General features: G+C 42.2%; 6 protein-coding genes and 1 pseudogene across 12 annotated transcripts; 6 read left to right on the top strand and 1 right to left on the bottom strand.

The window, feature by feature from the left end:
- Positions 1 to 27,840: 27,840 nt before the first annotated feature.
- LOC135514421 (AP-3 complex subunit sigma-1) lies at positions 27,841 to 64,399 on the bottom strand. 3 transcript variants are annotated; one of them, XM_064937903.1, is made up of 7 exons: positions 64,039 to 64,399; positions 36,468 to 36,559; positions 35,185 to 35,296; positions 34,967 to 35,038; positions 34,218 to 34,325; positions 32,790 to 32,831; positions 28,334 to 28,421 (listed from the first exon to the last, which is right to left on the bottom strand). In XM_064937903.1, exons 1-6 carry the CDS (start codon positions 64,105 to 64,107, stop codon positions 32,796 to 32,798), a joined length of 489 nt encoding a protein of 162 aa, XP_064793975.1. In that variant the 5' UTR covers positions 64,108 to 64,399; the 3' UTR covers positions 28,334 to 28,421; positions 32,790 to 32,795. The 3 variants fall into 3 exon arrangements, with proteins under 3 accessions (XP_064793974.1, XP_064793975.1, XP_064793976.1); XM_064937904.1 differs by lacking the exon at positions 28,334 to 28,421 and adding an exon at positions 28,797 to 28,816; XM_064937902.1 differs by lacking the exon at positions 32,790 to 32,831 and having other exon boundaries at positions 27,841 to 28,421; positions 64,039 to 64,394.
- A 6,317-nt stretch (positions 64,400 to 70,716) lies between these two features.
- Positions 70,717 to 77,025, top strand: LOC135514420 (cysteine dioxygenase type 1-like). The gene is made up of 5 exons (XM_064937901.1): positions 70,717 to 70,931; positions 72,601 to 72,678; positions 73,279 to 73,433; positions 74,740 to 74,909; positions 76,229 to 77,025. Exons 1-5 carry the CDS (start codon positions 70,762 to 70,764, stop codon positions 76,256 to 76,258), a joined length of 603 nt encoding a protein of 200 aa, XP_064793973.1. The 5' UTR covers positions 70,717 to 70,761; the 3' UTR covers positions 76,259 to 77,025.
- A 27,237-nt stretch (positions 77,026 to 104,262) lies between these two features.
- LOC135514419 (transmembrane emp24 domain-containing protein 7-like) lies at positions 104,263 to 106,504 on the top strand. Of its 3 annotated transcripts, none has more exons than XM_064937897.1 (4): positions 104,263 to 104,360; positions 104,680 to 104,907; positions 105,006 to 105,251; positions 105,505 to 106,504. In XM_064937897.1, the coding sequence occupies exons 2-4, from the start codon at positions 104,740 to 104,742 to the stop codon at positions 105,739 to 105,741; spliced, it is 651 nt and encodes a 216-aa protein (XP_064793969.1). In that variant the 5' UTR covers positions 104,263 to 104,360; positions 104,680 to 104,739; the 3' UTR covers positions 105,742 to 106,504. The 3 variants fall into 3 exon arrangements, with proteins under 3 accessions (XP_064793969.1, XP_064793970.1, XP_064793972.1); XM_064937898.1 differs by having other exon boundaries at positions 104,282 to 104,360; positions 104,699 to 104,907; XM_064937900.1 differs by having other exon boundaries at positions 104,289 to 104,360; positions 104,735 to 104,907.
- Positions 106,505 to 108,191: 1,687 nt separating this feature from the next.
- Positions 108,192 to 112,520, top strand: LOC135514418 (protein fem-1 homolog C-like). The gene is made up of 2 exons (XM_064937896.1): positions 108,192 to 109,776; positions 110,426 to 112,520. Exons 1-2 carry the CDS (start codon positions 109,233 to 109,235, stop codon positions 111,727 to 111,729), a joined length of 1,848 nt encoding a protein of 615 aa, XP_064793968.1. The 5' UTR covers positions 108,192 to 109,232; the 3' UTR covers positions 111,730 to 112,520.
- Positions 112,521 to 126,345: 13,825 nt separating this feature from the next.
- Positions 126,346 to 134,091, top strand: LOC135513663 (geranylgeranyl transferase type-1 subunit beta-like; annotated as a pseudogene).
- Positions 134,092 to 136,471: 2,380 nt separating this feature from the next.
- On the top strand, positions 136,472 to 159,690 carry LOC135514416 (E3 ubiquitin-protein ligase TRIM36-like). Of its 3 annotated transcripts, none has more exons than XM_064937893.1 (11): positions 136,472 to 136,749; positions 144,019 to 144,259; positions 147,758 to 147,790; positions 149,975 to 150,318; positions 150,714 to 150,860; positions 151,437 to 151,532; positions 151,909 to 152,162; positions 152,837 to 152,958; positions 154,651 to 154,959; positions 156,597 to 156,894; positions 157,150 to 159,690. In XM_064937893.1, the coding sequence occupies exons 1-11, from the start codon at positions 136,603 to 136,605 to the stop codon at positions 157,505 to 157,507; spliced, it is 2,349 nt and encodes a 782-aa protein (XP_064793965.1). In that variant the 5' UTR covers positions 136,472 to 136,602; the 3' UTR covers positions 157,508 to 159,690. The 3 variants fall into 3 exon arrangements, with proteins under 3 accessions (XP_064793965.1, XP_064793966.1, XP_064793967.1); XM_064937895.1 differs by lacking the exon at positions 136,472 to 136,749 and adding an exon at positions 138,727 to 138,912 and having other exon boundaries at positions 147,758 to 147,826; XM_064937894.1 differs by lacking the exon at positions 147,758 to 147,790.
- Positions 159,691 to 162,711: 3,021 nt separating this feature from the next.
- Positions 162,712 to 255,339, top strand: LOC135514415 (serine-rich coiled-coil domain-containing protein 1-like). The gene is given in 11 exon segments (XM_064937892.1): positions 162,712 to 162,888; positions 166,905 to 167,535; positions 167,538 to 168,170; positions 170,082 to 170,275; positions 175,278 to 175,368; positions 178,519 to 178,639; positions 194,126 to 194,282; positions 196,539 to 196,616; positions 199,288 to 199,365; positions 201,164 to 201,241; positions 254,798 to 255,339. Coding segments are annotated over 10 exon segments (2,499 nt in total). The 5' UTR covers positions 162,712 to 162,888; positions 166,905 to 166,925; the 3' UTR covers positions 255,257 to 255,339.
- Positions 255,340 to 288,358: the final 33,019 nt, after the last annotated feature.

Here is a 288,358-nt window from a genome sequence, read left to right as displayed (position 1 = left end):
CACTGTAATAAAAAGTGGAAAAAGTCAAGGGGTATGAATACTTTCCGAATGCACTGTATAAACCTGTTAATGAGATCACTAAAAGACTTAAAATGAAATAATAATAATAATACTGTCAGGAAGTAAAAAAATAAATTAAAAAAAACTCTCAGCAATATTACAAAAGTAGTCTTCAGCCTTTCATAACCAAATCAAAATAGTTCAGTAGTTGACTTCTGAATGTAAAGCAGCACCCCTCTGGTCACCTTTGAGCTGCTCCGTCTTTCATAACTAAGTCAGGACAAAGACAGAGACGTGAACGAGGAGACCTGTGCCCTTGCCAAGATATCAGAATTGCTTGAGTTGTTTTTCTACCCTATTTCTCCATCTCAGGCCAGGCACAGTCACATCAGACTTGTCATGCAAACTCTACAAAGGTCTAAAATGTAGAGGTCTGATGGTTTCCCTCAGAAATTGATGACTTCAGGTGACTGCTTTTAAATAGAAATTCACAGTGCTACAGTGTATGTTACACTGCAGACTGGCATCTGACCATAAACAGAGCGAGCTTTAGGGATATGGCATACCCAAAAAGTGAGGGCGAAATTGTCTCCTTTTGAGTACTTCTTCCAGCACAGCTGTGACTAAAAGGATTCCGGGGGTTTTGACGTAATGGTGAGGAAACTGCCTTGTTGGAGTAATGGCCAAAGGCAGAGAGGGCTTTTTTACTCTCTTACCCATCTTATCTCCTCATTCTGCGAGACATCAATGTGCCTTTTTAGGGGGCTGCAGAGCTTGGCGTCTTATCAACGATTCCCAGGTCCCTGCAATGCAGAGTCAAATCCACTGTCAAAACCATCCCATATCATTCCTTCGCCAGTACAATTAAGCTGAAATACACATTTCTCGTTACATATTTATCGTGCTCAGCTGGATTCAGTCACTAGGAGTGGGAACATCTCAATCTAGACAGGAGCCTTAATGAAATTAGATTTGATACACATACTGGTCATTACCATGCAGATAAATGATTCACACAGAGGCAATTATTGGGAGAGATGGAGTGTTAATTTATTAAGGTAAATGACACAACATGGCAGACCAGGGATGAATATGCATCAACAATATGTGAAACACCTGGTGGCATGCAGATTAAGCACCTGGTTCCATTGCGTCAGAAAACCTAAATCATATCAAATAATGCATATCGAATACTATTTGAATAACACACTAGATATCACGGTCCAAAATATTACGCATCTACATGTATAAAAACGCTCCTGTTTACTACAGTCGGTCTCACATCGTCATCTATTCACCATTGCTCATTTTCTTATTTCATACATTTCACATACTGTGACGGGACCAAAAGATGCAAGGTATTTTGAGCAGTGTAATCTAGTACGTGCAGTAGACAGAATTCGTCAGATACTGTCAATGCAAAACAAAAGCAGGGAACTTCCAGTCAAAGTGCTGCTATTTGATGCATGACTGCAAAGGCAGATCCATGGCAAGAAAAGACAGGCAGGAGTGTTCGCCGGCCATTGTTCACAGTCTAACCAGATATGCATGCAATCAAAATACCCATATTGTGTTATCACCTCAACCTGCTCAAGTTTCGACAAAGTTGTAATCACAATGTTGCCTAGAGAGACTTTTCCACTTCCTTGTAGCTGCCCATTGCCATGTTTTCCATCCTGTTGGGAAAGTCACAACCAAATGAGAAGGTGATAGTGTGCGGGGCCAGATGGGGGTGGGTTTAGAGCCAGAGAGAGGGTGTAGGCAGAACCCAACTCTTGGCCAAAGACCCAGGATAGATGACCTGCAGGATGCATTACACCTAGAGAGGCATCCTGTCTAGGGCCACAGCCTTGGAAATATCACACGCCTACAGAAAGAGCATGGTTTGACAGTTGTAATAAGCTACTGAGAAGAACAATGGAAATGAGACCTCCTACATCATGTTTTGTCTTATAAAAAGCACAGTCTGTGTAGAATACAAAAGCACACAAAAATGTACCTAAATCCGAGGAGCTTATGTAGAAGCCAAAGTCCTCGTATAGAAACGAACAATTCCGATACAAAATATTTGGCTTGCCTGCTTACCAGTTGGTAGAATCAATGTTGAAATGAATTATCAAACACATAGCCTATTTATAATACCAAATATACTTTAAAAAAAACATGTTTGCAGTGAACAAACAAGTAGCTAGGAACTGCTTGGCGTGGCATGAAAGTTTCATGAATCTACCATTCATAGCTGTAGGGATTTGAGACAGTATTGTGTGAAGAGTTGCAACGTCATTTTCACCTGGATAATGTATATTTTTTGAGTGGTTAAAGTCTAGGCAGAGGAGCGTAATGCGTGCACGTCTGTTAGTCGTTCAGGTCCACTGACAGTTCACTCCGCTATCACCCATCTTCAGCAGCGCATGATATTTGGCCGCTGCTCCGATGACATTTCGGAAGGACCAAGAGGGACCATCCCTCAGACCATTAAACAGATGCAGTATTACACATTAACTACAGTAGGTAGGAGCAGTTTTAAACAGCCTCCCTAAAATGTGGGGTGCATAATTAGAGGGCACAGCAGAGCACCTTGCGGAGCACCTTGTTGAGGCAAGCACTTTTGCCTGAATGGTCAAAAACAAAAGTCAAAGTCCGGAAAGTCATGCTATATCAGCACCTTGGGGCTTAACTCATCCTTTGTGAGCCTACTCCTTAACATGCAACTCTAAAGGTTAGGGTCTCAGGGGCTGCACACCTCACCTGATACAAAAAACATATGTGTGTGTACACAGTACCAATCAAGTTTACACCGTTACTCATTCCAGGGTTTTTCATTATTTGTATTATTATGAAGGTAAATGACACAATCTTTGGCAAAACCATTCGCAAGGAGATTCCTGCAAAAATATTATTTGAAGAATAATGGACCATAAACAGAGCGAGCTTTAGGGCTATGCAGCAGAAAATGAACGCTTAATGCTTTTTAGCAATGGCAAGCCTGTCCTGTATGTCCTATGGGAGGTATATATATATAAAAAAATAATGGTCACTTACTCTGGCTTATGAAGACAATGGGTAGTATTCTAGTACTGTATAAACCCTTGAATGGTTCAGTCTACATATGTAATATAATCTTGGCAAGCCATTTGCGGTTCAGTCTGTAAAACCAGCTGCACTGACCACTGTGGAGGGTAGTTTTTCAAGAAGCGCAGAATGAATGTACGGTATTTGACGTTGAGCGACAACTTTATTGGGACTTTTAAAACGGGGAGGCGTGAATGTATAAGATGTGGTTCTTCGTCTACTGCTATTCTAACCCGATCTGTTTGAAAGGCAATGATACTGGCAGACTATGGGAATGCAGTCGAGTTCCCCAGGCCCATGACCTACAAATTGTTTTGGCGTGATTAAAGTAGAATTCATCAAAGAACGGACTTTCATTGCTTTAACAGCGTAATGTCCAAATAATCTTCCTCTTCAATACAGTAAATCATAAATAGCTGATCAGTCATGTTTATTTTACACTATTTTTAGAGTTCAAATGAGAGGTGTTTGATACAAACCTTAGTTGTTGAGTTCGAATCACTGGAGAGCGCTTCACACGCTCTACAATATGGGCCTCTTATGTTATGCATCTCTCCACGTCATTAGCTAAGTAACTAGTGACGCCACAACAATCAACAAGGTTTCCCTCACATCTCAAACATCTTTCATATAGCTTTGTTTGCGAGAGCCATATCTCAGCGCCACCTATCTGCACTACCTGCGCTGTCTAGCTCGCCCGAGAATGCATTGGTATTTAGAATTGCTTTGATGAAGCATTGATGTAATAAAGCTATCTGGTCTCATCATGCGGAGCTTGCTCGTTTTTCTAAGCCCCGTCTCCACCGAGCAGATCCCAGCGGATAAACTCCAACAAGGAGCGGGTCCCAAGTATTGTGTCCACACAGCCTTTGTGATCCAACAACCGATAAGAACCCCTGCTATTAATAGAACAATAATGGAGACCTTTGGCAGAGCGGGGGGAATGACAGGGAATGTAAAGTAAATTGCTTACAAGTTCATTCCAACCAATCCCATATTTCATTGAAAAGGTGCAGTGCAGCAGAAAATGAACGCTTAATGCTGTTAGAGGTTCAGTGCCACTGTAAGCAACATTGCCATTACTCAGATTTGATGATGTTAAGAGTAGATACACAGGGGCCAAGGACAAGAGAGTTGAGCAGGAAAGAGATCAGTTCATAGCTATGGATGGATGGAGTATTCCTAATCGGTAATACAGTACTGTACTGACGTAGGCATGCTTTCATTAAACCAATGTTGTACAAAAATATAACATTTTATCAAACTGATGAGAGCTGAAGAGAAACCTGAAAGGAGCTGCCACAGTATTCTTCAAAAACTCACCTAAATTGTTTATGACAAGGGGGAAAAAATATATTTAGCTTAACCAACCAACACACATTTCAGAGCTCATTTTAACAAAGCTTTTCAAGCACATCTTATGCCCCCTGTCTCAAATTTAAACGATGAAGCTTTGATGTCGAAAATGCCTCGTTTGTGTTGTGGTGGGGATTCAACACTGACGGCACACAGACATGAAACAAAAATGGCTTCCAGAGAGTGGGATGCTGTGGGCATCTCTTTAGGCACTCCAGTGAAGCCTGCCGAGCCATTTCCCATGGAGCAATCTGACGGGAAGAGCTGAGCATGAAAGTGACATATTGATGCTGCTTCCTGTGTCTATAATTCATCTGGATGCTCTAAACAAAGGTCTGAGTGTAGGGTTTGATCAGACATGCAATGGGGATTTGCCACTGAATAAAACAAAAACACCCCTTTTGCTCCTTTGGACATATATCTAACACAGTATATTAGAGAGAGAAGGTTATGCATACATCGCCCACCTAGTGCCAGGTAAATAGTGAATCGTGATCAAAGAAAGGTAGGTACACAGGTGGGAATAAAGCAATCTATTGGTTGCATGTAACAAAACAACATATTTCTCAGCTAAAACTGTCTTAACATCACCTCATCTTTCTGTATATAAGATTAGGCTATTTTTAGATATATATTGATCTTCTCACGTGTTACATGCGGCTGATAATGTTATGCTCAAACATTTTTAGCACTAGTGTGCATCATAGGGCGATTAACAAGAAGTATATCGTTAATAATTCTCAGGTGAGCAAAGCAGATGCCTGTGACTGTGGAGAGAGGGAGAGAGGGAGAGAGGGAGAGAGGGAGAGAGGGAGAGAGAGAGAGAGAGAGAGAGAGAGAGAGAGAGAGAGAGAGAGAGAGAGAGAGAGAGGAGAGAGAGAGATGCCTTTCTATCCAATGCATGGATTCCCTGCATCTATTCATATGTCATGACTCATCTTCTGAATGCCCAAAATAGCTTGGCACAAACATTATTCAACCCTTTCCACTCATTCCATTTCAGATCTCTCATTGAGCCCATTCGGGAGCCACGCTGTGGATGAAGGTCTGTCTGAGGATGTTTTCACATATAGTCCTTTTTAAAGTAACCGATCTCAGTTCTCTTTAAAATTAACTCTGGGGTAAAAAAAAAGAAAGAAGCTAAATAACTCAGTTCTCTTTGTATTCACACTTCCCTTGCATTTGAATGAGGACTCAACTCTTTTGCCAGTTCACTTCAACTATTTTGTGTTCCAAGTCCCCTTTGCATTCACGTCTATGTTTGGAAAGAAAACCAAGATATTTTCCCGACATTCACTCAATGCACTGTACACCCATGTAGGCTACTGCTCCTTTAAGAGAAAGAATAGATTTTGTACCCTATGTTGTGATTCTCACAAAATATGTTGTAATCTCACATTATTCAAACCCCACAATCAAATAAACAGTGTATGAAGATGATATCTTAGCCTATAGAGCACATACTGCAAACAAATAATCTGAGCTAAAAACTCCACACATACATTGTGCAATTTCTGTGCATCCATGACAATCGCTAATTAAAATCCAAAAACAGCACACATTTTTTACCCCCAAACCTGCACATAATCATCTTCTCTCTTTTGTGGCACCATTGTGAGAGGTTATGGCAGAAAAAAACAGTGTTGCAGTAGTCTAGTGTTTGGTGCGGGAATAATGACAAGCTTTGGGAGCTTTGTGTTCACATTGCCCTAAAAAAGGAAACCGGACCATGGAATTCAAGCGAACCGAACTCGGACCACCTCTCGAGATGGTCTCAGGTCAGTTCGCTTCAGGGGCTCTTTTGAGGGGTCTCAGCTTCTTTGGTGTGTTCACACTGCACACATTTTTTTTTTAAACACCCCGACACAGAATCCATTGTGGCTGTAGATTGTGAGTGATACATTAACTTTGGGATTTTTGGTAATGAAGCCCTTGATCTACTTCCTCCGAGTCAGATACCCATAGACTTCCATTCATTAGCACTGGCTCTAACCACCTTTAACTTCCTTCATACTGGACATTGAGACATAAAAATGTTCATCTGACTCTGGGGAAGTAGATAAAGGGCCTCAGTGCCAAAAAGTATGCCTTTAATAACAATAGCACACACTTGGTGTGCTCTTGAGTAATATTCAAATACACTTTCATCATATATTAATGTTCTACAATACATGTTTAGGATGTGCAAATTGGAGAATATTGCCACAATCTAATAGGTTAAACAAACACTGACTGTTCTTTCTACGGGGACCGTTACAAAGCAGTATTGCCTTACAGCCTCGCCACAAGTGGTTCAGGATGGAAAGCACGGTGGAGACAATTTACACTGAACAAAAATATAAACATTGGTCCCATGTTTCATGAACTGAAATAAAAAGATCCCAGAAAAGATCCATACGCACAAAAATCTGTGCACAATAAAAAAAGGTGACTCTAAAATGTGCAGTTTTGTCACACAACACAATGCCACAGATGTCTCAAGTTTTGAGGAAGTGTACAATTGGCATGTTGACTGCAGGTATATCCACCAGAGCTTTGGACATAGAATTTAATGTTAATTTCTCTACCCTAAGCCACCTCAAATGTCATTTTAGAGAATTTGGAAGATTGTCCAACCTGCCTCCCAACCGCAGAACATGTGTAACAATGCCAGCCAAGGACCTCCACACCGGCTTCTTCACCTGCAGGATCGTCTGAGACCAGCCACCCGGTCAGCTGATGAAACTGTGGGTTTGCACAACTGAAGACTTTCTGCACAAACTGTCCGAAACCGTCTCAGGGAAGCTCCTCTGCTTGCTCAACAAGGCAGGTCCTACAGAGTCTAGTTTAATCGCAACTGGACTACTGTTGAATTGGCTCAGAACAGGGCAGCACAGCTGGCCCTTAAATGTACATGGAAAGCTAACATTAATAATATGCATGTAAATCTCTCATGGCTCAAAGTGGAGGAGAGATTGACTTCATTATTACTTATTTTTGTAATAAGTGTTGACAAGCTGAAGGCACCGAGGTGTCTGTTTAAAATACTAGCACACAGCTCGGACACCCATGCAGACCCCACAAGACATGCCACCAAAGGTCTCTTCACAATCCCCAAGAGCAGACTATGGGAGGCTCACAGTACAATATAGATCCATGGCCTATATGGAACTCGATTCCACATCAGGTAACTGATGCAAGCAGTAGAATCGGATTTAAAAAACAAATAAAATACACCTTATGGAACAGCGGGGACTGTGAAAAGACACACACAGGCACACATACACATGACAAGACACGCAATCTACACACACGTGCACATGGATGTTGTATTGTAAATATGTGGTGGTGTAGTGGGGGCAAGAGGGAACACTCAATGTGTTGGGTAAGGTGTTATGAAATGTAATGTCAGGTAGTATTTTAAACTGTATGTATGTAACTGTCTTATGTTGCTGGACCCAATGAAAAGTAGCTGCTACCTTCGCAGCAGCTAATGGGGATCCATATTAAATACAAATACCAGGGTCTTGACCTGACTTCAGTGCTCACCTTCGATGGCCACTGGCATGCTAGAGAAGTGTGCTCTTCACGGATGAATAACGGTTTCAACTGCATCGGGCAGAAGGACGAGCAGTTTGCTGATGTTAAAGTTATGAACAGAGTGCCCCATGGTGGCAGTGGCGTTATGGAATGGGCAGAAATAAGCTACGAACAACGAACACAGTTACATTTTATCACTGGCAAGTTCAATGCAGAGAAATACAGTACAGTGACGAGATCCTGCGGCCCATTGTTGTGCCATTCAGCCGCCGCCATCACCTAATGTTTCATCATGATAATGCCCGGCCCCACGTCGCAAGGATCTGTACACAATTCCTGGAAGCTGAAAATGTTCTTTCATGGCCTGCATACTCACCAGACATTGAGCATGTTTGGGATGCTCTGGATCAACATGTAAACACAGCTTGTTTCCAAGTCCAGGCAATATCCAGCAACTTCGCACAGCCATTGAAGAGGAGTGGGACAACATTCCACAGGCCACAATCAACAGCCTGATCAACTCTATGTGAAGAAGCTGTGCCGCGCTGCATGAGGCAAATGGTGGACACACCAGATACTGACTGGTTTTCTGATCCACTCCCCTACCTTTTTTTAAAGGTATCTGTGACCAACAGATGCATATCTGCATTCCCAGTCATGTGAAATCCATAGATTTGGGCCTAATGAATTTATATAAAGACTGATTTCCTTTTATGAACTGTAACTCAGTAAAATCTTAAAAATTGTTGCATGTTACATTTATATTTTTTGTGTAATTCTGCCAAGATAAAACAGTCAAAAACAGGACTAGTGTAAGTCATAACAAAATGATTAGAGGGAGCTTTGCCTGATACGGACTAGGCACTATACACTTACACCGGTGCCAACAGCCAACCCCACAGCCCTTTCAAGAGCAGCTCACGCTGGAAACAATGTGCTCAAACAAAATGACAGAAACAGCAACATGCCAAATGTCTGTATACACATGGACCCAGCGCGGCCTCCATTTTGAAACAATGCACATGTAGTAGCATGTATGCTTTGACCCAGGGAGGAGGGATAGGGGAGGCTGATGGCTGCTATTCATAACTGTAGAGTCTCTTCTGTGTGGCAAGCCTAGTGATTGCCTAGGCAGCCAGCTTGGGCCCTTTGGTATGCAGACACTGTGACTGTGAGAGTTGGAGAGCCTTGTCAGTTTTTACAGTATGGTTGTTGGAAACAAGCATCTTCCAGGTCAAACATCTACAGCTGCCTCCCTCTCCAAATCCAAAAGGTATAATCAACTAAACACAACCCATTGCTGAACATAAATGGTGTATTGTATCGAACTGCAGCATTGTTATCGTCGTATTTATTTAGCAAAAAATACAGAACAAAGACAATAGGCTACATTTAACAGTTCATGACATAATACTCTTGGCTGACAGACCTGAAAATGCATTTAATTTACATGCAGTTATAATATTACTATTATATACCTGTGGCATGTCTATTTTAAGTAGAGGTAAATCGTGTGCATGGCAAAATGCCAAGATTTGATTCCCTAGATAACATGCAGAATCATTCAACAGTATCCTCTAAGACAAAAAATGTAGTAGGTCTATGCTATAAAAATAGCACACAAAAAAATATATACAGTGGCAAGAAAAAGTATATCAACCCCATTGGAAATACCTGGATTTCTGCATAAATTGGTCATAAAATTGGATCTAATCTTCATCATAACAATAGACAAATAAAGTCTGCTTAAACTAATAACACACAAACAACTAATGTTTAAATGTCTTTATTGAACACACCATGCACACAATCACAGTGCATTGACTGCTTGACCCTCCTTTGTCAGCAATAACCTCAACCAAACATTTCTGTAGTTGTGGATCAGACCTGCACAATGGTCAGGAGGAATTTTGGACCATTCCTCTTTACAAAACTGGTTCAGTTCAGCAATATTCTTGGGACATCTGGTGTAAACTGCTCTCTTGAGGTCATGCCTCAGCATCTCAATTGGGTTGAGGTCAGGACTCTGACTGGGCCACTCCAGAAGGTGTATTTTCTTCTGTTGAAGCCATTCTGTTGTTGATTTACTTCTGTTTTGGGTCGTTGTCCTGTTGCATCACCCAACTTCTGTTGAGCTTTAATTGGCGGACAGATAGCCTAACATTCTCCTGTAAAATGTCTTGATAAACTTGGGAATTCATTTTTCTGTCGATAATAGCAAGCTGTCCAGGCCCTGAGACAGTAAATCAGCTCCAAACCATACTTTACAGTTGGGATGAGATTTTACAAACTTCAGACATGCAGCAATGTTTTTTTTGGACAATGGCTTCTTCCGTGTTGTCCTCCCATGAACACCATTCTTGTTTAGTGTTTTACGTATCGTAGACTCGTCAACAGAGATGCTACCATGTTCCAGAGATTTCTGGTAAGTCTTCAGCTGACACTCTAGGATTCTTCTTAACCTCATTGAGCATTCTGTGCTGTGCTCATGCAGTCATCTTTGCAGGATGGCATATCCTAGGGAGAGTAGCAACAGTGCTGAACTTTCCCCATTTAGAGACAATTTCTCTTACCGTGGACTGATGAACTTCAAGGCTTTCAGAGATACTTTTGTAACCCTTTCCAGCTTTATGTAAATCAACAATTCTTAATCTTAGGTCTTCTGAGATCTCTTTTGTTCGGGGCATGGTTCCCATCAGGCATCACTTCTTGTGAATAGCCAACTCAAATTCTGTGAGTGTTTTTATAGGGCAAGGCAGCGCTAACCAACACCTCCAATCTCGTCTCATTGATTGATCTCCAGGTTAGCCGACTCCTGATTCCAATGAGCTTTTGGAGAAGTCATTAGCCTAGGGGTTCACATACCTTTTACAACCTACACTGTGAATGTTTAAATGACAAGAAAAATATAATAATTTGTGTTATTAGTTTAAGCACACTATGTTTGTCTATTGGTGTGACTTAGATGAAGATCCGATCAAATTTGATGACCAATTTATGCAGAAATCCAGGTAATTCCAAAGGGTTCACATGCTTTTTCTTGCCACTGTATAAGGGAAAACTGTCATTGCATGGCTGTTGACAGTACCAGGTCTGGCAAAGAAAACCATACCGTAATTATTATTAGAAGGAAAGAATGGTTAACTACCCTTTCAACCATTGTGTTACCCAAAATAATTGTACAAAAAAATAAATAAACGGTTATGGTAAATCAATACAGAAATATGCCTTTGTATAGATGAAAAGTTCAGATTTTTCTTCCCATTCTGCAATTATCAGGGCTTGTTTGAGATGTCAGAAAGCACATAACTGTGTACTAACAGAGAGAGTCCTCCAGACTACCTAAAACAACACCTCTAACAAAAACATTGGCTAACACCTGAAAATCACACTTGGCTACTGCAGCAAGAAAAACTGTCATTTGGTAATTTACAATCGACTGAAAAAAATGTGTTGTACAGTGCAATAAAATGAGCTCAGATGTGAGAACCAACAAGTCAAACAAATGGGAATTAAATGCCACCTTCCCCGCTCATGTCTGCATGTCAAACATGTATCGTGGGTGTGCTAAACACCCACAAATCCCCAAGCTCTTTAAGAAGCACAGAATTGGGGGATAAAAAAAGAGGAAAAGGAAGAAAGAGGGGAAACAATGGTCCCCAGAGCAAGCAAAGCTGTGACATCATTGTATGGGTAAGAGGACTATTATGCCACTCGGCTGTACACATCACCAGAGGAATGGATAATCACGGAACAATGGACGCCCTGAATGGGATCCCAAAGGAGAAAAACAAGTCACCAAGGAGAAGGGAGCCCAAAAGATGGCTGCACAAAGCATCCTGGACCATGGAGAGGAAGACACGCCTCAGACAGGGCTTTATTGTGCTGTGTGACGGGAGGGAGTTTGAAGGGATTTCAGTCTGTCTGCCTTCCTGCCACCATTTTGGTATAAGCTATCCAATGTATTTCTCGCCTAACATAAACCGTCAAATAATAGGAAGAGGTTTAATTTCTAAGGCTGCTTGTTAGTTCTGCATGTTTTGGTCGGGAGGGAAGGGGGAAGATGGAAACAGAGCTTTGTGCAACTTTCGGGACTGTGTGTTTGAAACTTGTAGTGATCCACTGTGGCAGAGACATGTGAGGAGAGGAGTGTGGATGTTTTGAATAGGGATGATCACAGTGCCTCTTCACAAGTCAAAATGTGATGTTTAATTGCATTATTTATCTCTAGGTGATAATAAATGAGGTCACAGCCTTCACTGGGAAAATTCCAACAAAGAGCTTCCGCTCCTCAGTGGCTGAACCCAGAAAAAATACATTTGAATCAGAAGTCTTTCAAGTCAGACGCTTTGATACAAAACAAGTAGGTTCGATGAAATAGAATTAGTTAGCGCTCACTGGCTGAGAAAAGTATTGCAAGGCAATGGAAACCAACAACACCTCTCATTAATAAGTAAAAATAAAGTAAAATACAAGTAGGCATCATCTATTTATGGAATCTATACCAAGTAAGATGCCAGAAAAGGTAGGGGTAGGATAAAGGATTAGTAAGGTGGGCAGAGTTTTGAGGAGGCGACAAACAGTTCCGGAGGAGGAGATGGCCACGCTTGGCTAAAAGTCACCCATCGTAATCGACTTAATACACAATCAACCTAACATACCGTACCTTAGACCATCAGATCAAAGACCCAATAAAGGAATAGCCAATCGATGACTACTGAAGGTTACATTACATTATCACACTCACAGGTTTACAATAAATATTCAAATGAGCTATGTCTACAAACACATACAGTGGGGCAAAAAAGTTTTTAGTCAGCCACCAATTGTGCAAGTTCTCCCACTTAAAAATATGAGAGAGGCCTATAATTTTCATCATAGGTACAGTTCAACTATGACAGACAAAATGAGAAGAAGAAAAATTCAGAAAATCACATTGTAGAATTTTTAATTAATTTATTTGCAAATTATGGTGGAAAATAAGTATTTGGTCAATAACAAAAGTTTATATCAATACTTTGTTATATACCCTTTGTTGGCAATGACAGAGGTCAAACGTTTTCTGAAAGTCTTCACAAGGTTTTCACACACTGTTGCTGGTATTTTGGCCCATTCCTCCATGCAGATCTCCTTTAGAGCAGTGATGTTTTGGGGCTGTTGCTGGGCAACACGGACTTTCAACTCCCTCCAAAGATTTTCTATGGGGTTGAGATCTGGAGACTGGCTAGGCCACTCCAGGACCTTGAAATGCTTCTTACAAAGCCACTCCTTCGTTGCCCGGGCGGTGTGTTTGGGATCATTGTCATGCTGAAAGACCCAGCCACGTTTCATCTTCAATGCCATTGCTGATGGAAGGAGGTTTTCACTCAAAATCTCACGATACATGGCCCCATTCATTATTTCCTTTACACGGATCAGTCGTCCTGGTCCCTTTGCAGAAAAACAACCCCAAAGCATGTTTCCACCCCCATGCTTCACAGTAGGTATGGTGTTCTTTGGATGCAACTCAGCATTCTTTGTCCTCCAAACACGACGAGTTGAGTTTTTACCAAAAAGTTATATTTTGGTTTCATCTGACCATATGACATTCTCCCAATCTTCTTCTAGATCATCCAAATGCTCTCTAGCAAACTTCAGACGGGCCTGGACATGTACTGGCTTATAAGCAGGGGGGCACGTCTGGCACTGCAGGATTTGAGTCCCTGGCGGCGTAGTCTGTTACTGATGGTAGGCTTTGCTACTTTGTTCCCAGCTCTCTGCAGGTCATTCACTAGGTCCCCCCCCATGTGGTTCTGGGATTTTTGCTCACCGTTCTTGTGATCATTTTGACCCCACGGGGTGAGATCTTGCGTGGAGCCACAGATCGAGGGAGATTATCAGTGGTCTTGTATGACTTCCATTTCCTAATAATTGCACCCACAGTTGATTCCTTCAAACCAAGCTGCTTACCTATTGCAGATTCAGTCTTCCCAGCCTGGTGCAGGTCTACAATTTTGTTTCTGGTGTCCTTTGACCGCTCTTTGGTCTTGGCTATAGTGGAGTTTGGAGTGTGACTGTTTGAGGTTGTGGACAGGTGTCTTTTATACTGATAACAAGTTCAAACAGGTGCCATTAATACAGGTAACGAGTGGAGGACAGAGGAGCCTCTTAAAGAAGAAGTTACAGGTCTGTGAGAGCAAGAAATCTTGCTTGTTTGAAGGTGACCAAATACTTATTTTCACCATTAATTTGCAAATAAATAAATTAAAAATCATACAATGTGATTTTATGGATTTGTTTTCTACTAATTTTGTCTGTCATGGTTGAAGTGTACCTATGATGAAAATTACAGGCCTCTCATCTTTTTAAGTGGGAGATCTTGCACAATTGGTGGCTGACTAAATACTTTTTTGCCCAACTGTATGTATAATGAATGAACTAGTCCCCCAAGATGGTACATTTAGAGCGGTGAGCCATTGAAAGCTCTAATGCTGAGGGACAGAGAGATGACAGTGAGACCGCCAGAGTTTTGAAGGATTTCACTTTCTCAGACTCCTCCAAGTTACATCTGAGAGACTGTTTGTGTGTGTGTGTGTGTGTGTGTGTGTGTGTGTGTGTGTGTGTGTGTGTGTGTGTGTGTGTGTGTGTGTGTGTGTGTGTGTGTGTGTGTGTGTGTGTGTTAGAGATAATGTATATCCAGCTGCTCACTGACTGGCTTGGATGGAGAGGAGACGTTTCGTTCTGTACACTGGAGGTCTGCCTGCTTCCCCTCGGGATTGGGCTGACAAAGCACGACACTGATCAGGTGGGAGTTCTCTAACTCTGCTGCTTGGCTTCCAAATAAGTAATGTACAGCTGTCTTCATCCACCACCACCTCTCCTCCTCCTGTTTCTTCCCTCTCTACTGGAGACACTAGTGGAAGATTATGAGGGTATTATCAAGCCTTCTCCTTTCAATCAACAATATCGCTACATTTATTTCTGAGATAGTTCTAATCTTGTTATAATGTGCATGCAGAATAACTTCAGAATTGAATTGCATTAAATATTTTTATTTGTTAATGATATTGTGAGTACTGTGTAGCCAAACCAGACATACAGATCTACAACAGAGACAAATTAAGCAACTCAACTTAGAAGAAAAACAATGTGTGTAGCCGTACACTTTGATCTCCAGTGTAAATTTGAACCAGTAAACCATTCCACTCTGTCGACAGGAGAGAGCCTGCGAAAGATAGTATCTGTTGTGGGGCAACAGTGCCCCCTCTTGTGTGTTAGAGGAACCGCCTCTAAACAGATTTGTGAACTGTGGGCTGGCTGCTCCCATTAGCTTGGCTTGCCTCAGGCCAGTAGCTATATATTCCCAACAGGGCCCATGTAAGTGGACTTAAATAAATTAATTCATGTTTTACTTGCTTGGGAGAAAAAAATCTTTGTACTGTATGCATGTCAGAGAGACAGAATACCAAACAATACATAATAAACAACAATTGATAAACCTGGTGTTACCATAACAACCAAGGGAACCATTAGGTAAACATTTTCTGATGAAAATCTGCAGATGCTGTCCATTTTGATGGACATGTACGGCCTGCTGATACTGTACAGATACAGACTCCCATAAGACTAAAAGGAAAACTGGCCCTCGAGGCCATCGTTAACAAGCTCCCTGCTCTCTGGTTTCAGGTCTACTTCAGTGTCAACAGGGACAAATGCAGAATTAGCATCCATTTGGAAGCCTGGATGGATCCCCTGAGTAATGCTAAGTAAACAGCCCCTCTGTTTTGAGCAGGTAACAAAGGACTGTGTGTGTGTGTGGTGTGTGTTCGACAGTGTCAAGTATTTACCTCAGAATCCAAATTTCTGACCCCGAGCATCTGGATCCTTCAACGTGGCTTGAGTGGAAGAGTTTTATGATGCATAGTGGGATTATAAACCAGGAGTTATCTCTGTGTGGTCCCAGGTCGTCACAGCACCAGGTGTGATGACACCAGCCCCAGCCTCCCATGGGGGACAACGCTATGTCCCATATGCCACCCTATTCCCTACTTTTGACCAGGGCCGATAGGTATTGTACTATATAAGTAATAGGGTGCCATTTGGGACACCCCCAAAGACTGCTGTCGCTGAGGTTATCATGACAACATCACAGGCTATGGCTGCTTTGAGTCTCTATTCTATGGCAACAATAACAAAGTGTTCCCCTCACCACTGTTTCACTAAAGAGCTGAGGGATGGAGAAATGTAATCAATCTCAAATTCATAGATAGAGCTATGGACTGACAATCCATGATACCCAAATGATAGTTTTAACAATGTTTTCAGGCTATACAGTGTTTGTTGACATTACCTTTGTTTACAAATATTGGAGAAAACAAGCTTATATTTTAGGTTCTGATGGGGGTACCACGGTTGAACTAAGCTCATGAGGCATTTTTAAGTTATATTCTTCAGGAATCAATGGGTACATATGCATAATTTATAAGTCACAAAATAGATGTAGCAACTGCACATTTTTATTTTTATTTTGATCATCCTTTGTGATCAAATTATCAGTTGGATCTGGCAGTTTCCAATGCATGCCAATGTTGATCGGGGATCCAGCTCAACGGGACTGGTTTAATGTCACAAAAAAGTGCAAAACGTTGGCTGCTTTCATTGCATAGCCACCAGAAATGTATACCTCACCTATGTAAGTACGCAACCCAAGAATGCAATTAGGTACGCAAAATGCCTGTTCTGCCTTCTTGGGTAGCAAAAATACGCAAATGTGTACAGAGACGCAATTTGCAACTCGATGCAATTATGCAGGATTGCCATTTTGCGTATCTTATTGCATTCATGAGTTTTGTACATTTAGAAGTTGTAATTTAGGCTTCATCTGCATTGCAGGAACATACTTATTGCACCGCCCTTGCAATTTTTTTTGTAGGAGACTCAGGACGTTTTCCACGCCTTTTTGGGGGTGAAAATTCTCTGCCAGACCTTCTCCATGACATCTGGGTCGGCAGTGGTCCAGACCCGGCAGAAGGCCTCCGCCTTCTCTGGGGAGAGATGGATGTTCTCAAACTGCTGCCTCAGAGAGGCTGGCTTAACATTATGATAAACAGCCTGCAGAGGGACAGAGAGAGGATCTGCAATACTCAAGGTACCTTTTTTCTTGGCCTTAGCTAAATAATAGCCTGGGAACAAGACCTTGTGGCTAGGAGTGGAATAATAGCTGAACAGACTGGTACCTTGTCTAGCTCAAAACATGCTAAGATGCAGATTCTGCATCTTATCTCATCCATGATAGTAGTCATATTGTCGTATTGTTCTGCAAACCACGTATTGTATTGTACTGAGCATTAACCTAAGCTTTACTTCGTTTTATGTGGCCATACCAATACATTGTTGTTTTGCCAATTCTACACGTATTATGCCAATTCTACACATGATTCCTCACTTCATATTGCACAATGGAGATACCTACCTTCAGGTAAAGTTTCTGCAGAATTTGTGGTCAATTGAATTGATGAAAGTCAGTTTGGCTGGCAGCTTACTGCTTATAAAACACACTTATCCCAATGATGCTTCTCAAAACATATTGTTACCTCTCTTTATGCATGACTTCTTTACATTGTAAAAACCATTATCACCAAAAGCACCATAATATAATTGCAGTGTGCATACTTGATAATTGTGCACAGTTTATACATAATTCTTTGAATTGCTCTGCACGTGACAATTCTCCCTCAGCTTCAGACTGGGAAACAGTGCAGTCGTGGCCAAAAGTTTTGAGAATGACACAAATATTAATTTCACAAAGTCTGCTGCCTCAGTTTGTATGATGGCAATTTGCATATACTCCAGAATGTTATGAAAAGTGATCAGATTAATTGCAAAGCACATCTTTGCCATGCAAATGAACTGAATCCCCAAAAATGTAACTGCATTTCAGCCCTGCCACAAAAGGACGAGCTGACACCATGTCAGTGAAACTCTTGTTAACACAGGTGTGAGTGTTGACGAGGACAAGGCTGGAGATCACTCTGTCATGCTGATTGAGTTCGAATAACAGACTGAAAGCTTCAAAAGGAGGCTGGTGCTTAAAATCATTGTTCTTCCTCTGTCAAACATAGTTACCTGTAAGGAAACACGTGTTGTCATCATTGCTTTGCACAAAAATGGCTTCCCAGGCAAGGATATTGCCGCTAGTAAGATTGCACCTAAATCAACCATTTATCGGACCATCAAGAACTTCAAGGAGAGCGGTTCAATTGTTGATAAGAAGGCTTCAGAGCACCCAAGAAAGTCCAGCAAGCGCCAGGACTTTCTCCTAAAGTTGATACAGCTGCGGGATTGGGGCACCACCAGTACAGAGCTTGCTCAGGAATGGCAGCAGGCAGGTGTGAGTGCATCTGCATGCACAGTGAGGCAAAGACTTTTGGAGGATGGCCTTTTGTTATCTTAAACCCACATATCTAAGATATTTTCACATTTCTCTCCCTCGTGAAGGAGGATAATACAAGTAAGAAGTAATAAGTAATGGTAGACTGACCAAGTGATTTTACTGATATCACATTTGTTTATGAATTATTAAGTGATTAAAACTCGTAATTCCATTACCAAATTGGTAATGGAATTACCAACAAATCAGTAACGGAATTCCTGGAACTGAATTGGCTAAAATGGGAAATAATAGTCACAAACCACAGTTGGGTCACCTGCTACTGTCCTCCCTTCCCCTGGCATACTGTTATGTTCAGCTGATAACGATTTACTCTCTCTTTCTGTTGTCTGGTGGTCAAACCCCTGGACAACCCCTCTCTCTCTACCTCCCTTTTCACTCTCCAGTTCATGTCACATCTCCGAGGTCTTACTTGCATTAAAATTACCCATAAGCCCTCTCTCTCTCTCTCCCCCTCTCTTTCCGTGCATGAACTGGACATCGGCGCAGAGGAAGGCTCTGGCCCTGGAGCGGGACCGCAGGCCGTGCCTGGACGTTCCGGAACGTGGACCGTCGCCGGACGTTCCGGAACGTGGACCGTCGCCGGACGATCCGGAACGTGGACCGTCGCCGGAGGTTCCGGAACGTGGACCGTGGCCGGAGGCTCCGGTACGTGGGGACCGTGGCCGGAGGCTCCGGACCGGGGACCGTGGCCGGAAGCTCCGGACCGGGGACCGTGGCCGGAAGCTCCGGACCGGGGACCGTGGCCGGAAGCTCCGGACCGGGGACCGTCGCCTGAGGCTCTGGACTGGTGACACGCACTTCAGGGCGCGTGCGAGGAGCAGGCACAGGACATACCGGACTGGGGAGGCGCACTGGAGGCCTAGTGCGTGGAGCCGGCACAGGTGGTACCAGTCTGTTGACACACACTTCAGGGAGAGTTTGAGGAGGACACACAGGATGTACCGGACTGGGGAGGAGCACTGGAGGCCAGATACGTGGAGCCGTCCCAGGTTTCACCGGACTAATGACACGTTCCTCCAAATGCCTGCGTTGCTGCATACTCCTAGTCAACTCCATTCTCCGGTATCCCTCCTCACACTGTTCCAGCGAATCCCAAGCGGGCTCTGGTACTCTCCTTGGGTCGACCGACCACCTCTCTATCTCCTACCAGGTGGTCTCTGCGTTCACTCTCCTCCAATTTCTCCATCTTCTCCCAGATGGGCTCTGGTTCCCTCCTCAGCTCTGCCGACCACCCCGTGTACCCACCTCCAAGATTTTTGGTTTTGGGGGGGCTGTCCTTTGGGCTTCCATTGTGGCTGCGAACTCCGGCTTCGGTGCTGTCCTCCCTTCTCCCCTTGCGTCTGTCACCAAGGAAGGCGATCCTGTCCTGCCAGGATTTCCCCCCACGTCTAGGATCTCTTCCCATCCAAGATATCCTCCCAAGTCCAGGATACCTTCTCCTCCTGGGTACGCTGCTTGGTCCTGGTGTGGTGGGATCTTCTGTCACGATCGTCGTAATAACATTCAGACCAAGGCGCGGCTTGATATGGGTTCCACCTCTTTTTATTTGTGAAACGCACAAAAAAACAATAAAGAGCAAACGACACGTGAAGCTATGGAGTGCTCACAGGCAACTACACATAAACAAGATCCCACAAAAACCCAGTAGGGAAATGGCTACCTAAATATGATCCCCAATTAGAGACAATGCTAAACAGCTGCCTCTGATTGGGAACAATACCAGGCCAACATAAAAATAAAACAACCTAGATAACCCACCCGTGTCACACCTCGACCTAACCAAAATAGAGAATAAAGAGGCTCTCTATGGTCAGGGCGTGACAGTTCTGGTAGTGTTTAATTGCGGATTCTAAGATTTGTAATTGATCATGTATATGGTTTGATGTTTGTGCTTTATTATAGATCTAAAAAGATTGGAGAAGTCCACACATCTCCGATTTGGATAGATAACTCTTCGCGTTGATTGTTTAGTGTGTTCCAATTTCATTGAGCTGATTTTTGACGTGCTGTTACTTCTTTTTCTATAGTGTATTTCTGTATTGTTTTAGGGATTCACCATAGGGAAGGCATAGGGTCAGGTTCTCTGGGTCTCTATGTTTTTGGTTGGAAGGTTTCTTAATTTCCTTCTTAGGTTTTTGTATTCTTTATCAAACCATTTGTCATTGATTTTAATTTTCTTAGGTTATCTACTTGACATTTTTAGATATGGTAGGGAAGCTGAAAGGTCAAATATACTGTTTAGGCTTTCTACTGCCAAGTTTACACCTTCACTATTACAATGAAATGTTTTGTCCAGGAATATGTCTAAAAGGGATTGAATGTTGTTGCCTAATTGTTTTGTGGTAGGTTTCTACACTACTTTCCTTCCATCTATAGCGTTTCATAATATTGTGCAGTTCCTTTGGCTTTGATGCTTGATGATTGCTCTGTTCGGGTAGACTGTGATTTTGCTGTAACCGGATACAGGTGTTAGTGGGCTGACTGTGAACACAGAGACTCTGGGTTGAGGTCAGTAATAAAATAATCTACAGTACTACTGCCAAGGGATTGGGAAGGAATACTGTCACCTCCAGGTAGATGTTTGTCCCCGTGTGCTGACAGTGTCAGGTTCTTATCCAGTTCTGGCATTAAGGTCGCCACATACTAGTACTGTACATGTCCCTGGAACTGGAAATGGTTGATCTCCTCTCTAGGATGGAGAAGCAGTCATCATTAAATTATGGGGATTCAGGGCCTCCCGGGTGGCGCAGTGGTCTAAGGCACTGCATTGCAGTGCTAGCTGTGCCACCAGAGACTCTGGGTTTGAGCCCAGGCTCTGTCGCAGCCGGCCACAACCGGGAGGTCCATGGTGTGATGCACAATTGACCTAGCGTCGCCCGGTTTAGGGAGGGTTTGGCTGGTAGGGATATCATTGTCTCATCGCGCACTAGCGACTCCTGTGGCGTGCCGGGCGCAGTGCACGCTAACCAGGTCGCCAGATGCACAGTGTTTCTTCCGACACATTGGTGCCGCTGGCTTCCGTGTTGGATGTGCGCTGTGTTAAGAAGCACTGCGGCTTGGTTGGGATGTGTTTCGGAGGATGCATGGCTTTTGACCTTTGTCTCTCCCTAGCCCGTACGGGAGTTGTAGCGATGAGACAAGGTAGTAACTACTAACAATTGGATACCAAGAAATTGGGGAGAAAATGAGGTAAAAAAAAAGAAGGTTTGGGGATTCTATTGGGGGGTATAGGTCGAACACAAGGACATTTTTCGCTATTGAGTTTAATTTCCTTATTAATTTTTAGCCAGATGTAAAATGCTCCTGTTTTGACTAATTTAATAGAGTGGGTTAGGTCTGCTCTATACCAAATTAGCATAGCCCCCGAGTCCCTTCCCTGTTTCACACCTGGTAGTTTGGTGGATGGGACTACCAGATCTCTGTAACCTATAGGGCAACCAGTGGGTCAGTCTCCTCTATACCATGTTTCTTGTAGGATGACAATGTCTGTATTTCCAAATTCTTTGATGAAGTCTGGGTTCCTGTTCTTTAGGCCAAAGGCAGATGATCTCAGACCTTGTATATTCCAGGATGAGATAGTATAAGCTTTGTGTTCCAGTGTCTAGTGTTGTTTTCCTGTGGTTAAGGCCTGGACCATTACAGTAGGTGTGAGCAGAGCATGTTGATACATAGCTCTTAGGGCACAGTATGGGGCCTGGGCATACGTGCGGCATGTTGAGGTCTTTTCTGCAGGGGCGGGGGGCCGATGGGCATAGGTCTGATCTGGGGGGGGGGCTATAATGTGTGGCCAGGGTTTGTTTGGGGTGGTCTCAGCTGGTTGGGGTGTGGCTGGTGAAGCTGTGGTCTGGCTGTAGGTCCTCTTGGCGTTGGTTCTCTCGGTGCAGGTCCTTCGGGAGGGGGTCTTGAAAGTCTGGGAGGGTGTCTCGCTGGTCTGGGCAGGGTGTCCGCTGCTCCTGTGTGAGGTGCTTGGGCTGCAGTTTGAGGGTTGACATCCTGGACGTAAAAGCTGTGGTGAGTCAACTAGACATCAGGTTTTGAGGCACAGTGTTTTCGTGGTAGCAGGGTGGAGATAAACTTGCGCTTTGGGGAAAGTGGAAGAAGCTTTTTCAATCACTCCCTTGAGTGCTGTGGCCTCCCTTTTCCTGCTGGGTCCTCAGGCCGCTTTGTGCCTGTGTGAATTATAATGTGGCTGGAGGACCCTATTCTGTCCTCTGACAATAGCTCCAGGGCATGCCTAGTGTTTGAGCACCAGAGTTTAGCCACTTTGCACTTCGGAAAAAGTTCTCGTTAGAATGTATTTGCCATTTGAGTCAATGAGGAGCATAATTTCTGGCTTTTGTGTGTCCTCAGTGGATGTGTTAGGGTTGTCAGGAAAGCTATCAGGGGAGCTGATAGGGGGACTGTTAGGAGGGTGGTGGGGTCTGTTGAGTTGGTGGGTCCTGTGTTGTCTGTCCCATTGTGGTTTTAAAGTAGTGGTCCGGGTCTGAGTTGGGCTGTTCTGCTGACTTCTCTGTGGGAGTGTTCTGCTCTCTGTCACACCTCAGCTTTCTCACCTCCTCCTTATTAGGGATAGGCAATGGGACAGTTGTAAATCATGCAGCGCCTTGTGTCACGATCGCAGATTTTAGAGAAACAACAAATGTTGGTACATACAAGTGTCTTATATTGGCTGAAAGCTTACATTCTTGTTAATATAACTGCACTGTCCAATTTACAGTAGCTATCACTGCGGAAAAAAATGCCATACTATTGTTTGAGGAGAGCTCCTAACAACAAAACACATTTTCACCGCGATAGGTTTGATAAATTCACCTCTGAAGGTGAAATGTGTCCTTACATTCTGAAATCTTGCTCTGATTCATCATCCAAAAGGGTCCCAGAGATTACATAAAGTGTCATTTTGTTACATAAAATCCTTTTTCATATCCCAAAAAGGTCCATAAAGCATGCACGATCGATTTTGTATTTCCAATCTTTCAAAATGCAAACAAAGGAATCTGTGAAAATCTAACCACAAACATTGTTTCAACCAGTCAAATCATGTTCTTATTTATTCCTCAGAGGTCCTAGAACGTAACCAGACTTCGCTATATCATTAGGGGTGCAGTATATCGAACAGGACACAAAATTTGGTCAGAGAGCGACGCTGAAGACGAGGGCGGTCTTCATTTGATAGACTGTATCTTTGTCAAATAAGCACCAATCAGGGTCAAACAAAGCTACAGTTGAAGTCGGAAGTTTACAAACACTTATGTTGGAGACATTAAAACTAGTTTTTCAACCACTCTACAAATGTCTTGTTAACAAACTATAGTTTTGGCAAGTCGGTTAGGACATCTACTTTGTGCATGACATAAGGAACTTTTCCAACAATTGTTTACAGACAGAATATTTCACTTATAATTCACTGTATCACAATTCCAGTGGGTCAGAAGTTAACATACACTAAGTTGACTGTGCTTTAAACAGCTTGAAAATTCCAGAAAATGATGTCATGACTTTAGAAGCTTCTGATAGGCTAATTGACATAATTTGAGACAATTGGAGGTGTACCTGTAGATGTATTTCAAGGCCTACCTTCAAACTCACTGCCTCTTTGCTTGACATCATGGGAAAATCAAAAGAAATCAGCCAATACCTCAGAAAAAAACAGTGTAGACCTCCAAAAATTTGGTTCATCCTTGGAAGCAATTTCCAAACAATTCCAAACTATTGTACAAACAATAGTACACAAGTATAAACACCATGGGACCACGCAGCCATCATACCGCTCAGGAAAGAGACGCGTTCTGTCTGCTAGAGATGAACGTACTTCGGTGCGAAAAGTGAAAATTAATCCCAGAACAACAGCAAAGGACCATGTGAAGATGGAGGAAACAGGTACAAAAGTATCTATATCCACAGTAAAATGAGTCCTATATCAATATAACCTGAAAGGCCACTCAGCAAGGAAGAAGCCACTGCTCCAAAACTGCCATAAAAAAGCCAGACTACAGTTTGCAACTGCACATGGGGACAAAGATCGAACGTTTTGGAGAAATTTCCTCTGGTCTGATGAATCAAACAGTTTGGCCATAATGACCATCGTTATGTTTGGAGGAAAAGGGGGAGGATTGCAAGCTGAAGAACACCATCCCAACCGTGAAGCACAGGGGTGGAAGCATCAAGTTGTGGGGTGCTTTTCTACAGGAGGGACTGGTGCACTTCAAAAAATATGGCCTCATGTGTAAGGAAAATTACGTGGATATATTGAAGCAACATCTCAAGACATCAGGAACTTAAAGCTTGGTCACAAATGGGTCTTCCAAATGGACAATGACCCCAGGCATACTTCCAAAGTTGTGGCAAAATGGCTTAAGGACAACAAAGTCAAGGTATAGGAGTGGCCATCCCAAAGCCCTGACCTCAATCCTATAGAAATTGTGTGGGCAGAACTGAAAAAGCATGTGCGAGCAAGGTGGCCTACAAACCTGACTCAGTTACACCAGCTCTGTCAGGAGAAATGGGCCAAAATTCACCCAATTTATTGTGGGAAGCTTGTGGAAGGCTACCCGAAGGCAATGCTACCAAATACTAACTGAGTGTATGTAAACTTTTGACCCACTATTTCACATTCTTAAAATAAAGTTGTGATCCTAACTGACCTAAAACAGGGAATTTTTACGATTAAATGTCAGGAATTGTGAAAAACTGAGTTTAAGTGTATTTTGCTAAGGTGTATGTAAACTTCCGACTTCAACTGTCGCTAGATAGCCAATGAGCTGGGCTTTACGAGAGTATCCGGAAACCCCATATCTTGTGCGACAGCAAGCCTTGTCCTTTTGGACAAAAATTATAAGAATATGGAGAATTATATTATGAAAACTGGGTGTTTTGCAAATGTTAACGTATATGGCTACAAATACTGGAAAAGCTCAATTAAAGTCCAAGTATACAGATTTAACGATATTCTTGCAGAAAAATGTAGTGTGAATGTAAATGTCTCTATCACGATTTGCCCAAATGTACCTGGGTGACTTCAAACTAAATGTCATGTGGTTTGCTCATACATCAAGTTATCCATCTGAAACTTTGCACATACACTGCTACCATCTTGTGGACACCATCGGAATTACCAGACTGATGGCAAAATGTAGGACCTTTCTGTTGCATTTCAAAGATCGTGGTAGAAAAAAATCTGTTTTTCTTCCATCAGATCTACTGTGTTTTATTCTCCTACATACAATTTCCAAAAACTTCAAAGTGTTTCCTTTCAAATGGTCCCAATATATGCATATCCTTGCTTCAGGGCCTGAGCTACAGGCAGATTTGGGTGTGCCTCTCCCTCCTCCTTCACTGCTATTAGCTGTGCCATGTGTTTCTCTCCCTCCTCCTTCACTGCATTTACCTGTGCCATGTGTTTCTCTCCCTTCTCCTTCACTGCATTTACCTGTGCCATGTGTTTCTCTCCCTCCTCCTTCACTGCATTTACCTGTGCCATGTGTTTCTCTCCCTTCTCCTTCACTGCATTTACCTGTGCCATGTGTTTCTCTCCCTTCTCCTTCACTGCATTTACCTGTGCCATGTGTTTCTCTCCCTCCTCCTTCACTGCATTTACCTGTGCCATGTGTTCCTCTCTCACCTCATTCCGGAATGCAGCCAGCTGCCTCAGACAGGCGTCCATTTCTGTTGTTGTGCTGGTGTGTTTTGTGGGGTCTGTTCTAGCTCTCTGAGCTCCACCATGTCGCTCCAGCTCTGTGAATTGATCCCTCTCAATGATGGAGAGGTGCAATGTGCACAAGTCTAGGACAGTAATGGTGCAGGGCATCCTCAAGCAGTTCCAGTTGGACTTATACGGGATCAGAGAGCGAGCACAGCAGGAAAAGCTCTCTCTGTGATGACTCCCCCATCCTGAGTGAGTCTGATCACACTTGTACACAGTTTGAAGAGGTGATCAGACTCACTCAGGATGCGGGAGTCATCAGAGAGAGCCTTCCCTGCTGTGCTCGCTCTCTGATCCCGTATAAGTCCAGCTGGAACTGCTTGAGGATGCCCTGCACCATTACTGTCCCAGACTTGTACACATTGACAGGAGATTGTTTCAGTTTCCTCAATGTCTAGTATTCTGAGTTTCCACCCTAGGCCAACACCCCTCTCTTGACATAGGGGTAGTGTGCTCCTCTAGCACTGTGCCATGCCAGGGGATGGTTTGTGAGGAAAAATTCAATTGTTTACGTTCTCCTCTTTGTAGCAGTCAGCAAATAGTGTCTCTGGATTGTCTTTAAAATTATATTTGTACTTATTCCGTGCAGTATTTTAATATCCAAGGGGCACTGTACTGTGATGACATCTGCACAGGGTTATGCCATAGCGCAGGGGGGCTTCAAATGCCTCTGCATTTGGGTGGGGGAGGCTGTGACACACTCCTGCCTTTGTTAGGCTCAAGAGTTTCTCACTTCAGTGCTAATTTAACTTGCAGCCAGGTCTGTTCTGTCCTAGCAACTTGGTAGGCTTATTTACTAGGCTTTACATAAACAAAATTACCTAGACATTGTCTTTTGCTTTTTCAGAAGTAAGTAGGTTCAGACTGATCATTACTCACTCAGTTGTGTGATATTTCCAGGTTTCCACTGTGGTTCTTCTGCAGGATTTGGTTTGTTAGAGAAAAAAAAATGATTAGCCCTTGGTAGTCAGAATCCATTCAGGTAATTTTGTCAAAAATCAAGTTTGTTTGATGTAGTCCTGTATAAGTCCTTGTGACAAAAAAATCCAAGTTTATCTACATTATTCCAACTATAACTATATTTTTTTGCAAAAGAACTCAGGAACCCACGACCTCTCTCTCAGCAACAGCCTGCCTCGCTTCCTGAAAGTCATCGTGGCACAGTGAAATATAGTGTTATAAAGAGAAATACCATGGCAGCCACAGTGCAAATTAGAAATTGCCCAATATCCTACAACCAATACAGTTTCACACATGACATTGTTTTCAAAGTAGCCCCATTTATTAGGAAAACCAAACATGGCAACCCTGCTGACCATTGTGAATTGCTGCATTCGCGACCACCATATTGCACGCTTCATTGAATCAATTTATTACGCAACAAATACGAAATCAACTGAATAAGACAGTCATCTATAGTTTTATTACTTGTTTTCATAGAACCGGCTATGAAAGAAAGTACATTTTTACTAATTGTGTTGCGCAAGAGCAGAGAAAAGCAGTCACGTGCCATTATCAGCTGTGCTGTCACTGGGACACGTGATGGCCAAACTGCACCTAATAAGTGTAAACCACAGTACATCGTGAATCAATTATTAATTGCATTGCAAAAAGTTTGAATCATAGGATATTTACTGTCCATAAAATGCAAGCTATTTGGATCAACAGCAGTCCAACTTGCTCTTCTTTCAGAAAACCTATCAGGCACTATTACACAATTGTATAGTATGAAACCAGGTGCACTGCAAACACATAGGAATTAAATGATTCAATACTTTATTGAGTTGCAAAAAGGAGAAAAAAAAACTTACATGCACTGATTAAAATCAAGAGAAAATAATTTGTTAAGACAAGATCATTTAAAATGTTGTATACTGATGAGACAAAGAAATACAATTCCATCATATTGTATATAAGAATATTCTGTTCAGTTTGTTTTACAAACTACTAAGGTATGATTTTCCAATACTGTAGCAGCCAATACATAATGTAACACCTCCAGTGAGGGTAGAGGAATGTAATAAATAAATACTAAATTTTCTCAAACATAGCCACATCAATGACAGTTATTTAAAACAAGGAAACAAATAATGATTTAACACCAAAGGAATTCACACAGTACCTTCATGATCTTTGTTGATATTTGTTTAGATTTTGGTAAACAAATTGCATGGTAAACATTGGTCAACTTCGGCACAGTGGGTCATGCCGCTATTTGAAGGAGGGTAAGTTTGGCACTTTTATGCTGATGTCTCCGATGTTGATGTTTCTGGGCATTTCGGGAAGGTTCATGTTCTTTACGGCAGATACAGCACGAGCAGGTGCACCTGCAATACCAGCCTACACACAAAACACAGAGTTAAGAATCACCAGAAATGCTTAGAAACATATTGCACATTACAACTTTCACACCACCAGACCTACTCACAATGGACAGGGACACACAACTCCACAGTACTAAATATAAAAGCACTATACGGAGACAGTCACCAACAGACAAAATGCGAAGCATCAACTATTAACAGACGTGTGCAAATGTACATTCAAATGCCTAGCTTCTTATGCACATGCATTATTTAGTTCATTTATGATTTACATCACAACCAGAGCCAATTATGAATCAACTGTGAGAACATAGTGCTACATTCATAGATCTTGAAATATTCAATAATATTGACTTTTAAAAAGACGGAGGCAGCATTGCTTGAAAAGTGAACCCACCAAATTCTTGAGGACTGATAAGGATAAAAATGCAAGGAGAGAATTGGGTAAAGAAGAAAAAAAATTGAATTTGATATGAGAAGGAAATGAAGCTATAGATCTGTATAGAATCTTTATTGAATTCCGAAAAACAAATTTGAACATGACTATAGTGAAATATCTTATTTATGTGTGTTAGGAAAGAGGAACAAACTAGAGCAATATCAGATGGCCCAAAGGAAATTATCACATTGCACTAAGATTTATTTTGCTACGTATTTATATATACTGTATTTATGTGAAAAGTAATCAGATTAAAATTGTTCTCTGTGAAATATAACAATTCAGTATAATTTCATAGTCCTTTTTCTGGCCATTCCTAAAGTACAATAAACAGACTGTTTCAATGAAAGTGGATTTAAAAACGTGGGAACTTTTTCAAGGATATACAGTGCATTCGGAAAGTATTCAGTCGCCTTCCCCTTTTCCACATTTTGTTACATTACAGCCTTATTCTAAAATGGATTAAATATTTTTTTCCTAAATCTATACACAACACCCATAATGACAAAACAAAAACAGGTTAAGACATTATTGCAAACTTATTTTTTTTATTTTTTTTACAGAAATACCTTTATTTACATAAGTGTTCAGAGCCTTTGCTATGAGACTAGAAATTGAGCTCAGGTGCATCCTGTTTCCATTGATCATCCTTGAGATGTTTCTACAACTTGGGAGTCCACCTGTGGTAATGAATTCAATTGATTGGACATGATTTGGAAAGGCACACACACCAGTCTATATTAGGGCTGTGGCGGTCACAACATTTTATCAGCTGGTGATTGTCAAGCAAATAACTTCTGTTCTCACAGTAATTGACCTTTAACACAAACACAGTTAGCATCTCCTGGCTTCCACACAGCCTACAAGCCACTGATGCAGAACATATACCTTAAAAAGTTTAATCAATCCATGTAATATAGCCTACACCTTAACAATAAATCCATTATTTTAGAAGGTCTAAAGAAACATGATATAAAGAAAATGTAGTCTATTTCAGAAGAACAGAATTCCAAACTCTGATTTGTCCTTATGTTAGGTCCTGATCTGGCTATGCCATATGGCTGTGGGATACACTAGTTCATTTAGCAGACAAGGTTTGCTTAGAATTCGTGGCATTATTTTATATTATGAAGAATACAATTGAACAAAGCTAAATAAAATAGAAAGGATATTTTCTCCAAACGATGAGGGAGTGCGCACATGCGGCTATTCTGTGTTGTGCGGTTATCAAAGAAATAGGTACCCCTATATGCTAAATTTCAAATTAGGCAACTTTAGTTCTACAAGCATTGGGGTATATGTTGTGATTTTTAATACATTGCAAGGCTGCTTGAAAGGCATGACCTCTGCTTTGTTTTTGGCGCAGGCTGTACACACTTCAGTCTCTCATTCACAATTTGACAAGCATTTTATAATGCCTCAAATTTCCCGGTGGCATCCCGTGTGTGGCCGAAACACCCCCTAAAAAAATCCATGCCTTTTGCAGGCTAGCGGCCATTGTGCCCTTGGGTTATATATAATAGTTATAATTCCCTTCTCCCAGAGTGCTCCAAATCTGGGGAAGGGTACCAAAACATTTCTGCAGCATTGAAGGTCCCCAAGAACAAAGTGGCCTCCATCATTCTTAAATGGAAGTTTGGAACCACCAAGACTCTTACTAGACCTGGCCACCCAGCCAAACTGAGCAATCGGGGTAGAAGGGCCCTGATCAGGGAGGTGACCAAGAACCAGATGGTCACTCCAGAGTTCCTCTGTGGAGATGGGAGAACTTTCCAGAAGGATAACCATCTCTGCAGCCCTCCACAAATCAGGGCTTTATGTTAGAGTGGCCAGACGGAACACACTCCTCAGTAAAGGCACATGACAGCCCGCTTGGCGTTTTCAAAAAGGCAACTAAAGGACTCTCAGACCATGAGAAACAAGATCCTCTGGTCTAATGAAACCAAGATTGAACGTCTTGGCCTGAATGCCAAACTGGAGGAAACCTGGCAACATCCCTATGGTGAAGCATTGGGGTGGCAGCATCAAGCTGTGGGGATGTCTTTCAGCGGCGGGGACTGGGAGACTAGTCAGGATCGAGGGAAAGATGAACAGAGCAAAGTACAGAGAGATTGATGAAAACCCGCTCCAGAGCGCTCTGGACCTCAGACTGGGGCGAAGGGACAAGTTTCTGAATGTCCTTGTGTGGCCCAGCCAGAGCCGGACTTGAACCCGATCTAACGTCTATGGAGAGACCTGAAAATAGCTGTGCATCGACGCCCCCCATCCAACTTGACAAAGCTTGAGTAGATCTTCAGAGAAGAATGGGAGAAACCCCCAAATACAGGTGTGCCAAGACGACAAGGATGTAATCACTGCCAAAAGTGCTTTAAGAAAGAGTCTGAACACTTAACTGAAATAGTACATTTTCTTCTTTAAAAAAAAATTGTAATAAATTTGTTGAATTTTCTAAACACCTGTTTTTGCTTTGGAATTATGCGGTATTGTGTGTAGATTGAGTTTAAATATGTTTTAGAAAAATGTAATGTAGCAAAAAGTGAAAAGTGGTTTGAATACTTTCCGAATGCACTTCACTGTAATATATTCGAATTGTAACAACTCAGTGGAAACACGCTGAGATAAGGACTTACTAGTTGTGTTGGTAATGGGGGGGTCACAAGGTTCAGTGTTTGTAAAATATGACAATATTCAATCTAATGTTTGATTATTAAAATGTACAGAAAAAAATGTGTATAGTGACAGCGATTCAATGTGATAATTATTTCCATAGTATTACCTAATGAGATCATTCATATGGGGAATTGATGTAATACCGCATCATAGGACCATCTCAATTTAACCAGCATGGCTACCACAGCATTCTGCAGTGATACACCATCCCATCTGGTTTGCGCTTAGTGGGATTATCATTTGTTTTTCAACAGGACAATGACCCAACACACCTCCAGGCTGTGTAAAGGCTATTTTTCCATGGAGGAGAGTGAATGAGTGCTGCATCAGATGACTTGGCCTCCACAATCCCCCGACCTCAATCAAACTGATGGGTTTGGGTTGAGTCGGACCACAGAGTGAAGGAAAAGCAGCCAACAAGTGCTCCGCATATGTCCAACTCCTTCAAGACTGTTGGAAAAGCATTCCAGGTGAAGCTGGTTGAGAGAATGCCAAGAGAGTGCAAAGCTGTCATCAAGGCAAAGGGTGGCTACTTTGAAGAACCTCAAATATATTAGGATTTATTTAACACTTTTTTGGTTACTACATGATTCCATGTGTCATTTCATAGTTTTGATTTTATTCACTATTATTCTGCTATGTAGAAAATAGTACAAATAAAGAAAAACCCTTGAATGTGTAGGTGTTCAAAAACTTTTGACCGGTAGTGTATATTTCCACACTTTGAGTTTAGAATAATACTGTGAAATTGTGAAAATTATGATACTGCCCTTTTAGTGTAATTGCGGTTTGGTAAATTAGTTGATAGACCAATAAGAAAAAGGCCAAACCTCCGCCAATAAGTTATTTTTCAGGTTTTCCCCTCCCCACAAAATTCTTGATAAATTGCTCTTTACTAAGAACCCATTTATTTTAGACCATTTTAATATATATGAAATATATATATATTTTTAAAATCACAGTAAGGTACTTATGTTACCCAGAAATGGTTTAATATTGGAGATAAAAACAGCTGCATTGGGCCTTTAATTAAAAACATCGCAATGAAATACATGGAAGTTTCAAATGATAATTGAAACATGTTAACCGAAATAGCCAGGTCATTTGTGGTTTCAATGCTCCTTTTAAGTACCATTGATATATTTTAGGGTATGCTGTAAAAAGATATAGATGTTAGTGATGTCATTTTGTTATTAAGTGGTCAGCCTATGGAGAACTACGGATAGTGTAAATAAATTTGGGAAGTTACAGTACTTGTTGGAAATTTAGCAGTACCTGTGTCTACCTGTCCTGCCTGGGAGACTGAAAGATAAATGTCTGTAAAGAGAGAAGAATGGAAAGAACTAGAAAGGGTCAGGGGAAAAGAGGAATGAGGAATGTTGTTAAAGCAGATCAAAGAAATTACAGTTTATATAAATAGAAAGTGATAAGACCTATCGTAGACCGCATTCATAGACTGCACTGAGAGAGGCCTCAACACCTCCAAAGGCATAGCAACACTTCTGATGTTTCATATTGATGAGCATTTGAAAGTGAACTAAATACAGCCGATCATTCTTCACCAATTTGTATAGACTTTTATCTTTTTTTTTTCTTTACACACTACTAGGAATTTATTTTGTCATTATTTATGGCTCTGAAACACTGCGGTCTAGGGTAGGTCCAAGAAGGAAAAGACGGAGCACATCTGATGTTTGTTGAGCAGTCAAAGACTTGGCGTACAATACAATAATGATTCCATTTAAAATCAACCACACAATATGGCCCAAAAGTTGTTACCAAAACATGGTTTCCGTTAGATACAGCCACATTGCTACAGTGAGGTAATATCTGTAAATGTTAGCCAATGGAGCAGCACCAATTTGATATAAAGTTAACAGCAAGTTACACAGCCGTAGGACTTTTGAGTCACACCATGTAACTTTACATTGTGCAGTAAGCAAACAAAACCTAAAAGAACTCCTCAAAAAATAACTTTGATAAACATTTGTGGCTTTTAAATATTTGGCTTCATATCCATTTATTTAACTGGAATATTTTGTGTGTCAATTTCAAAATACACAGGGTCTTGTATTTAGATGGATCAGAATACACCCAGTCAGTCATAATGGCATTGTTCTGGAATTGGTAAATGGCAACGACTCCATAAAATTATCTATGGCTGTAACAATCGGTTTTCATGAATGATGAAATTTAGAAATTGTATTCAAAGAGATCTGAGAAAAAAATAAAATGTCTAGGCCTTACTATCTAGACTTGAACATCGAATGTCATTAATTCAACATCGCTCTCTGACCACAACGAACCATTCAACAGCCATAGAAACACTACCACTATCTCCCCGTTTAAGCAAATACATCACCACGAGATATCCAGCCTGTAGAGTGGGATGAGCAATGCATCTCATGAGTGTGTGATTGTTGAGGATCAAGATTCCGCAGATGCGTTGGACAATGTGTAAATTTAGATTCCAGAGAAGAGACCATCGGTGTCTGTGATGATGATAACTTAGGGGAAGGAAGGAAGATAAAATGTAATTCTGTGTGGTTCAGCAGTGCAGTAGCGGAGGGCCAAGAGAGCACAAAACACTCAAGAGTCAAGAGCATCACAAGGGCACTGGAGGGGCATGCAGGTTCCAGCATACGCACATGCCTACACATACCTGGAGTATGAGAAGTCAGAACGAATTACTGCCACTCTTACCTCCGATTTCTCCATTTTGTTTTGGGCGTCCACCTGTGTGATGATCTCATTCATGTTGGTCTCTAGCACCATTCCTCCCATCACCATCTCTGCCAGTATATTGTGTACCTACAGGTTCAATTCAAAATGTTCTATTTATAGGCTCTTCTCAGACTGAGATAGCATCCTATTGCTTTCACCCCTTTAGAGATGTTTTAAGGGGGGGGTTATTTTCTGTGCCGTTCACATTTTTGTAACCTGCTGTAGAGAAAAGGTTTACACAAACTCGGTCCTCTGTACACATGAATATCAATGGCTTCTCTGTGTGTGAAATGCTGCAACCTGTACAGAAAGTACTGTAATATCCTGCTTTGCTGCCCCAGACTTGGCTAGACAATTCCAATAGATTTTCTTGTGACAAGTGCCATCAGGGCCGAAGCATTGTCACAGGGATATCATTAAGATGACAGTGATGGACACAGCCGCCCTGTTTTTACAAGGATTTTGCTGCGTACAAGCATTTCGCTGGACCCGCTATAACATCTGCTAAACTGTGTACGCGACCAACTTTGATTTGACAGGAGATGAATTCAGACAGCCTTATAGTAAACAAATGACACTATAACACTGAGTTTCTATGGGAAGTCAGACACTTCATTGTGAGCATTTAATGCTGCTGTTTGGGGCAAGGTTGACTTACATCCTTGGTATAGTGAATATAAAAAGGAAGGATGAAATAATAGGATAGAGTTGATAAAATAATTCTCTACCTTATCCACGTGGAAAATTAAGTCAAGTTCACAAACATTCTCAAAGCATTTGTCCAGAGTTTCCACAAACACCTGTGGAGAGACGATCACATTCACTGAACAGTGTAATTGTTTCCAGTGGACGGTAGATTATCTACAATTGTGGTACCAAATAGTCGTAGTTGAACAATATCTTTTCTTTTTCAAATACAATTCCCTTAAGACTTTGGAAACATTACCTGGATAAGGTCAAGGATGCCAAGCTCACTCTCCGAGGAATCGACGCAGAATACGAAGTAGAGCGTAGCATAGTGTCTGTAGATGAGCTTGTTCTCTGACCCACCGATCAACCTAACGAAACAAAAACAAAATGAAGGGACAATCAAAACTCTGAACAGGGGTGTACTCATTAGTGCAAACCGTAACAAAACCGTCACAATGAAAACTTGTTTCTTATTGGGCAAATTCAGGTAGGTCCTGTCCAACCCGTTTGCATGAGTTTGGAGCCTAGTAAATAAACCCCAGTTGGTGTGCGGTTACCTGGGATCTGTGAAGACTGGCATGCATGTGGAAGTGAGCCAAGGTTGGTTAACAGAGATCAATGCAACAACAAGCCATCTGCCCTGTGTGCTTGCACTACAAAGTAACACATCAAGCAGCACTGTCTCCTAGTACTTCACCTCTACATCGGAACAACAGTCCACACGACAAGGGGCATACACTCACACGGCACCAATCAATGCATGGGATAGTCCAGTGTCATGTTAATAACTCAACACACACATTCCATGATGTGAAACACAGCCAAACATGCTGGTATGATGAACAAGTAAAAGGGTCACGTGTCTAGCGCAAGTACAGAAGCCTTGAACAATCTTTGTAAGGCCTGGTAAAAACATTTTGACCTGGATCTGCTTGAGCGACATCACACTTGCTGATGAGCATAAACAGTAGCAACAATCATATACCAGGGATCCCAGGGGTTTATTTACTAGGAACCCAAAAAGAAAAAAGCACAGGCCAAAACAAAGACTAACCTGAACTTGTCCAATAAGAAAGGCTCATTCTCGATGCAAAACATTTTGCTACAGTGTGCACCAATGATCACACCCCAATTGTATTATTCTGTTATGTGAGAGGAAGTTCCATAATGCAATAGCCTGCTTCATGAATAATTAAATAATATTTAACTATTCATGATGATCCAATTTCACTCCCCCACAGCTGGCCACCATCTGATACCACTCTCCCTCAACCCCTTAGCTCTCCCATGCAGTGCAATGTGTCATGGGGATGTTGCATCATGAAAAGCTGATTCAACTCATGGAGCGTTTTGTTGAGCAGCCCACATCGTAAGATCAAATCGTTTGTTTGTATCAGTTGTACGCATGTACATCACATTGAAAGGTTATGCATTTCATTGTTACATGAGCAGGAAATGTTAAGACAAAGCCCAACATGTGGGGGTTATTGTTTTCAGTACTTATGGACAGTTTATGACGTCTTAAAAGAAATCTCTTACATTCCACCTTCTAGGAAATTGCAGACGTTCTCATCCCTTTTGGATACCAAATGAAATGTTTCTCTGATGATTTGTTGTTCTGTGTCTTCACTCTGTGCAACGTAGAGAACAAACAGTCAGTGTGGATGAGAAAACAAATATTACAACAAAAAATAAATATTCCATAGACTTATAATTCTTGTGCAATTCACATCTAAAGTGCATTCGGAAAGTGTTCAAACCTCTAGACTTTCTCTACATTTTGTTACAGCCTTATCTTCCACACATACACACACACACAATACCCCATAATGACAAAGCAAAACCTTTTTTGGAAAATATAAAAAACAGAAATAAACAATTTGTATGAACATAAGATTCAACAACTGAGACAAACTGAACAAGTTTCAGAGACATGTGACTAACAGAAATTGAATAATGTGTCCATGAACAAAGGGGGGGGGTCAAAAGTAACAGTCAGTGTCTGGTGTGGCCACCAACTGCATTAGGTACTGCAGTGCATCTCCTCCTCATGGACTGCACCAGATTTGCCAGTACTTGCTGTGAGATGTTACCCCACTCTTCCACCAAGGCACCTGCAAGTTCCCAGACATTTCTGGGGGAGAATGGCCCTAGCCCTCACCATCTGATCCAACAGGTGCCAGACGTGCTCAATGGGATTGAGATCCGGGCTCTTCACTGGCCATGGCAGAACACTGACATTCCTATCTTGCAGGAATCATGCACAGAATGAGCAGTATGGCTGGTGGCATTGTCGTGCTGGAGGGTCATGTAAGGATGAGCCTGCAAGAAGGGTACCACATGAGGGAGGAGGATGTCTTCACCGTAATGCACAGCGTTGGGATTAACTGCAATGACAACAAGCTCAGTCCGATGATGCTGTGACACACCGCCCCAGACCATGACGGACCCTCCACCTCGATCCCGTTCCAGAGTACAGGCCTCGGTGTAACGTTATTCCTTCGACGATAAACGTGAATCTGACCATCACCCCTGGTGAGACAAATCCGTGACTTGTCAGTGAAGAGCACTTTTTGCCAGTCCTGTGTGGTCCAGCGATGGTGGGTTTGTGTCCATAGGCGACGTTGTTGCCTGTGATGTCTAGTGAGGGACCTTCCTTGCAACAGGCCTACAAGCCCTCAGTCCAGCCTCTCTCAGCCTAGTGCGGACAGTCTGAGCACTGATGAAGGGATTGTGGTTTCCTGGTGTAACTCAGGCAGTTCTTGTTGCCATCCTGTACCTGCCCTGCAGGTATAATGTGCGGATGTACCGATCCTGTGCAGTTGTTACACATGGTCTGCCACTGCAAGGACGATCAGCTGTCCGTCCTGTCTCCCTGTAGCGCTGTCTTAGGCGTCTCACAGTGCGGACATTGCAATTTATTGCCCTGGTCACATCTGCAGTCCTCATGCCTCCTGAAATATGGATACTGACTGTAGGTCTATAATCTCTCACATACCCTAAGTTCAATGTTAACTTCTTCCACTGCAAATCTACCATTCCAGTGTTTTACTTGCTATAATTATATTTACTTTGACACCATAGCCTTTTTTTTGCCTTTACCTCCCTTCTCACCTCATTTGCTCGGATTGTATATAGACTGGTTTCTACTGTATGTTTGTTTTACCCCATGTGTAACTCTGTGTCGTTGTATGTGTCGAACTGCTTTGCTTTATCTTGGCCAGGTCGCAATTGTAAATGAGAACTTGTTCTCAACTTGCCTACCTGGTTAAATAAAGGTGAAATAAATCAAATAAATAAACTCCTGAAGAATTCAGCATTTTTTGCAGTAAAATTATACACAAAATTTACATTTTGACTCAGTAACAGGATTGGAGAATCGGGATTTATTTTGCTTCAGTATCTTGAGAGAATGAATGCGCAGTTAGGGACCGTCAGCAGAGTCTTTATTAGCATCATAAAAGCTAATAGTATTTCAACTACATACATATTCATCCAAGCTGAACTGAAATCTTAATTAAAAAATTGTTTTAACAGCTTTTATTTTCCTTAAAACCAGTCAAACTGATGTCATTTGGACATTTTGCACAGAAAATCGTTCCTGTTTTAATTTTTTTTTGTATTATTGCATTTTCTCCCCGATCCCTAAACATCTATGCTGAGCGAGAGAAGCAGAGATGAAAAAAAAAAAAAAAAAACTTTACTGATGTCATCTGACATTAGGTTGGAGCATTAATATCTACTCATGACATTCTGGTGAGCAAGGGTTTATTTAGCCTTCTAGGTAGTGCTGAGCTTTTTTTTAAACAACTAATTGAACTATGTCAGTTACTTGAATTCATTTTCATTCTGTTTTTTTTTCCTGAGCTCGATGTGCAGTTTCTGTAGAGATAAATCAGATCAAGGATGAACTGTGCGATGTAGTAGGGAGTTAAAGTTTCTAACATGCCAATATTGTGCATAGTTTTGTGCAGAAAACATGTGATTATGTGGATCGGATGGATGATGCGTTGCGTACTAACCTGACAATGGGGGATAGATATGATCAAAATGTAGGAATTGATACACCAGCTTTGATGGCAGGTTTGAAACCTGTTATCAAAGCAGCTATCGCAAGGGTAGTAGACCAGCATTCTCATTGGGATGAAATAGTACAAGCAGTGTTGAGGGTGGAGTCTAATTCAGTTTACTCTGCAGCTGTACGAGTGATTAATGCTGCCACAGTGAAAGTCACTAACAGTGGGTTCGATGACCAAGGAAAGATAAGGAAACCGGAAAGGGTAGCGAACCTATGGAACCTATGATAAGGCACAGGGGGTTAGCTCCCTGTTTTATGTGTGGGGCTATCGGACATAGGAAAAATGAGTGTTGGGTGGTACTGGAACCTGGAAATGCCGGTATACAAGTCTTTGCGTCTGTCAAAAGAGCAGCAGCAAACCGTCTTGAAGGCAGCCGGACAAGAACATTTTACATAGCAGTGCATCAATAGTGGCTCATAGGTTACTTTTTTTTATGTGAAAGGAGCCGTAGGAGGTCACGTCTCACACAACTTTCTAATAGATACAGGCGCTCAAATATCACTGATTCCTTAAGCTGAAAAGATTGGCTAAATTTACGACAGGGAAAAGTATCACATTCAGTGGGGTAACAGGCGCACCATCTAAGGCGATACAACTATTACCTATGTCATTAAACCTAGGACCAATACAATACCAGGATCATTTTACATGGCTACGGGAATAGAACCGATTTCGGGTTTGGATCATCTTTACAAGGTGCCGGGAGAATAGATTTTGAAAGTTAACAAATTAAAATTGGCAGTAAGAACGGCGAAAGCCAAACAATTGTTGTTTCAGGACCATCCACTCGCGGCAAAAGAGGCATGAGATTGTGGTCTACTCAAAAGTTGCAAGCCTGTTGTGGTTGAGGAAGAACCAATGAAGCAATACCCTACTAAACCAGAGGCGGAGGCAGAAGACGGAGGCAGAAGACTTTTCACTATTACTTGAATGTGGCATAGTGATCCGCGGACCAGCTCGATGTAACAGCCCTTTACACCCAGTGAAAAAGGACTAAAAATGAAGAATTACTGTGGATTTTCACAGCATAAACATGCAGTGAAAAGCACACCGGTGGTAGGAGATTTGGCAGACCTATTGGCATCCATTCCATCACTCAGAATGCTACAGTGTGTTATACATAAAAAATAGATTCTGTGCCGGTGGCTGAGGAGTCACAACACTGGTTCGGGTTCTGTTGCCAGGGGGAGCAATATACGTGGGCAAGGGCGCCGATGGGATTTACAAATAGTCCCACTTGGTATCATTCTGCATTGAAACCATCATTAAAAGGGTGTCAATATGAAGGTTGTGTGTTAGTACAATACATAGATGATTTGTTATTAGCGTCAAAAGATGAAGAACCTCATATGCGAGACCTCACCACATTGGTAGGCTATTTGGCAGAGCAGGTTCATAAAGCATCATATGAGAAAGCACAACTAGCAAAGCAAGAGGTAACATATTTGGGGGTTTCGATTTCTAAAGGCACGAAACACATTACCCGGAATTGGGTAGAAACAACGCATTCTTTGGTACGGCCAAACATACCTCGCACACTCAGGAAAACTTTTTGAATTTGAGTTTTGAATTTTGTTACACATTTTATTCCGCCATTCTCTGAAATTGCTGAGACACAGAGTGGACAAAAGGGGGGAAGGGCCCCCATGAAAGGATAGAGTGGAGTCAAGAGTGTGATGAGGCATTTGTCGAGCTAAAGTAGCAATTGTGTCAAGCGCCAGCATTGGGATTACCAAACAATTTTTTTTCATGAACAGGAAGGAGATTTTAGCACGGTGGTTATGCAAAATCATGGGGGTAGGGAAAGACCGGTAATGTACTGGAGTAAATCGCTGGACTCGGTGGGACGAGGAATTTCACCGTGCCTTAGGTCAGTACAGGCGACAGAAATGGTATTGCATAACACAGCTTCGATTACAAGATGGGTCAAAAAGTAGATTTTGTATGTTCCACATTCAGTAGCAACCATAGTGAACAGCACGAAAGCACAGCATGTTACTAGTACAAGATGGACAAAATGAGAGTTAACGTTAAATGGGAAAAATCTACAATTTCACAAGATTGGTGCTTTGAATCGTGCATCGTTAATGCCGTTGCCTGGGGAGGGTGAATCGCATACATGTGACCTAGATCAAATTACTCCAAAACCTAGGCCTGATTTGCAAGACAGTATTGGGATCGGTAGTATTGTATACAGATGGCTCTAGTTACATGACCACGGAAGGGAAGAGAGTAACGGGGTACGCTGTGTGTGATGAAAGGGGAATAGTGAAGGCTGGCCAACTGAGTTACAAGCATTGGCCGAGGCCTGTAGATTGTCGGAAGGGGAGAATTACAATATACACAGACTCGACATGCATTTGTGGTAGTTCATGATGACGGTACATTGTGGTCACAACGGCGCATGTTAACAGCGAAGGGAACACCAATAAAAAATGGACTGGAGGTAGAGGCATTATTAGAAGCATGTCAGTTACCCAGTAAATTAGCAGTAGTTGCAAGTGAAGCTCATAGTAGTCGTACAGATGAAATCGCCATAGGTAATCGTAGAGCAGACGAAATGGCTCAGGCGGCAGGCAGCCTTGGTGAGAGAAAGTGTTCAAGAACCACATGTAAATATTGTGAATACGAAGGCTGGGATTTTAAGTCTAAAAGATTTACAGCAGCAAACTAACAAGAAAAAAACATGGAGTGGTTAGTAGGGTTGTGGTATAACACTACCACTGGAAGGCCCGTGGCTCCAAGCGGGATACAGGTTACTCTTCCTGGAATATATCATGGACCAACCCAACAATTGGCTGTGAATATGTCCTCTCAGTTCAAGATGACGTGGTGGGGAAAGGGCGTGTTAGGAACATTTCGGGACTGGGTTAAAAGGTGTGATATGTGCACAACATAATATTGCCTACTCCTACCCGACAGCAGCCCCTGCCGGAAGGACCATTTACATCACTGCAGATAGACTTTATAGGGCCACTCCCTCGAATCAGGGGGAAGACCCATGCATGGTGGTGGTTGACAGATTTTCAAGATGGACAGAAGTATTTGCAACTTCCTCAGCTTCAGCGAACTTTGTGGCACAAACTTTGTTTAAGGGAAGTGATACCGAGACGGGGCTTATTTCGGACATTAGATTCTGATCAAGGAACGCATTTCACTTCTAAAGTGCTACGGCTTTGGGAATCTCCCATGCTTTTCATTGCCCGTATAGGCCGCAAGCGGCGGGGATTACCGGGGGCTATTAGTTGGAAATGTATGTTATTCTGCTGTCAAAAAATGACCCATGTGTTGCATCCCAGGTGAAATCAGCACACGAGGAGCAGGCGTCAGGAGATAACCGAGAGCCGAGAGTCAACTGTAGACAAGCAGTTGGGTTGGGTCTGGGAGCTATCGGTACCCACGCTACGCGTACTAGACAGGTCACTCATCACAAAGGTATGGTGATATGGGTGGAGTCACTTGATAACAGAACTAGTACATTGGACGTAGATTGTTCTGATCGAGGTGCGGTTTTATTACAGACAGGAGTGTGGAAGGAACAATAATAATACTGAGAGTTTAAAGAACGAAACTAGATTCTCTGTTGCCACAGTTGGAAGTCATGTACCAAGGTTCTAGATCAGCTGAAGCTCAGTCGATAACTTTCAGACTAATGTTACCAGAACTCAAAACATTTCAGGAGGTTGATAGCATTGCTGACGATGGAGTAGCAAAGGATAGTGAGAGGGAAATTGCTCTCTTGTAAAATTAGGTTTTATTCACCAGTAATGCCCTTTAGTACAGCAACTAGGGGAGTGAAGTGACAGGGAACGTTTTAGACACCAGTCGACCACGAACCTGGGGAAAGATAGTTTGTTGGTTTAATTATACTCTGGACAATATCCTAAGGGGGGAATATGGGAACCAAACTACTCTTACTGTTAAGTGTAAGGGGGAAGAAGATGCATATGAGCAGATGAAGGCATACTTATGGACTCATTTAGGGGCAGAACTAGTGACAAAGACCAACATCCATCAGTGTAGGTGGAGGGGTCAGGCCTACAGTGTTAGTTGCAAATTCTGGCAGGACCGATATCAGTGCATTCTATGGAGTCCCCAAAACCAAGGCATTAATGGAGAGCAGAATTGGGAGAGCAGAATTTAATATGACTGGGGCGGAAGTTTGTGTGTCAAGTAAATTAAGGAAGTGGGTACTAGAGTCTCTGGGGAACGATAACTCCTCTATGTATATTGTTACAGGAAATAGCTCGTAGGAAAGGGAGGACAGCTAGTTGTGTACAATATAGGGACTATTATGAAGATGAATTGAACATTACTACTTTCACCATGATCTGGGTATGTGTAGAGACAGTGTTGTCATTTCATACACTGTTGTCAACTTTTAGTAATGAGTTTGTCACAAAAGCCATAACACTTGAAAGAATAGCCACAGATCCCTGTATACAGGAGGCCACGGTTTGCTGTAATAATAGAGTCACATCTCCTGCAGAGTGTGATTAAGAAACATGTGACTCAGAGTTTTTCGGCTGGATACTCTTCCAACGCCACTAATTTCTCCCCCATTTCTGACAGATAGTAAATACAGTGGGGAGAACAAGTATTTGATAACCTTCAAAATCGGCAGTGTTTCCTACTTACAAAGCATGTAGAGGTCTAATTTTTATCATGGGTACACTTGAACTGTGAGAGACGGAATATAAAACAAAAATCCAGAAAAATCACATTGTATGATTTTTAAGTAATTCATTTGCATTTTATTGCATGACATAAGTATTTGATCACCTACCAACCAGTAAGAATTCCGGGTCTCACAGACCTGTTAGTTTTTCTTTAAGAAGCCCTCCTGTTCCCCACTCGTAACCTGTATTAACTGCACCCATTTAAACTTGTTACCTGTATAAAAGACACCTGTCCACACACTCAATCAAATAAACTCCAACCTCTCCACAATGGCCAAGATCGGGGGCTGTGTAAGGACATCTACATGCTTTGTAAGTAGGAAAACCTGCAAAATCGGCAGTGTATCAAATACTTGTTCTCCCCACTGTACTTGACATACCTCCCAGAAGATTGGGACCGAGTGACGGTAAACGCAAAGTGTCAGAAGGTGGCTGCTTATCAACCGTTGGGACCCAAAGTCTACACCATAACAAGGGTGTTCACAAATGGGTAGAGTGTAGATTGGCCTTGGGATGAGTACCTAACTTGAGCCCAGGAAAGTACTCTCCACAGGTACCAACTGTAGCAGAACACATGAGGTCATGGGAGATGTTGGTGGCTAAGGACCAGGGAATGAACTGGGAGACAGGTAGGGGGTATCTGAAAGGTTCAGTCGTAAGTGAAGCGAAGATAATCTTGAAACTTTCACCGTATGATTATGTTATACTGCTATTATTGCATCAAATGGTTGTTTCATGCAACAGAAAAGGGGGTTGTTAGATCGCTCATCTGTGTGTCTGTTCTACTGAGGATGGGCCTCTGGGAGATAACACTAACAGGAGATTTACAGTGTCTTTTGGGTGATAAAATCTAAAGAGACCCCCATTCCAGTGCTTGAGTTAATGTTTCTGTTCTATATGGTACCAGGGAGAGAGAACTGTTTTTACAGCAGATACTGTCTGCTGTGAATTATAAGTATCTTTCATACAAATCTTAACCTTGTGATCCATTCTATACATCTGTTCATCATGTAGGTTGAAAGGGGTGTAATTTTAGCTATAAAAGGACCATTGTACTTTTGTCTCAGGGCTCTCAACGAATCATCTGAGGGCGATTCGTCGACCAGCCATCATTATTGTAGGGCACTAAATCAATTCACTTTATATATGTGTGCGTTGTATTGACCTGCTCCCTTATTAAGTGATTAGACTTAGCTTAAGTAGAACTCTGAGTTGTGATAAGTTTGTCTCCCCTCATTTGATAGTAAAGAAATTAAACCACCACAAAGAGCAGGAGACAGATTCCAGGCAATCACTATTCTCCCGGCAGTCGCTGTAGGGACAGAAACTGAAGGAGCAGTAGTAGTAGCAGTGAAGGATGCTATAGTAACAGCATGGAACTGGACTACGGCACAAATTATGGGTGTTGTGAGATATGTGTCAGGAGCAGTGTTCGTAATAGCAGGAGTTACTTTGGTGATATTGTTGGGATATCGTGTGCCGAGGGCATTGATATTAAAACGACTACACAGTGTTGAGTTACCTCAAGATGAGGTCAAATTGATAAGGCTACCGCAAGTATATATCAGGTGGCTATGGAGGAAGATGGGGAGCAAAGTGAGAATGACAAGACTTGGGAACACCTCTTAGATCCTGTAGTCTGACTGGGAAGACTGGGAGAAAGCACGAGGAGGCTTTTTAGGGCTTTCATTTTTGCCAACCTCAGCAGAAAAGTATCCTGAAGGCATAGGCTAAGAGGGAGTGGGAATTGTCATGTTATCAAATTTTGGGTTGTCATGCATATATAATTCTGCCTATCTTAACACGTTATTAATGCTGTTGTTTTAAGTGCCTTTTTGTTGCTTTCCAAGTCTTGTGCTATCACTCTCTTGGGAACCAGAAGGAGAAAGTGGAGACACTAAAAGCAGCTCCAGCTGAAGTGTAGGAAGCCAACAGCTTCAGCTGGAATGGCATTCTGTTGTGATGGAATGGAAAGAGATTGTGCAGGTAGAACAGAGGCCATAAGCCTAACAGTGAATGTTAAATCATGTTTCTGTTCATGTTTATTATTATTATTATTGTTTGTTCATTTATAAGTAAATTTCAAGTGTATGTGATGTTGAACAGTATGGAGTTAAAATGTTCGAAGCGGGGGACTGTTGGATTCAGGGTTAAACTTGGAACATTGCTAGCCAAGAGACTGGTTTTTACATCAGAATTGAATGGTTATCTGTAGGAGCCAGGTGGCTTTGGAATGTGTTTGGTGGACGGGAGGAAGTCACAGGATTGCTATAGGGGATACGGATGGACATCTGTGGATTCTCTTCCTGTTGAACCATAATTGATGTAAGGATTGGAGAGAAGGAGGAGTGCCTTAATTGGAGTAATATATATATATATATAGACACATACATACACACTTGTGGTGGTGGAAACGTGTTTCTTCTACTGCAGCTGTATTGATCCTCTGGGAATAATTAAACTTGGTAAAGCTTTCATAGTTATTTACTCTGAGATTTAGAACCACACACACAAACACACCCTTCAAATTAGTGGACTCTATTTCAGCCACACCCATGGCTGACAGGTGTACAAAATTGAGCACACAGCCATGCATTCTCCATAGACAAACATTGGCAATAGAATGGCCCATACTGAAGAGCAGTGACTTTCAACATGACACCGTCATAGGATGCCACCTTTCCAACAAGTCAGTTCATCAAAATTCTGCCCTGCTAGAGCTGCCCCAGTCAACTGCAAGTGCTATTATTGTGAAGTGGAAACGTCTCGGCTCAACCACTAAGTGGTAGGCCACACAAGCTCACAGAACGGGACCGCCGAGAGCTTAGGCGTGTAAGAATCATCTGTCCTCGGTTGCAACACCCACAACAGAGTTCCAAACGGCCTCTGGAAGTAATATCAGTACAATAACTTTGTCGAGAGCTTCATGAAATGGGTTTCCATGGCCAAGCAGCCACACACAAACCTAAGATCACCGTAAACAATGCCAAGAGTTGGCTGGAGTGGTGTAAAGCTTGCCGCCATTGGACTCTGGAGCAGTGGAAACGCGTTCTCTGGCATGATGAATCACGCTTCACTATCTGGCTGTCCGACGGATGAATTTGGCGGATGCCAGGAAAACACTTCCTGCCCGAACTCACAGTGCCAACTGTAAAGATTGTTGGCGGTGGAATAATGGTCTGGGGTTGTTTTTCATGGTTCGAGCTAGGCCCCTTAGTTCCAGTGAAAGGAAATCTTAACAGTACAGCAAACAATGACATTCTAGACAATTCAGTGATTCCAACTTTGTGGCAACAGTTTGGGGAAGGCCCTGTTTCAGCATGACAATGCTCCTGTGCACAAAGCAAAGCAACATACAGACATTTTTGTCGAGATCAGTGTGGAAGAACTTGACTGGCCTGCACAAAGCCCTGACTGCGAGCCAGGCCTAATCTCCCAACATCAGTGCCCGACCTCACTAATACTTGTGGCTGAATGGAAGCAAGTCCCTGCAGCAATGTTCCAACAACTATTTATTTTATTTATCTAACTAGGCAAGTCAGTTAAGAACAGATTCTTATTTACAATGGAGATAAAACTGTCCAGTTTGAGTGTTTGTTGCAGCTCGTTCCAGACAATAGTTGCAGGTAACTGAAAAGACGAGCGACCCAGGGATGTGTGCTTTGGGGACCTTTAATAACAGAATGTGACTGGCAGAACGGGTGTTGTATGTGGAGGATGAAGGCTGCAGTAGATATCTCAGACAGGGGGTAGTGAGGCCTAAGAGGGTTTAATAAATAAGCATCAACCAGTGGGTCTTGCGATGGGTATACAGAGATGACCAGTTTACAGAGTATTACGTGCAGTGATGTGTCCATTAAGGAGCATTGGTGGCAAATCTGATGGCCAAACAGTAAAGAAAATCTAGCCTCTCGAGAGCACACTTACCTGCCGATCTATAAATGATGTCTCTGTAATTTAGCATGGTCATCGGAATCAGGGTTATTTTGGCAGCTGGTGTGAAAGAGGAGCGATTACGATATAGGAAACCAAGTCTAGATTTAAATTTAGCTTGCAGCTTTGATATGTGCTGAGAGAAGGACATTGTACCGTCTAGCCATACTCCCAAGTACTTGTATGAGTTGACAACCTCAAGCTCTAAACCCTCAGGTGGTAGTAATCACACCTGTGGGGAGAGGGGCATTTTTCTTACCACATGGCCATTGTTTTGGAGGTGTTCAGAACAAGGTTAAGGGCAGAGAAATCTTGTTGGACACTAAGAAAGCTTTGTTGGAGAGTATTTAACACAAAATCCAGGGAGGGGCCAGCTGAGTATAAGACTATCATCTGCATATAAATTATGAGAGAGCTTCCTACTGCCTGAGCTATGTTGTTGATGTAAATTGAGAAGAGCGTGAGGCCTAGGATCGGGCCTTGGGGTACACCCTTGATGACAGGCAGTGGCTGAGACAGCAGATGTTAGAACTTTATACACTCTTTGAGAGAGGTAATTAGCAAACCAGGTCAAAGACCCATCAGAGACACTAATACTCCTTAGCCGGCCCACAAGAAAGGAATGGTCTACCGTATCAAAAGCTTTGGCCAAGTCAAAAATAGCAGCACAACATTGCTTAGAATCAAGGGCAATGGTGGCATCATTGAGGACCTTTAAGGTTGCAGTGACACATCCATAACCTGAGCGGACACCATATTGGATACCAGAGAGAATACTATAGACCACAAGAAAGCCAGTCAGTTGATTATTGACAAGTTTTTCCAACACTTTTGAAAAACAGGGCAACATAGAAATAGGCCTATAACATTTAAGATCAGCTTGATCTCCCCTTTAAATAAAGGACAAACCGTGACTGCCTTCCAAGCAATGAGAACCTCACCAGAGAGAAGAGACAAGTTAAAGAAGATCCGTGGAAAGCATTCCTAGAAGCGTGGAGGCTATTATGGCAGCAATGGGGTGGATCAACTCTATATTAATGCCCATGATTTTGGAATGAGATGTTTGACAAGCAGGTGTCCACATACTTTTGGTTATGTAGCGTATTTTAAAAATTGAGACTTTTGAGGATTATAATAATTATGGTTTTGATTTCATACAAACAAGCCAAACGTGCACTTCACATTGCCATATCATAAAACTCCTGGAATATAGAGTAGATGTTTATTATAACCATGTTTGATATACAGTTACAAGATCACATGGCGTTTTACCCTGGATTGTTCTGAACAGAATGAGCCTGTTTGTTGTATTGTGAAAAAAAGTGTGCCGCAGACCATGCATCTCAGTGCACTCGACTCCATTCTATGCGCACCAATATCACGAGCTGCTTCTCTTCATTTCTTAGTGAAAGCCTAACACTAAGATAAAATACTATCATTTAGCTAGTCACGTTGGCGACAAAAAAACAAGCTTTCAAATTATTCCCACCTGACCCAGAATGTGATTTATAAATGAACCGGTTTGGGATTGCGTAAACAGTAATTATGTAAAGGCGAAGATGCGCGCTTTAGCCGAGGTCTTAAGGAATCTGCATACTAGTCTCGGTTTGCTCATAGCAGGACCCTACTAGGCGAAGTGAACATCTGCGTCTCGCATACTCCCTTATAAAGACATACGCTTGAAGTAGAAAAAAAAGCTACAATAATTCAGTTCGTCCCTCTTGCAACGCCGTAGCCAGTAAACAGTTCCTCAAAATAGTCTGAATTATTCTAACTGAAGAAATCTATTGAATTGACGTATTTGCCGAGGAAATTTATATACATACATACATACATACATACATACACACACATACAGTTGAAGTCGGAAGTTTACAAACACCTTAGCCAAAAACATTTCAACTCAGTTTTTCACAATTCCTGACATTTAATCCACTTTATTGTGAAATGTCAGAATAATAGTAGAGAAATGATTTATTTCAGCTTTTATTTATTTCATTACATTCCCAGTGGGTCAGAAGTTTACATACACTCAATTAGTATTTGGTAGCATTGCCTTCAAATTCTTTAACAGGGGTCAAACATTTTGGGTGGCCTTCCACAAGCTTCCCACAATAAGTTAGGTGAATTTTGGCCCATTCCTCCTGACAGAGCTGGTGTAACTGAGTCAGGTGTGTAGGCCTCCTTGCTCGTGCACGCTTTTTTCATTGAGGCAAGTAGCAAACCTACACAAGCTACTGGGGAATCCACGCCCGCCTACATTTTCCTCCACCCCAGTAGCCGGACGCCGCTCTGGTGGAAGTGTCGCCACCGTGCCGATTCTCCACAACCGACTGGCCGGTGCTCAGCTGGGTTCCATCCCCGAAGGGGTCGTTCCCTTCCCTGGAGAACATAGCTGCTCTCGACCCAACAGACCAGCCATGGAGATACTTCACTCGCCGTGGAAGTTGAAGACAGCGTCCTCTGGCATCGGGGGTATCCTTGGAGATGGTGAGCCCGGACCTGACAGACCAGAAACAGCTTTGCTGCCCTGGATCCAGTGGTTCCAGCGCCTTCCTCCTTTGGTGCTTCCTACTCAAGATCAGATACAGAAGTAACTCCGGGGAAGAAGTAAGCCTAGTGGTTAGAGCGTTGGGCCAGTAACTGTAAGGTTGCTGGATCGAATCCCCGAGTTGACAAGGTTCAAATCTGTCCTTCTGCCACTGAACAAGGCAGTTAACCCACTGTTCCGGTTAACCCACAGATGCCGGGAGCTGACACTGTCGTGTTCCACGTGGAGTTAAACGACATCAGGAGGGCTAGCTCAGAACATCTGAAAATTTATTTTAGCATTAAAAAAGAAAAATGGCCAATCATTTCAGGTCCAGCACTATCATTGGGCCACGGCTGTGAAAGATTTAGCAGGCTACAGGCCTTACACATCTGGCTAAAAGATTGTAGCTCTGCAGGAGTCACTTTTATAGATCATTTTGACACAATGTAACTAAATTTGTGTCCCCCTAATTGCCCTGAATACCTTTGTTAATCCAACAGCTATTGGATGCAGTAATCATGAGCCTAGAGTTACAGTGTTAGCATTGAGGCAGAGTGCCCTAGTAGGAAGACCACTTTGTGTAGCTCACCCTGCATTATCAAGTCTACTTCTGATAAGCTTCCCAGTAAAGCATTAAAAACAATCAAGCAACTGAGAAAAGTGCTAAAAATAGCCCATATTAACAAATGCAGCATGAGAAAATAAGGTCCATGAAGTCAATAACTTGCTTGTAACAGATGACATTCATATTCTGACTCTCTCTGAAACTCACTTAAACAATACCTTTGATGATAGTGGTAGCAATACATGGTTATAACATTTACCGAAAAGACAAATGCCAACAGGGGCAGTGTTGCGGTCTATATAAAGAACAACATTCCTGTAAAGTTTAGAGATGGATCTAATGTTAAATACTGTTGAAGTAATATGGCTACAGGTTCATCTGCCTCACCTAAAGCCCATTCTTGTGGGAAGATGCAAAATAAAACCAAGTGCTAACAATCAGTATCTGGATAATATGTTTGAAATGCTTGAAAATGTATGTGATATTGACAGAGAGGTATATTTTCTGGGAGTTTCAAATGTTGACTGGCTCTCATCAATCTTTAACTGTAACCAGTGACTACAACCTGGTTCAGGTTGTCAGTCAACCTAAACAGAGTATTTACAAACAGCACAATAATTAATTCAACAACATGTATTGATCACATATTTACTAATGCTGCATAAATTTGCTTTAAAGCAGTATCCAAATCCATAGGATGTCATGATCACAAAATAATAGCCATATCTAGGAAAACCAAAGTTCCAAAGGCTGGGCCTAATATAGTGTACAAGAGGTCACACAATAACTTTTGCAGTCATTCATATGTTGAAGTAAAGAAAGTTTGCTGGTCTGTGGTGTGTAGTGAGGAGCAACCAGATGCTGCACTTGACACTTTTATGAAATTGCTTATTCCAGTTACTAATAAGCACGCACCAATTAAGAAAATGCCTGTAAAAACTTGGGTTGATGAGGGATGAGGCAAAGGGATGGCAAATAAGTCTGGCAGCCCAACTGATGGCAAACATACTGAATATTAAGAAATAATGTGACTAAATAAAAATAAACTATACTCTGAAACAAAGAAATTATATAAAGAATAAGAGTAAAAAGCTTTGGAGTACCTTAAATACAATTTTGGGGAAAATAAATCTAACTCGGCGCCATCATTCATTGAATCAGATGGCTAATTTATCACAAAATCCACTGACATCTACTTTAATTACTATTTAAATTGGCAAGAAAGGTAAACTTAGGGATGACATGTCAGCAACAAATGCTGACACTACACATCTAAGTATATCTGACCAAATTATGAATGACAAGAATTGTACTTATGAATTCCGGAAAGTCAGTGTGGAAGAGGTGAACAAATTATTATCTTTCAACAATGAAAAGCCACCGGGATCTGACAATCTGGAAGGAAAATGACTGAGTGGACAATAGTAGTGGACAATATTACCACATCTTCAATTTAAGCCTACAAGAAAGTGTGTGCCCTCAAGCCTGGAGGGAAGCTAAAGTCATTCCGCTACCCAAGAATAGTAAAGACCCCTTACAGGCTCAAATAGGCGACCAATCAGCCTGATACCAAACCTAAGTAAACAAATGGAAAAAAATAGTGTTTGACCAGATACAACATTTCACAGTAAACAAATTAACAACAGAATTTCAACACGCATATAGAGAAGGACACTCAACAAGCACAGCACTTCCACAAATGACTGATGATTGCCAAGTAAAATGGCGCCTGAGCAGAAGGCAGACATTTTACGTGCCCCCAACCGATTGTTTTTTTGTTATTTTATCTGCGTTGTTCGTAACTCATTTTTTTACTATTTTTGTACATAATGTTGCCGCTACTGTCTCTTATGACTGAAAATAACTTCTAGACGACATCAGGACTGTGATTACAAGGGACAAGCAGAATCCTTTTTCTTCTTTCACGACTCCGAGGACACACGGATCCCTTAGGAATAGGCCCCCACCCCAGTGATCTGCGTGAAGAGGTGGAGGAGAAAGAGAGGCCGGAGGGCAGGCTGCCTTCTGAGGAGAAGGAGGCGAACGAATAAACCCCCCACTCCCCTCAATTCTGCTCGCAAACATGCAATCTTTGGACAATAAAATTAGTTATTGAATTATTGAGAAGATTAAACTACCAACGGGATACTAAAAATGAACATCTTATGCTTCACGGAGTCGTGGCTGAACGACGACAAAATCAACATACTGGTTATACGACGTAGGATAAAACAGAGGCGTCTGGTAAGACAAGGGGAGGCGGTCTATGTATTTTTGTAAACAACAGCTGGTGCACGATATCTAAGGAAGTCTCTAGCCATTGCTCGCCTGAGGTAGAGTTTCTCATGATAAGCTGCAGACCACATTACCTACAGAGAGAGTTAATTGATATTCTTTGTAGCTGTTTTACATACCACCACAGTCAGAGGATGGCACCAAGATAGCATTGAATGAGCTGTATTCCACCATAAGAAAACAAGAAAAAGCCAGCCAAGAGGCAGCACTCCTAGTAGCCGTGGACTTTAATGCAGGGAAACTTAAATCAGTGTTACCTAATTTCTATCAACATGTTAAAAGTGTAACCTGAGGGGAACTCTGGACCACCTATACTCCACACACAGAAATGCATACAAAGCTCTCCCTCACCCTCCATCTGGCAAATCTGATCATAATTCTATCCTCCTGATTCCTGCTTACAAGCAAACATTAAAGCAGGAAGCACCAGTGACTAGATCAATAAAAAAGTGGTCAGATGAAGCAGATGCTAAGCTACAGGACTGTTTTGCTAGCACAGACTGGAATACGTTGCGGAATTCCACCAATGGCATTAAGGAGTACACCACTTCTGTCATTGGCTTCATCAATAAGTGCATCGATGACGTTGTCCCCACAGTGACCATACATACCCCAACCAGAAACCGAAACATGCATGATAGCACCAGCTGTACCAGAAGACTGTGTGATCACGCTCTCCATAGCCAGCGTGAGTAAGTAAGACCTTTGAACAGGTCAACATTCACAAGGCCGCAGGGTCAGCTGAATTACCAGGACATGTACTGCAAGAATGCGCTGACCAACTTGCAAGTGTCTTCACTGACACTAATACCAACATGTTTTAAGCAGACCACCATAGTGTCTGTGCCCAAGAACACTAAGGTAACCTGCCTAAATGACTACCAATCCGTAGCACTCACATCTGTAGCCATGAAGTGCTTTGAAAGGCTGGTCATGGCTCACAACACCATCTGCCCGAAATCCTAGACCCACTCCAAATTGCATACCGCCCCAAAGATCCACAGATGATGCAGTCTCTATTGTACTCCACACTGCCCTTTCCCACCTGGACAGAAGGAACACCTATGTGAGAATGCTATTCATTGACTACAGCTCAGAGTTCAACACCATAGTGACCTCAAACCTCATCAATAAGATAAGGACCCTGGGACTAAACACCTCCCTCTGCAACTGGATCCTGGACTTCCTGACGGGCAGCCCTCAGGTGGTGTAACACATCCACCACGCTGATCCTCAACACAGGGGCCCCTCAGAGGTGTGTGCTCAGCCCCCTAATGTAATCCCCCTTCACTCATGACTGCATGGCCAGGCACGACTCCAACACCCTCATAAAATTTTCCTTGACAACAGTGGTAGGCCTGATCACCGACAGCAAAACAGCCTATAGGGAGGTGGTCAGAGACCTGGCCCTGTGGTGCCAGGACAACAACCTCTCCCTCAAAGTGATCAAGACAAAGGAGATGATTGTGGACTACAGGAAAAGAGGACCGAGCATGCCCCCATTCTTACCGACGGGGCTGCAGCGGAGAAGGTTCAGAGCTTCAAGTTCCTTGGTGTCCGCATCACCAACAAACTAACATGGTCCAAGCACACCATGACAGTCGTGAAGCGGGCACGACAAAACCTATTCCCCCTCAGGAGACCTTAAAGATTTGGCATGGGTCCTCAGATGCTCAAAAGGTTCTACAGCTGCATTATCGAGAGCATCCTGACTGGTTGCATCACTGCATGGTATGGCAACTGCTCGGCCTCCAACCGCAAGGCACCACAGAGGGTAGTGTGAACACCCCAGTACATCACTGGGGCCAAGCTTCCTGCCATCCAGGATCTCTATATCAGGCGGTGTCAGAGGTAGGCCCTGAAAATTGTCAAAGACTCCAGCCACCCTAGTCATAGACTGTTCTCTCTGCTACCATACAGCAAGCGGTACCTGAGCACCAAGTCTACGTCCAAGAGGCTTCTAAATAGGTTCTACCCCAAGCCATAAGACTCCTGAACATCATAGTCACTTTAATGAACTCTACCTACATGTACATACTACCTCAACTAACCGGTTCCCCCGCACATCGACTCTGTACCAGCACCCCTGTATAGATTTATTTTTTACTGCTCCTCTTTAATTACTTGTTACTTCTCTCTCTTATTCTTATTTTTTGAAATTGCACTGTCGGTTAGGGGCTCGTAAGTAAGCATTTCACTGTAAGGTGTGTACCTGTTGTGTACGGCGCATGTGACTAATAAAATTAGATTTGCCAAAGAGAAATTTATGATAAAATGATTGTAGGGGCGGTGGGGGCTTGTTAGACTTCAGTGCAGCTTTAGACATTATTAATCATAGTCTGCTGCTGGAAAAACGTATGTGTTATGACTTTACAACCCCTGCTAAAAAAAAAATGTCTGTTTTAAGCCCTTTGCTATTTTCAATTTTTACTAAACGACATGCCACTGGCTTTGAGTAAGGCCAGTGTGTCCATGTACATTTGAAGTCAGAAGTTTACATAAACTAGTTTTAATGACTCCAACTTAAGTGTTTCAACCACTCCACAAATTTCTTGTGACTAGGGGGCAGTATTTTCATTTTTGGAAAAAAACGTTCCCGTAGTAGACAGGATATTTTGTCAGGACAAGATGCTAGAATACGCATATAATTAGGATAGAAAACAGCTTAGGATAGAAAACACTCTAAAGTTTCCAAAACTGTGAAAATATTGTCTGTGAGTGTAACAGAACTGATGTTGCAGGCGAAAGCCTGAGAAAAACCAAATTCAGAAGTTCCTCATGTTTTGAAAGCGCTGCGTTCCAATGAGTCCCTATTGAGCAGTGAATAGGCTATCAACCAGATTACTATTTCTCCATATTCCCGAAGGTGTCTACAGCATTGTGACGTAGTTTTACGCATTTATGTTGAAGAATACCCGTAAGCGGCTACATTGCGCATGTGGTCACCTGATGCTCCCAGAGAGATTCTCGCGTAAAATACAGAGGTAGCCATTACTCCAATCGGTCCTACTGAAAAACTCATTGTCCCGATGGATATATTATCGAATAGATATTTGAAAAACACCTTGAGGATTGATTATAAACAACGGTTGCCATGTTTCTGTCGATATTATGGAGCTAATTTGGAATATTTTTCACCGTTTTCATGACTGCAATTTCCGGGCGATTTCTCAGCCAAACATGAAGAACAAACGGAGCTATTTCCTACAAAAATAATATTTTTGGGAAAAAAGGAACATTTGCTATCTAACTGGGAGTCTCGTGAGTGAAAACATCCGATGCTCATCAAAGGTACACGATTTAATTTGATTGCTTTTCTGATTTCCGTGACCAAGTTACCTGCTGCTAGCTGGACAAAATGCTATGCTAGGCTATCGATAAACTTACACAAATTCTTGTCTAGCTTTGGCTGTAAAGCATATTTTGAAAATCTGAGATGACAGGGTGATTAACAAAAGCTAAGCTGTGTCTCAATATATTTAATTTGTGATTTTCATGAATAGGAATATTTTCTAGGAAAATGTATGTCTGTTGCGTTATGCTAATTAGTGTCAGGCGATAATTATGCTCCCACACGAGGGATGGGGAGTCACTAGAGGTTAACTTCTTGGTGACAGGGGGACAGTATTGAGTAGCTTGGATGAATAAGGTCCCCAGAGTAAACTGCCTTCTACTATGTCCCAGATGCTAATATATGCATATTATTAGTATTATTGGATAGAAAACACTGAGGTTTCTAAAACTGCTTGAATGATGTCTGTGAGTATAACAGAACTCATATGGCAGGCGAAAACCTGAGAAAAATCCAACCAGGAAGTGGGAAATGTGAGGTTTGTACACTGCTCAAAAAAATAAAGGGAACGCTAAAATAACACATGCTAGATCTGAATGAATTAAATATTGTTACTAAATACTTTTTTCTTTACATAGTTGAATATGCTGACAACAAAATCACAAAAATGATCAATGGAAATCTAATTTATCAACCCATGGAGGTCTGGATTTGGAGTCACGCTCAAAATTAAAGTGGAAAACCACACTACAGGCTGATCCAACTTTGATGTAATGTCCTTAAAACAAGTCAAAATGAGGCTCAGTAGTGTGTGTGGCCTCCACGTGCCTGTATGACCTCGCTACAATGCCTGGGCATGCTCCTGATGAGGTGGTGGATGGTCTCCTGAGGGATCTCCTCCCAGACCTGGACTAAAGCATCCACCGACTCCTGGACAGTCTGTGGTGCAACGTGGCGTTGGTGGATGGAGTGAGACATGATGCCCCAGATGTGCTCAATTGGATTCAGGTCTGGGGAACGGGCGGGCCAGTCCATAGCATCAATGCCTTCCTCTTGCAGGAACTGCTGACACACTCCAGCAACATGAGGTCTAGCATTGTCTTGCATTAGGTGGAACCCAGGGCCAACAGCACCAGCATATGGTCTCACAAGGGGTCTGAGGATCTCATCTCATCTATGTGGGAAGCTTGTGGAAGGCTACCCGAAACGTTTGACCCAAGTTAAACAATTTAAAGGCAATGCTACCAAATACTAAATTGAGTGTATGTAAACTTCTGACCCACTGGGCATGTAATGAAATAAAAAGCTGAAATAAAAATCACTCTATACTATTATTGTAACATTTCACATTCTTAAAATAAAGTGGTGATCCTAACTGAGCTAAAACGGGAATTTTTACTAGGATTAAAATGTCATGAATTGTGAAAAACGGAGTTTACATGTAGTTGGCGAAGGTGTATGTAAACTTCCGACTTCAACTATACGGATGACTCAACATTAAACACGTCTCTGCAGTAGATGACTGAAATGACTGCAACACTTAGAGCTGCAGTTAGTTTTGGAATGGGTAGCAAGGAATAAGAAAGTCCTAAATATTTCCAAAACTAAAAGCATTTTTATTTGGGACAAATCATTTACTAAACCCTAAACCTCAACTACATCTCGTAATGATTAATATGGAAATTGAACAAGTTGAGGTGACTAAACTGCTTGGAGTAACCCTGAATTGGAAACTGTCATGGCCAAAACATATTGATACAACAGCACTGCTCTGCCTACTTAACAACAGGGCAAGTCCTACAGGCCCAGGGTTTTGTCGCACCTGGACTACTATTCAGTCGTGTGGTCAGGTGCCACAAAGAAGGACTTGGGGAAATTGCAGTTGGCTCATGACAGGGCAGCACGGCTGGCCCTTAGAAGTACCGGAGGGCTAACAATGACATGCACGTCCATCTCTTATGGCTCAAAGTGGAAGAGAGATTGACTTCCTCCTTACTTATTTTTATAAGAGGTGTTGATAAGCTTTAGGTACCGAGCTGTCTGTTTAAAAATACTAGCACAGAGCTCGAACACCCATGCATACCCCACAAGACATGCCAGAGGTCTCTTCACAGTCCCCAAGTCCAGAACAGACTATGGGAGGCGCACAGTACTACACAGAGCCATGACTACATGGAACTCTATTCCACATCAGGTAACTGATGCAAGCAATAGAATGAGATTATAAAAGCAGGTAAAAATCCACCTTATGGAACAGCAGAGACTGAAGTAACATGATAACATGCGTCCTATGTAAATATGGATTATGCGTTGTGGTAGTGGAGTATGGGCCTGAGAGCACACAGTGTGTGTTGAATTCTGTAATGTTTTTAAAATTGTATAACTGCCTTAATCTTGCCGGGCCTCAGGATGAGTTGCTGCTGTGATCCATAATAAATGCAAATACTTAATTAAAGAATCTCTCCTTTGGACCAATCACAGACGAAGGGGTGTAGACTTCAGCTACCGAACTTGGGTTTTCCTCAGTAAAAAAATTAACATGAACAAAAAGCCAAGAAATCATTTGCCAAAGACCAAAACGTCATCATAATATATGAACCAACTTTCAGATGGGAAGCATGCGGACGCCCTTACTCATGTAATTGTACATCTACCCAAGATGTTTTGCGCAGTATTTCTCAAGTGAAAAAAATTGCCATGAAAACCAGTAATGGGAAATTCAGCTCTTTTTACTTAATCTGATCTTTGACTTGTTCAGTCAAAAGAACAAATCTTTCAAATAATTTTGTTCATTTGAGGTAGTAATGCCCAGAGGACGCAGGACCCCCTACCGGTGAACGATGAACTGAAAATTCTACCAGCCTGTCTTTCACCATAAACGTTGGAGCTGTCATTTGTGGCAAAGACTTGTAACTGTATGCTTTAAACGTACATTTGTTGCTTGCTCGGCATAGAATATTATTTATACATTTGAAAGGAGGTCTAGTTGTGGGCGCAACTAGACGAGTTTGTGAAAGATTCTTGGTTGAATGCATTGCTCGAGGGTGATATGCTAAATATTGCTTGAACCAAAGCACAAACGATTCGCTCTCAAATCGAGTTTGAGCACAGACTGTGTGTATGTTTTGGTTCTACAAAAAGGTGTCTATCATAATATTCAATAATCAATGAATTGCATTCCTTCTTGCACCATGCAATCAATTACCAGTTCAAATCATGCCTGCAGCATGATCTATTTGGTCAGAGCACTTCTCCGGTGCCGCTTAGCCGAATGAGCGCATATTAATCCTGCTGTGGTCAGTGGCCGGCAGGTCAAAAGAACAACTAAAATGAACGAGTCACTCAAACTACTGAGTCAGTACAAAGACGTTAAAATTGCAAACTGCACATCACTAATGAAAACTAGTTCTCTCTCCTTGAATGAGAACACACATTGCATGTTCCCACTCCTAGGAGTAGTACTGTTGACCAATCACCAACGAAGGGGCGTAGACTTTGGCTTCAGGAACTTCGACTTGCCTCAAGAAAAGGAATATGCAAAAACAGCTTTTTGGTCTTTAAGGTTAGGCATAAGGTTAGGAGTGTGGTTAAGGTTCAAATCATATTGTACGAAAATACATTTTTAGAAATAAGCAAGGTTTATGACTGTGGCAACTAGTGACGATCCGAATCCCTGCAGAAGACCAAAATGAACAAAAGTTAAAGATTTATTTTTTAAAGTTAAATCCATAATATATGCGTGAATTGTTTAGACTGGGAAGCATACGGTACGCTTGAGGACATAATGAACACATTGACAAGAAGTAATGTTCGAGACTGTTGGGAGACAGGTAAACCTGCCCTAGTTCAGTAGCTATACTTGTAGCTATTCCTTCCACGTTACATGTTTAATTATTAGAAAGTACAATACTGCTCAGGTCTGATATTCTATATTCCAAGATCAATGACATAGCCACGTAAACAAAATAGTCAGGTCCCGGTTTTAGGCAAGTGTTTTAACGATGTGTCTTTCCTTCAACAACCAAAGATGTGCTTTGGAAAACGCATGACCACGCAGAGATAAGGTTCAATAAGTGCGTTGTTGGAGCATGTGTCGATACTGATAGGATGAAAAGAAAGGCAGTGTTGCTCTTGAGTCAGCTTTCTCCATTCAAATCTTACCTTAGTATTGTATGGAGGAGACATGTTAAAGTAGGATTTGTAAGTCTTGAGACAACTCAGACATGGATTGTGTATGTGTGCCATTCAGAGGGTAAATGGGCAAGACAAAAGATTTAAGTGCCTTTGAACGGGGTATGGTAGTACAGTAGGTGCATTTCACACACACGACAGTTTCTCGTGTGTATCAAGAATGGTCCACCACCCAAACAACATGCTGCCAACTTGAAACAATCATGTGAAAAATTGGAGTCAACATGGGCCAGCATACCTGTGGAACACTTGACAACTAGGGATACCTAGTCAGTTGCACAACTGAATGCATTCAACCAAATTGTGTCTTCCGCATTTAACCCAACTCTGAATCAGAGAGGTGCCGGGGGGGCAGGCTTAATCAACGTCATCGGCGCCCAGGGGGCAGTTGTTATTGGGGGTTAACTGCCTTGATAAAGAGCAGAATGGTAGATTTTTCAATCTTGCCAGTTCGGGATTCAAACCAAAGTGTCTTAATTGGGCGTTGGGCCACCACGTGCCACCAGAACAGCTTTAATGCGTCTTGGCATAGATTCTACAAGTGTCTGGAACTCTATTGGACTGATGATACACCATTCTTCCATGATAAATTCCATAATTTGGTATTTTGTTGATGGTGGTGGAAAAAGCGGTCTCAGGCGTCGCTCCAGAATGTATCTCCCACAGGGGTTCAATTGGGTTGATATCTGGTGACACATACAAACACCCTTTATACTAGAGGTCGACCGAGTCATCGGAATGGCCGATTAATTAGGGACAATTTCAAGTTTTCATAACAATCGGTAATCGGCATTTTCGGACACCGATTATGGCTGATTACATTGCACTCCAGGAGAAGACTGCGTGGCAGGCTGACTACCTGTTATGCAAGTGCAGCAAGGAGCCAAGGTAAGGTGCTAGCTAGCATTAAACTTATCTTACCAAAAACAATCAATCTTAACAATCACTAGTTAGCTACACATGGTTGATGATATTACTAGTTTATCTAGCTTGTCCTGCAATGCATATAATCAATGCGGTACCTGTTAATTTATCATTGAATTACATCCTACTTCGCCAAATGGGTGATTTAACTTCTTTGGGAAAGGGGGCAGTATTTTCACATCTGGATGAAAAGCATGCCCAGAGTAAACGGCCTGCTACAAAGCCATAAATGCTAGAATATGCATATTATTAAGTTTCTAAAACTGTTTGAATGATGTCTGTGAGTACAACAGAACTCATACGGCAGGCAAAAACCTGAGAAAAAAATCCAACCCGGAAGTGGGGAATCTGAGGTTGGTCGATTTTCAACTCAGCCCCTATTGAAGATACAGTGGTGTGTATTGGTAATGTTGCACTTCTAAGGCTTTCAATAGATGTCAACAGTTTTTAGAACCTTGTTTGATGCTTCTACTGTGAAGTGGGGCCGAAGGAGAAGGGAATGAGTAAGGTCTGCCATGAGCTGACCATGCGCGTTCACATGAGAGGGAGCTCTGTTCCATCACACTACTGAAGACAATGGAATTCTCTGGTTGGAACGTTATTGAAGATATGTTAAAAACATCCTAAAGATTGATTCAATACATTGTTTGACATGTTTCTACTGTTACAGAACTTTGACATTTCATCTGCTTTTAGTGAACGCGCTTCGTGACTTTGGATTTGTTTACCAAACGCGCTAACAAAAGTAACTATTTGGACATAAATGGACATTACCGAACAAAACTAACATTTCTTGTGGAAGTGGGAGTCCTGGGAGTGCATTCTGACAAAGATCAGCAAAGGTAAGTGAAGATTTATAATACTATTTATGACTTTTGTTGACTGCATCATATGGTGGCTATATTTGTGTCTTGATTGGGCTCTGAGCGCCGACTTAGATTATTGCATGGTTTGCTTTTTCCGTGAAGATTTTTTGAAATCTGTCACAGTGGTTGCATTAAGAAGAAGTGCATCTAAAATTCTATGCATAACAGTTGTATATTTTAGCAATATTTACTATGAGTATTCCTGTAAATTGATGTGGTTCTCTGCCAAATCAAAGGATGTTTTGGAACTTCTGAACGTAAGGCGCCAATGTAAACTCAGATTTATTATTTATTTCATACATTTGATGTCTTCATTATTATTCTACAATGTACAAAATAGTAAACATCAAGAAAAACCCTTGAATGAGTAGGTGTGTCCAAACTTTTGACTGATACTGTAAACAGAACAAAAATATAGTCAAAGTGTTGGTCCCATGTTTCATGAGGTGAAATAAAATACCCCAGAAATGTTTCATACGCACAAAATCTTATTTCTCTCAAATGTTTTGCACATATTTCTGTACATCCCTTTTAGTGAGCATTTCTCCTTTGCCAGGATAAGCCATCCACCTGACAGGTGTGGCATATCAAGAAGCTGATTAAACAGCATGATTATTACACAGGTGTAGCTTGTGCTGGGGACAATAAAAGGCCACTAAAATGTGCAGTTGTGTCACACAATGATGCCACAGATGGCTCAAGTTGAGGGAGCGTGCGATTGACATGCTGATTAAAGGAAAGTTCACCAGAGCTGTTGCCAGAGAATTGAATGTTAATTTATCAACGATAAACTGCATCCAACATTGTTTTAGAAATTTGGCCAACTGGCCTCAACCGCAGACCATGTGTTAACAACATCAGCCCAGGACCTCCACATCTGGCTTCTTTACCTGCAAGATTGTCTTAAACCAGACACCCGGACAGCTTATGAAACTGAGGGGTATTTGTCTGTAATAAAGCCCTTTGTGGAGAAAAACTAATTCTGATTGGCTGGGCCTGGCTCCCCAGTGGGTGGGCCTATGCCATCCCAGGCCCAGCCATGGTTTCGCCCCTTACACAGTCATGTGGAATTCATAGAGTAGGGCCTAATTTATTTAAATTGACATTCCCTTATATGAACTAACTCAATAAAATTGTTAACTGTTGCATGTAGTGTTTATATTGTTCAGTATAATATGAGTTGGTTTGGAGTGATATAACATTAGACACATTTTCATAATCCATTGTAGTCTATGTCAAGTGATGACGAAAGAAGTGTAAAAAAATATATTAAAAAAACAGTTTGGGGGGATCAACTACAATCACATATAATAAGGCAAAATGGGTGAACTTTCAATTAAATTGGTTTTGGGAAACCGGCCCTGATCTCAAATTACACCGTTTCAGAATATGACTAGTACCGTTAGTTAACAAGTAATGCTGTTTACAATAATGATGCAGTTAATTAGCACAACTAAGTTTTAGCTAACAACAGTGTCATAGCTAACTAATTAACGTTAGCTAGTTGTCAGCCCAAAATGAAATAGCTATTGTTAGCTAGCTATGATGACACATCAAACAAAGCTTTTGTATAAGTAACGTTACACGAGAGTCCCAGTGTAGTTAGTTAGCTAGTTACTCTTGAACTTTACTGGATTCGTAACGTACAGTATGTAACGTTATCTAGCTAGATCACTTTAACGTTAACTGTGTGACAGATTTGCTTGCTATTAACCGTTACTAGCTAGTAGATTTGAAACACTCGCATACTCACATAATGCTCGTAGAATTTAGAAAGCCGAGGTTTTCCATGGTTGTTGAATATTAGTATGGCTTTAATCATGATGTTCTGTTTTATGAGGGGCGAACAAAAATGGTATACCTGGGACCCTAAAATCCGTTTCAATCTAGCTAGCTAAAACGGCAACCCAGCTAAATTACATGTCGCTTCTCAATCCAGTTTTTGCGGAAATACTCCACGTCAAAACCCATTAATCTTCTTCTAACTACAGCAGCCGTGGTGGGTCAAACTGCGATGGTAAACGTTTCATTTGACCAGTCAGAACTCAACCTCTACCACCTCTTTCAAAACACTTGAGACAGCTGGAGATGTCCCATTTTACTAGATCTTAAACTACTGGATAGTGTTACCAAAATGGCGGAAAAGTCCTAGCGATCTTCTTCTTCGTGTAGTTTTCCGGCAGACTTGGATGTTGCTGCCTTTCACAGAGTGTGAATAGCACATTTTACAACCCCTGGAGTTCTTCTGCACTAAAAATTGCTGTCACCCAAAAACGTATCTGCTGCTTACCCACCAAATCAATCTCCTGAGATTTCCATTTAATCTGTGCGGTACAATTAATGACCATAGCAATAAATCCTACCTTATTAAAACTCATCCTCTCTGGTTCTGTCTTTTCATGCCTAGGCCTGGTCCCTGGGGGGGGGGGGGGAGCTTGGCTTGCAGTTAAATATCTCACCCTTGGGATATCCTTTATTCTTTTCACTGCTTCTGCATAGGAAACATTCTGCCCCACTCGAAACTCTGGCAATCTCAACCTGTCTCTCTTACAGTGCACTTTGGATCACCAGCTGCATGGGCACCCCCACAGTTGACACACAGTGCTTTCTCTATCACAACTTTACACTCCATCTGACTATACCCTCCTGCACATTTCTCACATCGTGGGATCTCCCTTCTACACACTGCTGCAACATGTCTGAATCCTTAGCACCTAATGTTCGGAACAGGCCCTCACAGAATAGCCAATGTAAACAAACCTGACCTTATATCAGGTAGAAAATATGTGTCAAAGCTTAATGAGACTTAGACCCAATGGCGTAACTGAGAGAAACCTAAGTCTCACCAAACGGTGGGTGTCACAAACACCAGGAATATTATTTTTTCATTTGATCCACCTCTACCCCACTAATCACTCAGGTTGAAACTTGAGATGCATGACTCGAAGCGGCAGCTTCCTCTGGGTGGAGGATGCACAAAACATTTGAACAATTCCAATTATTGAAACGTTCACAGATGTAACCATTCCCAGTTTGTCCTTAACCAAGCTTGACACAACGTATGGGTTAGCCAAAAAGCAAGAATTCACTCTTTTCAAAAATTTCACTCCTACCAGTCCAACCTGCAAACTGACTCTATTTCAAGATCCTCAAGAGAGCAAATAGACTTATAGGTAAGTTTACTTGGTTTGTATCCAGGAGACGAAGGTCTGAACCTAACGCCATTCTTGCGCCCTCACGTCAAAGCACTTCTTCTTAGCCAATCAGAAGAACACAATCTTTTTGCTTACACCTAACATACGGGTATCTTGAGGGGCCATCAAGTAGTGTGCAGGATTTGAGGCAAGGGGTTGATAAAAGGGGCTTTGCAGAAGGTTTTTTCATAAACTGAAACATTGCTTGAGTAATTTTGTGGGAGAATGGAAGTATAAAGAAAAATGTATGGAGGGTATTGCCATCTCTGGCAGACTGCAGACCATTTTATGTGTTTTCGTCTTAGGGATGACTTTTAGGATATTAACAAAATAAGATATTTGAAAAATAATTAATGGACATGAACAAGTAGAGTTGCAGCCATGGTCCACGTCATAGGCCTGTCCATGACATAGGCCTGAAAATAACGCCATAGATAGCTATATCATATGATGTGGTTAGCTGATACGTAAAAAAATATATATATTGAGTCGTAAAATCTGGCAGGTGTCAGCAATGTCTGAGCAGAGAAATGCGCCCCCAGTATTTGCAAATAATGACAAAAAAAACTTGCATAGGTTTGTCCCTGTGTGTTACACAGATTCTTTAAACCCCATCCCCTCTCTCTCTCTCTCTCTGCTTTCCCCCAAGATTAGCCAGTCCATCAGATGTCAATGTTGAGTCTGAAGTTCAGTGCCGGGGGAGTCATTGCCTTTGGGCAGACCGTCTTAACCATAGGGGGCTGGGCTGCTGGCTCCTATGGCCAGACCCTTTCAGATTGCGAGGAAATCTGCCTGTTTTTAAGATTTCGAGTAAATCAGAACAGAAGGGAGCTACCATTCCCACTGACAGGTGACTTCTAAGCTGTGACTTCGGGGTGTTTGAGGCAAACACTTACAGCCCACAGCTTCATATTAATCCAAAATGTAATCAGCTGTTAAGAATGATGTAACTGTCATTGACTTATATTTTTAAATGTTATCTGGGCTGATTACAATTTGTTCATTTTTGTTATCTGAATTACGTTATACGTTATAAGTAATCCGTTACTACCCAGCTCCTCCAACACTTCACTGAACTGATGCCCATATCCCACCCATGACCACTCTCCAACATCAAACTCATGTCTCTCTGTCTTTCTTTCTCTCTCTCTTCTATGAGTGAATTTGTGTGTCATCAGGTTTCCAATAAACTTTGTTGTACAATAGGAAGAATTCCAGGCTAAAGCATACAGCTACAATAACATTTTTATGTTTTAAATGGGCCTATCCATGTCATGTCACCATTTCCTATTTGATCCAGTCTTTTCATTTAGTAAAGTAGTGAAATAGCTGTGTGGGGGAATGACATCCCAATTACTCCCATTTACCTGATAAATTGGAAACAGCAATCTTCTGGTTAGGCCTACACCCATACTCCCCACAAGTGCCATCGTTTTCATTTTTGGACATAATGTTTCACCTAGGTTAAGCCACTAGGTGGAGCAAGAGCCCAATTGATTTAGATTTAATAAGCAAACAAATATACACTCAGTGTACAAAACATTAAGGACACCTGCGCTTTCCATGACATAGACTGACCAGGTGAATCCAAGGGAAAGCTATGATCCCTTATTGATGTCACTTGTAGAATCCACTTCAATCAATGTAGATGAAGGGGAGGAGACAGGTTAAAGAAGGATTTTTAAGTTTTGAGACAAGTCAGACCGATTCTGTATGTGTGCCATTCAGAGGGTGGATGGGCAAGACAAAAGATTTAGCTGCCTTTGAACGAGGTATAGTAATTAGGTGCCAGGCGCACCGGTTTGAGTGTGTTAAGAACTGCAACTCTGCTGGATTTTTAACACTCCTGTGTGTATCAAGAATGATCCACCACCCAAAGGACATCCATGCAACTTGACACAACTGTGGGAAGCATTTGAGTCAACATAGGCCAGCATCCCTGTGGAAAACCGTCGACACCTAGGGATACCTAGTCAGTTGCACAACTGAATGCATTCAACCAAATTGTGTCTTCCGCATTTAACCCAACTCTGAATCAGAGATGTGCATCCACGTCACCCACGCCCGGGGCGCAGTTGTTGTTAGGGGTTAACGGTCTTGCTCAAGAGTAGAACTGCAGATTTTTCCATCTTTCCGGCTCGGGGATTCGAATCATAGTGTCTTAACTGGGCGTTGGGCCACCATGAACTGCCAGAACATCATCAATGCGCCTTGGCATAGATTTTACAAGTGTCTGGAACTCTATTGGAGGGATTCTACACTATTCTCCCATGATAAATTCCGTCATTTAGTGTTTTGATGGTGGTGGAAAACGCTGTCTCAGGCGTCATTCCAGAATGAGTCTCCCATAAGTGTTCAATTGGGTTGATATGGTGACTGAGACAGACAAACACAAACACACACACACACTTTAAATCCCCTTTTCTCCTTTAAGACCCCTCTTTTAAAGTCACTGAGATCTTTTCTAGCAAAAATAGCCTAAATAATGGGCAACTGGGCATTTTTATACATGACCCTAAGCATGATGAGATGTTAATTGCTGAATTAACTCAAGAACAATACCTGCAGCTGCTTTCAGTATACTTTATATCCCTAATTTACACAAATGTTGCCTTGATTTTGGCAGTCACCTGTATGTCCAAAGTGTCATGATGCCTGGCCACAACTGTTCATTCTGAAATTCAATCTTAATATTGCCAATATTTCTTACAAACGTGAAAACGATTGGGCAAAATGATTAGTTCTGTATATTTTGACTATGTCCTTCTGACCTATAGATGTATACAGCGGAGCAAAAAAAAGTATTTAGTAAGCCACCAATTGTGCCAGTTCTCCCACTTAAAAAGATGAGAGATGCCTGTAATTTTCATCATAGGTACCCTTCAACTATGACAGACAAAATGAGAAAAAAAAATCCAGAAAATCACATTGTAGGATTTTTTATGAATTTATTTGCAAATTATGGTGGAAAATAAGAATTTGGTCACCTACAAACAAGCAAGGTTTCTGGCTCTCACAGTGTTATTTAATAATAATAATAAAGTCAGTTAAGAACAAATTCTTATTTACAATGACGGCTTAGGAACAGTTGGTTCACTGCCTTGTTCAAGGGCAGAACTACAGCTTTTTACCTTATCAGCTTGGGGAATCGATATAGCAACCTTTTGGTTACTGGCCCAACGCTCTAACCACTAGGCTACATGCCACCCCTGTACACCTGTATAGTCCTCAATGGAATTGGATGAATCCCGGAACATATTCCAGTCTGTGCTAGCAAAACAGTCTTAAGGCGTAGCATCCGCGTCATCTGACCACTTCCGTATTGAGCGAGTCACTGGTACTTCCTGCATTAGTTTTTGCTTGTAAGCAGGATTGAGGAGGATAGATTTATGGTTAGATTTTCCAAATGGAGGGCGAGGGAGAGCTTTGTACACGTCTCTGTGTATAGAGTAAAGGTGGTGTAGAGGTTTTTTCCTCTGGTTGCACATGTGACGGATTTAAGTTTGCATTAAAGTCCCCATCCAATGGAATCGCCACTTCTGGATGAGCATTTTCTTGTTTGCTTATGGCCTTATACAGCTTGTTGAGTGCAGTCTTAATGTTGGTTTGTGGTGGTAAATAGACGGCTACAAAAAATATAGATGAAATCTCTCTTGGTATATACTGTGGTCTACAGCTTATCATGAGGTACTCTACCTCAGGGGAGCAATACCTTGAGACTACCTTAATCGCGCACCTGCCGTTATTGACAAATAGACACACACCCCCAACCCTCATCTTACCAGACGTGGCTGTTCTGTCCTACCAATGCACGAAAACCCAGCCAACTGTATATTATCCATGTCGTCGTTCAGCCAAGACTCTGTGAAACATAAGATATTACAGTTTTAATATCCCATTGTTAGGATAGTCTCGAACGGAGCTCATCTAGTTTATTCTCCCATGATTGCACATTGGCTTATAGAATGAATGGACGAGGAAGGTTACACAGTCACCAACAAATTCTCACAAGGCACCCTGCTCTCCGCCCCCTGTATTTCCTTCTTTTCTTCATGTGAATGACAGGGATTTTGGCCTTCTCTGGGAGCAACATTATATCCTTTGCGGCCGACTCATTAAAGAAAAAATCTTTGTCCAGTTTGATGTAAGTAATTGCTGTTTTGATATCCAGGAGCTCTTTTCGGTCATAATAGACGGTAGCATCAACATTATGTACAAAATATTTTACAAACAATGCAAAACACACAAAATAGCACAATTGGTTAGGAGCCCGTAAAACAGCAGCCATCCGCTCTGGCACCGTTCTATATACCCCCCAAAAATATTTAAGTAGTACTTCAAAGTATTTTTACTTAAGTCATTTACACCACTGTGAATCTGTGACATGGTACCAATTTGATCAAGTGGTTTGTAACTTTGCTCCACGAGATTGTGTTAGCCCACTGAGCTAAAGCCTTTACTCGGGGCGCCAACACATCTTTTCAGGTCTCAGGCATGGTTACTCATCAGTGTAGTTCACTGCCCAACCGCCATTACACTTAAATAACTGGATGTGAGCTCCAAATTGGTAGTTTGCTCAGATGTATGAAAAGCTTAGGTGGTGTTATGATCTGATAGACTTTACATAGGCCTATTCTTCTTATTTAACAATGATAACAAAATATGATCCTGATTTTTCTTAATGCTGTTATTAGCATAAAATAATAACTAATAATTATTATTACAAATCAATGTCACTGTCTGAAACAGAGAAATATAATTGTTTTAAATTAAACTCTTGTTTTAATTTTCTCACAAGTGACATCACGTTGTTTTGTTATTAGGTTCCTAAAAATCTGCTCAAGCTCTCTCTCTCTTTCTCTCTGACTCGTTGACTCAAGACCTGCCTAATTAAGAGGGCAAGGGGGCTATTGCAGAAGTCAAGGCCAAATAAAAGAATGATGAAAAGAAAGAAGATATTTTGTTAACAGCTGCGGCCAAGGCAAGGATTGGTCCAAGTTCATGATGTGGGGGTAAATAATGAATAATATTTTAACACCAAGAACTTAAGTGTATCTTGTAAATAAAATACCTGCTATTATTTACAACGTTAATGTTGATTTTTAATATTGATGTTATTCCCATAAAGGTTTTCATATTTTAACTAATATATTCACCCTTTTTCATAATGGTACAGTCCAACAACAGTTTGCCCCAAAAAGAGTAGGCGACTCTATAAAGACTAGGCGATGCTCAAAAGTTAGTTAGAAAGCAAGCTTGCCGGGATAAGTACGCACTGAACCATGGAGCAAACCGAAGTGATGAAACCAGAAACTCTTGATGATCTGATCAAAGTTTTGCATAAAATCTTTGAAAGTGACAATATCAATGTGGAGGAGGTGCAAAATATAATGGAAGCATATGACAGCAATCCACAGGAATGGATGAAATTTGCTAAATTCGACCAGTTCAGGTAAAAATAAACGAATAATTAAGCCTATGTTTATTATTTGGAAAAGTATTATTATGGTTCCTGTAGTGTTGAGATTGAGTAGGCCTGTTTAATTTAAAATATATCCTATGGCCTGATGATAAACGTACTATTTAAAAAAAAAAATCTGTACACAAATATCACTAATTAGGCTATATGCAGTTATCACCTTATCGTGAAATCCTGCAACGAATAGTATTACAACGAATTGCAAAAACTCCAGTAATTTACTTGAAATTGGTGGGGTGCTGGTGCTAACTTTAACTTCAAAGGTGTAGCACAAATGATCAGCAGGCAAAGGCCCTAAACATATTCAACGCATGACAAAGGCTTCTTCTCAGGGGATTTAACAGCCATTTTATTTACATTCTATTTAACCTTTATTTAACTTAATGAGATGTCTCTCATAATATATGTGCAATTATTGATTGTGTTATATATTATATTGTTAATATAGCCCACATGTTGCATTTTATCTGCAAAACTCATTTGAATAGGCTAAAAAAACATAATTATATTCAACTTTTGCCATGTAAAAAGGTGTAAGCAATATATTTAGTATTTGTCAGTTATAGCCGAGCATGCATGCTCTCACTTTAAAACGTTCAAAAAAGTTACATTCGAAGATGTTTACAACAGAATGAGACTTTCAAAATGAGTTTCATTGTGTGCTTCAACAAAAGAAAACGCTCTATCCACAGTTTTCCCGGCTTGCACCATAAACTGGGAGTTGTTTTGGTTCTTGTGGGGGTAAATCGAGGGTGGGAACCCGTCCGCCAATCAGAATTTAGAGACAGATTCCTTTTGCGTTTGCGGTATGGGGTTGCAGCTGCCACAAGAACACGATTTTCTACGCGCTCAAAAACGTGACTAGTGTACCCATTGACTTTCGTGCAAAACGAGGGAACAACATGTCTGTCTGTGATGGCTCGAATTACTTTATAGACGTAATGCACGTGTTGCTTACGCTATTACGCTATTAAATATAATTTATGATTAGAGACATGAACTGGGCCATATGCGGTTCTATATCATCTGATATTAATACTCCTTTGTCAGTACTCCTAATAAATGTATATAGGTCAATCACAAGATTTTGAGAGGAGCATTTATAGGTCTTTGGACAGAATTGTGGAAATGAGTGGATAAAACAGTGTGGAACTAAAACATAATTTTAAAGTTTTCTGAATGAGTCACACCACTGAGAACAAAATACATTGCAATCCATCTGTTCAAAACCCTATTCCTCTGGTCTTACTCTTGCGCTAAGTGTAACTGTAATGACTGTAGACTCAAGATAATTATGCCCCAACTGTCTGTGCAAACTAATGAGCCTTGCATTCAATAATGTAAATGTCACTGCGTGGCATTTGTATTTGTGCCAGATGTTTTGCATGTACAGTATTGGAGTAATCAGAAATCAGTTTGTGGCTATACCATATGATTCAGTTTCCTAAATTTCAGTGAACAAAAGCAGTGGATGTCCTTTGTTCTAGTCAAAATCACGAGTTGACACACACCCCAAAATGTTGGAGTGGTCGTCATTTAAAAGACAGTCGCACACCCCTTATATGCTCCCAATAATTGAATGGGTAAGCACTACCTTTGTTGTAACCCACACTTCTGTTTGTGTTTTATATTTGTGTTCCAGGTACACAAGGAACCTGGTGGATGAAGGGAATGGAAAGTTCAACCTCATGATACTTTGTTGGGGAGAGGGTCATGGCAGGTAAGACATTTTTTAGAAAACAATGATGCAAGTTATTTGATCTGGGGCAATTAAATCCCTCTACTTCAGAATTAATGTGGTAATTAAGGTGCTATATCTATACCAGTGTATATATTGGCAGTGTTGTAAATATTGACAGAACCAGTGTAATTACAATATATGACTTGTCAGATAGAACACTAGTATAGGTCTAGTGAAATGAAGAAATGGGCTCCAGGTAGAAAGTGTATGGAGATAACAAAGTCCAATGTTCTTGTGGAAGTTAACGTTATGCAAGTTTCATAAAGATAAATACATTTGTGGTAACCATATAATAAATTGCCCTTTTGAAACTTAACAGATATGAACAATTGGTCACGTTGCTTGAGGCACAATGAAAGGAATACTATATCAGATTGTAGCTAATATAGTTTGAGGAGTTAAGTTGTACTTTTTGTCAGTAGATGTGTAATATCCAACACAAAAGGCAGATAGTTTCTCTTTAAACAGGACTTAGAACTAATGGTGGTGTACATACATGTAACCACATGTTTGATTGCTGAGCCCCACATAACACTGTTCTGGCACATTCCAAGACTGTATGTTTTCCACCACTTGCAGCAGTATCCATGACCACACAGACTCCCACTGTTTCATGAAGTTGCTGCAAGGCCAGCTGAAGGAGACGCTTTTTGAATGGCCCGATAAAAAAACATGCAACATGGTTCAGAAATCTCAGAGAATCCTGCAAACAAACCAGTGTGCCTACATCAATGGTAAGACAGTTTACAGTTTATCAATGGTAAGACAGTTTAGTATTTCTTCAACATTGTGTGTCAGACAACATGAGGAGGCATTTGTTCATATGATTTACATACATAATATCATCACGGTCTGATGAAAATGTCTAATGCAATTTCTCAAATTCTTTTTTTAATTTTTTTGTTTGTTTATTGAACGCAGCAACTTCCCTCGATGTACTCTGAACATTTCATAACCCTAGGACCAAGAACATTTATAAAAATAGCTTCTAAAGTGTCATAATTGTATGTTTGTTAATAGGAAAATATGGTAACGCTTCATCAGTATATCTTTATAAACATTCACTTACTGAATATCTTCACTTTCATTTATTTGATTCTGAAACGCAGTAAAGTTTGAATGATTGATTATGAGCCTGCTGCTGCCTACCACCGCTCAGACAGACTGCTCTATCAAAAATCTAATCATAGACTTAATTATAATATAATAATCACAGAAATACAAGCCTTTGGTCATTAACATGGTCAAATCTGGAAACTATCATTTCGAAAACAAAATGTTTATTCTTTCAGTGAAATATGGAACCGTTCCGTATTTTATCGAACGGGTGGCATCCATAAGTCTAAATATTTGTGTTACATTGTACAACTTTCAATGTTATGTAAAATTCTGGCAAATCAGTTCGCAATGTGCCAAGCGGCCCTAACTGTTGCATATACCCTGATTCTGCGTGCAATGATCGCAAGAGAAGTGACACAATTTGCCTAGTTAATATTGCCTGCTAACATTAATTCATTTTAACTAAATATGCAGGTTAAAAAAATGTACTTCTGTGTATTGATTTTAATAAAGCATTGATGTTTAAGGTTAGGTACCTTCGTGCAACGATTGTGCTTTTTCACGAATGTGCTTTTGTTAAATCATCACCGGTTTGCCAAAGAAGACTGTGATTTGATGATAAATTAACAGGCACCGCATTGATTATATGCAATGCAGGACAAGCTAGTTAAGCTAGTTAACCATATGTAGTTAACTCGTGATTATGTGGAGATTGATTGGTTTTTATAAGATAAGTTTAATGCTAGCTAGCAACTTACATTGGCTCCTTGCTGCACTCGCATAACAGGTGGTCAGCCTGCCACGCAGTTCCCTCGTGGAAAGCAATGTAATCGGCATCCAAAAATGACGATTACCAATTGTTATGATAACTTGAAATCGGCCCTAATTAATCGTCCATGCCGATTAATCGGTCGACCTCTACGTGAATGTTTCACATTCTGGTTCCATATCTTATAAATGTGTGATGTTTACCTGTTTTAGACTCCTTTGGGCTGCACAGAGTAGAGAACGCCAGTCACACAGAATGTTCGGCCAGTTTGCACCTGTACAGTCCCCCCTTCAAGACCTGCCAGACCTTTGACCAGCGGACTGGACACAAGAACACTGTCAAGATGACGTTCTGGAGCAAATTTGGAGAGAGGACTCCATTTGTAAGACTTCTTTCAGAAATTGACCAAACACAGAACCATAGATGTATAGCTTATCATAGCCATATCATTACCTGCTCTTCTGAATGCAATTTTGGCTTATTAAGTGTTAACACCCTAGATATTATCTCCAATCGCTGGGGTAAAGTTGTACAACTTTCTTTTACCTAAGCGGATAAGTGCAGGAGAGTGATGCAATTTGTGAACGTATTGGTGAAAGGTGCCATAAATTTGTTTATATTATTCAAGTGGCTTGCTGTTGAAAGTCTACAGAGTACCGTCAGGCATTATATTTCATTTGATTGTCCCAGAACTTTATTGAAACAACCTGTTGCTGTCCCATGAATTACACATGGATGTCTTTGAAAAAAAGTCCTGAAAATGGCTGGTGGCTTATCTTAGGTAGTTAAGATGGAATTACAAAAACAACATTTTTTGAAAGCTATAAAAACTTGATGGTGTGTGGACCTTCATTAACTAACAGCATTGTTGTAAAAAGTATTGTTCAACTTGACTGAGTGCTGTAAAAGTTCATTTTTGGTGACTATAGGATAATGAGATGATATGTGTTTTGGTATCTAAACATCATGACAACACACCTGGTTTGTGAGCGCTTCACACTATTCTGTAAAACGTATCTATTCCGTTGCCTGCAGACACATCCGTACTGTTAAGGCTACATTTACGTTTCCTTCCAAATGTTTACAGATGTTTAATTACACAGGAAGTTTTAAGTCGTTTCCACCCATTTAAATAACAGTACAATCAACAATTCAGTGACACTCCACTAGTATTTTAAAATACATTTACTGCATTTTCTATGCGTTTAAGTTTATTATTTCAAAGTTAGTTTAAGAATTTCAGGATTCTGTTTCCACAGGCTGCCAGATGTGTAACAGAAAGACTGTATTCCAGACAGTAATATATTTTAAACTATAGGGCAGGTTGGAGTCTGCTTTTAATGTTCAGGCTAGCTGTGTGCTGTTACGCTAGAACAGAACCAGACTAGTTCTGCTTGGGGTTTGCCAACAGCGGAGAGCTTATCTAAAATCCACAAATTGCACAAGTTTACCTTGACCAAACCACTGTCTGGCCAGCACTATTACAACATCGCTTGCATATAGGATAAGATAAGAGTATGGGCACACAATGATCTACTACCACTTACCTTACCACCTCTCCCCTCAATGAATTGACAAAATAAATGCTTATTCAGGTTTCAAATATTGGTTTAGTGCTGGATTCCTCTCCTATTTCTCCTTTGATGCATATCATGATGCTTCGGGCTGTTGTCTAACTTACTGCTCATTTGTCTTTTACAGGAAACCACAGTCTCACAAGAAAATAACTAAGAAGCTGAAGACATTTGTGTTTGGAATGACAATGTTGTAAATTCAGTCAACATGACACGGCAAAGAAGCAAAATGCGGACCTACAACTAAACAACCGTTTATATTGGAGCGGACATTTCAAAAAGGACATGTGGGTAGTTAGAATGGCTTTATCACTGCCCAGTGTGAGCTTGGCAAAAACTGATGAGCACAGGATGAATGCATGAATAGGCTCAGCCATGGATTGAATCTGCTCTTTGTTTGGTAGGCCTGAGGAGACCCCTTCCCAATAACAGCATTCCTATGTGTCTATGACCTCTGTAACCACACTTTTGGACTGTTACGGCGGACGGTTGAAGTGTATAATGTATGAGTGGAAATAGGTTGTCTTTTATTCAATCACATAAAGTGATGATCTAAAATCATTCTGTGATCAACAGTTTTACACTCAATGGAGCACTTTTATTGCGGTATAGATTTTTACACACAATGATCTTAACACTTGTCAAAATAGTGATGTAACATGAAATAGTTTGTAAAGTCAAATTAGAGCATTTGGCAAAGCTTTATAAATGTATTGGAAAATATGATGCCTGTAATTTATATTTGCTGTGTTCAGTTTTTGGGGATGAGAAGGGGTGATAATTGGTATTAGCTATTTCAGTGTCATTCTTGAATGTGTTTCATTGGTTTTCAGCCTATGTATTAGGAGACCAGTCAAGGAGAGTCTGGACTTTAGGGGCAGGGTTGTATTATAATAAAGACAATGTTCTCACTTTTTCTCAGGATTTTGCCTGTTGTTTTAATTGTAGATGTATTTATATAGTTTACAACATAGTGCCACAATAGCATTGTCGGTTAAAGAGATTCTACAGTACTTTTGTATACTTTTTAGCCAATAATTCTGAAAGTAGAGCTCACAAGCCAAAAGTGGTCCCCGGAAATTGTGTACTATTTCATATGTGCACCACGTCATTGCTCTCGCTCTGCTGTGTGTGCAACTTGCTGGCTGTCACTCAAATGGCGAGGGGCTGAAGCTCATTGGCAATAACTCGAATTGCTAGGGGGCTGGCCCATGGGGAAAATGTTGGGATTCCGTAGCTAATTGAGGTCAGACAGTAATTCTGCTCATAGATTATGCATGTATGAACTAAACATTGACACATCCAGCCCAAATCTGGAGGCTTAAATAATTAGTAGTTGCCAAAATTACACAATTTAAAATGCATGAAAGAAGATATTGTGAATGATAAGCCTTGCTTTGACTGTTGACCATTAAACATTACATATGTCATGAGAAATTGTTGAGTGTGTGTGTGTTTATTTTATCAATCTGTACTCTCCAACAAACAAAATGTTTTTGACATTACTGATATAAAACCCACTTACATTATATCTATGGATATAAGTTCTCACTTAACAAATGTTTGCATGGGTCGTACATTTGTTCTTGAAACAATCTTATGAATGTGTTAATCTGAATTTGTCCACGTATTGAATGTGATAATGTCTTGTCCTGGTATATACTACACTGATTAAGTGTTTGATGATAAGAGTCCAGTTTTAATGAGGTGAATTAATACGGCAATTGTAACTGAGATAGGAGGAACACTTTAAATGTACCGTAGTTTGTTCCTTGTGTGACTAATGACATTTGAATGAAACTTGAGAAAATAATGGAAGTATAGTTCCTCTACCAACATTATCCTAATGCCAGTGGTTCAGCTAACATGCATGTCCTCAAACAGCAATATATCAACTCATTGATGGTGAAATGGACTGCACCCACAACATACTTTACCAAATGTTTTTCACAGGGTAATAGTTGGTTATTTTGTTGTGTGTATGTACATGCGTGCGTGTATCAAACTGTTTTATTATATCTCAGCATGAAACATTAATCATCGACTAACAATGAATTAATAGCCGTTTAAGGATGTCAAATCAAATGTTGTTCCTTCTACTGTGTCAGTGACTGTAACAATCTTGCTAGCTTGGAAATATCAGATGGGCGGGTTTTGGTCTAGCACCACAGTACATCCAGTACACAAGCAACAGCTAAAATTAGTGGAGTTAACTTCCATGGCTATTGTGTCAGAATGAGTATAAATGTGTAATATAGGTTTCAATATGAGTTTGAGTTAAAAAGACAAGAGTTCATTATATTTCATAACCATAGCCTGTTTCTTTCCTAACGTAACCTTGCCTATGACCACGAGCAGAAAAGAGTTAAGCTGTGCCAGAGCACTGTGGTTTTACAGCCCCGTCAGTAATGTAGCTAGGGGTCAGACAAATGCCAAAATTTGCCACGTTGCTCATTTAACTCCTCATGGTTCAGAGGAACCAATAACTAAGAATTTCTAACAGACAGTGAGAATGAGTTGTGTAAAACTAAGGATGTGTCCAGTAGAAACTTTGTGACCATAATACGTCCAGACCTGAACATATAAGGAGTTTGTCACAGGTAAAAAAAAAATGGTTACTGCATTGTGGTGGACTAAAGCCAAAGTTGCATAACCTTCTGGAGAGTACAGCATGAATTGTGCCTCCTTTTATTGGAGGGCATATTAACCTACCACACATATTAATGGAACCTATTCCTAGGAACCTTGAGCTTAATCTGAAATCTGATACTTGTACTGGAAACTCAAATGAAACTTGATGAACACGAGTTTGAAAACTGAGTAAGCAAAAATTGACACAGTCATTTTCTAATTGGCATAACCATAGACAAATAAATAAGCTATTAATATGAGGAAAGATACATATACATGGCATGGATGGTGGTGACTATCTTATATGTACTTTTAAAAATAAAGTGAAATGTTCACTTATGTGATAAGGTATACCTTGCAAGAAAATATCTGACTACCCAATGGGCATAATAGTTGCAAATCATTTTGACTGCTGATCATTTTGTTCAGGAAAAACATTCATGTAAAATACCCTCTCATTCATACCACTGACAAAACATTTCTAATGCTGCTCATGCATGGATGCTAGTCCCTTTGCAAGATTCTTACAAATAACAATGAAAAATGTAATCACAAACTTGAATGATTTTTGCTGTTGCACCAAAAATAATCAGCAGCACAAGCATGCAGAACTCAGTAGATTATGAAAATCTACTTCATAACATATTTGACCTTAATGAAATGTTTCCTCTTCATAGGACATCTACTGTGCACATTGTTCTCAGTGGACCACAGTATCATATCTTTAGACCAGTTGTGACAGTCCATAAAACATAATTGCCATGTTTATTTTCCAAACCATTCCTCTGTTCTGCTCTGACAATTTATTGTTCTTGACTGGGAAAGCACACAACAAAGTCTGCATTCTGTCCACAAATGAAAATGCAGTGTTCTATGATTTATAACCTAGAGAATTGTTATTACCACTCCTGCCAATTCAGAAAACAGACAGGGAATCAATTTTATGAAATAAAGATCAACTAAGCCATCATTCTAAATTATGATTGCTTCTCAATTATAATTTCACAATTTTCTGATCATTGTAATTTCATCATTTCCCAATCATTTATACATATTTTTTACGTCAGCACTTTACTGGTAAAAATATGCTACAACTTCCCGGAAACATAAAGCAACAAAGTTTTTCTTTGCCATACATGAACATGCGGTCTTTACCCAAAATATTTACTGGCAAAACGATATGCCAATTTCCCAAAAACCTCTGATGAACAAAGTCTATGAGTGGAGTGGGGTGAGTGTGCATTGCATAACCACCAGTATCAGCCTCTGTCTATGGAGGTCTGTATCCTCCAGCAGCTCAGATGGGTCAGATCAAGCAGCAGCAGGCTTCACTGGTGACTGTAGGTTCAGGAAGGAACAAGATTCATCAAGGCAGACAAGTGCCCAAAGAGGCCGATATTCTGTATGGAATTGTGCAGGTGAGTTACCCAAAAATATAAACATGCTTGTGAAATAGGCACTTTTATATGACATTAAATATGCACTAGTGCTGTGAAAAGAAGCACAGTGTAATGACAAGAAGGCAAACACATTTAACTGGTCACTAGAGAAACATATAGAGAAACTTTTTTATTGGCCAGTCTTCCTTAAGGAGAACACAGAGAATCGAAAATGTGTCTATTCCAAAAGAACACTTTGTTCAAGGTCTGGCAATCCACTTGCTGAAACAACTCCCTTACCTTACGTCACCCTGCATAACTGAAAGGAAGACATGGTAAACAGTAACACATCTCAAAAACACAGTACGCAGATGCACAGTGCTTGCCAGGTGATCAATGGGAGCATGGCATTCATCCCACCATGTCTCAATGAAGTGAGAATGGGGATATATTGGAATGAACAAACTTAAGCGATAAGGCAATAAAAACGTCAGAAAACATATTTGTTTAAAGAGGTCATTGTGGATACAAATACATCAGTCCAGGACACAATGTGTTCTCTTTCCAATGATTGCTCCCTCCTTTCAACTCCCCTTTACTTTATTGCGTCAACAACTACGTATCCAGTAACTTGTCCAGTTTGGACTCACTTACTCATTCAAACTATGAAACAACACATATGGAATCATGCAGTAACCAGAAAACTGTTAAACAAATCAAAATAGATCTTAGAATTTAGATTCTTCAAAGTAGCCACCCTTTGCCTTGATGACAGCTCTGCACAATTTTGGCATTCTCAACCAGCTTCATGAGTTCGTCACCTGGAATGCTTTTCCAACAGTCTTGAAGGAGTTCCCACATATGCTGAGCAATTGTTGGCTGCTTTCCTTCACTCTGCAGTCTAACACATCCCAAACCATCTCAATTGGGTTGAGGTCAGGTGATTGTGGAGGCCAGGTCATCTGATGCAGCACTCCATCACTCTCCTTCATGGACAAATAGCCCTTACACAGCCTGGAGGTGTGTTTTGGGTCATTGTCCTGTTGAAAAACAAATGATAGTTCCACTGTAAGTGGTGTGTGTTGGTGGCAGGGAAGTCAGGAGCAGGAGAACAAACTTGGTATAAACAGAGTTGTTTAATAAATGCTGATAAAACTCCAAAAACCAAAATGTACAAGAAAACAAAAGTGGGTACAAAACCCGTCGCACACCAACACAATACATGCACATCACAGACAAGCAAACAATCTCCAACAAGGACATGAGGGGAAACAGAGGGTTAAATACACAACATGTAATTGAAGGGATTGGAACCAGGTGTGAAGGAAGACAAGACAAAACCAATGGAAAATGAAAAATGGATCAGTGATGGCTAGAAGGCTGGTGACGTCGACCGCCGAACACCGCCCGAACAAGGAGAGGGACTGACTTCGGTAGAAGTCTTGACACCCACTAAGCGCAAACCAGTTGTGATGGCCTATTGCTGAAGAATGCTGGTTAAGTGTGCCTTGAATTCTAAATCAATCAACAACAGTGTTACCAGCAAAGCACCACCACACCAACACACCTCCTCCTCCTCCTCCATTCTTCACGGTGGGAACCACGCATGCAGAGATCATCTGTTCACCTCCTCTGCGTCTTAGAAAGACATATCAGTTGGAACCAAAAATCTCAAATTTGGACTCATTAGACCAAAGGACAGATTTCCACCGGTCTAATGTCCATTGCTTGTATTTCTTGGCCCAAGCAAGTCTCTTCTTATTATTGGTGTCCTTTAGTAAGGGTTTATTTACAGCAATTCGACCAAGAATCAAATCAAATTTATTTATATAGCCTTTTGTACATCAGCTGACATCTCAAAGTGCTGTACAGAAACCCAGCCTAAAACCCCAAACAGCAAGCAATGCAGGTGTAGAAGCACGGTGGCTAGGAAAAACTCCCTAGAAAGAACAAAAGCTAGGAAGAAACCTCGAGAGGAACCAGGCTATGAGGGGTGGCCAGTCCTCTTCTGGCTGTGCCGGGTGGAGATTATAACAGAACATGGCCAAGATGTTCAAATGTTCATAAATGACCAGCATGGTCAAATAATAATAATCACAGTAGTTGTCGAGGGTGCAGCAAGTCAGCACCTCAGGAGTAAATGTCAGTTGGCTTTTCATAGCCGATCATTGAGAGTATCTCTACCACTCCTGCTGTCTCTAGAGAGTTGAAAACAGCAGGTCTGGGACAGGTAGCACGTCCGGTGAACAGGTCAGGATTCCATAGCCGCAGGCAGAACAGTTGAAACTGGAGCAGCAGCACGGCCAGGTGGACTGGGGACAGCAAGGAGTCATCATGCCAGGTAGTCCTGAGGCATGGTCCTGGGGCTCAGGTCCCCCTGAGAGAGAGAAAGAAAGAGAGAAATTAGAGAATTAGAGAGCATACTTAAATTCACACATGACACCGGATAAGACAGGAGAAATACTCCAGATATAACAAACTGACCCTAGCCCCCCGACACATAAACTACTGCAGTATAAATACTGGAGGCTGAGACACTGTGGCCCCACTATGGCCCCATCTGATGATACCCCCGGACGGGGCCAAAAAGGAAGGATACAACCACACCCACTTTGCCAAAGCACAGCCCCCACACCACTAGAGGGATATCTTCAACCACCAACTTACCATCCTGAGACAAGGCCTGATTCATTCAGTCGCCTCTGAACAGTTGATGTTGACATGTGTATGTTACTTGAACTCTGTGAAGCATTTATTTGGGCTGCAATCTGAGGTGCAGTTAATTGACGATTTCTTAGGCTGGTAACTCTAATGAATTTATTGTCTGTAGCAGAGGTAACTCTGGGTCATCCTTTCCTGTGGCGGTCCTCATGAGAGCCAGTTTCATCATAGCTCCTGATGGTTTTTGCGACTGCACTTGAAGAGACTTTCAAAGTTCTTGACATTTTCCATATTGACTGACCTTCATGTCTTAAAGTAATGATGGACTGTCATTTCTCTTTGCTTATTTGAGCTGTTCTTGCCATAATACAAACTTGGTCTTTTACCAAATGTCACGACTTCCGCCGAAGTCAGTCCCTCTCCTTGTTCGGGCGGTGTTCGGAGGTCGACGTCACCGACCTTTAAGCCATCACAGATCCATTTTCATTTTCCATTGGTTTTGTCTTGTCTTCCTTCAAACCTGGTTCCAATCCCAACAATCACATGTTGTGTATTAAGTCCCCTGTTTCCCCTCATGTCCTTGTCGGAGATTGTTTGATTGTATGTTTGTGTATTATATGTTGGTGCGCGACGGGTTTTGTACCCACTTTTTATTATGTTGTAATTTTGCTTTTGGAGTTTTGTGAAGTACTGATTAAACAGCTCCGTTTATACCAAGTTCGATTATCCTGCGCCTGACTCCCCTGCCACCAACACGCACCCATTACACCAAATAGAGCTATCTTCTGTATACCACCCCTACCTTGTCACCACACAACTGATTGGCTCAAATGCATTAAGAAGGAAATCAATTCCACAAATTAACTTTGAACAAGGCACACCTGTTAATTGAAATGCATTCCAGGTGACAACCTTATGAAGCTGGTTGAGAGAATCCCAAGAGTGTGCAATGCTATCATCAAGGCAAAGTGTGGCAACTAGTTCATAGTTTTGAGGTCTTCACTATTATTCTACAATGTATAAAATAGTCAAAATAAAGAAAAACCCTTGAATGAGTAGGTGTGTCCAAACTTTTGACTGGTACTGTATGTAAATGCTTTTAAAATCAGTCGAGGATATTTGTATTGTTGTGGTAATTATTCTAATCAAAGGAGATACTTATAGATTTCTTCAAAACAATCCAACTTTAATTACTGCAGTAATGGATTTGTTCGGTAACCACCCTGGAGGTGATCACTGAGACCTCAGAAGAGCAGAACTGAGCTACAGCTCTTTATAGCAAAGACATATCTTTCTGAACACATGACAAACAGCAGATGTGTGGAATGGGTCAAAAGGTTAGGATTTGCATGAAATAAATTAATACCTGCTGTGAAGACTGTTCTCATTGTAAGGAAACCAGGGTTTGGCCCCCAAAACAAGGTTCCTCTCAACCCTGAGCCATCTCTTCCTGGTACCTTCCATTACACAAACACCAATTCAGTCTATGAACTGCAGGCTCAGTCAGACCGGGAGCCATCTCCCTCACATAAATGGAATGTGGCTTGTTAGGTTTATCACCTAAGGCTACTGTCAGCGTTAACACAGGCACATGAGAGTTATAAGAACCCTATGCTACGAAAACGTCACTTCCAGTCGTAGCTGTATCGAAGTGCCGCTTTTTTAGGGAATCACATATCGCCACGGTCCGCGCGCCATGATGAAATGTGTACTCCTGTCGATCTGAATTAACTGGATGGCGAAGCTTGCATCCAAGCTTTTGGCAGGCGCCCGGCTCTGAAGATAAATGGAGGTCACTTCCGACGTGGGCAATTTTGCCAGATACAGTGCACGCTTCTTCTGTTGTTCATTAACCAAAAACAAAATCAAAACAAGGCCGCTTCTAGTCACCTTGATTGAATCCACCTTTCCCACTACTCTCTTCACAGTCCTTGATAGTAAAACTGGATCTCTCAAATGAATGTCCTTGTCCAAAAATCGCAGTCCAACAAGACATGCATTATTGGACCGATCCTTGTCTTCCACTACTACGTTTGCTAATTCCGTTCCATTTTTTTGATTTCACCGTTTTCCATTCATGGTCACAAACGTCAGTTGCCGTACTTTCAGATTCAAGCAACATTTTCACTTCCGCCAGCTCCAACCTTCTCTCTATTGACCCTTGGAGCCTTCATCAAGTTTTGGTTCTACAAAGCTGTGGTCCATCATAACATTCAATAATCAATCAATCATCAATTAATTAATGCACCATATGCGATCAATTATCAGTTCTAAACGTGTATTTTTCTTCTCTATGCTGACTGCAGCATTTTCTATTTTGTCTGCGAGCTGTGGCAGACCAGGGGGTTGGGTCAAAACGTTCACACTGATCAGACACGGACAGAGTAGGATTAGCTCAGTTTCAAAGGTGTTTATTAAAATAATAGTTCAAAAGAAAAGAATAGGTCTCCCCCATGAGACCCTCTCCGGGATACCATCTTCTTGGCTCCGGGTCTTACTGTATCCTGTGGGGATCAAAAACTGGACTCATTCCTGTTACCTCTGCAACCATCCCCAACTATAGAGGAGTCCCACCCCTCTTCCCTGTATGCTACTCTTCTGGCAACTTTATGGGACTTGTACAGCTGGTGAGCAATCAGCCCTTGATTACCCCAACAACTCCCAATCAGCCCCAATTAGTCCTGGCCGGAGAACACATCGAGACATGACACGTCCAGCAGATGGAGCCATCGCCTCATGATGTATACTCAGTCTGTCACCAGGCCTCGATGAATCTCGCCCTGGTGGCTGACCTGCTGTACGCCACAGCGCATATATGACAGTCGTTGGTCGGAGTCACCAGAGGAGCCAGTATTAATCCTGCTGTAGAATTCATTGCAGCCAGCAGGTCAAAATAACTACTAATGAAAAAAACTGTTTGTCACTAGGTCCGGCGAGAACTAGGACAATGAAAAACAGCTAGCTGGAGCTCTTTTGAGCAGTTGGCTGGATATGTCCTCACCCGCTATATGCTATAAGCTTAATGCTGATTGGTTTTGGTTCTGCCCACTATTGTGTTGTCCGGTGAGAACATGATGAGGGCCATATTGAACACTTGGTCATCCCCCAGACACAAACACAGACGACTCCATTAAAGTTCTGTATATTGTTGTTTGGTTACTTTCGATGGACGCACAACACTTCAAGATAGTAAAAGAGCATGTCGGAGTTCGTCATTATACAATACTTGCTTCTTCTCGAGATGGCAGGTGAACACACTCTAACCTGATGTGTGCGGGGTGGAGCCTTGAGTGTATCCAAGCACCCTGATTGGTTGGATGGGGTGAAGGGTGATGGACAGTACTGAAGGCCAGTCAGGTTAACTCGTTTGTCAGCTCAAGCCATCTCTAGTGACCATATGCCCAGATTAGCTGTAGGGAGTGGAGACCCTAAAGACACAGCATTAGTAAAACAGAAATATCTTACAATTAGTTAAATATGAATTGTTAACCATTAATATCAAATAAATCAGAAAAATATGTAATTCTTCTCTCACATCAGATAAACTATTTTACATGTTCAATATGTCAGACTCCCTTCATTCTTCTCACATGCTGTCCAAAGGCGTCAACTGTCTCTAATTGGCGCTGCAATGTCTGTCATAAATTCACATGTCCAAACCTCCCATGTCAAATGAATCAGTCAGCAATGTGGAGTGACTATGAAAGAGTTGCTCACAATGCCCCTACCTGTTAGAATTGATAGCACATGCATAAAACATCAATTCATTGCATGTTGTTCTGTAAATTTGTCAGGAAGAGATCTTCTCTGTAAATTGGGGATTACATGTGACTGGTACTATGCATAGGACATATAAGATATCTACTCAACTGCTCGCAGTTGTTGGAAACAGAAAGACAGTTTTGTGTCACATACTGGCTTACATTGCAATGCAAATGTCTCACCATTGACAAGACATTTATATTATGGACAGATGATGGACCCTAATTTTGATGAATTAATGTGTTGTCAACACCAGTGACATTTGAAGCATGAGACTGGTATAAGACATTACATCTCCCATATTCTCCAGTAGTAAATTGGCAGACATTCCAGTATTGGTTCTAATACAAGGTATCAAAACCGTTAACCAATTGAAAGGCAAAAAATACCATAACTACTCTCCAGAGAAGTGGGTATCACTAAATTAGAAAATTGTTAAATTGGCATATATTAGAACGGTGAATGAGCAAATCTAAACACTCTGGCCATGGTCAGAAAGAGGTAAACTATAGCAAAATCATAGAGGCACTAAAAGAAGCTAAAAGAAGGGTATTCTAACAACTCAGCATGAATATGAAAAAAAATCCATGGATAAAATTGGGAAGCATTTCCCTGCTGACGCGAAATATGCGAGAGCGGATACAAATTCATTGCTTTAACTAAACTAACTAAGAACCGCATCGCATAACATTATAGCAGTACAGTATGTACTGGTAATATATGTTAGCTAGCTACCTAATGTTAATTGGCTACTAAAATATCAAACTTGTCAGTATATTAACTATGCTATCCAATGTTTATTGATTGATTATTCATGCCATTCTTAGCTTAGCTAAATGGTATAGACATTGTGCATTTTCAATGGACATTGTTAAATGGGGTGCTTTGTAAATTCGCTCTGGCTATTTGTTTGGATTTCAGAGCACTCTCGTATGAATGTACCAGAGCGCAGAATAACTGATGAATTTACAAAGGCTCAACACCCATTGAATTTAAAAATATATATATTTCACCTTTATTTAACCAGGTAGGCTAGTTGAGAACAAGGTCTCATTTACAACTGCTACCTGGCCAAGATAAAGGAAAGAGTTATACATGCAATAAACAAAATAATACAGGAGAAAAAATGTATATATACAGTGTGTGCAAATGAGGTAAGATGGGGGAGGTAGGGCAATAAAACCGGTCATAGTGGCGAGGTAATTACGATATAGCAATTAAACACTGGAGTGATAGATGTGCAGAAGATGAATGTGCAAGTAGAGATAAGAGTGCAAAGGAGCAAAAAAAGTAATAAATACAGTATGGGGATGAGGTAGTTGGATGGGCTATTTACAGATGGGCGATGTACAGGTGCAATGATCTGTGAGCTGCTTTGACAGCTGGTGCTTGAAGTTAATGAGGGAGATTAGAGTCTCCAGCTTTTTTTTGCAGTTTGTTCCTGTCATTGGCAGCAGAGAACTAGAAGGAAAAGCGGCCAAAGGACGAATTGGCTTTGGGGGGGGACCAGTGAAATATACCTGCTGGAGCGTGTGCTACGTGTGGGTGCTGCTATGGTGACCAGTGAACTGAGATAAGGCGGGGCTTTACCTAGCAAAGACTTGTAGATGACCTGGAGCCAGTGGGTTTGGCAATGAGTATGAAGCGAGGGCCAGCCAACGAGAGCATGCAGGTCGCAGTGGTGGGTAGTATATGGGGCTTTGGTGACAAAACGGATGGCATGTGAAAGACTGCATCCAATTTTTTGAGTAGAGTGTTGGAGACTATTTTGTAAATGACATCAACGAAGTCGAGGATCGGTAGGATGGTCAGTTTTACGAGGGTATTTTTGGCATCATGTGTGAAGGATGCTTTGTTGCGAAATAGGAATTTGATTCTAGATTTAATTTTGGATTGGCGATGCTTAATGTGGGTCTGGAAGGAGAGTTTATAGTCTAACCAGACACCTAGGTATTTGTAGTTGTCAACATATTCTAGGTCAGAACCATCCAGAGTAGTGATGCTGGTCAAGCGGCCAGGTGCTGGCAGCGATCGGTTGAAGAGCATGCATTTAGTTTTACTTGCATTTAGGAGCAGTTGGAGGCCACGGAAGGAGAGTTGTATGGCATTGAAGCTCGTCTGGAGGTTAGTTAGCACAGTGTCCAAAGAAGGGCCAGAAGTATACAGAATGGTGTTGTCTGCGTAGAGGTGGATCAGAGAATCGCCAGCAGCAAGAGCAACATCGTTGATGTATGCACAGAAGAGAGTCGGCCAAAGAATTTAACCCCGTGGCACCCCCATAGAGACTACCAGAAGTCCGGACAACAGGCCCTCCGATTCGACACACTGAAGTCTATCAGAGAAATAGTTGGTGAACCAGGCGAGGCAGAATATGGCCGGTGTCAGTAAACGTCAGGGAAAGAACGTAATTAAATTGTTGCCAGCAGCACGGTTAGTCACCAATGCTTTGGATAAAACATGGAAAAAGCCTAACCAGCTCTGCTCGGGTGAGGAGAGCGGTCAGAATGAGGATGTGTTCTCTTATTTGTGTCTTGAAGTAGCAACCACCTAGCCAACTTTAGCCAGTTAGCTTGGGTGCTTGACAGCCTTTGTGAGGTCAGAGAGCTTGGATCAACCATGCTCCTTGGGTAGAGTGGGCAGTGTGCGCTCTGAACAGTCCGAATTTCCAAACCACATGAAGAAGTAAAATGTTTAACTAGTAATTTATTATGCTAATAAGCTAGCAAGAGGCTGCATAGCAACAGCATCAACTTCCGGTAGACATGCAAAGCTCAACTGAAAAGGTTACCGTTTGTTTACAGCATACTAAAATAAACTAATAGTATATTGTATGCAGTATATATTCATTAAGCATGTAGTATATAGTATATTAGTATGGTATTTGAACACAGCTTGGGTATGTGAGTATATTGATAAAATGTGTACGTATGTTTGTATGGCAGTTTTGAAAGCTGTTATCAAGATGGATAATGCGGGGGTAGTGGAAAAATATCGAAGCGTAGTGTGTGGGGCCATTGGTCATTCAAAAAGTGAGTGCAGGGGAAACATTGGCTAAGTTTATGACAGGAAAGTATGGTGAATTCCCTTACTCTCACCAATGAAACTACGAGGGGATTATAGGATTGTCTATGTCTGGGTTGTCATGTCTTGTTATGTCTGTTCCTGTCCTTTCTCTTCACTCTGTCTCTCTCTGCTGGTCTTTTTAGGTTACCTTCTCTGTCTCTCATTCTTCAGTTGTTCTACATCTCCCCTAACTAGCTCATTCACTCCTTCCCACCTGTTCTCTCTTCCCCCTCTGATTAGGTCTCTATTTCTCTCTCTGTTCCTGCTACTTTCAGTGTCTGATTCTTGTTTGTGTTTTTGATGCCAGAAGCAAGCTGTCGTCTCGTTTGCTTCCACCTTGTCCTATCCTGTCGGAGTCTGCCTGGCAGGTGCATCCTGCATTATACTAACGTTCTTTTGTTCCATTGACTACGTTGGAAGAGGATTTATGCCATTCCTGTTTTTCATTAAAGAACTCTGTTTTCTGTTAAAACCGCTTTGGGTCTTCACTCAAGTACATAACAGAAGAATCAGACCAAGAATGGACCCAGCGGCTCCGGACCCTTTTCACTCCGCCGCCGAGATCCAGGGAGCGATGCTAGGCAGACACGAGGAGGAATTGTCTGCTGCTCGACATGCCGTTGAAACCCTGGCCGTCCAAGTCTCCGACCTCACAAGACAGGTTCACCAACTCCACCTCGATCCACCGCCCACTTCCAGGGTTTCCGAGTCTCCGGCCCAGGATCAACAACCCGCCGTGTTACTCTGGGGAGCCCACTGAGTGCCGCTCATTCCTCATATACCGGACGGGCGCGTGAGTGGGGCACGGCAATCTGGGAGGCGAGGGCTGAGTGTATTAACCAGTATCAGGACTTTAAGGAGGAGATGATACGGGTTTTTGACCGTTCTGTTTTTTGGGGAGGAGGCTTCCAGGGCCCTGTCTTCCCTATGTCAGGGGAATCGATCCATAACGGATTATTCTATTGAGTTTCGCATCGCTGCCTCTAGTGACTGGAACGAGCCGGTTTGCTCGCTCGTTTTCTGGAGGGTCTCCTCGCCGAGGTTAAGGATGAGATCCCTCCCGGGAGGTTCCTTCCAGTCTGACTCCTTAATAGCTCTCGAGGAAGCCGAGCACATCACTGCCACCTGCCCGTCGAGGTTAAGGATTCATTCATGCGTTTTCTGGAGGGTCTCGCGAGGTTAAGGATGAGATCCGCCGCTCCCGGTTTGAGGTTCTTCCTAGCTCACATCAGCGTTCTCCGTTGCTCCCCTCTCCACATCACTGCCACCTGCCGCATCACTGCCACCCTCCTCCGCCGGCTCGGATGCTGAGCCTATGCAGCTGGGGGTATTCGGCCAAGGAGAAGGAACGGAGAATCACCAATCGCCTCTGTCTCTACTGCGGCTCCGCTGGTCATTTTGTCACCTCATGTCCAGTAAAAGCCAGAGCTCATCAGTAAGAGGAGGGCTACTGGTGAGCGCAACTACTCAGGCCTCTCCTTCTGGATCACGCACTACCTTTCCGGTCCATCTCCGCTGGCCCGGTTCATCTGCTTCCTGCAGTGCCTTGATAGACTCTGGGGCGGAGGGCTGTTTTATGGACGAGACCTGGGCTCGGGAACATGACATTCCTCTCAGACAGTTAGGGGAGCCCACGGCCTTGTTCGCTTTAGATGGTAGTTCTCTCCCCAAGATTCAGCGTGAGATGCCTTTAACCCTCACTGTCTCTGGTAATCATAGCGAAACCATTTCTTTTTTAATTTTTCGTTCACCTTTTTACACCTGTTGTTTTGGGTCATCCCTGGCTAGTGCGCTCATAACCCTTCTATTAATTGGTCTAGTAATACTATCCTATCCTGGAATGTTTCTTGTCATGTGAATGCTAATGTCTCTTCTTCACAGGAGGAGCCTGGCGATTTGACAGGGGTGCCGGAGGAGTATCACGATCTGCGCACGGTGTATCCAAGGCCACTTCTCTCCCTCCACACCGGCGTATGACTTAGTATTGATCTCCTTCCGGGAACTACTCCCCCGGGGTAGATTAACGTAAGGCTCTCGAGGATTATTTGTCGGTTTCGCGACGCTGGTACCATAGTCTCCTCCAGCCCATGCGTGGATTATCGAGGGCTGAATGACATAACAGTTAAGAATCGTTATCCGCTTCCTCTTATGTCTTCAGCCTTCGAGATCCTGCAGGGAGCCAGGTTTTTCACCAAATTGGACCTTCGTAACGCCTACCATCTCGTGCGCATCAGGGAGGGGGACGAGTGGAAGACGGCGTTTAACACTCCGTTAGGGCACTTTGAATACCGGGTTCTTCCTTTCGGCCTCGTTAACGCTCCAGCTGTCTTTCAGGCACTAGTTAACGACGTCCTGAGAGACATGCTGAACATTTTTGTTTTCGTTTACAATGCCGCCTCTGTCCCTTTTCTCGGTTCCGTTATTTCCGCTGAGGGCATTAAGATGGAGCTAAGGTCCAGGCTGTCATTGATTGGCCCGTTCCTAAGTCACGCGCCGAGCTGCAGCGCTTTCTGGGCTTCGCTAATTTCTATCGTCGTTTCATCCGTAATTTCGGTCAGGTGGCAGCTCCCCTCACAGCCCTTACTTCTGTTAAGACGTGCTTTAAGTGGTCCGTTTCCGCTTTTGATCTTCTTAAGAATCGTTTTACATCCGCGCCTATTCTTGTTACACCTGACATCTCATCAGTTTGTTGTTGAGGTTGACGCTAGTGGGCGTGGGAGAATTTCAGCGCTCTTCTCTAAGTCCGCGTCAGAGGTGGGGCGTGGGAGCGTTTTCTCTCATCGCTTATCGCCGTCAGAACGTAACTATGATGTTGGTAATCGCAACTGCTCGCCATCCGCTTAGCCCTAGGCGAATGGCGACAGTGGTTGGAGGGGGCGACCGTCTCCTTTTGTCGTTTGGACTGACCATAGGAACCTTGAGTACATCCGTTCAGCCAAACGACTTAATGCGCGTCAGGCTCGTTGGGCTCTGTTTTTCGCTCGTTTCGAGTTTGTTATTTCTTATCGTCCGGGCTCAAAAACACCAAGCCTGATGCTTTATCTCGTCTCTTCAGTTCTTCTGAGGTCTCCACCACCGAGGGGATTCTCCCTGACGGGCGTGTTGTCGGGTTGACTGTCTGGGGAATTGAGAGGCAGGTAAAGCAAGGCGAGCTTGTCCTTCCGGCCGTTCTAACAAATTCGATTTGTCGCCGCTTGTTCGGTCTGCGCGCAGAAAAACCGTGGTCTCACATCGCTTTAGATTTTATCTGCCTTCATCAGCGGGGAAGACATATAGATTCTCTAAGGCGGCTCATTTCATTCCTCTCGCTAAGCTCCCTTCTGCTAAGGAGACGGGGAATTCATGGCCTTCCGTCTGATATTTTGGAGGGGATCAGTCTCTCGTCCGGCTTTCATCCCCAGTCTAACGGCCAAGCCGAACGGGCAATCAGACTGTTGGTTATCTTGGTCAGAACAGCTCCCCTGGGCAGAGTACGCCCACAACTATCTCCTTTTCAGAGTATACCAGCCTCCGCTGTTCTCATCTCAAGTCCTGCGTCCCCTCCGCTCATCATTGAAAAAGTTATTCGCGAAATTGGGAGGGGTCTGAGGAGAGGAGTTGGGTTCCCTCTCGGGAGTGCTGACCGTTCGCTGATCGATGATTTCCGACCGATGTCTCCTGTGTTCCGCACCGAGGGCGCACCCATCTACAGGGTGCGATTTTCAGAGAGACATGCGCCCTCGGGGGCCGTGGGTCATCAGTACCAGAGGAGTTGGGTTCCCCTCTCGGGACGTGAGGCGCTGGGAGGGGATGAGTGCGCCAGGAGGCGCCGGTGAGTGGGGGGGTACTGTCATGTCTTGTTATGTCTGTTCCTGTCCTTTCTCTTCACTCTGTCTCTCTCTGCTGGTCTTTTTAGGTTACCTTCTCTGTCTCTCATTCTTCAGCTGTTCTACATCTCCCCTAACTAGCTCATTCACTCCTTCCCACCTGTTCTCTCTTCCCCTCTGATTAGGTCTCTATTTTCTCTCTGTTCCTGCTACTTTCAGTGTCTGATTCTTGTTTGTGTTTTTGATGCCAGAAGCAAGCTGTCGTCTCGTTTGCTTCCACCTTGTCCTATCCTGTCGGAGTCTGCCTGGCAGGTGCATCCTGCATTAATACGTTCTTTTTGTTCCATTGACTACGTTGGAAGAGGATTTATGCCATTCCTGTTTTTCATTAAAGAACTCTGTTTTCTGTTAAAACCGCTTTTGGGTCTTCACTCAAGTACATAACATGGGTAATACAATTAAATAAAATAGCCCGTATGGCTTGAAAATTATTATTTTTTCCGCAGTAAGAGTTAACACGGAATGGAGACATTCCGGAATGGAGACATAACTTCTAGCAACGTAAAACAACGAATGAGGGCTTCTAACAAATTAAAAATCAATATGTCACAAGGGAAAATATATTCTGCTTTTATTGACCTCGCCAGATCTGTTTCCAAATCATTGACTATCGATTCAACTCGTTGACTGCTAAATCCCCTTCGGCATGTAAAATCTTTGCAATGAAACACTTGGACGAACTTTAAGGCTATTTTCTGGTAATTGTGTCGTTATTATGTGCCAGATGTTAAGACTACAAACCATTATAATTGGGATATTTGCGGGATATACTGGTAATTTCAATAGCATTGGGTCTGTGTTACTGACTGAATTTAAGTTGTTGGCAGAGAGAGGCTCAAGTATTGTGAACGATTTTAACTCCCATCGAAATGTATCTTTTCCCTTAAGAATTGGCTGATGTATTTTGTGGATTTTGCACATTACATGTTCATCTTATAATAATACATGTTTAATAAGTGTGAAGCAGAAAGGGAATATCCTATAGAGGTTGGTATTAAAAATATAGAGTTATATTGTTTGGGTAGACTGAAATGAAAACAATGCCTTCTAATAAGGTGAATAGAAATATGTTATTAGTTATTAGTGGTTTTTGGATAGACTCTAATAATACCATGTTTTAGTATGCGGGTGAAAGTGAGTCGTGCTCACTGGGCTATATTAGGCTGTAAGGGATGCAGTGGGACATTTGAAGCAGAGGTCTGAATAGTTGAATTGGAAACGTTCTTTGACCGTTTCTGATTGTTGTTGCTCAGTTTTGTAGTTTAGGTAACACCAGTGAATTTGAGCAGAATGTAATGTCATTTAACCCTTCTGCTGTTCCGGTCGAATTGGATCGATTTACAAGTTTTCTCTCTGAAAAATGTAGTTAACTTCTTGATACTACCCATCCCGTATCCGGGATCGTGAATACAGCCTCAGGCTCATTACCATAACGCAACGTTAACGATTTCTGAAAATCGCAAATGAAATGAAACTAATATGCCTGCTCTCAAGCTTAGCCTTTTCTTAACAACACTGTCATCTCAGATTTTCAAAATATGCTTTTGAACCATAGCAAATCAAGCATTTGTGTAAGAGTATTGCTAGCTAGCTTAGCATTTAGCACACAACATTTTCACAAAAACCAGAAAACCAAATAAATAAAATAATTTACCTTTGAAGAACTTCGGATGTTTTCAATGAGGAGACTCTCAGTTACATAGCAAATGTTCAGTTTTTCCTGAAAGAATCTTTGTGTAGGAGAAATCGCTCCGTTTTGTACATCACATTTGGCTACCGAAACGAACCGAAAATTCAGTCACCAAAACGTCAAACTTTTTCCAAATTAACTCCATAATATCGACCGAAACATGGCAAACGTTGTTTAGAATCAATCCTCAAAAATTTCGACGGAGGACACCGGGCGGACACCTGGCAAATGTAGTCTCTTATGGTCAATCTTCCGATGATATACCTACAAATACGTCACAATGCTGCAGACACCTTGGGGAAACGATAGATAGGGCAGGCTCATTCCTGTCGCATTCACAGCCATATAAGGAGACAATGAAAAACAGAGCCTCAAAAATCCTGCTCATTTCCTGGTTGCAGTTTCATCTTGGTTTTGCCTGTAGCTCCTGTTCTGGGGCACTCACAGACAATATCTTTGCAGTTCTGGAAACCTCAGAGTGTTTTCTTTCCAAAGCTATCAATTATATGCATAGTCGAGCATCTTTTTGTGACAAAATATTGCGCTCAAAATGGGCACGTCTTTTTATCCAAAAATGAAATAGCGCCCCCATAGATTTAACAGGTTAATTTAATCTGATTGTCATAAAGTTCCATGACTTTGTCCACACAGGGCATCTAAACACACAAAATAAATGTTGATGATTTTCATTAAATTTTGGGTGTTTTATGTGGTGACCGGTCATTAGAAATGAATGGGTGAGACTACAATCAGTGTATAAAATTGAGTTCATGCACATGCCCATTCATCAGAGGGACACACCTCCTCTCCCAGTTAAAACAGGTTTTATATTTTGACTAAATGCAACAGGTTAAAATTATAGTACTACCGGAAAGGGGCTCTGGGATTATTTATTTTAGAAGCTGTCTATTCCACTTAATGGAACATTGTATTATCTGATGTGTCTTAAGTAGGATTCTTTCTTCGAAGTCCACTATAGTATGCATGTTAAGGGAGCTCCCAAATGAAATAAGGCCTGGCAAATTCTGTTTGTTTTTACCCTACATTATGACATATTTGTTAAGAGGCTTTAATACCATGTCTGATTCGTGGTCTATTTCATTTGGTTTTAGTGGGTTTTTCATGGGTTAGAGAATGTATTACAAATTTAAAATTTTGCCATTTTTATTTTCTGGGTTTTAATTGAACACGTGAATTATTTTGATAAGAAATGTACTGAAGAATCTTACTGTAACCTGGGATACGAAATGTATGAAATGTTTGACTGTTTTTACATAATTAATCTAATAATCTAATAGAGAAATAAACACTTGACGGATTTGAATGACCAACATTAGATGTCATTAGTCCTCTGTCTTGACTTTCTATTGTGGTTTGATCACCCTCGCTGGAAGACTGAGAGTCATTGGATGTGTAATTGGATATGTAATACTGAATTGAAGGTTATTTGTAATACTGATCATTACGGAGAAGTTTAAAATGAATAGTTATATGTGTGATTCGGACCACGAGAAGGATAGACCTGTCTCTAGTCAATCTTTCTAATCCTTGAATTAAGTTATGAGAACAATTTTTCTCTTCATTGAGTTATTAAGGGTAGTAATTATAATTGAATTTGCTGTGTTGTTTGTTTTACACATTAATCACATTGTGAATCGTATCAAAATGGGCAATGACCATCATTTGAGGTTTTGGGATTGAAATTTACACACCTCGAGTGATATATAGAAGTGTATCGAGTGACATATGAACGAGTGTATTGTTGCGTTGTTTGTTTGTTTTGTTTTTATACAAATCTTACCAGATTGGGTCTGCTGGATGATCGAGATTACTCCTTCAGGATTAATCCTCTAACTTCCTGACCCTGCGAATCTGCGATGAGGTCGACAATGTGATAAGGGTAGTATAAGACAATTTGAACAATTGTTTCAACAGAATGTGTTGTTATTCTTTCTGACATTTGTCTTACAAACAGTTTTGTATAAAGAATAATTGGTATAGGTCTTTTGTTATACAGTCAATGCTTGACGGGATTTCCTGAAACAGAAATTAACTGAACTAAACTGTTGTTCTGATCTGTCCTCTTTTGAGATTATGGCGAAGGTGACTACAGATGGTATCTAGATGCATGGAAAAGGATCATTTGACCAAACAGTGTGAACCTCTACCCTCCTTAACCAGCTGAAGAAATGGTGTTTACTATGACCTTGTCCTTCACCACTCCTACCTTGAGACCCGAGTCCAAGCCAGCAACCAGCACACAGCAGCCAGTCGAAGCTATCAACTGCCTTTTCTCTCATGCCTTTTCTCTCAGGAGTGCGACATAAGTCCACATGGAGTGAGCATGGAGAGAAATCCTGTCAACTTCTTTCATGCTGCTGATGTGCTGGTAGGAAAAATGGACAAGACATAATGGACAGTAAAGGTCAGGTGAGAGGCATTATCAAGGGCCATCTACTTTGAACATATGAAGAAGAACAATGAAGACATGCCAGAAGGAGGAGTGCTGGGAGGATGGGGTGGTCAACAGTGCCCGTAATGATTTATTTGGGGTATTAGGTTGATTGTGGAGGTCTGAAAACTGTGAAATTTACAGTAATTTAGACAAAGAATGCACTGAGATACCTGTTATTAACATGCCATTCACGACAATGTGAGACAGGCATAAATGGGGGCTGTAATGAAAATAGTTAATGCTGGTAATAAATAGTTCAAACTGTCATTTTTTTAAATTGAACCTTTATTTAACTAGGCAAGTCAGTTAAAAACAAATTATTATTTACAATGACAGCCTACCCCAGCCAAACCCGGACGACGCTGGGCCAACTGTGTGCCCCCCTATGGGACTCCCAATCACAGCTGGATGTGATACAGCCTGGATTCGAACCAGGGACTGTAGATATGGTCCCTTGTTTGTAAATACACATTCTAACTGTGTTGGTATGTGCTAAGTTGAATTTGAGTGATAGATTCAACGTGGAGTATTGAAGACTGAAATTGATAGTAGGGGTTTTATTTTAACATAGTATCAGAATTCTCATTTTAAAGTGCATCAATTACATATGGCTTTCTGGATGATACAGTACAATTGACTTGAGCATGTGTCAGTATGTTTATCACTATGTTATGGGTTAGATAGAATGATTCATTGTGCAAAATGCATTCGTAGCCAGAGGCTAAGTACACACGGGGTCAGAATGTTTGCATTAGTGTGTGCCAAATGATAGGTGACCATTGCTGTGCATTCATACCCCAGTGTGAGGGTAACTTTCTTTTGTAGTGGAACATCTGAAAGAGCTCAGTGGTGATTGGAATCCATTTGGATGGGTTCAGTCAGTATTTGGTGTTGTGGGAGCTACAATATTTCATTGGTTGATTTATGGCTTAGTTATCTTTTTTACAATTATAACAATTAATACATTATAACTTGTGTTAAGAAATTGTACAGCAAAGCCGTTGAAACTATTCTTGCCATGTCATTACTGACCCCTGAAAGAGACGCTTCAGAACCCTATTTACCTGATTTATTTCCTATGCCTGATTACATGTCTGATGAAGACTATGATAATTCATAACACAGAAGTAAAAACATTGAGTTAAAGGTGTCCATGGGCCATGCTCACAGCAAGGGTTGTGTGAATGTTTCTCCCGAGGTAGGGTTAAGGGCCTACCGTCATGGTGACTCTGTGGCAATATGGATAGTCTCAACAAAGCTATTGCCTGGTGTGTGATGATATAGTATGTACTGATGTTTAAATTCATGTGTTCCTTTCCCCCTTCTGAGAATGAATTGCACTATGTGAAGAGCTTGAAACCCAATGACAACGGAGGTCATTTACAATTGTAATGTACTAAGTGTAAGAAAGTCTTTCCTTTTCCCTCTTTTTCCTCGTGTTAATGCTTGTTTAATGGAGATGCCTGTAAGTCATTTTATATTAGATTGAGAGTTAGTCTCAAAATGGAAGACATATCATGGAAAATTACATAATTAGTCATGCCATCCCGTGTTTTACTGTTTAAAGAACTGTCTCTTTTTATATGCTAGTGTTTTTTCTAACCTGATACAAACTTGTCTTTGTGGGACTTAGTCATAAGACTGGGCCTATTGCTAAGGTCTGCTTGGGTGCGGCCACAGCATGTGACATCCCGCGGGTTTACTATCTACAGAAAGTCACGTATGGAAACTTGCAGAAAGGAGTACAATATAGTGTATCTCTACCACTCCAGCTGTCTCTAGAGAGTTGAAAACAGCAGGTCTGGGACAGGTAGCACGTCCGGTGAACAGGTCAGGATTCCATAGCCACAGGCAGAACAGTTGAAACTGGAGCAGCAGCACGGCCAGGTGGACTGGGGACAGCAAGGAATCATCATGCCAGGTAGTCCGGAGGCATGGTCCTAGGGCTCAGGTCCTCAGAGAGAAAGAGATAATTAGAGAGAGAGTATACTTAAATTCACACAGGACACCGGATTAGACAGGAGAAGCACTCCAGATATAACAAACTGACCCTAGCCCCCTGACAGATAAACTACTGCAGCATAAATACTGGAGGCTGAGACACTGTGGCCCCACTGTGGCCACATCCGATGATACTCCCGGACAGGGCCAAACAGGAAGGATATAACCACCCACTTTGCCAAAGCACAGCCCCCACACCACTAGAGGGATATCTTCAACCACCAACTTACAATCCTGAGACAAGGCCGAGTATAGCCCACAAATATCTCCGCCACGACACAACCCAAGGGGGGGCGCCAACCCAGACAGGAAGATCACGTCAGTGACTCAACCCACTCAAGTGACGCACCCCTCCTAGGGACAGCATGAAAGAGCACCAGTAAGCCAGTGACTCAGCCCCTGTAATTGGGTTAGAGGCAGAGAATCCCAGTGGAGATAGTGGAACCAGCCAGGCAGAGACAGCAAGGGCGGTTCGTTGCTCCAGAGCCTTTCCATTCACCTTCACACTCCTGGGCCAGACTACAATCAATCATATGACCCACTGAAGAGATGAGTCTTTAGTAAAGACTTAAAAGTTGAGACTGAGTCTGCGTCTCTCACATGGGTAGGCAGACCATTCCATAAAAATTGAGCTCTATAGGAGAAAGCCCTGCCTCCAGCTGTTTGCTTAGAAATTATAGGGACAATTAGGAGGCCTGCGTCTTGTGACCGTAGCGTACGTGTAGGTATGTACGGCAGGACCAAATCAGGACCAAATACTTTCCAAAGGCACTGTATATCACACAGTACCACAATAAACAAAGTTCAAATGCAGAGACTCCGAGACCATTGAAGGCTTTTGAAGTAACAGGTTGGCACGAAATATGTTGCCTATCTCCGCTGCGTTGTATCAGCACAATATCAGCACAATCTACACACTTTTGGTAATGAATATAGGCTACAACACAGATGGTGTAAATCACCTACTACAAACAGTGTATGTGAACGCAGCCGTAACTTCAGGAAGCTGCTGAGGGGAAAATAGCTCATTATAATGGCTGGAGCAGAGCAAACGGAATGGCATCAAACACCTGGAAACCATGTGTTTGATGTATTTGACGTCATTCCACCCCAGTCAATACCACAAGCCCGTTCTCCCCAATAAGGTGCCACCAACCTCCTGTACCGTACACACTGCTGTCTTACTAAAATAATGCAAACTAAATGCTGAAAGTAGCAGCCTACTTATTCATGCGTGCAAACAAAAATGCTGAATAGCAGTTTATCTTAGAATAGGCTTAGAATACCGACCCGACTGCAAATGAACGAATGCGAACAGCACAGAACACCAGTACCATGTAGGCCTGGATAAGCAAATGTTTTTATCGGTGACACAATCTATATTTAGGCTTGTTACATTAACAGTAAACAAATACATTAAAGAAAAGGCGAATGGCGATTCAAATAACCAAAACAGCCTACAGCCTACTACTGTGAGACGCAGCCATGCACAGCTGTCTTGCCAAAAAAGTAGGCCTTTAGGCCTGATTCAAACATGAAAAATCATGCCACTCATGAGTACAGCAAAGTTGTGATATGGCACAATACACTTCTGGCAATCAAATTCATCCTACGTAATTAATTAAGCAATGCCAGCCTACCATAAGCACGTTTCAAATACGTACAGTTCCATTTATAACCACAAAAACGAATAGGCTTCCAAGAGAACCATAATAGATGGTATCTATTTCTATGATGAAACATACCGACATGTCGCTATACCCAGCGGTGTCATTTGGGTTCTTGTATTGTAATTATTTTGAATTCTGCTTATATCACACTATACCACAATAAACATAAAAGTTCAAATGTTCAAAAGACCATTGACTGCTTTTGACCAAGAAGTGACAGGTTGGCGTGAAATCTCCATTGTGCTCTATCAGCACCATGGACAGTGCCCTACACAGTAAAGCAAAGCCGTTTTAAACATAGGCTGGCTAGAGAAGTTATTTTGCCATTCCATACCCTAGGTTTTATTGAAATGACACCACTGGCTATACCACCAAGATTTAGAGGAAAACCAACCAGCTAGATTGTTTCTTACCTTTACAGAAGAGTTACAGCCTCCTTGATGCTCTGTGGAACTTCCTGAGTTCCAGATTTCCCTCAAATTCAATTGGATTAGTTGAGCATGCTTCTTCTGTGCTGACTGAACACCTTTGTCAAAGTGGAAAATTAGTTCTCGCATGTAGCTGTGGATGCCCCAAAAGTCAATATGCCGTAAGCATAGTCTGCATAGCGGAGAGAGGCCCAGAGAATTGTTGCAGGATATCAAGTGGGGTCCATTTGTCCAAATTGGAACTGGCGATTTCAGTCTGCAAAAACTGGCAAGCAACACTAAACTCTTCTTCCACCAAATCTGTTTGCTGAGATCCAGCACTGGTTTCACCTTTTTCACATCTAGAAAGTCATGGCTCTCTGGGTCAAGGGGCACACAGGGCCTCCACCAATTAGCTGTTGTGTTCTGACAATGACAGCATCAAATGTGCTGAAGAACAGTCTTTTACACAGTCTCTTCTCCTCTTTCCTGCTGGCCTACTGTACTGTCCACAACGTATTGCTGGAGATTTTACTTAGATAACGTTGTAGTTTGCTTGGAGCTGGTGGTGCCACTGCACTGTGCCTCAGCTTCTCAATGCACTCCAACGCAATGATCGGTTGCTTTTGCCGGGAGCAGCCCTGTAGCCTCGAGTGACTCTTCTGTGTTGTACAAACACGTGCATTTGATGTCAGAGAGGAACTTCACAATGCTGTCACACTTTCAACAACCACTGACACAGTAGCCAGGTGTCCCCTTCTCCTTAGACTTTGTTTGGGTACTTTGGCAAACGCCCATTTCTGATACACATCATGGCAGCTTAGCTGGTTTGTGCTAGCTAAATAGGTGAAGGCTAATAACACCAACGCTTTTGATAGCTAAGCTAACTAAACTCGATAGTGATGGGGCATGAGGCAGAGTTGAGTGAATCAGCTTCAACTATAAACTCGACCCCGCCCTTATAAATAATATAATATTACAGGCAGAGGCGTATCGTGTTATTCACTTAGCCTACCAAAGATGAGAAGTGTTTTTTCCCGCGTTTTCCCCGTGTTTATGGAAACCCTACAGAGTCATACCTTTACTCCCGAGTGGCACAGCGGTCTAAGGCACTACATCTCAGTGCTTGAGGTGTCCCTACAGACCCTGGTTCAATCCCAGGCTGTCTCACAACCGGCTGTGATCGGAAGTCCCATAGGATGGTGCACAATTGGCCCAGTGTTGTTGGGGTAGATTGTCATTGTAAAATAAGAATTTGTTCTTAACTGACTAAATTAAAAAAATACCTAACTGGCGCTGGGGCATTCCATAGCACTCCTATTATGCTGATGCAGAGACACACATTTCACACCAACCTGTCACTCAATCATTTGAACTATTTTTATATTTTTATATAGGGACATGAAACTAAAACTGATGGGGCAAAAGTTTCAAATGAAGGGCTAAGCCCCCTTTTGCCCCCTTGCGGAGCTGGGCCTGAGGTGAACATGTTCTCTAACTTGAGGTGTGTGTCTGAGCCCTGGAGTGTGTCCAAGCGCCCTGATTGTTTGGATGAACAGAGTTGTGAAGGGTGATTAACAGGGCCAGACCTGTTAAGAGGGACGGCTTCTTCTTCTTTCTTTTTTTTTTACAACAAACAAATATTGGTCAGAGCTACAGATGGCTATATCTGTCTGCTAGTACAGGACTGGTAAAGGGCCAGTCTATTACTTTGGTGAATGTTTTTTTTCATACTGATTTTTTCAGAGGGTGCTGCAGCACCATCAAAACCCCTACTACCTGTTGCTATGAATGTGTGGTCAAAGTATGTGTTTAGTAGCCGAGGTATGTAGCTGTAGGTAGATTGGAAGAATAATCTGACCCTGGTATCAGTTGTTAGTCAAATTCCCTTTGGGCCTTAGGTAGGCCTATGGTAAGTGACACCACAAGGGATTGCATGGTTTATTCAAATGATAGTGTGGTGGGGGTTACAAAAATCTGACAAACATTGACAAGTATTTGCAAGCGCAGTGATATTGACAAATTCAACAGTAACAAGACTGGAGACCAGAGACAAAAATCTACATTTCCTCCTGGTTAATATCAGCTCTGTGGGGTCATAGCTAGAAGTGCTACAGCTTTTGTCAAATTAATGTCAGATTTGACTTTTCATAGCAGGTTAGGAGAACTTCCCCAGCAGGTGAGGAGAATTGTGTTAAGGTTAGGAAAGGGGTTAGGGTTAGTTTAAGGGCAAAAAAAATTTGACATTAATTTGACAAAAACTTCTAGCCATGACCCTGGCTGCATTCCTTAATTGTTCACGTTCTGGGACTTTTTATTGAACTGAAACGGTGCTGTAACGAACGACCAGTTGCAAAACCGGGAGGGATTGGGCAACGCTGTCAGCGTGGCAACTGCCCTTTAAATGTCACTCATTGCTTCAAGCCACACCCAGCAAACGTACGTCAAACCTGTTCAATAACGTATTGGGGGAAATGTGTCGTACAGTACAAACCGTTTCGCACGGTAGCAAACGTTCAAGTGAACTGAACGCACCTCCTGATAGAGCGCTTCCTCCGATCATTCTGACCAATGGTAGAAGAACGGAGGCGTGGCCATTTCATGTTAGCCAATGAGGTGATTCGTTGATGCTACGTCTCCTCGTAGCTACTTTCATCCGGATGAGGGATTTAAAGTGAGTAGCTTGAATTAACCACAATATTGAACTAAAATAGCATGCTATTCAGCGATGACTTAAAATGTGTGTACAATCATTTATTGTAATGTTCATTGTAAACCTAGTTCATCTTGACAACTCAAATTCTAATAAAAACTGATTGCATGTGAATCGGCCGTGTCAGCTAGCTAGAGCTAAATTAGCGTATCAAGCTAACGTTAGTCAATTGTGAATTCCGGGTTTGGTTTGTAGACCATTCCATTTCAGTCATATGTTATTAGTTCACATGTCAATGTATACGTTTTTCTTATTTAGGTATTTGTTTGATGTTATCTAGAAATAGTATTGGTTTGCAGGTTCACAGCAATATCAGATTACCACTCTTCCACCAGCCAAGATGTACAGCTATCATGGTACCATCAGAGTGTTGGTGCAGGTTCTTTGGGCCTACCTGCTCTGTGGTTGGACGTTTGGCTCCGAGCTTACATTTGAGCTTCCAGATAACGCAAAACAGTGTTTCTATGAAGATATTACAATTGGTACCAAGTGCACACTTGAGTTCCAGGTAAGTTGATTGAGGCACCCACATTATGACATGGAGTTATGGGAATAACTATAGCTAAATTGCTTGGCTGTATTTTAAACAAAATATTTTCTCTCCAGGTTGTCACTGGCGGGCATTACGATGTTGACTGTCGTCTAGAGGATGCAGATGGTACTGTTCTTTACAAAGAAATGAAGAAGCAGTATGACAGCTTTACATTCACTGCTGCCAAGAACGGAACATATAAGTTCTGCTTCAGCAATGAGTTTTCCACCTTCACGCATAAGACCGTCTACTTCGATTTCCAAGTTGGAGAGGATCCCCCACTTTTCCCCAATGAGAACAGGGTCACTGCTTTAACCCAGGTAGATCTGTTGTTGATGACTATTGCTGAGAGGTGTTTTTCTGTGCAATTTTCAATATGGCAGTTCAATCAAAACAATCTGTTAATTCTCTGCAACAATTAAATGCTATTGGATTTCAGTTTACCCCATTTGGCAAAAACCTAATGGAAAGAACTGTGTATAGGCATAGATTTCTGGTTATTTGCAGTGCTTGCATGTCAAACCATACAGGGATCTTGTATGTCTTTTTTAAGTCTGTAAATACCTGTTTCAGATGGAGTCTGCCTGCGTGTCTATTCATGAGGCCCTGAAATCGGTCATTGACTATCAGACACATTTCCGTCTGCGGGAGGCTCAGGGACGCAGCCGTGCCGAGGACCTTAACACAAGAGTGGCTTTCTGGTCCATTGGGGAGGCCTTAATTTTGCTGGTAGTCAGCATCAGCCAGGTGGTCTTGCTGAGAAGCTTCTTTTCTGACAGGAAGACCACCACCACGCGTGTTGGATCCTAACATCCCACAGCATCTCATCCCGGTCACCTCCACAAGGGACTTCAGATCCAACGCCACCAACAACAGTTCACGGCAGAATGTTTTTTTTATAGATGCCATTCATAGAATTAGAATTTTTAAGGTACGTTCAGGCTTTGAAGTTACTTTTAAAAACCAACTGGATTATCTAAATAAAATCTAGCAAATAATGTTGGAAATGCAACAACGTATTTATCATGCGGGTGCATATTGTCATTGTTTTTTACAACACTGTTTACCAGAATCATGTGAACAAACTGGTAGCCCGTCTTGCAGTTCTAATTTGACACCTTGATACATTAAATCGTAGTTGCATAATTTAATTTGTGCACAGTTCTCACTTCCTTAGCAATGACAATTCAAACTTGGTTGTTAGATTCAAGTTGTGATGTCAAACAAATCAAAAGTACTCTGTTGTAAACAATTGGTTTGTTTTTAATGTGAGATCCCACTCAACAGGCTTGTGGCAAGCAGAGGTTGTGTTTTAGGTGGATGGACATTGACTAGGAGTTTAACCATCTCTTTTATTGTAACTGGTGTTTTGTTGTTGGTTTATATGTTTAAAACATAAATATGAAGCTTGTGTAAGCACAAAATTATTTAATTTATTTCATATTAGGCATGTGTGGTCATGTGGTCATGTACGTACTGTTCATGATTGTTTCTGCACAGTCATCAGCTTGTTGGCAGTCCAATGAATTGTTTGCTTATTTGCATAGCTTAATAAACATTCTGGTAAACCCATTGTCAGACCTTCAATATTCAATCAATGAATAAACTGAGCCATATAAATAGTATTTACAGGTAACTGCCAATATAAAGGAGACAAGTGTCTTGAAGTGTCTTAATAGATCATTGGGACACCACAAGCTAGAACAGCTTCAATGCACCTTGGCACAGATTCTACAAGTGTCTGGAACCTCATTGGATGGATGCAACACCATTCTTCCATGATAAATTCCATAATTCAGTGTTTTGTTGGTGGTGGAAATGCTTTCTCAGATGCCGCTCCAGAATCTCCCACAAGTGTTCAATTGGGTGACAGACGGCCATGTTATATGGTTTTCATGCTCATCAAATCATTCAGTGCCCTGTGGATGGGTGCATTGTCATCCTATGGGGCAAAATAATGGTCTGCCCAGCATTTTTTAAGATGACACTAAGCATGATGGGATGTTATTTGCTTAATTAACTCAAGAACCACACCTGTGTGGAAGTGCTTGCTTTCAATATCCCTAATTTACTCGTGTTTCCATTATTTTGACAATTACCTCTATATTGTGATGCAGAATATCAGTATCATCAGGAATAGCTGATACATAGAAATCCACTCAATGCTTAGGTTGCTAATGATCAAGTATTTCATTTTGTTCTTTACAAAGGACGCAGCTTGTGGGCCATGTACACTTGTGAACATCATGAAAGGTGCGGTTGTATACAACACCGAGAAATGTGTACTGAAACATTTTATGATTACATTGTCGTGATGATTTCAAGAACTGCAGAAAGCATTAAACTTTTTTCTCAAATTAATCTTGATTCTATGTACACTTGGTGCTTGTTGATCAAATAATTGATCACAGGGAAAAAAACATCCTCTGTACATTGTTCACTCAACCTCCAGGAGGTGGTAGTAGCCAACAAAATATATGCAATGCAATCGCCATCTGCCTGTTAGGACATGCAAATACGTTATTATTCGTTTAATACAGTTGTATGCGCAGATGCCAACTTTACTCACAACAAACCCCAAAAACTAATGACATCTTGCTCAACCTCCTAAAATGATGGAGTCGGGTATTTGCCTTTAACTGCTATTGCGTAAGCGAATACAAGCGCATAAGCAAATATCAGCTCTGTGATTGGATGGTTTCCTTTTCAATAAATAGGAAATTTAAAAAACGCATTGTTTTCGAATTGACAGCAGTGTACTGTGGGTAATGAGGGGACTCGATTAATCTGTCCGGGTAGGCGTGTGAGTTACAGTTGATAACATTTGTTTTGGAACCGGGCTGCTTCCGGGCGTGAGCCACAGGTGCCCCGTTCAAAGCCAAACGGCGAGGTCTGCTCAAAACAAATGTCACGTAACCAAGCACTTGATGGATTGAGTAGGATTCTGAGTTTTCACAGGCAATAGTGATTTATTTTGATAAAAACGGTTAATATACCTTCACAATGAAAAGTAATTTGAAAATGCAAACATATTGTAATGAACCAGGCTGGGAGAGCTGGTCTCGAACCCTCGACCTTCTAGCCCGAAGTCCAGGGCGCTATCGTTTCGGGACGATGCACTACACTGCCTAATTTTTGACAACATGACAGAGTGTTGCAGATTACTTTTCGATTTATATAGTGCTCCTCCCTCGCCGTTTTTGCCCGTTCGTGTCACGTGTCACGTGTCCCACACCCCAGCATAATCGAATCAGCCCATGGAGACGTGATGATCTCATCAGTATGGTGGGTCGACAATTTTGCCTGCCCCCCTCAAAGATCATTATAGAAAAATTGCCATACTAGCTAGTTTTTCTTGTTATTTCCTCTGGGATAGATTTAAGGGGCGGGAAAAATCTACAACACAACAAGCTAATCAACGAAGAAAAAGAAGGCAATCGCAATCGACTTCGGCTGCTGGACAATGTTGGCTAGCTAGCGTAGCTGTACATTAAATACCAAGCGGGGGGGATGTTCTCTGGCCTCACCATATTTCTTGATATTTAAACTGGATAAAACATCTAGATATATGTCGATTTACACACGGTTCTTTCGGAAAATGACATGCAGAATTAAGGCTAAAAAACTGCTTGATGAAATTGAAAAGGACGTCGGACAGCGTAGACTGAACACGCCTAGCTAGGGCGTATTCATTACGCCGATTCTTTTACAAAACGTTTCTTAGACGGAAGCAAACGGTACGAAACAGGCAGGGATCTATCTGCATTTGTCCAATAGAAACTCGTTTTAGTTGCAAAACGTAATGTTTTTCAACTGTTTTGCTAATGATTACACCCCTGGGATGTATTCATTACGCAAACTTTTTGCCGTTTAACAAACAAACGGAACGAAACAGGGCGGGACCTACCTGGATGTGCCCAGTAAACTATCGTTTCCCGTTTGGAGTTATCGGGTTGGCAACAGATTTTGCGTAACCCATGCTATTTGGTTGAACAGTGCAGTAACTAGCTACCCAGCCAATTTTATTAAGTTAGCTATATTGCCGTCGCCAGCAAACTTTCAATAGGGAAGAGGGCAAAGCAGAGCATGCCAATGTTAACAAATACGTTTTTCAGTCGCTAGCTGGCTGATTTCTGCCTCCCGTTTGGCTAATTTAGCAATACGTAGTTAGCTAGTCCCCTAGTATCGAGTGCTAACCTATTCAAGGCTAGCTAGCGCCACAAACAAAGGCTTCTGCTCAACACTTGCCACATACTTTTAAGACGCTCGTGTCAACTGTGTCCGTGAACAAAGCTGCATACATGGATTTACAAACGGCGGTGTTCAATGCAGCCAGAGATGGCAAGCTACGGTTGCTTCAGAAACTTTTGGAGAACAAAACGGGCCTCGAGGTTACCAAATTAATGGCAGAGAAAACCAACGGTGCGACCTCTTTGCTTATGGCTGCAAGATACGGACACCTGGATTTAGTGGAATATCTTTTGGAGTGTTGCTGCGCACCCGTTGAGGTTGGGGGGTCAGTGAATTTTGATGGAGAGACTATCGAAGGTGCCCCCCCTCTATGGGCTGCCTCAGCAGCAGGACACCTGAAAGTCGTGCAGTCTTTACTTGGCCACGGTGCCTCTGTGAACAATACAACACTCACCAATTCCACCCCCCTGAGAGCAGCCTGCTTCGATGGGCATCTGGACATTGTAAAATACCTGGTAGAGCACAAGGCAGACCTGGAAGTAGCAAACAGACATGGCCACACATGCCTCATGATCTCGTGTTACAAAGGACACAAGGAAATAGCCCAGTATCTATTGGAGAAAGACGCTGATGTTAACAGGAAAAGTGTTAAAGGTGAGGTCACATTCAAACGTTTATTTCCCTGTATTTTATATCCCTGGGTCTACCTGAGCAACGAGATAAGGCCTAGTACCTGGCAGTTGCTTTGCTCCGTTATGGCATGACAGATCAAAACCAAAATGATGAAACATTCAGTAATTTGCTGTTAAACGCAGATCACATTTGTCTGATACAATTTCCCAAACCTGTACATGTTTTTTAGACAGTCTTGAGGTAAATCCTCCATTTGGACATCTAATCGGGTCAAATAACAAGATGGAGTAATTTGTGTTTAAACCAATTAGGGGACATGATACCACTCAGGCCTGTTCTAAATGTAAGCCTTGCAATAGCCCACTCACAAGATCTGTCCCAATCTATGAGAATTTGACCCCCTTGGCAGGTGCATAGATTTGCACATTGCTTCCATCACTGGTCTACTCCTAGAGGGAAAGGGTTACAGGCAAGCATGTGGGAAGACATTTGCTTACCAAGTTATTTGACAAACATATTTAGTTATGAAATGTAGCAAATGTAACCTTTTTGTCTCTTCACTTAAACATCTACTTTCAATGAATTTGAATATATATTTATTTATTGCTCGAATGTCTGCAAAAATGGTTTCCAGTTTGCAAAACATGTATTAGTATTTCTTTCTTCACAGGTAACACAGCATTACATGACTGTGCTGAATCTGGCAGCTTGGAGATAATGAAGATGCTGCTAAAATATGGTGCCACCATGGAGAGGGATGGTTATGGAATGACCCCACTGCTGTCTGCTAGTGTGACTGGCCACACTAACATTGTTGACTATCTGACACAACACCAGCAAACAAACCACATGGAGAGGATAAACGCCCTCGAACTGCTTGGTGCTACTTTTGTGGACAAAAAGAGGGATCTTCTTGGGGCATTAAAGTACTGGAAGAGGGCCATGGACCTGAGATACAGTGACAGCAAAAATGTTCTTAACAAAGCTGAGTCAAAGCAGTTGATCATGGCCTATGACTATGCCAGGGAAGTAAGTAATGGGGAGGAGCTAGACAGCCTGATCTCAGACCCCGATGAGATGAGGATGCAGGCCCTGCTCATTAGAGAGCGCATCCTGGGCCCCTCCCACCCTGACACCTCTTACTACATCCGCTACCGGGGAGCTGTATACGCTGACTCTGGGAATTTTGAGCGCTGCATCAACCTTTGGAAGTATGCCCTTGACATGCAGCAGAGCAACTTGGACCCCCTCAGTCCCATGACAGCCAGCAGCCTGCTGTCCTTCGCTGAACTATTCTCCTTCATGCTCCAGGACCGTGCTAAAGGCCTTCTGGGAACCTCGGTCTCCTTCAACGACCTCATGGGCATCCTCAGTAAGAGCGTGCTGGAGATTGAACGTGCGGTGAAACAAACCCAGCCTGACGCGGCTCAGCTCAGCAAGGCCCTCTCCATCATCCTGCATCTCATCTGCCTGCTGGAGAAGGTCCCCTGTACCGTGGAGCAAGACCATTTCAAGAAGGAGACCATCTACAGGTTCCTCAAGCTGCAGCCCTGTGGGAAGAATGGCTACAGCCCGCTCCACCTGGCCGTGGACAGGAACACCACCTGCGTGGGCCGCTATCCTGTCTGTAAGTTCCCCTCTCTCCAGGTCACCTCTATCCTACTGGAGTGTGGGGCGGACGTCAATTGCCGCGACGAGGACAACAACAGCCCCCTGCATGTGGCCGCCTCCAACAATCACCCAGACATCATGAACCTGCTGATCGCCTGCGGCACGCACTTTGACAGCACCAATTCCCTAAAGCAGACGGCCTGCGACCTGCTGGACGAGAAGGAGATGGCCAAGAACCTGATCCAGCCCATCAACCACACCACCCTGCAGTGTCTGGCTGCACGGGCTATCATCAAGCACAGCCTCTGCTACAGAGGAAACATCCCAGAGAAGCTGGATGCCTTTGTGCTTCTCCACAGATAATGACTATGAAAGATGTGCGCCACCATTCTCCTTGCCCCACGTGCACTCTTTTTGATTGTATTGGAGTCCATGATGAACATTGTGTGAACTCTTCCCCCCCCACCACCTGTGAAGCAAGAATTAAAAAGCAACTTCTTGCTTCTTGTTTTGAAAACAGCCTATCGATATGAGTCAAACATTTATTGTAGTGTCATAGTCTGCGAGATGATAGGGGGAAAAACGGTATGTCATGGAATGAGGAGTACCCTAACATTTTTTCTCGGGTTGGGTTTATTTCAATCCTGCCCACAGCTGACAGCACCCAAGTAATCATCAATTTGGAGCAGAGCTGCACGCAACCATAGTAGTTCCCATGGCCAATTTGGTTTGACATTAGATATTTCTATGGGGCTAGTTAGGGACCATCAGCCAATTACACAATGTACATGGCTGAAGAAAATAGGCCAAATCAGGAAGTGCAGCCCCCCTTTATAGCTCTGGGGCAAACTGATGGGGATTTTTAAAATATGCTCATGCAAAATATTTTTAGCTTACTAATTTCTACATTTTCCATGCTATTTATTAAGATATCATTGAGAGATTTCTCCATGCCCCCATCTCTTTGTTTCTTTCTATCTATGCAAAGATGGTGGAATGCTGGGACTTTTTTCCATTACTATGTTGCCAATATATAGACTCTTAACTTTAATCATACATTCTTTATGCTCTCATTCAATGGTTATGTTGTCATGGTTTTGTGTCGGCGTAGTTGAGTGTAATGGAATTAACTCATTTCTCTATCAAAACCATGAAGCGGTAATGTTTGCAAATACCATAAGTGCTTTATTCCTCCTATGCACAGGCTATGATATGAGACTGTTCTGTGTTAGCACTTGTCTGTGCAATATTTAGCATCATATGTGGTGACTGCCTGTTCCTTTGTTTCCATAATTTGTTACACTAAGCAAAGAGGGATGTGACAATTGCTGAATACTGTTCGATTGGTAGTGTTGCGTGGTTTCATGTGTTAACTGTAAAAGGTAATTGTGTGCAGGTTTTGAGTAAGAGTGTATGCAGCCCATATGCTTCATGTTATTCATCTTTGAGCCTGATTTGTTCTATGGTGAGCTGAGCACAAAAACAATAGACACAGGTTAGTTGGATACTAGTATTGCCGTGCATGTAGTTTGAGTTTACAGGAAATTAATTGACATTGAGCTTTGTACGACATATCAATTATCGTATAAACTCTTCAGAGCTCTGACTAACCCAAACGTGAAACCTTTATATTTATCCAATTGTATTCTAATTGAAAAAAGGGGAGGCCTTGTACAGTGGGGCTGAGCTTTGTGAAATAACCCTGCACATTATCTTTATTCGTGTGGTTAAAGGGCTTTTCATATTTTTAGAAATACATATTTACTGAACCATACAAATGTACAGTTCCACCAGGGAACTTGCTTTAATTCTGCACTTTATTACAACAGAACCGATTTGACAATAAACCCATATTGCACTTGTCCTCATTGCCCCAGTGTTATGAATCAGCCCCAGATAGCTATGCAACAGGATTAAACTTTTGTGGTGACTTCCCTGCACACACCTAATGTTCTTTTCCCAGCACGTTAAAAATATTGCACAGTTACTGGATGTTCTTTTGATGAGTCATGGTGAGTAATGCATGTAGCAGGTAAGGTGTTGCTCTATGACCACAGTAGGCCTCTGTAGCTGGCCATGGTTGGTTATGTTATTGTTTTTGTCACTGTTCAACTTGTCTATCTTATTTGTGTAAAACATGGGTTAAGTGTCAACTAGGGGTTCTTTGTCATATGTTTGATATCTTCAACTTTTCTCAACTCTGCTGAACAGTAGCCTAATTCTTCTCTGGAATGTTCTGAAGTGCTAATTTAAAACTGAAACAAGGTTGTTTTCTATGTCTGGTTGATTTGCGCATGTTCGTAGCTGTAGTCTGTCAAGTGTGGAAGTAAATCAAATTGTATTTGTCACATGCGCTGAACACAGTGAAATGCTTACTTACAAGCCCTTAACCAACAATGTAGTTAAGAAAAATATGTTAAGTAAAAAATAACGTTTACAAATAATTAAAGACCAGCAGAAAAATAACAACAGCGAGGCTATATACAGGGTACCAGTACAGAGTCAATGTGCAGGGTCACTGGTTAGTTAAGGTAACATGTACAGTACCGTTCAAAAGTTATGGGTCACTTTGAAATGTCCTAGTTTTTGAAAGAAAAGCCCCCCAAAAATGTCCACTAAAATAACATCAAATTGATCAGAAATACAGTGTAGACATTGTTAATGTTGAAAATGACTATTGTAGCAGGAAACGGCATATTTTTAATGGAATATCGACATAGGCGTACCGAGGCCCATTATCAGCAACCATCACTCCTGTGTTCCAATGGCACATTGTGTTAGCTAATCCAAGTCTATAATTTTAAAAGGCTAATTGATCATTAGAAAACCCTTTTGCAATTATGTTAACACATCTGAAAACTGCTGTCCTTATTAAAGAAGCAATAAAACTGGCCTTATTTAGACTAGTTGAGTATCTGAAGCACCAGCATTTATGGGTTCAATTACAGGCTCAAAATGGCCAGAAACAAATAACTTTCTTCTGAAACTCGTCAGTCTATACTTGTTCTGAGAAATGAAGGCTATTCCATGCGAGAAATGGCCAAGAAACTAAAGATCTTGCAGCTGTATAACTTTTTGAGGATCTGAGGACCCATGCCACATCTTTTCAGTCTCCTGAGGGGGAATAGACTTTGTTGAGGGAAAGATTGTTATCCTGGCACCACACAGCCAGGTCTCTGACCACCTCCCTATAGGCTGTCTCATTGTTGTTGGTGATCAGGCCTACCACTGTTGTGTCATCAGCAAACTTAATGATGGTGTTGGAGTCGTGCTTGGTCATGCAGTCATGTGTGAACAAGGAGTACATGAGGGGACTGAGCACGCACCCCTGAGGGGCCCTCGTGTTGAGGATCAGTGTGGCGGATGTGTTGTTACCTACCCTGACTACCTGGGGCGGCCCATCAGGAAGTCCAGGATCCAGTTGCAGAGGGAGGTGTTTAGTCCCAGGGTCCTTAGCTTTGTGATGAGCTTCGAGGGCACTATGGTGTTGAACGTTCAGCTGTCGTCAATGAATAGCATTCTCACATAGCTGTTCCTTTTATCCAGGTTGGAAAGGGCAGTGTGGAGTGGAATAGAGATTGCATCATCTGTGGATTTCTTGGGGTGGTATGCAAATTGCAGTGGGTCTAGGGTTTCTGGGATAATGGTGTTGTGAGCCATGACCGGCTTTTCAAAACTCTTCATGGCTACAGATGTGAGAGCAATGGGTTGGTAGTCATTTATGCAGGTTAACTTAGTGTTCTTGGGCACAGGGACTATGGTGGTCTGCTTGAAACATGTTGGTATTACAGATTCAGTCAGGGACAGGTTGAAAATGTCAGTAAAGACACTGGCCAGTTGGTCAGCGCATGCTCGGAGTACACGTCCTGGTAATTTGTCTGGCCCTGCAGCCTTGTGAATGTTGGCCTGAAGGCCTTACTCACATCGGCTACGGAGAATGTGATCACACAGTCTGGAACAGCTGATGCTCTCTCAGTATTACTTGCCTCGAACATGCATGAGAGCATCAGCTGTTCCGGACGACTGTGTGATCACGCTCTCCATAGCCGATGTGAGTAAGACCTTCAAGCAGGTCAACATTCACAAGGCCGCAGGAAACAATTGTATTGTTTCGGTGGATAAATAGTTTTATAGCCGTGCAATAGGTCACATTTTTCCATATGGTGGTTGTTTAAAAATATTAAAAATAAAATGGTATACCTTAATGGACTATGGAAACTCACATTTTGTAGAACTGTTTTCCTCACTGGACTACTCACATTATAGTATCATTCCTAATTTCTGGCCTTTCTGACCTGCCGTGTCTTAAAATAACCCTGAATAATGCTCCACTGAAAAGGTGTCCTACATAAGGGCTCGCTCCAGTGTCTCCCTGCAGGTGTTTCAGTCAGCACAATGCCCATAAAATAGGCTGAAGGATGATGCCACACCTTGACTGAGACCAGTGCAAAGTCTTATAGCAGCCAGGTCCACATGCCATGCATAAGCAAATAAAAATCCCTTTACCTCTCGTATGGGAGCTCTTTACTTATCTGGTAAATTGTTGGGATTTTCCATTAATAGTGGCTGGTGTGAGAAATTAGTCTCCAGCGTGAAAGATGGCAAAGTATTCAGACCCCTTGACTTTTTCCATGTTTTGTTACGTTACAGCCTTATTCTAAAATGTGTTAAATATTATTTTTTTTCAGCAATCTACACACAATACCCCATAATGACAAAGCAAAAGCGGGTTTGACATTTTTGCAAATGTATTGCAAATAAAAAACAGATACCTTATTTACATAAGTATTCAGACCCTTTGCTATGAGACTCAAAATTAAGCTCCATTGATCATCCTTGAGATGTTTCCACAACTTGATTGGAGTCCACCTGTGGTATAAATTCATATTAGCAGACGCTTTTGTCCAAAGACACATTGGCCCGCCATGCCCACCGACTGAGCCACATGATTTGGAAAGTAAATTCAATTCACATGATTTACCGGTCTATATAAGGTCCCATAGTTGACGGTACAAGTCAGAGCAAAAACCAAGCCATGAGGTCGAAGGAGTTGTCCGTAGAGCTCCGAGACAGGATTTTGTCGAGGCACAGATCTGGGGAAAGGTGCACAAACATTTCTGCAGCATTGAAAGTCCCTAAGAACACCGTGGCCTCCATGATTCTTAAATGGAAGAAGTTTGGAACCACTAAGACTCTTACCTGAGCTGGCCGCCTGGCCAAACTGAGCAATCGGTGGAGAAGGGCCTTGGTCAGGGAGGTGACCAAGAACCCGAGGGTCACTCTGACAGAGCTACAGAGTTCTGCTGTGGAGATGGGAGAACCCTCCAGAAGGACAACCATCTCTGCAACACTCCACCAATCAGGCTTTTATGGTAGAGTGGCCAGACAGAAGCTACTCCTCAGTAAAAGGCACATGACCAGCCCGCTTGGAGTTTGTCAAAAGGCACTTAAATGACACTCAGCCCATGAGGAACAAGATTCTCTGGTCGGATGAAACCAAGATTGAACTCTTTGGCCTGAATTCCAATCGTCACTTCTGGAGGAAACCTGGCACCGTCCCTACGGTGAAGCGTGGTGGTGGCAGCAGCATGCTATGAGGATGTTTTTCAGTGGCAGAGACTGGGAAACTAGTCAGGATTGAGGTAAAGATGAACGGAGCAATGAACAGAGCGATATTTGATAACCTGCTCAGGACCTCAGGCTGGCGTGGTGATTCACCTTCCAACAGGACAATGATCCTAAGCACACAGCCAATACAACGCAGGAGTGGCTTCAGGATCAGTCTCTGAATGTCCTTAAATAGCCTGGCCAGAGCCTGGACTTGAACTTGATCGAATATCTCTGGAGAGACCTGAAAATAGCTGTGCAGCAACGCTCCTCATCCAACCCGACAGAGTTTGAGAGGCTCTGCAGAGAAGAATGGGAGAAACTCCCCAAATACAGATTTGTCAAGCTTGTAGCGGCATACCCAAGATGACTCGAGGCTGTAATAAGACACAGAACCACCAGAAAAAGAACGCATGACACTTACATAAGAACCCCCCCTTAAAATAGGTAACAACATGGGGAACTCTGGGTCTAAACCTGGTATGAGGGGCACATGTGGAACAATTTCAACAGGTCCTTTAAGTGAGACCTCAGCTAAGCCTGGGGGACACTTGAGCAGGCAGGCACCAATCTTCCTAACCACTACTGTGCCATGGCTTACCCCACTGAGTCAACAGTGAAAACAACAGGGCATATTTATAGGGAGAGGTGGCATGATTATAGCAATGCCATTTCAGAGCTATTTTAGTCTCCCAGTCTTCCTCTGTGAAGCAAGTGGTAAGGCAGTGCCCTTGCCAGTTCTTTTACAGTGTTAGTCAGGGATGATTTTATTTGTTCTAGTGGTGCGACACTATTAAACAGATGTATCATCACACAAACTGACACCATTACACCCTGCTATCAGATTCCTGTGTAAAATTACTGATTTACATGTACTATTAAACGGTTTAATTTGCTTTCATTTTGCACATTCCCTAGAACTTGAAATCCATTTATTGTGGTTACCTGAAGGACAGCCCTTAGAGCCGTAGTGGAAAAAGTACCCAATTGTCATACTTGAGTAAAAAGTAAAGATCCTTTAATAGTAAATGACTCAAGTAAAAGTTGAAAATCACCCAGTAAAATACTACTTGAGTAAAAGTATTTGGTTTTAAATATACCTCAGTATCCAAAGTAAACATAATTGATCAATGGTACTTAAGTGTCAAAAGTGTCGGGTCCTGTGTGGCTCAGTCGGTAGAGCAAGTGCAACGCCAAAAATATAAATATTTTCGCTTTGGACAAAAGCGTCTGCTAAATGGGATATATTATTATATTATATATAAAAGTAAAAATATAAATATTTTCTAATTCCTTTATATTAAGCAAACCAGACGGCACGATATTCATGTGTTTTAAATTTACGGATAGCCAGGGGCATGCGCCAACACTCAGACCTAATTTACAAACGAAGCATCTGTGTTTAGTGAATCCGCCAGATCAGGTAATAGGGATGACCAAGGATGTTCTCTTGATAAGTGTGTAAATTGGACCGTTTTCCTGTCCTGCTAAGCAGTAAAAATGTAACAAGTACTTTTGGGTGTCAGGGAAAATGTATTGTGTAAAAAGTACATTTTTCTTTGGGAATGTAGTGAAGTAAAAGTTTTCAAAAATAAATATAGTATAGTACAGATACTGTACAAAAAATATATATACTTTAGTAGTACTTGAAAATATTTTTACTTAAGTGCTTTACACCACAGCCTTAAAGGGACAAGCCTGTTATTTAATCCTCCATCATATAATGAAAGACTGATCTAAAAACGTTTATGATCCAAAAGTTGTCTGGGTGGTTACACTTACACACACTGATGCCCTAGTTTGTCTTTTACAGTACTGTGAGTCATATGCTTTGATCCAGTGAGAATCCAGAACAGGAGAGCAGAGCATATAAACCCCAGTCACTGTGCTGTGATGAGTTGTGTTTACCTCTCACTGATCTGAGAGATGGGTCTCACTTGTGCCTACAGTGATAAGGGGAAGCAGCTGTTAGCTTAGCATGGGGAGGACTTTTTGCTATCTACTTAGGCCCAGTTCACTTGCCTGCCAAGGACGCTCAATCCCCTGGATTTATGCGGTGGTGTGCATTACCCTTGATTAGTCTCTACATTGCAGCTGATACCACAAGGACTGCCTCCAGTCCTCAGCCTGCCATCATGTTCCTAGAACCACCCCATTTGCCTTTTTTAACAGGGCCTTTTTAGGCTGTCAACCTCTTCACATTTGGCCCCTAAGATGTGCTGTGAACTGCAATTCAGCTTTTAGCTGCCAAGAACTGCCTACATGTAATAATACAAATAAACTACTACTAATTACATGTTTTATTCATTACTAATTAGGATTTAGCAGGAGAGCAGAAACCGACTTGCAAGTAGACTACTGGACTGATGCATTACAAACACTTACCATGAGTCATGGTACTTTCCTGCGAATTACAAAATAACTCATACATCACAAAAGAAAACAGAGCAAGGAGGCAATGGGGTGAGCATAGACCCCATGAAGGTGCTTAAACCAGAGAGGCAGCGACAGGGATAATTTTATTTTCACTTTTTTGAGTTTTTGTATGGGGGCCAATGACAGTGTCACCCTTGAATGGCTTATTTGCTCGAATAGACGTTTTGGAATGATTAGGTTAAGAGTACTTATAAGTACGACACGTGAAAACCCAACCCAACTCCGAGGAAAAACGACGTATGTCGATGTTACGCCTGGTCGTCGCGAGTTACCGCAGCCACAAAGTCCTGAACTCCGCCCAGTTTTACCATTTATTTTCATAAAATGTGATTTTAACCCTAACCACACAGCTAACCTAACCTTAAATTAAGACCAAAAGCAAATGTTGGTTTTCATGAATTTTTATAATATTGCCAATTAATGTGTTTGTGGCTGTGGTAAGTAGTGGAAACCGTTCTGCCTGTTGTTGACACGCGTATCTGTACTCTCATTGGCAATAATGGTCCCACCTGATCTTGCCTCCCCTTCCGACCATTGAGCCAAAGATTTGTTTAACTAACCCAAGATAGACCAGAGCCTGTCTTTCACAATGGGAGCAAATTAATCATAGTGAGCAGAACAATCAAGGTGGGCAGAGCCAAGCACGAGCTAGTGATATCCCATTGGCGCGTTCCAGCAGTTATTTGCACATTTCAGTTAGGGAACGCCTACTTTGTGGGTGTGCGTGTGCAATAACTCAATTCACCCATGTACTCCTTCTAAACAAACAATTTGTTGGAATATTTTGCAAAGGGTAGTCTACAAAACCCAACCCACTCTGTTTGTTAAAGATTCTAGTTTTGGACGCACAAATCTGTATGGAGATCAAATGTTCCATTGATGAGAAAATGTGCAGAATGTCGGCCAAAACCCATCTCGCTCCAGTTCCTCTCACTGCTGGCCATTGGGCTTCCTTCTCATCACCAAATTTGGTAGTGAGTGGAAACTCAAACCGGATGCTTCACATTTATATATAATTCTAATGTGATATTGTACCCCCTAGCTCGATTGTCTATTGCTTGTAATCTATGTATGCTTGTGTTCCCTCATGTGCTTTATATATTGATTTGTTATTATTAGAAAAATAAAAAGATTCGTGGGGGCTGACATCTTGCTAGTTTCGGTTTCAGGAGGACATTACCTTTTTTTTTTTTTTTTTACAATTGAACCAAGATAGACCACAGCCTGTAATTTCCAATGTGAATCTATGAGTCAAAGTGGGCAGAACAAGCAAGGAGGTGGACAGCGCCAAGCACGAGCTAGCGAGATCCTATTGGCGCGTGCTAGCAGATATCTGCATATTAGGGAACGCCTACGCTGCGAAGTGCGCGTGGGCATAAACTGAATTTGCCATTGCACTCCAAAACAACGCGATTTAAAAAAGGGTACAAAGTCTACAAAACTTAGTCCACTCTGTTCATAACATATTCTACATTTGAGAACATAACACTGTATTGAAATCAAATGTTTCACAGTTGAGAATTTGCAGAATGTCGGCCAAAATCCATCTTGTTTCATCTCTCAGTTCCGGCCAGTGGGGCATCTTGAAGGAAACTTCAAGCGTATGCTTCACATTTTTACATCCAGTGATGGAGCCCAGTTTGACTGGCATGTTCACGAGCAAGCGGTAAATTGCCCCGTGCCTCTTCGGCCGCCCATTGTGAATCGCTTGTGGGCGTGCTGGCAGCATATAATACCTTTTTTATTTAGCGTCAATAATTCAACATATGAAGTATGTATTGAAGGTCTGGTTATTAAATGCCTAAATAGTTCAATAGTAATATTCTTTAAGACGCTCTGGTGACGAACACACTTTGTTTCCCTGTTTCCAAATGTCCACATGGATGGGAGAACCTATTCAAGTAAGTAACGTTAAATTCATTTCGAAAATGTAAAAAAAAAAAATGTATTATTAGCTAGCTACAGTGCAGGCTAACTCATAAGCTGCTAAATGAGCTAGCCAACTTGACATAATGTATAGTGAATTAAATATAACCAGCTACCTAACTTCATACCAGCTAGCTATCTTGATGTATTCATCACTGTAAAAACACAAACTCCAAATGCATTTGTAGGTAAGCTAGCTAACAACCATGGAGGTGGGTGAAAAGATAGCAGCCCCAACTCAACGCGAGAGAGTAGGCTATTCTGGATAGGGAAGGTACTTGTGTAGTTCCAGTCCCTAGAAGTGAAGCTGGAGATAATAGTAAAGGCTGGAGATAATAGTAACATAATATTCAGTGCAGTGTAATGAAGTCTGTTTCTTGTGAGGTTTTCTGTCCTCAGATAAAGAGAGCTATGAAAGCCTGTCTAGAGATGAAGAGGTCCCAATGAAGGGCAGCGGTTCAAAGTCCTGGCTCTGGGGGCTCAAAGGGGTGCACGTTTTGCTGATACAAATTATCAACTCTTCATCAAGCTTCAAGTGGCATTGATGTATTAATTTGTGATGCTAACCTTGATATGATCCTGTTATTGTCACATGCTACACATGCACATAACAAATCATGCTAACATTGGATTGATAGAAGGGATATTATACTTTAGTAATCCACACTTTACCTGGTGATGTAAAAGTCTAATAATGACACATTCTTCCATACTTCTACAGATACCTTGTAACTGGAGATTTTTTTTCAAAACGATTGCCTACAGTTAAGATGTAGGACACTGCAAGGTTGGGTGACCAGGACCACCTGGGACTGCCTCCTGGAGGAATTCAGGTGTGTGAAGGCGAACTGTGCTGTCCTGCATAACTTCATGAGAATGGTCACGAGGACCAGGAGGGGGATCTGTAGCTCGCCGCTGTGTGCCAGAGGAGATGTCTACTGCTCTGCAGGATGTTTCAAGGATGGGTCCAACAACGCAGCAAGAGGCAATCCGTGTGTGGGAGATCTTCACCTCCTACTTCTTCGAAGAGGGTGCTGTTCCTTGGCAACACTATAGACTACACTATGCACAACCAAAGGCTCTTTTAAGAGCCATCCACATTACAATAAGAGTATTTTTCCTTTTACTTAGTGACGTCAACTGCAGTTATTACATTCCCAGTTTCTCTCCCTACATTCCCTTCTCTCCCTTCTACTTCTCAGGTGTGGATGCTGTTTAGGTAAGGGTGTAATGCCAAAACAAAAACAGGCTATTTTAAGTCACCCATATTGAAAAAAATTAGAACAATTAGACACCCTATAACCCACCTACACACTCATGTATCAATCTGATTGATGGATTGTGTTGTGCAGTAAGCAGGCTCAGGTGTATTCCTGGCTCCTTCCACCTTCAAAGAATAGGTAAGAGAGCCATCCATGGAGAATAGTAAGACACTTCCTTATTTCTATAACTATGCAATATTGTTTGTCCTCGTGTGTCTGTGTGTAACTGTATAGCTTCCTGTCCCTCTCCTCGCCCCAACCTGGGCTCAAACCAGGGACCCTCTGCACACATCAACAGTCACCCTCGAAGCATCGTTACCCAGCGCTCCACAAAAGCCGTGGCCCTTGCAGAGCAAGGGGAAACACTACTTCAAGGTCTCAGAGCAAGTGACGTCACCGATTGAAACACTATTAGCACGCACCACCGCTAACTAGCTAGCCATTTCACTTCGGTTACATGTGCATGTTTTTCAGCATAAAGTACTCTGCAGCCACTTAGTGTGGACACCAGGTGAGGCCTCACACACAGATTCCTGTTGAACACTGTCTCTTTAACTACCTTATTTTCTCAATAAGTCTTTCCCCTTCACTTCATCACTCTCTCTCTCCCCTTCTCCCTAAATCTAACCTAAGTGATATCAGCAGTGTCTGTGAACCCTTCCCGCATCTGAACTGGCTACACAGAAGGCACAGCATGATCAGAGTTGAGGTCACTTGGTCGGGTCAACAGGAACTATTATTAAAGAGATGCTTTACATTGAAATAGAGATGTAGTCATCCCAGAATTAATGATCCACGGTCCGTTTTGCAATTCACCTACAGATGATTATGATGACAGACAGTAAGAATAAATTTAAAAAACACAAGGCTTAAACATGCAAGCTCTGTCTCATCTGCAGTTATGTTTTGATGTGAAAGAGGATGCCAACCCCCAGTCCTGTCATCACTGCTGACTTGCTTCTGAAACTAAACAGCGTTGGTCCTGGTCAGTTCCTGGATGGGAGAACAGATGCTGCTGGAAGTGGTGTTGGAGAGCCAGTAGGAGGCACACTTTCCTCTGGTCTAAAAAATATCCCAATGCCCCAGGGTGCCATCTTTCGGATGGGACGTTAAACGGGTGTCCTACCTCTCAGGTCATTAAAGATCCCATGGCACTTATTGTAAGAGTAGGGGTGTTAACCCCGGTGTCCTGGCTAAATTCCCAATCTGGCCCTCAAACCATCACAGTCACCTAATCATCCCCTGTTTACAATTGGCTCGTTAATCCCCCTCCTCTCCTCTGTAACTATTCCCCAGGTCATTGCTGAAAATGAGAACGTGTTCTCAGTCAACTTACCTGGTAAAATAACATAACTAAAATCACCACCTCACTCATTCTTAGGATAGCCTTCAGGCCGACTGGGAGCCCAAGGCTGGTTAGGAGACACCACTGGAGACACTATTATGTAATTGTGATGAACTGGGAGAATATTAGGGTAGCACAGTGATTCATTAATCATATGCTGTCTTCTCTGTTCTTACCCCTTTCCCTTTCTGTCTTTTACACGTCTATCACCACCTCTTTCTTCCTGTTTTATTATCATACAATAGTTTCGTCCAGTGTAGGCCATCATTGTCAATAAAATTTGTTCTTAACTGACTTGCCTAGTAAAAAATAAATGGTTTCAGCTGCTGATTTTCAGTTCTGTTTAAGTAGTCAGGGACACTCCCATTCTGACAAAGCTAACCACTAGATGGCAGCATTGCAACCTGTTGAGTTGCCTGACAGCAATGGATAATGTCTTGGCTTGTGTTTATATAGGCTCGACCAGGGGTAGGCAACCCTGGGCCCAGATTCACAAAACACTTCTTACACAAAAATGTAAGAAGCTGCTTATTAAGAAAAGAAAAAAAGTTCATATGTGCAATTCCTCAACAGTCTCTTAAGATTGTATGTCCTCAAAAATCCATGTTCTTACAAATCAGACTAAAATGTTTGTTGCTAGGCAACCAATTTAGATAGCTATCTAGCTAGCTAGCAATGGCAATCATGTTTCCTACTGAGATTACGGTTCTAAAACATGTTCTTGGGTTTAAAATAGTCTACTGAAACTTTCAGATGATGTTTGTGAGTGAATTGAACATGTTCAATTGCTTCCATGAGCTTATTCTCTCACTGCCCAGAGTTTAATTTGTAAACTTGGAAAAGAGAGAACAACCTCGCATAACCAAGTGCTGATTTTGCTGGAACGCACAACTCATTCAGTAGAGCAGTAATGATGGCCTATACACATACATGAGGAAACTGTTGAGGACAGATGTCTTTTTGACCAGTGTTTCCTACTCATTTCAAGTATACTTAATTGTCCTCTCTTTTGTAACTATGTTCTTGTTTTTGCTGGTCACACCTCTTAACAAGTCTGTTGACTGAGAACACATTTTCATTTACAGCAACAACCTGGGGAGAGGGGGATGAATGAGTCAATTATAAACTGTGGATTATGGTATGAGTGACAGCTTGGGAATTTAGACAGGACACCAGGGTTAACACCCCTACAATAAGTGCCATGTGATCTGTAGTGACCACAGAGAGTTAGGACAGACATTTAACATCCCATCGGAACGACAGCACCCGACACAGGGGTATTTTTTTTAGACTGGAGGAAAGAGTGCCTCCTACTGGCCCAACCAACACCACTTCCAGCAGCATCTCATCTCCCATCCAGGGACCAATCCTGCTTAGCTTCAGAAGCAAGCCAGCAGTGGGATGCAGGGTGGTCTGCTGCTGGCTAGCAATCTCTGAAACCAGCACCTATATTTAAGCCTTGCAATTTTAATTTCATGGTACAGCATTTTTATAAATGTGTTACTGAACAAAAGTATAAATGTAACAATTTAATTTGATTTTACTGAGTTACAGTTCATTCCTACCGGTGTGCGTATGACGTTGGGAGGATTGTTTGATAAATCAGACTATTACTATGCATACGACCATTCTAAATTCCGTTTGGAAGTAGTATTTTAAAATAATTTCTACTCAATATTTATAAATGAGGCCTCTGGTGATTAGAATTTAGGCAATCACTAAACTGATCAGTTGGTTTGGTGTGGTGCCTATTTGGAACAAAATCCTGCAGTACCTGCGGCACTCCAGGGACAGGGTGGCCTATCCCTGGGCTACACTCTTATTATATTATAGTCTCAAAGTAGTACTGATCTATGATCAGTTTTGTCACTTTAAATCATAATCAATAAGAGTGGGGATCTGATCCAAGATCAGCACGCCAACTGAGATGCTTTATGAATACGGGCCCTGAAGTAAGGACTGTATACAGAGAACTACACTACATGACCAAGAGTATGTGGACACCTGCTCGTCGAACATCTCATTCCAAAATCATCGGCATTAATATGGAATTGGCCCCCCCTTGCTGCGTTAACAGACTTTCCACTAGATGTTGGAACATTGCTGCGGGGACTTGCTTCCATTCAGTCACGAGCATGAGTGAGATCGGGCAATGATGTTGGGCTATTAGGCCTGGCTCACAGTCGGTGTTCCAATTCATCCCAAAGGTTTTTGATGGAGTTGAGATCAGTGCTCTGTGCAGGCCAGTCAAGTTCTTCCACACTGTTCTTGACAAACAATTTTTTATGTCATGCTGAAACAGGAAAGAGCCTTCCCCAAACTTTTGCCACAAAGTTGGAAGCTCAGAATAGTCTAGAATTTCATTGTATGCTTTGGCATAAAGATTTTCCTTCACTGGAACTAATGGGCCCAGCCCAAACCACTTTGAAAGTCACAGAGCTCTTCAGTAAGGCCATTCTACTGCCAATGTTTGTCTATGAAGATTGCATGGCTGTGCTCGAGTTTTATATATCTGTCAGCAATAGCCGAATCCACTAATTTGAAGTGGTGTCCACATACTTTTGTATATATAGTGTATGTAAGCATTAAATGTGAATGTAAAGTTTTCAATTTCCTTCTACATATCACTTTATGGCTGTGGCCATTACGTACATTTGACATACCAGCCTAGAATCCAATTTAGGACGTTGTGGGTTTCGCGGGCCATCACACATCGGACTTCCATACAACACTTTAAAGCTATTGACCTAATTTCATACCTCGACACATTGGATACACATCCTTGTTCAACATAATTATTAACTGCCTGCTTATAAGTGTCTATAAGCCAGCTGAATCAGTTGGGGATTTTTTTCTTTTAAATAGTCATGGAGTCAGACGTCATATTGCAGTCCTATTCAGAATGCATTGGATTGCCTCCTCAGGACCCAGGAGTATCCCACCTGTATGACAGTGGCCATGTCGTACAATGGCCTGGCCTGCCTGGTCATACTGGGCGACGACCTGAGTCGTGTCAATAAGGAGGCCTGTCTAATGGGCCTGAAAGCCCTGCAGCTAGAGGACGGGAGGTGAACACATAGTCACTCTCCACTGCAGTTCATTTACCAGCTGTACTAACAATGAGTTACTGTTAAGTAAGTTACTGTTAAGCAAAGCACTAAACCATCTACACTTGTTACTGGGCCGCTGCACTGCGGCTGACCTATTTGCTTCCAATCCCTCGGGTGAGTCGGGTTGTGAGCATAAAGACATGTTTCCGTTGTCTTTAGGTTGATGGACAATGAAGTATTATTTTCTTCTAATGTTAGTGTTTGGTACTTTATAGTTTTTTTGTGCTTTATGTGAAGGGAAACCTGTTTAACAATGTCAGCGTTGAGACCACTGTCAGAGATCACAGCGTCCTGATTTAACCAGTAAAACCCTTTGACACAGCAAACCTCGTCCTTACACGTACAAAAAAGGCCTTTAATGTCAAGGTACAAATCTGTCGTTCTGCCCCTGAACAGGCAGTTAACCCACTGTTCCTAGGCCGTCATTGAAAATAAGAATTTGTTCTTAACTGACTTGCCTAGTTAAATAAAGGTAAAATAAATAAAAATCCAATGCACCTTCAAAAGAAGGTCACCACTGACACAGATGCTTGATATAAGTCTATCTCTATGACGTGTTGACTACAACAGAAATAAACACTGGGTTAAACCAACGTTGGTTTAAACCCCAGTTTTACACTAGCAAGTAGTGGTTGAGGGCTGAACCCTTGTAGAAAAGACTGGAAGGAAAAATGACTTGAGGTTTGTGTACTGCGCAGCATGCATCTGCTACATGCTCGATGACTGGTCAGGCATGGACATCGACTACATCAGGAGAAGTATGGTAAGTTTGTTGTTTTACTTTGTCTCTTTCATCAAGCAGCCTGCTGCACTGAACCGCCTCAGTCTTTTCTACAAGGGTTCAGCCCTCAACCACGACTTGCTAGAGTGTAAAACTGGGGTTTAAACCAACATTGGTTTAACCCAGTGTTTATTTCTGTTGTAGTCAACACATCATAGAGATAGACTTATATCAAGCATCTGTGTCAGTGGTGGCCTTCTTTTGAAGGTGCATTGGATTTTTATTTATTTTACCTTTATTTAACTAGGCAAGTCAGTTAAGAACAACTTCTTATTTTCAATGACTGCCAAGGAACAGTGGGTTAACGGCCTGTTCAGGGGGAGAACAACAGATTTGTAACTTGTCAGCTCGGGGGTTATGAACTTGTAACCTTCCGGTTACTAATCCAACGCTCTACCACTAGGCTACCGCCCCAAATTAAAGGGCTGTCTTGTCAACAGCCTGACCTTTTACAGTCAAAGCTTTCAGAGAGAAACAGTTTACACAAGTCCTGAGTTTTATTACATTCTCACTTTATCCTCCCTTCCAAGTCACAAGGGGATGGTGAGACGGAGATGATTGAGACCAGGCACCATTGTGTCCTGCTGGGCCTCATAATAGTGATTGTTTCCTCTGTGATATCCCCTGCTTTCCCATCTCTGTAATCTAACAAAAAAATATATATAGTACAGTCTGGAGGGCATTCAGCGGTATTCCTGTCTGGATGGCTGTAATGGATTACATTGAGCTGTGTGTGTGTTTTGGGGCCATGCAGTTGGCTGGTGTGACATGGAGACACAGAGGCAGTCAAGAAGCCCATGCAGCACTGGTCCTAAGCTCTGGGGGTTTTCTCAGATGCCTATAAATCGAGGAAATGATCCAGACGGGAGGGAAGGCCTCTAATCCTCTTGCTGCCTAATTTGGTGGGCTTTTAACCCCCTGGGGCGGGGCACCTCTAGTAAACATTACTACTTTCAACATTGTTACTTCCTCATTGTTATTGTCGCCAAAGCTGGTCTGCCTCATCAAGCGTGTGTATGAAGTGCGGTTTAGCATAGTTAGCAAGCAGCACTGTAGACACATTGCCGTGGATTGCTCCACGTGGGCATTGATTGAGCAGCTTGTGTCCCGATCTCGCCTTTCCTCATAGATCACATATGTCACCCCATCTTCAAGTTATTATACGGTTTCAGTGATGGGTATCTATCCCTCACATGGTCCTATGTTTGCCTAATAATCTGAATGTTGTTTTTGCTTCCTCAGTCATATGACAATGGCATTGGCCAGGAGGCTGGATTGGAATCGCATGGCGAGTATGGCAGGCAGCACCCGGGATTGATTGATATTATGGGTCTAGAGTGGGATTAGTCATTAGCCCAAAACCTTACTAGAACAAATATCCTCTTAATTCCTTCCAATTAAGCCCTATTATTCCAGGGAATCCCCCGGGGTTAGCTAAGCTGCTGCATAGAGAGATTTGTGTAATGAAACCATGGGACGTGACACAAAGCATTTATATTCAAGTTAAGAAAAAAATGTGGAGATTATAACCTTTATTTAACCCTGGGGGGGGGGCTTGATTATTAATATTATCTCAAATAGGTAGGTACATACACCTAACCATCTGCCGAGTGCAAGGTTCTCCCTCATTGTTAGCGGCCTCCACACAGCTGCTGCCGTGGCAGATTTATACACCGCCTCCGCAACTTCCCCCACAAGTACACCTCTGCAGTTGGGAAGTGATCCAAAAGCTCTGATGCTAATGTTGTGACAGTTGAAAAGGAAAACTGGTGATTGATAGTGGTGCTGGTGGCTGATAACCCCTGTCATTAAGCAGTCTGTCTGTCTGTCTGTCAGGTGGGTCCACATTCTGTGCCGTCACCACCCTGTGTCTGATGGGCAAATTAGAGGAGATGTTCAGCGAGAGTGAGCTGAACAGGATACGCCGCTGGTGCATGAGACCGCAGAACGGCTTCCACGGCCGCCCCAACAAGCCCGTCGACACGTGCTACTCCTTCTGGGTGGGCGCCACACTCTAGGAAACGGGAACTGGGCTGGAACCTCTGCAGATATTTCAGCGTATACTCACTTTATGGTTCATTAATGCTGCTTTATTTGCGAAAGGTCCAGTAAATTAATCAAATATGTTCGTAGTATGCATTGACTTTCATTTAGCAGGCCGTACTTCCCCAGGCCATACTTCAACCATACTTCAACCCATTACACTTATACGGAAGCCCAGCCTAAAACCCCAAAGAGCAAGCAATGCAAATGTAGTAGCACAGTAGCTAGAAAATACTCTGTAGAAAGGCAGAAACCTAGGAAGAAACCTTGGTTCCTAGAGAGGAACCAAGCTCTGAGGGGTGGTCAATCCTGTTCTGGCTGTGCCAGGTGGAGATTATAAGGGTACATGGCCATAAAGGACAGATTGTTCTACAAAAATATTCAAGTGTTCATAGAGGACCAGCAGGGTCAAGCAATATCACAGTGGTTATTGAGGATGCAACAGGTCAGCACTTCAGGAGTAAACATAAGTTGGCTTTTCATAGCCAAACATTCAGAGGTCGAGACAGCAGGTATGAGAGGGAGGGAGATGAAGACAGCGAAAAAGCAGGCCAGGGACAAGGTAGCACGTCCTGTGAACAGGTCAGAGAATGCATGATCAGTGCGTTAACAGAGTCGGGACAGTCTGATTGGCTGAAGCTGGGAGTGATCGATAACTCATGTGAGGGAGAGAACTAGACTAGGTGGCGCCAGCCAGACATAAACAGACAAACACTCTGGAAAATAGTCCTACAGCGTCTTCGGCAGGGAAATTCATAACACTGTGCATTTAATGTGTGGCATGATCTTACGGTATAGGAGCTCTTACTAAAGGGGTTTGTAATTGAGATGGTAACCTTTGCTGCCTGACCACTCATGTTTAGCCAACTGCACAGCGGTCACTGTGCAATGGAGATTATGGAACCGGAGAATATACAGGAGTCTTGAGAATTGATCCCTAGATACACAAGTGGATATTGATAGCGTTATATAAACGAACGCTTCCAGACTGTCCATTGTAAATTGTCTTTCTAGGTCCATGTGTTAGTGTAATGGTTAGTTACCACCTGTGCATCTGAAGATTGCGGGTTTGCCTCAGAGGACACATTTTGACATTTTTTGTTTGTTTATACTTTTGTCAACCCCCTCGCAACAGACAATTATTTTGATTTATTAGGTGGTTCTTCAAATAGCCTTAGGGTTCGTGGAGAATCAGGCGAGTGGCATTGAGTGTGGTGTGTAGCTCCTGTGTAGCTCAGTTGGTAGAGTATGGCACTTGCTAAGCCAGGGTTGTGTGTTCGATTCCCATGGGGGCCAGTATGTGAATGTATGTCCTCACTACTGTAAGTTGCTCTGTAGAGGAGTGACTGCTAAATGACCCCAAAACATGTTACTACTGCGTGTGTTGCTAGAGGAGAGATCAGACGCTCAAGGAAAGGGTTGTTGCTCTCATCTGTGAGATGCATGCTATCCCTATAGGGATTGAGGGCATGTTCCTATCATGGGGAAACAGCAGCTGGTTGACAAAGTGCTGGGCCATGAAACATAAGCTTATGATGGTTTTTAACAATGCATCGTTTCTAAAACGGCTGAAGAATTCAGAGTGGTGTTTCCCAAAACAGCACGTAGGGAGAGCTTTAAATAAGTGCTTCGTTAGAGCATGTGTCGATACTGATGGGATCGAAAGGCAGTGCTGGTCTCGGGTCAGCGTTCTCCATTCAACTCTTACCTTAACATTAGATACTGACGACAGATCAGCTCCTAGAGAGAAATTATCACCTATGGCTGCAAATATTGAGGCGGCTTATTCTAATGCTATGTACATTCATATTTATATTTTAATGCAGTCATCTCGGGTTTTCATTTGAAGCATATTTTTACCCTTCGCTTGTTTATAACGATGGCAAAGACATTGGCAACTTTGTATTGTAGTCAACTTTGTTCTGAATTTATCGGCGGTCACAGATGCAGATCAGCAACTTGATTCTATGTTTAGCTGAGATCTTCTGTGTATAAAGCGCAAAAAAGCATTTAACGACCCAGTTAGCGTTCTACGAGGGGTCTGAGGCAGTCGGTAAATGACAAGTGTTTTCAAGGGTAACTGTAGTGACGATGGTTTTGGGAAACAGCTCAGAGATTTAACGATGCGCCTATGAATGTTTTGACGATAAACTTTGCCTTAAGATCAGTGCTCAACTTGGGCCGGAGCTGTCCGGAGAGCCCACTTCAAATTTTCAAGAAACTGCATAGCAGCTCCTCTATAAAACAAAGTGACCCATTATCAGCCCGGATTCACACAGTGTCGAGAAAAGGTTGATCAAAGCGGAATGAAGGCGGGATTTGCATTCATAGGCTGTTTGAAAATGTTTGAATCCTAAGCATCCTGCATACACATTGTTTGAAGTACAATAGACCAACATAGCTGTAGTAGGTCAAAGCTGTGCGCTGGAAAACCTTGGTAGAGCATGGGTGGTGTAGGCATTGCGGCGCTCTTGAATTTTCTTTATTTTTCGGTTTCAGACCATCCCCTCCTTCTCACTTAAAACTTTTTTTTAGTTAGTAAAAGCTCTGTAGAGCGCTGGTGTGCTCTAGCTCTAATGTGTCACAGTGATTCCCCCCTCCCCCCCGGCCTAATTCTAACCTTTCCTCTTTTCAGCTCCTCGACGTCTTTCGGTATACTAATTTTGAGATTAACCTGGAACTACATCCTGTCCACTCAGGACCATTTGGTGGGCGGCTTCACTAAATTACCAGACAGTCATTCAGATAAGGTTACTCTGGCTCTGTACAGGTGTAGATGGGGTGGGAGGGAGTGTTGGCCTTTGTCAATGGAAAACGCCCAGTAAGCCAACAGCCAGGGGGCAGGGATGTCTAATTTATGAGGACACAGGGGAAGGAACAGGCCTCATGTTAAAGTAACTGTTTGGTTTGTTCTCAGGTCATTTAGATGGAGGGGAATGAGAATAAAGAAGGAACAATATGAGAGAACTATCACACAAAAGTATTGTTAGAGTGCATGCAGTGAAGTGTAATAGTTGTTTTAAAATTATTTTGTGTAATATTTTGTGTAATATTTCAGTTAAGTGCACAAAAGTCAATATTAGGAAGGTGTTCTTAAAGTTTTGTACAGGATTTAAGAAAATTCCACATAATTTTCAGAGAAGTCAGGCACAGGAGAGCAAAAACTAATTTACAATGGTGCAGTTTAATAAACAAAACCACCGTAAACAGAACAATAAATCAATAGGTAAACAAAACCCATTACACACCAGCATAACGTGCACAAGCACTACAATAAACAATTCCGGACAAGGACATGGGGGGAACAGAGGGTTAAATACACAACATGTAATGATAGAATCGAAACCAGGTGTGTGGAAGATAAGACAAAACAAATGGAAAGTGAACGGTGGATCGGCGATAGCTAGAAGACCGGTGATGTCGACTTCCGAACGCCACCGGAACAAGGAGAGGGACCGACTTCGGCGGAAGTCGTGACATTTATTAATAACAAGTAGTCCATAGTGACAGTTATTGATGCTTGCAATTAATCCTGTTTTGGCAGCACCTTAGAGTTGCTCTCTCTTAAAACCATATCTTAGTTATTTAATGATATTTTGGAGGGGTCTGTACAGCCATCAGGTGGAGCCACTAATTCATGTCGGGCAAATGTGAGGTTGTGAAAGGAGCTGTGAACCTTGTCTTCTATATGATTTTTAAAAGTCCCCTAGTCACATTTCAGTCTGACTACATTGCATGCACCTGCTAGATCTCACAAAGGTGTTAAACCTGACGAAGATCCGTTTGGGATCGAAGCATTGTCAAAGCTGTGAATTTGGAGCATAAACAGTGTGCGGGCCTTCCTGTTATTTACAAACATACAGCTAACCACATCTTATGCTATAGCAATCGGACGCCTGACTGCGCAGTTGATTACATAGCGTCCAACCATTAGTTGATTTAAAGCAACGTCAGCTATGCAATCGAACGTGGAATGTGACCGAAGCCACAGTGCCCTTTCAGTGTGGGTGCTGGGGCATGTCACTTGGCTGACCTACCTTCCTCTCTCTTCTGGTCCACGTGTCTGTTCCAGACCCGCTGCACGCCTACTTTAGGATCTGCGGCCTGTCGTTGATAGGGGAGGCCAACCTGCAGCAAGTTCACATCGCCCTGAACGTGAGCGAGAGAGCCTTTGAGTATCTGCAGCATCTGCACCAGACGTGGAGAGACGCCTGAAGCTGACAGCAGCAGGCCTCCCACAACCACACCCCAGCCTCCAAGTACTGCCACCATACTCCCTAAGCCATGTGCAGCAGTTCCCTCTGTTACCTTAGAAATATAAACGATAGTGGGTCTCACTGAAACAGGGGGGAAAGGTGAATAAATAATGTTTGGGGCACATCAATAATGGAGCGCAAACTGGCGGAGTAGATGCTCAGGCCGGGCAAGTTCTGCTAATTCTGCTTAGTGTCTTTCGAGACAGATTCAGTGTTACAATTAAATGTTTTGTAGATACTGTATTTATTTCCGTTCTTCTGAGACACATGCACTTTAAAAGACTAAAATTCTAGCTGCTAGAAACACTGTAGGTTCTCTGCTACATTTTCAAAAGATATTTAAGACTTTTTGCCTTGTATTGCGTGTTGTTGTTTTTTGGTCAAAATGTTTTTGTCTGAAACCAACATGGTCACTACACCGATCCAGTCTCTTGTGTTTGTCCAGGATAAGTTGTTTTTTAGCATCTGTGTATTTTGTTAACCTGTGTAGCTGGCTCCAGTAATATTTTGGGGCTATGGCAGTTTTCTGTACTCCTAGGCTGACAAGTCACGAGACCACTCCCTCAAACTTCATTCCTTTCTCTGAAATGTTCTTCACACAGCAAAAACTGGGCTCTCTAACCCGAGGGGCCTTTACAGTATGGATTTGCCTGTCGCTGCAGATGTGTTATTTTTTATTTATTTTTTACCTTTATTTAACCAGGCAAGTCAGTTAAGAACAAATTCTTATTTTCAATGACGGCCTGGGAACAGTGGGTTAACTGCCTGTTCAGGGCAATTATTGGGTCAAAAGACACATGAATGTTTGTCTTGACATGAACTATACAGAAAAAAGTTACTTTGAATTAATTTTTTCTATACATTATAGAAATATTGAGTGTAGATATTATGTAAATGTCACCTTTATCATGCAAGTGCTCAATCTTATCACTGCTATTTCAGTGAGATAGGTGGATTTGATATGCAATGTTATGTGAAATAAATAATAGCATTTTCTCTGTATCGTGTCAAATCAACTAAACTTGTGCTAAAACTGGCTTGGAAGTGCATATTTATGTGAAACACGCCTGCCTTTTCATTTGTGCAGAGTGCAAGTTAGAAAGAAGCCTGTTTATGTTTCAGTTTAAAGAAACAGTAAATTGTCATCAGAGGTTGTTTAGTCTTAGATCTAATCAAGGAGATTGTCCTTGGGGTCTGCAGTTTGCTGGTTTGCCAGTCATCAGTTAGTTTATCCACTCACCACTTTAATCAGCATCTCATGAAATCCAGCATCCCTCCCCTATCTTGATTTTTACTGCAAAGTGAAGGTGTGCCAACAAAATCAGCACGATGACAGAGTATAAAACAGAAGTACACTCTTAATTAATGCTGCAGTCCTTATGAAGACTAAGGAAAATGTCATTTTCTCTGCTACAAATAAAAAGTATACAGCATCTGACCTTGCATGTGACATGACATGCCATCTCGAAGCCAAAGACAAATTTACTTAAAAGTTACATAATTGTAAGAGCAACGCATTTCTTAAGCCCTTTTAAACCAGTAGGTAAATAATGACTCAATAATTGAATGACTCAATCACACAAGCCAGTGCCGCGTGGGGTCCATTATGTGGCTTTATATGGTGCACTGATATTGGTTGTAAAAGGTGACATGGGCTTTCAAAGACCTCCGCTTGTTTTTGTGGGGTTTTTTTTACCATCCGCCTGAAGCGGCCATCTGGTGACGCCGTCGCCTTGCGTGAAACAAGTGGCATCGCAGCAGTTATGCCCAATTTAATCCTCTCAATCGCTGACCTATTCAATATAATTAACAGGTTTATCATAAAACGCTCGTCTTAAATTGTTGTTTTCATTACAGCATTAAATCGTTTATTTGAAGGGATATGCTGGGAAGACCACAATAGGCTTTAGCCTCTAAAGACTATTGTTGCTAAAATTGTTAAACAAATTGAACAAAAGAACGCGTAAACCATTAGGCAAAAAGGCTAGCCTATGTGTTTTCAGATTGTAATGAACTAACATGCAGGCTAAACAACTCTTTATAGGCCTATCATGCATACATGAAGGCACTGTTGAATGCGTAATCAGGTGACTCAAATTTAATTCCTTTAATTTTATCTCAGTAAAATACATTATATTCCCAAACATCATGATATTAGTATCTGTAATTTCAAAATAGCCATAGTCTTCATTTGTTGGATGAAATACAAAGGGCTCAGTTGAAGGCATCGCCGATGATGCTGCTGATGTCTAACTGTGCGGGTAAACGCACGCCTGAGATGTATAGTGAGGGCGGGGTTACGCGTCAAAGATGATTTCTCTTGATAAATCTTGCAAAATGTTCTCCTCAAGCAGCTGGGGAATGAATTGTATGCTACTTAGGCTGCTCGATGTACTGAGGATGAAGATGCAACCATATTCCTCCGAATGTTACGTTCTCTCTTTGGGAAGCCAATCGATTTTTACAGTATATGTTAGGCTATTTATTTGTTAATTATAATCCCTGCATTTTGTCGACATTATACATCATCATGTCAGATACTGCGGATACCGAAGAAAATCAGGATATGTTACCGAGTTTGGTCGAGCAGATAGTCCAGCGGATAACAGCCGGAGAGGTAAGTGAACGTCAGATATGATTTATGGAAATGAAACATCTGTAGCCTATTGAAGCCACGCTGACATTTTCAGTATGGTGTCAACTAGATCAAGGTGTGTAATCTAGGTGGAGAGGAAGGATGCTCAAGGTTTTGTGCCGTCCTTGGAACGGGATCAGGGACATAAATATGTAAAATAAATGTTTTATCTATGCTATCTGAAAGTGTGACTTGAGCAGTTCGTGTGGGGTGCAAGATTCACAAATGTGTTTTGTTCTCTCCATGTAATCTCCATGAAGTCCTATATTTTAGTGTATCCCCTTTATAGGCTGCAAACAAATGCCCTGATCTCTTATAGTAAGATTATGTAACTCATAAATCAAGATTTTTAATTTAAATATATTAATTAGGCTTTGCAGGATACCAAGCGGTTGCATAAAGAATAGAATGCAAAAGCATGCTAAATTGCAGTCATTACAAATATTGTAGCCTTTTGAACAAGATTAGTAGGGGAATAGACCAGGCCTATGAACATACATTATTAATGTACAGGTAGCCTTGTGTTTAGAGCATTGGACTAGTACCCGGAAGGTTGCAAGTTCAAACCCCCGAGCTGACAAGGTACAAATCTGTTGTTCTGTCCCCGAACAAGGCAGTTGACCCACTGTTCCTAGGCCGTCATTGAAATTAAGAATTTGTTCTTCACTGACTTGCCTAGTTAAATAAAGGTAAAAAAAATGACTATAATTTATGTAAACAGCCTACTTCTACCCATGTAATATTTGCATTTGGGGAGAACTTTATTTGGATGCACCATCCATGTGCAAACATCTTGTGCAAACATGTTTCACTGCTAAACTGGTAGGGTAAGCTTGAGGCTATTTACACAAATTAGCTTAGGCCTACTGTTCAAGCCACTCTTAGTCCATGAAGTGCCATATTAATTATCTACAAATAATAGTGCTGTGACTGAATGCACAATCTACACAGATGTCTCAAGTTTTAAGGAAGTGTTCAATTGGCAATGTCCATCAGAGCTGTTGCCAAATAACTGAATGTTTATTTCTCTACCATAAGCCGTCTCCAACGTCGTTTTAGAGAATTTGGCAGTATGTCCAACTGGCCTCACGACCACAGACCACGTGTATGGTGTCGTGTGGACAAGCTGTTTGCTGTTTTGAACAGAGTGGGCAGGCATAAGCTACTGACAATGAACACAATTGCATTTTTATCAATGTTAAATTTGAACGCACAGAGATACCGTAATGAGATCTTGATGCCTATTGTTGTGCCATTCATCCTCCACCATCACCTCCTGTTTCAACATGATCATGCATGTCACAAGGATCTGTACACAATTCGTGGAAACTGAAAATGTCCCTACATACTCACCAGACATGTCACCCATTGAGCATGTTTAGAATGCTCTGGATTTGCGTATGACAGCGTGTCACAGTTCCAGCCAATATCCAGCAACTTTGCATAGTCATTGAAGAGGAGTAGGACAACATCCCACAGGCCACAACCAACAGCCTGATCAACTCTATGCAAAGTTGGCAAATAGTGGTCAATCCAGATATGGACAGGTTTTCTGATCCACGCCCCTACCTTTTTAAGGTATCTGTGACCAACAGATGCATATCTGTATTCCCAGTCATGTGAAATCCATAGATTAGGGCCAATGAAATTATTTAAAATTGACCGATTTCCTTTTATATGAACTGTAAACTCAGAAAAATCTTTGATACTGTTGCATGTATATTTTTGTTCAGTATACAAATAGTAGGCCTAACAGTAACAATTGTGGGAGTGCAACAATATAACGTCTCTCACTGCAAGCCTCGAGTTTTGGTCCAATGAAACCTGATCCTACTGCCCTCCCGGTCTTTTGAATACTCTGGGCTGCCGCATTGTTACTATGGTGATTTCAGTGTCTCCACCCCGCCCCACACAGTTTTGCTGTCCGTCAGTACTTGAAATGCAGCAGCCTTTAGACTGTTGCTGATTCACGACACTCGGTCCCATCCATAGCGTCTTTTCACGTTGTTAGAATTCATTGTCGACTCGACAACGTGATTGCAGGAGTCGGCAACTTCAACATACGTTGGATAAGTTCTAACAAGCTAAACGACGCTAAAAAAATTCATCATGTCTGCAGTCTCGCGACGTAACTCAATTTTGCCGGTAAGTGACAAGTCTGTGTACTAGTTTTAATAATACAAAATTATATGAAATGTCCTCGTGGAACGTTAATGATTCATCATTGCCTTTCCCATTTCAAATGGCGTTGTCGAAATTATATAGGCTAATTTTACAGTAATAATTAACTATAAAATAAGGCATTTGAAGTTTCCGTGCTGCCTATTTTTGAGGGACAGGCAATACCGACTGGTACACACATTGATGAAGTATGTCGCGCAGCTAAGAGTTGAGTGGAGACGAATGGATTCGTTTCAGTCAGTCATCCTGATGAGCCCTTCCCAGCAAGCTAGTTTGGCCATGAGGCTGATAATGTTTCTTTGTTTTAAGCTAAAATATAGGTGTTGACTGTGATAAGGGCACTGGATTATGAGCTGTTTTGGTAAATCAAATCAATTTATATAGCCCTTCGTACATCAGCTGATATCTCAAAGTGCTGTACAGAAACCCAGCCTAAAACCCCAAACAGCAAGCAATGCAGGTGTCGAAGCACGGTGGCGGACAAACTCCATAGGAAGGCCAAAACCTAGGAAGGCCAAAACCTAATTGAAACAAATGAAGTAGGCAGTGGCATTGTACACACAGCCATAGAAGCACAGTGACATACAGTGCACTCGAAAAGTTTATGACCCCCATTTCCACATTTTGTTAAGTTACAGCCTTATTCTAAAATTGCTTAAATATTTTTGTTTTTATCAATCTACACACAATACCCCATAATGACAAAGCGAAAATAGGTTTTTAGAAATATTTTTGGCAAAAAAATTAGTTAAAAACAAAAATACCTCATTTACATAAGTATTCAGACCCTTTGCTGTGATATTTTGAAGTTGAGCTCAAGTGCATCCTGTTTCTATTGATCATCCTTGAGATGTTTCTACAACTTGATTGGAGTTCACCTGTGGTAAATTCCATTGATTGGACATGATTTGGAAAGCGCACACACCTGTGCCTAAGGTCCCACAGTTGACAGTGCATGTCAGAGCAAAAACCAAGCCATGAGGTCGAAGGAATTGTCCATAGAGCTCCAAGACAGGATTGTTTGGAATCACTAAGACTCTTCCTAGAGCTGGCTATCCGGCCAAAGTGAGCAAAATGGGCGAGAAGGGCCAGGGTCAGGGAGGTGACCAAGAACCCAATGGTCACTCTGAAAGAGTTCCAGAGTTCCTCTGTGGAGATGGAAGGAGCACTCCACCAATCAAGCATTTCTGGTAGAGTGACCAGACGAAGCATGTTGGTGGAAGCATCTTACTATAGGGATTTTTTTCAGCGGCAGAGACTGTGAGACTAGTCCGGATCGAGGGAAAGATGACCGAAGCAAAGTACAGAGAGATCCTTGATGAAAACTTGCTCCAGAGTGCTCAGGACCTTAGACTGGGGTGACGGTTCACCTTCCAACAGGAAAACGACCCTAAACACACAGCCAAGACAATGCTGGAGTGGTTTCGGGACAAGTCTCTGAATGTCCTTGAGTGGCCCAGCCAGAGCGCGGACATGAATCCGACCGAACATCTCTGGAGAGACCTGAAAATAGCTGTGCAGCAACGCTCCCCATCCAACCTGACAAACTCCCCAAATACAGATGTGCCAAGCTTGTCATACATAAAATGGCTTGAGGCTGTAAACGCTGCCAAAAGTGCTTCAAGAAAGTACTGAGTAAAGGGTCTGAATACTTATGTAAATTATATTTAAGTTTGTATTTTTAATAGATTTGCCAAAAAATTCAAAACATATTGCTTTGTCATTATGGGGTATTGTGTGTAGATTGAGGGGGGGACGACGAAAATTGAAATCATTTTAGAAAAAGGCTGTCTGAATACTTTCCAAAGGGGGTATGGCTTTCAGGTAGTTCTTTTTGGCCACCCATCCCATGAGTGAATGTCATTCCACTTCCACTGAATGTCATTCCAGTGCACTGCTAGCTATGAATTGTATCTGGTGTTTGAGTGTTTAGATAAAAAAAAAAACATTTATTAGGTAAATCATGTCCCATTTGGAACACTGACAAGTAGAGCATTACTATATCTATGTATCTATGTATCTATCTGCTAAAAAAGAAACGTGTACCTTTTTCAGGACCTTGTCTTTCAAAGATAATTCATACAAATCCAAATAACTAAACAGATCTTCATTGTAAAGGGTTTAAACACTGGTTCCCATGCTTGTTCAATGAACCATAAACAATTAATGAACATGCACCTGTGGAACGGTCGTTAAGACACTAACAGCTTACAGACAGTAAGAAATTAAGGTCACAGTTACGAAAACTTAGGACACGAAAGAGGACGTTCTACTGACTCTGAAAAACACCAAAAGAAAGATGCCCAGGGTCCCTGCTCATCTGTGTGAATGTGCCTTAGGCATGCTGCAAGGAGGCATGAGGACTGCAGATGTGGCCAGGGCAATAAATTGCAATGTCTGTACTGTGAGACGCATAAGACAGCGCTACAAGTAGACAGGACGGACAGCTGATTGTCCTCGCAGTGGCAGACCACGTGTAACAACACCTGCACAGTGTCGGTACATCTGAACATCACACTGCGGGACAGGTACAGGATGGCAACAACAACTGCCTGAGTTACACCAGGAATGCACAATCCCTTCATCAGTGCTCAGACTGTCCGTAATAGGCTGAGAGAGGCTGGACTGAGGGCTTGTAGGCCTGTTGTAAGGCAGGTCCTCACCAGACATCACAGGCAACAATGTCGCCTATGGACACAAACCCACTGTCGCTGGACCAGACAGGACTGGCAAAAAGTGCTCTTCACTGACGAGTCGCGGTTTTGTCTTTCCAGGGGTGATGGTTGGATTTGCGTTTATTGTCGAAGGAATGAGTGTTACACCGACACCTGTACTCTGGAGCGGGATCGATTTTTGGAGGTGGAGGTTCCGTCATGGTCTAGGGCGGTGTGTCACAGCATAATTTGGACTGAGGCTTGTTGTCATTGCAGGCAATCTCAATGCTGTCCATTACAGGGAAGACATCCTCCTCCCTCATGTGGTACCCTTCCTGCAGGCTCATCCTGACATGACCCTCCAGTATGACAATGCCACCAGCTATATTGCTCGTTCTATAGCTGATTTCCTGCAAGACAGGAATGCCAATGTGATGCAATGGCCAGCGAGGAGCCCGGATCTCAATCCCATTCCCCCCAGAAATGTCTGGGAACTGGCAGGTGCCTTGGTGGAAGAGTGGGGTAACATCTTACAGCAACAACTGGCAAATCTGGTGCAGTCCATGAGGAGAAGATGCACTGCAGTACTTAATGCAGCTGGTGACCAGATACTGACTTTTGATTTGGACAAATTATTCAATTTGTTAGTCACATGTCTGTGGAACTTGTTCATTTTGTGTCTCAGTTGTTGAATCTTATGTTCATACAAATAGTTAAGCATGTTAGGTTTTCTGAAAACAAACGCTGTTGACAGTGAGAGGATGTTTATTTTTTTGCCTAGTTATATATATCTATATTAAAATGTTTTTCTCATCCCACTTGATTTTTATTTAGAGAAGGATAACAGCCTATACAATAAATCACTTTTAATATTGGTATTTGGTACAGTAACCATCTAGGTCCTCAACTAGTCTAGGTAAAGCTCCACCTTATCTCAGCTCACTGGTCACGATAACAACACCCACCTGTAGCACGCGCTCCAGCAGGTATATCTCACTGGTCATTCCCAAAGCCAAAACCTTTGGCTGCCTTTCCTTCCAGTTCTCTGCTGCCAGTGACTGGAATAAATTGTAAAAATTGCTGGATAATTACATTTCCCTCACTAACTTTAAACATCAGTTATCTGAGCAGCTAACCGATCGCTGCAGCTGTACATAGTCCATTTGTAAATAGCCCACCCAATCTACCTACCTCATCCCCATATTGTTTTTATTTACCTTGCTGCTCTTTTGCACACCAGTATCACTACTTATACACCATCATCTGCTTATCATCATCTGCTCATATATCACTCCAGTGTTAATCTGCTAAATTGCAATTACTTTGCTACTATGGCCTATTTATTGCCTACCTCCTCACGCCATTTACACACACTGTATGTAGACTTTCTTTTTTTCTATTGTGTTATTGACTGTACGCTTGTTTATTCCATGTGTAACTCTGTTGTTTGTGTCACACTGCTTTGCTTTATCTTGGCCAGGTCGCAGTTGTAAATGAGAACTTGTTCTCAACTAGCCTACCTGGTTAAATAAAGGTGAAATAAAATTTAAAAAATAATTGTCACCGTGATACAGTCTACTGCTCAATGGAGGAAAGTTTGCGCTGCAAGCCGGCTTGCCACAGTAAAGTGAGAGAAGTAGCTTGATAGTGTAGCCAATATCAGGCCGGGGTGACATCTACAGCACATTTATTATAGTGATTTTCACCAAAAAATATACAACTAATGTCCACATTTTTAAAAAAAAAACAATAACTCCAATTTAAAATAATTTCTGAATATGCTCCCAAGGCCAACTTCGGCAGACCAGTTCCTAATTCTCTCGGAAGTTTCTAGCCACATCTATAAACTAGATAGCTGGGAAGGGCTCATCAGGATGACCGAACCGACTCCGTTCTTCTCCACTCAACTCTCGCTGCACAACATACGTCACCATTTTGGGCACCAGGTGTGTCCATAAAGCTTTCCCCTTTGAGGAATTGCTTGCTCTAACCATTTTGCCTCAGCCAACCAACAAGCTGATGCATGAACTTCTTTAACTATGTGCATGGCCTACCAGGGTAGAGCTTACATTTACAAATGTTACGTGTATGCCCAGTCTCGGTATCAAAACTGGCCTCTTTCAAATGAAATGTTTAAAAAGCATTTACGTAAGCCTAAGTATGTTACTGTTGACCAGCGTTTCCCAAACTCTGTCCCGGGGACACAAAGGGGTGCACATTTGGAAAAAAAAATCAACTCCCCATCAAACCAAACTGTGCACTCTTTGGGGTCCCCAGGACTGAGTTTGGAAAACGCTGTTGTTGCTATTCTCGTCCACCAGCTGGATCCCTCTCTGTTGAACTGGTATGCGGGAAAGCAATTAGCCTGGGGATAAGTTTACTGTAGACCTAATATTAATGTTTGTGTCCACACCAGGTCCCTATCAAGAATATTGAGCGCGAACTAATTTGTCCGATCTGCAAGGAGCTGTTTACACACCCCCTCATCTTGCCCTGTCAGCACAGCATTTGTCACAAGTGTGTCCGAGAGCTGCTACTATTGAACCATGAGGATTCTTTCGATGCAGGCTCGGAGTGTTCCCTCCCTGGGAGCCCAGGGCCCCGATCCAGAGTGCCCTCGCCAAGCATGGAGAGGCTGGATAGGCTTGCAAGATCAGGTGCGTTTGGGTTTGGCCATTCTTCAAGCCTAAATTGTGACAAGTGATGCAAATCTGGCAACATTACATGCAATTTGCAGTAAAGTTTTATGGACATGCCATACCCAGTTTAATCTGTATTTTCCTAGTTATTCTCTGGGTTGTAGAATGAAAGACGACACCACTGACCCCACCCTGTTTAAAATCATAATGTTGGCTGTTCATACTATTTCCTTTAATCTCATTAAGTTTTGAGATGGGTCTTAAGTTTCTTGAACAGAGTATAGACTCGACAAGCTTATTCAATCCATCACTTTTGTTCTGTCAAGTTCCATGCCCTTAAAGCATGCACTTCACAAAAACGTTAAATGATAGGTGTATTGTGGCTATTTTGATTTCGTAATGCCAAGCAATTTCTTAACACGGAATGCCTATCATTTACACCACCTTGATAGGATGACAGGCTTGATTTATGTACACATGTCGGAACAAAGCACGACTGTCCCACTAAAGCATTTAAAACGCTTATGAAATAACTTGTTGGTGGGAGGGGGAGGTTGTTACATTCTTTATTTTGGGGGAAGCTAAGGGAAGCTGAGAGGTCAATGTCTAAATCCAAGGCGCAAACAGCATAGAGTGAGACAAGGCAGTCTTTTACTTAATCATGAGCTAGTCCCTCCCTGCACACTCCAAAAACACAGCTGTGGAACCCACAGCCCAACCAATTCACATTTGCCCGAACCTGAATGTGACCATTCTTCATATCCAGGTCCGCATCTATTAACACAGTGGAAACATTCAATGCTGTTTAGAAAAAGAGTTAGAACTGGTAATAAAATAATATATCCTTAGTCATCTTAAGAATCATGTACTTAATTTAAATCCCCTTTGAATTAGTAACCATGGTACTTTTGGAGCTGATTTAGTAAACAGTTTTCTTATAAGTACATTGAAGAAATCTTAAAGGACATTATTAACATACTTTTCAGTAAAAGTCTTAAATCTCTGACAGCATTTCACTAAAGGTTTCACCTCTGCTGAATGGATGTCAGACCAGTGGTGATCATGGTGATGAAACCTGCCTGCGGGGAATGAATGAGGGATTAAATGAACTGAGCCCAGGGCTATATTTATCAGTCAAGTGCTGTAAAAGCTAACAGGTTTTGTGGAAACTCCTCAATGTTTTCTTGTTTTATTAGGATTCGGACTAGACACATTTTTGTTGTTTTAGAATGTTAAACTCTGTACAGTACCAGTCAAGTTTGGACACACCTACTAATTCAAGTGTTTTTCTTTATTTTTTACTATTTTCTATGTTGTAGAATAATAGTGAAGACATCAAAACTATGAAATAACACTTATGGAATCATGTAGTAAGCACAAAAGTGTTAAACAAATCAAAATATAATTTATATTTGTGATTCTTCAAAGTAGCCACCATTTGCCTTGATGACAGCTTTACTCACTCTTGGCATTCTCTCAACCAGCTTAATGAGGAAATCCACTGGAAAGCATTTCACCTTTGAACAGGTGTGCTTTGTTCAAAGGAAATTTGTGGAATTTCTTTCCTTCTTAATGCGTTTGAACCAATCAGTTGTGTTGTGACAAGGTAGGGTCATCTTCTGTATACCACCCCTTTCTGGTAAAAGACCAAGTCCATATGATGGCAAGAACAGCTCAAATAAGCAAAGAGAAACAACAGTCCATCATTACTTTAAGATATGAAGGTCAGTCAATCTGGAAAATGTCAAGCACTTTGAAAGTTTCTTCAAGTGCAGTTGCAAAAACTAGGAACGGTGAGCATATCGGAATCGGCCAACATTAGCTACAAATGCCAGCATCGGCCCGATGTCTAGTTTAACGCTGATGTGCAAAACCGATGTCAAAGCTGACGTGCATACCTATATAACGTAAGTAGATGACATGATGATGCCACGAAAAATACAGCGCTACACAGAACAAAAGCAGAAAAATACTAAACATGTAAAAGTCGAGCAGTCATTTGAAAGAGTAAGAAAATTTCAGCGAGACAACTCAAAGTCAAAATCTCTTAACGCCAAGATAATGGAATTCATTGCCCTTGACAATCAACTGTGCTCTGTCGTGATGATGTTGGTTTTTGCCAACTGATCGAGCCCCGGTACACACGATTTTTCAGATGTTGCCCTACCGGAGTTACACAGTATTGTTGAAACTCACATCCATGAGCTTCACAACTGACATTTGGACCTGCAATGTCAGCCCCATAACCATTATGAGTCTGACGGCACAGTGGGTCGACAAGGATTTCGTACTAAGGAAAGCCGTATTGCATGCTCAAAAAATGTCCTGGCACAGTAAATGTCCTGTGCCAGGTAATGTCCTGATACATACCGCTGCTGCCATTTCAATGGCATTGGCATATGAAACAGGAACACTCCTAGCTCCATTCGAACAACTGACTCGGAGAAATAAGCTCAATTGTGCGCTGCCCTATGGGACTTCCAGTCACGGCCTGATGTGATTACAGCCTGGATTCGAACCAGGGACTGTAGTGATGCCTCTTGCACTGAGATGCAGTGCCTTAGACCACTGTGTGTGTGAGTGAACTATTTAACTGTACTAGAATGCGTCAAAGGCTGCTAAAATTTGAAATATTGTTATCAGGTTTTTTTTGGGGCAAGGAAAATATTGGTATCGGACAAAAATGTAATATCGGTGCATCCCTAGTAGAAACCATCAAGCACTATGATGAAACTGGCTGTCATGAGGACCGCCACAAGTTCATCAGCCTCAGAAGTTGCAGCCCAAATAAATGCTTCAGAGTTCAAGTAACAGACACATCTCAACATCAACTGTTCAAAGGAGACTGCATGAATCAGGCCTTCATTGTCGAATTATTGCAAAAAAACACTACTGAAGGACACTAATAAGAGACTTGCTTGGGCCACGAAACATGAGCAATGGACATTAGACCGGTGGAAATTTGTCCTTTGATTTGATGAGTCCAAATTTGAGGTCTTTGGTTCCAACTGCCGTGTCTTTGAGACGCAGAGTAGGTGAACGGATGATCTCCATGTGTAGTTCCCACCATGAGGCATGGAGGTGTGGGTCTGCTTTGCTTGTGACACTGTCTGTGATTTATTTTGAATTCAAGGCACACTTAGCCATGCTGTTTATCACAGTATTCTGCAGCATTTGTTTTCCACTGTTTTTGGTTACTACATGATTCCATATGTGTTATTTCATAGTTGTGATGTCTTCACTATTATACTACAATATAGAAAGTAGTAATAATTTTAAAAACTACTCTTGAATGAGTAAGTGTGTCCAAACTTGGACTGGTGCTGTACATGTATACGGTTTGAAAGCTGTGAATTCACATATGTTTCCACCAAAACCTTTTTTAGAAGGCCATTTCTTTTAAGCGCCATGTTATTGTGTGTTAGCACTTGTCCACTAATTGATTGTGCATCAGGTTTAACATACTGTACATGTTAATTGTTGGTCTCACTTCACTTCTTTGTCCATTGCTTGCAGCCACACTGCAGAGAAGGTCGTTTGGGAGGAGAGGTAGACACGCATTCCAATTTTTGAATAGCTGTAGTAGTGAGTACAGTGTTACTAGATCCCCTGTGAACCCCAACTTAACTGTTACTCTACTGTATGTAACCACACAACTGACAATAGGCCCCTGTTGCCTTTATGTAGCCGATTTGGTCGACGTGGCATTCTAGCTTTTTAAAAAGTCTACTGAGCAAAGTCGCAAATGTGTAGTAAGTCCCACCAATTTATGTCTGCATTTGGTGTTTTGTTCCATTTTTCAAGCCTGGTGCTTTCAGGCTTTTGTGCTCTGCTTTCAACACGTGCATGTCTTACAAAGTAGGTTGGAGAATAAGTGTGTGAGCTACAGCTCTGGGCGGGATGTGAGTCAGAGAGTGGAGAGAAATTAAATGGCTCAGGAAGTTACCTAGGAGTAGGGTTTAAAGTGGAATTTCTTTATGCCTGGACAAATGAATAGCCTCGACTAGCCTCCCTGTAGCCTCGGAAATATCCAGTACCTTGTGGAGAAGTTCCTTGTCGGGGCGGCAGGTAGCCTAGTTGGGCCAGTAAAAATCTGTCGTTCTGCCCCTGAACAAGGTAGTTAACCACTGTTCCTAGGCCATCATTGTAAATAAGAATTTGTTCTTTACTGACTTGTCTAGTTAAATAATAATAAAGAAGTAAAAAATGTACTTTTAGAAGAGGCAGGGAACCTATTTCTATGTAACAAAATATTATATTTTGTTTAGACATTCCAAGATTGTCTAGACTATACTGCCTCAAACTTCAGTCTCACTCCTACTGACAGGCTTGCTCCAGAAACATTTTTTTGCACATTTCAGTTATAGAAAATGCTTTAGACGCGCATGTGTTTGTAGAGATTACTCATGGCGCACATGCCAATGTTCTTATCATTTGATGGGAGAAGACCCTAGAGCACAATGCTTCAGCAGACATTATTTATTTATTTTACATTAAAGTGCTCAGTAGATGTTTAAAAAAATGGTATGCCATGATAATTATGCATCTGAACAACTCCTTAAAATGGCACCAGAATTATTTAAGTCGGGATACAAAACAGTTGTGTCCCTTTCGTAGAGGTCAAGTCTTGCACCCTCAGGCTTTCAGTCTAAAAGCCATTCATCTTGACAGTATATTTTTCAAGTAAAAAGATAAAGGAGTTAAAAACGTGTTGGGAAGATTTAACTCCACTCTTTAAATGTATATTCTTACCTTGTACAGCATTTGGTTTATTCACATGCTCCTGGCAAGATAGCCTGCATCCATTTTGTAATGCAGTCCTGGTTATGGCGATTGGGCTGTGTCGCATTGTGATGACTCAAACCATGTTGTTAATGATGTGGTTCTGTAGGAAGCGTACCCCCTGCCAGAATGGCCTTGCGATGACTTGTCAGTTTCTGCCCTGAGCTCTTTCCACTGCAGCAGCAGGCAACGTGCCTCAGCCTGCTACCGTACACCTTGCTGCAGACACGCTGCAACACCCACCCTCCCCGACCAGCACACCCACCTAGCCTAAGTACACTGTCCTTTTAATCCCTGGCCTCTCCCATCCGCTTCAGGCCAGGACACTTGGCCCCCACCTCATCAACTTCCATCCCAAGACCGTCCAAAACACCAAGCCTGCTCACTCACTACTCCATCAGCACCCTCAGTCTCCCATCGCTATATACCGTCACACACATTGACAGACATGTTTGTCACACACGCTTGCTTTGTGCCCACCGCATGTCTGTGTGCTTGCCATTTTCCTACATTCAGTGCACAATGTTCTGCTGCTTGCCTCCATCGTGTGTGCTTGTGAGAGAGTGTTAGGATATATTGAACTGGACAAATCATTTAAAAAATGTATTTCCTCTGCAGGTAGCCATTTTGCTGGAAATCGATATTACGCTCTCTTACCCTTAAGTTGATTTGAGTTGAGATTTCGGTTCCATTAGTGGGTTTCCCACCTTTTACTTTGCACCTGATTTGAAATTAATTTAACGTAAATCTGTTATGTGTCCAGGTCACTGTAAACACGCTCTTCCTATCTCGTGTTATCCATCCATGTTGTGTGAGAGACCAAGTAGTATGAGCTTTCCGAGAAGGACCTGTGATTGTTTCTGTAGGACACTGTGTGTGTGCTTGTCTGTGCAGGCCCACCCTTAATTTGTGTGATTAGCACTCTAATGGCCGTTCTGTCTGTTGTATCAGGCTCTATGTCCTCACCAGGATGGAGGCGTGGCTCTGTGACCCCCCGCATCACCACTTTCCCATGCCCGGGTTGCCAACACGACGTGGACCTGGGCGAGCGGGGCATGAGCATGCTCTTCCGGAACTTCACCCTGGAGAGCATCGTGGAGCGCTACCGGCAGGCGGCCCGCGCTGCTGTTGCGATCATGTGCAACATGTGCAAGCCGCCCCAGCAGGAGGCTACCAAGAGCTGCATGGATTGCAAGGCCAGTTACTGCAATGAGTGCTTCAAGTTCCACCACCCCTGGGGCACCCCCAAAGCCCAGCACGAATACGTGGGTCCCACCATGAACTTTAGGCCCAAGGTAGACACAATTTACCACCTCGGGGGGGGGGTTCATTGTGCTGTTGATCTCGACCATGTTGCTCTGCTGTTGATTTTAGATTGCAGGGATCAGCTCATGTCATTGATGGTGTTGATTGCGTTAATGATGCTGCCTTCAGAGATATTGGTTTAATTTCAGAGATGTTGGTTTAATTATCTCTGCTTTTCTTTGTGCTTCTGCAATCCAGTGAAACTTGCTGGTTGTGGGAGATACCTGTTCAGTGCTAACAAATAGAAAGAGGATTGAAAGGAGAGAGAATGTATTGACAAACTTCTTTTTTGGGCTTCCCCTTTGTGACATTTTGCATATGTGGTGTGACGAGTTTGCGATTTTTAAAATGACCACTAATCCAATGTGTGCTCATGGCCATCCAGGTGCTGATGTGTCCGGAGCATGAGATGGAGAAGGTCAACATGTACTGCGAGGTGTGCCGGCGTCCAGTCTGTCACCTGTGCAAGCTGGGAGGCTCCCACGCCAACCACAAAGTCACAACCATGAGCAGCGCCTACAAGATCCTCAAGGTACTTTATGACAATAACGATGTCTCCAACCATTCACTTGACCTGAGCAGAACAATCTGATTTATTTACCAGGAAGCAAACGGGGAGTGAACTACCTGAATTTGTCCCAAAAAATAAATTTGTTTTTCACTGCAGAATGTTTTCTGTTGCATAATGTTTGTACTAATGTGTGTGTACTAATGAATATAACCCAGGGCAAAAATAGTGTTATAGTTTGGAAGTTGTTTACCCAACTGGCCAGTGACGCCGTTGTATCTCAGCCCCCTAATGAAATATTGATCAGTTACCTGTACTAAGTGGCACGCGTCCACATGATCAGTTTTCCTTTGTGGGCAGTGTAATCGACACGTGTGGTCATCCACAACAAGCGAACCTTGTCTAACCCGCTGAGACAGAGGTCAATCAGCTACTGAAAGCATAGGGACAGAGGACTCCATGTCATCTGGCTGTAATCTAAAAGGCCTGTGGACACGGGCACCGGGCCGGACTCATCCATATTTAATGCAATCATTTGTATCTTATGTTCTATCTATTGAGCATTTCTGCTAATCTTCTTTGTTGTTATTATACCAACAGGAGAAGCTATCAAAGGCTATCCATTACTTAATCAGCAAAGAGGACCAAGTGAAGACTCAGATTTCCCACCTGGAGGTGTTGATCAATGAAACCGAGGCAAGTAGCTGTGTTGACAGAGTTAAACTAGTCCTGTGTTGTCTGTTATGTCCAATAACAAAGGGACATTCTGTCTGCCCTGAGAAGGAAGGTCACTTATTCAAATGCATATAAAGGCATAAACAAAGGAACGTATACTAATTCACATGAATTCCACTGCAGAAGCGTTTGCTCATCTGTACTGTTATGTCTTTTGTCCCTGTCTTGTCTTCATTTAATTTGTCCCAGATCCGTTTGTGCTATCATTCCAACTCCTTGTCATGTCAAACTCTTCGGCATGATGTGCCATGATTGCACAAACAATGGTCCATAGGCTACTTCTATGCAGTTGTAGGTTTCAATGAATTGTCGTGCAACATTTCTCTTACTTCTACAGGAGAAAGGCCAGTTGGTGGAGCGTCGGACCGACGAGAACTTTGAGCGACTGTTCGAGACCCTCCAGGAGAGGAAGTTTGAGATGCTGCGGTCCATCGAGCAGTCGAGGACGCGGCGTCTGGACCAGCTTCGGAGCCAGGTGGACGAGTACCAGGGCATGTTGGAGAACAGCGGCCTGGTGGGTTATGCCCAGGAGGTTCTCAAGGAGACGGACCAGTCCTGCTTTGTTCAGACTGCCAAGCAGCTGCACACCAGGTCAGCCTCTCTCCAACCCTGTCTGCCACTCCCAGTCTCAGCACATTTCCCTCTGTTCTGGGTAGTATACAGTAGACACTGTCACCCAAAGGTTCCCGTCATCAGTTGTGGGTAAAGGCTATTATCTAATGGTGATATAATACCATTGTTTATAAAAGGGCAGTAATTCGATTGGCCTCCATTCTTAATAAACAAATGGCCCATTTTCAACCTTTTTATTACAGGCCATAATGGCTATTTGATCATGGTGACTATTGCCATGGTCATTTCCCTGTGGCAACTCTGGACCTCTAGGTTTGTGATGGGGATTTGGCCCCTGTTATTTTAGTGCTGGAGAATTCAATCAGCTTATGTGGGTGTGGTGAGTGTGCCAGAGATCCGGTCAGCCATTGGTGTGGCTGGCCAGGTACCTTTTCCAAGTGCGAGATTGGAACGACAAAGCCTTGTTTACTTTCCCTATGTCCCGCTCTAGCTCTATAATCCTGCTTATTAATCTCCATTAGTCAAAAAGCAGCTTGAGGACTTTATTCACACTTTTACTTTTAGGAACGCTGTTACATTAATACACACACGTTTCCCACACTTGATTATCTTGCCCAGGAGATGATTTCCATTATGCTCTGATGGAATGGCTCCTTGGTAGTGTTCACCATTTTGTGTCCTTTCACTCCCAGGATCGCGAAATCCACCGAGTCTCTGAGGACATTCCAGCCTGTGGCCGACCCCTCCTTTGATGAGTTTGTGCTGGACACTTCCAGAGAGGAGACCCTGCTGAAGGAGCTTTGTTTTGGTGGAGGTAAGACTCCCCCCCCCCCCCCCCAGTAACAATGTAATGAAATCCTAAAACTCAATTTGTTGACACAATCCTCATCTGTCCCACACTTAGTCACCTCAACCTGTTGGTCACTTACACCTCCTTCTGAGCTCTGCTCTCTGTTTAGATGCCGGCCACCAGAAGCCCTTTAATTGAATAAGCCGGTTACACTCCTGATATACACACAGGGATTTTGGCACTGAGAGCATTGCAGAGCTTTTTCTTGTCCACTGCTTTGCATACTCTCACGTCCCTTTGCCCCGATTTTAAAGAAAAGGGCACTGTGAGACGGGCTGGATATAATTGTCTGCCATGAAAAGGAACTGATTTGATTTTCTGCATACTAAGTAGGAGTGTATGTAACCTAGGAAGTAAGCAGAAGGGTATTCATAGACTGTCATCTACCTGTGGCTGTGTCCTTAGAATGAGCTCCAGCCATTCTCCCTCCTGCTAGAAGTATTACTGACCATAAAGGGCTCTGCTCTGTCGAGCCATAGTGGGTCATATGAAACAACTGTATGTTGCTTACATATTAGAAATGCGTCCAAGTAATCAATTTTCCCTCTCTTGCGGGGAAAGCTGCTTGAAAGCCCTTGAAATGAAGGCCATTGATTGATGTGGTTAATCTAAATGGCAGGGGAGGGACAGGAAGGTAATGATGCACTCTGTCTGAGAGGAGGAAACTCTTAAGAATTGATGCCCAGCAGTAATTGAATTGACGTTAGACATGAAAAGAGCATAGGATGCAAAACTGTCTCCCATTTAACAAATGTCTGGCAGTCCTCATCAACAAGGTTCACAGTGCCTGTAGGGTGGGGATCTGAGGATGGGACAGTGACAACCAAGGACACCTCCCACAAATATCCCCCCAAGAGTCGATGTGTAACTTCAACCCTGCTCATCAAATTGTCATTATAATGCCATTCTGGAGTCTTCTACGCTCACAATGGCTCCATATTTGAATGTGTCCCACTAGTTGAACCATAAAGACATTGTGTTGTGTGCGTTCTCCCTTACTAAACCAGCCCTTCCAGAGACTGCAGTATGGTCTGAACTCACAGCCAGTAAGAAGGAAGTTGACGTCTCTGTTTAGTCTGTCTCTCCCTCCCGTCCCGGTCTGTAGCCTGAAAAATAGGTTGTTTCTCTGAGAATAGATGCGCTCTCGGGCCGGGTGCCGGCGAGGTTTGCAGGCTGCCCAGTTCCATCTGCGGCACCCTCCTCAGCCCTGATCCGATTCTATGGGACCCTAGCTGGATCCGGCTGCTACTGTTTGACGGGAAGATATCCTCAGTGAGCGAGGGGGAGAGCAAGCGAGAGAGGGTTTTGCAAAGTGCTTTTCCCGGCAATGTCCGGTGCATTAATGAAACCTTTTTAAGAGCTTCTCTTATTCTTCCTATCCATTGTCTGTCTATATTCTGTACTGTCTGTCTAGGAGTTCAGTCTCATCGCTGGTCGACTCATGCCCTTAAATAAACTTATGCTATTATTACATAAACTAATATGTTGAATCAAGTTTTGGGTTCTTATCATTTTATTTTTCTACATTTCCTGAATAACCAATACATAGTAGTTTGTCGATTAGAGAAAAACATATGAATTGGCTGCAGACAAATTATACTTTAAACTGACCCATCCCTCTGCCATTTACCTTTTTCTCCTCCCCTCCATCTCCAGTCCCTGACCCTCCCATCATCGATCTGTCCCGCAGTCGCGTCTACAACGAAGGCCTGGTGTGCTGGCAGTTGGCTGAGGATACCCTGGCTACAGACCACCAGGTGCTTGAGTACAGGAAGCTGGGTGTTGAGCAGGACGAGGAGGAGGGCGGCAGCCGCTGGCGCCCCACAGTCCCGGTGTACGGCCCCAGCACAGTGGTGTGCGACCTGGAGGCCAACAGCCTCTACTCGTTCAGAGTACGCAGCTGCCGCAACTCCTTCTACAGCCCCTACAGCCCAGAAGTCACCTTCCACACACCACCTGCTCCAGGTAGGCACCAGGCTCTGATGTCATACATACACACACACACACACACCAAACACTGATTATGATGATGTCATATGTGTATGGTTGGCACTGATGAGGAGAGAGGTGGCCCTGGGCCCGTAACCAAAACAGTGAGACTAATCATTTCAGGCTCTACTGGAGTAAATTCTATGCAATAATTTAACAATGATTCAATTCCATTTTTCAAATGTAGGAACTGGGAAAAACTAGTATACTGTACTGGGCTCTATAGCAATAATCTCTACTAGGCAGCCCTGAAATTTGCATGCTAATTATCCTAATTACAAAGAAATAAATCTTATTTTCAGTCTTACGTTGGCATCCCGCCTGTGCTGGGCTTCGGGCTGAAGTTAAGCTTTTTTTTCTGTCGGTATTTAGCAGTCGGATCCACGGAAGATTACAAATTGACAGACGCTCGACTGTTTCAAAATGAACTGTGTAGATAAAATACAGTTGACTCTAAGGAAGAGACGGTGGGTCGGTCAGTCATTTATAATTCCTGCGACCCATCTCCTTTTGTTGAATCGCAGAAACACTTGCCTTTTTGAAATAGTTTTTTTTTCTTCTTCAGACCGACTGGGCAGAGTTGAGATGCAGCTGAGGTCCAGAGTTACAGTTAATCTGTTTACAATATTCAAAGCCTCTGTTTCTGACTCCGATGGTTCTAAGCACTCTGAATAGCAATCACATTCCATCTGTAGAGCTCTCTAGGGGTCGATATCACTTTAATTCCTCAACAGTCTACTGAATTGGAGCCCCCATGCATATAGACAATGGCTGATCCATTAGGATTTCATTGAGTGTTTATCCTCCCCTGGCTCATTAGTTTGCCGTAAACTGAGGCTGGGCCCACTGTAGATGGAAGTCCAGTGATGGGACTGGGAGCCCACATTCCTTTGCCTGGACTGTGGGCACATGTAGCAGTGGGATGCACAGTGCGTTAGTAATGAGATGGAATTCTGGGTCAATGCTGGCCTCAGACAGACATTACAGTAGCTTCAACACGCCTCCTATCACAACAACAGTCAGTGTAGGCATAGACTTGAATCATTGCTGTATGACCATACATTTGTCATTTTTCTTATCCTTTTTAATTAAGCTTATCTTTAGGATGACTCCATTCAATTAATTTTGTGCCGTTCACACAACAAAGGCTAAAGGGGTAAATCGGCTAGTATCTTTGCCCTTATTTTTAAGGGATCGTCATGAATTAATGCGAATTAAGTCATCTCATACCATGGAGACAAATGCAATGGTTCAATGCACAGGCATAATTATTTTACTTAAGTTTACAGTAATTATTGCCTTTGGCGTTGTAACTATTTTTGGAATATTTTTATGTTCAGCAGCAGATGTGGCCTAGAAAATAATTTATATAGACCTTATTTGAGAAATAAGAAACCAAGCATTATTGTGTATATCTTCACATCTGAAAATGTATCGTTTTGGGAATTTGTTAAATTCCTTAAGTTTGTTTCATTACTTGAACATCTTTATAATGGCGCCCCCATGTGACACTTTATGAAAGTCCACCTTTTCCCTGGCACCCAAAGATGATGTGAAATCCAATCTGCAGCTGATGCTGTTCCTTTTGTATCATTGCTCTCTCTCACCTGTAGTGTTTGGCTTCCTGTTCAATGACAAGTGTGGCTTCAGCTCGGAGCGTCTGATATTGAGTAAGCTGCGTGACTCGGTGGAGAGTGCGGCCGGCATGGCCTTCCTGCTGGCTGCTGAGCGCGTGCAGACAGGCAGCTACATGGGCCTGGACTACATCATCGGTGACACAGGCATCTCTCAGGGCAGACACTACTGGGCCTTCCGCGTGGAGCCCCACTCCTACTTAGTCAAGGTGGGCGTGGCCTCTGATTCCAAGCTGCTGGAGTGGATCCACAACCCCCGGGACACTAGTAGCCCTAGGTAAACCCCACTTCCTCAGTCTTACTCTATTACTCACTAAGGATCAGGCCTGAGTCACAAAGAAGCCTGTGCTGTAAAAAGCATTAACCTGTTAAGGGCTAACTCACGGACCAGGCCTTAGTTTCTCAACAATTCCTAAAAATATTTATTTGGTTTACTATTATGTATATTTTAACAGGCTTCCAGATAATCATGGTGCGTCAGAGTATAGTTGAATGTGTTGCAATTGTAGGCTGATTTCTCTTCCAACTCCAGGTACGACCACGACAGTGGGCACGACAGTGGCAGCGAGGACACGTGCTACGACCTGTCCCAGCCCTTTACCCTGCTCACTGTGGGCATGGGAAAAGTGTTCATCCCCAAAGCATCTATCTCCTCCGCCACCGCCGGCAATGACCACGGCAACCGGGTGCTGCCCATGCCCCAGCGCATTGGCGTGTACCTGGACTACGAGGCGGGCCGTGTCTACTTCTACGATGCAAACACCATGAGATGCCTTTACGAGCGGCAGGTGGACTGCACCGGTACCATGTATCCCGCGTTTGGCCTCATGGGTAGTGGCAAGGTCCACCTAGAGGAGTTCATCGCAGCAAAGCGACTGTCGTATATGTGAGATGTTGGGCCTTCCACACACCAAAGTCTCTTGCCTTTGAGCTCATGTTTCTCTCTCTCTGCTTTCAGTCAGGTATATTTTTGTAGTGATTTTGTTTGTGTGTGTATGTACACACTTTCAGTTGATTATCATCATGCCATTTCTTTGTTTTAATGAACCGCTATTTATATTGTACTACTAAGTCCAGTAAAATGTAGCCAAGTGAAACCTGAAGAGCCTTGCAGCTAGTCCCACTCCTGTGCCTTTCATGATATATAGGTAATCTAGAAAATGCTGTAATTTGTCTAATAATAACTGTGCAAAACAGGCTAGGTTAGTCATCAGTTACAAAGGTGAGAGAGTGTATTTAAGTTGCAAGGACCCCTCGGTTGAGAAACATCCCTACCAAAAACTGAGACAAAACGTATACCTAATCAATGTCCTTTGACAAGACTCACGGTCAACACCAATTGGGTAGACCGCATTTGAATTTGGACACATTCTCACAGGTGTTTATTTAAAAGACTACCACACCATTCACATATTCTCCCACAACCTACTGACTACTTCAAAGCAGAGCACATTTATCTGAATTGTAAACACTAGGCTTTCACATGCAGGGTTGAATTCAAACTTGAGTTCTGCGTGTGCAACTCAGACTTCCCATGTAAATCATGGTGTCAACTTTTGGAATTGTGAGTTGACACAGGCCGATCTCAAGTTAAAATTACAGCCAGTTGTTACACAAGTTGTTGATTTGGTTCTTGAGAAGCAAGAGGGTGCAGCGTTTCAGAACATTTAGATAGAAAATATATTATGCAAATCGACCAAATTCTCTGTCCTCTAGAAAAGGGTGTCATTTTGACTCTATACATTACTTTTATCTCGTTTCACCGTACTCAATACACCCCTGGTCAGCTCTGGCTTTCCTACATGGGTTTCTGGACAGGACTATCTGTAGATCCAGTCATGTTTGTGTTTTGTTGAGGGTAAGGTTAATCGGTGTGTGTTTTCTCAGGTTTGTGGCCTGTGGGCCTTATGCTACCTACCTCCTATCGGCCCTGGAAATCCTTTTAAAACTATACCTTCCTACATGGAACAGGACTTAACTTTCCTTTGCAGCTTCCATAAATACATTACAATTTTATTATACCGTAATATCAGCCTTTAAGATTGTTCATATCCAATAATAAACTGGAATTAACATTGTTTTCTTAATTTTAACATCCATGTACATATCTAGTGTGACATTTTCTGTCAAATAAAACCTAGATCTGCAATCTGTATCTGCTGTGATGTTTCTCAAGGCTTAATAGAAACTTGAGACATTTGGGCAGTTGGTGTAAAATTGTAATTGGACCGAGATGTAATCACGCCTGACTGAATTTGTGAAGTGAGCAATTTAAAACGGAACATACACATCCCCCTTTCTGTGTTTTGATGTGTTTAGGTCCATTTGAGTGTAGTGTTTCCTAGAATATGTGGTGTTATTTTGTTGCTTATCTGAATCATATAAGGTTATGTTGCGTAACAACATAATCTGTAGTTTTAAACTGAATTCCTATTTACTTTAGAATTGGTGTGCATCATTTAGAGTAATTCTCTACCATTCCTTTTAGGGCACAACACCTCTACCTGTTCCTTTTGGAATGACTGAAACACCTTTAAAAAGTCTATGAACTTAATTAACAGGTTCAGGGTTGTTTATTCATCACAGAATGCATTATTATATACAGAACAAACTGAATGTCTCTTAGATTAGGTGTTTGTTAATTTGCCTATCTTGAGTCAAGTCACTGGTGGCCACAGCAGCTGTGTCTTTCAGGGTCGACGTATGGTAGAGGTTTACTATATAGTGCGCATATTTTAGAAAAGGGAATCGTATGGCTTTCAGTAGTACGTTAGACCAAATATTCTGCAGACTCTCAATCAAATGGTTCAAGCTAGCACTTTAAACTGTCGCATGTATGCCTCTCGGCTGTGCAGGTCTGTATGAATTGGTGTGCAATATTACGTAGAATGCAGGAAATAGGCCTTTTGTTTTCTCATGTAAGTAATGGGATGTGATGTTTGCTTTCTGTGAGTATAATGCTTTAATGAACATGAAGCTTTGTTGGTCATCAAATTCTTGAAATACTACGCTTTTTTATTTTATTTTAAATTTGCTGTTTGTGGATTTGTATGAAATAAACTAGTGTGTTTTAAAACAATTGTTTTCTATTTGTGTGTGTGTGTATTTATACCTAATTGTTTTCACTTTGAGTATGGTTTTGCAAACAGAAAATGCCAAATGCTGATAATCCATGTCCCCATATCACTACTGGGAATTGGGGTAGCAGGGCATGGAAAACTGGAACATTTTAAGAAATGCATACACACACTCTTCCCAAAGCCATGTACCTTTTCTCCTCCCCTCAGACCACGATCCACCCATCATCATTAGACAGCAAGTGACGCTACTGCCTCTACAGATAAGGTAAGATTATCTACCCTTGCAAAAAAGTCCTAAAGACCTCCACAGTTACTAAACAAAGGCAACAATTCCTGCAGGAATCCTGTATAATTGAATAAATTCTTTGATAGGACACCTGCTTCATTGGCCTTATCCTGCAGGAATTTAAAAGATCCTGCACATCCTGGCCCCAAAAATTACATGATATTCCTACAGAATCAGCTTAATTCTTTCAGGAGAATTGTGCAAATTGAGATGTCTAACAGTGTTTTGAGTAATGTTGTCGTTGAAAACAGTAGTTGGTACCAGAAGACTGCAACAGAGGACCCATTTCCCCAGACTGCAACAGAGGAGAGGACTGAGAAGGCGTCAACCCTTCATCTCTGTAAGACAAGGGGAGATTCTCAATTGGGAAAAGTCAGTCCTCAACTCTGTTGTCTTCTCCTCCATGACCCGGAAACGAGAAGTGGTCGAGTGCTCCAGGTGAGTATCAATTCGTTAGTAGATGAACAGAGGAGCCTGTTAACCACCTCCATTTCCTGATGATCAAGAGTATCCTTATGACATCTAGCACGAAAGTAAAAAAAAAAAATCTGCCACAGCTTTTTTCTCGAAGGAAAAAAGCATGCACATATTTCAAAACGACATATTACTTTAGCGTTTTAGCTACTTATTATTTTATCTATAAAATGTCTTGCACAACTAGCTAAATTTAGTTTTTATTGCTTTGCAAATTTTATTTTGGGATTCCACTGCTGTAAAAGCAATTTGCCTGGTGAGTGGGAATGGAGGAGTCTCATTTCATACAAGCACGTTTCCTCGCCTCAGCTCCTCTATTACCTTTTTCAAAGCAGGAGAGAGGCGAAATGAGTCGAGCAAAACCAATTGAGCTTCTCCCTAGGTCGCCTTGGTGAGGGGGCCTGATGTTGAAAGACCCGAAACACACAGAATGACCCCAAGTTACGTCACTGTGTCCAAGAGCATTGTCAGATGTATCCAATCAATAGTACAGATAATAGTAATGGTAGCAAACTAAACATAATACAGCACAGGGAAAATGCAACACAGCAAAAAAGTCTATGCAATTATACACAATGTGCACAGTAGGCTAATCATATTCTATGAATATGCTCTTTCATGAGAGCCTATGTTTGGTTTCCTGACAGGTCAACGGGGTGATTGAATGGCGGCACACCTGCAATTATGGTAAGCTGAACAGAACAGATGGCATTAAACAGCCTGTAACTTACTGTTCAACTGTTGTAGCTATGTAATTGCATTTTGATCAATACACAAGGTCAAATTCCATTTGACAAAGAAGTTGAATTTTTGTAAGTGGCCATACTGTTACTTGCCAGCATCATCAGGCCAGCAATTGGTCCAGCGCATCACCTGCTTCATGAGGATGCTGCTCAGTCGTCAGGGAAGAAGGGGTGCACGCCACGCATGCTCGTGGGCTGTGTAATGCGGAAGGGGGAAGCAAAGAGATTACATTAGCGTCATGCGAGCAACATTAGCGTCCTGGCAGCAACATTAAGATTTCCGGTTTTTCGATTGTGGCTTCAAAATAAAAGTGTGGTATAACGCTATGATACGAAATCAATAATTTTGCAGCTTTGCATAGTGACTAATGTTAAAATTAGGTTACAAAAGTATAACTACATTGGTGAAAAAACTAAAAACAATTACCACTTCACATAAGATAAATAATATAAAGGGGAGCACATTGAGAAATGGTTGGATCTTCAATAAATTAATGTAAAGAACATAATATTCTAACATAACCTACTGATCTAGCACTAGAGTCTATATATGGTGTTATTTCCTGTCTACATTTCAAACAGCACTTTCTACTCCACACATTCCATTGGTCCCAATGCAATACAGTGTAGTGTAGGCCAATAAATTACATATTGGCTTATAAAGAAAAACTATTAATAGCTGATGCAAAAGTGTGGTGGGGAATACTCTGTAGGGTCTGTAGAATCTATATATGGTGTTATTTCACGAGGGACTGAGGTCTTGCATTGGGACCAATTGAATGGTGGAGTAGAAAGTGTTGCTGGATATTTAGACCTCAATCCCCCATGAAATAACACAATATATAGATTCTACAGACCCCAGTGAGTAATCCAAACTCTACTTTTACTTCGGCACCTAGAATAGCTTGCTCTATATAAGCCAATATGTATTTAAAGTGGCAATCAGAAGCTAATACAATAACAAAGCTGCACCCCACCATTGTTTAGGGAAAAAGCTGAGGTGTGGGCCTGGATAAATTTAACCATTCTTAAGTTCATAGACATCTATGGATGCATGGATTTGGCTGTCAATGATATACATATTATACAGTTAACCATGTTTTAAAGCTACATTTACTTTGTTTATAAACATTTAGAGTAAAACAAGCTTATACGATGGGGTACAACCATTGAACTAAGCTCATGAGGCATTTATAAGTTATAGTCTTCAATAATCAATGGGTACATATCATGCATTTTTAAGTCCAAAAATGGTTGCAACAACTGCTTATTGCCTCTTTTATTATACAGTGTATTGCATTGGGGGCATTTATTTTACCTTGAATGTGTTTTAAAACCCACATTTAATACACGTCATAAAATATGAGTTATTGTTTAGACAATTATGTTTTTATATATCATGAATCAATACAGTTTTTGACACTTTTCTACTATTACGTGGTGACTTTTATTTTTTTTAAATCCAAAATTCCGTGACCCGGAAGTACAAATTTAGTGTAGCTGGTAGAGATTATACGTCATTGAGGTGCATTTGTGCGATAGATTATTTAATTAACCATGCTATACAGCCACATGAAAATCTTACAGATATAGCAAAACTATCAATATTCAATCGAGGTTTAAATATATTCAGACAAGCTTCGTCTGTCATTGGAAGGAGCAGCCTGGACATTGGAATTTAGCTGAAGGTAACACATTTCTGCTATCTTGACTAGCTAACTGCGGCTTCTTCGCCGGGGCTCGCTCACACCTGCATCTTTCTTTTCAGCCAAAAACAGCGAGATTTGAGTCGTCTGTAGTGTTCGTATTATGGCAGTATTTGGTCCAAATTACTTGCCCGGACCATGATTTTCCCCGTTCCACAAATAACATTGAGATTATGTTTGGACATTGGCACTTACAGCGTTGACGTTTGACAGCTCAAACTGCAGTCCTGCATTCAAATATGGAAGCTAGCGAATGTAAGGAGGTAAAATTAGTTTTATATTGGATATTCGGTTCTCTGGTCAATGGCTATTAAACCAAGCATGCCATGACTATGAAGATGGTATATTCTGAATCAATTTAGATTTTCTTTTTTTTGGGTGGGTGTCTTTCAATCTTCAGTAGCTGTTACACAAAGCGAGCTATGACTAAAACAATTATATATTCAGAATCAGGGGAGAAATGTAAAAAAAAATACAAAATAATCCACAATTATTATTTAGAAAATGTGTTTGATTTTTGTTGTTGTTGCTTTCAATCTTCAGTAGCTCTTAGACAAAGCATGCCATAACTATGATAATTATATATTCTAAATCACGGGAGGATGGACAAAAATTAACTTTATATTTATTTACATTGCTTAGTTTTTCTTGTTGTTTTTGGTAACATTTTCATAGTCATGGCATGATTTGTGATGATAAAAAATGTAAATTAAGAGATTTCCAAAATAAAAGCACGTTTTTTTTTTCACATCCTCTCCTGATTCTGAATAGTCATGGTACGCTTTGTCTAAGAGCTATTGATGAGCGAGAACCAAATATCCAATATATATATATATTGTTTTTACATCTGTAGCTAATGTTAGCTAGCTGGCTAAATTCATAGCAAGGAGACAATTTACTAGCCAACTCATGATGTTACTCCAGATTACATCTAGTGAGTTATCAAGATACCCACGTTAACATTTTAATAGCAATGCATACAGCAGCTGTAGTTTGCTACATCATGTACACCAGTGCAACAACTGTCAGTGTTTCTCAACAGTGAATTAGCTAGCTAGCTAGGCTAGTAGTCATATTGCTCCATGACCTTTTTTGGAAGGGATTTTTGTGGCATGATTGATAACATTACCTAGCTAGTGCAGTGCATTCAACTTTAGACCTAGTTAGTCTTTTAAAGATAAAATAAGATGATTTGCATATAGCCATGTTATAACTCCAACGATGAGGCTTTTTACACATTTTGAATTATTTATAAATGCATTATAAAGAATACAAATTGGTAAAAAGCCATATTTTGAGTCATCATGGCTAATGTGCCAAGTGAGATGATGTATAGGTCCTGCATTCCATAAAGAAAATAGCATTTATAGTACAGAATCTGATTGTTTGTATTGTTACGTGTTTTAGTTTGGTAGTTAACTAGCAAGTCAGTCAAGAGAGAATTCGTATTTACAAACCTATCCGGCCAAAACTGGATGAGGCTGGGCCAATTGTGCGCTGCCCTGTGGGACTCCCAATCACGGCCAGATGTGATACAGCCTGGATTTGAACCAGGGACTGTAGTGACACCTCTTGCACTGAGATGCAGTGCCTTAGACCACTGCGCCACTCGGGAGACCAAATGTTGTCAGGAAACTCCTGTCACATTCGGGTTGTTCCATTTGAGTTCAACAAAGATGTTCTATTATATCGACAAGATAGTCAAGTAACCGCTCTATAACAATGGAAATTAATGTCCTCAAAGATGGAAGGGAGGTGAGATCAGATGGGACTCTTCTAGCCAATGAAAGAGCAAAAATATATTTTTTATGACAATGGTTCCACATATTCCCATGACAAGGGAAAACTATTATTTGTATTTTATTCTGTTATATTCCATTATAATGTTACTATAAAATACAGTGGGGCAAAAAAGTATTTAGTCAGCCACCAATTGTGCAAGTTCTCCCACTTAAAAAGATAAAGCCTGTAATTTTCATCATAGGTACACTTCAACTGTGACAGACAAAATGAGGGGAAAAAAATCCAGAAAATCACATTGTAGGATTTTTAATGAAATTATTTGCAAATTATGGTGGAAAATAAGTATTTGGTCAATAACAAAATACTTTGTTATATACCCTTTGTTGGCAATGACAGAGGTCAAACGTTTTCTGTAAGTCTTCACAAGGTTTTTACACATTGTTGCTGGTATTTTGGCCCATTCCTCCATGCAGATCTCCTCTAGAGCAGTGATGTTTTGGGGCTGTTGCTGGGCAACACGGACTTTCAACTCCCTCCAAAGATTTTCTATGGGGTTGAGATCTGGAGACTGGCTAGGCCACTCCAGGACCTTGAAATGCTTCTTACGAAGCCACTCCTTCGTTCCCCGGGCGGTGTGTTTGGGATCATTGTCATGCTGAAATACCCAGCCACGTTTCATCTCCAATGCCCTTGCTGATGGTAGGCTTTGTTACTTTGGTCCCAGCTCTCTGCAGGTCATTCACTAGGTCCCCCTGTGTGGTTCTGGGATTTTTGCTCACTGTTCTTGTGATCATTTTGACCCCACGGGGTGAGATCTTGCGTGGAGCCCCAGATCGAGGTAGATTATCAGTGGTCTTGTATGTCTTCCATTTCCTAATAATTGCTCCCACAGTTGATTTCTTCAAACCAAGCTGCTTACCTATGGCAGATTCAGTCTTCCCAGCCTTGTGCAGGTCTACAATTTTGTTTCTGGTGTCCTTTGACAGCTTTTTGGTCTTGGCCATAGTGGAGTTTGGAGTGTGACTGTTTGAGGTTGTAGACAGGTGTATTTTATACTGATAACAAGTTCAAACAGGTGCCATTAATACAGGTAACGAGTGGAGGACAGAGGAGCCTCTTAAAGAAGAAGTAACAGGTCTGTGAGAGCCAGAAATCTTGCTTGTTTCTAGGTGACCAAATACTTATTTTCCACCACAATTTGCAAATAAATTCATAAAATTTCTGGATTTTCTTTTGTCATTTTATCTGTCATAGTTGGAGTGTACCTATGAAAATTACAGGCCTCATCTTTTTAAGTGGGAGAACTTGCACTTGCTTGTGTGATTTATTAACATTGTTTGCCAAGTAGCTTATTATAATAAAATGTATTTGAGATGTCACTAATGTCAGGCTGATAATATCGATGGCCTCCTAGTTCTAAGACTCTTCTGTAGCTTTTGTACTGTGTACGCAACCTTTCTAGTTACACTTAGCCTAACTTGTGTTGAAATTGACTAGGCTTATTAGACATTCATATTGAATCTACAACTCCAAGAGAAAATAGACCTAACTATCTCTGGTTTTTCTCTGTGGGACTTTGCTCCATCCATGCAATCAGTAACGCGTTGGAGGTAGCCTATCTCTGTGTTTTTCATAGAACTTCTCAGTTTGATAATACCCCCGTGGGCCATTTCTAGCCGGGATATGCAAAACATTCCATTTGAATGGTCCAAGATAAGGCTATAGTGAAGTTAGTAATTGTTTTATTTATGAGGTATTGTGTAGTTGTCTAAATGTTGTGTGATCCATCACATCTAATGGCTTATTCCAATGAATGTATAGCCTACTCTTAATTATAGGTTTCCGGGAAAATGTTTCCTCAGTTTTAAATTGAAATGTGTGACTGAGAACAATACTGTAGGCTGCGATATAGGCTAGATTTGTTGCATTGAAATGACTACTTGGCCTATTTCCTCTATTTTGTCACTATAGACAATACCATGTCTATCTATCTTACAGAGGGTATAAATATTGTACACTATATTCACACAACCTTTTTTTGTAGATTACATTACACTTGTAGCCTAATAGTTTCAGTAGTTTGTCAAATGGCACTTTTGGAAATGCACACAAGGAAATGAACAGTGTATCTTCAGACTGATGGTTGTGTTGTTGAGGTTATGTGGTTCATCCCTTGATGGGACCTTTTTTAAACCAACCCGAAGCCCTGATTTCTTTCACTGTGCGTCTCTGACTGTGTCATGTCTGTTTTGCAGGGTGACTGCCGCTGATCCTTGATGGGCGAATCAGGGTCGCGCCGCTCCACGCTCGTCTCCAGGCTGCCCATCTTCAGGCGGAGCGTAAGTAAGAGGCAGGACTCGTTGCCCTCCTCCCCATCCTCGGCCGGCGTGGGCAATGGCGTTCACACCTCGTCCCCCTCCAGCACCAACTCCAGCAACAGCAGCACGGGCAAGCGCCGCAGCCTGTTCCGTACGCCCTCCATCAGCTTCAGCAGCAAGAGGAACAGTGAGCCGCCACGCATCCAGACCCCTCCTCTGGACCCAGCCCAGGACACCAACAGCAGCCAGAACAACCCTCCGCTGGGCTTCCAAGATGGCGCTGTGCTTCCACGGGCCAAGACGCGCCACTCCTTTGGCTTTGGGGGCCACCGGCAGAAGAAGATCACCCGCTCGCAGACTGAAGACTTTGAGAAGGTGACCTCCACGGTCAATAGGAACGTGTTCATCAACTGCATCAGCTCAGGTACCAACGAGGGCGATGACTCGGGGTATCTGGATGACTTCAGCGGTGAGAGCAAGCGCTCGTACAGGCAGAAGAAACAGCTGCTGCCCAAGTCCTTTTCTGCCCACCACCGCTTCTCCAAAACTCTGAGCAGTGCAAGCCCCCAGTGGTGAGTGTAGTGCCCCCGACGTCAGAGGGTACCCCGGGCTCGTGGCCAGGCGAGCTGCTGGGGGAGAGCTCCCTGCAGTCGCCCATGTTGTCTGAGGACCGCACCACGGCCCTCACCCCCTCTGAGTTTAATGTCCCCATCACAGAGGACTCTGTGTCCGAGGTGGATGTGCTGCTTGCCCCCAGCCTCGCCGCCACGCCAGACAACTTCAGCCACGTCGTCTCTACCTCCCAGGTGTTCTTCATGCCTGCCCAAGCTGCCACAGACAAGCCCCTTCTGCCAGACACCAGCACCGCAAACACCACAGAGTGTGAGACTGCAGTCCCTGTCACAGAACCAGCAACAGCTGCAACACCACCAATGCCACCGGAACAACAAACACAATCGCAGGAAGAGAAGGAAGAAGAGGAAGAGGAGAAGGAGGATGTTATGATGGTGGAGGAGGTCAGACCAGCGCAGACAGAGACTAGTGAGAGCGAGGCAGGCCCAGTGCGTAGTAAAGGCTACCATTCCAATCCAGAGCAGTCTGAGAGGAGGTCCAGGAACACAGTGTTCATCCAGGAACCAGGCAAGGGAGCGTGCTGCGGTAGACATGAACCCAGGTCATGCCACCTGAGGAAACCCCACACAGGTAAGAACTGAACAACTAATTGAATAACATGCGGAGTACTGATTGATCTCTATGTGATTGACTCATTGATAATAGAAAGGAGGTGCATTGCTCTTGTGAAAAGCTAATTGTAAATTACTGACAAGTATACTGAACAAAAATATAAATGCAACGTGTAAGGTGTTGGTTCCAAATTTCAAGAGCTGAAATAAAAGATCCCAGAAATATTCCATATGCACAAAAAGCACACATTTGTTCACGTCCCTCTTAGTGAGCCTTTCTAATTTGCAAAGACAATCCATCCACCTGCCAGGTGTGGCATATCAATAAACTGATTAAACAGCATGATCATTACACAGGTGCACCTTGTGCTGGGGACAATAAAAGGCCACTCTAAAATGTGGACTTTTGTCACACAATGCCACAGATGTTTCAAGTTTTGAGGGAGCATGTAGTTGGCATGCTGACTGCAGGAATGTACACCAGAGCTGTTGCCAGATAATTGTAGTTTTAGAGAATTTGGCAGTATGTCAAACTGGCATCACAACCACAGACCACGTATAACCACGCTAGCCCAGGCCTTCAACATCCGGGTTCTTTACCTGCGGGATTGTCTGAAACCAGCCGCTGGATTGTCTGAGACCAACCACTCGGACAGCTGAGGAATACTGAGGAATATTAAAAACTAATTCTGATTGGCTGGCCCTGACTCCAAAGTGGGTGGGCCTATGTCCTCCAAGGCCCACCCATGGCCGCGCATCTGCCCATTCATTGTGAAATCCATAGATTAGAGCCTAATGAATTTATTTCAATTGACTGATTTCCTTATATGAACTGTAACTCGGTAAAATCGTAAAAATTATTGTGGGTTTATATTTTTGTTCATTTTTTTTTCCCAAAGTGTTTGCACACAGTATTGCCTATCACCGTTTGAGACTGACTTTGTGTTTTCGATCACCGACAAATAGACATTTTCTGTTCAAAGTGGTTGAACTTTACACTGCTTTCACATTCAGATGGCAGAGGTATGGTCTACAATGTAGGCTATATTTTATGTACTCTTTGGTTGGATGATGTTGAAAGTACCAAAGTCAGAACGACAAGACTGATTAGGAGGTTGAACAGCACTATTTTAGGCCCACGTGCCTGTTCTCAGTACAGTGGGAACTATTTCCTCTTAAAGGTATATTTATTAACCAATGGACAGCGGTTTCCTAAGACATTGTAGGCTGTAGTCACACCTGGATAACACCTCCTGTACAAATTCCTACCCTTTGGCTATGTCTTTCTGAAACGGCCCACGAGACTCCACCGTTCACCTACCAAACTTGAAACAGTGTGGCACTGCTTGTAACATCCTTAAATCTGAATAGTTTTCTTAAGACAACTGTTTGTGAACTTCATTGGTTAGTCTACTGGTTTTGGGCAGTGTTAGGCTATCCATAATTATTAACACATCACTGTTATTGTTCATTTCTGATGTAAGCTTATTTCTTGTCTGTCTGTTGCTTAGGTTACTTTGTATTGGTGATAACACGTAAGTAGTTATACTTGCACCTAAAAAGTGTGCTCCGTGATGATGTAGATCTATAACCCAAATTCAATCAATTAGTAAAAGTAGCCTTATTCCCTCTCTATATTGGAAAAGTGCCTTTACATTAGTGCAAAGGTCACCTAAAATAATTAATTTCTATAAAATCACTGAAGCTGTTGTTGCAAAACACTGGATCACTTCCAGCCCCAAGGCTTGCGATAGCCAATTGATTGTTTGCTTGTTTTGAAGTTTTTTCCCCCCAACGTGTAGTCTGCAGTTGTTTGTCTGTGTCGCATTCGACTGTCTGTCTACTTGTCTGTTCGCCACTTTTTTGCCTAGCTTCCTGCTTCCACGTCAGCAAAAATATTATCATGTGTCTTGTGCTCTGCCCTCCACAGTGTCCATGTGCAGCAGCAGCGCCAGCCCCTACCACGAGGTGATGCGCATGGAGCGCCGCCTACGTTCCTCCTCGGAGGGTGCCGGGGGGCCACGGGGGCTCCACCTCAACCTCAAAGATCCCCATTGCACTGCCGAGGGGAGCGTGCTGCTGAAACAGAGGACCAACTCGTCGTCCTCCAAGCTTGGCAGCCTCGTACGTGTTTACACTACACTACACTTCAGTATAGCACAGTTACACTAGGATTACAGTAGAGGACAGTCCAGCAGGGGAGCTGGCAATGGTGCTCGCGGCTCCTCACTGTTGCTGCAGACTAAATAGCTTAGTCCATGGCCGCATCCTTCTCTGGATTACACTCTCACACGGGGATAACAGCCCGCCCAAAATTAAACAGACTAATTATCTAACTAGCTGTGCTGCAGATCAGTGCAACAGGACAGCAACTTGTCACTCAAGGGATTGTGCCTGACTCCTTCCTGCCTGGCCACTCCAATCCACATGTCTGCATAAACCGCCACCGAGCAGAGCAAAATTCAGTTGGTGGTACAGTAACCAAAAAGCTTGGGAACCACTGCTGTAGTGCACCACATTTTTCAGGCTTATACTAAGATCTATTTCATTTTCGAGGTGGCTCGACAACCCTCATCTTCCATACCCAGAAAGGAAAGCACATGTGATATACGTGGGGCTAACATGTGGGGCTAAATCTGTGGTCGTTAAAATCTAAGTGGCGGCCGACTCTACCGTCTTGTTTTTTTGCTCTGGTGGAGAATCACGAAGTGTGGCTGTAGGAGTGTATTACCAATTTAGTCTCTTTTTACCAGCTTCTTTTTGAACTTTGGGTGAAAAAAAGAAGGCAATCCAATACGACGAGTAGAGCTTCAGTGAAACGCTAAAGTGTTTTCCATTGTCTGTTGAGTAGGTTTGTGGTTTCATGAGCAGTGAAGTGTGATGCAGAGGTGGACTAAAGTAGTTTTCTGGACAAGTACAAGGCAATACTGGGAAGATAATCCCTCCCTTCTCTGTCATAATTACAATACACTCAACAGCCAACAGGATATGCCTGCTCTGTCTTATACTTTGGGTACAAGATATACATACAATCATTCTAAACTGGCAAAAGTGCCTAAACTGTTTTTAAGTGAAATTGTATTATGTTCGGTACATGTATTCACTTCATAAGACGTGCTTAGAGAACCGCGTGGATGTTGAAGGAACTGCGATTTTTACCATCATACTGCACATCAAGAGATTGTTAACCAACCCATTTTTCAAAATATGTAGGAATTGTAGTCTCCCCTGGCCCGTAGTAGACTGGTAAGGAAACGTTTGAGCACTTATTTGATTTGAGTGACACACTTTGACACTAATCATTTGTGTGAAGGGTTACAAACTAAGTCCACTATTATCTATATGAATAACCCCTCCTTAACTCTCATGAGGGGTGTATTATTCACTAGGATCCAAATGGACCAAACGGGAGGGGACCTATTTGAATTTGTCCTGTAGGAAACGCTTGTTTTATTACTGTGCCAAATGTTTTGCTATGGTGTGCGCTAATTAGGACGGACCCTATTTAGTTGACTGGTCGATTGTTTGGTCAATAGGCTGTGGGTTGACAGTATCATTTTTTTTTTTTAGTTGAGCAGTGTAAAATATATTTAAAATCATGGCACACGAGACACTTGTTAGATTCATGCCTGTCTGAGTGGACATTGCAAATGGCACACCAGTATCACCGGTAGTATATTTGCCGTTAATTACCATAATTTCTAATCGACAATATTTATTTGGTTATGGTAATTTCTGTTAATGCATTCAATATATTATTATTACTGTCTTGTCTTTGTAGGAGTGGACATGTTGTTTGCAGAGTGCACAACCTGGGCTACACTTATGATAAAAAAAGTTGTGGGTTATTTCATTCCATTATCCAGTTGTCAATTTATTCATTAAGAATGTGCACCTGATTACGCATAGAAGTAGGCCTAGGCAACCTGGCCTGTGTGCAAATGTAGGCCTATAAATGTGCCCATTTGGGGATCTGATACTATTTCTGATTGACTTAACTCACCATCACTGTGGAACTTCTCAAAGTAATGTTTTCTTCGCCTCAAACAGCGAGTCAACAAAGTCTGTTTTTACATCCATTGATAATGACAATAGTTCCTCAACATAGCCTATTTGAAAAGTCTTTAGAGCTCTCTCCCTTTCCATATCCACTCAGCATGAAAGGGGAAGAAAATGTCATGCTCTGATCTGGTGGAAACATCATAAAATAGGCCTACCTGATTACTTCTTATCCCTTGTGTAAATAGCTTACAGCTGTATCTGTCCTGGCGTGGGAAACTCTAAGGGCCCGGGAATATTTTATACAATGTCGCAAGTTTGCTAGCACGAGCATCTGGCCGGACCAAGTTAATAGTTGACACAATGCCTCTCGGGTCAACCAATACACCCCTAGAGTCTGGACCTCTGCAACGGCACATTTTTCTCTATTGGTCCTCTTGAATTAACTCCACAGGCACAAAATGTATAATATCTACTGACCCAAAGTCTTTCTATGTGCAGAATAAGAGACACCTGCTTATTCTGAATTTTTTCCATATTACTGAGGTTGGCATTGATGAAATAGATCCTTGTTTTAACGAGCCACCGTTTTTTAAATCTCTATTAGCATAAAGTTACTCACTCAAACATTATTGCACTGTAAAAAAGGTCAGAGCTTGCACAGTGAAGGAGTTTTAATACACATCTATTACTGGGGGATGACATTAACATGCTAATTTAGCTCCAAATTATGTATATAATAGATGTCATTTTACAGTAAGGACTGACACCCTGTTCCAATAACTATTACTTGAGGAACACCTTAGTTGAGCATTAAGGGCTATATTACCTCTTCATAAGTGGAGGCTAATCATTTCCTTCAAAAGGTATTATACTTTATGCAGATAACTCTTAACCTTGACTTGAGCTTGACATTTAGGGTCAGTTTCCCAGGCACAGATTAAACCTTTAATTGATAATTTCTATTGAGGATGCTTCTTAGACCAATAATATTCTTAAAGGGATACTGGCAATTAAGAACGGTGTGACAGTGGACAACATGAGCTTTGTTTGGACACAATGACACTGCCTGGTTCTGATTCACATTGATGTACCCAACTTTAAAGGGATACTGTAGAGATTCTGGCAACCATTTTTTTTCTACTTACCCAAAGTCGGATGTACTTGTGGATACCAATTGTATGTCTCTGTGTGCAGTATGGTGATGACACCACTGATGAGTAAAATAGGTTTCCTTGCCCATGAATATATTTTGTTGGAAATGTGGTACACTACAGTGACATTTTAGCTAGTTAGTAGTACACATCCATCTTATTGGAATTGTGTGATTCACCAATGAAAGCTGCATCACATTTACCTCTTAATGTTATCCAAATTATATTAAATCATTTTTTATTTGTTTTATTTTTTACCCAACCTTTGACCTTGTCCATAACAATCCCTTAGATGTTTTGTATGTAATTCATATTTTCTAGCTTCTGCATTTCCTGTGCACCTTCTGATATTTTCTTCAAATTTTTACAAACAGACCAGACGTGGTAACCATTTTTCTGTGTATCACCACAAGATGGCAGTGTATCCCTTTGAAACATGACAAAAGGAGAAGTGGTCGTCATGTATATGATTCCTCAACCACTGCTTGGAAGTGGATATCTTTGAAAATGTCATCAAAGTTGACTGTGTCTGGCTTCAAAATCTTAACGGATAAGATCATTTGATTATGAGATTAAGAGATTGGATTTTAATAACCTTTGCTTTGGTGACCCGTTATGGATCCAGTACAGCCATGAATGAACCCTTAAAATACATACAGTACCAGTCAAAGGTTTGGACACACCTACTTATTCAAAGGTTTTTTTTTTTTTTTTTTTTTTTTTTTTTTTTTACTGTTATCTACATTGAAGAATAATAATAGTGAAGACATCAAAACTATGAAATAACATGTAGTAACCAGAAAAGTGCTAAACAAATCTAAATATATTTGAGATTCTTCAAAGCCACCCTTTGCCTTGATGACAGCTTTGTACACTCTTGGCATTATCTCCACCAGCTTCATGAGGAATGTCCACAGTCTTGTTCCCATATATGCTGAGCACTTGTTGGCTAGTTTTCCTTCACTCTGTGGTCCAACTCATTCCTAACCATTTCAATTGGGTGACGGTCAGGTCAGCTGACACAGCACTCATCACTCTCCTTCTTGGTCAAATAGCCCTTACACAGCCTGGAGGTGTGTTTTGGGTCATTGTCCTGTTGAAAAACGAATGATAGTCCCAGTAAGCGCAAACCAGATGGGATGGTGTATTGCTGCAGAATGCTGTGGTAGCCATGCTGGTTAAGTGTGCCTTGAATTTTAAAATAAATCACAGACAGCAACGCACCATCTCACCTCCACCTCCATGCTTCACTGTGGGAAACACACATGCAGAGATAATCCGTTCACCTACTCTGCGTCTCACAAAGACACTGCGGTTGGAACCAAAAATAAGACCAAAGGACAGATTTCCACCGATCTAATGTCCATTGCTAATGTTTCTTGGCCGCATCAAATTGATTCTTCTTATTAGAGTCCTTTAGTAGGGGTTTCTATGCAGCAATTTGACCATGAAGGCCTGATTTACGCAGTGTCCTCTGAACAGTTAATGTTGTGATGTGTCTGTTACTTGAACTCTGTGAAGTATTTTTTTGGTCTGCAATCTGAGGTGCAGTTAACTCTAATGAATGTATCCTCTGCAGTATAGGTAACTCAGTCTTCCTTTCCTGTGGCGGTCCTCATGAAAGCCAATTTCATCATAGCACTTGATGTTTTTTGCAATTGTACTTGAAGAAACTTTCAAAGTTCTTGACATTTTCTTGAGTTAATGAGGGATACAAAGTATATTGAAAGCAGGTGCTTCCACACAGGTGTGGTTCCTGAGTTAATTAAGCAATTTAAAAATGCTGGGCCGGCCTTTATTTTGGTTACCATGGCTATGCCCCCCCCCCCACCTAACCTTACAAGTAAACACACTGGGCTCTAGTTATAGTCAACTTCTGACCCTACTCCGAAAGTAAAGTGGCATGCATCAAGCTTGTTGTTAAACTGTGTCCAGCGCACCGAGTCATACAGATGTCTCCATTGTGTCCTCAGGATGTACTGAACAATCTGGGCTCGTCTGAGCTGGATGAGGATGATCTGATGTTGGACCTGGACCTCTCTGATGACCAACGCCAGCGTCACGGTATGGACACTCTCAATCCATTCAACAGCAAATCCACCGGCTTCATTCCGAATGGCTCTCTATTCCTTACATAGTGCACTTATTTTTACCCATCGGGCTCGGGTCAGAAGTAGAGCACTATATAGCGTGCCGTTGGGGACGCAGCCACCCTCTCTGCTCCTCTACTTCAGCCACTTGTCCAAGGAAATGTGGAGATTCTAGAATGATTTCTACACGTATCCAGGGACACACCCAAGTTTAAGCAGGACTAACTTGTTTGCTCAGATATTTAGGAAGTTTAGAATAGTTCTACTCCATCTAAACCAAATACACTTGCTAGAACCGTTTTAAGCCAGTTCAGATGGTTTGTTCCCCCAGTGTTGCTATCATTAGTTCCTTGATATTCTCATAACACTTAGCAACATAAATGGTTAATTCTCAATGCTTTTGATATTTTTTTAATCATTGTTTAAATCATATTTCCCAGCAGCAGAAGACTGATTAAAACAAGTTTTGAGTGCGTCATAGGGAAGTGTTTTTGTAAGGATTTGTTTTTTTTTCTTGCATTCGCTAACTTTGTGACATAACCTCACTGGTTCTTATGTATCCTAAAGATATATTATGCATTACGTAAAGAATTGCAAAACCGAAATGACTGAGAAACAATTAATTGCCCTTGTATGAATGCAAGATGAACGCAAAGATGTAGCCTATTATTAGGAGCAGGATGTGTTTGGTGACTTGAGTGGAGACAACAGGCCAGATATGCCCCTTAGTTGACTCTTATCTAACGGGAGGTCTGAGTCAGTTCAACAAAACTTTCATATCTCTAGGCATGCAACATCTACGCAGGCTTGGATAATTACCTTCAATCTTAATTCTCTTAACACCCCTCTCTTTTTGGAGGTTGCATCAGAACACGCAAAAGTACCAGTAAACATGTACTTAGGGCAAAGCCTCTAGACAGAGAGCTTCCCAGGATGTCATCGCTAATACACACAACAACAACAAAAAACATTTAGCATGGTAAGTTTTTTTTTCTTTATACAGTGCATTCGGAAAGTATTCGGACCCCTTGACTTTTTCTACATTTTGTTACGTTACAGCCTTTATTTTAAAATTGATTAAATCGTTTTTTTCCCTCATCAATCTACACACATAACCACCAAAGCATTTTTTTTTTTAGAAATGATTGCAAATGTTTAAATAAAGAAAAACTGTTCTTGGCTACAAGCTTGGCACAACTGCATTTGGGGAGTTTCTCTTAATTCTTCTCTGCAGATCCTCTCAAGCTCTTTCAGGTTGGATGGGGAGCGTTGCTGCACAGCTATTTTCAGATATCTCCAGAGATGTTTGATCGAGTTGAAGTCCGGGCTCTGACTGGGCCACTCAAGGACATTCAGAGATTTCTCCCAAAGGCCAGTCCTGCGTTATCTTGGCTGTGTGCTTAGGGTCGTTGTCCTGTTGGAAGGTGAACCGTCACCCAAGTCTGAGGCCCTGAGCACTCTGGAGCAGGTTTTGATGAAGGATCTTTCTGTACCTTGCTCTGTTCATCTTTCCCTCGATCCTGACTTGTCTCCAGTCCCTGCCGCTGGTAACATCCCCACAGCATGATGCTGCCACCACCATGCTTCACTTTAGGGATGGTGCCAGGTTTCCTCCAGATGTGACGCTTGGCATTCAGGCCAAAGAGCTCAAGCTTGGTTTTATCAGACCAAGAGAGTATTTTAGGTGCCTTTTGGCAAAATCTAAGCAGGCTGTCATGTGCCTTTTTACTGAGGAGTGGCTTCCGTCTGGCTACTCAACCATAAAGGCCTGATTTGGTGTAATGCTGCAGAGATGGTTGTCCTTCTGGAAGGTTCTCCCATCTCCACAGAGGAACTCTAGTGCTCTGTCAGAGTGACCATCGGGTTCTTGGTCACCTCCCAGACCAAGGCCCTTCTCCCCCGATTACTCGGTTTGGCCGGGTGGCCATCTTAGGAAGAGTGTTGGTGCGTCCAAACTTCTTCCATTTAAGAATGATGAAGGCCACTGTGTTCTTGGGGACCTTCAATGCTGCAGAATTGTTTTGCAACATTTCCTCAGATCTCTGCCTTCAACACAATGTCTCGGATCTCCACGGACAATTCCTTCGACCTCATGGCTTGGTTTTTGCTCTGACATGCACTGTCAACTGTGGGACCTTCATTAGAGAGGTGTATGCCTTTACAAATCATGTCCAATTAATTGACTCAATCAAGATGTAGAAACCTCTCAAGGATGATCAATGGAAACAGGATGCACCTGAGCTCAATTTTGAGTCTTATAGCAAAGGGTCTGAATACTTATGTAAATAAGGTATTTCTGTTTATTTTTAATAGATTTGCAAACATTTCAAAAAACCTGTTTTCGCTTTGTCATTATGGGGTATTGTGTGTAGATTGTGAATTGTTTTAGAATTGTACATAAAAAAAAACATCTATTTTATAATAAGGCTGTAACCTAACAAAATATGGACAGTCTGAATACTTTAAGAATACACTGTATACTAGCCTAAATGGTTCAGACTGTGCTGTGAAATCCCTGCAAAGAATTGATAAATCGCACACTTAAAGTGAAGTGACGATGTGACTTACTGAAGAAGAGAATTAAGTGGAAAGTCTCTCACACTAACTCAAATTAAGGCACACCAGACATGCCCCCCCCACACACACACACACACACACACACACACACACACACACACACACACACACAAATGCATCGATGCTCCTGTTTTAGTGCTCTCAGGTGGCTGCTTGGCATTTTTATTAAGAACCAGGCAGTTTCACAGCAATTTATGGGCTGCTGAGCTGAGCCACATTCAGTTTTACCTTGAAACTGAGCCATCCACATCCCTTTTTTAAAGATCTGGTTATTTCTGATTGTCAAAACTGTTTTCTTAGTAGTTTCTGCATGAATGAAACGTTAAAACAGATGCCATTGTGTATTTTACTCTGCACTCTGAATGTAAAGGAAATATTTGATTACTGTAGTATAGTGTTCGTTTTTAAATACTAGCAACACTCTTTATAGCATATTGTCCAGAATGGACTACTCTAAGCATGTTGTCAACTCTGTAAACACAAGCCTATTGTGCCACACGACATTGACTCAATGGTTTTGTGTGTGTGTGTGTGTGTGTTTTTGTAGTATTCCGAGAGGACTCCAGCCAGTCCCTAGCCTCCTGCCTGAACCTGATGCACTCCCCACTGGAGCCCAATGTCGACAGGGTCCCTGGCAGGGAGCCCAGAGACACCACCACCATCCACAGGTGAGAGAGCCCTGCATCTATACCTAGTACATCATACTACAGCTCTCACTACACCTATAACGCTCACTACAGCTCTACACCTACATTACACTTACACCGATAACACTCACTACAGATATCACTCGTCCTTCACACATTCCCAACAGTGAGCAGTCACTGTATTTCCATGCAGAAAGGAAGGAAGGCTCATTACAACTCCTTAACAGAATTAACAGAAAGTCCCATTGCTCTTTATAGGAAGCCGTTATCACACAAAGCCATTACCGCCAAACACTTCCTTCCAAAGGTGGAACTGATTAGGTAGAACAATGAGAGCCACGAACATGCATGGATAAAATTCTCATTGCAACTAAAGCATTGCTATCTTAATTGTTTTTTATTAGAGAAGCCTTTTGATGTGGCCTAGCAGGAAACGCTGATGGAGATTATTGCGATTAATGTGTAACACGTTTTATGTGTAACCCATGGAGATGAATGTAACGTTCTGACTATAACTATTGTTCCCTGAAGGAGGGAAACAAGGTACAACATACTGTGGGGAGTTGCACTTTCACGTCTTCGGTTGTAATCATGCCTGGCAAGGCCAATGAAATCCGTGTCTCACTGGAAGCCCCATCTTCCACAGGTGATAAGTGTGAGGCTTGGTTTCATTCCTTCAATTTAATACCGCTCTTCACAGAGCCCAGGAACTTGGGCCAAATGGGTGTTGTACAGTGTTTGCTCCACTAAAAGTTTTGTGATTATGCTGCGGGACTTAGAGGTAATTTGTGGTTTAGTACGGTACCCTGCGTCACAACTTCATTGCTCCAGACCAGCACAAGGGGGAGTTAGAGCACTGATTATGCTTTTGGGTCCTACTGTGTTTCTGACAAGGAATGTGCGGCATACGCGACATACACAAATAAAATGACTAGTGTCATGCACAAAGTAGATTTCCTAACTGACTTGTCGAAACTATCATTTGTGGATGTGTAGGTAAACTTCCGACTTCAACAGTATGTGCATACAGCCCTCGTGCAGGGCGCCCTTGCAGACGGACATTTGGAGGTAAACCTCTCATGGACAGGCCCATAGGAACCAAATCTCTGGCCTCACATGCCAAACCTGCCTGTGCGCCCTGGGACAACAGGTTCGCTTTAAAGGTGAATGGTTTCCGTCAAACAAGGCTGCCTGGTCCAACGGGAAACCACAAGAATCAATGATAATTTATTATTGTGGCTGGGAGGGTTTATCAGCCCTCCCTATGAGATAGAAGATCTGCCCCCGAGTTGAGGCAACCGGGAACATGCATCACCAAAAGTGACAGCAAATGCGCACTGCTCCGCAGCAAGAGGAGGGGTGGGGACTGTATCCTCCCCCCTGACTGTTGAATATGCAACTGTCGTCATGTTGTTGGATCTGACCAGCACATGCCGGCCCAAAAAACATGGGAGGAGGTGCCTGAGCGCCATGCACATCGTCAGAAGTTCCAGGTAATTGATATGCCGGGCACTCTGTGACACTGAAGTGAGTAACCCTTGCACAATTCTCCCCACCCTTGGTGTGACATGTCGGTCATGATCATATGTTGTGGGCAACTGAATCAACCGGTCTAGGTGCATCCAAGCGCATGGTTAACGTTCAGCACTCGAACAGCCACATCAATAGTAATCCCAGGGGAATGACCACTTTCATAGAAGCCATCATCCCCAGTAGGCGCATGGACTGGCAAAAACATACTGTGCACCTCAACCAAATTTGGGCTATGCAGAGCTGGAACCTGGACACCCTCTCCGTGGATAGAAAAAAGCAAAGGGGTCGGGACTTTATGCCCCGTTCTAGACTTGTCCTCAGCAAGCATCTCAGAGTTCGCACTTTCAAAATGCTCTCAAACCAGCGGCTGTCACAGTCTGTGCACTTCAGCAGTTGGATTACCACCATCAACCTAAAGGATGCGTACTTTCATGTGCCCTTGTGCCCCAATCACAGACATTTTCTGTAGTTTCATTACAAGGCGACAGCCTACGAGTTTTTAGTCCTCCCATTCAGCTTGTCCCTCTCACCTCGCATCTTTTCAAAGGTGATGGAGCAGAGTCAAGGCTGATAGCAGCAGAGTCTAGGGAACAAGCAGTGTTGCACACATCCACACAGTGTTACACACACACACTTGTTCCTGTACCCAAGAAAGGAAAGGTAACTGAACTAAATTACTATTGCCCCGTAGCACTCACATCAGTCATCATGAAGTGCTTTGAGAGACAAGGTAGAGGTGATATGATCCTTATCTGACACCCTAGACAGATAAGGATCGCCCCAATAGATACCGCCCCAATAGATCTGATCCAGGCTGATTTCCCATTTTCAGTGTCTAGGTTTTATTTAAACCAGAAAAAGAGCTGAACTAAGCACCTCATAGGGACTAGTGAGCTGCAGGCAGGAATTAGCAATGAATCCTAATAATGAGCCACCTATGCAGGAGTAGTGCCCTCTTGTGGACAGAGAGCGACTCACCCAACTTATTACTCTCATTCCTTGAACACCATTGAACGCGCTTCCAAACTAAGTTGTGCTTCCATGAGACCCTGGATGAAGCCCAGCCCCTTTATAGACTCAAGGAGCTCCAGCAATGGTTGACATAGCACACCGTTTGGCCGTAACCAAACGTGGTGGCACTGTTTTTGTGGAGGGACTCACCGGTTGCTCATACCCCTTCTAAGGCCCCTTGCTCCCTTGCTCCGGGGGTTACCCAAGCCAAGTGCTCGGAGGCTGTTTCCTCATCAGAAGTACCCACAAGCCTGGATCCCTCCAACCCCGGAAATTGGAAATATGAATGTGATTGGCATAATGCTGGGTGAAATCTGGTAAGCTTCATTCACCTGAAGTTATGCATGCTAGCTGACGTTAGCCATGATGAAGCTTCTAGTCTAGCCTCTTTGACCACAGCACGGGACGTTTTTTGAATAAACAAGAAAATTAAAGCTAGCTACATATACTAAACAAGACCGCTACCCAAGCAAGTCCAACATTAGGAAGTCAGAATATCTTGTAAGTAGCTAGCACACTATGCAGTGTTTGTTTATTTTTTATTTTTTGTAAACTTTATTTAACCAGGCAAGTCAGTTAATAAGAACAAATTCTTATTTTTAATGACGGCCTGGGAACAGTGGGTTAACTGCCTGTTCAGGGGCAGAACGACAGATTTGTACCTTGTCAGCTCAGGGGTTTGAACTTGCAACCTTCCGGTTACTAGTCCAACGCTCTAACCACTAGGCTACGCTGCCACCCCAGTTAGCCTGGTCTCGATAGTCTACATAGGACCGGATCCCTGAAGTGGGACCCGGACCCTTTTAGGAAGAGGCGAGAGGTGCCTAACCAAGGCAGACAGGAGGCGGGGGGATACCCACAGAACCTGGTCACCCTCTCTCTTTGAGTAGCCTCCCATAACCGGCGACAGAGGGCACAGGAGCCGGTGAGACAATCGACCCGACCAACGACCAATCCATCTCTGCATCCCACATCGGAAACACCAAGTCACCTAGAGCAGGGATCATGAACTTGATTCAGCCGCGGGCTGATTTATTCTTGAGGGAATGGTCGGGGGGCGGAACATAATTACAAATAATTAGTAGACTGCAAATAGACCGCAAGAAGCCCAAATGGATATAATATTTGATTAAAACATAATCGTTTCAAACCTTGCATACATTTGTATATGATTACGTATTATGCGTGGGAATACTTGGGAACAGATTCCCAAAATTAAAATCACATGGAGCTGATATCATTGTGTTTTTACAGTCTTATGTTCAACAATAATAATTCAGAAAATGTAAAATGTGACAGAAGTGTGACTGCATGACTTCTAGCTAAGCTCGAAGGGGCAATCGTTCTCCTAAAAGAGAAAACAGAATCACTTAAATTATCCCGTAAATTCAATGTGTGGGTTATAGGACATGAAATTGTCATGGAAGCGGGCAATCCCACTTCTTTCATGAGCAATCTTTTCTATGAACTGTTCGGGCAGGAGAAGCTGGGTCCCATGCTGCTAATTAACATTGAGCACCACACGGGTCCTCTCCAGAATGTCTCTTGTTGTATGATTTATACAATTCCACAGTTGAAGTCAAACAGTGAATTGTTTGCCATGCAGTGGAATCGGGGGCTCTGATCTATGCATAGAATAGGATCAGCATCCTGAGTGCCTACACTAAAACAGAGGGGGTGACCTACAACGAGGTAAGATCCCAGCTACACAAGCTAAATCTGAGATAGGGCTTCATCCACCCGGCAAAACTCATCTTGACCTTCCAGACCACAACACACACATTCTCCACTGCCAAGGAAGCTCAAGACTTCAAGAATCACATCAAACCCAACACACAAGGGGATGAGTCAGATGGAACCCGATCATGACTGGATCAACGGGAGAATATTAACACAGTGACACTGCTAATTAATGAACAATGGACAATCTATTGATGTGCCACACGGACTGGGGCTGCTTCCCTCTGTGTTTTTTGGGGGGCATTTAATCCTTACATGGGCAAAATATGGCTATATACACTATGTGGCCAGTTTATTGTGTACACCGAGTACTGGGTCGTACCCCACTTTGTCTCCAGAACAGCCCGAATTCTTAGGGGTATGGATTCTTCAAGGTGTAGCACTCATCAATCGTTGTGCAATTTCTATCAAGGGACCTAACCTGGTCCGGAAAAACATTTGCCACATCATTACACCACTGCCACCAGCCTGTACCGTTGACCCAAGGCAGGATGGGCTGTGGATTCATGCTGCTTACGCCAAATCCTGACTCTGCCATCAGCATGACGCAACAGGAACCGGTATTCGTTGGATCAATTCGTCAGACTCCTCAATTGTCCGGTGTTGGTGATCGCGTGCACACTGTAGCTGATTCTTGTTTTTAGCTGATAGGAGTGGAACCCGGTGTGGCTGCAATAGCCCATCCGTGACAAGGACCTATGAATTATGCGTTCCAAGTGGCCGTTCTGCACACTACTGTTGTACTGTGCCGTTATTTGCCTGTTTGTGGCCCGCCTGAAGACGCTCCGAAGAGACTCCATGTGTAAGGCTGCAACTCTTTGATGCTACAGCCCTGTAATGATAATGGGGGAGTAGAGGGGGCGGGGGAATGGTTTACAGGGAGGTTTTCTGGGTTGGGAAGAACCAATGGGTGAGTTTCCCTGTGGGGTCCTGCTTTTTGTTACACATCCATTGGCTTATAACACTAATGATCACAATTATATCATCAATATAAGCTTCCAATGCTAGCTATTCTCTTTTGGGATTTGGAAGGCCTAAATTGTCCAATCAACTGTTCCAGCTGTCTTGATATCCTAGCAAGAAACCATATTGATATAACAAGAAACACACCTGCTTCATAAAGACGGACATGGACTGCAGAACCATTTCTACAATCTGGCTGCTTTTTCATCGGCCTCAAACAAACGGTGTAAACATAATGAAACTAAAAATCACCATCTTGGGTAAAAGCGAAGACCAAGAAGGCAGAATCACTTTTCTAAAATGTATCCATAATGGAAAGAGAATTGTTTTTATTAATGTGCACAGTCCAAATTCATATGATCCAAAGTTTTTTGATTGTCTGAACAGCATATTGTTGGAATTAACTGAATTCCATTTGGTTGTTGGGACAGACATGAATGCCATTTTGGACATGGGGTACAAATATAATAAGTCTAACTACAATCCATATGCAACCAAACACATAATCCAGATGCAAACAAGTACACTTTCGACTTAAACAGGCATAAAACATTTTCTAAAATAATATAAAATCTATCTACACTCCTATTTTCTAAAATCAGGAAACTAGACATACAGTGGGGCAAAAAAGTATTTAGTCAGCCACCAATTGTGCAAGTTCTCCCACTTAAAAAGATGAGAGATGCCTGTAATGACAGACAGAATGAGAAAAAAAATCCAGAAAATCACATTGTAGGATTTTTAATGAATTTATTCGCAATGGTCGCTATGGTGGAAAATAAGTATTTGGTCACCTAGAAACAAGCAAGATTTCTGGCTCTCACAGACCTGTAACTTCTTCTTTAAGAGGCTCCTCTGTCCTCCACTCGTTACCTGTATTAATGGCACCTGTTTGAACTTGTTATCAGTATAAAAGACACCTTCCACAACCTCAGTCACACTCCAAACTCCACTATGGCCAAGACCAAAGAGCTGTCAAAGGACACCAGAAACAAAATTGTAGACCTGCACCAGGCTGGGAAGACTGCATCTGCAATAGGTAAGCAGCTTGGTTTGAAGAAATCAACTGTGGGAGCAATTATTAGGAAATGGAAGACATACAAGACCACTGATAATCTCCCTCGATCTGGGGCTCCACGCAAGATCTCACCCCGTGGGGTCAAAATGATCACAAGAACGGTGAGCAAAAATCCCAGAACCACACGGGGGGACCTAGTGAATGACCTGCAGAGAGCTGGGACCAAAGTAACAAAGCCTACCATCAGTAACACACTACGCCGCCAGGGACTCAAATCCTGCAGTGCCAGACGTGTCCCCCTGCTTAAGCCAGTACATGTCCAGGCCCGTCTGAAGTTTGCTAGAGAGCATTTGGATGATCCAGAAGAAGATTGGGAGAATGTCATATGGTCAGAAGAAACCAAAATATAACTTTTTGGTAAAAACTCAACTCGTCGTGTTTGGAGGACAAAGAATGCTGAGTTGCATCCAAAGAACACCATACCTACTGTGAAGCATGGGGGTGGAAACATCATGCTTTGGGGCTGTTTTTCTGCAAAGGGACCAGGACCACTGATCCGTGTAAAGGAAAGAATGAATGGGGCCATGTCGTGAGATTTTGAGTGAAAATCAGAAAACGTTTGACCTCTCTCATTGCCAACAAAGGGTATATAACAAAGTATTGAGAGACTTTTGTTATTTACCAAATACTTATTTTCCTCCAGAATTTCCAAATAAATTCATAAAAAATCCTACAATGTGATTTTCTGGATTATTATTTTTTTCATTTTGTCTGTCATAGTTGAAGTGTACCTATAATTACAGGCCTCATCTTTTTAAGTGGAAGAACTTGCACAATTGGTGGCTGACTAAATACTTTTTTGCCCCACTGAATGAGCTTGTCCAATTATCACGCCTACTACTGCCAATTACAAATGTCAGAATCTCCTAAAAGAACCACATGATGGAGTTTCATTACTACAAAGTCCTACATTCTGTCATCAATTTTAAATTGAACTCAATTAATTCATAATGATCAATATCATTTCAATCAATGACTCCTGGATTCTCTTGGATGCCACCAAATGTTTTATAAAAAATAATGCAACTGCATTTGCGTCTGGGTTGAATAAATCACAATTATGGAAGATATCAGAATTGGAAATATTAACATCAACAAAAATTCAGACCAAGTAATTATTACTCTTTCCAAAGTCAAGACCGAATTTAATTTATTGATAAGACAGAGAGCCGAATTTGCCATCCATTGAGTTGGACTCAACTATGGTAATCGTGCCAGTTGTTTACTGCCCAACAAGCTAAGCAGTAATGACCAATTAGCTGATATAGCAACTATTGAATTTGAAACAGGGGAATTACTATCAGAACCTAAATTAATCAAATATTCTCCTGCTTTTTATAATTCTCTGATTGTAAATCTGCAGAGCATGTGAGTGGAGTTGAGCGATCGACAATCCCGCTCATCGCTCACCACTCTAGCGCTTGTGCACTGCTCCGATGCTTTGTGTCCTTCACAACCATTCTACTAAAAACAGCTTCTCGCTCACAAGCAGAAGAAAAAAATGCTGATCCACATTCGCTCAATTTGTTAAAATCACAATTTAACCAACACCCATGTATTTTTGTGACTATCTGGACCTACCATTTTGTTTCAATGTATTGATTTTGATTTGAAATTAAAAGTATTTTTAATAAACAACATGAAAAGGTGACAGTAAGAAGTGCTCATCATTTCAAATAGACAACTTAATCTAATAGGCTACCTATTAAACAGCATACAAATAGGTCAGGAGCCAGACATGTAGCTGAAGAAGGAATTAATTATTTAGGCTATTATTATTTATTTATTTCAAGGCTATAGCCTACAAATAAATACATTGTGAATAATTTGCAAGTGCGACACAGTCGGCTGGCATGAACATTATGCGCTCAGCATTTAAACAACATTTTGTTGTATTCAATTATAATAGTCTATAAATTGCATATACAGTGCCTTCGGAAAGTATTCAGACCCCTTGACTTTTTCCACATTTTGTTAGATTACAGCCTTACATCAATCTGCATATAATACCCCATAATGACAAAGCAAAAACAGGATTTTAGAAATGTTTGCTATTTAAATATAAAAAACGGAAATATAAAATTTACCTAAGTATTCAGACCCCTTACTCAGTACTTTGTTGAAGCACCCTTTGGCAGCAATTACAGCCTCAAGTCTTCTTGGGTATGACGCTACAAGCTTGGCCCACCTGTATTTGGGGAGTTTCTCCCATTCTTCTCTGTAGAGCCTCAAGCTATGTCAGGTTGGATGGGGAGCGTGCTGCACAGATATTTTCAGGTCTCTCCACAGATGTTCAATCGGGTTCAAGTCCGGGATCTGGCTGGCCCACTCAAGGACATTCAGAGAAGCCACTCCTGCGTTGTGTTGGCTATGTGCTTAGGGTGGTTGTCTTGTTAGAAGGTGAACCTTCGCCCAAGTCTGAGGTCCTGAGTGCTCTGGAGCAGGTTTTTATCAAGGATCTCTCTGTACTTTGCTCCGTTCATTTGCCTCGATCCTGACTAGCCTCCCAGTCCCTGCTGCTAAAAAACATCCCCACTGCATGATTCTGCCACCACAATGCTTCACCGTAGGGATGGTGCCAGGTTTCCTCCAGAAGTGACACTTGGAGTTCAGGCCAAAGAGTTCATCAGACCAGAGAATCTTGAAATAATAGCCTTGAAATACCAGGCTAATAATAATTTAGCATAAATAATTCATTTTCATTCCTTCTTAGGCTACATGTCTGGCTCCTGAGTTATTTAGAGTGTTCTTGCTCACGTCCCTCACCAAGGCCCTTCTCCCCCGATTGCATCAGTCCAACAGAAAAAGAGAACCTGCCCCGCCGTCCCCTAGTCTCGCACACAAACCAATTCGATCGAGGGCGGCCTGAGCATGCGCCGAAACATACAAGACAACAAACGGATCGTTTAATTCATTGGGGCATGTCTCAAACCCAAACCCGGCTTGTTAGCTTTCGTTGTTTTTGTTCGCTTTAGACATTTTACTTAGTAGCATGAATCGTTCCTGTTCGCACAGAGGTGAAGAGCAGAATAATTGAAGGAATGAATCCAAGCCTCACGCATATCACTTGTGGAAGGCGGGGCTAGTACCGAAGTTGACTGACTGAAAGGGAACCAGCATAACAGGGACATATTGATAGAATACATTTTGTGCACTTTTCCCTCTGTAGTACATATCTGCTAAAACAACACCTGCCATTATTGTGTATATGTGCACCTTGGCAGATTTAGCAATATTATTGATTTGGCCGCACACTTGGAGGATAGGCTTATTTAAGCTTATGGAGTCTGTAATAAAGATTTGCAGTGTAGTTTGTTATTGCCCTCATTATTTTCTGCCTGACAAGTGTTGGATGCAAATTATTATTTTGTCTCGATGTACTTTCATTAGGTCGACTTTTATTCGCAACTGCTGTGTTACCACATAGTTTCTGTGTTGGAGGTGTTGCCTCTGCCACGAAACGGGGATGTACAATCTGAAGTCCAATGAAAAATGATAGTTTTTGTTTCCAAAACGTTTTAAAACATGTGTGCCCTAATGAACGCAACCCCGGAGACGACCTGGAAAGAGAGACCTTTTTTTCTTCCAATCAGAGCTTGGAATGATTTGGCACTGTGTACTGTCAGTGACAGGGGCCCGCCTGACCTCAGAGCAAGGTCGCACAGCTCCAGAACTGAAGTGCCTCAGAAGCAGCAAAGTTCCCCTCATTTCATTTTTACCCTCCTTTAGAATTTATGCTTACGAAAAAAGATTGCAGTCACAGTGAAGTATAACTGCAGTACATTGCGTCTAAAATACTTTTTTCTGCAATTATTGCGTCCAAATTATTGCAATTATTCTGCAATTACTGCGTCCAAAATACCACAGTCGACTACCATATTTGAAATCAAATTTCCAACATTTAAATTTGCTTGTTGCCATGTGAACTCTCAGGCTTTTCGTTACGCCTTTTTTACTATTCAGAAGACGTATTGACCAAGTGAAGGGCTCGCAAACATTTGATGCTGTCCAGATCAATTCATAAGGCAAAACCAGTGGCTGTTTGACAGCAGCATAAGTATTCAGCCATATATTAAGTCCATTTGAAGGCTTATTTTAGTTGCTTGACAAAAAACTCTTGTTTAATTGCTTTATTTCTCTGATTTGTTCTTTACTCACGCTTTCTCTATCACTTGAGACAATTGCACTGAGTTATGGCGGCATATGTGGCGATGATGTCCTGAACTGGTCGATCTTGCCTGATGTAGCGTTTTAAAGATGATGCCGGTGGTGGAATCACAGGCGTACCCTGATGGCAAGCTCCTAATGTTGATGCCCTGTGACAGGGGAGAGTGGTGCCACACATGGTAGCATGCACATGTTTACACTGCAGTCTCGTGTGTAAGCAGCTAATTACTGTAGGAGGAGAAAGTCGTGGCCTGAAACCTGGCCTAGATATGAGATTCATCATCCTCTGTCCTTTCACCACCAACCAACCGGTGATACATACACATGGTACAATTGTTGTGATGACCTTGATCCTTTCTAAACAGCATTTATGTCTTCCATCAGTCTTCCACCACCTTGGTTTGTCATTGTTTTAATGCACACATTGCATTGTGACGGAGGCATGGAGAGGCGATAGTTGCAAGTTCTTTGGGTGACTCTGTACTGTGCATGTCAAGACTAGTAGGCAAATGCCCTCACTAATTTTACGAGGCTTTTGGGTTTGTAAATGGTTAACAGGCACCAACATCTTAGAATAAACAAATCAACATAAATGGCTTGGAGCACAAACACACCAGGCCCTAATTCGGAAAGTTTTAAATCCTTGCAGTTCATCCCGTGCCAGGAGCTCATGTGTCGCAGCCATCACATGTTGTCCATCATACACACAAGCACGCACATACACATAGTCCAAGTCCAATTAGGCCTATCAGGAAAAGGTTCAGGTTTGTTCTGTGGGAGAATACTTTACAGCTGATTGGAGGACTTTACATGTACCCTAGTCAAAGATTTAGAAGAATACAAACATAACTACAATTAGGAAATACAACAACTACAAATACCACAAGTCTGTGAATTTTTCACAATCCTGGCTAGATGGAGGTACTGTATTTTAGGGTCATACTGGACAAAATCGATAACTGGTCATGACTACGTTCCCTTAAACCGTCTAACTGGGGCAACGACATTCATTTTTGGGGAAATGGCTAATTCCCGGAAAGCACAACAACATTATAGATGGTTTACCACCAATCCTGTGGAGCATTGAATTATGTGGCCTGCTGTGTCTCTGGCTGGGAGAATAGGCAATACAATCACCGTAGTGTTGGTACAGAATGCTTATGTTGAGAGATGAAAGCTACCTCTGAAAAGCAGCCCAGGACACTGCCTTTGGTCGACAGTCTCAATGTTAATTGACTCTGTTGTGAGGACAATGCAGCCTGGTGAGTGACAAGGATTTATTCATATTTATTGCAGTCCCAGCTAATGCTTTTTAGGCAGCCATAATTCATTTGACTACATGTAATTATTTGTCAGTTGGCCTTCTCTGGAAATGGAAAGCAGTTACAAAGAGAGAAACGTGTTGCTCTGAGCACAATAAATCATTTTCTGCGAGAGTTCAGTCCAAGATATTTAAACTCATGAAGTTAATTGGATTTTTCAGAATAGTGAAATGGATCACGTTGAATGTTTCTGCAAAGAAAGCTTTGTATTGTAGCGTTGGTAAGTTGACAGCCAGTCACTTCCTGTAGTAGTCCTAGTGTCTGCAGGTGCCTGGCTTGGCCTGCTCTATGCCTGCTCTGCTCATCCGCTACAGGCCTACAGTACTGAGTAGAGTACAAGCACCCAGAAACAGACCAGAGGACACTGGCTATCAGCCCTAATCCACAGCCTTGACGAAGTGACAAGATTGATCGTCCTAAGGAGAGAAATCACCCCTCCTGTAGGTTATTCATCATCTTGCTGAGTAGACTGTCTGCAGCCGCATACATACTTTTGTATATATAGTGTATGTGGACACCCCTTCAAATTAGTGGATTTGGCTATTTCAGCCACATCCGTTGCTGACAGGTGTATTAAATTGAGCACACAGCCATGCAATCTCCATAAACAAACATTGGTAGTAGAATGGCCTTACTGAAGAGCTCAGTGACTTTCAACGTGGCACTGTCAGAAGATGCCACCTTTCCAACAAGTCAGTTTTTTTTACATTTCTGTCCTGCTAGAGCTGCCCCGGTCAACTGTAAGTGCTGTTATTATGAAGTGGAAATGTTTAGGAGCAACAACGGCTCAACCGCAAGGTGGTAGGCCACACAAGTACACAGAATGGGACCTCCAAATTCTGGAGTAAAAATCGAGTAAAAACACTCACTACCAAGTTCCAAACTGCCTCTGGAAGCAATGCCAGCACAATAACTGTTCGTTGGGAGCTTCGTGAAAATGGGTTTCCATGGCCGGGCAGCCACACAAGCCTGATCACAATGCCCAGCGTCAGCTGGAGTAAAGCTCGGCACCATTTGACTCAGCAGTGTAAATGCGTTCTCGGACAGACAAATCTGGGTTTGGTAGATGCCAGGAGAACACTACCTGCTCAAATGCATAGTGCCAACTGTAAAGTTTGGTGGAGAAGGAATAACAGTCTGGGGCTGTTTTTCATGGTTCGGGCATGGCCCCTTAGTTCCATTGAAGGGAAATATTAACGCTACAGCATACAATGACATTCTAGATGATTCTGTACTTCCAACTTTGTGTCAACAGTTTGGGGAAAGCCCTTTCCTGTTTTAGCATGACAATGCCCCCGTGCACAAAGGGAGGTTCATACAGAAATGGTTTATCGAGATCGGTGTGGAAGAACTTGACTGGCCTGCACAGAGCCTGACCTCAACTCCATCTCCACCTTTGTGATGAATTGGAACGCAGACTGCGAGCCAGGCCTAATCACCCAACATCAATGCTGAGATGTGAGTCCTCCATGGCTCCAACACACAGAACCAGCCACTGCACACTCACCTCAGTAGAGCAAACCAATTCATATGTGGCATCATGTAGAGTAAGCATTGATGACTGAAATATTTCAGACCACATTCACCCACCTCCGCATCCCCTTGAGCAATTTATGCTCAATGTTAATCTGTTAAAAGAAGACTTTCATCTTGACTTCTCCGCCTTTCTGAAATCTATAGTTTCTGTGTTTGTTTTGGGAGGGAGAGGCACCATCTGGTCAGATTGGTCTACAGGCAGGAAATCAGAGGACGCCTGTGTGATGGATCATGTCTTTAGTCAGGTGCTCTGTGTAGACCCACTCTCTCTCATCACTACCTTTTGATCACATGTCAATGCAAGTGCTTCAGGGGAACGTTTGAACGCTTGACTATGTATTAATTGTTGCTACTTGCAAACAAGAGTATTATGACCATGTTTTTGCTACTAGTTTTCCCAACAAAACACTCGTCTTGGCTGGTCTTTTGTGCCAATAAAGCATTGGTGAAGCGAAGGCATCTCAATGTCAGTGCTAAAAGTCCCCCGGTCTAGGTGTTATGGATACTGTTTATAATAAGCTAGAGCCCCCTGATTTGTTTGTTGTTGCTTGCAGCCCGCTATAGCTCTCTTTGTTGTCCTTAACATTTTTAGAAGACGCTTTGATATTTTTGTACTCAACTTTTGAAAATGTCATGAAGCAGTCTTGCAGTCGCACAACACAGTAGTGTAAAATGTCAACAGTGTGAAAAATAAATGTCAGTGTAAAGCTGATGTTATTTATTATTAAACTTCAGATTAATTGATCAAGGCATATTTTATTAGATGTTGATGGCAAACAGAATTTATGCCATACTCTAAGGACTCAAACCTTCCTTTCAATGTACTGTATCGCTCAGATATCCAACTCACTCATGGTCTTCTTCCATACAATGGCCTGCGTAGGAAGAAAATCAACTGGAGCGAATTTGGGGCGGTAGCCAATTTTGTTTGCAATTAAAACATCCCAATCTACACCTCCATTTTGCAGAGGAGGGTAAGGAAGTGAAATGAAGGCTTCATCTGTTGATAAAGTTATCTGGACACCATTCATCTCTCATTGCTCAAACTCTGGTCAGGTGGAACTCTAATGCGATGTCTCGGAACACAGTTGAGCATGTTTTGCGAGGAACACAGATTCCTTTTTACACCTAATATCTGCGATGGTAATCGCTCATATGAAATAATTCATCACGGCTCCTGTCCTCCTGGGAATGAAGTGTTATCTCAAACAAGGAAGTGGATCCAATTTGATATTTGCGGACATGGTTCATTTTCTGGGCTGCCTATTTGGAGCAACTCTGAAGTGACACCTGGACCTCTTTGGCTGCATGATGAGGGGGGTTTCATCAGACGGAGCAACTCTTTGAAGCGGAGTTCACACAGGCCATCAGATCATCTAGACTCAACTCAACTGTTTTTGATTTTCTGTGCAAACAGGTTCCGGTGTTCTAAACTCTGAACACACCTGGCAAAATCTCAACCAGTCCATTTGAGATGAGTCTAGATTCTGTTTTGAACTAGACACGTTTAGAGAATGACACGTTTAGAGAACGTGTCATTAAGGAAAGTGCCTTCTGTCTTTAAAATGTTATTTTCAGCCCACAATACATTTAAGATGCTGTAGGCCTATTTGTAAAGGATGTTGTAAAGGAACTCTTTATGTGAGTCCTAATCAACAAACAAACACAGTGTAGGACGTACTACTTTATTTTCAATGATTTGAATTGTGTATTTAAGCAAAAAGGAGTTGTGGTAAATGGCCAGTATACCACGGCTCAGGGCTGTTCTTATGCACGACGCAACACGGACTGCCTGGATACAGCCATTATTCCTATTATAAACTGGTTATCAATATAATTAGAAGACTAAAAAGTGTCTGTGTGTGTGTGTGTGTGTGTGTGTGTGTATAAATTTATATATATATATATATATATATATATATAATTTTATTTTTTGGTCATACCCGGGGTATCCGGTTTGATATACAATGGCTTTCAGCCAATGGACTCAAACCACCCAGTTTATAATAGTGAATAAATAGGACTTTGGCACATTTATTCTCCTTAGCTCCTAACTTAAAATAAAACCGTTGCAATCTGTGAATATGCCCCCCCCCCTTCTGTGCATGTTTGTTTCCGATTTGTGGGCGTGAAGGTGACTCTGTGCTTGTGTTCCAGGGAGCCTTGCCGGCCGACCACCCTGCTGCCGGCTGACTGGTGCCTGGGCCGGGAGGACGAGGCCCCGGGGCTGGAGGCACTACCCCTCAGGCTGATGCAGCAGGACTGCACTTCCGTCAAGACCCTGCTGCTGCGCCTCCGGAGGACCCTGCAGGAGGTAGACTGCAGTAGTACCACCTGTCACACCTTACACCAGGGATATTCAAATCAGAGCCTGGATGTCCAGGGTACTGCTGGTTTGCTGTTCGACCTGATAATTAGTTGCACACACTTACTTTCCCAGCCAGGTTTAAATCAGTATTTGATTAGAGGGGAAGAATGAAAATCAGCAGTGGAACTGGTTTTGAGGTCCAGATTTGAATTTACGCTCTCCACAGTAAGCAAGCAAGCGGGGGAGGAATGGGGTAAACATGGCTCCTCCCGCTGCAAGTTAATTCATAACCACATAGTAGTCGATAGAAACTGTAATACCGATGGATTACAAAGGTCCTAGATAATGGCATTGGTAACTCCAATCATCCATTTGATAGCAACACATGATGTAGCCTACATCAGAATGGTGGTTGCCCCAGCAGCACAGCAGTCCCAATAGCAGCCAGTTTCTACCAGTATTCTGTTCTATCAGCTCTGAACATGATATATTTCAACCTCAAAAACAAGTGCTGGAAGTAATTTCCATTTGTTCATTTAAATAGCTGTGTGCTTTTGGCGTTGTCACACAGTGAAGCCTGGAGCTTGTTAAAGCCTCAGCCCGACGCCGTGCCCTCCGCAGCTTTCTAAATGCCTTTGTGTATTTAATGGGGGTTTTAATTCTGGGAATGGATAGTATCTGGAGTGGCTAGGGAAACGCAATCAAATTACACCCCACTATTATAAATGTGATTAGCTATTTGTGTAATGGCTAATTAACTGAGAAATCACACAGCAGACTCCATGGTGTTTGGTTAACATTTAATTCTTGGAATCCATTCTACAATAACCGTGGACCAGAACCAGTCCTACAGTACCAAGCGTGGCTGCTCTGGTAGAAAAACAATGCCTCTAACAGTAGCAGCATGATTCTATTCCTTGGTGAGAAGACATTAGGCACTGCTGGCCAAGCTGGAATTCACAACATCCTATGTTGCTTTGAAGGTCATCTCCCCCTAGTAGCACCTGCCTGCTGCTGTGTTTAACCTGAGATCCAAGCCAACACAAAAAGATCACAATGCGAGTCGAATGATGCATTGTCTGATTCTCTCTGTTATTTGTTCATCTTTTTGCGTTGTCTCAAAAGACCCATCGGCCAGATAAAATAAGTCTACATGAACAATTAGAGGCTGTACAGGAGAAGGGCCAGAGAGGAGCACACAACAGAAGAACTTGAATATTAAAGAGGAAATTGTTTGCCCTCTCTGCTGACTCCGTACTCTCATTAACTTGCAAATGTGCTGCCTTCCATCACCGTATGTAAACCGCTCAGTAACAAGAATAAGAATGACTTGTTTATTTGCTTTGCGTTTTATTTGCTTGACCTTGTGATATTGAGACCTGGCGGTGGTTCTTCTCCGCTCCCCCTCTGTGGTCTTTCTTCCTCTACACATCCAGAATAAAACGCTCTAACATTGGATGAAACACAGCAGCGCGGGGCATTTCTGCTCAGCCAAAAGAGTCTTAGTGCACCGCGTGCTTTTCAGAGGCTCCTAGTACCTATGAAAGCCAAGTTTAAAGGGGGGTAAAAAGCCTTTAGTTATTTGAAGCATTACATTTCCTAATTTGAATATGATGATTAAATACTCTATCAAAGTGGGCTGAGGGCCATGTCATTAATATATCATCTCTGGTCACTGAGCTCTGGCACCTCAAATAAGGAGAAAAGCCATTACTATGAATGTTTTCAGGCAGTGCCATGCCGAAATTGAACCTTTATTTAATTGTTCAGACATTTCCACGCAAGCCTGTAGAAAAATGTTGACCTTAAACCTGCATGTGGGATACACATTGATGAAAGTTGACACAATCGGGCCGGACTAGTCTGACTACATTGCACCTTTAAGTGTACATATGACTGCTTCTCTGAAAGGGGGCATCCAAATGCATAAAATTATGAAGATTATTACCCAGTTTGGACATTCTATGTATCAAGGTATTTTAATAGGTAAGTGTACAACTCAACCTACGTGTGACAGAATAGTCACTGTACAATCGTCTTGATGTCACTGTAAATGGCAAGAAACTTGTCATTTTGCTGCCTATTTTAAGAGCTCATGTTTCAACTACCCATTGCTGTATATTTAGTCGCGTTCCTATCTCTGGTGACATATTTTATCCTCTCACCTCAAAATAATATGGTAACATTTCGAAATTGTGCATTTTTGTGTTCATGTTATTGATTTTTTTTCTTCTAAATCTCACCGCCTATCTCCCTCCTCAGAGCACTGACACAAGTCCTGCAGGCAGCCTTCATTCTCTCCCCATCAGCCCCTGTAGTGAGAAGACGCTGCCCCTAAAGGTAACTGTTTTTACAGCTAACAACTCACTTTTGCAAGGCTCAACCACGACTGGTTCCTATCTATGCCATGCTGTATAATGTACCATTAGTGCTTTTTCGAGCCTCAACACATTTAGAAGTGTATTCTACCACCTGCAGAGTTCTTTAAAAGGGGATTTGTTTGTGAGTTAGATCTTCTTTCATGCCTGCTTTCTCTCGGCATGCCCAGGAACATTTTCCAGTCCTTCTGCTTCTTAAAGTGCCACAGAAACTTGACGGGGCTGAGTCTTTCTCAGCCATAGCATCAGTGGAATTTGATCTCAATGAGATGATCTCATTAATCCCTTTGGGAAAGTCTTGGGGTGGCAGGGGAGGTTTATCAAATGGGCTTTTGTCAGGGTTTCTGAGGAAAGGGGATTTAGTTTGGTGGCGGGCGGCAGAGTGTTTGTTGCACTTTTGGGGCAGAGAACACAGGAGTGGAAAATAGGTCTGTGTGTGTGTGTCTATCTGTGTGTGTGTGTGTCCTCCTTACTGACCTACATGGAACTATGGCACCAGCAAGAGCAGCAACACTGCACAGGCAGAGCGCTGTGTGACGCTCTGGTCCATTCCTACCTTCTCTTCGCATGGAGAGGGAGGGGGAGGGAGCTGAGAATAGGAGCCCATGCATCTGACGTTGTGTTGGATGACAGGGGAGACGGATGGGTCTCGTCCTGACGTTCCAGAAAAATCTGAGTTTAAAAATAAAGCCCTGCAACCCACCTGAGACGAAACCGTGTCACTCCTTGTCCTACTTTGAGCAAAAACTTCCTTTAGGGAACATTTGTTATCCCTGCCTTTTTATAATTAGCGCCCTCGGAAAGCGGCTCCCGTGGAGAGCACAGCTTTTTTTCACTGCTCCTCCTCGGGTGGAGGCGATCTCATTGAAATGCCAAGCTCATCAATTGCCTGATGTGTTTCCGCATAACCTTTTCCCCAAACACTACACTTTTATGTTGTCTCTGTACAAACAGGTGGCAGGACAGGCAGCCCTTTCTGACAGTCTGTCCAGAGGCCAGATGAGCCTGCAGATAAACCTGAACTTTTAGAAAACTTTGGCAGCCTGCCTGTCTCCTTGTGATGCTCCAAAGGTGTGTGTGTGTGTGTATGCCAACTGCTGTTTCTTGTCATGGCCCGGCCACATGTGCTGTAAACATTCAACCCTCCATGAGAAAAAGGATAGGGTCACTAAACAGATCATGGTTAGGTCAATTCTTGTTTAATTCAGTCAATTCAGGAAGTAAATTGAAATGACAATTTTCCTCAATGGATCGCTGATGAAAATATTTCTAATTGGAATTGAGCCCCTGATACAGACGTTGTGCCCAACTCTGTTAACCTTGGGTGGTCAGGATAATTGTGAGGACGGAGAGATGCTGCATACTTATTGTTCTGTTTATTCATAGGGGTGATGGAGTGTAGGGTGCTGCTGTGCTCCCCTGCGAGTCTGTGGGACTGGGACCCTCTCTCACTCACTCTCTCTCTCTCACCCACCCCCCAGAGGTCCTAGCTATGGTAATGTGGAGATAAAGTGCCTCTCATTGAACTTCTCTAATGGAGACAGAATTAAGGATTCCCCTCAGGCGAAGGTTTAGAGGATGTTTCATTTCCTTGTTTACTCTGTGACCTCCCTGGGACGTGAAGCCACCGAAGGGGGACAAAAACACAGGCTTTCATGGCATTATCTGGCTAATAATATTGACATTTAGTTTGAATATGTCATAGCAAGGTCTATTTCAGAAAGAAACAAACTGTTAAGGAGGATATCACAGTAACAGTGGGCCAGCAAACAGTGATTGACAGACGTTTGAGGTTGTGTGAGAAACCCAAAGAAAATAAATAACGGGCATAAAGTAGCAGAAGGCACTAAGCCAATTCAAGTTTGCAACATGGGGTTACTTAGAACACATGGTATGATAGTTTGGTGACAGACTAATGGTCTTATAATGTTGTTGCCCAGCCACTGCCTTGAGCTTACCTTTCTTTTGAAGGGATCTGCCAGGGCTCTCATTATAGCAGAACATCAGTAAGGGCAACTCATCCAAAGTGCACATTGAGCAATCGGTACAGATTTCAGAAACAACATGGCCGTCTGAGAAAGTGCAGCAAGGGTCGAGGACCTTTGCACAAAGTATCTGCCGGGAGTTCTGGGCAAGAGATTGTATGGCCTCAACTTGCCTTATGTAACTCACAGCCACATTGTTCTAGTTTGTCTGCAGCCGTGCCATTGTTTCACTCTCGCTCGCTCTTGCTCACTCTCTCTCGACCAGTACGTTTTGAAGTGGGCCATCTTGGTTGTGTGAGTGGGTGTATGGTTCCTCATTGCTGCCATGGTCTCTCCTGCCTAGGGCCTGCTCCATCCTCTCCTGTCTTTTGGAAGTGCCTTCCCTCCCCTATTAATAATCGCTGCGGTCATAGTTCGCCTTAAGTTTACCAGAGGAGTCCTTGCATGTACTGTCCACACACTTTTCAGTCCTCTCGCCGCCTCCCTGTTCACTTGTAACATAATACAGTGGTCTGTGTTCTCAATCCACATTCTAGCCATCACCAACTCTAGGGTAGTGCTGTGGTGGCTCAACGCTCAGTGTTCACCTCCCCTAACTTATTCCCTTTCTGAAGTACTGTGTGTGACTTGGTCTGTACTCGTTTCCAGGAGCCGGGGAGGGAAGAGGCTCTGCTGCTGCAGCTGAGGGAGAAGGATGAGCTGATCTTCCGACTGCAGGCTGAACTGGTGAGAGACGTACCGTAGCACTACCACAATGTTTGAGAAGACGACGGTCTGAACATTTGAATTTGTGTGTCGTCTTCCATTAGAAATTCAGATCACTTCGATACAATAGAGTACAATTAAATACAAAATGGGATATGGGATGCAGTAAGTGCTGTCTTTTTAAAAAGTTGCCTGTGCAAAACAGAAACAACTTGGTTGCTTTTGGGTATGGAACACCTCAGCACGGTGCACACAGACAGCATCTCTGCTTGTAGGAGTTCCTCTGAGTGTCCTGGACTGGCTGCTCTGAGAGACAAACACACAGACTGTGGATAATACATGGTGAGGAGCAAGATACAGGGAGAACAAAAAAATATTAGCTACTCACCACTAGTGTGGAGGATGATGATGATGACGACGACCGAGTGAAGTGGGGGAGTCCATGACAACAAGCAGAGGGCACTGAGGAGACTCTTCTAATAGTAGTACCCCCCCCACCCACCCATTTTGTTTCCTTGTTTATGACTTTCTCCAGCCTATCACATGCAGCATTGCTCTCTCCTCTCCCCGTCGTTAATATAAATTAAAGACAAATATGAAGGGAAAAGTACAGTGTTGTTGAATGCTAATTTTAATCTGCTTTGACTAAATTTAGAAAGCTAAACAAATAAATCATGTTTGGAATGTTGGAATCAGATCAAAACCCCAAATATTTTAAATGCAAGACTGGAATGTCAAGTATTTTGGGAGGGTTTGTAGCGCCGTTGTCAAGTTGATATATTGCACTGAGAGAGAATATAATTTGATACTTTGCTCCCGAGACTTCATACATCGTCTCTTCTATGTCACATGCCTGGTGCCGCCAGTATGCTCCATAGAGTCGGTTCCCGTTTGACATCTGTGTATTTGCACATTCTGGTTCTAGGTACCGATTGCTCCTCTCTCCTTCTCCTCAGACTACCATATGGTCCATAGGAAAATACAGACTGTTCAATGTGTTGTTGGCCCAGCTCAGATAAGGATGGCCCAATCAATCAGGTTCCTCGTGATTTGAGGACCTCAGCCAAAGACGAGGGATGTTGTAAGCCCCCGTACTGTTTGAAATCTGGCGCGGTTGGTGTGACGATACTCACTCTCCGGCAGATTGCATGCTGCACACACCAGCCATGTCTGCTGCGACAGCATACCTCACTTAAATTCATGACAAATGCCTCAGATTTCTGAACCCTAATTGGTAGAATTGATATTAACAGAACGTAACACTCACCAGCAGCATTGCAGCGGAACCGTAAGCAGCCCCCCCCCCCCCCCAAAACAGGGCTGTAATTTTCAAGGAAACGGCAGCTCTTAGCCAAACCTGCTGAAATCTGTCTGCTGAGAAGCGTTCATTTTGCCCGAGTAAGACCTTGCAGCACATTGGCCAGCACTCCCCTGTCAGTTGATATTACTTCTTTTTTTGGTGCACTTTGCGAGGTAACCTGGTTCAATATTTGCTGACCAAATCCTCCCTGCATGTCTTTCAACTTTCCTGCCTCAGTGATTTTAGGGGGTTTTTGTCAGCTGGAATGTAATATTTTCTGTGGTGCTTTTTTTGGCATGTGGTGTTCTTAAACCGCGTGCATTAAAAAGGTACTAATAATACTACTTGGTCCTGGGATTTTTCATAGTCAAGCCACACGGTCAGGACAAAACTCCTGGCCCTAACTATGACGTAATGTAGGCTGGGAGTTGTTCCTGACTGCATGACCTGACCAGGAAGAACTCCGGGCCGCAGTATGAGTGACCGTCTCTGACGTTGGTCTGTGTGTTCTGCATGCAGGAGTGTGCCAAAGCTGCCCTGAAGCCCACCTGCCAAAAACCTGACCGAACTACGCAGACTGACCCACCTGGACCAGAGGTGAGTCCACGGATCACTCTGCTACAACAGAGATCGAAATGGAACTGTTGAGGCACCCCTGCCGTTTTAGCATCTTGTCTTTTTTTTCTCCAAATGATATTATGGCCCTCCACTTAGATCTTTCCTTTTGGAGATGTCTTAGACATTCAGCAGCCTTGGTGTTATCTCACTGCTATTGTAAAGTGCTGTCTATTCTATGAGAGCTATGGGTCCGGCCCAGTGTTTTGTTCAGCTTGCCTGGCCGAGGGTGTTGGGACCGTTTGGGAACACGGGACTTGACAGATGACTGCCTAAAATGAAGCATCTCTATAATGGCAACAAAAAAAAGCATAGTGAGTTTGCGTCTCTCTTGTTGTCTCTGGAAACATTCCCCACTGCGCATGCACACAATGACAATGGATATGGTTCTTAACTAAGCTACATACTCCTTTACACACACAGTGCACATCAACAGACATAGATAGCCCATGTTGTGTTCACATTTTCCTCACGATATTAAGTATGGCTTACTTTTTGTAAATTTTCCAGAACACATCTGGAAACGACACGATGTGACTGACTAAATGTCCGTCCGTGGCTATGTGTGCTCCTGTGTTCTTTCATTTCATGTGCCTAACGATTAGGTTAAATTTCAGAGTTACTCGTACAAAAAAGGTTTGTCTGTACAGTGTGGCGAAGCACATATGGACCGAAATGTTCACTTAATCATTTAGTTAAGCCTGTAATGGGCGAGTCTTGGTGGAGGGGTTATGTTATCACTCATTTATATGGCTGGCATCACACAATGTTTGCCTACAGCTAAGCAGTGGAAAAAGCACAGAGTGGGGTTCATCATCGCAATCATTAATTTTCTATCACTCCGACATGGGTTTTAGTGGGCGATGCATTCCTCTGCCCATACAAAGATAGGCTCGTGTATATATTTTTCTCATTAAATGTCTCTAGTCTTTGTTTGCTATTCTTACTAATGTGCTTCCATAATGTACATTCAAATGGCCCCCTGTAATTGCCTCCACTGGTTCAGGGCCTAATGCAACACAAATGTGTCAGCACCCCATTATACTTGGCCTTGAGTGTCATCTCTGAAAGGAACACGGGTGAATTGGAGATTTGTGCCGATGAAGAAAGCTTGCATATATTATGTTATTGCGTAAGTCTTAAGGACTGCTTTTCTGAAGTTTTCCCTCTTTGCTTTGGGTAATGGAGTTGAGAAGTGGTGTGTCATGAAGATACGTCTGTATCGTCTCATGTACTGTAGCGTTGCACATCACCACGTTCTTTACCTCTCCCAAGGTTTTACAGGTTATTTTACTCAGCAGCAGCAGTAGTAGCAGCAGCAGATGAGTTGCCATCTTCAGGCTCCCGTGCGTATATACTGCAAACCTTTATCGGTTAAAACATCGAGGACAGGCAGTTATCTAAAGTGTGTCTACAAGTGGGTCAGCTATTTCGAAGGCTGGTGTGACTTCAGGAGGACGTCTTGTTTTTTTGGAGCACGTTCTCCCTCTCTCCATTGGAGCTAATTTGCTGACGGGGAGAGGCAGATCAAGCACTGTACTCTCTCTGTTCAGCCCCATACCACCACCAGAGACTTCCCTGTGTCCGCTCTGTTTTGGTCATCAGTCCTGTCCACCCACTCCAAAAGAACCAAGGCTCTGGAGCAAAGACTTCTCAAAGTGCTGGAAAAGTTGTTGGGCCAAGCACCCACGCGTCATGCAGCCGGAAGTGCATGTTCCTAGGTGAAGTGCATGTTCATAGGTGAACCAATGAAGAGAGGAAGAATTGAGTTTGAAAATACGCTCTTCAAGTGTCGATAGCAAATGCATGAGCAAGGCAGTTGAATGACTCAACAGAATGAATAGATGCCGTGTGAAGCCTCTCACGTCTTCAGATAGTATTTTAAGGATTTCCAGCACTGAGAGGGAGAAAGAAAAATAGTAGAGCGAATGTGTTGCCAGAAGGAGAGGCTATTTGATGTCCTGCAGAGACTTAACAGCTCGAGGTACAGGCTATTTGAAAAAGTTTTTTCAGGGGCTTGAATCGATTGAGATTGCGCATTAAATTGGCTTGGAGAAGTAAGCAATCTTAAGAGGGACATTTTATAGGGAATCAAAAGTACTTGATGTGCAGCACTCTTCCCTCTCTCTTCCTTTTTCTCTGTGCCCCTCTCTCCAGTCTCCTTGTGGTCACTGTTGTCGCTACTTAAAAGGATGAAGGGAACCGCTAAAAGCCCGGGAATTTATAGTGTTGCCTGTAAGCTGTTGTAGACAGTCATTTAAATGGAAAAACACTTAAGCGAACATTTAGTCCACCTCTATAGGGGAGATAAGATGTTAAATGGATTGCCTTTCTTCCCGAAGATTCCTCTTGCAGTCATAAATCTGTTTTTAGTGGAATGACAGCACTTATTAAAGAGGCTCCATGAACATGGAGCAGACTGGCATCCCTGTGCCATGCGCCAGCCAGATGCCAGCGGGGATTCTGTGCTGGGAGCAGGCCACCAAGCCCTGCCAATGCAATCCTCCTGCTCTCCACTGCTCTGTAAACACCTGTGCAAAGGTACACGGCGACCATTTCAACTCAGGCATCAAACTTCACCCTGCTGGGCTCTCCCATCTCTCCTCAGCCCTGAACTCCATCCGCAACACTTTCAGCATTCCGAGAGGCGCCTGCGGAGCGTTCTACGCTTTCCTAATCTCTGATCCCAGCAGGAAAGCTGGGAGCACACCAGGGGTATAAGAAGAGGCTTCCACTGCAAAGCACTTCCCACAACAACCCCCCCCCCCCCATTAATTTTCTCGGTTTTGATTGTGTTTTTATCTGTTTCCGTTTTATTCTCGGTACAGTCATATTGTGTCTTTGAACAAGGAGCCAGGGTTGAGGACATGAGCTTCAGAGGGAGCTGTGAATGAGGGTCAGGGGTGATCAATGATGTGCTATTGACAGACACTGTGTTGACAACTAGATGCTAGTTGACAACTATACTGAACGAAAATATAAACTCAATCATTTTAATGATTTTACTATGTTACAGTTCATATAAGGAAATCAGTCAATTGAAATAAATTCATTATGCCCTAATCTATGGATTTAGATGTGTTTTTAAGGCACAATTTGCCTGTTTAATATGTATTTAATCTTTATTTAACTAGGCAAGTCAGTTAAGAACAAATTGTTATTTACAATGACGGCCAAATGCTTGAATGGGACACATTTTTATCAAAGGTATATGAATCTAAACACAACAAGAAAGAAATGTCCCTTTTTCAGTACCCTGTCTTTCAAAGATAATTCGTAAAAATTCAAATAACTTCAGAGATCTTTATTATAAAGGTTTTAAACACTGTTTCCCATGCTTGTTCAATGAACCACAAACAATTAATGAACGTGCACCTGTGGAACGGTCGTTAAGACATAAATAGCTTACAGACGTTAGGCAATTAAGGTCAAAGATATGAAAACTGGGGACACTAAAGAGGCCTTTCTACTGACTCTGAAAAACACCAAAAGAAAGATGCCCAGGGTCCCTGCTCATCTGTGTGAATATGCCTTAGGCATGCTGCAAGGAGGCATGAGGACTGCAGATGTGGCAAGGGCAATGAATTGCAATCTCTGTACTGTGAGACGCCTAAGACAGCGCTACAGGGAGACAGGACAGACAGCTGATCGTCCTCGCATTGGCAGACCACGTAACAACACCTGCACAGGATTGGTACATCCGAACATCACACCTGCAGGACAGGTACAGCATGGCAACAACAACTGCCTGAGTTACACCAGGAACTGAGAGCTTGTAGGCATGTTGTAAGGCAGATCCTCACCAGACATCACGCCTATGGGCACAAACCCACCGTTGCTGGACCAGGCAGGACTGGCAAAAAGTGCTCTTCACTGACGAGTCACGGTTTTGTCTCACTAGGGGTGATGGTCGGATGTGCGTTTATTGTTGAAGGAATGAGTGTTACACAGAGGCCTGTACTCTGGAGCGGGATCGATTTGGAGGTGGAGGGTCTATCATGGTCTGGGGCGGTGTGTCACAGCATCATCGGACTGAGCTTGTTGTCATTGCAGGCAATCTCAACGCTGTGTGTTACAGGGAAGACATCCTCCTCATGTGGTATCCTTCCTGCAGGCTCATCCTGACATGACCCTCCAGCATGACAATGCCACCAGCCATACTGCTCGTTCTGTGTGTGATTTCTGCAAGACAGGTATGTCAGTGTTCTGCCATGGGCAACGAAGACCCCGGATCTCAATCCCTTTGAGCACATCTGGGACCTGTTGGAACGGAGAGTAAGGGCTCGGGCCATTCCCCCCCAGAAATTTCTTGGAACTTGCAGGTGTCTTGGTGGAAGAGTGGGGTAACATCTCACAGCAAGAACAAGGCAAATCTGGTGCATCTCGAACAGTTTGTCTCAGTTGTTGAAACTTGTTATGTTCATACAAATATTGACACTTTAAGCTTGCTGAAAATAAATGCAGTTGACAGTGAGAGGATGTTGGTTTTTGTTTTTTTGCAGAGTTTAGTAGAATTTATCAGTATGGTCGGTATTGTTAGGCCTAGAAGTTTGCTTGAGGGACGCAAAGTTTTGAGATTTAAGGTATGCAATTCAAGAGTGAAAACTGCATACTCAACTCTCATTTTAAGCCAAGATTGTTCCTTATCTGTCCAGATCTACAACCAGCTAAATTAGGTCTCTGTCTCGTCCCCAATTCCAGATCTACCTCTGACTAATGGTAAAGCACTGCAGAAAGTAATCTTTCTGCCCTACTTACACTCCCCTCTTTTTAAATGTCTTCCTACTTCCTCCTCTTTCAGCTGTCCCTCCATCTGTATATCCTTCCTCATCTTTATGGTGCTGGCCTGTCCTCTTTAGACCTCCCTCCCCTTTCCCCTCTTTTTGTAAATCCCCCACTTTTTTTTCCCATTTTCCTCCCCGCTTCTTCTCCCTCCACCTCTTTCTGCTGTCCCTCCATCTGTATATCCCAGCTCAGCTTTATGGTTTTGGGTCTGTCCTACTTCTCCCAGAGTGTATGCGAAGGTGATAAAATGAGTTCTCGCCTTGTGCCCAGACCACGGCTCCTTAACCGTAACTCCTTTTGGGCTCCTGACACTGAGTGGGGAGGGGACGAGGATCATACACACCATTAAGCCTGATGTAATGTGTGAGGTGGGCCCCTGTGGCGTCTGCCCGATCTGCATGTTCATGTGCGGTCTGGACGGAGGCAGGGTTATTAGGGCCCTGAAAAGGGAAATAGTGTTTTTACTGTGTTTTTTTTTTACTGTGACCATCAACTTTTACTGGCAGAGGCGTCCCTCTATCAGCCTGCTGTGGTGCTGCAGCAGCTGCCCCTTACTGCAGGAGGCCCCTCCAACGTCCAGGACCTTGTAAACACAGGAGGGCGCTAAGTATGGCAGGTGGAACTTAGAGGGAGACGTACAGGCCTGCAGTCAGGGCATTGGGACTCATCCATACTGGATCAGATGAAGGTTATGTGAAGGAAGCCAGAACTTTCTTCTTGTCCTTGTAAACCGATCAGGAGGCCATCATGCTCAGGACTAACTCCCGGTTCTACATCAATAATATCTACCAGAAGGATGCACAGTTTTTTAAATATTTTTTTTAACATTTGTTATCTAGTGCACTATGCAAGCTGTTAAGCTGCCATGTTATCCATCCCTGATTCCCCCCTATTCCAGGTTTGCTGACATTGATCCCAAGATATTGGTGTGTTTTGTTTGCAGGGCAGAGCTTGCGGGAGCACGGTCATGTTGTCACGCAGGCCGCTAAGTGAGTGGTGTTTGATCTGGACTTGTGTGTGTGTGTGTGTGTGTGTTGTTGTGTTTCCTGCTTTGTGGACTACTGGAGAATGCTCCCTGCATTATACTATACAGTACCATAGAGAATGTCCCCTGCACCTGAAGCATGGCATGCCAGTGAGGCCCTGGCGTTAGGGCACTACTTAACCCCCCAGTCACTGCACCTCCTGAACCCTGCTTTTCACCCTTGACCCTGATCTGTCAGCCTTTGCCCCCCCCTCCTTGTCCTGTCAGCTGAGCCACAGAGGTTATGCACTAGCTGACCTCTCCAGTCTGATCTAGGTGCACTATGCTCTAACACAGCCACGTACATCTCTGCTAGTTGCACCGGTTGCATTAGGAATGGTAGTATGAATCGCTCACTTTTCCAATGGTTCATATTGTGGCCCTTGTCTTCCATGATTGGTTTACCCAGGTTCTGCTATTGTTTCGCGTTGAGTTCTGCGATCGTGGTTTGTTACTTAACAGCCTCCTTGCGTCCACCAACAGCGCGTGCGTGCGTATATCAGGTGGAATTGTGAGAGGAATGAACAGACAGTGGGCTGCCTTGTAGAGTGTACCCATAGGGCAGTAGCAGGCAGGGATGGATGAAAGCTCCTGTTGGTATGTGCATATACAGTGCTCCAACACCCTGGACCAGAGCTGTAATATGTCACGAGCTCTGGTCCAGGGCATAGCTAGTATCTATCTAGCTCTGGTCGACACTAGCTCTGGTCCAGGGTGTAGCTATCTAGCTCTGTTCCGCACTAACTCTGCTCTAGGGTGTAGCAAGCTAGCTCTGGTCCGCACTAACTTCTAGCTACGCCCTGGATCAGAGCTAATTATTGCGGACCAGAGCTAGCTAGCTTATAGGTACGCCCTGGAACAGAGCTTGGGACATATTACAGCTCTGGTCCAGGGTGTTAGAACACCATGGGCACATATACCATCTGAGAAGCAAGCACATGCTCTTTGAGGTTCACAGACCAGGTGGCCGCCGCGTGCATAATCTGGATGCTTGTCATTGTTTGTGGTTGGTTGGGGTACCTGTCTGGGGTGATTACTAGGACCGTATGTGTGTGGATAATTCCTTGATCCTCATTGGTTTCCCACGAACGTACATCTTTTTGCCTGGTTTAGACTTGCAACCATACACAGGCAAGTACGGGGATACAAACAACCTCTGAAATACCCCCAAACTTTTGGAATACAACCACTTCTGAGGTTGGTGAATTGTTGTATCTGAAAACATTGCTTTTCATATTGATGTCTCTAGGTTGTAGTATGTGCACGCCAGGATTTCGTTCGGAAAATGTGGTGCTGAACAATTTGAGAAATTGACCGGACCCATGTGCATTGGGTGAGTAAACTGATTAAGGCGTCCATCCGCGGTGCTCAGAATGACAAGTCACATTTAGATTACGGTAATCTTTTTTTTTTTTAAACAGCAAGTCGAGGATGCAAGGATGTGCGGCCATTCTTACTGAATTCTGATGTGCACTTTGAAGATGCTGGAATAACTGTTCACATTTACTTTTCCTTGCCCAACAAGACGAGGAACGAGCAGCAAAATCACTAGCCTATGTCACTCTACTATCCCCCATAGTAGAAAAGTTTACCTATTTTATTGGTCAGCTTGACAAGGAAGAAATAGCCTATTTCAAACAGACTCTGGGACAGAACCAGTAGGCCTAGGCTACATTTAAAAAAAATTAAAAAGAAATGAGTCTGATGCAACAGATCAGAATAATTATATTAATGTTGATGAACTATTATTTCTTCACATTATAAGTGCAGCAACGCACACAAGGCAGTAGGCTACGTGCAAATGTTTGTTCCATAATGCAATTAGTGGAAAAAACAGTCTAAAGCACATGTGACAGAGAGGAAAATATCCTAGTGTGGCTCAGTCGGTAGAGCATGGCGCTTGCAACGCCAAGCGTCGTGGGTTCGATTCCCGCTAGGGCCACCCATATGTAAAAGTAGTGGCCCCAGCCGACTTGTAAGTCGCTTTGGACAAAAGCGTCTGCTAAATGGGATATATTATTATTATAAATACGTCACAATGCTGCAGACACCTTGGGGAAACGACAGAAAGGGCAGACTTACTCCTCTCGCATTCACAGCCATATAAGGAGACAATGGAAAACAGAGCCTCAAAAATCCTGCTCATTTCCTGGATGCCGTCTCATCTTGGTTTTGCCTGAAGCTCACGTTCTAGGGCACGCACAGAAAATATCTTGCTAGTTCTGGACACGTCAGAGTGTTTTCTTTCGAAAGCTACCAATTATATGCATAGTCGAGCATCTTTTTGTGACAAAATATCTTGTTTAAAACGGGAACGTTTTTCATCCAAAAATGAAATAGCGCCCCCAGAGCATCAAGAGGTTAAACAATTATTCAAGCTCTGGCAAGTTGATCATTGCTTGACAGACATTTTCAAGACTTGACTGATTTTCATGCTGATTTAAGTAAAAAAAGAAACTGCAACTCCAGTGTATTTGGCCTTGATTCTTAGGTTATTGTATCGCTGAAAGGTGAATTTGTCTCCCAGTGTCTGTTGGAATGCAGAATGAAGTTTTCCTCTTGAATTATGCCTGTGTTTAGCTCTATTCCGTACATTTTTGTTGAAAAAAACTCCCTAGTCCTTGATGATGACAAGCATACACACACACAACATGATGTAGCCACCACCACGCTTTAAAATATGAAGAGTGGTAATCAGTGATGTGTTATGTTTGCCCCAAATATAGCACTTTGTATTCAGGACAAAAAGTGAATTTCTGGCCTCCCGAGTGGAGCAGCGGTCTGTCACTGCATTGCACTGCGAGAGGCGTCACTACAGATGAGAGTTCGATCCCGGGCTGTATCACAACCGGCCGTGATCGGAAGTCCCATAGGGCGGAGCACAATTGGCCCAACGTTGTCCGGGTTAGCGGAGGTTAAGCGGGCGGATGTTATGAAGCCCAGTTTGACGGGTAGCATTTAGCACGCAACATTTTCACAAAAACCAGATAACCAAATAAATAAAATCATTTACCTTTGAAGAGCTTCGGATGTTTTCAATGAGGAGACTCTCAGTTACATACCAAATGCGCAGTTTTTCCTGAAAGCGTCTGTGTGTAGGAGAAATCGTTCCGTTTTCTACATCGCATCTGGCTACTGAAACGAACCGAAAATTCAGTCACCTACAACGTCAAACTTTTTCCGAATTAACTACATAATATCGACCGAAACATGGCAAACGTTGTTTGGAATCAATCCTCAAGGTGTTTTTTCACATATCTCTTCATTGATATATCGTTCGTGGAAGCTTGCTTTCCTCTCTGAATCCCATGGAAAAATACTGGCAGCTGACTTTTGCGCCCCAATTTCGGCGCAGGACACTGGGCGGACACCTGGTAAATGTGGTCTCTTTTGGTCAATCTTCCAATGAAAGGACACCAACAAGATGAAGAGACGTGCTTGGTCCAAGAAACACGAGAAATGGACATTAGACTGGTGGACATCTAACATCAACATTTTTGGTTCCACCCGCTGTGTGTTTGTGAGACGCAGAGTAGGTCAATGGATGATCTGGCTCCCACCGTGAAACATGGAAGAGGAGGTGTAGGGGTGCTTCACTGTCAGTGATTTATTTAAAATTCAAGGCACAGTTAACCAGCATGGCTACCAAAACATTCTGCAGCAATACGCCATCCCATCTGCTTTGTGCTTAGTGGGACCATCATTCAGAGTGAAGGAAAAGCAGCCAACAAGTGTTCAGCATATGTAGGAACTCCTTCAAGAGTTGCGGCGAAGGTTCAGCTTCCAACAGGACAATGACCCTAAGCACACAGACAAGACAGCGCAGGAGGTGCTTCGGGACAAGTCTTTGAGTGGCCCAGCCAGAGCCCAGACTGGAACTTGATCAAACATCTCTGGAGAGACCTGAAAAAATCTGTGTAGCGACGGTGCCCATCCAACCTGACAGAGCTTGAGAGGATCTGCAGAGAAGAATGGGAGAAACTACAGGTGTGCCAAGCTTGTAGCGTCATACCCAAGAAGACTGAAGGCTGTAATCACTGCCAAACAAAGGTGCTTCAAAAAATTGCTGAGTAAAGGGTCTGAATACTTATGTAAGTGTGATCATTTTTTTAACATCTTTATTTTTTTTGCAAAGATGTCTTAACCTGTGTTTGGATTGTCATAATGGGGTATTGTTCGGGGGGAAGTAAAAATGTAGTTATTGTGATACATGGTCGTCTCACCTTGATGACAGCTTTGCACGTTCTTGGCATTCTCTCAGCCAGCTTCACCTGGAATGCTTTTCCAACAGTCTTGAAGGAGTTCCCACATATGCTGAGCACTTGTTGGCTGCTTTTCCTTCACTCTGCAGTCCAACTCATCCCAAACCATCTTAATTGGGTTTTGAGGTCAGGTCATCTGATGCAAAACTCCATCACACTCCTTCTTGGTAATGTACACTTTTTATCAGTGAATTAATCTCTGGGTAAGTAGAAAACTTCTTAATTGCCAGAGTCTCGCACTATCCCTTTAATGTAGCTTGGTGAGAGAACCACATATCACAGTCATAGTACCCTTACTTAAAGTAGCTATCAGTAAAGTTGGTGCTAGTAAAAAAAGAAAAGTTTGAGTGTAACTGCAAGAAAAGCAAGGGAGTTAGTTAGTTAGTTAGTTAGTCATTCACTGGATACCACTGCTAAAGTAACAGCTAGTGGGGATCTAATGACAAACTCAACAAACAACCCTAATGTTATGTCCAGATGACATGGACATATTTTGTCAGTCACTTCCTCTCAGGCAGATCGTAGGCCTATGCAACCCAATAAGTGTAATTTTTGTGGCTCTCTATATCTATTGGTTATGACTTTGCACCAGTGAGCAGGCTGAACTTGGTGTCCGGGATAAGTTTGTCAAGGTAACCACAGCGGTCTAAAGTGCTGACAGAAGGCCCAGTGCCCGCTGGGCCGCTGCCCCTGTACCTGGTGCATGGTGCGCGGTTGGGGGTGGGTGGCCGTCAGCAGAAGGTGAATCGTACTCTAGCAGTCCCCTTCTCCCCTGCGGCCAGGGGGAACAGAACGAGGAGGCAGCACCTCGCTGGGGACAGATGGCCCGACAGACAGCAACAGCTAGGCATAATGAACAACTTAATAAATAATTATCTCAACAATGACACTCGCTACAGGAGGAGGAGGAGGACAAATCAGGCAAGCAAGCAGCCCACATAAACCATACACAGGAAGGCCAGTTAAATGCTGGAACCAGGCAGGCTTTTAGTAAAGGAGTGGGTGCACTGAGGACAACTCACACTAACCCTTTTATAGATGATCCTGGAGTCTTGTCACCTTGTTACTGGGAGAAAATGGTTCATTTACAAGAATACTCCCACACTGAGCTAATTAGTCATTTTTCTTACATGTACTGTATCAATCAGCTACACTATAGGTGCTATATATAACATGACAGGCAGGGCAATGTGTCTTGGGTGGGCTGTGAACTGTAGATGTTGAGTGGTTTGTGTAGCCATAGTGCTTCACCCATGTCACCCCCCGCCACAGCCCTGGCGTGTTTTTCTGGAACTGGCCTATTACTGTTCTTATCAGTAGAGTAGGATGTTATGCCTCTTGGCTCATGGCACTGAACTTCTTCCATCTGCCCCTAACGGCTCACTTCAAATGGTTCAGTGTAAATATTAATTGACTGGGGAAGCAGGTTAATCTAATTACTGTCATACCGCTGGATGCCAGTGGGGAAGACATGGAGCGAAATGATTCATAGGCTCACTCTCTCACACCAGCCAGATGACATTGTTTTTTATTTATTTTTGTATATTACCCTTTTTCTCGCCAATTGTGATCTTGTCTCATCGCTGCAACTCACCAATGGGCTCGGGAGGAGAAGGTCAAGTCATGCTCCGAAACATGACCCATCAAACCGCGCTTCTTAACACCCGCCTGCTTAACCCGGAAGCCAGCCTCACCAATGTGTTGGAGGAAACACTGTTCAACAACGGACAACTGAGGTCAGCCTGCAGGCGCCCGGCCTGCCACAAGGAGTCGCTAGCGCATGATGAGCCAAGTAAAGCCCCCCCGGCCAAACCCTGCCCTAACCCCGACGACACTATGGGACATTGACGACCCTATGGGACTCCCGATCACAGCCGGTTGTGGTTCTGCCCGGGATCAAACCCGGGTCTGTAGTGACGCCTCTAGCACTGCGATGCAGTGCCTTATACTGCTGCGCCTGATTACCATTTTTACAGAGTTGTCTAAATTCCCTTGATACTTCGTCTACTCCACTCTATCTACAGTGGTTCCTCCTCTTGAAACTCCCCATCCCGGATCCGGGATCGTGACTAAAGCCTCAGGCTCATTAGCATAACGCAACGTTAACGATTTCTGAAAATTGCAAATAAAATGAAAATAATGTGTCTGCTCTCAAGCTTTAGCCTTTTCTTAACAACACTGTCATCTCAGATTTTCAAAATATGCTTTTGAACCATAGAAATTGACTAATTTGTGTAAGAGTATGCAAAGCTAGCTTAGCATTTTGAGTAGCATTTAGCACGCAACATTTTCACAAAAACCAGATAACCAAATAATTAAAATAATTAAAATCATTTACCTTTGAAGAGCTTCGGATGTTTTCAATGAGGAGACTCTCAGTTACATACCAAATGCGCAGTTTTTCCTGAAAGTGTCTGTGTGTAGGAGAAATCGTTCTGTTTTGTACATCGCATCTGGCTACCGAAACGAACCGAAAATTCAGTCACCTACAACGTCAAACCTTTTCCGAATTAACTACATAATATCGACCGAAACATGGCAAACGTTGTTTGGAATCAATCCTCAAGGTGTTTTTTCACATATCTCTTCATTGATATATCGTTCGTGGAAGCTTGCATTCTTCTCTAAATTCCATGGAAAAATACTTGCAGCTGACTTTTGCGCACCAATTTCGGCGCAGGACACTGGGCGGACACCTGGTAAATGTGGTCTCTTATGGTCAATCTTCCAATGATCTCCCTACAAATACGTCACAATGCTGCAGACACCTTGGGGAAACGACAGAAAGGGCAGACTTACTCCTCTCGCATTCACAGCCATATAAGGAGACAATGGAAAACAGAGCCTCAAAAATCCTGCTCATTTCCTGGATGCCGCCTCATCTTGGTTTTGCCTGAAGCTCACGTTCTAGGGCACGCACAGAAAATATCTTGGTAGTTCTGGACACGTCAGAGTGTTTGCTTTCGAAAGCTATCAATTATATGCATAGTCGAGCATCTTTTTGTGACAAAATATCTTGTTTAAAACGGGAACGTTTTTCATCCAAAAATGAAATAGCGCCCCCAGAGCATCAAGAGGTTAAAAGTTGTGAGCTTACACCGCGGGACTTAGAGGTACCCAGCGTCATGGATTCATTGCTCCAGACCACCACAAGAGGGAGTTAGATCACTCATTATGCATTTGGGTCCCAAGGTTTTTATATGACCAATCATATCGAGTGGTTCAAATGACGAATTTAACGCGAGATACACGTCCCTGGTGAATTTCAACAGAAAAGATGGCTGACAAAACATTACCGGGAAGCAAATGTAAGTAATTATAGCATAACGAGTCAAGCAAAAAATGTACAATTGAGAGGAATATGTTTGTTAATGTAGAGATTACCGATTGTGCATATTTTTTGTCATAAAGTTAATTTACGATAATCGCTATTTAGCAAGTTAGCTGACTAGCTAACATTAGCCAGCCAGTTAGCTGGTGTAATGACGTGAGTGTGACATTGTAATTTGTGTTGTTTAATGTATTAGGTACTCCTGAGAAAAGCAGCAAACCAGGCTGTCGTCTTAGTAAACAGTGGATGTAAAGAATCTAGTTTGCTAAAGCATTTACTGCAAATTGAATGTACAATTGTGTAAGCTTGCCTTGCTGTGCATTGCAGCTGAAGTAACATGGCTAGCTAACTATTTACTTGCTTATTGTGTAGTGGAGGATAAAAATGACTGTATGCCTAAGGATGTGTAGCTAGCTACAGTATGTAGCCGATCTGTGTATGGACCCTAAAATGTTAGGTTCTGAACTAATGTTAATACCAATCTATGAACCTCAGCTATCATAGTTGTATCATCTTCAAGTCTGAATGGCATTAATGAAACCTATGGATTGAGTAGAATATAATAACTTTATTGTGCCATGGATAGAAAGCAAGGATGCTTTTGAGTTACCATGAAAGAAAGTTAGATTAAGTCAACTGAAAATGGCGAGAACAGGCGTTCGTAGCTAAATGCGTTTGGTTAGCTTGAGAATAATAATTGCATGATTTATCATTCTATGCTATGTATCTATGTAATATAGTACAATGTTATGAACCTGCACTGAATCGTAGGAGCTATGTAAAAGTTGTACGGAAGAAAGCACAGTGCTTCTTACCTGAGATGCCATCATCACGCAGTCATCCTTCCTTTGTGTCGGAAAGAAAGGCTGAACAGTATTGGTTGTAGCCAAACTGACACTCAAAAAATGGCCAAAATGGAGGGTGGTTGATAACAAAATGAAATTGAAATGTTGTTTTCAAATAAAAAATGTTGTTCTCAAAATATTTTTCTGGAATAAAATGCATAAAGTTTTGCGCTCTATTACAAAATATTTGATTGCAAATTCTTTTTTTTACTTTGAAGCCTTCGTTTTTGCTTCCAGAACAATTATTTTTGATTGAAAATAAAGTTTTGCTCTCGACAAAAAGACAGTGTTGCAGTTTAAAAAAAATCCTTTCCCAGAACACCACCACCAGTGTTTCCTCAATATTAATTTAGCAGCCGCGTCTCTGCCGAGATGCGCTTTCAAATTGATAGTCGTTAGCTCAATGCCTGGAAGTCTATGGGAACATCTAGCAATGCATGTCCCCTCTCTTTCTGACTATACAGTACTTTTCTTTCTTTTCTCTCTCACCATCACTCATTTATAACCCATTATGCATCCATTCTCTGTTCTCAGGCCTACATCCCTATCCCCCTCTTAATTTATTCCCCTTCTACTCCACGTTCTTCCTCCTTTCTTCATGTCCTTGTCCCCTTTTCAGATTACCCCCATTGCTTGCTCTTCTTTTACTCCCTCCTATTTTTTCCCTTGATCAAATTCTTCTCCTCCTCCGATACCTTATTCTCCAGCTTCACTACCATGGGTTGCATGTAGTTTCATTAGAATGCTAATTCCCACCATGATTCACTTTCCTTCTCCACATCTGTGGGACCAGGACAACAACATCCTTTTATGTCCTCTCCATGTTACCGCCCAACAAACATCAAAAACATAATTCCAAGTGTCCAGTATTTATTTTGTTTATAACTTTCTCCAAAAAACTATGTTGTCTGAATTAGGGACTTTATGGTGGGTGGTTTTATTTGTGACTATTTCAAGATTACTGCTCATATATACTGGAACGGATGTTTAAACTATCAATGACCTCATTTCATTCTCATGTGAAGAGATGTGATAGTTGTCTCTTAAATGTTCAGCTTTGCACACTCTTGGCATTCCCTCAACCAGCTTTATGAGGTAGTCACCTGGAATGCAGTTCAATTAACAGGTGTGCCTTTAAAGTTAATTTGTGGAATCTATTTCCTTAATGAATTTAAGCCAGTCAGTTGTTTTTTGACAAGGGGGGAGGTACACAGAAGATAGGCCTATTTGGTAAAAGACCAAGTCCATATTATGGCAAGAACAGCCCCAAATAAGCAAAGAGAAATGACAGTCCATCATTACTTGAAGGTCAGTAAGACATGAAGGTCAGTCAATACGGAAAATGTCAAGAACTTAGAGTCTCTTCAAGTGCAGTCGCAAAACCATCAAGTGCTATGATGAAATTGGCTCTCATGAGGACCGCCACAGGAATGGAAGACCCAGAGTTACCTCTGCGGCAGAAGATAAGTTCATTTAGATTTAACAGCCTCAGAAATTTCAGCCCAAATAAATGCTTCAAGGGTTAAGTAACAGACACATTTCAACATCAATTCTTCAGAGGAGACTGTGTGAATCAGGCCTCCACGGTCGAATTGCTGCAAAGAAACCACTTCTAAAGGACACCAACAAGAAGAAGAGACTTGCTTGGGCCAAGAAACACGAGCAATGGACATTAGACCGGTGGAAATTTGGTCCAAATTGGAGATTTTTGGTTCCATCAGCCGTGTCTTTGTGAGATGCGGTGTGGGTGAACGGATGATCTCCGCATGTGTATTTCCCACCGTAAAGCATGGAGGAGGAGGTGTTATGATGTGGTGGTGCATTGCAGGTGACACTCTGTGATTTATTTAGAATTCAAGGCACACTTAACCATCATGGCTACCACAGCATTCTGCAGCAATGTGCCAGTCCCACTAAGCCCAAACCAGATGGGATGTCATTTGTTTTTCAACTGGACAATGACCCAACACACCTCCAGGTTGTGTAAGGGCTATTTGACCAAGGAGAGTGATGGAGTGCTGCATCAGATGACCTGGCCTCCGCATTCCCCTGACCTCAACCAAATTGAGATGGTTTGGGGTGAGTCGGACTGCAGAGTGAAGGAAAAGCAGCCAACAAGTGCTCAGCATATGTGGGAACCCCTTCAAGGCTGTTGGAAAACCATTCCAGGTGTGCAAAGCTGTCATCAATGGAAAGGGTGGCTATTCGAAGAATCTCCAATAAAAATATATTTGGATATGTTTAACACTTTTGCTTACTACATGATTCCATGTGTGTTATTTCATAGTTTTGATGTCTTTACTATTATTCTACAATGTAGAAGATTGTAAGAAATAAAGAAAATCCCTTGAATGAGGAGGTGTTCTGAAACTTTTGACCGTGTGTGTGTGTGTGTGTGTGTGTGAGTGAGGGCTGGGCTGGGCTACATGTTGTGTGTATTCATGTGTTTGTCTCTGCCATGCTCATCTCATCTCTCCATGTTGTTTTGTTCTTTTGTTTTTCCGTCCTCCACCTTGGCTTCACAGTAACCAGCATCACGTGACCGAGGAGGCACTATGCAGGTAAGGGGTCCCTCTCTCTGTGCTGCATCCAGCCTGCCTGCCTGCCTGTTCCATTATGTCTCTAATCAAGGCAGGTTGGCACTCCTGCCCCTACAAACCCTCCCTCTAAACACCAAACACAGGAAACATTGTAATAAGGTCATCAAAAATAAATCAAATTCCAAATCTAGGAAATAACTTTCAGTGTTCCAAAAAAAACATATCTCCTTGATTTGCATGCTCCCCGTCTTGATTGGTGGCAAATCACATTAAACCACTGTGGCCTGTCTTTTTCTTTTTGATCACTGTCTGTCGGTGAGCATTCACTCTCATTTCCACCAGGTCATTGGTCATTCTATGGCCGATTTCTTCCCATTTGGATTTTTACCCGGTAACGGTAATACCGAGTAATAGCTTGAATATGAAAGTAGTATAGTGTACCTATACATTGTCTTTGTTGTATCAGTCACTACTCTTGTGTGCGTACAGTTATTCAGTAGTGAAGTCTCTGCTCTTGGTAGAAAGCAAGGGGTTTGGTGATTATATTGTATAATGCGTCCTGCTTTAAATGACATTTAGCTTATAAAGCCTTCATAACCACTTTATAAATGGGTTACAAAGCATCTATGCCAGTTTGTCATACTTTATAAATGGTTCATACATGTGGCATATCCGTGTGACATAATCACTCATGTCAATGTGGAATATGATATAAACGTGCTTTATAAAGGGTAACATGTTGTGCTAAAGGATGGAACACGCTCCAAAGTGAAGTCCGTTAGTCACATTATACCGAATCTCGTTCCCAGACACTTCTGCCCAAATGCGCGAAAGGTCTGATGGACCAATGCATCAAACTTTTCCTTTGTTTATTTAGGATTAGGTTTAAAATCAAATTTTCACAGAAAATGGGAAGGGTTTAGTCATAATTAGGACTTTGTAAATCAGACTTTTATAAATCAGTAGAATGTTAATAATATTGACACAAGTGTCAATATTAGTGTCCTGTAGTGTCCTGTAGTACTTTGTTTGAAGTGAGATACCTTCGGTCATTCATAACACTTCCATAAAGACACTATATCGCATGACGCTGTACTTACATTAAAGTCAGACCCCTTTGTTCATTCATAACACACACACAGGTTTAATGATGCAAACACAAGTTAAGTGCATTTCTACCAAGTGTCTTGAAAGTAAGTGGAATATGTAGAAAAACATGCAGCATCTTCCCTTTGCTAACTGTAGCGCACAGTAATTAAGTGTGTAAGAGAGGGGGTGGCTCATTTAGTGCATGTAATGCATCTGTTTACACTCTCTCACAATCTCTCTCGTCTCTTTCTCTCTCTTGCTTTCTCACTCTCGCTCTCTCCATTCTTCCATTAATTAATTAATCCATTCATTCATTCATTCATTCATTACAACTCCAGACCTGGACTTATTAATGAAAGGACATCTGTTTCATTAATGCTGAAAGGGGCCCCGGAGTGCGGCATGCAGGCTGGGCAGACCTCTCACTTAAGGTTGCCAAGATTCACCTTCCGTTGATCCAGTGGAGATGGCCCTTCTGTGCATGTCCAGCCAGCACAATGCCCAGCCCAGAGAATCAGTAATGCCCAACTCGGACAGACCGCTCTGAAGGGCACAAATAATGGAGTTTAATTAATTATAGCCCAGGCAGGGGGTTTGGTCTGTTGTGTTACAGAAAGGCATCATTGGGGCGGCAGGTAGCCTAGTGGTTAGAGCGTCATTGAAAATAAGAATTTGTTCTTAACTGACTTGCCTAGTTAAATAAAGGTAAAATAAAAAACTTACGCGCTATGAAAATGGAGGCCTTGCTCTGGCTGGCATCATGGACTAAAAAAGAAAGGGTAAAGCATCCTTACAAACAAACAGTGAGTCTCTTTCCTGTATAAGTGTGTGTCTCTCTGTGTCAGTGTGAGTGTGCGTGCATGTGGTTCCATTTGTGCTCTTTGGTAAACAAGTAACTAATTGATGTGGCCATTGTAAACAGGGCCAGAGAGGAAGGGGATGAGAGAGCTGCTGTCTGTCGATGTGCTGTGTCAAGAGAGAACTCTGCAGTGTGGGAACGTGTGGATCAGTTGCAGCTCTCTGGTGGATTGTCGTCAAGGTCAGGTGCTGCAAGGAGGGATCACAATTCCACCGGGGGTCAGGCTAATTGTGACCCAGCTAATTACGCTAATTAGCTGAACAAAATCCTCATCAGTATGGCAAATGTTCAGGCATAAATGCATGATTAAAGACTGGCACGGATTTAACTGAGGTTATCTGACCGTTATGATAACCGTTTGACTTTAAACGATGATACCGCACAGTGAATAGCGTTTTGTTTTGTGGCTTTGTTTTTGTGTAAAGAGAGCCTTGTTTTGCAGAATTGGGGGAATAATAGGTTTGTAGTCAAAATAAGGAGAGAATTGTAACTAACTTGATTTGAAAATATGAAATGTAATGGTTGATTATATCATGCATGAAGTCGAGTCCCATCACCCCATTCCTCCCCCGGTCTAGTCAGGTTCACCTTTAATTGATTGCTGATCAGAGGCTTTTACTGTTAAGTCAGGCCATTCAACCACTATAGGAGTAATGCAACGCTGCTAACATTCAAGTGACTCCTTGAATAAGGATTACATATACAGTGCCTTCTGAAAGTATTCAGACCCCTTGACTTTTTCCGCATAATATTTCATTTTTTTATTTTATTTTTATAAATGAGATTTTTTTTCTTTCAAAAACCTGTTTTTGCTTTGTCGTTATGGAGTATTGTGTGTAGATTGATGGGGGAAAACAAACAATTTAATACATTTTTGAAAAAGGCTGTAACCTAACAATGTGGAAAAGGTCAAGGGGTCTGAATACTTACCGAAGGCATAGTATAGCTACCCCAAGGTTCAGTTTTATTGAAGTGCAAGAAACGGTGTGAACTTGAAACGTTTAAAGACCACTTGAAGGGTGGTCTAGGTTGTAGAGAACTGAGATTGAGTTCAACAGAAAGACATGACCATGTTTTCATTGAAATTGGTTGAAATGGTCATTGATAGGTGAGCAGCGATTGTATTTGTGTTATACTATCATTGTTATTATCCCCCAGCTTCATAGTAAATTGTCACATTCACGCCTAACCAGTCTCCAAACAATGTGATAGCCAAGATGGTGTTAACCAGAGCCATGCTTATTTTTATGCTCTGACATGACTCTACCAAATTCTATGTCAGCCATGTTCCTCATTAACATTACATGGGGAATATAAGCTGAATATACCATTTTTTTTTTCTTTCCAGGACATAGACTAACCAGGTGAAAGCTACTCTTTCTGGTGTCCACACAAAACATGAATAGACAAGAACAGCTCAAGGACAGAATGACACGCAACATTTTTAAAGGCACACATATCAACACACGTATCAATACATACACACAAATTATCTAGGTCAAATAGGGGAAGCGGCGTTGTGAGGTGTTGTGTTATCTGTTTTTTGAAACCAGGTTTGCTGTTCATTAAAGTAATATGAAATGGAACGGAGTTCCATGCAATAATGGCTCTGTATAATACTTTTTTCTTGAATTTGTTCTGGATTTGGGGACTGTGAAAAGACCCCTGGTGGCATGTCTGGTAGGGTAAGTGTGTCAGAGCTGTGTGTAAGTATGCAAACAATTTGGGATTTTCAACACATTGTTTCTTATAAAAATAAGTGATGCAGTCAGTCTCTCCAACTCTTAGCCAAGAGAGACTGGCATGCATAGTATTTATATCAACCCTTTGATTACAATGAAGAGCAAGACAGGCCGTTCTGGGCCAGCTGCAGCTTAACTAGGTTTTCCTTGCACCGCACGACGAGACAGTAATCAAGATAAGACAAAACTAGAGCCTGCAGGACTTGCTTTTTGGACCGTGGGATTATATTTTTATTACAGCCAGACCTCTCCCCATCTTTACAACCATTGAATCTATGTTTTTACAGTCTAAGGTAACGCCAAATAATTGAGTCTCCTCAACTTGTTCAACAGCCACACCGTTCGTTCATTACCAGATTCAGCTGAGGTCTACAACTTATGGAATGATTTGTACCAAATACAATGCTCTTAGTTTTAGAGATGTTTAGGACCAGTTTATTACTGGCCACCCATTACAAAACAGACTGCAACTCTTTGTTAAGGGTTTCATTGATTTCATTATCTGTGGTTGCTGATGCGTATATAATTGAATCATCAGCATACATGGACACACTGGCATTAAACAAAGCAAGTGGCAGGTCATTGGTAAAAATATTAAAAGAGTAGATGGCCTAGAGAGCTGCCCTGGACACCACACTTTACGTCCTTGACATTAGAGAAGCTTCCATTAAAGAAAACCCTTTGAGTTGTGATCGATATCTCTGAATCCACTGTAGGGCGGAGGTTGAAAAGCCATAACACATACATTTTTTTTAAACAACAGGTTATAGTCAATAATATTAAAGGCTGCACTGAGGTCTAACATATCTCCCACAATCTTCTTATAAATTTCTTTCAACCAATCATTAGTCATATGTGTCAGTGCAGTACATGTTGAGTGCCCTTCTCTATAAGTGTGCTGAAAGTCTATTGTTAATTTGTTTACAGAGAAATAGCATTGTATTTGGTCAAACAATTTTTTCCAAAAGTTTGCTAAGAGCTGGCAGCAAGCTGATAGGTCTGCTGTTAGAACCAGTAAAGGCCGCTTTACCACTCTTGGCTATTGGAATTACTTTGGTTTCTCTCCAGTCCTGAGGCCAAATACTTTACTCTGCTCAGATTAAAGATATGCCAGATAGGAGTGGTTATAGTCAGCTACCATCCTCAGTAGCTTTCCATCTAAATTGTCAATGTCATTATTGATCGACAACAATCATTTTTCCACCTTTCCGACACTAACTTTACAAAGTTCAAACTTGCAATGCTTTTCTTTCATTATGATTGTTATTTTTTGCATGAATACGATGGCTCACTGTTCATTGTTGGCATTTCCTGCCTAAGTTTGCCCACTTTGCCAATGAAGTAATCATCAAATGGTTTTGATGAATAAGCCATCTGAGTAGAATTTGTCTTTCTGCCCATAATTTATTTTAAAGTACTCCATTTTTTCCATCATTCTTTATAACATTGATCTTGGCTTCATAATACAGCTTCTTCTTTTTGTTGAGTTTAGTCACATAATTCTCAATTTGCAGAAAGATGTGCAGCCAGACTTATTAGGCACTCCTTTTAACCCAGCTCTTTCAACTATACAGTTTTTCACCAATCCATGGAGCCTTAACAGTTCTAATAGTCAGTTTCTTAACAGGTGCATGTTTATCAATAATAATAATTGAAACAAGAAATTTCATAAATGCATCAAGTGCAGCATTTGGATGCTCCTTATTAATCACATCAGACCAATACATATTTTACATCATCCCAAATACAGTACCAGTCAAAAGTTTGGACACCCCTATTCATTCCAGGGTTTTTCTTTATTTTTTACTATTTTCTACATTGTAGAATAATAGTGAAGACCTCAAAACTATGAAATAACACATATGGAATCATGTAGTAACCAAAAAAGTGTTAATCAAATCAAAATGTATTTTATATTTGCGATTCTTCAAAGTAGCCACCCTTTTCCTTGATGACAGCTTTGAACACTCTTGGTATTTTCTCAACCAGCTTCATGAGGTAGTCACCTGGAATACATTTCAATTAACTGGTGTGCCTTGTTAACTTCTCTCGGGTAGGGGGCAGCATTTGGAATTTTGGATGAAAAGCATGCCCAAATTAAACTGCCTTCTACTCAGGCCCAGAAGATAGGATATGCATATAATTAGTCGATTTGGATAGAAAACACTCTAAAGTTTTCAAAACTGTTAAAATAATGTCTGTGCGTATAACAGAACTGATTTGGCAGGCGAAAACCTGAAAAAATCCTACTTCTTGAATGGATTTTTCTATTTCTTTTCCTATTCAATGCCATTACAGTATCCATTGACTACGGACTCAAATTGCAGTTCCTATGCCTTCCACTAGATGTCAACAGTCTTTAGAAACTGTTTCAAGCTTGTATTCTGAAAAATGAGGGAGTAAGAGCAGTCAATTAGTGGACCCTTCCATGTCACAGAGCTTTTTCATGCGCGAGAGAGTGCCTTTCTTGTTTACCTTTTATATAGACAATGTTATTGTCCGGTTGAAATATTATTGATTATTTAGGCTAAAAACAACCTGAGGATTGAATATAAACATCGTTTGACATGTTTCCATGAACTTTACGGATACAATTTTGATTTTTTTTTGTCTGCCTTTGTGACTGCGTTTGAGCCTGTGGATTACTGAAGAAAACGCGCAAACAAAACTGAGGTTTTCAGATATAAAGAGAGACTTTATCAAACAAAAGAAACATTTATTGAGTAAATTAATGTCTGCTGAGTGCAAACATATGAAGATCATCAAAGGTAAGTGATTAATTTTATCTCTATTTCTGACTTGTGTAACTCTTTTACTTGGCTGGTTACTGTTTGTAATGATTTGTCTGCTGGGCTATGTTCTCAAATAATTGGTATATAAAAGGTATGCTTTCGCCGTAAAGCATTTTTGAAATCTGACATGGTGGTTGGATTCACAAGAAGTTCATCTTTAAACCTATGTAAAATAGTTGTATCTTTTCTGAATTTTTACAATGAGTATTTCTGTATTTGAATTTAGCGCTCTGTAATCTCACTGGATGATAGCCAGGTGTGACGCTAGCGTCCCGCATACCCTAGAGAAGTTAATTTCTGGTATTTTATTCCTTTTTAATGCTTTTGAGCCAATCAGTTGTGTTGTGACAAGGTAGGGGTGGTATACAGAAGATAACCCTATTTGGTAAAAGACCAAGTACATATTATGGCAATAAGAGCTCAAATAAGCAAAGAGAAATGTACTTTACTTTAAAACATGAAGGTCAGTTAATCCGGAACATTTCAAGGACTTTGAAAGTTTCTTCAAGTGCAGTTGCAAAAACCGTCAAGTGCTATGATGAAACTGGCTCTCATGAGGACTGCCACAGGAAAGGAAGACCTAGAGCTTCCTCTGCTCCAGAGGATAAGTTAATTTAGAGTTACCAGCCTCAGAAATTGCAGCCCAAATAAATGCTTCACAGAGTTCAAGTAACAGACACATTTCAACATGAACTGTTCAGAGGAGACTGTGAATCAGGCCTTCATGGTTGAATTGCTGAAAAGAAAACACTACTAAAGGACACCAATAATAATAAGAAAAGACTTGCTTGGGCCAAGAAACACGAGCAATGGACATTATATCAGTGGAAATCTATCTTTTGGTCTGATGAGTCCAAATCTGAGATTGGTTGTTCCAACCGCCGTGTCTGTGAGGCGTAGAGTAGGTGACTGGATGATCTCCGCATTTGTATTTTTCCACCGTGAAGCATGGAGGAGGATGTATTATGGTGTGGGGGTGCTTTGCTGGTGACACTGTCTGTGATTTATTTGGAATTCAAGGCACACTTAACCAGCATGGCTACCACAGCATTGTTACGCCATCCCATCTGGTTTGCGCTTTGTGGGACTATCATCTGTTTTTCAACAGGACAATGACCCAACACACCTCCAGGCTATGTAAGAGCTATTTGACCAAGGAGAGTGATGGAGTGCTGCATCAGATGACCTGGCCTTCCCTACACCCGACCTCAACACAATTCAGATGGTTTGGGATGAGTTGGACCGCAGAGTGAAGGAAAAGCAGCCAACAAGTGCTCAGCATATGTAGGATCTCCTTCAAGACTATTGGAAAAGCCTTCCTGGTGTAGCTGGTTGAGAGAATGCCAAGACTGCAAAGCTGTCATCAAGGCAAAGGGTGGCTACTTTGAAGAAATCTCAAATATTAAATATATTATATTTATTTAACTTTTTTTTGCTTACCACATGATTCCGTATGTGTTATTTCATAGTTGTAATGTCTTCATTATTATTCTACAATGTAGAAAAACGTTTGGCTGGTACTGTATATACATTCAGTAGTCCGTTAATAAATTGGTGTGTGTGTAGTGGGGTTGAAGCAACGAAACCTATAGGCTTGAGGCTGCTCTGAGGGCAAAAGGGGTTCATAATGTTTTGTACAATAAAGTCTAACGTCTCAAATTAGCTTTATTATGCCTTTATATTACACTTCAAAATTCTATGGCATCCATGTTAGTGCCCAATTAACATTTAAATGGAGAATATTTAATTACGTGATAATGCCCGAGAAGCCGGTGTTTGGAGGATATATTGGCACAGGTGTTGTTAACCGTGCCAATGTTTCCCCCAAACACCGGCTTCGAGGGCATTTACTCCTTTATACAACAGGTTAACAATATATTCAAATAATGATTGACATATTTTCATAAAAAATGTATTTTGATTAATTTATTCATTCTATTCCATCTTTCCCAAATATATAGTCCCGACACAAATCTAGGGTTGCTACCCAAGCCAGCTGGTCATTCGTTCTATCGATTCCGTTGCCAGAGACGCGACCCAGTCGTAGTTGTTCATTCTAAATGTTCCATTGCCATACTGGCTCCCAACGTTCTTATCCTTTGCTTGCTAGCTAGCCAACTATGGCTAACTTACCATCACGTCAACCAGTGCAGCCAGAATAACAACAGTAGCTGCATTTGCATTTGTTTAAGCTGTTTTTTAGTGACACTTATTTGGATATAACCATAGCAATGAGCTTTTGAGGCGTGATTTCGCCTGGCATAGAAAATGTGCTCCCTCGTCATGACACTTTTGTTCAGAGGAGCTTGCCAACAACACAGCTAACACCATCACTTCAAACTGAAGCTGCAAAGACTGCAATTGACATTTTACAATTGACATTTCTTTGTATAGAGTTGAAGTCGGGAGTTTACATACACCTTAGCCAAATACATTTAAACTCAATTTTTAATTGATTTTAATTTAATCCTAGTAAAAAAAATCCTGTCTTAGGTCAGTTAGGATCACCATTTTATTTTAAGAATGTAAAATGTCAGAATAATTGTAGAGAGAATGATTTATTTCAGATTTTATTTCTTTCATCACATTCCCAGTGGGTCAGAAGTTTACATACACTCAGTTAGTATTTGGTAGCATTGCCTTTAAATTGTTTAACTAGGGTCAAATGTTTTGGGTAGCCTCCTACAAGCTTCCCACAATACGTTGGTGAATTTTGGCCCATTCCTCCTGACAGAGCTGGTGTAACTGAGTCAGGTTTGTAGGCCTCCTTGCTCGCACACGCTTTTTCAGTTCTACTCAGAAATTTTCTATGGGATTGAGGTCAGGGTTCTGTGATGGCCACTCCAATCCTTGATTTTGTTGTCCTTAAGCCATTTTTCCACAACTTTGGGAGTATGCTTGGGGTGATTGTCCATTTGGAATACCCATTTGTGACCAAGCTTTAACTTCCTGACTGATGTCTTGAGATGTTGCTTCAATATATCCACGTAATTTTCCTTACCTATGAAGCCATCTATTTTGTGAAGTGCACCAGTCCCTCTTGCAGCAAAGCACCCCCACAACATTTTGCTGCCACCCCCCGTGCTTCACGTTTGGTATGGTGTTCTTCGGCTTGCAAGCCTCCCCCTTTTTCCTCGAAATATAACGATGGTCATTATGGCCAAACAGTTCTATTTTTGTTTCATCAGACCAGAGGACATTTCTCCAAAAGGTATGATCTTTGTCCCCATGTGCAGTTGCAAACCGTAGTCTGGCTTTTTTTATGGTGGTTTTGGAACAGTGGCTTCTTCCTTGCTGAGCGGCCTTTCATGTCGATATAGGACTTGTTTTACTGTGGATATAGATACTTTTGTACCTGTTTCCTCCAGCATCTTCACAAGGTCCTTTGCTGTTGTTTTGGGATTGATTTGCAGTTTTGCACCAAAGTACGTTCATCTCTAGGAGACAGAACACGTCTCCTTCATGAGCGGTATGCCGGCTGCGTGGTCCCATGGTATTTATACTTGCGTACTATTGTTTGTACAGATGAACTTGGTACCTTCAGGCGTTTGGAAGTTGCTCCCAAGGATGAATCAGACTTGTGGAGGTCTACAAATTATTTTCTGAGGTCTTGGCTGATTTATTTTGATTTTCCCATGATGTCAAGCAAATAGGCACTGAGTTTGAAGGTAGGCCTTAAAATACATCAACAGGTACACCTCCAATTGACTCAAATGATGTCAATTAGCCTATCAGAAGTTTCTAATCCCATGACATCATTTTCTGGAATTTTCCAAGCTGTTTAAAGGCACAGTCAACTTAGTGTATGTAAACTTCTGACCCACTGGAACTTCCGACTTCAAACTGTATACATTTCCTACTTCTACTCTATATCCATAAGAATGATGCCAGCCGATTCATGGTTTCGACTGGCTGAAAAACGCTGCCTGCTTGTCTGTCTCGTCCCTAATCCCTACATGTTCACTTCTATCCAGGCTGTTTCACAGCCGGCCATGATTGGGAGTCCCATAGGTTGTCGCACAATTGGCCCTGCATTGGCCGGTGTAGGCCGTCATTGCAAATAAGAATTTGTTCTTAACTGTCTTGGCTAGTTAAATAAAGGTTAAATAAATAAAAATTGGGAAAGCAGGAGAGAAATGTCGGAGAGACAGACTGCTAGATTTCTACAAATCTCCGCTGTTGAAAATGAAATGTTAGTCTAAAAGAAATGTGAGAATGTCTAGATACTTTTTATAGTGGAGATCAAGTTTATAAGTTGCCTGGCTGAGCTGATGAGAATGTGGATTGCGCAGTCAGATGGAACAGAGGGAATAGGCACTTTAACGTCATAGATTTAGCCAGTGATAAATTGTGGAATTTTATTTTCCATTTTGTGTTGGACATAAGACTGTAAAAACAGCAGCAAATTAGCTTATAGTAATTTTTATTTACTAACTATTCCCACACATAATAGAGAGATACAGTGCATTCAGAAAGTATTCACACCCCTTTATTTTTTTTTACATTTTGATGTGTTGCAAAGTGGGATTAAAATGGATTTGGTTGTCATTTTTTGTCAACGATCTACACAAAATACTTGTCAAAGTGAAAATTGAAAGTTAATGGAAAATACACTTATATATCTTGATTAATTAAGTATTCCAATGCATGTTAGAATCACCTTTGACAGAAATTACAGCTGTGAGTATTTCTGGGTAAGTCTCTAAGAGCTTTGCACACCAGGACTGTACAATATTTGCCAATTTATTCTATTCATTTTTTTAAAGCTCTGTCAAGTTGGTTGTTGATCATTGCTAGACAACCATTTTCAAGATTTGCCATAGATCTTTAAACCGATTAAGTCAAAACTTTATGACACTCAGGAACATTCAATGTCGTCTTGGTAAGTAACCCCAGTGTATATTTGGCCTTGTGTTTTAGGTAATTGTCCTGCTAAAAGGTGGATTTGTCTCCCAGTGTCTGTTGGAAAGCAGACCGAACCAAGGATACATTTTTTCCTCTAGATTGTCTGTGCTTAGCTCTAGTCCATTTTTTAAAACTCCTTAGTCCTTACCGATTACAAGTATACCCAGCCACCACCATGCTTGAAAATACACAACATTGCCAAAAGTTTGTTGAACATCTCATTCCAAAATTATGGGCATCAATGTGGAGTTGGTCCCCCCATTTGCTGCTATGAGAGCCTCCACTCTTCTGGGAAGGCTTTCTACTAGATGTTGGAAAATTGCTGCGTGACTTGCTTCCATTCAGACACAAGCATTAGTGATGTTGGGCTCTGACATTGGGCAGTTAGGCCTGGCTCGCAGTCAGTGTTCCAATTTATCCCTTTGGTGTTAGATGAGGTTGAGGCCAGGGCACTGTGCAGGCCAGTCAAGTTCTTCCACACCGATCTCGACAAACCATTTATGTATGGACCTCGCTTTGTGCACGGGCGCATTGTCATGCTGAAACAGGAAAAGGCCTTCCCCAAACTGTTGCCACAAAGTTAGAACCACATAATCATCTAGAATGTCATTGTATGCTGTAGCGTTAATATTTCCCTTCAATGGAACTAAGGGGCCTAGCCCGAACCATGAAAAACAGCCCCAGACCATTATTCCTTCTCCACCAAACTTTACAGTTGACACTATGCATTTGGACAGGTAGCGTGCTCCTGGCGTCAGCCAAACCCAGATTTGTCCATCGGACTGCTAGATGGTGAAGTGTGATTCATCACTCCAGAGAACACGTTTCCACTGCTCCGGAGTCCACTCTTTACAACACTCCAGCCAACACTTGACATTGAAAATGGTGATCTTAGGCTAGTGTGCGGCTGCTCAGCCATGGAAACTAATTTAATGAAGCTCCCAACGAACTGTTCTTGTGCTGACGTTACTTCCAGAGGCATTTTGGAACTCTGTAGTCAGTGTTGCAACCAAGGACAGATTTTTACGAGCTTCAGCGGTCCCTTTCTGTGAGCTTGTGTGATCTACCACTGCGCAGCTCAGCCGTAGTTGCGCCTAGACGTTTCCACTTCACAATAACAACACTTACCGTTGACCGGGGCAGCTCTAGCGAGGCAAAAATTTGACAAGCTGACTGAAAGATTGAAAGTTACTGAGCTTTTCAGTACGTTCCATTCTACTACCAATGTGTGTCTATGGAGATTGCTTTACTGTGTGCTCGATTTCATACATCTGTCCGCAATGGAAATGGCTGAAATTGCCAAATCCCCTCATTTGTATTCAGGACAAAATGTTAAGTTCTTTACCACATTTTTTGCAATGTTTAGTGCCTTATTGCAAACAGGATGCATGTTTTGGAATATTTGCATTCAGTAGAGGCTTCCTTCTTTTCATTCTGTCATTTATGTTCGTATTGTGGAGTAACTACAATGTTGTTGATCAATCCTCAGATCTTTCTTATCACAGCCATTAAACTCTAACTGTTATAACGTCACCATTGGCCTTATGGTGAAATCCCTGAGCAGTTTCCTTTCTCTCCGGCAACTGAGTTAGGAGGGGCGTCTGTATTTTTGTAGTGACTAGGTTTATTGATACACCATCTAAAGTGTAATTAATAACTGTATCATGCTCAAAGGGGTATTCAATGTCTTTTTCATCTACCGATAGCATTGGAAGACCTCACGGGTCTTTGTGGTTGAATCTGTGCTTGAAATTCACTGCTCGACTAAGGGACCGTACACATAATTGTGGGGTCAGAAATGGGGTAGTTATTTTAAAATAATTTTAAACACTATTATTGCACACGGGGTGAGTCCATCCAACTAATGTGACTTGTTATGCAAATGTTTATTATCTTATTTTGGCTTTCCATAACAAAAGGGTTGAATATTTATTGAATACTTGGATATTATGGGGTATTGTGTGTAAATCAGTGACACAAAATCTCAATTGAATCAATTTTAAATTCAGACTGTAACACTACAAAATATGGAAAAAGTCAAGGGGTGTGAATACTTTCTGAAGGCACTGTATATGTGATTGTATACAAATCTAAGCAAGGTTTTACATTTTTTTTGTCAAATGTTTGGACTCTTGCGGTCAATTTGAAATTATGTTTCGGCCCCCTGACTGACCATCCACTCAAGAAAAAAACGTCCTGCAGCTGAATCTAGTTGACCATTTCTGGTGTAAATAGTTCCCTATATAATGTAAAACACTTTAAGACCTTGTGGAAAGTGCTATTTATATTCAGGTAATTTCATGCCATTATAGTTTTTTTTCTGAGTTTTTCCAATATGTATGTACATCTAGTAGAAGGAACCATTTGAAAGCTAGCCTCCTGCACTTAATAGAGAAGTGTGTGTGTGTGTGTGTGTGAATTTCTCTCCATCACTCAGCCCTGCAGCGTTTTCATACCAGCCGATCCAGTCTCTTTTAACTTAATCCTACTCTATGAGTTTTCTTATTGTTGCTACAGGTGGGGGTGCTCTAGTTGAATTTAACCCTAAGTGACAGGCAGAGGGATGTATTATTAAGACTGCTTTAGGGCACGGTCTATTCCTGGAGCCTTTAGCTCAAACTTGTAACACTATGTCCTCTTAGTGAACAATGCAGACATACACAGCCATCCCTGTTGGACTGAAAATTGGGCATTTCAACACTGAACCCTGGAAAAAAGGCCTCCTTTTTTTCTTCTTCTTGTTTTTTTTTCTGTACCAGAGCAGGGCATGAAAGTGGAGGCATTAATTATTCAACAGACACCCTTACAAGTAATTTATTTGATGTTGAGTTGGTTCCCATCACTCCTGCACAATCCAGTGAGAAAGGTGTGGACAAGTCTCAGCTTTCAGTCATGACCTGGAGCATAAAAAGTCATCTGCTTATTTTGGGATCTTTCAGTCTCTGTTCCCCTGAAGCATTCAGCCCAAAGGGTGATGGCAAGTCTAAGGCCAAACCGTTTTTAGCAAAGCCCTCCTCTCGACATTACCAGAGTGATCGTTCCACAATGGCTAACATTCAGCCGTGATACTCATATCTTTTACAAGTGCCAGATATGGGCTATTTTGAAGCTGGCTATTGCGAAATGTTGTTTTTTTCTAGTATTAAAATAGCATTACATTTAATTAGTGCAACTAACATGATTGGTTTTAATAGTTGTGTTAAAGGGCCCTGATTTAATCAAGTGCTACTCAACTCAGCTACAATGGGTTTCTCATCCCTGATTTAAAAAATTTAAAAATACTGAACCTACTTTGTTTTGCATGTTGCTCTGTTTTATCCATTCAGTGTTTAGGGAGTCAATGTGTTATTGGCATCTGGACTGATACGTCATTGACTCCCATTCAGACTTTGTGTTATGTTCTACTCTTTAATATCCCTCCATGGCTCGCCCATGAGCCTAGTTTGGTTGAAGTGTAGGTAATGAACACAAGCTGTGCTGGCTACCTGTGTCCATATGGGTCCCAGGAAAGACCGACCATCTGTAGCTTCACTGCATTGGCCAGTGGAAAAATATTTCGCCTCGGCTTCTTTCCTGATTGGCTAGTTTAATGGCTGCTTAATTCAATCTTTTTAATTCATCCTGAAGCTTTTGGGGTTTTCTCTTGAATCATCATGTAAACAAAACCAAAGTTCTAGCCAGGACCCAGTTGTAAGCTAAAAGGAGACTATATATTAGAATGATAGTTCCCTGGTTAGCAAGCAACCTAGTATTGTTTACCCCCGACTGGTCAAAGATTTTGTCTACACGAGTGAGTAGACAATGGTTTTTGTAGTGTTCTTCATACTTTATAAACGCATGACAAAAGCAGAGGTAAGAAAGCCAAAAAAGGCCTATTTTTTTTTACTGGAAATTAGTCATCTTGATCGTCCTCTTCTCTTTCAGTTTCGATCTAAGCATGTAACTGTGACAGTCATTTATCAAAAAGCCATTTTTCATGCTGAACAACCCAGGCAATATTAGTAGTCTAGTCAAACTGCACAATGCTCTGCTTCGTGTTGGTTGGTCAGCGCTGTTGAATTTTTATTTTTTTTCTGGAATAAAGTACACTCAGCAATCGCCTGAGACATCACTCATCTGGCTATACAGTGCATTTGGAAAGTATTCAGACCCCTTGACTTTTTCCACATTTTATGTTATTCTAAAATTGATTAAAAAAGCATTTTCCCTCATCAATCTACACATAATACCCCATAATGACAAAGCAAAAACAGTGCCTTATTTACGTAAGTATTTTGACCCTTTGCTATGAGACTCAAAATTGCAATGTAATAAATGTTACCTCACACGTTATGTTGGCTGACAATTTGTTTGCTAAGGTATCCTTACGAACCGCATAGCTTATCATTACAGCAGTATGTACCGATGTTACCTAGCTACCTAAACGTTAGTTGGCTACTAATACATCGAACTTGCCAGTATATTACTTTATCCCCTCACTGTATAATTATTTGATCCCCTGCTGATTTGGACGTTTGCCCACTGACAAAGAAATGATCAGTCTGTAATTTTAATGGTAGGTTTATTTGAACAGTGAGAGACAGAATAACAAGAAATCCAGAAAAACGCATGTCAAAAATGTTATAAATTGATTTGGATTTTAATGAGGGAGATAAGTATTTGACCCCTCTGCAAAACATGACTTAGTACTTGGTGGCAAAACCCTTGTTGGCAATCAGAGGTCAGACGTTTCTCGTAGTTGGCCACCAGGTTTGCACACATCTCAGGAGGGATTTTGTCCCACTCCTCTTTGCAGATCTTCTCCAAGTCATTAAGGTTTCAAGGCTGACGTTTGGCAACTGGAACCTTCAGCTTCCTCCACAAATTTTCTATGGGATTAGGGTCTGGAGACTGGCTAGGCCACTCCAGGACCTGAATGTGTTTCTTCTTGAGCCACGCCTTTGTTGCCTTGGCCGTGTGGTTTGGGACATTGTCATGCTGGAATACCCATCCACGACCCATTTCAATGCCCTGGCTGAGGGAAGGAGGTTCTCACCCAAGATTTGACGGTACATGGCCCCATCCATCGTCCCTTTGATGCGGTGAAGTTGCCCTGTCCCCTTAGCAGAAAAACACCCCCAAAGCATAATGTTTCCACCTCCATGTTTGACGGTGGGGATGGTGTTCTTGGGGTCATAACCTTTCCTAACCAGAAACCGCGGATTGATGGCAGCATTCATGCAAAACTGAAAGCATGAACCATCGCATTTAATTATGGCAAGGAGACTGGAAACATGACCAAATACAAACAGTGTAGCTATTCCCTCCTCAAGGCAATCAAACAAGAAACGCGACAGTATAGAGACAAAGTTGAGTCGCAGTTCAACGACTCAAACGCGAGACGTATATGGCAGGGTCTAACAGACAGTCACGGATTACAAAAAGAAAATCAGCCTCGTCGCGGACATCAACGTCTCATTCCCAGACAAATTAAACAACTTCTTTGCACACTTTGAGGACAATACAGTGCCACCAACATGGCCCGCTAACAAAGACTGTGGGCTCTCCTTCAACATGGCCGACGTGAGTAAAACGTTTAAATAAACGTGTTAACCTTCGCAAGGCTGCTGCCAGCCCAGACGGCATCCCTAGCCGTGTCCTCAGAGCATGCACAGACCAGCTGGCTGGTGTGTTTACGGACATATTCAATCAATCCCAGTCTGCCGTCACCACATGTTTTAAGACGGCCACCATTGTTCCTGTTCCTAAGAAAGCTAAGGTAACTGAACTAAATTACTATCACCCCGTAGCACTCACTTCTGTCATTATGGAGTGCTTTGAGAGACTAGTCAAGGATCATATCACCTCCAGCCTACCTGATACCTGAGAACCACTCCAAATGACCTACTGCCCCAATAGGTCCACAGATGATGCAATCGCCATCACACTGCACACTGCCCTATCCCATCTGCACGAGGAATACCTATGCAAGAATGCTGTTCATTGACTACAGCTCAGCATTCAACACCATAGTACCCTCCAAACTAATCATTAAGCTTCAGACCCTGGGTCTCGACCCCGTCCTGAGCAACTGGGTCCTGGACTTTTTGACAGGCCGCCCCCAGGTGGTAGGAAACAACATCTCCACTCCGCTGATCCTCAACACTGGGGCCCCACAAGGGGGGGTTCTCAGCCCTCTGCTGTACTCCCTGTTCACCCATGACTGTGTGGCCATGCACGCCTCCAACTTAATCATCAAGTTTGCAGATGACATTACAATGGTAGGCTTGATTACCAACAACGACGAGACCGCCTACAGGGAGGAGGTGAGGGCCCTCGGAGTGTGGTGTCAGGAAAATAACCGCTCACTCAACGTCAACTAAACATCAACTTATGCAGTCTATCACAGTGCCATCCATTTTGTCACCAAAGCGACATATACTACCCACCACTGTGACCTGTACGCTCTTGTTGGCTGGCCCTTGCTTCATACTTGTCGCCAAACCCACTGGCTCCAGGTCATCTACAAGACCCTGCTAGGTAAAGTCCCGCCTTATCTCTGCTCGCTGGTCACCATAGCTGCACCCACCCGTAGCACGCGTTCCAGCAGATATATCTCACTTGTCACCCCCAAAGCCAATTCCTCCTTTGGCCGCCTCTCCTTCCAGTTCTCTGCTGCCAATGACTGGAACGAACTACAAAAATCTCTGAAACTGGAAACACTTATCTCCCTCACTAGCTTTAAACACCAGCTGTCAGAGCAGCTCACAGATTACTGCACCTGTACATAGCCCAACTATAAATAGCCCAAACAGCTACCTCTTCCCCTACTGTATTTATTTATTTTGCTCCTTTGCACCCCAGTATTTCTACTTTGCACACTCATCTACTGTCAAATCTACCATTCCAGTGTTTAATTTGCTATATTGTATTTTCTTCACCACCATGGTCTATTTATTGCCTTTACCTCCCTTATCTCACCTCATTTGTTCACATTGTATATCTACTTATTTTACTGTATGTTTGTTTTACTCCATGTGTAGCTCTGTGTTGGTATATGTGTCAAACTGCTTTGCTTTATCTTGGCCAGGTCGCAGTTGTAAATGAGAACTTGTTCTCAACTTGCCTACCTGGTTAAAAAAAGGTGAAATAAAATAAAAATAAAAGTCCACAAACAGCACAATGTTGCTTTTTATCAAGTCCATTAATTATGTTTGCCACTGCCATTGCTGCAGTTGTGGTGCTGTGCCCCCATCTAAAGCCAGACTGAACCCCGATCAATATGATATTTTTAATTAAGAAGTTTTTAGTGAGTTATCTAGGGATTCATAGACTTTGGCCAGGATAGGGAGTTAGGACGGTAGTTATTAGCCTCTGAGGGATCTCCTCCCTCTAGCAGTGGGAGGACATAAGCTTCCAAATACTGGGTATGGAATAGGTCAAGAGACTCAAGTTTGAAAATGTGAGCCACTGGTTCAGTAATACCAGCTGCTATCTTTAAGAGGTAGGGGTTCAGGTTGTCTGGACCTGCAGACATTTTAGTGTCAAAAAATGGCAAATCCAAAAGGTGGTAGGAATAGCACAAAAAAGCCTCTAGAGATACTCAAAAACAAAAACAGAATTCCACAAGAGCATCCACCGGAATCGACAAGAATACACAGAACACTAGGGCTGGGTGCTAACATACAAACACAGAGCACAGAACTGAGGGAAACTAAGGGTTTAAATACAATCAGGGGAAACGAGGCACAGGTGCAAATAATAATGGGGAACAAGGGAAAAAACATAAGGTCAAAAAGCACAATGGGGGCATCTAGTGACCAAAACCCGGAACAACCCTGGCCAAATCCTGACACCACCATTATCAAAAACAACCAGCAGATATGAAGTGCTTGTTAAAACCTCTACAACATCAGCTTTATCCTTCACTTCAATTAGAATCCATCATTAAATGGTCAGGAAGGCCAGAGGATACATCAGAACCTGGCACTGATTTGATTAGCTTCCAGAACTTGATAGGATTGTTTAGGTTCTCTGTGACTGCATTTAAATAGTAATCTGATCTGGACTTCCTGATCAATCATGTGCATTTGTTTCTTAGCACTCTGAAGGAGGCCCAGTCAACAGGAGCATTTGTATGTCTAGCTTGAGCCCAAGAGATATTTATATTTTATTATGCTGATGAAGCTCATGAGCTGGGCCTTACTGAGCTGGATCTGTCTGATTGCACACTACTCACACTGCACATTCGATCAATCAAATTCTTTCAATCTAATGCATTTATAAAGCCCTTTTTACATACACCGGTGTCACAAAGAGATGTACAGAAACCCAGCCTAAAACCCCAAACAGCAAGCAATGCAGATGTGGGAGAACTAGGGTGAAATCCAATGTTGTGCTATATATTCATTGGCTATGTCAAAGCCCTTTTTAAAAAAATAAATATTGATACATTACTAGCTCAAACACTTTGAATCTGCAAAAATGACATGAATTAATGGGTGATGGGGATTTCATATCAGAAGTTGGTGGATAAAAAGCAAACATTGCCTCCCTTATCTGATAGTAGTGTGGTAGATGCACGGTTTCCATTATGGCTCAGCTCAGCTACCTTCATCCACCATAGACAAATACATTTACACACACACACACACACACACACTGTTCTTCTATCTTAAAATGTATTTCCATTTAAAATTATATTTTCCCTTAACTTTACCTTAACACGTAAACCTAACCATAACTATAATTGAAACCCTAAACCTAACCCCTAAATGTCCCCACAAAATGTTTTTCTTGTTTTACTATCCTTGTGGATAGAAAAGCCAACTTACGCACACATTCAGAGAGTGGTCAGCTCAGACCGATCCAGCTCATGAGCCTCATCAGCACAATATTTGAATTTAGAATGGAAAATGAATGTGTTTATGCAACAAATCGATCCAAATCGCATTGATTCGTTCCTCTAATCAAACCGAATCTCTAACAAACATATCAGAGTCCTTATATGAATTGTAATTCAGTCAAATTGTCTTGAAAGGGAAAGATGCACATCCCTAATGAATAGTTATGGTTTAGTAGGTTGAGTCGCTTCTTCTTTTTTTTTACCCAGTTCTCTCCCCAATTTTGTGGTATCCAATTGTTTAGTAGCTACTATCTTGTCTCATCGCTACAACTCCCTTACGGGCTCGGGAGAGACGAAGGTTGAAAGTCATGCGTCCTCCCGATACACAACCCAGCCAAGCCGCTTAACACAGCGCGCATCCAACCCGGAAGCCAGCTGCACCAATTTGTCGGAGGAAATACCTGGCAACCTTGGTTAGCGCGCACTGCGCCCGGCCCGCCACAGGATTCGCTGGTGCGCGATGAGACAAGGATATCCCTACCGGCTAAGCCCTCCCTAACCCGGACGACACTCGGCCAATTGTGCGTTGCCCCACGGACCTCCAGGTCGCGGCCGGTTACGACAGAGCCTGGGCGCGAACCCAGAGTCTCTGGTGGCACTTGCAGTACAGCGCCCTGAACCACTGCGCCACCCAGGAGGCCAATGACTCTTCTGCAAGGCTGCCTCTTGTGGCAGTGGAACAAGACAAACTCACTAGTTGTTCGTAAGTTCTTTTTGGCTACTGTAGATCTCTATTTCTCTTTCAGATGTGGATATTCTACAGATGGATTTAAGTATATTAATATATCAGTATTATTGTTCAATAATAGAGCATTTAAGATTTAAAAGGTGAGATTCATTGCGGTTATATTGGCATTGCCAAAAGAGGAAGGTATTATGTACAGTTGAAGTCGGAAGTTTACATACACCTTAGCCAAATACCTTTAAACTCAGTTTTTCACAGTTCCTGACATTTAATCCTAGTAAGAATTTCCTGTCTCAGGTTAGTTAGGATCACCACTTTATTTTAAGAATGTGAAATGTCAGAATATTAGTAGAAAGAATGATTTATTTCAGCTTTTATTTTATTTTCATCATTCCCAGTGGGGTCAGAAGTTTACATACACTTTAGTTAGTATTCAGTAGCATTGCCTTGAAATTGTTTAACTTGAGTCAAATGTTTATGTTAGCCTTCCACAAGCTCCCCACAATAAGTTGGGTGAATTTTGTCCCAATCCTCCTGAGAGCTGGTATAACTGAGTCAGGTTTGTAGGCCTCCTTGCTCGCTCATGCTTTTTCAGTTCTGCCCACAAATTTTCTATGGGATTGAGGTCAGGACTTTGTGATGGCCACTCCAATACCTCAACTTTGTTGTCCTTAAGGCATTTTGCAACAACTTTAGAAGTATGCTTGGGGGTCATTGTCCATTTGGAAGACCCATTTGCGACCAAGCTTTAACTTCCTGACTGATATCTTGAGATGTAACTTCGAGTATATCCACATAATTTTCCTACCTCATGATGCCATCTATCCCTCCTGCAGCAAAGCACCCCCACAACATGATGCTGCCACCCCCGTGCTTCACGGTTGGAATGGTGTTCTTCTGCTTGCAAGCCTCATCTCTCATCTCATTCATCTCTAGGAGATAGAACATGTCTCCTTCTTGAGCTGTATGATGGCTGCGTGGTCCCATGGTGTTTATACTTGCCTACTAATGTTTGTACAGATGAATGTGGTACCTTCTGGATTTTGCAAATTTCTCCCAAGGATGAACTTATGGAGGTCTACAATATTTTTTTCTGAAGACTTTGCTGATTTCCTTTGATTTTCCCATGATGTCAAGCAAAGAGGCACTAGGTTTGAGGGTAGGCCTTGAAATACATCCACAGGTACACCTCCAATTGACTCAAATTATGTCAATTAGCCTATCAGAAGCTTCTAAAGCCATGATATCATTTTGTGGAATTTTCCAAGCTGTTTAAAGGCACAGTCAACTTAGTATATGTCAACTTCTGACCCACTGGAATTGTGATACAGTGAAATAATCTGTCTGTAAACAATTGTTGCAAAAATTGCTTGTGTTATGCACAAAGTAGCTGCCCTAACCCACTTGCCAAAACTATAGTTTGTTAACTAGAAATTTGTGGAGTGGTTCAAAAACGAGTTTTAATGACTCCAACCTAAGTGTATGTAAACTTCCGACTTCAACAGTATGTGCTTTTGCCACATTATATTCAAATGTTTATTACTACAAAGTTCAAATTAACACTCCCTTTAATAATAAACACGCCGTTTAATAGAAAAAGTCCCTTTAATAGTTTTACATCATTAAAGAAATTAAATGCATTTTCAGCTATGATTTTGCGCTAACCTTTCAATTGAACTTGTCTATTTATCAATGAAAGATGCACAACAAAGTTTTTCAGCAGTTTTTACAATGATACATCGCCGACCCAGAATACAATGGGTTTTTAACATCTTAATTGAAAACTAACGCAATCAGCATGTTCTACAAAAGGGAGAATTAGGATTGTCATTTATGGGAATGGATTCGGAAATTAATTAGCTCTTCTAATTCTCTGGACAGCAGACGGCACAGTGTGAGTGGAACAAGGGGGGACAGCACCAGTGGATCAACCCATGTGAGCACGGGGAAGAGAGAGACTGGGAGAAACAGTTGCCATGGTCTCTCAGATAGCAACTTGGAGGCCTCTGTAGTGCAAGCGTTCTCGTAAAATTTTACAATGCACCTAACCTTATTGTCTCTAGATAGTACCAAGCTGTAGAAAATGATTTTAAATGAGATTGCGGCCAGTGCGAGTGGCCTTGGTTAAAAGTGTCAGTTTTAAAGAAAAATAAGTAGCTAAGTGGTTTACAAATATATCCATTTTTTACAGGCTTTGACTGTCCAAGGCCTAAGGAATGCAACAGCCTCAAAGGTCCTTCGTTGTAGGCAGCAAGGTCTTTTTTACATGCAGAGAATGCAGGATTTTTTTGTCTTTGACCACCCTTTACCACAGAAAACATGTGTCTCTGCGTATGTGTGTGTGTTTGCATACGTGTGCAAGGATTGACGTGCGTCTTTAGTGGCCTGCTATTTTGGTCTGTTCGAGCCAGCCAGCCCCCTGCCCATCTTACTGTATGTGGGCCAGTCAACCATGGTGGTTCAAGAAGATGGAGAGACTGACAAGAGCGGTGACAGAGCAGCAAATTAAGAAAGGCACCATGGTGGCAGAGCTTTAAAAGCACATCATAAAATGATTGGGTGAAAAGCTGGACAGACTCCCCAGATAGCCTTTCTTAAGAAAGTGGAGCGGGTTGGAGAGAGGGAATACAAGTTGCAGGGAATCTATCATGTCCTGTCCAAATGTTAGTCTGCGCCGCCTGCCCGCTGCCTCCCATTGGACTGAGGAGAGGGTCAAGGTTATTTTTTGCAACTCCCTGAACTTGTCAGAACATATACAGCTTTGACTGTCTGTCTGTACCAAGAGAACGCCGTCTCTGAGGAATATTAGATTAATCTGTCACTGTATGCCTCTGCTCTGATTTAGATGACTTGGCTCACAGAGTGCATGAATTCCTTGTCTCTCTATTCTGTAGTAACAGACTCTTTGTACGTTTGTCTTATGCTAATATAATTCCTTACTTGTGTAACAGGTAATCCTCATACATGATAATTACTTGCCAGACATTGCAAACAGAAAAAGAAAGGGAGCGATCGAACACTTACTTCAAAGCCAAACCTGTACAGGCACGGTGTTACACAGTACTTAAAACTATCCAAAACTCAAAAGTATTACCTTCATTGAAACTAACCTCCAATACACCATTAGCGGTAATAACATCAGTATACAGTGCATTCGGAAAGTATCCAGATCCCTTTTTCCACATATTGTTACGTTACAGCCTTATTCTAAAATATACTAAACAAAAAAATCTTCACTTGACATAAAATACCGCATAATGACAAAGCGAAATTATTCTAATTTAAAAACAGAACCTTATTTACATAAGTATTCAGACCCTTGGCTATGAGACTCGAAAATTGAGCTCAGGTGTGTCCTGTTTCCATTGACCATCTTCCAGATATTTCTACACCTTCATTGGAGTCCACCTGTGGTAAATTAAATTGATTGGACATGATTTGGAAAGGCACACACCTGTCTATGTAATGTCCCACAGTTGACCGTGCATGTCAGAGCAAAAAACCAAGCCATGAGGTCGAAGCAATTATCCGTAGAGACAGGATTGTGTCGAAGCACAGATCTGGGGAAGGGTACCAAAAAAAATGTCTGCAGCATTGAAGATCCCCAAGAACACAGTGGCCTACATCATTCTTAAATGGAAGCTTTTTAGAACCATCAAGAGTCTTCCTAGAGCTGGCCTCCCGGCCAAACTGAGCAATCGGGGGAGAAGGGCCTTGGTCGGGGAAGGGACCAAGAACCCGATGGTCACTCTGACAGAGCTCCAGAGTTCCTCTGTGAAGATGGGAGAACCTTCCAGATAGATGGTAGAGTGGCCATACGGAAGCCACGCCTCAGTAAAAGGCACATGACAGCCTGCTTGGAGTTTGACAAAAAAACACCTAAAGACTCTGACCATGAGATCTGATGAAACCTTGATTGAACTCTTTGGCCTGAATGCCTAGCGTCACGTCTTGAAGAAACCTGGCACCATCCCAACTGTGAAGCATGGTGGTGGCAGTATCATGCTGTGGGGATGTTTTTCAGCGGCAAGGACTTTGAGACTAGTCAGGATCGAGGGAAAGATGAATAAAGCAAAGTACAGAGAGATCCTTGATGAAAACCTGCTCCAGAGCACTCAGGACCTCCAGACTAGGGCGAAGGTTCACCTTCTAACAGGACAGCGACCCTAAACACACAGCCAGGAGTGGCCCAGCCAGAGCCCGGACTTGAACCTGATCGAACATCTCTGGAGAGACCTGAAAATAGCTGTGCAGCAACACTCCCCATCAAACCTGACAGCTTGAGGGTATCTGCGGAGACGAGTGGGCAAAACTCCCCAAATATAGGTGTGCCAAGCTTGTAGAGTCATACCCAGGAAGACTCAAGGCTGTAATCACTGTCAAAGTTGTTTCAACAAAGTACTGAGTAGAGGGTCTGAATACTTATGTAAATGTGATGGTGCTTTTTTTTAAACATTTGCAAACATTTCCAAAAACCTGTTTTTGCTTTATCATTATGGGGTATTGCGTGTGTGTGTGTGTGTGTGTGTGTGTGTGTGTGTGTGTGTGTGTGTGTGTGTGTGTGTGTGTGTGTGTGTGTGTGTGTGTGTGTGTGTGTAGATTAATGAATTAAAATTAAAATAAAATTTTATGCAATTTCGAATAAGGCTGTAACGTAACAAACATTTTATGGAGTAAGTCAAGGGGTCTGAAATCTTTCCCAATGCACTGTATATGCAGCAACTAACACAGCTATAATTCAGGAACGTAACGTTACATTTGCTAGACCGTGATCTCAACAATTAAGAGTTTTAAGCAAACCCCGGATCAGCCATCGCCAGGGGAGTATCACATAAGGAGGGCTGAGAGAAACAAGGACAGAAGGCAGAAGAGTGAAGCTGTCAGAGAGATGAGAAATCAAACTTAAGCCTCATTTACTTCTACTCTCTATATGTCTGCGTGCGTGCGCAGGAATACCTCCTAGGATGGGGGCAGCGAGAATAGAATAGATTGTGTGGACTAGATGTACTACACATGAAGAATTAAAACGCAGAAGATTATATAAGACAAATATCCCCATTATTGCTCCAGATTCAAAATGTTGGAAGATTGTCTTGTGTTCTCTTTTATCGGACTTGGAATTGCGGTCTACCGTAATTCAGAATGCTCTGGATCCTTAATCAGACTGGTAGCTGGTCAAGACCTGCTCCTTCAGGGACCATGTTTAACCCACACTGTAAATCTGTATCCTAAATGGCACCCTATTCTCTTTCTAGTGCACTACTAATTAAAACATCATAAATGATCTATAAATACATATTCTCTGGGATGGAACACAAGGGAGAAGTATGGCTCTTATTGTAAGGCCATTTAAATGACTTCACATGTATATGTATGTGTATAGTATAGAGCTCATGAGAATAAAATGGATTCTTCTCATTTATTCTTTAAGCCGGAGTGTTTCTTGCCAAGGGAGCCATGGGGAGACGTATTAGTCTACATGCTGTAGGAGGGGAGCTTAAGTTAAATAGGATCGTAAGTGAGAATTTGTGAGAATTTATGAGAATTTGTGTAAATATGTTAGCATCAAAAACACAGCAAGCATTACCTTGACTGAGAAGTCATTTAGAACTAACTTCCAAGACACCATTAGCGATAATAACAACATCACCGAACAGATATGCAACAATTAACAGGGCTATAATTCAGGAACGTGATGTTACATTAGTTAGACTACGATCTCGACCAAAGAGAAAATACATTTGTAGTCGTGGACTTGTAATGGTACCAGAAACATCTCTTTGCAGGGTCATGTAGCCTGCATTGTTCTAATCTTCAACCAGACCAAAATGCCTCAGTATGGTTGTTATGTAATACTATGTATTTATTCCCCTATGCAAAGTCTCACATCCCAAGATGGCTAATGTACGCCAATGCTATTTTTTGCTTTTTCCATCCGTAGCCTGAGGCAAGGACGCATTTCTCTCAACATTGGTCAGAGGATGATGAAGTGTTATTTGATGCATGGTCTCGCCATGCGGTACCTGGACCAGAGAGAGGTTGCCCACTGGCAGGGGCTGTCGTTCAGCACAGCACCAAGGGACATGCATCCCTCACACGTGCGCACGCACGTGTAATGCATACAATCAATCAATCACTCACACACACGCGCATGTATGTAATGCGTACACTCTCTCTCTCACACACACACACACACACACACACACACACACACACACCGCACACACACCCTCTGTTGTGGGGCGGGCCAACTCATACCCCTGCAGCTGGACAGATTCAGGACACCTCCGGTTCATTAGTCAAAGCAAAGTAGGGTAGGTGCTGCATGAGAACAACTCCCTCCGCCTGGATCCTCTCCTCTGCCAGTGCAGAATCCCCGGGCCCTATGCTCTCTAGCTCCACTCCTCTCCTTCGGCCTGCTGTTCATGCTTCTCCAGTTAGACTGGGGAGAGCGACAGCAGATTGACGTTTTCCATGTTACCACATGCACGTCTGGTTTAATATTCCAGTTTATGGATGCAGAGACGGAGCCTCTGAGTTTGATCTAAAACAATTTACTCCCAACATTAATGAAAGCAGAGAAACATGCATATTGATGAGGGTATTCTTCGGAATCTGCACATTCCGGATATCCTCGAGGCACATAGTACGAATATTCTGTCGACAAATATGGCAGATGAATATTCAGTGCTAACATGAACTCTGATAAGCATAAATTGGCTGTGTTCTTTCTTTATGTGGTCTTCTGAGCGAAGCGGGCCACCCACACACACACACACACATACTCTTGTTTCGGTTGTATGTGCGTGCCAGACTCGAAGCAAAGTGACCTGAGCTTCTGTCTCAGAACAGCGCTTGTTGTGTGAGATCTTGCTTCGTGCCCTTAAAGAGGCTGGTCAACCATGAGAATGACCCAGTTGGAATTGTTTTACTTGAATGTTCTCAGAAACTGGTCTTTTTTATTTGTCAAATAATATGACGTAAGTCTGGTCCCAGATCTGTTTGTACCTTAATGCCACTTCTCGTCACACCAAACATAATGGCACAAAAAGGCTGGTACCCAGGCCCATCAGTTGGCCTTCAGTGTGGTAGTACCTGTCAAACCTGAGGGTATATTCCACCCCTTGTGTCAGGCAGCACTCCCGTGTCCAAACATCAACGGTGTTGTCTGTCAGTGCTATGATGACAATGTATCCGTTTCTGCCATGTTGTCCTCTCAGTATCAGTCACCAGAATGCCCTCGGAAAATGGCTGACAGAGATGGCCATTAAAGCTGTGTGTGTGTGTGCGTGCGTACCCTGAGAGACTGAGATGGGACTTTGGAACAGCCAGCCTCTCCCTCAGCCCCTGTGCAGGCTGTCAGAGGATACAATGGGAGTAATTAACGAGAGCCTTAGTCTCCTCCCTCATCCCTCGCCCCTCCAGCCTTCAATGGGACTGACACAAGACTGGCAGTGCTGGCCCGAGCTGTCAAGGCCCCCAAGGTGAGGGAGATATGAGACAGGCAGGCATCTGTCCGTCGGGGCAGCAGCCCTCACTCCAACCACCGTTCCCAGAAGTGGCATGTGACAGCTCCACTCCAGAGGCCCATGAAGGACTTGACCACTTCTCCTCTCCTCCTCCTCTCTCTCTGTCTGTCTCTCTCTTTCTCTCCTTGAGCACATGGTGGACTCTCATCAAACATACATAATTACCAAAACATGGTGCAAGTTTTACCCTATCCATCTACAAAGACAGAGAGAAAGTTCTGGTCTGACTGATGAATCTTGCAATATAAAAATGTGACATCCAGAGAGAATGTATAGCGCTATGTTGTAAGATGTAGGCTAATAAAGTCTAACTTGGGCATTTTTTTATACAAAAGATGAAATTATTCCAAATAAAAATACTTAATTAAAACATTATTAGAGAAGCAACTTTTGCAAATTCATTTTTCTAACACTCATTTGGAAAGCTTCTGGTTTAAGGGCTATATCTGAATTTATTTATTTTTTATTCCACCTTTATTTAACCAGGTAAGCTAGTTGAGAACAAGTTATCATTTACAACTGCGTCCTGGCCAAGATAAAGCAAAGCAGTGCAACACAAACAACAACACATAGTTACACATGGAATAAACAAGCGTAAAGTCAATAACACAATAGAAAAAATAAAGTCTATATACAGTGTGTGCAAATGGCATGAGGAGGTAAGGCAATAAATAGGCCGTTGTAGGGAAGTAATTACAGTTTAGCAAATTAACACTGGAGTAATAGATGAGCAGATGGTGATGTGCATATAGAAATACTGGTGTGCAAAAGAGCAGAAAGGTAAATAAAAATAGTATGGGGATGAGGTAGGTAGATTGGGTGGGCTATTTATAGATGGGCTGTGTACAGCTGCAGCGATCAGTTAGCAGCTCAGATAGCTGATGTTTAAAGTTAGTGAGGGAAATATAACTCTCCAGCTTCAGTAATTTTTGCAATTCGTTCCAGTCCAGAATTAGGTTCTGGAGGTGGTTGTTTTTTACCCTGGTACTTTTTGACCATGTACACAGGTACAAGATCTGCGTTTGCATGTCTGTACTCAAAGGTTCCGCAGGTGTGGTGAGCTTAGCAGTTTTATCCTACATACTCCACAACACCTGCACTTCTAGTGTTAACTGTTCCATTCTGTGGAGCTTGATGCTTGGGTCCATTGTGGACATGAACAACCCTTCCTGCCAATATCAGTGTGTAGGGTGAAGTTGCCTCTAGACTCTGATCTTGGGTCTTTTTCATTTTTTTTTTTTAATTAGACAAGTCAGTTAAGAACAAATTCTTATTTACAATGACGGCCTACTCCAGCGAACCGGGCAACGTAGTGCCTATTGTGTGCCGCCCTATAGGACTCTCAATCACAGCCGAATGTGATACAGCCTGGATTCGAACCAGGTACTATAGTGACACCTCGGGAGCCCAACGTTTGTCATATTCCTCACTAATGGTTAAGGTTAGTATTGGGGAAGGGGAAGCAGTCTGGTTGGTGTGATCATCAACTGAGGAGTTTGTCATTGTGCAGTTTCACACCTGCCAGAAAAATAACCAGCCAATGGGTTGAGTAGTAGGTCAATGCACTGATCTGGGTGCAGCCCTAAGCGATGCACTGCCAAGACACAATAGGAAAATGACAGTTTGCTCAACAAGTCTAAAGAGACAACTGTTCTCGTAGCTCTTGTCCAGGGCGTTATAGCGTGTTTTCTTTACTAACCTCTACTTAGAGTAACATGCTAAGGCCCTGGACCAGAGCTACTGTTGTCACAAACCACCATCCTGTGGCCTTTTACAACTTTGTATTTTATTATCATCGGTGTCCATTCTATTTATTTCTCAAAATGGTATAGCAAACTTGCCAACCTTTTGTCTGTCTTCTATCTACAACTTATAGGCTATGTCTCACTGTTACAGGTTGTGTGTGTGTGTGTGTGTGTGTGTGTGTGTGTGTGTGTGTGTGTGTGTGTGTGTGTGTGTGTGTGTGTGTGTGTGTGTGTGTGTGTGTGTGTGTGGTACAATATATTCTGTTGGAACTCTCGTCAACACAGTGTCGTGTACATCCAGTCAGTCTTTTTTGACACATGAGTGGGTAGCTAGCTAGCTGCACTCCCTCTCGCTGGCTGTTTTTGAACAGGAGTAAAGAGCAGTCAAGCATCGCAGCTGCTTTCTGGATGTGACACATTGGCAGCTGCAACATTGTTATCAGACTCCAAAGACATCTGCCATACTATTTGATGGAAATTCCATTTATGAGTGGCTTTTCTTCTCCTCGCCTCCTTTTTTTTTCTCCTCTTGATATTTTTTCTTATTGTTTATCCAGGTCCTGTGCTGTCGGGGAGAACAAGATGGGCCAAGTAAAGTATCTTATCGGCTGCAGAGCTGACAGCTGCGTGAGGGGTGCTGCAGTAGGTGCCGGGTAGCTTTGATGTACATGGAGCTTTGCCTCCCATCATCTTTGCGCTCCATCAGTCCTCATCATTGTGCTACCGGCTCCATGCACTCCTACTGCTCCAACTTCCAGACCTCTCTCTCTTTCTGCCTCACCTCTAAACACGTGATGTGGAGCCTTCCTCTTCTCGCTTCCTCTTGTAAACGTTGCTCTCCTTACAGTCCTAGGGCTCAATTAAATCAAGTCCGCATTACGTTACTGTATTCACGCAGTAGCTCTCCTCCATCCTTTAGTGTCCACCCTGAGATTGGAAGGTCGGGGTTTGATCGCCGGCAAAGTCGTACCATAAACTCTTTAAATGGGACCCGAAGCCTCTCTTTTTGGCAGGCAGCATTAAGGAAATGGACTAGGGTTAAGGCCCTGCGATAGACAAGCATCGTTGTACATCAACCTGCAAAAAAAAAAAATAGACTTGGTTTGGGGTACTGTAAAACTCTACTGCTACCATGTAGTCTCCTGTAGAAGTGACACTGTAAACATTGCTGAAGACATGGTGGACCAGTGATGGACAGTGAGGTGACATAGGGCAGGCTGCAAGCCGCCTCTGTCAGGAGCAATGATCGTCTGTTTCTCCCCTGGCTGTCACACCTTATTCTACTCTGTCTACACTTGTGTCTGGGAACGCTTAGTTGCGTAATCACTACAGAGATCAAGGACACTGATTGTACCGCAGCTGGCTCAAGCCTCTGCACCGTGAGTTCTCTCTTCATTTGTTGTACAATACCGAGAGACAGGCACGACAAAAGCCAGAACTCTCGACAGTCCTTTAATACAATGTTTTCAGTTTGTTTTACTAGTTCATTGTGTGTTGATCTGGAAAACTGCTTTTAGTTGTGGGTGGAAAAGGGGCAGTTCATGTCCATCCATTTTGCAGGGTTTTTCAAGCGAGGGGTGGGGCGTCAAAAGTGACTCATTTTTTTTGAGCTTCTCACTGTCTTTTCTGCTCTTTGTCGCAAAGTGTCCCATGTGGTGTGTCCCAATGCACAAGCCTTAAGATATCTGGTTTTAGGGAACACATGAATGACTGCTGGGCCCAGCTGGTCTGTGGCATCAGTGTTTTCCACTTCATAAATTGCCTACACTTGTTTTAATTTAAAGAATATGGAACATTAACAAATATTTCTGCAGAGGCGCACACGTTGAATATGCTAGAACTTACTCTTCCTCTGCCAACAAAATTAGTAACAAACAGAAAATCAGACAACCCCATAGTAGAATAGTTTACATATTTACCAAGTCAGCTTGTTGTGCAAGATAAATATTCCTCTCGAGGCACATTCAAGTTACGAGAGCCAATAGGGGAGAAACGGTCATTATGACAAGTAGTCAATGCACACCAATTCTTAATGCAATCGTGGGGAAAACACTTTTGACAGCAGATTTGATGGCATTTGTTAAGAGGGGGATCCCAGCTTTCCAGTGCTACCGTGTTTATTTCAAGCGTGGTTTGGGCGCTCTTAAAGGGGCGATGTTGTTTTTAAAGGGCAATGACTTACTTTTCTCGATCAAATAATTCCTAATTATAATTTTTTAATAATTATTAATACATAATTAAACAGATTGAAGGTTCTAAACTCTAATGATACTTATATGGTTTTATTACAGATACTTATGTAGGCCTACTGATTTGATTGGAGTGTCGACAATGGAGTAATCAACAACTGATTACTGTGTAGCAAAGCCCATGTTTAACACCTGCTTCATTCTTCATGACTAATAAAAGGAAGCTGGTGGAAGTTAGACTCTTGCAGGATTCTTCAAAAAGAAATCTGTAGGTCAGTTGCTAAACAAGTATTTTATAAATAAATGACACTGCAATCTACGAGTTGCAAACACTTGTTGAAATTTCCTTCAGTAATTTAATTGTCAACAATAATGTTTTCAAGTACACTGATCAAAAATATGAACGCATCATGTAAAGTGTTGGTTTCATGAGCTGAATTAAAAAATCCTAGAAATGTTCAATATGCTCAAAAAACATATTTATCAAAAATGTTGTACACACTTTTGTTTACATACCTGTTAATGAGCATTTCTCCTTTGCCCAGATAACCCATCTACCTGACAGGTGTGGCATATCAAGAATCTGATTAAACTGCACGATCATTACACAGGCGTACTTTGTGCCGGGGACAATAAAAGGCCACTCTAAAATGTGCAATTTTGTCTCACAACACAATGCCAGAGATGTCTCAAGTTTTGAGGAAACGTGCAATTGACATGCTGACATCTCACAACCGCAGACCACATGTAGCCACACCAGCCCAAGTTCTCCACCTCCGGCTTTTTCACCTGCGGGATCGTCTGAGACCAGCCACCCAGAAAGCTGATGAAACTGTGGGTTTGCACAAACTAAGAATTTCTGCACAAACTGTCAGAAACCGTTTCAGGGAAGCTTATCTGCGTGCTCGTCATCCTCACCAGGGTCTTGACCTGACTGCAGTTTGGCATTGCAACAGACTTCAGTGGGCAAATGCTCACCTAAGATGGCCACTGACACGCTGCAGAAGTGTGCTCTTCACAGATGAATCCCGGTTTCAACTGTACCGGGCAGATTGCAGACAGCGTGTATGGCGTTGTGTGGGCGAGTGGTTTGCTGAGGTCAACATTGTGAACAGAGTGCCCCATGGTGGTGGTGGGGTTATGGTATGGTGGCTGCATCATGTCTTGGGTATGCTTGTAATTGTTAAGGACTGGGGAGTTTTTCAGGATACAAAATAAACGGAATAGAGCTAGGCACAGGCAAATCTCTAGAGGAAAACCTGGTTCAGTCTGCTTTACACCAGACGCCGGGTGCCTCAGTCGAGTAGTGAATTTCAAGCACAGATTCAACCACAAACATCTGGGAGACAAATTCACCTTTCAGCAGGACAATAACCCAAAACACAATGTCAAATATACACTGGAGTTGCTTACCAAGACAACATTGAATATTCCTGAGTGGCCTAACTTGAAAATGGCTGTCTATCAATGATCAACAACCAACTTGACAGAGCTTGAAGAATTTTTAAAATAATAATATGCAAATATTGTACAATCCAGGTGTGCAAAGCTCTTAGAGACTTACTCAGAAATAATTACAGCTGTAATCGCTGCCAAAGGTGATTCTAACATGTATTGACTCAGGGGTGTGAATACTCATGTATATGAGATATTTATGCATTTAGTTTTCAATAAATCTGCAAAAAAATCTAAAAACATGTTTTTACTTGCCATTATGGTTTATTGTGTGTAAAATCTATTTAATCCGTTTTGAAATCAGGCTGTAACACAGCAAAATGTAGATGGAATACGTCACTGTAGGTCTAGGCATAGACGATATCCTAAACAACAATACATTTAATTCATACATTTTCAGTAATTTTAATTGCAAAATCATGTCTTTCTACTCAATACCACAACTAGTTTGGTGAAAATAGGTAAACCTATAGATTCAATGATTGTAAAGATCTGAGAGGTCTGGCCGTAATGCAGGCTCTAGTTTTGTCTTCTGTTGATTAGTGTCCAGTCGTGTGGTCCAGTGCTGTAAAGAAAGACCTAGTTAAGCTGCAGCTGGCCCAGAACAGAGCGTTACGTTCTGCTCTTCATTGTAATCAGAGGGCTGATATAAATACTATGCATGCCAGTCTCTCTTAGCTAGGAGTTGAGGAAAGACTGACTGCATCACTCCTTCTTTTTATAAGAAACATAAATGTGTTGAAAATCCCAAATTGTTTGCATAGTCAACTTACACACAGTTCTGATACACACACTTACCCTACCAGACATGCCACCAGGGGTCTTTTCACAGTCCCCAAATCCAGAACAATTTTAAGAAAGCGTATAGTATTATATCGAGTCCTTATTGCATTGAACTTCCTTCCATCTCATATTGCTCAAATAAACAGCAAACCTGTTGTTTTTTAAATGGATAAAGCAACACCTCACGGCACAACGCCTCCCCTATAGTTTGTGTGTATGCATTGTATGTGCATGTAGTTCTGTCCTTGAGCTGTTCTTGTCTATTAATGTTCTGTATTATGTCATTCTGTGTTATGTTTCATGTTCTGTGTGGACCCCAGGAAGAGTAGCTGCTGCTTTTGCAACAGCTAATGGGGATCCTAATTAAATGCCAAAATACCAAACTCATTAAAGTATTCAAGAATTTAGCTGTGTATTTCGGGTGGCATCAAGACAGAATGTTCCAGAGGCCACCAACATGTAATATTTCCCCCGGGGGGCGGCATGCCTCCAGACCCCACTAGACAGTTTGGGACAGCTACTTTTTCCCTAAATGGCTGGCTACTCCATGTACTTAAGGAAAACACTGGATTAGTATCACTGACAGTTCTGTATTGTGCTGCTGTATCTCTGACTGTGTTCAGTCAAACTGAGACCAAAGACTGACTGTGTTCTGACTGTGTTCCGGGGAGCTGTTTCGCCCGTGTGCCATCATAGTGTGTGTGGGCGTGCTGTGCTGTGGCGGGCTCGACCAGGGGAGAATAGTGATGAAATTGTGTTGCGTCTCCACTTCTGCATATAATCAGCTGGAGGGATTTTAGCAAACCCCCCCCCCCCCCCCCCTTTGCAGGTTAGCGTTTATCCGTCATGGTTCTTGTTCTGGAGGCAGCTCTGCAGAGTGGTAACTAACTGGCACAGCCAGAAAGTTATCAAATCAGGCGTTAAACCTAACCTTAACCACACTGCAAACCCTAATGCCTAACCAAAACCTTAAAGTAAGACCAAAAAGGTAATTTTTGTTTTCCAAAATGTGTTCAATCTTGACTTTGCAGCTGGCCTGTCGAAGAAGAAATCGCTCAGTACTGCCTCCAGGAAAAGACTCATGACAAAAAAACGTCAACCTGCTCCACTCTTTGGCTACACCTGCACTCCTCTGCTCTCTACCATCCCTGTCCAAACAACATGCCTGGAGAAACACACAGTCACATACACACAACCCTTTTTACTCAACTGAATTTGTATTTTCAGCATCAGTTCAAACATCTCACAATATCTGCAGGAATGATTGTACAAATTATTATTTTGTAAGTAGATGTCGCTGGCAATTTGAATGTCAGGATAAAGAAATGGTTCTTTCGCCTCTTATTTTTGTGTCCATTTTATGTGGAGATGAAATGATACAGTGCTACTTCTGCCTAACTAATGATGTGAACAAACATGAAGCGTTAACGCTCCGTTCCTCCATCCTGATAAGCCCGTTCTGTTTCCCTGGTATTACATTGTGCGATATTACATTGTGCGAGCGAGCATGTTGGATTCAATTTCCATTTGCACCTCGAAAGTTATTGCATTAGCTTTGCTCCTTGTAATTATATTGCCCTGCTCATGGATTTGTTTCAAACATTGTAAGTCATTTTCTTTACTTTTTGGCTGTCGACTCGGTTCATTTCCTATGTACCCTCCCGTCGACTCAGATTGGGTTTATTTAGTCAAACATTTTCCAGAGTGTCTGTTTTGGATTTGTCAATGCCGACCGCGTTCATGCGTTTCCTTGTTGCGTGGTTATAGTGTAACGTTGTGTAGTGAAGTAACAGAGCCGTGTTGCATAAGAGAGGCTGTGTTGTGTGACCAGGAACAGGTGTCTTTCTCCTTGGTGCCATGCTTGAGTTGTTTGCCACCTCCCCACACTGTGCTGGAGAGACTGAGTCTGCTTCTTGTTCTCCTTCTTTACAGAACAAGGTTCCAGTTGATCAAGAAACAATTAGACAAAGCTCCGGGAACAACGCCTTGTCAAAATGTCACTGCAGTTCACCAGCTACGTTGGTGTTTTGTATTTTGTTCACTTTTGTCTTTCTCTCTCTCCCTTTTTCTCTTGCTCTTTCTCTCATTTCGCAGACCATCCATCCAAGCCGAGCAACAAGCCAAAACAGTACCAGCACAAGAGACAGAAGGGTGGCCCGGTCTCTCAACGTGGACCAATATAGCCGTGAGGTGGCTGAGCGCTCAACTACCAGTGACGTGCGCCACTGCCCAGCCCCAACCCAAACCCCGCCCCCACCCCTTTCCTCCAGTGGGCCCGTGGGAGGCAGGGACCCTTCAGGGGCCCCCAGGAGACCAGAAGAGGCTCTGTCCTCATCATCAGAGGCAGGGGCTCTCAGGAAAAGTGAATACCCAAACAGCCAGATCCCCGGGCGATGGGGATGGGGGGCAGCAGCTCCAGCCTTCAGAGTCGAGACAGCCCCTGCCGAAGCTGCCTCTCCTCAGACAGCGAGAGAGCCCCCGTGCCGAGCCCCTGCCAGCCTCCTCCTCCCTCCTCCACCACCACCACCTCTTCCTCCTTCACCGGCCGCCTAGGCCAGCCCCCCAGAGGGCCCTTGTCCCTGCACATGTACAGCCGCAAGAACGTCTTCCTGCAGCACTCGCTCCACACTGCTGAACTGCAGGCCTTGGTCCAGCATAACGGCTGAGGCGCAGGCCGCACACACACAAACACACACACGCACCTTTCACTTTTCCCATGTACCCTAAACATATCATTGAATGGACACATCACCGTCTGAATCATGGAAGTGAAGGTAATCTCTGGAATTTATACAACAATCAGTGTCATAACTCCCAAGCATCTTCCCTTCACCTCAAATCCAACCCATTTCTTTCATCTCATTCTCTCAACCCTAGCTCCACCTGATCAGAGTTTGCTATGACAGACACTTTAAAACTATCTAGATCACATCATTGGGACATTTGCTTCTCTTCTTAAACACGTATTTTGTGTTACACTGTCATCCAACCAGCCCTCCAAACATGTCTATATGTTTTTCTTTGGTTCTGTGCATTTGACCATTTTGACATTTTATATTACTGTAGAAGGCTGATAGATGTGCTCACTTGAACACACACCAGTCAGTCAGCCCGCCTGCTAGCATTAACAAGGCACTCGTCCATCTATCACATTAGATTAGCACTGAATGTTGAGCGTTTGCTTAGAGGTGCTAATGTCCACACATGCGTGAAAACACACACGCGCGCCATAGGGAATTAACTAATGTGAGAGTTGTAGTTACATTAACAAAGCTGAACATGACCAAACCATGCTGCTCATTGCACTGACAATGTGACCAACATAAACTACATGCCCAAAAGTATGTGGACACCTGCTAGTCAAATATATCTTTTCAAAATCATTGGCATTAATATGGAGTTGGTCTCCCTTTTGATGCTATAACAGCCTCCACTCTTCTGGGAAAGCTTTCCACTAGATGTTGGAACATTGCTGCGCAAACTTGCTTCCATTCAGCCGCGAGGATTAGTGAGGTCAGGCTCTGATTTTGGGCGATTAGGCCTGGCTCACAGTCGTTGTTCCAATTTATCACAAAGGTGTTCGACTGGGTTTAGGTCGGGCTCTTTGCTGGCCTGTCAAGTTCTTCCACACCGATCTCGACATACCATTATGTATGGACCTTACTTTGTGCCCGAGGGCAATGGCTGAAACAGGAAATGGCCTTCCCTAAACTGTTGCCACAAAGTTGGAAGCACATAGTCATCTAGAATGTCATTGTATTCTTTAGCATTAAGATTTCCCTTCGCTTTAACCCTAGCCCGAAACATTAGAAGCAGCCCCAGAACATTATACCTCTTCCACCAAACTTTACAGTTGGCACTATGCATTGGGGCAGGTAGCCAGATTCGTCCATCGGACTTAGAGGGTGAGGAGTTTATCCAACATTCATCACTCCAGATAACAAGTTTCCACTGCTCCAAGCTTTTTGTTTAAATATTTGTATTTTATTTAACAGTTAAGAACAAATTCTTATTTACAATGATGGCCTAGGAACAGTGGGTTAACTGCCTTGTTCAGGGCCAGAACAACAGATTTTTACCTTGTCAGCTCGGGGATTTGATCTAGCAACCTTTCGGTTACTGGTCCAACGCTCTAACCACTAGGCTCCCTGCCACCCCAACACTCCTGCCGGAGCTTGGCATTGCACATGGTGATTTTGTAGGCTTGTATGCGGCTGCTTGTCCATGGAAACCCATTTCACAAAGTTCCAGACGAGCGTTACTTCCAGAGGCCGTTTGGCACTCAGTAGTGAGTGTTGCAACCGAGTACAGACGATTTTTACGCACTACGCGCTTCAGCACTACTCCGGTCCCATTCTGTGAGCTTGTGTGCCATACCACTTCGCAGCTGAGTCATTGTTGCTCCTAGACGTTTCCACTTCACAACAACAGCACTTACAGTTGACAGGGGCAGCTCTAGCAGGGCAGAAATTTGACACACTGACTTGTTGGAAAGGTGGCGTCCTATTACGGTGAAAGTCACAGAGCGTTGAAAGTCACTGCGCTCTTCAGTGAGGCCATTCTTCTGCCAAAGTTTGTCTATGGAGATTGCATGGCTGTGTGCTCTATTTTATACACCTTTCAGCTACGGGTTTGGCTGAAATAGCCGAATCCACTCATTTTGAAGGAGTGTCCACATACTTTTGTATATATCATGTATGTGCATCCTCTTTGTATCCCCAAATCTTGCAGTCAAAGATCCCAACTCAGATTTTTACACACACAGACAAGACCATTTCTTTGGGAGTTTCATTCATTACAGGTCCAATGCAGCTGTTTTTATTTCAATATCAAATCATTTCTGGGTAACAATTAAGTACCTTGTTGTGATTGTATGCAATTAAAATTGTCAAAATGAAACGAAAATGGCTTTTTAGCAAAGAGCAATTTCTCAAGCTACGTCTGAGTTGGGAGGTGAAAACTAGCTGTTATTGGCAGATGTTTAACTTTTTTTTAATTGGTCTATTAACTAATTTACCACCTGGTGATGTCACCAGGTTGATCAAAACTCCATCCCACCCAAAACAGGCAGAAATTTTAGGCAGTGTTTTCAAACAGCTCTTACACTGAAAGGGCATTATCATCTTTTTCACTATTTCCCAGTATTATTCCAGCCTCGTAGTGTGGAAATATATATAAAATACAGGAAAACACATTTTTGACTTTCACGGGGCCTTTAACCTTTTAGTAATTGCATGCTTTTTATCATTGTAGACACACATATTTTGTACAGTGAAATTGTGTGGGTCAAAAATTGATTTTACAGTCTAAGTTTAATAAGAACAGACATGTCTGTCTGCATTTGACACTTTTTATAAGTGGATATCAGAAACTGGTTGTTACATCAGGGCCTGTATTCATAAAGTGTCTCAGAATAGGTCTGATCTAGGATTTGTTTTGTCTTTAAGAACCTCATGAATATGAAGACTTGGATAGGAGGTTCCTGATCCTAGATCAGCATCTTACTCCGAGACGCATTTACAACGGAGTATTGTATGAGAATAGAACCCTATCCTTGTACTGTCACTAATTTAAGTTAATGGGTATTGTTCTAGGGACCGCATTTAATAAGTAAGTAATCATGTTTGTAGAACACCATCATGATAGCAATGTTGACGATACTTGTCTTTCGAGATGCGTTTACAAAAACGGTCATGAGCTGTAATGGTAAAGTATATAGTAGTATACAGTTGTCAGTAGAGTCTTGCGGGAGAAAGCCTGTCTGTCTGTCGTCACTGTAAGCAGCAGAAAGTGGTACAGAATGCGCCATTATAGTTGGAGTGGAAGCAAGGACTCGTAGAGGTGAAGGAAACCCTGAAGAAATGCAGCTTTACCCCCCGCGGTCCAGCTCCACTCCCTCAGGTCTACTGCTCTACTTTATTTCCCTCCTTTTCTCGCTCTCTGTTTCTTTCTCCTTCACTCTCGTCCTCTGCTCTCCCTCTCTCAGCCTACATACATACACAAGCCCTGAATTCTCACACCCAGAAAGCGCGGCATGGAGGAGGGCGTGTATTCAGTGTGCTATCTATCCTGTCATTAGCGGGGCCCGTTGTATCACATGACTACAACGAGGGCTAGTGGAAGAACCCAGCTGCCCTACCCATGATGACGTCTTGCCAAACACAGCCAGCACACCAGCTTTTATCCCCCAAGCGTTTGACCCCCGATTCAACTGTATATGTTTGATATGGACCTTCTCAGATTATTTATTGCAATTTTGCGATATGTCAACATACTGTTCTTAGAACAAAGATTGGGATTAAAAAGGGGAATTCGTATTATAAAGGAATAGTTCAAAGGATAAAGTTGCGTGTTTGAGTTTTGAACAATCGTGTAAGCAACTGAAGAACAAGGATGTATTATTGTAGTGGACAGAACAAGAGTCTCATTAACTCACGATTCTTAACTGACCATACAGTAGAGGACACTTCGTTCACTTTTAGCTCACCTATTTGTTAGCTTTATTTGATGTTTTGTAAGATTGGATCACAAAGACTTGTCGCCATTTTTATGAAGAACATGACTGTAATTATGCACTGGTGATGTGACGTTATATACTGTATATTGTACATAGATGCAACCTTTCAATATTAATTTATGTCCATTTTAAGGTTATTTAAAAAAATATATATATACAGGGTTCACAATGTAGAGAAATTTGAGATTTAAAAAACTTAAGTGTTCTAAAATCGAACTGCAATTTCTCTCAACCACAATCGTTGTTGATTACATGTTTTACCGACTAATTTTCATTGTATTATTTGCTCCTATTAAAACATAAGAAGTGTGCGGTGTTGTCTTTGGTGGTATTGAACCAACCTTCTTCAATTTGTTTCATTTGGGTGTTGGGTTATTGCTAATTATGCTTGGATAACTTTGTTCCTGCATGGTTGACTGCTAATGTTTTCATTATATTTGAAGAAACTCTCCATTAGCTCTGGAGTTGTCTACCTGGAAATGACAGAGGAGTGGAGGAGAACGCCTTCATAAAACACCTCAACCAATCAATCTGTTGATTAACACTGTGTTCATACAGTGAATGTCGCAGAACTCCTTAAAAAGAATTCCATGAAGAGCCAACGTGATTCCTGTAAGAGAGGCATGCTGGTTCTACATAGCACATTTCAATCTGAACGTTTCACCACTGAATGCGACCCAGGTTTGGTAGTTTATCAACATTTACATACAGTCGGGTCAAAAATAGTTGGCACCCATGATTAAGATGAGTAAAAAGATTCAAATAATACTTCTACTGAGCAATGTCATGTGTGTAGAATGACACAATTTCATGTGTATATCTAAAGACCTGCATCACTATACTGAGTGATTTGCTGTTTCGACAAGGATGTATTTGGGTGTTTTTGGAGCTTTTGTTTGTGTTTTTTCAGGGCCCCATACGACATAACGATGAGGATGACATTTGCTGTTTGGGGTAAGTTTATAAAAAAAACTAAATCAAATCACAAAAAAGGTGTCTGGACCGTTATATAAAGTTCCATTTACATACAAAATTGAGATTTGTTTGTAAAAATGAGACAACTAAAAGATTTGCAACATAAAAATATTGTTTCATTTACATCGTGTAATTTATTGACAGTCCAAAACTATCTCCAGAGATAGGCTATCCAAAGTCAAGCATCTTTGCCACGGTAGTGTACCAGCTGGCTGAAGCTAATTGGTGAAATAATTTGGCTGAAGCTTCCCCCATGCGGACACCCGCATCAAACCACACCCTGAAACCAACTCACGTTTGAATTCCGTCATGGCTTATAGCATTTCTTAATAAACCAAACCTGAAACGGGGCCAAGTGCAGTCACCCTTTACCAAGGGAAGCAAAACAGCACCATAACATCAAAGACCAACAAGCATAAATGACATCAGTTGAGGTTAATTTCTGAAAATGCATCCTTCTTTTGACCCCAAACCCACCACTGTTGTGCGTGGCCAAAGATCTCTTTTCATGTCTCCAGACCATACCACCAGCTCCAATCCAAGTGCCTATGTCGTTTAGCAAACTCCAGGCTTTTACATTTATTGGTTGCATGTATTTCTGGCAAACCTTTCAATGAGCCTATTGACATGGTGGTGGCCTCTAATTATAGAATTGGATAAGATGCGGCCAAGTTCTGTAATTCTCAAGTTTTGTCCCTTGGATTTTACAGTGAACAAAAATATAAATGGAGCATGCGGTTGTACATATCGATCCAGAGCATCCCAACCATGCTCAATGGGTTACATGTCTGGTGAATATACAGGCCATTGAAGAACTGGGACATTTTCAGCTTCCAGGAATTGTGTACAGATCCTTGTGACATCGGGCTGTGCATTATCATGCTGAAACATGAGGTGATGGCGGCGAATGAATGTCACGACAATGGGCCTCAGGGTCTCGCTATAGTTGAAACCTGGAGTTGAAACCAGGAGTCCTCTGTGAAGAGCACACTTCCCCAGCGTGCCAGTGACCATCGAAGGTGAGCCATTGTCCACTGAAGTCGGTTACGATGCCAAACTGCAGTCAGTTCAAGACCCTGGTGAGGACGAGGAGCATGCAGATCAGCTTTTCTAACAGTTTATGCAGAAATTCTTCAGTTTTGCAAACCCACAGTTTCATCAGCTGTCCGGGTGGCTGGCCTTGGACGATCCCGCAAGTGAAGAAGCCGGATGTGGGGATCCTGGGCTGGCGTGATTACACTTGGTCTGCAGTTGTGAGGCTGGTTGGACATACTACAAAGTTCTCCAAAACAAAGTTGGAAGCAGCTTATGTTAGAGAAATTAACATTAAATGATCTGGCAACAGCTCCGGTGGACAGTCCTGCAGTCAGCATACAAATTGCACTCTCCCTCAAAACTTGAGACATCTGTGGCATTATGTTGTGTGACAAAACTGCACAAGGTGCACCTGTGTCATGAGAATGCTTTTTAATCAGCTTTTTGATATGCCACACTTGTCAGATAGATTGTCTTGGCAAAGGAGAAATTCTCACTAACAGGGATGTAAACAAATTTGTGCACAAAATTTGAGAGAAAAATAAGCTTTTTGTGCATTATGGAACATTTTGGGGAGCTTTTATTTCAGCTCATGAAACATGGAATCAACACTTTACATGTTGGCGTTTTATATTTTTGTTCACTGTACTTTGCCTCCTGAACTGTCTTCCTTACTGTGCGTGGGGACAAGATTAATTTGCGTTCCATAAAAGGCAAGTTTACCATTGTTCCAGTGGTAGTAAACTTCTTAATCTTAGGGATAGGAGGCAGTATTTGGGAAAGTTTGGATGACTTAAGTGCCAAAAGTAAACTACCTATTACTCAGGCCCAGAAGTTAGGATATGGATATTTATGGATATAATGTAGTATTGGATAGAAAACACTCTAAAGTTTCTAAAACTGTTTGTGGGTTTAACAGAACTGATATGGCAGGCGAAAATCAGAGGAGAATCCATACAGATTGTTATGTTGTTGTTGAGGTCACCACTCATTGAAATGGCTGTCTATGGGAAAATCGATGGCATACCTCCCAGATTCCAGTTCTTAGGGCTTCTACTAGTTGTCAACCGTCTTTAGAAAGAATTTCAGGGTTGTTTTTTGAAAAATGAGCTAGAATTTGAAGTTTTTCAAAGTGGCTCCCATTTTGACCGTAGTATTGTGGCGCTTGGATGAGAGTGCGCACTTCGTTATTTATCTCCGGTAAAGAACATACTATACTCCGTCTTAAATTCTATTGTTTATTTACATATTAGGGTACCTGGGGATTGATTAGAAAAGTTGTTTGACTTGTTTAGACAAAGTTTATTGGTAACTTTTGGGATTCCTTTGTCTGCATGTTGAACAACTGGAACGGATGACTGAATGAAGCGTGCCAACTAAACTGACTTTTTTGGGATCTAAAGAAGGACTTTATCAAACAAAACTGCCATTTGTTATGTAGCTGGGACTCTTGGGATTGCAAACAGAGGAAGATCTTCAAAGGTAAGTGATTTATTTTATTGCTATTTCTGACTTTCGTGACCCCTCTGCTTGTTTGGAAAATGTTTGTAATGCTTTTGTATGCGGGGCGTTGTCCTCAGATAATCGCATGGTATGCTTTTGCTTAAAGCCTTTTTGAAATCTGACAAAGCAGCTGGATCAACAAGAAGTTAAGCTTTTAAGCGATGTATGACACTTGTATTTTCATGAATGTTTAATATTACCTATTTTGAATTTTGTGCTCTGCAATTTCACCGGATGTTGTCGAGGTAGGGCGCTTGCGGCACGCCTAGCCCAAATAGGTTTTCATTGTTGCCCTAATAGTGGTAAGTGGTCTATTTCATATTTCAGCTATTTGTTTGTACCCATTGCCTGATTTATGACAATCAACAACAATTTAAAATCAAATCAAACTTTATTTGTCACATCCACCTAATACAACAAGTTAATGCTTACTTAGAAGCCCTTAACCAACAGTGCAGTTCAAGAAGAGTTAAGAAAATATTTACGAAATAAACTAAATTAAAAAATAATAAAAAGTAACAATAACAATAATGAGGCTACATACAGGGGGTACCGGTACCGAGTCAGTGTGCAGGGGTACAGGTTAAGTTGAGGTAATTTGTACATGTGGGTAGGGGTGAAGTGACGATGCATAGATAATAAACAGCAAGTAGCAGCAGTGTATTAAGCAAATGGCGGGGTGGGATGTCAATGTAAATAGTCCGGTGGCCATTTGATTCATTGTTCAGCAGTCTTATGGCTTGGGGGTAGAAGCTGTTAAGGAGCCTTTTGGTCCTAGACTTGGCGCTTCGGTACCTCTTGCCGTGCAGTAGCAGAGAAAACAGTCTAAGACTTTTTCCTATTTTATTGCCTTACAACCTAGAATTAAGATTTTGGGGGGGTTGTATCATATGATTTACACAACATGCCTACCACTTTGAAGACGCAAAATATTTTTATTGAGAAACAAACAAGAAGTAAGACAAAAAAACAGAAAACACCCTCCCCCCCCAAAGTCAATACTTTGTAGAGCCACCTTTCACAGCAATTACAGTTGCAAGTCTCTTAGGGTATGGCTCTATAATCTTGGCACCTCTAGCCACTGGGATTTTTGCCCATTCTTCAAGGCAAATCTGCTCCAGCTCCTTCAAGTTGGATGGGTTCCTCTGATGTACAGCAATCTTTATGTCATACCACAGATTCTCAATTGGATTGAGGTCTGGGATTTGATATGCCATTCCAAGACATTTAAATGTTTCCCCTTGAACCACTCAAGTGTTGCTTTAGCAGTATGCTTAGGGTCATTGTCCTGCTGGAAGGTGAACCTCCGTCCCAGTCTCACATTTCTGGAAGACTGAAACAGGTTTCCCTCAATAATTTCCCTGTGTTTAGCCCCATCATTCCTTCAATTCTGACCAGTTTCCCAGTCCCTGCCAATGAAAATGTCCCCACAGCATGTTCTTGGGGCGATGAGAGGTGTTGGATTTGCGCCATAGTGTTTTCCTTGATGGACAAAAAGCTACATTTTAGTCTCATCTGACCAGAGTATCTTCTCCCATATGTTTGTGGAATCTCCCACATGCCTTTTGGCGAACATCAAATGTGTTGTCTTGTTTTTTTCTTTAAGCAATGGATTTCTTTCTGGCCACTCTTCCATAATGCCCAGTTCTGTGGAGTGTACAGCTTAAAGTGGTCCTATGGACAGATACTCCATTCTCCACTGTGGAGCTATGCAGCTCCTTCAGGGTTGTCTTTGGTCTCTTTGTTGCCGCTCTGATTAATGCCCTCCTTGCCTGGTCCGTAAGTTTTGGTGGGTGGCCCTCTCTTGGCAGATTTGTTGTGGTGCCATGTCCTTTCAATTTTTTTAATAATTGTTTTAATGGTGCTCTGTGGAATGTTCAAAGTTTTGGATATTTTTTTATAACCCAACCTTGGTCTGTACTTCTCCACAACTTTGTCCCTGACCTGTTTGGAGCGCTCCTTGGTCTTCATGGTGCCACTTGCTTGGCGCTGCTCCTTGCTTAGTGGTGTTGCAGACTCTCTGGTGTCTTTCAGAACAGGTGTATATATACTGAGATCATGTAACAGATCATGTGACACTTAGATTGCACACAGGTGGACTTCTGAAGGTAATTGGTTTCCCAGATCATATTTAGGGGCTTCTTGGCAAAGGGGGTGAGTACATATGCGTGCACCACTTTTCAGTTTTTAGGTTTTTTGAATTTTTTGAAACAAGTCATTTTTTTTTCATTTCACTTCACCGATTTGGACTATTTGGTGTATGTCCATTACATTAAATCCAAATAAAAAAATTAATTACAGGTTGTAATGCAACAAAATAGGAAAAACGCTGATGTACACTGTACACTTCCATAAACTGGGATTAACTTAAAAAGGTAGAATGTTAAAGAAAGGTTTAATTTTGTTTGATTTTATTTCTACGAATCTTTAGGGTTGCCAATCATTTTGACACTTAGCTTTTTTAGAAATAGAAATATGACTTTGATCTTTCTCTGAGCAATTGTATTAGTGTAACAGTATAACTTTAGACCGTCCCCTCGCCCATACCCGGGCGCGAACCAGGGACCCTCTGCACATATCAACAACAGTCACCCATGAAGCATCGTTACACATCGCTCCACAAAAGCCACGGCCCTTGCAGAGCAAGAGGAAACACTACTTCAAGGTCTCAGTGCAAGTGACGTCACCGATTGAAACGCTATTTAGCGAGCACCACCGCTAACTAGCTAGCCGTTTCACATCCGTTACATTAGTATAAAATAAGACAATTCAATTGTTGCATACAATATAGCTCAGTATTTCAATTTTAATTATTAAATTCATGTTATACATTATTTTTTGTTTGTCTTTCGTCATCAAATCAAGCTTTATTTAAACAGCACATTTCAGACATGGACATGTCTGACATGTGCATCACTGGAAAAAAACTAATTAAAACTATGAAAATAAAAACATAAATATACTACACAAATATACTACACCACAAACATAAAAGGACAAAAACAAAAGAATAATAATAAAAATTGAACGACTAAAAGAAGTAAAAGCAAAGCTAAAAAATATGTTTTATAATCTCTTTTAAATATGTCCACAGTTTCGGCCCCCCTCAGGTTATCTGGCAGGCCATTCCTGAGGCAGTGTTCATAATAACTCAAAGCTGCCTCTCCATGCCTCTTGGTCCTAGGCTTTGGGATAGTTAAAAGGCCAGTGCCAGAGGACCTGAGGGACCTAGTGGGTACACAACTTAAAAGCATGTCTGACATGTATTGGGGTGCACAATCATGGATTCATTTAAAAACCAATAGAATAATCTTAAAATAAATTTGAAAACTCACAGGCAGCCAGTGCAGAGACCTTAAAACCAGTGTAATGTGTGCTCTCCGTCTGGTCTTGGTCAGTACCCGTGCTGCAGCATTCTGTATGTTTTGCAGTTGACCAATGACTTTCTTGGGTAGACCAGACAGGAGCGTATTACAGTAGTCAAGCCTGCTTTTATAATCAAAGCATGGATGAAATTGAGTTCAGAATCTAAAATAACACCTAGGTATTTTTTTAAGGGTGTCAATAATTGTGGACTTGTCAGTATAGATAAGGACAACAGTTGGGCTTTTGAGCTCCCTTTATCACTGTTGAGTGTCAGTACAGTGTACGGACCCTCCCTGGCTTACAGCCATTTCTGACCCATTGATCGATGTCACTAACATGTTTTGAAGCCCAGCCTCTGAATATCTCTGTCACGCTGTCATTTGTCACAATCAGAGTGGACGTGGATCCATCTCTCTGCTCTATCCTGCCTGTCACCACTTCTTATTGCATTGCCACTTGTTTATTACTAACAGCTCAGATGCCTGTAAGTGAACCACAGTGTCTTCCCTACTCTGTAAGCCTCTCAAAGTTATCTCTCTTCTCTCTCTCTCTCTCTCTCTCTCTCTCTCTCTCTCTCTCTCTCTCTCAAGGCTCCCTGGCATGCTTTTCACTTCTCTCATCTCCTTTTCATCCTTAACTAGTTTTAGGCCTAAAAGGAGGCCAGGGCTAAACTTGAAAACGCCACCCGCGTCACAGGGAATTAAGAGTTCCTTGTGAATAAAGGCAGCAAAGGCACCGCAAACATAAATGGGAATGTTGACTTTGATGGAGGCGGCCATTGAAATAAAGAAACCTTTTGTTGATGCTCATCTCTGCCACTGTGAAATTGTGTGACACTTTGGTATATATCTCACCGACGCTCTGAAGTCTGGGTTTGGGCTGTGCTGTTTCTGGTAGGCGAATATGTATGGTTCGTGCTGTCAGAGTAGCAGCTTTTTGATTGTATTTCAATGAAGCGCTGTCAACATTGAATCTGTCATCCTTCCTACGTCTTATTGGAAAAGGAACATAATAATTCAATCAAACCTGGTTGCATCCCAAGGTTCTCTCTGTAAGAAAATATATATTTCTATATATGTTTAAGTATTCTATAATAATTTATTCTATAATCATTTGATCCCGTTATTCATCCTACATATCAACATAAATATTATATTCACCTGCTCAGTAGATGCCTTAACACAGGGTACCATACTGTTTTCAAATTACATTAAATTCATAACATATCCCTCTTGTCATTACTGTGTTAGCAACCTGGGGTAGACGTAACATAGTAAATGTAAATCCGGGACACTCAAATTAGTATGATATGTTACTTTTGGTATGGTATTCTTCTTTTGTGTGGATCTCCATCATCCATTTCGGATGATGTTACAAATTGCAATTTGTACAATATGTTGCAAATTTTTTTAAGATATGATATCTTACTACTTCCAATTTGTTAATGGCTAAGGTTAGCTAGGGGGTAGGTTGGGGGTTAAGGGAAGGGTTATCTAGCATGCTAAGTGGTTGCAAAGTAGCTAAAATGCTAAAGTTGTCCGTAATGAGTTTCGAACACGCAACCTTTGGGGTGTTAGACATTCTCAAAAAGTTGATCATTAGCTAAATGGTAAAGGTGTCCGTGATTCGAACACGCAACCTATTCAACCCATCCACCCCAACCATCTACCCTACTTTTGTTTTTGGCTTATTAAGTAACCTTCTGTCTTATGTAACCATACCAAACCTAACATATCATACTTATTTGACTGTCCCGATTTTACTATGTTATGTCTAGTGTTAGAGGTTTCTGATATACAATAATCAGTGGAGAAGCCGCAGTTTTCAGAAGACAATCATCCCTAACCCATCCAGTGGTAGTGGTCCTCTGTGGCTCAGTTGGTAGAACATGGCGCTTGGATTGTGGGTTCGATTCTGGTTGGGTCCACGCATATTGAAAAGTGTATGTACACATGACTGATTGTAAGTCACTTTGGATAGAAGCATCTGCTAAGTTGCATACTGTATATTACGTATTATTATATTAGATGTGGCAGTAGTTTCACATATCCATAAGAATGTGATGTGAGATGTGACACACTTTGAGAAGATGTCTTCCAGACACATGTAGCCTTAGATCCTAGTTTTAATTTCACTATCCAGGAACCGTGCCCACTGGTGTGCTTTAGTATGAGCCACCTTCAGAGCTTCAGGCCACAGTTATCAGGGCGACAGGCTGTGCCAACGCCCTTCAAACCCAGGGAAGATCAGTGTGTGCCACCCTGTGGAGATGTCCGTCTCTCAGCTGGCCAACAGTGATGCCCTCTAGAGTCACCCCCAGAGAGACTCGCTGGCACATGGAGATACCAGTGCCTGTCAATGGGAGAGAGGCTTACACAGACTTAATGCAGACCACTGTGAAGGGAGAGGAAGAAGAAAGATAATTGGCAAACAAATGGGTAGGTGACGTTTTACATAAAGCAGTATAATGTTTATAAACACTAGTGGTATAAACCAAGAGACTGCGTAATTGTGTACTGTCATATAACATAGTATGAACCGCTGCCCTAAAGGGCCGTCAGTGTCAGGGTTTGAGAATACTCCCAGCCTCTCTTCCTTGCTTGTATTATTATTGTCATCCAAAGGGACTTATACTGCAGTAGCCCTGGCCATTTTTATAGTACTGTGTGTGTAGTGTGTTTGCATGGAGGAGGGCAAACAGTCTTGTTGATCTAACAACATCAGATTGGAGTATCTCATTCCTCTGAGGCAATTCCCCAGAAATTAGGTTTGTGCCTCATGCACACCGGTTGCGTCAAACTGCATGCGTTCCAGCAGAAGAACAAGATGAGTCACAGCAGTGCAGATTGCCTCCCAATGAAATTAACAGACTTCTGCCGGAACGCATACAGTTTGATGCAACCAGTGGGTGCAAGTCTTGAGGCTGCCTGCCCGCAGCTCTCGGGTGTAATATCCTTATCTCCCAGAATTCCATTCACACAGCCCTCTGCTACAGCAAAAGAAAGGGCACTACTGGTAATCGCAAATGAATACCCTTGTTATTCAAAGAGAAGAGAGAGCGAAAGCCCATTACCCCTTACGATTCCTTAAGAAAACAAAAATGTTCATATACTCGATGCACAATAATAACGACAGTGGATCTTTATATGATAGCATGTTTCTGGAATTTAAATAAAATCCTAGCGATTGGGCGAGTGATGTGGATTGCAGCGCTGAGGCGGCTACAATTCCGTCAAGGGAGTACGTGGGTGACAGCAGGCTCATTTGCTCTGTGATTATTGTTGGGGTCTTTTTAGGGTGTGAGGGGAGGGAAAAAGCCTGTTCCTGTCACCCTGCTCCTTGATTAAGCCAATTATACAGGCCAGAAGCATGGAGGCTGCTCTGTTTCAATCTGTCTTTGATATTGAATAATTCCCAAATGGCACCCTATTCCCTAAATAGTGCACTACTTTTGAACAGAGCGCTATGGGCCCTCCTCATTATCAAAACCAGACCTAAACACACTGGACAGATTATATAACACATTACAGTATATTTTAATCTAACTAGATCAGTTAAGAACAAATTCTTATTTACAATGATAGCCTAGGAACAGTGGGTTAACTGCCTTGTTCAGGGGCAGAACAACAGATTTTTACCTTGTCAGCTCGCGGATTCGATCTAGCAACTTTTCAGTTACTGGCCCAACGCTCTAACCACAAGGCGACCTGCCGCCCTTATATGCACATGCCCTATCAACTGCATTGATGGGATGTTGCAGTCCCAAATTTTTACATCAAAACGTAATGCATTATACCTGCTGACTCCTGTGTTACATCTTTTTGGATAGGGGTGCCGTCGACAGGTAAAGGGTACTCCAGAGTATTTTTCTCTGCTGGTACAGGATACTTTTTTATTTTATTTATATTGTGGCAGGTGGCAGGGAGAGGTGATTGAAGGAAGATATCTTGCAGCCTGCTGGCTCCACCCCCGAGCCTTATATGGACTTCCTGCCCCAACGAGGCAAGCCGGTGGATTATTGAGCCATTGAGTACTTGGGGATAAAAGAGGAAGCGGGCTGCACAAAGAGGACCGAGAGGGAAACACGTTTTATGGAGAGTGCGAGAAGCGGGATAATTATCTGCACGATTACCTGTTGTGAACTGGTTGCTGGATTCCCCCCCTTTCCCACTGTGTGCAAATATCCCTAATAAATTTGCATTCTAGTTGTGCTCCCTGTGCCTATTTGGTTATTGAACTTGGTGACGTGGAAACCCCACACCCTTGAGCCTGCTACATATGGTGGAGAATGCGGGCAAAGCAAACCAAGCTCAATAACTAAACAGACTTGGAGCATAATGGAAGCATTGGTGAAACAGCTGGTGGAGGCGAACATAGCAACAGGCTATGTATCGGGAGCTGCTGGAGGAACAGCGTCAGGAGGCCGCTCTCCTGCAAGCTGAACTCAGCCAGCTGACAGCCGCCCATGCCGGCGTGGCTGCAGGCACAGCAGTCTCTCTTCTCAAACCCAGTATATTTATACTGAAACTGACAGAGGCTGACGACATCGAGGCTTACCTCCAAGCCTTCGAGAGGATGGCGGCTAGGGAGAAATGGCCCCATGAGCAATGAGCCAGCCTGCATTACAAGGGGAAATTCTGAGCCGGTATGATTACACCCTGATTAGCAGGGCGCAAAGATTCCATGATTGGGCGTATGATGCCACAGCGCCCCCCCTCCCCCCGGATGACAAATGCATGATCTGATTAGGCTGGCCAAGAGCTAACTGCTGAACCACTGACGATCACGCCCATCTAGAAAGTGGTCATAGATACATTTCTACGCTCTCTCCCATTCTAAGCTAAAAAGTTAGCAAGTCAAGCTAACCCGCAGAGCACGGATCAGCTGGTGGAACTGGTAGAAGGTCAGCAGGTGGCTTTGGAGGTCCTGCACAGTGGACAACCACGGAAGGCTGAACCCTCCACTCGCCCGAAGGAGTGAAAAAGGATGGAGGACCCTGCCTAGACCCCAGCCAAGGATGGAGGGACACCAAGAGCCAGCTCCTCGAGTAGACGCCCCGTCCTGAACCTGGACAGCAAGATGTGCTACGAATGTGGCGAGACGGGACACATCGTCTGGAACTGTCCAAACCGTGATGTCCCGATGCCTTTGGCCTCAGCCAGGGGTAGCCACCGGGCATCCCTGCGGCTTGCTGGTGACATGCTGGGTTAAGGAGAGTGGTCCTTCCCCTGTCACGCCGATAAGAGCCAAAGGAAAGGACACCACAACACTTTTTGTCTCCGGGAGTATGGTTACCCTGAACCGATCTGACTTCACGCAGTCCCCAAACCTGACTGACACAGTGGCCATCACGTACATACACAGTGATACCAAGGACTACCCTACCATACTCCTCCACCGGACAACACACAGGGCCAGTGGGAGTCGTCCCAAACCTGCCAGGGCCGGTCCTTATCTGGAGGGATTGCCCGATGTTCCGCCAATTGTGGACCAGTATGTCCGGAGCCGTGGGGAACCGAGGGAACCAGGAGGGAGGATGAAGCCGGAGAAGCGGAAGGGATGCCAGAAGGAGTGATGCCCGGATGTGTGGATTCCAGGAAGTGGACCCCCAGGCATCAATAGAACATCTTTCTTTATCCCCCACTTTGCCTCCCTAGCCAGCCCCCTGACAGATCTGACCAGGAGTGGATGGTAGGTAGAGGTGAGGGGAGTGGTGATTGAAGGAAGATATCTTGCAGCTCGCTGGCTCCACCCCCAAGTCTTATATGGACTTCCTGCCACAACGAGGCAAGCCGGTGGATTATTGAGTCATTGAGAACTTGGGGATAGAAGAGGAAGCGGACTGCACAAAGAGGGAGAGGACCGAGAGGGAAACGCGTTTTATGGAGAGTGTGAGAATTATCTGTACAATTACCCGTTGTGAACTGGTTGCTGGATTTCCCCCCCTTTCCCAGCATGTGCAAACATCCCTTATAAATTCTCCATTTGCATTCTAGTTGTTCTCCCTGTGCGTGTTTGGTTATTGAACTTGGTGACATGTAAAACCCACACCCTTGAGCCTGCTACAATATACAGTGGGGCAAAAAAGTATTTAGTTAGCCACCAATTGTGCAAGTTCACCCACTTAAAAAGATGAGGCCTGTAATTTCCATCATAGGTACACTTCAACTATGACAGACAAAATTAGAGAAAAAATCCAGAATATCACATTGTAGGATTTTTAATGAATTTATTTGCAAATTATGGTGGAAAATAACTATTTGGTCACCTACAAACAAGCAAGATTTCTGGCTCTCACAGACCTGTAACTTCATTCTCTGGCTTCATCCTCCCTCCTGGTTCCCTTCTTTAAGAGGCTCCTCTGTCCTCCACTCATTACATGTATTAATGGCACCTGTTTGAACTTGTTATCAGTATAAAAGACACCTGTCCACAACCTCAAACAGTAACACTCCAAACTCCACTATAGCCAAGACCAAAGAGCTGTCAAAGGACACCAGAAACAAAATTGTAGACCTGCACCAGGCTGGGAAGACTGAATCTGCAATAGGTAAGCAGCTTGGTTTGAAGAAATCAACTGTGGGAGCAATTATTAGGAAATGGAAGACATACAAGACCATTGATAATCTCCCTCGATATAGGGCTCCACGCAAGATCTCACGCCGTGGGGTCAAAATGATCACAAGAACGGTGAGCAAAAATCTCAGAACCACACGGGGGGACCTAGTGAATGACCTGCAGAGAGCTGGGACCAAAGTAACAAAGCCTACCATCAGTAACACACTACGCCGCCAGGGACTCAAATCCTGCAGTGCCAGACGTGTCCCCCTGCTTAAGCCAGTACATATCCAGGCCCGTCTGAAGTTTGCTAGAGAGCATTTGGATGATCCAGAAAAAGATTGGGAGAATGTCATATGGTCAGCTGAAACCAAAATAGAACTGGTAAAAACTCAACTCGTCGTGTTTGGAGGATAACGAATGCTGAGTTGCATCCAAAGAACACCATACCTACTGTGAAGCATGGGGGTGGAAACATTATGTTTTGGGGCTGTTTTTCTGCAAAGGGACCAGGACGACCGATCCGTGTAAAGGAAAGAATGAATGGGGCCATGTATCGTGAGATTTTGAGTGAAAACCTCCTTCCATCAGCAAGGGCATTGAAGATGAAACGTGGCTGGGTCTTTCAGCATGACAATGATCCCAAACACAACTCCCGGGTAGTGAAGGAGTGGCTTCGTAAGAAGCATTTCAAGGTCCTGGAGTGGCCTAGCCAGTCTCCAGATCTCAACCCCATAGAAAATCTTTGGAGGGAGTTGAAAGTCCGTGTTGCCCAGCAACAGCCCCAAAACATCACTGCTCTAGAGGAGATCTGCATGGAGGAATGGGCCAACATACCAGTAACAGTGTGTGGAAACCTTGTGAAGACTTACAGAAAACATTTGACCTCTGCCATTGCCAACAAATGGTATATAACAAAGTATTGAGAAACTTTTGTTATTGACAATGTTATTTTCAATGTTATTCAATGTTATTTTCTGGATTTTTTCTTTTTTTCATTTTGTCTGTCATAGTTGAATATACATACAATGGGGCAAAAAAGTATTTAGTCAGCCACCAATTGTGCAAGTTCTCCCACTTAAAAAGATAAGAGAGGCCTGTAATTTTCATCATAGGTACACTTCAACTATGACAGACAAAATGGAAAAAAAATAACATTGTAGGATTTTTAATGAATTTATTTGCAAATTATGGTGGAAAATAAGTATATATATACAGTTGAAGTTGGAAATTTACATACACCTTAGCCCAAAAATTTTAAACTCAGTTTTTCCACAATTCCTGACATTTAATCCTAGTAAAAAGTCCCTGTTTTATGACAGTTAGTATCACCACTTTATTTTAAGAATGTGAAATGTCAGAATAAAAGTAGAGAGAATTATTTATTTCAGCTTTTATTTCTTTCATCATATTCCCAGTGGGTAAGAGGTTTACATACACTCAATTAGTATTTGGTAGCATTGCCTTTAAATTGTTTAACTTGGGTCAAATGTTTTGGGTAGCCTTCCACAAACTTCCCACAATAAGTTGCGTAGATTTTGACCCATTTCTCCTGACAGAGCTGGTGTAACTGAGTCAGGTTTGTAGGCCTCTTTGTAGGCCTGCTTTTTCAGTTCTGCTCACAAATTGTCTATGGGATTGAGGTCAGGGCTTTGTGATGGCCACTCCAATACCTTGACTTTGTTGTCCTTAAGCCATTTTGCCACAACTTTGCAAGTATGCTTGGGGATGCAAATGGAAGACCCATTTGCGAACAAGCTTTAATGTTTGATGTCTAGAGATATTTCTTTAATATATCCACAACATTTTCCTGCCTCATGATGTTATCTATTTTGTGAAGTGCACCAGTCCCTCCTGCAGCAAAGCACCCCCCCCCCCAACATAATGTTGCCACCCCTGTGCTTCACGGTTGAAATGGTGTTCTTCGGCTTGTAAGCCTCCACCTTTTTCCTCCAAACACAATGATGGTCATTATGGCCAAACAGTTCTATTTTTGTTTCATCAGACCAGAGGACATTTCTCCGGAAAGTACAATCTTTGTCCCCATGTGCAGTTGCAAACCGTAGACTGGCTTTTTTATGGCGGTTTTTGAGCAGTGGCTTCTTCCTTGCTGAGCGGCCTTTCAGGTTACATCGAAATAGGACTCACTTTATGCTGGATATAGATACTTTTGTACCTGTTTCCTCCAGCATCTTCACAAGGTCCTTCGCTGTTGTTCTGAGATTGATTAGCACTTTTCACACCAAAGTACTTCATCTCTAGGAGACAGAACGCGTCTCCTTTCTGAGCGGTGTGACGGCTGCGTGGTCCCATGGTGTTTATACTTGCGTACAATTGTTTGTACAGATTAACGTGGTACCTTCAGCCATTTGGAAATTGCTCCCAAGGATGAACAAGACTTGTGGAGGTCTGCACATTTTTTATGAGGTCTTTGCTGATTTCTTTTGATTTTCCCATGATGTCAAGCAAAGAGGCACTAGGTTTGAGGGTAGGCCTTGAAAGACATCCACAGGTAAACCTCCAATTGACTCAAATGATGTCAATTAGCCTATCAGAAGCTTCTAAAGCCATGACATAATTTTCTGGAATGTTCTAAGCTGTTTAAAGGCACAGTCAACTTAGTGTATGTAAACTTCTGACCCACTGGAATTGTGATACAGTGAATTGTAAGTGAAATAATCTGTCTCTAAACAATTGTTGGAAAAATGACTTGTGTCATGCACAAAGTAGATGTCCTACCCAACTTGCCAAAACTATAGGTTTTTAACAATAAATTTGTAGAGTGGTTAAAAAATGAGTTTTAATGACTCCAACCTAACTGTATGTAAACTTCCGACTTCAACTGTAAATATACAAACATTTATCAGGGGGTGCTGCAGCACCCTCAGCATCCCCAACTCCCATGTCTATGCATGTACTTCTATTTTATTGTCCCTATGCAGCCTACATAAGTGTGTTTTATGAGCAATAGAGTGGTGGATATTTAGTGTGTATTTCAGGCTAGAGAGGAACGTAAATCTATATGACAGAAAGTGGTGGTTCTCAGATGAAGGACTCACAAGACACAGCCTGGAGCTACAGTACAGTCGAACAATGATGGATGACAATCCTCAACATGTGCACCACTTTAGCCTATTACATTCACACCAAACTTTAGTGACTGCAGGCCCTTCTATTTCTGTGAAATGGGTGCTCGTCACAGTGTGCTCTCTACATTGTGTGCCCATCGTTGTTCCACATGCACATTAGCAGCCCATTATCAACATCCATTCAGGCCCACACTTCCTGGAACTCGCCAGGATTTACACTCTAAGAGAGACTATATATCCTGTTCCGTTTTGGATTCCACCACAGCTGCTCCCATACACTGATACACACCCCACTTTAATTTCAGCTGGAGTCTACACGTTCTACAGCCGAAGCTAGAGAATATTCATTTATCAGGCTTTATGGCACCCAAGATATATTGCAGCAGTGAGCAGTCATGCATCTCGGTGATAATGATGACCCACCGACTCTGTGATTGCATTAAATCTGTGTCGCTGCGACTGTGGAAGAGTAAATGCTGGCACGTGGGCTCTCACTTTGGTTCCTACCTGCTTCAATTAAGTTCCTGCTGTTCTTCATTTGGAGCATGTGGCTTCTTTAACCTCCTCCTCAACTTGTTTTCCTCTATTAACCAACCAAACAAAATCTACCTCCACTCCTGCTCTCGTCACGGGGCTGAAGGCCCACAGAGAGACTCAGAGACTTCCTTCAATCTCAGCAGCGGTGAAAGAGGATGTTCTCATCTCACGGCTCGGCTCCTCTGCTACTCGCCTATATGTGTGAGTGACCATTTTGTCCATGCAAATTTCTCTCATTTTCTCCTGGCAGTGTCTCAGGGTGGCCGCAGCCCAGACAGTCCACCTCATTTAATCTCAACTCGCTTTCTCCTGCTTTCAGGGTGTCAGCTACAAAGCCAATCAGACCATCTCTTTTTATCACCTGTATGTGTCCATGTGTGTGGGGCCATTGGTGATACAGAGGCAAAAGTCTTCCTTTTGAGACCCTGAAAGTCCTTAATAGAGCACACCTAGTGAACAGCTGTTTTGAAGTGCACCTTTTGCCTAGGGTAATCAGACCAAACTAGACAAGTGCAAGGGCAAGTCATTTCCAGATGAAATACTCAAACTCAAGATTGAGGCACTGAAACACAATTACAAAAGTGCATGGTGTTCTATCGGAACAAATTGTAAATCATAAAATGAATGACCCAAATACTCCCTCCACAAAATAATCCTGCTCTGCGCAGAAGAGCTCTTGTGTAAATAAAAGGAAACACAATGGCGGGGCACAATGCGACGACAAATTTAGAAAACAGATCACCAAAACACCAGCTTTCTCACAAATCGCGGCGCATGGAGGATTGATGGAACTTATATCCATGCCTGAATTGACAATTATTCGGAATATGAAATTGGAATTGGGTCGTAGATGTGCCAGAGATCTATTTCAATAAAGCAATGCAAATATTGAATAATTTACATGAGGAGTTGATGCACTGTCTGCCTCATATAGTTGGTGATTTAATAGGCTAGTTTGACTGTAATTCATAGGGGTGATGAGAGAGAGGGAGCAAGAAGGAGAGCTAGCTGTGGGTGATAGGCTACACTCCATCTCTATTCCCCTGAAGTCCCTCCTCTTCCCTGCCTCTCCTCTCCCAATGCATCCCGCTACTTTAATGGTTAGGGTATTGGGCCAGTAACCCAAAAGGTTGCTGGATCGAATCCCCGAGCTGACAAGGTAAATATTTGTCGTTCTGCCCCTGAGCAAGGCAGTTAACCCAATCTTCCCCGGGCACCGAAGACGTGAATGTCGATTAAGGCCGGCCCCACGCACCTCTCTGATTCAGAGGGGTTGGGTTAAATGCGGAAGACACATATCAGTTGAAGGCATTCAGTTGTACAACTGACTAGGTATCTCCCTTTCCCTTTCCCTTACTCCAGGCTACAAGCAGCAGTAGATATTGTTACCAGTCTGCAAGGTGATCCATTAACCATGCAAAGCCAATGCAGAGACTAAGGAGATCACCCAAATGGCACCTAATTCCCTACATAGTGCACTACTTTTGAAGGGAGTGCTATGCATCCTCTTAAAAGTGTTGCACTATATAGGGAATAGGGTGTCATTTGGGAAGCAACCTAAGGACATTTCCCAGGAAGTACAACGTTTCCACTGCCCCCGTCAACATGTCTGCTTGTCTCCAGGGAGACAGCTCTGCACCTCTTCAACATTTATTACAACCAGTGGCGATTTTAGCATGTAAATCTTGGTGGGGCATGCAGGACGGACGTAGTCGATATAACTATTTGTTTAGCACTTTTGAAATGTACAGTGACAGAATTCAGAACAAGGGCCGTTCTTACAGTGTTCTCCCTGTACACCAAGTCAGAACTGTAGGATAAATAAAGGGGGCATATAAGCAGACAATGAAAGCTACAATATTCAGGGACCATGTTTGTATGCGGCTTCATTAACTCAATAATATATATATATTTTTACATTGTTTGCAAACTGATATGTGACACGTATTAATGCCAAAATAACATGCAAAACAGGCAAGCCCCACCTGCCCTGAATGACGGGTTGTCACTGATTACTACTGTCCATGTCCTTGAAAATATGGGCTGTATATGTATATGTCAATATCCCTATGAAGTGAGCTGAGAACTGTGTGTGTGTGTGTGTGTGTCCATGCGTGCGTGCATTCATTTGTGTGTGTGTTTGTTTCTTGCCACCATGCACAGTGATATGTTGCAGGTGTGTGTTGTTTTGATGTTGTGTCATTGTTCTTTGAACCGGTCTGTAGGTGATAGCTCCTCTCTAAGGACAGAGGCCGATTGAGTTGAGCACTGTCCGATTCACCTGATACCCAACTGTAAATAGTCTACAGCTCATCATTATTGAGTCTCTTCTGCAGGGATAGTGACCCTAGTACACACACACACACACACACACACACACACACACACACACACACACACACACACACACACACACACACACACACACACACACACACACACACACACACACACACACACACACACACACACACACACACACACACACACACACAGTCAAGATCGTGGAAACCCAGAAAGTTCACACACACACTAAAAGAGAGATGACTCAAAGGTTTACTCTGCATTAGCCTTAGATAGTAAAAAGAAGCAGGGAGTTGTGCCGGAGCCCAGGAACATCTCTTGGTTACATCAAAGGATACATTTATATGCACAAATATTCCAGATACTGATCTGTTACTTGCTGTAGTTTGTTTCTCTGTGAACTTAGCAAGCGGATAGATGAAATATGGCATCTGTATCATCAAGCTGAAGTTTTGCATTTTGACATCTTTTTACCTGGTGTCAAATGTCTTGTGCATTCAACCTAATCTGTCAGGCAGTTCAAATGGAGGGGAGACCTCTGCTGTTTAGTTCTGGTACTCCAGACATCATGATTTGAAATAACAAAAAAAACACTTTTGAAAAAGGAATACAATGTTTGTGATTAATGATCGCTTGTATATCGCAGTGTATTATATTCACTTTATTTAGTACAGTCAAATATTGCTTTCGTGTGATTGATTATATACCATGTCCAGATCAGCTCCAATGATGAGGATGGTGTTGAAGACGTTCAAGTGGGCGGCAGATGTTTTATAGCAGGGCATACAGCCTGAGCAGACAGCTCTACACGGTGAATAGCTCCTTCTCCTAGCACTGAGAGACTGGCAGGGATTGTGTTGGAGCAGATCCTTGTTTTAGCACTGGCTTAGTGGACAGCTCCACTGTTCTAAGCTGGAGCGTGGGAAATGTCTTGTGCCTCATTTCCTCTTGACATTTCCAACCATCCTTGACTCTCACCTTATGTCGAGAGTTACTACTGTATCATTACCCCTGAGCCGCTCCTCTCCATGACTCAGTTCAATACCCCGCCTGAGGGGCTAGCTTGGGTTCTCTCAAGGTAGAGAGAGAGGAAAGAGGGAAAAGCATCTTGGACAGCACAGTTGAAACATTTGACATCCGAGTGAATGTTGTGAAAGACAAGTCTATCATGTAGAGCTTGTTTGTTGAGGAGGCAATCAAGTACAACATGCTATTGATCAGGACAGCAGGAGTTCAACACTGTGAACACTGTTACCACCAATCACACTCATACTCTGTTAATATACGGTCCTAGTTCAGTATCAATATGTCTTTACCTCCAGGGTCTTGGTTTATTCTTTGATCAGTTGTCACCCATATCTTTCCATCAAAATGTATCCTCCCTGAATATGATCTGCTAGATGGTAATGCATCTTTTGTTACACTCCGGGGTGAATTTTCCGCTAGGTGCAGATCTAGGATCAGCTCCCCCTCCCCCTAATCCTAACCTTAACCATTAGTGAGAAAAATGATAAACTGACCCAAGATCAGCTTTTCTAGTGGCAACTTCTCCCTACACCTCTCTGTACTCCTCAGAACCACACTTCAATCCCTTCAGACAACCCATTTATTACCCATTACTCGATTTTATATAGTATACAGTATCTATCTACCATATGGGAATGAATCTTATAGCAGAGCAGTCTGATTGGTTACCAAAGAATCCTCTCAGGCTCTATTCTCTCGGATGTGTCTGGAATGGCACCCTATCCCCTATAGAGGGCACTACTTTTGACCAGGGCCCATAGGGCTCTGCACCACCGATAGGGCTCTGTTCAAAAGTAGTGCCCTCTATAGAGAATAGGGGGCATTTCAGATGCCGCCTCTATGCAAAAAGATCTCTTGCATACTCCATAGACGTCATGATGTCAGTCACTGCATGCACCGCACAACAAGTCTCGCCACTTCATAAAGCTTCTATTTACACGGGATAAAGTGGGAGACGCTGGTAACTCCTGAATCAACTCTATTGCTTTTTCCCGCTCCAATGTCGAGAAGGCAGCACTTTGATTGTGTTTGTTTGTTGCTATCAATTATTCACAGAGTGCAGATCACAATGTTTGGGTCTCTTAATTTCAGCCGCAGATGAATAGGGAGTGATATAATGGTGCTTATACTGGAGCGCTAACAAAAGCATTATACAGTGAGCTCCAAAAGTACTTCAGGAGCTCACTGTATTTCTCTCTGTCTCATTAAGCGTTACTAAGTAGGAATGAAAAAAGGAGCATAGGCACATAGCACTTCAGAAATAACCCAGGGAGATAAACAAAAGACAAAACAAGGTAAGGAAGCTGGTATAGGAAACAGTGGTCATTCGTCAGGGCTGTGTGGAATCAATAGGATACCCAGGGAGAAGCCAACTCATGAACAGAGTGTCTTTGTCTGTCTTTGTACCTCTGAACTAAACAAACTTTACTCTAATAGCTTTTCAGCTATCTGAGTGTGGTTACGTGTCTTCCTCCCAGTGAAACAGAAAGGTTAATACACGTCTGCCATTCGGTTAATGAAAGGAATCATGAGTTGAAATAATAACTGCAAGGCTTGTGGTCACCATCCACTTCAATGGTCTTCAGTCCAACAGACAGAAAGGCAGGCTGGCAGACGGACAGACAAGACAGTCTCTGCTCTCTGGTCTAGTGTTGTAGCAGCATCTCTCCAACACAGAAGTGTCCTTGAGGCAGCATACTATGTCACTCATCACACACCTGAATTGCTCTTTTTATCTCTGTGATGCTGGGTCTCACAAGCTGCTGTAAGCTCATCAAACATTTATACACACCACCTGATTAGATCGAAAGCCACACGCCACCCCCCTCACCAAGGTGACATTTTCCCAATGTGCTTTATACACAACCTGATGGTGAACCTGCACGTCTTGGAATAGAAACATCCCTGCTGTGCTTTAGTCAACATTATGTCTAAAGTACACATGTACTGTTGCTGCCTCACACTTAGTTTCAGGGAATGGTGTCACATGTTTTTACTTGTTTAAGTTAGGTGCCTGACTGTGCGATGTCCGTCTGCTTGTCTGTCTGTCTGCTTGCCTGTGGTAAAAAGGGCCCATGAGCACCAACGTGAAGTTCACAGCAGCGTGTCAAATTGGGTGTCAAATGAAATCTGAGAGTACAGTTGAAGTCGGAAGTTTACGTACACCTTAGCTGAATACATTTAAACTCAGTTTTTCACAGTTCCTGACATTTAATCCTAGTAAAAATTCCCTGTCTTAGGTCAGTTAGGATCACCACTTTATTTTAAGAATGTGAATAATATGTCAGAATAATAGTAGAGAGAATGGTTTATTTCAGCTTTTATTTCTTTCATCACATTCCCAGTGGGTCAGAAGTTTACATACGCTCAATTAGTATTTGGTAGCATTGCCTTTAAATTGTTTAACTTCTGTCAAATGTTTCGGTTAGCCTTCCACAAGCTTCCCAGAATAAGTTGGGTAAATTTTGGCCCATTCCTCCTGACAGTGCTGGTGTAACTGAGTCAGGTTTGTAGGCCTCCTTGCTCGCACACGCTTTTTCAGTTCTGCCCACAAATTTTCTATATGACTGAGGTCAGGTCTTTGTGATGGCCACTCCAATACCTTGACTTTGTGGTCCTTAAGCCATTTTGCTACAACTTTGGAAGTATGCTTGGGGTCATTGTCCATTTGGAGGACCCATTTGCGACCAAGCTTTAACTTCCTGACTGATGTTGTGAGATGTTGCTTCAATATTGCTTCAATATATCCACATAATTTTCTTCCTCATGACACCATCTTTTTTGTGAAGTGCACCAGTCCCTCCTGCAGCAAAGCACCCCCACAACATGATGCTGCCACCCCTGTGCTTCACGGTTGGGATGGTATTCTTCGGCTTGCACGTATCCCCCCTTTTCCTCCGAACATAACAATGGTCATTATGGCCAAACGATTCTATTTTTGTTTCATCAGCCCAGAGGACATTTCTCCAAAATGTACGATCTTTGTCCCCATGTGCAGTTGCAAACCGTAGTCTGGCTTTTTTATGGCGGTTTTGGAGCAGTGGCTTCTTCCTTGCTGAGCGGCCTTTCAGGCTATGTCAATATAGGACACGTTTTACTGTGGATATGTCACGTTCTGACCTTAGTTCCTTTATTATGTCATTGTGTTAGTTTGGTCAGGGCGTGAGTTGGGGTGGTAGTCTGTTCTTTTTTCTATGTAGTATTTATGTGTTTGGCCTGGTATGGTTCTCAATCAGAGTCAGGTGTTGTTCGTTGTCTCTGATTGAGAATCATACTTTGGTAGCCTGTTTTCCCCATTTTAGTTGTGGGTGATTGTTTTCTGTCTCTCTGTCTTCTGTCTTCTTTTTGTGTTCAGAGTTAATTAATAAATATCAACATGGACACGTACCACACTGCATATTGGTCCGATCCTTCATACTCCTCGTCAGAGGAAGACTAATCTCGTTACAGGATATAGATACTTTTGTACCTATTTCCTTCAGCATCTTCACAAGGTTGATTTGAACTTTTCACACCAAAGTACGTTCATCTCTAGGAGACAGAACACGTCTCCTTCCTGAGCGGTATGATGGCTGCGTGGTCCCATGGTGTTTATACTTGCGTACTATTGTTTGTACAGATGAACGTGGTCCCTTCAGGCATTTGGAAATTGCTACCAAGGATGAACCAGACTTGTGGAGGTCGACAATTTGTTTTCTGTCAAGCAAAGAGGCACAGAGTTTGAAGGTAGGCCTTGAAATACATCCACAGCTACACCTCCAATAAACTAAAATTATGTCAATTAGCCTATCAGAAGCTTCCACATCCATTTACATAATTTTGTTGAGTTTTCCAAGCTGTTTAAAGGCACAGTAAACTTAGTGCATGTAAACCTCTGACCCACTGGAATTGTGATACAGTGAATTATAAGTGAAATAATCTGTCTGTAAACAATTGTTAGAAAAAAGTATTGCCTTATACTCAAAGTAGATGTCCTAACCGACTTGGCAAAACTATAGTTTGTTAACAAGAAATTTGTGGAGTGGTTGAAAAACGAGCTCTAATGACTCCAACCTAAGTGCATTTAAACTTCCGACTTCAACTGTATATTTTTTTTAGGTATATACATTTGAACCATGTTCCATCCTAACAATTTGGAATGAGCAAAGTTTTTGATTTTTTAATGTAAAAGGAAATGGCATCTTAGAAGACATCTACCAGAAAAAAAGTATTTGAAGGTATTAGAAATACATAAACAAAATAATAAAAAAGTAAAGACCCCTGCCAACTAATATTTTTTTCTGTCTTCTGTAAGTTTAAAAAAGATTGTTTTGTGCCTTGAAATTCCATTACCAAAACCCCATATATTTGAGATATTTTCTAATTTCTCTCCTTCATGAGGGAGGATAATGAAAGTTCAGTTACAAGTAAAGGTAGACCTACCAATTAGTGTTTTTACTGATTGGTCAATTTTGTTTATGAATTAAGTGAATTAAACTCGACATCCTGTTATTCAATCGGTAACAGACTTTCACAACAAGCGGTAACGGAATTTCTGCAATTGATTTGGCTACAATAGGAAATCATAGTAGTCACAAACCACAGTTGGGTCCCTGCTACTGTCCTCGCTTCCACTGGCATACTGTAATCTTCAGTCGAGAACTGGTGGTCAAAGCAAGAGCGTGAAAAGTCTGGACAACCCATCTCTCTCTCTTTCCTCTCTCTCTCCAATTAATGTCACCTCTCCGGGCTCTTTCAACCCATTCTTTCTACAGACATCTTTGAATCTTAATTCGGAACAGATATCTAAGAGTTTTGCGAAAACATGGTCACATAAAAACGGAGGGAAATTTTACCGAAATTCTGTTCTTCCAGTAAATGTGTTCTTGTACAATTTTCAGCGTAAATTGTTAAAAGTAGTTGCTGTGCATAGAATGGTATGGTTTGTTAACCTTTTGAAATCAATGTTTTTTATTTGGCATACATTTTAAGTGAAGCGTCTGAGTGGAATTTCCCCTGCCTGTCTGACTGCCTCCCTATCTATCTGCCCGTTAATCTGTCAGTCTGCCTCTGTCCACTCTTAAACAGCCGACCTGTCGTTATTAATGACCCCTGCATTATTAATCCCAGCATGCATTAACATGCTGCACCTTCCCTTTTCTTTATCACACACCTCATCCAATCACTGTAGTTAATGGGGTCGCACTGGCTCATTCAGTCTTCTCAATACAGCGTGACAGCAGAAACTGTATTCTCCACTCCCATGAGCCTGTCTGGTTCCGCCGGGTCACTCTGCTCGCTCTTCAAATCTGGCCTATCCATAACAACCAAGGCACACGGACATAAAATTATATGTGCGCAAAACTCATATTGACAGTGTGAGTAGCCTACTACAGTAAATGTTGTTTTTTTGAGATAGTGGTGATTTTAGCACATGCACAAACATTAGTGTTAAAAGACAATATTGTCACAAGGTTGTAATCTCTTATTGATAGATGTGCTGGGTGTCTCGAGATTGCATAGGCTCTAATTACCTTCCTGTGAATGCACACTTCAACATTTCCACTCACTGTTGATGCTAGCACTTGCCCCCAAAAGGTATACAATCTGGGTTACAGTGGGGCAAAAAAGCATTTAGTCAGCCACCAATTGTGCAAGTTCTCCCACTTAAGAAGATGAGAGAGGCCTGTAATTTTCATCATAAGTACGCTTCAACTATGACAGACAAAATGAGAAAAAAAATCCAGAAAATCACATTGTATGATTTTTTTATGAATTTATTTGCAAATGATGGTGGAAAATAAGTATTTGGTCAATAACAGAAGTTTATCTCAATACTTTGTTATATACCCTTTTTTGGCAATGACAGAGGTCAAACATTTTCTGTAAGTCTTCACAAGGTTTTCACACACTGTTGCTGGTATTTTGGCCCATTCCTCCCTGCAGTTCTCCTCTAGAGCAGTGATGTTTTGGAGCTGTTGCTGGGCAACACGGACTTTCAACTCCCTCCAAAGATTTTCTATGGGGTTGAGATCTGGAGAAGGGCTAGGCCACTCCAGGACCTTGAAATGCTTCTTACGAAGCCACTCCTTCATTGCCCGGGAGTTGTGGTTGGGATCATTGTCATGCTGAAAGACCCAGCCACGTTTCATCTTCAATGTCCTTGCTGATGGAAGGAGGTTTTCACTCAAAATCTCACAATACATGGCCCCATTCATTCTTTCCTTTACACGGATCAGTCGTCCTGGTCCCTTTGCATAAAAACAGCCCCAAAGCATGATGTTTCCACCACCATGCTTCACAGTAGGTATGGTGTTCTTTGGATGCAACTCAGCATTCTTTGTCCTCCAAACACGACGAGTTGAGTTTTTACCAAAAAGTTATATTTTGGTTTCATCTGACCATATGACATTCTCCCAATCTTCTTCTGGATCATCCAAATGCTCTCAAGCAAACTTCAGACGGGCCTGGACATGTACTGGCTTAAGCAGGGGGACACGTCTGGCACTGCAGGATTTGAGTCCCTGGCAGTGTAGTGTGTTACTGGTGGTAGGCTTTGTTACTTTGGTCCCAGCTCTCTGCAGGTCATTCACTAGGTCCCCCCATGTGGTTCTGGAATTTTTGCTCACCGTTCTTGTGATCATTTTGACCCCACTGGGTGAGATCTTGCGTGGAGCCCCAGATCGAGGGAGATTATCAGTGGTCTTGTATGTCTTCCATTTTCTAATAATTGCTCCCACAGTTGATTTCTTCAAACCAAGCTGCTTACCAATTGCAGATTTAGTCTTCCCAGCCTGGTGCAGGTCTACAATTTTGTTTCTGGTGTCCTTTGACAGCTCTTTGGTCTTGGCCATATCGGAGTTTGGAGTGTGACTGTTTGAGGTTGTGGACAGGTGTCTTTTATACTGATAGCAACTTCAAACAGGTGCCATTAACTTCTTGCGTCGAGCAATCCCGGATCCGGGATCCTATTTATAGCCTCAAGCTCATTAGCATAATGCAACGTTAACTATTCATGAAAATCGCAAATGAAATGAAATAAATATATTTGCTCTCAAGCTTAGACTTTTGTTAACAACACTGTCATCTCAGATTTAAAAATATTCAAAATATGCTTTTCAACCATAGCTAAACAAGCATTTGTGTAAGAGTATTGATAGCTAGCATAGCTATAAGCCTAGATTTTAGCCAGCAACATTTTCACATAAACAAGAAAAGCATTTACCTTTGAAGAACTTCAGATGTTTTCAATGAGGAGACTCTCAGTTAGATAGCAAATGTTCAGTTTTTCAAAAAATATTATTTGTGTAGGAGAAATTGCTCTGTTTTGTTCACGTTTGGCTGTGAAAAAAATCTGTATCCAGTTATAGCCTCAAGCTCATTAGCATAACGTAACGTTAACTATTTATGAAAATCGCAAATGAAATGAAATAAATATGCTATCTCTCAAGCTTAGCCTTTTCTTAACAACACTGTCATCTCAGATTTTCAAAATATGCTTTTCAACCATAGCAAAACAAGCATTTGTGTAAGAGTATTGATAGCTAGCGTAGCATTTAGTGTAGCATTTAGCGGGCAACATTTTCACAAAAAACAGAAAAGCATTCAAATAAAATAATTTACCTTTGAAGAACTTCGGATGTTTTCAATGAGGAGACTCTCAGTTACATAGCAAATGTTCAGTTTTTCCTGAAAGATTCTTTGTGTAGGAGAAATCGCTCCGTTTTGTACATCACGTTTGGTTACCAAAAAAACACGAAAATTCAGTCATCAAAACGGCGAACTTTTTTCCAAATTAACTCCATAATATCGACTGAAACACGGCAAACGCTGTTTAGAATCAATCCTCAAGGTGTTTTTCACATATCTCTTCGTTGATATATCTTTCGTGGAAGTCTACTTTCTCCTCTGAATCCCATGGAAAAATACTTGCAGCTGAAGATGATGCACCAATTTCAAGAGGTTAATACAGGTAACGAGTGGAGGACAGAGGGGCATCTTAAAGAATAAGTTACAGGTCTGTAAGAGCCAGAAATCTTGCTTGTTTGGAGGTGACCAAATACTTATTTTCCACCATAATTTGCAAATAAATTCATTAAATCATTTTCTGGATTTTTTTTCTTCTCATTTTGTCTGTCATAGTTGAAGTGTACCTATGATGAAAATTACAGGTCTCTCATCTTTTTAAGTGGGAGAACTTGCACAATTGGTGGCTGACTAAATACTTTTTTGCCCCACTGTAAGTTTACAAAAACAAATCCTCAAGTGAGAGGATAAACCACGGAGTAAATGTAAATGTAATTAGGTGTTACACCAACACAATCTCACGCTCAATTCCTGCAAATATGTGAGAGCTAACTAAGTTAGCTAGTGTTTAGTTACATTGAAAAGGAACTAACGTTACTTAAAATAAGATCCTTCGCTTGTCATAAAAAAATGTGACAGAGGAGGAAATTGTATACAAAACAAATGTAACTATGTGAATGAAAGTTGCCGACTATCTATCTAAAGGTGACTTCTGTCACAAACTGAATCATGACCTTCTCCTAGAATTACAGCATAATATCACATCCACATTGGAAACCTATTAGGAATCAGGACAAATCACCAAAACAGTATGTGAATTTTGATGTGTGAAATTTCCTAAGATACCAACTTTTTGTTTTGGTTTGTTTGTTTGTCAATTAGGGTGTGCAGGGTGAATACGTGGTCTGTTGTACAATAATTTGGTTAAAAGCCAATTTGACATTTGCTCAAGTGCATTGT

Source organism: Oncorhynchus masou, chromosome 25 (genome assembly GCF_036934945.1).
Source record: "Oncorhynchus masou masou isolate Uvic2021 chromosome 25, UVic_Omas_1.1, whole genome shotgun sequence".
NCBI classification, from domain to species: Eukaryota; Metazoa; Chordata; class Actinopteri; order Salmoniformes; family Salmonidae; genus Oncorhynchus; species Oncorhynchus masou.
Note: the sequence above shows the minus strand (reverse complement) of the source record. Positions and strands in the feature narration are given on the sequence as shown.

Bases quoted from the DNA above. Each gene is read 5' to 3' on its own strand.
- LOC135514416 (XM_064937893.1), top strand. From the start codon at position 136,603: ATGTTAGGCTATTTATTTGTTAATTATAATCCCTGCATTTTGTCGACA. The intron at 150,319-150,713 runs GTAGACACAATT...ATGGCCATCCAG, and splicing joins CCATGAACTTTAGGCCCAAG to GTGCTGATGTGTCCGGAGCA. The intron at 152,959-154,650 runs GTAAGACTCCCC...CTCCATCTCCAG, and splicing joins GGAGCTTTGTTTTGGTGGAG to TCCCTGACCCTCCCATCATC.
- LOC135514418 (XM_064937896.1), top strand. From the start codon at position 109,233: ATGGATTTACAAACGGCGGTGTTCAATGCAGCCAGAGATGGCAAGCTA. The intron at 109,777-110,425 runs GTGAGGTCACAT...CTTTCTTCACAG, and splicing joins TAACAGGAAAAGTGTTAAAG to GTAACACAGCATTACATGAC.
- LOC135514421 (XM_064937902.1), bottom strand. From the start codon at position 64,107: ATGATTAAAGCCATACTAATATTCAACAACCATGGAAAACCTCGGCTT. The intron at 36,560-64,038 runs GTGAGTATGCGA...TACGTTGCACAG, and splicing joins CTAAATTCTACGAGCATTAT to AGTGAAGACACAGAACAACA. The intron at 28,422-34,217 runs GTAAGAGTGGCA...TTTTGTGTGTAG, and splicing joins ACAAAATGGAGAAATCGGAG to GCTGGTATTGCAGGTGCACC.
- LOC135514420 (XM_064937901.1), top strand. From the start codon at position 70,762: ATGGAGCAAACCGAAGTGATGAAACCAGAAACTCTTGATGATCTGATC. The intron at 72,679-73,278 runs GTAAGACATTTT...CACCACTTGCAG, and splicing joins TGGGGAGAGGGTCATGGCAG to CAGTATCCATGACCACACAG. The intron at 74,910-76,228 runs GTAAGACTTCTT...TGTCTTTTACAG, and splicing joins TTGGAGAGAGGACTCCATTT to GAAACCACAGTCTCACAAGA.
- LOC135514419 (XM_064937897.1), top strand. From the start codon at position 104,740: ATGTACAGCTATCATGGTACCATCAGAGTGTTGGTGCAGGTTCTTTGG. The intron at 104,908-105,005 runs GTAAGTTGATTG...TTTTCTCTCCAG, and splicing joins AGTGCACACTTGAGTTCCAG to GTTGTCACTGGCGGGCATTA. The intron at 105,252-105,504 runs GTAGATCTGTTG...TACCTGTTTCAG, and splicing joins GGGTCACTGCTTTAACCCAG to ATGGAGTCTGCCTGCGTGTC.